Source organism: Antechinus flavipes, chromosome 1, assembly GCF_016432865.1.
Source record: "Antechinus flavipes isolate AdamAnt ecotype Samford, QLD, Australia chromosome 1, AdamAnt_v2, whole genome shotgun sequence".
Classification (NCBI taxonomy): Eukaryota; Metazoa; Chordata; class Mammalia; order Dasyuromorphia; family Dasyuridae; genus Antechinus; species Antechinus flavipes.
The window spans coordinates 229,006,995-229,295,352 of NC_067398.1; the positions used below are offsets into that span (position 1 = coordinate 229,006,995).

Below are 288,358 nucleotides of genomic sequence, written 5' to 3' on the forward strand. Positions count from 1 at the left end.
AATAGATTTAAATCAGTTATCTTATACCATATACCATAATAAGGTATAAATTGATAATGTATAGTACGTATGGGGATATGCAGTGTTTTGCCTGTCTAGGGCATATGTCCACATAAGTGTATCTAGATGTGACTCATAGGGAGTTAAGAATAGACATCCTAGAATCTCCTCCCTCCCACTCTTCTCCAAGTTCTTCTCCAGTTATTTTGCCCTCCTGAGGCAGAGGGGGTACTGGACTAGAATTAATCTATTTACTCCCTTAAAAACTGTTAGTCTCTGAGAAGTAATTTCTAAGTGAAAGCATACATACATATGACTTGACTCACTTTCTCACTAAATAACATTTCTACAATGAATACATGTAGAGAACCTTTAATGAAACCATTTTTGTAAATAGATAGCCAAAAGAAAAAATATACATCTAAGAATATACCAGATGATACAGATGGAATGAGGTTTCCTATTGGCAGTGAGATAATTTAATTCAACCAAGGGAGAGAGCCTTAGATCTCAGTCAGGATGGTAGTGGGGAGAGTTCCCATTGTCTCCAGGGTAATTAATTGGGGATAGGAACATGATAAAGGTACAGATCCTTTACATACCAGCTTCTTCCCACAGTCTTTGTCTCCCTTTAGAGACCTCTTATATGCATTAATAACCATGTAATATAAAAAGAACTAGAGGAAGACTGCCATTTAAAAAAATAGTTTCTCTGTGGATCTATATAGTTGAAAAACAGGGATAAGAATCATTAAATACATACATACCATGTATATAAGATATACTTGTTATAAGACTGGCCTTGATTTCACCTTACTGTAACGTGTGTAGCAATGAAAGGATCTAGGTTGGACCATTATCCTGGTTTTGTATACTCTCACACCATTCTTTTTGGAATTTTCTTTTCAATTTAAGATTAGATTTTTTTTTTTTTCTACCCAGAGGTTCCTGAAAGATTACCATTAAATTAAAAAAAAGAAAAAGAGGAAGAGTGGTGGTGGTAAATGGGTGAGTTTCCTCTATTTTCTATTACATTTCCTAGAATTTGGAGAAGGAAATAGTTTCCATTATAGAGATTTATAACTAATGTGTATTAATAGACTTTCTAACTTAGCTGAGACCTCGGATCAGAAAATCTCTGATAGCTGTGTGTAGTAGCATACTCTCAGAATCCCTGCTACTGGGGAGCCCGAGGCTATTGGATTGCTTGAGTTTAAGAGTGTGAACTGCAGTGGGTCAAGTCAAAGTCTGCTCTAAATTTGGCACCAAAGTAGTGAGCCCCCAAGATTAAGGAGTTGCTAAGCAAACTGGCTTAGGCTAGAAACAGAGCAAAGTTACTATGCTGATCAACAAGGGGATCAGGACTGTGAGTGGGCTTTTGTATTTCCAGTATGGGAGAAATAAAGAAAGAAGGAGGGAGGAAGAGAAGAAGGGAAGGAGGAGGGAGGGAGAGAGAGAGGAAGAAGAGGAAGAGAGAGAGAGAAAGTGAGGGGGGGAGAGAGACAGAGACAGAGAGAGACAGAGAGATACAGAGACAGAGAGAGACAGAGACAGAGAGAGACAGAGAGAGAGAGACAGAGACAGAGAGAGACAGAAAGAGAGAGAGAGAGAAATCTTTGACAGAAAGGAGTGCCAATATTATGCTAATTTGTTGCCTAGATCTCTGTCCAAGTAATAGGATTCTGCTAAGAAACCTTGATGTGCAAGGAATTCACAAGATAACAGATCCATTGATCTGTCTCTACTTCATGTCAAGTTGTGGAGAGGGGAGGTAATGTTTTAAGTTGACAGATACTGCTTTCTAGTTATCCAGCAGTCTAAATGCAGAGTTTGTAGAAAGTTCAGGTTGTATACCACAATGTCCTATGTATACTTTCTATTCTCTGTGATTATGTCATATTCATCTTCTCCCCATCTCTTTTTGGAATATACTTGGTTGAATTCCTTGACTGACTCCTTGACAGAATACCAATTCTACCAATGTCATGCAGCCCATATAAGCTCTGGGAATTCTTATTCTAATTTTTTTCTCCACTTTCACAGACAAATAGTATGTTTTTATGCAAGACTGTATGTCTCCTTGAGAGTTCTTTAAAAAAACCCTGAATAGTTAAAGTACTTTAATGTAATCCAGCCTCTACCATTGTGCTTCTCTTCCAAATACTATCAGTTGAGAATTATTTTAGTCATGCAGGTTTTCAAGAGCAGTATTCACAGAGGTGGTATTGTAAGAAAGATGGATATAAACATCTTTTCAAAAGTTTGTGAATAATATCCCATAAATACATAGAGATTTTAGGGGATAGCATGCTTAAGTTCAAAGATCACATATAGAGGGTTAACTCACAGTTTCTGGTTGCTAGAAATCCTTTTCCTCCATTCATAGAATATCCAAGAAATTCCCTTAGATTCTTAGCTAGGTTTTTTAAGATCTAAATCTAGCTTATCTCTAGTTTTCAGTGCAGACACAACTAATTTGAAGATGAGGCAAAGACATTGCTGGTAAAGAGGGAAATCCAACATCCTCTGCATCCTTTGAAGTTCATTAGATCTTCTTTGGATCAAAGGCAGGGGACTACTTCCCCTGGAACTTTTAAAAAGAGCCAGACCTAAGTGAGCAGAATCATCTCAGGGATTTTGGGGCAAATTAATCCTAGCAGTCCAGAGTTGAATTAGTTGTAGAGATTCCTAGGGTGTACCAACAGTAGACTGTGGTAGCCAGCTTGACCTACCAAAAAGCTCAGGATTAGGGCCATAGGATTAGGATCAACATACAAGTCTATGTTGATAGTTATCCACAAGATTAGGAAATCATGGTAGGAATGCCAGAACTATTTAATGAAAAGGCTTAGTTGTCATTACTTGGGGGAAAAAATGAAGGAGATAATTATTTATATAGAGATGAAACACATTGATGATCGTGTGTATTTCACAACCACATGCAAACTATATTTCATCAATGTCAATGTAGTATTGATGTATAGATTGGCTGCAATGTTCTGCATATGCTAATCATATATTTTTGCTTTGTGATGTTTATTCTAGTATTTATTGCTCTGTATATATAATTGTGGAATGTATATAATGTGTTTTTACTATAATATTTATTTATATGACTCCATTATGCTATGATGCATTTTATATATAGTATGAAACACGTATTATAATTATATATATTATATATACAAGGTTGTCTTTCAGACTATGAATGGCATATATTAGGTACTTGGATCAAACCTGTATAACCAATAACTTAGTGTACTCCACATGATTTGCAAGGACTGAATACATTTCACCAAGGAAGAGAATATAGAGATGTGGGGCACTTCCTCCCCCTTCTCCCTTTTAGACTTTGTCCATTTCAACCAATGAAGTTAACCTGAGTGATTTTAAAGATTTGAAGATTTTAGAGAGTGGAAAAGTGAGAATGGCTTAATCATAGCTTGTAACAGAGTCTTAGGGCTAGTGATAAGAACTGGATCTATGTTGTGTTTTTCTTCTTTAAAATAATAGTTCTCTCTGGAGAAAGCAGATTTCTCAGGGAAGTTTTCTGGAGGCAGCCTTAGTTTCAGTTGAAAGTAATAATCATCCAAATGCAGCCAGGTGCTGAGAGTTCAAATCTTTTATTGTGTCCTTCAATATAGCCCAGTTAGTTTTTCTTAGAGGCCTCTCTCTTTCTCCTGGTTCTAAGAGCTCTTGCAGCTTTGTCCTTTGCTTCTGACTCTGCCTCCAGCCAGCACCAAGGTAAAAGTTGTAATGAATCTTTCTTGCCTCTGAGAGAGGGCTTCTGGCTCTCCCAGAGTGCTCTGTGTCTGTCCCAGCGTGCTCCTCTCCAATGTAATTCAGCTGAACTCCCTTAACTGGGCATTTGCTTTCTTCTTATATATTAGAGAGTAGGATTATGGGTTTTCTCCCATAGTTCTCTCTGGCCCTAAAAGCTTCAAGGGAGGTGTGAATTCAGATATCTCATACTAAACCTTGAAATCTCCCAAACATGTAAACTCCAATGAGTAAAGGTATGAACACAAGCATTGTATCAATTAGTTCTACTTAGTACCTTGTTTCAGGTTCTGGCCCAAAACATCTCCTTGTAAGATCAGATCAAGGGTACTGAACCATGCTAAATTAGATAATTATTGTCTTTATCAACTCTAATGACTTAACAATTTGTAAAGATTCCAACAGACCTATGATTTCATAGACACAGAAACTCCTGGATGAAGAAACTCCCTTCACTAATGCAGGTCAGTATTTTCTCTGCAACTTAGCATTCTAGAGAGTTACCTAGACACAATCTTCATCCTTAATGTTCTACAAAATTCTCTAGTGTAGTCAGAACCAGATTAAAATATAATTATGAAAATTTTAATGAAGTAAATAAAAAATACAATATTGCATAGACAATATTGATTTGTGGCTTTCTAAGTCAAAATAGACCTGCAGGACCATATTTAATTGAGTTTGACCAAAATGAGAGGCTAATTGATTTGCCCTGGATTATACAGTTGATACACGTGTTAGAGCCAGAATTTGTCTGGTTCCAAAATCAGGATGGGAAAGCAAGAGAGTTGGATTAAATGGCCTTTGAGATTCCTTCCATTTGAATATCGATGATCCTATAGCTCCATCTGTATCCTATAATAATCCAACTCCTCAGAGGAATTTCATACTTCTCCAAGAGGTGCAAGAAAATCCTCCAAACAATTTGGCGGAATTAGAGGGCAGCAAGTCATTGGTGGGCTGGAGAATAACCCTCCCTCCTGGTAACTTTTAAAAAACAGGAGCCAAACCTGATTGAGCAGAATCGCTCCTGACATATGAGGGGAAATGAGTTCCAGCAGTCAGGAACTGAGATGCCCCGAGGAGCAGGCCCAGGGAACCCAGTAGGGACCACAGCATGAGGACACCACAATAGGAGAAAGGACCCGGTGAGCTTGCAGCATCACTTTTTTTTTTTTTTTTAATTTTAATAGCTTTTCATTTACAAGTTATATGCATGGGTAATTTTACAGCATTGACAATTGCCAAACTTTTTGTTCCAGTTTTTCCCCTCCTTCCCCATGATGGCAGGATGACCAATACATGTTAAATATATTAGTGTATAAATTAAATACTAAATAAGTATACATGTCCAAACCATTATTTTGCTGTACAAAAAGAATCGGACTCTAAAATAGTGTACAATTAGCCTGTGAAGGAAATCCAAAATGCAGGCGGGCAAAAATAGAGGGATTGGGCATTCTATGTAGTGGTTCTTAGTCATTCCCAGAGCTCTTTCGCTTGCAGCTTCAGTCTTGAGTTGCCTTGTCCCCAAGGGTCCCCAAGTGCCCATCTCCTTGTCTAGTTTATAAAGCGTTCATTCTGGTGATTTGCAGGAGCGGACTTCAGCTTTACGGGAGGGATGTCGTCATTGTGGTTATTGTTGTTAAACTACCCTTCACGCTGGGCTATTTCAGAAAATGCCTTTGTTGTAACTTATTTGTATCAATGGACTGACCGCTGACGGAGGCTCTTCAGCTTTAGTTTTAAGAGTGAGGACCTTTGGCGTACTGAGAACTTGAGGGAAGGAGAAGGGCTCAGTCTATAAATGCATTTTCCCCTGAAGTTTAGGAGAGTTGCCCTGAGCAGGTTGTACCTGATCATGTCCTATCCAGTCACTTTTGCGGGGCAGCAAAGACATGACGTTCTTCTTTACAAGGCAACTTTTCCCCAGCCCAGAGCCTGGTACACAGCAGGGGTTCGGCGAATGTTTGCTGAATGATTAATGCAATGCTCATTACATGCCATGCCTTTTACCTTCCCACCCTGATTGAGTATGCAACGGGGTGGGGAAGTTGCAAACGTTCGTTTCAAGAGCACGGTTTCCCTTCTTTCCTTAGGCTTGCCCCGCTCCGGTCCTTGGCTCCTGACCCAATCCCAACAGCTGTCAAGAAAGAAGGCTGGACTCACTCACCAATCCACCGAGCCTGAGCGTCCCATTCCAGCACCCCCACCTTTTCTTTTCTTTTTCTTTTTTTTTTTTAAAGTTACCTACCTCTTGAGCGCTTTCACTCGGTTTCTTTCCTCTCCACCCCCCCGTCTTGGTTCCCATTGGTCAAAGCGTTCCTTTGTTAGCAAGCAAGGGCCACCATCATTGGTCAGATCGGGCTGTCCATCGGAGAAGGGGCGAGGCTCCATTTACCCCCGGCCCCTACTGACTCCCCCCCCTCTTCTAACTCCCTCCCTCCTCTGCTAACCCTGACCCCTCCCCCACTCCCACCCTCTCTCGCTCGATCCCAGGAACGCGCGAGACGCTAGGCTACCATTTGCAACTGCCCGGGAGTGCAAAGGGGAGCGGCGGCGGGTGCCAGCGGGGAGGACTCTTTCCCCGGGAACCATGCAGTGATTCTCTCTGGATAACCTGGGACTCGCAGATGAGTCGGAGTGAAGAGTCGTAGCTTCAGAGGATGCGTCCATGGGCGAGCTAAAACCAGGAGGCGGCCGCGGAGGTGGCTGTGCAAGCGGAGAAGCCCTGGGAAGCCGCGGCTGGGGATTGTTCCTTAATTGAAGGGGGACCCCCCGGAACCGGCATTTTTTTCACCTGCAGCGTTGCCCTTGCTGGGAAGGTGGGGGGGGGGGTTTGGGAGGGGGGAGGGTGGGAGTTGTATTTCTCCGTCCTGTTCAGTCTCTGCTGGCGGGCCCTCGGACCCCATTCCTCCGGGCAGCTTCCCATCTGGATTTTTCTGCATGGAAAATCCCCGGCCCTGAAATACGGACGGGCCCAGTGCCCGCAGCCGCCTTGCATTCGTGCCTTATCCGGGGGACTGTCCCCACCCCCAAGGCTTGCCTCCACCGGGTCGTGGAGGGAGAGGCGTTACGACCGCGTCCCTGGAATCTCTCCCTGCTTGGAGTGGTATAGGTTAGTCTGGTTGCTTTTCACGGGACAAGAGATATGGGTTTGCACGTTTCTTTCGGTGACTGATCCAGTGCCTAGGTCGACCCCACATTTTATGTCTTTGGCTTTGCCCCCCCATTACCCTCTCCTCGCGTCTTCGGAAATTGGGATGTCCCCAAAGTGAGTGGGGACCGGTTTGAGACGTCCAGCCCTTGGATTGCCAAAGCCCGCAGCCGATCCGAGGATATTATTGCACAACCCGACTGAGAGGAAACCGTGCTGGGCTCTCTCGGGCCCCTCCCCACCTCCGTCTCCCTCTCCTTCCCTCTTGAGTCCCCATCGCCTGCCCGCGGGCTCCTTGGATGATCTTCCTGGGAAAGAGAACCCGCCAGGGCGAGGGTCAGGGCGCCGGGGCATTCTCCGTCCCCTCTTCCTTGAAGTAAAGAGGACAGCTCTAGAGAGTGGCCGGACACCCGAAAAATGTCCGCGAAGGAGAACCCTTGCCGGAAATTTCAGGCCAACATCTTCAACAAAAGCAAGTGTCAGAATTGCTTCAAGCCCCGGGAATCTCATTTACTCAATGATGAAGATTTAAACCAGGTGAGTCTTTAGGCTTTCCTTAATTTTATATCAGAGGTGAGGAGGTCAACCCCCCCCCCCATCCCCTGCCCCCCACCCGCCCAAGTCTGTGATCTCAGCCGCTGCCCTTGCACATGTTCTTTCCCTTATGATGGCTTTTCTTTTCCGTCTCTAATTTGCAAGCGAGGTTTTCATGGATTCGGCTCCCTGGCTGTCAGCCTTTGGCTTTTATTTATTTATTTATTTTTATTTTTCCCATCCTGCCTAGCTTTGGGCCTTCTCCATTATTTTATCCACACACTTATCGTGTTTTCCCCCTCCTCCTCTGTCCCTGTGGCGTGGATCTTTAAAGCTCAACCTAAGCGATGGAGAAGCCCTTGGACTTGATTTGTGAAGAGGCTTAAAAAGGGGTCATGGATTTGCTTTGCTTTAATTTAATTTGTGGAAGGGGAGGGAAAGCAAAGCCCACCATGGCAGAGCTTGGGGAAAAAGGAGGCCAGTGGATGAGGGGGTTGTGTTTTTGCAAAATGGCTTTGGGATTTTCCCTAAGAGGGGAAAAGAGTGAATTAAAAGGGAAAAAAAATGCCAACAAGAGCCAAAAGTCGTTATAAATCTATATCTATATCTATATCGCCAAGCAACCAAGAAAAATGTCTTAATTGTAATTAACTGCATCTTTGCTCTCGGAGGAAGTTTACATTCTCAGATGTCTTAAACTGATTTTTAAAAAATTAAATAAAAAACAGAGTAGATTGTTCTGAGTATTACCGCTGTCTGTATGTAAATAAACCGGCCAGGCCGTGGCATTCACAGCTGTTAGTAAACACAGATTTGGGGGGAGGTTGGGGGAAGGGGAAATACAGAGCAAATGGTGATACTGGAGCACCCCCACCCATCCCAAGTTCTAATGGCCTGGTTACAATCCTATTATGGAAAAGATGTCAGACATTGCTGGGGGAGGTAATGAAATCTCAAGGCTAATATGGAAAAAAATGTAACAGAAAAAATATGCGTTTGTGGGGGAAAGAGGAGGAGCGGGAAGTGTAATTGATAGACAGGGTCTGGACAAAGGGAGAATCCTGAAGTATGCTGAAAAATAACATCCTTTCTTGTTCCCATAGCTTAGTGATGTGATTCATGGATTTTTGGGGATTGGTTTCCGTGTATGTGAGACTCAAAAAAAATGCTTGATTTTTATTACTTTTGAGAAAACAAACCACTTGCCCATTTTGGGTTTGTTAGAGTCAGTGTTTGGGGGTGGGGAGGTGGACTTTTGATATCAGCCCTGATCACAGAGTGGAAAAGGGTGGAAAGAGGAGAGGAATCAGGCCCAGGCTAGAGATTCTGATCCTGTCTGACCCAGTTTGCTTTGTTTCCTTCAAACACATCCTCTGTCTCTTCCTGGGTCTCTCCCCTGCCTCCCCCCCTCCCCCTTTTTCTCCTCCCTCTTCTTCTCCTCCCCCCCCCCCATCTCTCCCCCCAATACCAGCAGGGATTACTTCCTAAGATCTCAGTGAGGAAGGGCTTGCCTTTGATTTAAAATCTGGGCATCTTTGTTAGTGAGGGCCAGAGATTTCTTCTAGCTTGGGAAAATACTCTTTGACCCAGTTCATAGATGTTTTGTTTAGAGAAATCTGTGGCTGGAAGAGACGGTAGGAATGCTCTAGATCACTTCCTTCATTTTACAAATGGAGAAACTAAGGTCCAAAGAGAAGTGACTGTTCAGCCTTACACATTCAGGTGGAATTTAGGTTTCCTGATTCTCCAGTTCAATCAGAGCTCTTCCTATTCAGCCTGACAGAAATGTTGCGGTTTAATAGCTGTGTGAGGTGGTGTGAGGCTTTATTTTTTGTATTAATTGAAGCCTTGAGTCTTCTACTTATCTCCCATAAATTCCTGCCTATAAATTGTAGTGAGTACTGTCTTTGACCTTCTCTCCTATGTTCTCTCTTCTCTTCCTTCCCATTTAACTTCCCATTAAATGTATCCATTTAGCCTCAGGATCTGGTAGCAAACTTTGTTGTTCTTCATTTTCATGCATTCCAGTCATAGTGACCTAGTTATAATTCCTGTTGCAGATGGGGGAACCCAGGAAGCATGGAGGGAGACCTTTTTAAAAATTCTACCATGTACCTAAGATTGGTTTGTTTACATTTCTTCATTTATGGGGCAAACATTTATTAAGCACTTTCTGTATGCATCTGCTGGCTGTCAGAAAGATACTGGTTTTATGTAAAACATTGTGTTTGCCTTTAGTGGAACTGAGAGTCCAATAGGAGAATGAGGGTAGAACAGATAGCTATAATTCACAAAGTTACAAAGCAAGATTTACAATGCAAGATTCTTTGAGGGTAAGATGAAGATAGAGGTGAAGGGGAAGGAGGGATGAGGAAAGGCTTTGCTGAGAACGTTGGGTTGACTTTGATCAGTCATCAGCAGGCAAAGAAGGAAAGGACAGTTTAGGCTCTCAGCCAAGGCAGAACACAGTGCAAGTTGATAGATCAGAGGGAGAGTAAATGTGAAAAAACTAGAAAGTAAGTTGGCCATATCTAACATATATAGGACTGCTTGCCATCTTGGGGAGGGGGTGGAGGGAGGGAGGGGAAAAATCGAAACATAAGCGAGTGCAAGGGATAATGTTGTAAAAAATTACCCTGGCATGGATTCTGTCAATATAAAGTCATTATTAAATAAAATAAAATTAAAAAAAAAAAGAAAGTAAGTTGGCAGTTTATTGAGGGCAGACAGAGGAATCTGAACTTTATTTGACAAGCAATAGGACTTGTCCAAGTAACAATACCCTGAAAATTAGAAAGTTCAAAATAAAAGCCAGTGACTTCATGGGGTAATTAAAAAAATATTAAAAGCAAACCCAAAAAGATAAGCAATAGGAACCACTAAAGATTTTTTTTTTAATTTTTTATTTTTTTATCACTGAAGATTTTTGAGCACAGATGACCAGAATTAGGTGTAAAAAAGATTTTTTTTTTCCTGGTACTGATACAAAGGATAGATTAGAGCTTATAGAGCAGATGATCTATCCATTGAGGGTCTTTTAGGAAGGCCTATTAGGAATACTAAGGACCTGTGCTAGTCTGATAAGAATAGAAAGAATCAGAAAGGGTGAGTACCAAATGATGTTGAAGAGGTGGAATCATTACGATAGGGATAGCTAATTGGATATGAGATGAAGGAGAAAAAAGTTAAATGTAGCCCCAAAGTTTCAAACATGTGAGGGTTGAGTGAATTTTGCTGTAATAGGGAGAAAAGTTGAAGCTATGATCTCTGAATGAATGAATTCTGGGGCACATTGTGGTTTAGATGGTAGATAGACAAATGGAGATGTCAGTTAGAGATGATGATGTGGAGAAAGAAAATAAGTCAGAACTGGAGTTAGAGATAATAATATGGATAAGCCAGAACCAGAGTTAGAGATTTAGGAATCATTTAGCATTTCAAATTCACTATAGTAAATGCATCTACTTGGATGGAGAGGAAGAAAAAAGCACTAAGAACTAACCCTTGGATCCATCTCTATCTGTCTGTTTCTGTTTCTCTGTTTCTCTGTCTCCCTTCTTTTTCTTCCCCCTATTCTTTTTCCCCTCTCTACCTCTCCCACCTTCTCTCTTCCTCCCTCTTCCTCTCTTTTTCTCCCTCTGTCTCTGTCTCTCTTTCTCTCTCTCTGAGAAGATTGGGGAGATTACAAGTAAGTAGAAATGATTATGAAAGTAAGGGAAAAACAAGGAGAGTGTGGGGATGAGCAGAGAAATAAAGGATGATGAGAACTGAAACAAAGTCATTGAGTTTGGTGGCCAGGAGAGAAAAGCTGTTTCGATGAACTGAAGCCACAGATGAGTTGAGAGAATGGAAAGTGAGGAAGTGGAAGCTCTTGGTAGTGACAGCTTTTTCCAGTGAATTTAGTATCTGAGGTGAGAGGGAGAGGCGGAATGGTAGCTGGCAAAAGCTGGAAGAGCCATGGGAAGTTATTTTTATATCTGGAAAGACATGATTGGAGAGACATAAAGGAGCTGGTTGAAAGGGAGAGATTGAAAATGATTGAGAGGGAAGAAATGATCTGGGATACCTCTTTAATAATATTAATAATAACAAGCATTTATATATCACTTTAAGGCTTACAGAGCACTTTAGATGTATTATCTTATGATATCTTCATGACAAGTCTGGGAGAGAAGTGTTATTATATCTCCCCTTTATAGATGAGGAAATTGAGGAAGACAACGATTAAGTTAAGAATAAGTGTCAGAAGTTGGATTTGAGTTTTCCTGACTCTGTCTATATTATACACTGCTTCTAGTTTCTTCTAATAGCTTTTGACTGGTTATTGCCAAAGAAAGGTGAGTTAGTAGTCATAGTTCTTATAATCAATCAATAAACATTTAAGTACCTACTCTGTCCTGGATGCAAGAGTGATAAAAAAAAAAAAAATGAAACCATTCCTGCCCCCAGTTAGCTTATATTATGTCACAAGAGAATATACATATAATAACATAAAAGACAAAACTCTGTAAAAGATAACTACAAGGTAATTTGGGTGGGGATAAATTGGGGGAAGAAAGGGGCTTTAGAAGCTGGGAGTTCAAGAAAGGATTTATGTAGAAAGTGAAAGATGAACTGAGTTTTGGAAGCATCAAGGGACTTCTAAAAGGCAAAGGTGAGGAGGGAGTGAATTCCAGCCATGAGGAACAGCTGATATAAAGATGGAGAGAAATGGAGTATGTCCTGGGGAGAATGCCCTAGTTGTAAAGAACAACAAGAAAGCTAGTTTGACTGGATTGTAAAGTCCAGGAAGTTGATCAGTGTATAATTATCATGGAAAGATAAGTTGAGGCTAGGTTGTGAAGGGTTGTAGATCCTAAACAATGGAATTTATATTTGATCCTAGAAGTAATAAGGACTCTTTGAAATTTATTGAGAAGGGGAATTTGGTTTTAGTTTTAAGAAGGGAGGAAATATTGTATCCGATTTATCAATTAACTTTATAGGTTATCCTATTTTCATCACTGAGGAGGAAGTTTTGGGGAGCTTTAGTGTTATACCCCAAGATTATCAAAGTTAGCATAATATCTATTTCAAGAGTCCCTCCTAAGGGACCAATAGAAGCTGTTAAGGTCTCTTTAAGAGTTACAGTTCTAAGTGCTTCTTCCTGTGGAATGAGGGAAAATGTGTGTGAGTTTAATTTTGATTTGTAAGGAGCTATGAGGAGTTTGTGGAGAAGACAGAAAGAAAGTGAGGAAAAACTTCTTCGGAGAGGTGTTTTAATTAATTAATTAATTTTTATATTGAACAATGTTATAGCTTTAATTAACTAATTTTATTTTTTAAATTAAAACTTTTCAGCATTCACCCTTAGAAAATCTTGTGTTCTAATTTTTCCTCTCCTTTTCCCCCTCCCCATCCCCTAAATGCCAAGTGATCTAATATATGTGTTTTAACTTACTTTAACAAAGAAACATTATGTTGAGAATTTGATGGAGAGATTCTCTCTTTAGAGGTACTATACTATTGATAGAAGCTAAAAGATTGTTTTTTATTCAAGATTGGAAAGAAGTTGGAAAGAAAGAAAAACCTGGAGAGGCTTTTCTTGATAGAACTATTTTAATCTTAATTTTTCAAAAAGGATGAAGAAAATTCTTGAAGAGCTTGGTTTATTGAATGAATTAAATGGTGAGACTGTGTTTTCAGAAGTAAGGAACCCACAGTTACAGTGAAGATGTAAAATAACTGACTATGAACTTTCTAAGTAAAACATTTTGCCTGTATAATTATTTATCTTTGTGTAATTATTGATGACATTGTTAATTAATTGCTTATTTAGTAATTTTAATATTTATTTTAATTTTTTAATAGTATTTTATTTTTCCAAATACATGTAAAGATAGTTTTTAGTATTCATTTTTCTAAAACTTTGTGTTCCAAATTTTTCTCCCTCTCTTTTTCTCTTTCCTCCTCCCCAAGACATCAAGGAATCTGATATAGGTTAAATATGTGCAATCCTTTTAAACATATTAACATATTTTTTATATTGTGCAAAGAAAATCAGACCAAAAGGGGAAAAAAACCACGAGATAGAAAAAACAAACAAAAAAGTGAAAATACTTTGCCTTGATCCACATTCAGTCTCCATAATTATTTGGCATTTTCCATCCAATGTCTTTTGGAATTGCCTTGAATTACTGAATTGTTGAGAAGAGCCAAGTCCATCCCAGTTGATCATCACATAATCTTGCTGTTATTGTATTAATACTTAATTTTAAGAGATTAAGGGATTTAGTACATAGGAAAAATGTTTGAGGGAAGGTTTTTCCAGTTTGTTAAATAATAATGAGAAAGAAGTTATAATTTTGTTAATTAAAAAATATGCAGACACTATTGTATCACCCTAGAATTCAGAATAATAAAGTGAAATATGTGAATGAGTGAAGTACCAGGTTTAGGAGTAACTTATAATTGAAGTTGGTTATGTGACTCTTTATAACCTTGTTACATGTTCAGCTTATTGAGTCCTTATATCTGGTATTTTTATTCTCTCTCCCCCCCTTTTCCATGGGTAAATTGTATATTTATTGATTACTTTTGCCATGTACATTGTAAATGTAAATTTGTTAGCACTAACTTAAAAACATGATTGTTATATTAATGTATGTTATATTATTTTTGAGCTTGAAGTTAGAGTAGTTGCCTAATTTTAGGAGCAAACTTAGAAAAAGTATAGAGGATTGGGGGGGACTGCAAAGTGATTCATTGTAAAGTTAGGTCTGGGGAATCAATTTATTCATTGAAAAATGCCAGACATATTAACAATAGGAAACAATACCTGTTTATAGACTCTTTTACAAAGAGGAGTTAGTCAAGAATGTTGAGTGGAATGGAATGGAAAAGGGGATCAGAAAAAGTTTTTGAGTAAGAAAAGAAGAGCTCACCTGTACAGGAAAGTAGCATTGATATAGGGGAGTTTATGAGTGTACAGTATATCCTTGCAAAGCATTCCCAGGAGGGAGAAACAATGCTGACTAATATTAGAGCATTCTCTCATGTATAGAGAAGTACAATAAAAGAATCCTAATGTGGATTTGAAGACAAATGTTTATAAAAATTTTTGTGGGGAAATGGACAGATTGTTGTTTGTAAGATTGAAGAAGAGAACAAAGGTCAAAACAGCTTGAAGCAAGACCACCATCAAGACAGTACAAATGAAGAAATAGAATTATCTTTTATCATGACTGTGAGCTTGCATGGCCATCTAAATGGTAAATATACTTGAAAAGAAATTCAGCATGTATGACAAGTTAAATTCCAAAGAATCAGCATTGGAAAATGAAGATAGCCAAGGATGGAGGTTGTCTAGTAGTAGAATGATGTAATCATCAGATCCCAACAGTTTTATCCAAGGACACCCACAAGATACAGCAGAAATAGTTTCTGTTATAAATGTGGGCTAGATGATCATAAATATGTCAGATGTAATTGAGAAGAGAGTTTTTCGATCAGTGGAAGTTGATATCTAGAAAACCAATGTTGGATACAAGTCATGGTATTAGGTCCCAGTTATCAAGTATTGAAGAAAGATGAAAAAATTTTGCTGAAAGACTTTGGCAATCAGAGTATACTGATGATCTTTGGAATAAAAATGAAGTAGACTTTTCATAATTAGATAGAAAAATTCTATTGTAAGATGCCTCTTTTGAAGAAGGAATTGAAAAGTGAAGTAGAACAGAAGCTCTGTGCATAAAAGAAATGAGACATCATCTGCTTGATACAAAAGAACTATTAAAAGGTGCTAAAAAAGAAACTGCTACATTGAAGTAGCAACTTGAATGTTGAAGCCCAAACTTATTTCCCCAATCAACACAGAGAAATGCTGAGAAAGTAGTTTCTTAGAAAAAGCCCAATAACTTTAGCTAAAATGAGGGGGACCCTAGTTCAAAACAATGATGGAATAATTTAGAACAATGTAGAATCCCTTAGGTTAAGAAGACAAGATATAAAAAGTTTAAAATATTGGTAATATACCTATGACTGCAACCAATTTGGGTACAGATATAGAAAAATCAATAGGTCAAAACAGAATTAAAGTAATACAACCTATAAGCAGAAGGATTCATTCTTGTACTTATAGATTTATTTGTGATTCATTGTTGAATTATGTGCAATTTTTTTGTACTTTAAATGCCTTATGTCTATTGTTACTTAATTATTTTTATTTTTACTGTTGCTAGTGCTGCATTTATTTAAAAGTTTGTCAAGTCATGATATCTATATATCTATATGTTGTGCTTAATATTGCTGAAGAGTTCATATATTCCAAAATGATTTTTAGGGGATTTAAAAGTTTTTGACCATGGTGAAAAGTGTAATATCTATTTCAAAACCTTTCCTCCAGAGGTCACAAAAAATTGTTATTATCTTTTTAAAAACAGACAATAAGTGTAAAAGTTGTAATTGATATTCTAGGAGTGCTTCTCTCAGTTGAGTAAAGGACACCATGAGTAAGTTTAACTTCAGTCTGTGAAGATCTATAAAGAATTTATGGAGAAGACAAAGAAAGTGAGGAAAAAGTTTTCTTTGGCAAACTCCTTTATTTTATGGAGATAAAACCATTATAAAGAGAATTTTATGAGTCTAATGAGAGAAACAATTGACAGGTTTTTTTGGGCTTTTTTTTAAATACTAAAAATGCTTAAATTTTAATCAGTTTGATAATGAGAGTATATATGGGAACAAGTAAAGTGTAACCCTTTTACATTAGGTAAAATCATATGGCTTTTCATTGAATAAAACTGTCCCCTCTGTCTGGCTCTCCCTCTTCTTTATCTCTTGCCCTCCTTGACTTCTTTCAAGTCTCAGCTAAACTTATACCTTCTATAAGAAGCCTTTTCTAGTCCTTAATTTTAGTGCCTTCCATCTAATGTCTCAAATTTTTCTGTATATATATTATAATTGTTTGCATTTTGTTTCTCTCACTTAAATGTATTCTCTTCCAAAGAGTAGGAACCAGCTTTTATATTTCTTTTTATTCCCATTGATTAGTTCACAGTGGTACATAGTAAGGTACTTAAATTAAATAAGCACTTGTTGGCTTGATGTAGTTGAAGACTTACTAATAATTGGGGTTACCAACACTAATCCTTTTGGCAAAATTGAGGATTGCCAGGGCTTAATATCTTGAATGTCACTGGTATGTAAGAGCCTCCCAGGTGCCCTGCAGCCACACTTTCCTTTATGTATTGTCTCCCCATCTTTGAATGTGAGCTCTTTGAAAGTAGGGACTACTGGGGCAGCTAGATGGTGCAGTGGATAAAGCACGGACCCTGAGTTCAAATTTGGCATCAGACACTTAGCACTTCCTAGCTGTGTGACCCTGGGTAAGTCACTTAACCCCAATTGCCTCAGGAAAAAAAAGAGAAAGTAGGAACTACCTCTCTTTTTTCTAGTTGTATTCCAAACACAGCAAAATACTTGGCACATAGTAGATACTTTTCTACTTTCAAATTTATCTGAATTATTGAACTGTTATTAATGGTATTGGGAAAGTATTCTGATCATTTAAAATACTTTACCTTTTTTCTTTAAGAAGTTGAATTGTGGTTCTCAGAGAAACAATGAAGTGTTCAGAGAACATTTAGGGTTGTTCTTTTCTGAAATGATGGCACTTCTGTGTTGGGAGAGATTAGGCTGGACTTCTTGAGATTTTTTTCAGAAGGCTTTTCTCTTGAAAGTGGGAGACAGTGATTTTGCCAGCAATCCCAATTTCCTCTGCATTTGGTCTTCACTCAGGTTCTATTCACTCAATGACCTAAATCAATGTTCCCCTTCTGCCTCTCCTAGCGTTTTTGCTCTTTTTTTCCTTCAACCCATTCCCCAATTTTGCTTTGAGAATGCCTTATAAAAATTCAGTGGACATTTAAACAGAATTTGTAGACTTTGATATTATTTGGCCATCGTCTTAGAAGACATAGAAGTTGTTCCTGTGGATTTTTAAAAACATTCTTTCCTCCCTGATTAAATTTTGTTTTCTCCAGCAGTTTTTTTTTTCCCCCTTAATTATTTGTATTTCCTCAGTGGGTTCCCAGCCTCCCATATTGGCTTAGGAGACAAAAATATATAGTGACTTCAAGTACCTTGAATTGGCCAGTAGAATTCTTTTTCTCTTCCCTCCCATAAAGAGACCCACAGATGTAAAGGGCACAGATGTGCCCTAGATCATCCAGGCACTAAAGGCACAGAACCCAGATAAAAGGGACAGACAGACAGACAGACAGAGATAGAGACGGAATAGAAGCTCCTAGAAGGCAGAGAATGTTTTATTTTGATTTATTGTATACCTTGTGGCCACCAAATTACCTTACATCTAATTGGAACACAGTTGCTTAATATGTACTGGTTAAAGTGACTTCAAATCCAGTACCCTTTTGAGCACACCATTTAGCCTGACATGGTGTACCAACAAGATTGCTTTAGCAGTGATGTGTAGAATGAATCAGAGGGGATTTGATGAGAAGATATGAGTCTGGAACTCTGCTGTGTTGCAGTTGAAATAGCTCAGTCTTTTGGCCAAAGGATGTAGTTGTGCAGCTTACTGTTGTCGACCTGCTTTTCTTTCCTTCTTTTTTATTTCAACAAATGCATATTTAGAACTTACACTATGTGTACTGGGTCTCCAAAGGCAAAAATGAAACTGTCTTTGTCTTTACTCCTGTATATCATCTCCTACCCTTCCCAGAAAACTATCCCCTATAAAAAAGAATTTTAAAAAGGGGAGGGGGGCAGAGTCAACAAAACTTAACCAACAAAGTCTGCTTTATACAAACAACTTTGTTGCTTCTCTTTGTTCCCTAATGTTTAGTGTCTCAGTCAGTCACTTTTTGGTTGAGCCAGTATTCAACTCCAGGCCCCAGCGTCTCCCTCCCCCTTCCTCCCTCCCCTTTTAAGTTCATTTTTGAATTGCAACTAGGTGGTTTAATGAATAGAGCACTGGGCCTAGAGTCAGAAACACCCGAGTTCTAATTTGGTCTTAAATACTTAACTAGATGTGTGACCCTGGACAAGTGGCAGTGATATGTAGAATAGATCAGAGGGGAGTTGATGAGTCTGATAGAAGACATGACTTTTCCTAACTCTGTTTTCTTTAATCTACTGGAGAAGGAAATGGCAAACCACTTCAGTATCCTTGCCAAGAAAACCTCATGGACAGTATTGACGTTCTGTGGTCCCACAGGGTCATAGAGTTGGATGCAACTGAACAACAACATTGAATTGTAGAATGATTAGTTAGGGCTCTAGCTCCCAAATCTAGACTTCTTAGTCATCCAAGGCCTTTTATAATCTGTCTGTAATGCAGTCTCCCATTACTTCCCCCATCCTGCCTGAGACAAGTTCATTTTGTTCATTTAATTTGCTTTGCTCTCCCATCTTTTAGTTAGCGTTACCAGTCCTAATTCCTGGCACTTTCCCCAGACCCCCACCTGTTGAAATATTATCTATCCTTAAAACCCTATTTTTATTGCTGACTCCCTACATGAAGCCTCTCCTGACCATTCCTTCCCCAACAAGTTGTTTGATCTGTTGTGTCCTTTCTGCCTCTAAATTCAAGGATCCTAGGACTTCTGGGACTATCCAATAGTATAGCTTAGAGAGGACTTGCTGGAGGTGTCATACATTAGAATTACATTCATATATTTGAAAGACTGTCAAGTGGAAGAGGGATGAGAATAGGAGAGCACATAAATAAAAGAGTGTGTGTGTGTGTTGTGTGTGTGTGTGTGTGACTATTAATCTTTTTACCTCCTTGCCATGAGGAATAAAGTATGTTTCATTTTCTGCTTTCTGGAACCTTTCTACTGTTTTTTTTAAATTGAGCTAGTTTGATCTTGGTTCGCTTATATTCTGTATCAGTTCCTACAAATCTTGCCTTGTTTCTCTGAATTCTTGATTTTCATCATTTCATACTCCACAATATCTCATTAAATTCATTGCTGTAGTTTTTTTCTTCTTCAAACTGTTTGCATTCTGCTCTAATTTTGACTCCAGCTTTTTGTTATTGTTGTTGCTACTACAAAGCCTTAAATTGCCATGAATTATTGGTAAATGTTGGGTCTTTGATTTGGTCTTTGACTTTCTGTGGGGAATATGCCCAGGAGTGGGATGGCTAGGTCAAAGGGTATGAAATACTTAGTCATTTTAATTACATGATGTCCAAGTTGAAATCCAGAACAGTTGGACTACTTCAAAGTTCCAAGCCCATGGTATTAAGTTTTCCTGCCTTTTTTATAACTATTCCAATTTTGATTGTTTTTATCTTTTGTCATCTTAGGGTATGAGGTGAAATTTCAGAATTTAATGAGATTTTTAAAAAAATCATTATTTTGAAATTGACAAACATCAACATATATGGACTTTTTTTTTTTTTTTGTACAAAGAACAAGGAAAATGGATTGTATATGACACTGCAAATCTGTATGACATAATATTAATTTCCCTTAAATATATATTAAATTTGATCTGGTGATTCCAACATGTCCCTGCTTTGTTTTTCTGAACTTCCTTCTGATCTTTTTTACATTTTAAAAATTGTCCTCCCTTTCTTCCCCAAAAGCCCTCTTATTATGATAAATAAGCATTAAAGAACAGTGTGAAAACATATATTCATCCTGTATTTTCAATCCATCATTTCTGACAAAGGATGAGATGCGTACTTTTATCATCAGTCCCCTGTGATTGGTCATTGCATTCAGTTTCGAATTTTTAGACTTTTGCATTTATTTTATCTTATAGTCATTGTATAAATAGTTCTTTTAGTTCTGCTCATTTTGCTTTTCATCAATTCATACAAGTCCTTCCAAGCAGACCTATTGTGTTTTGACTTAAAAAAATTCAATGACTTATGTATTTGGAGCACATTTTTGTGTGGTGATTGATACTTATAATTTTTTTTTGAAAGCTATTCATATCTTTGATCTCTTCTACAGTGGAGAATGCTTTATTTTTGAATTTGTCTTAGAATATTTGCTTATATGTATATATATGTATGTTAGTTCCATGAGTACAAGAACCTTGAATTATCCATCCTCATATGGCTTGAAATGTCTAACAGTGATTTTCATAGAGTAGGTTTAGCCCAGTCTATGAAATAAGAAGAATTGGACTTCCAAATATGGAGGACTTGAAATTTTCTGGTGACTTGGGGACTGCTGTTTTCATTAAGGGATGTAGCTCGTGGACCTGCTATCTGGGCTGTGGTCTTGGTGCCTTTACTTGGTATTCTGCACAGGTGGCCTTTGTTGGAAACATTCTTGGAATGCTGGTTCTTACCCAGAATCTTCCTGTTTGACCAGCTTTACTTCCTTCCTCCCACTCAGAGCTCCCTCCCTATCCCTTACTTTTCTTGGCTTTCCTTTTTTTTGAATTTCCTCTGGGTTAGTCTATTTCCTGGTGGCTACTGTTCTTTAGCTGTATTTGAGACTCTGGTTAGGGCTTACTCTTGGCTGTTCCCCTCCTGCAGAGATGATGGGGGCTGGCAGATGATGAGAGATTTTGAAAGTTGGCTTGTGTTGTAGGGCTTGCCTGGAGAATCCTTGGAGGGCAGGAAGGAATTTGAGCAGTAGTCATGCTTTTGTATTTGTGAAATGTCTTAAAATTGCATTTTGACAAAATTTCCCTGGGTTTTAGTTAATTTCTAGACTTTTTCCTCTCACATGATATTTTTTACTGTTCATACCTTGGAAGGTGACTATACCAGAAAAAAGTGCTTTATGTTTTATAGTGGAAATAATGGAAGTCTTGGTATAAGTCTGGGTTCAAATTGCCTCCTTAAAACTTACTTACAGCTCACTTACTTACTATGTCTTGCTTTCCCCGTCTATCAGATGGATACAATAACATTTGCACAGTTTCACTTGTGGGTAATGACCCTACAAGTCATGGTAAAGCTCTTCATAAAACTTAAAAATGCTAAATAGACATAAATAATTGTAACTAGGAGATCTGGAATGTGATCTTCAATATATGAATAATTTTAGCATCACCTCTGTGCAGATTGCTGTTAGATAAACACTGGTGGGAAATGGGGAGTAGATTAAATCACATGTGTTCTTCCATCTTATGAAGCTTATGGTTCAGTGTTGGGCAACTAACTGCAACAAGTGAATGAGAGTTGCAAACCAAATGTGCTTTGAGGCTTGAGAAAGGAAAAAATCATTTCCACCAGTAGAAATCAGATAAAGTTTCATGAAAGAGATAGCATTTGAGCTGGGTTTTGAAGGATGGGATAGAGTTTGATTGCACAGGTATGCTGTGTGTCAGGAAAATTGTTTATACTCTCTCTGCCCATTTCCCCATCGTAAAATGGGACTAGTAAACCATACAATGTTAGAACTAAAAGCTGCCTTTAGAGATTAGCTCAGGGCATCTTAAACTTTCTCCACTTCAAACCCCTTTTCACCAGAGAAATTTTTATGTGACCCCAGGTATATAAGTATATAAAATAGGTATACAAATCAAATATTTACTGATAACAAATCATAATTTTGTAACCCCCATATTAATTTACATGAATCCAGGTAAGCTCATAATCCACAGTTTAAGAAACTTTGGATTAGGTAGACCAACCCTTAATCAAGAAGCATTTCTTAAATATAGATTATGTGTAAGACACTATGTTGGGTAAAGAAAATTCAAATATGAAAGGAAAAAAATCCATAACCCAGAAAAACTTATGGCCTACTATGTGATATAACGTGTTAACAAATAAATGTATAAATTATACATCATTATTTAAAGAAATGCTTTTCCCTGCACTAATGGGGTATTTGTATGTATAAGTACTTCCTGTAGGAGTTGGTATCTGAGTTGCATCTTGAAGGGAGCCAGGGATTCTAAGGAATAGAGGCAAGGAGGAGTTCATTTCATTCATGGGAAACAGCCTGTATTAAATTCCATAAAGATGGAATTTGAAATACCAAGTTCTGGAAATGACAAGCAAGCCAGTTTGGTTGGAATATAGAATGCATGAAGAGGGGTAAAGGGAATCAAGCCAGGAAAAAGTCATCTTAATAATTTTCAAAAATGGCAACCTTAAGTACTTTTGTTTTATTTTAGAGGCAGTAAGGAAACCACAGAAAACTTTTCATTATGGGAGTGTCATAGTCATACTTGTGATTAGGAATATTATTTTGGCAGTTATGTGGAGAATGGATTAGAGGGAGGGAGACTGGAATTGAAGAGTCCAGAGTATCTTAAGACCTTGAGGTCATAGTATCACTTTAAACTCTAAAATGACGTGTGAAAATAAAAGTAGATGAAAAAGAAATCCAGTGGCAATATGAAGCCTGTTGAAGATACTAGAGCTTCCTTCTGGGAGTAAGTGCTATATTAAGTGTGTTTCCTATTTATCTTGCCTGGGAAATCATGTTTCAGTTTAGAATGTCTCGTAATGACTAGGAACTCTGATGATGCTCTGCTGAAATGAATACTTGGGTATTGCTTTCAAATCTTACATCTCCTATTTAGTCATGGGACAGAGGAAGTATTTCTTTTAGAGGCATAGATGGGTGATTTCTCTAGTATTCTGGGAATAATGAATGTGGTATAGTGGAAGGAGTGCTGGAGTGCTGGAATCCAGCCCTGGCTCTTCCAGTAACTTGTTGTGACCTTAGCCAAGCCACTTGACTTCTCGGTTTCAATTTTCTCATCAGTAAAACAAAAGGTTGTGTCTAGATGTTGTTTAAGGCCTCATTCTGTTCTAAAATACTATGTCTCCTATAACTATGTGGCACATACGGTAGTTGGCTTGGTTGGGACCCCACAGTTCTTGGCTCTCAGCACTGTACTTGGTCTGGAATGGCCCCTTGCTTTCTGCTGGGCTTATCGCCTTCATCTGAGAAAGAGAAGAAGTGGGTCAATATGTTGGCATTTTCTCTCTGCAGATCAAAGCCAGGATCTCCAAAACCAGTCTGTTAGTTCTCCAAGTCAGGTCATTCTAGTTCACTTGAAACCACAGCCTGGTTTGTCTGGAGATTTTAACCCTTTCGATTACATCTAGTTTATTGATCTAGCAGGGGCTGCCTGTCTCTGGATCAGAACTCCTAAATGTTTTAGGCAGATGGTGAAAGTCTCTGCTGGCCTATTACAGTGCCCTACTGTTCTCACTTTTTTCTTGGTGTCAGGCCCAAAGTGATGATGATAAAGACAATGATAGGATTAACTCAATTTTATAATAATTGATGCTTAGAACTTTAAAGCTGATTTTATGTTCATTATCTTACTTGACGAGGTTGAGATGAGTACCATCAGCATCATTATCCCCATCTTCAGAGGAGTTCAAAGAAGTTGCTGTTTGCTTCTGGTTAGACAGCTAGTAAAGAAGGGAGTATTGGAACCCAGATTTCTACTGACATCAAATGTAGCTGTCTTTCTCTTATACTGGATTGATTTTTGATCTGTTTTTAATCTGTTTACTATGTACCAGGTACTGTGCTAAGTACTTTACATTTGCTCCTTGCTCTACTAGATAGGTGCTATTTAAATTATCTCTTTTTTTATAAATGAGGAAATGGAGACAAAGGGATGAAGTGACATGCTAGGGTCACACAGGTAAGAAAAAACTAGTTTGGACTCTGATCTTCCTGGATCCATGCCCAGCACTCTATCCACTTCCCCATCTAGTTTCCCTCTAAGGTCTACAAATAATTTTCATTCTGAAACCCTTATGAGATTAATATTATTAGTATACCTGGGAACTTTTTTCCCCAACCCCTTTAATTAAGTTCCACATGAGGATTTTGCAGGAGATAGGGTAATTGTGGGGAGAATACTTTAAAGACTTTGTCTTTATGGATTTGGTTAAAAATAAACAAAAATAAAACCCCAATACTCAATGCTTTCGAAGAGCCAATTTGTAACTTGAATTGAACTTAGAATTCATATAGACTATAAGGAAGGTAACTGGATGCTCTAGATGCTCATGACTTCAGGTTCATTAACCTCTGACCCAAGCCCAACCCACCTTCTGGTAGATTGTCACAGATGTGACATATTGTGATTTTTGGGTTCTGGACTTCAGACATCTTCACAGGATAACCTGATACATATGACTTCTTAGGAACATAAGTTAGGATGTCAGGGAAGGAACAGGCCCAGGGAATGAACAGAATCTAGACTTAGACATCCTCCTTCCCTTTGAATTGATCTATTCTCACACCTGGCTCACAAGCTCCCTGTCATTTCTTCTCCCTGAAGAAATCAAACTAGATGACCTTCTGGTTCTAAATGGATGACTCTAGGAACAGTTGAAATTACAATAGCAGGAGTATTTGAATATAAAATTGAGTGGCAAAAAAAGCTCTCTTCTCTACTTTGTTTCTATTTTTTGGCTTTGTTTGGCTCTATTCTTGGAAATAGATTGGCAGATAGCTTAGAGCTCTTGGTCATGGCAGTGGCTTCCTTATTTCCCTTCCTGTCCTTTATTGCCTCCTTACCCCTCCTATACTATCCCCCAGCTGAACTGTGCTGCTTTTAAAAATTTTGGTAACAGGCACTTGTGGGGTGGCGACAAATCAATGCAATTTCAAAGATGAGGGTGTATTAAGTGCAAGACATAGCCTCTGCCCTTGAGTTTGCAATCCACACTTATTTATATGGACAGGCTGACTGCTTCCAGTTAGAGTTCCATTGTGAAGTGAAAGTCTCCTAAAGGGTTGAAAAGCATTTTTCAAGTTTCATAAATTTCTTCATGGGGAAGTCTAAACTGTCGATGACAAATAATTATTATCTATCAATATACTATATGTGTGTATATTGTATATATGTGTATGTATATGTATACATTAGCTTTTTATTTTCAAAATATATGTATAATTTTCAACACTTACTCTAGCAAAACCTTATATTCCAAATTTTTCTCCCTCCCTTTCCCTATCCCCTCCCTTAGGCAACAAGTAATTCAATATTTCCTATAAGTATTTCTACAATTATCATGCTGCACAAGAAAAATCAGATCAAAAAGAAAACATGAGGAAAAAAAAAGCAACAAAACAACAAACAAACAAGAAGAAAAAAGTAAAATTACTATGTTGTGATCCACATAGTCTCCATAGTCCTCTCTATGGATGCAAATGACCCTCTCTATCACAAATCTATCGGAATTTGCCTGAATCATTTTGTTGTCAAAAAGAGCCATTATGACAAATAATTAAAAGAAGACTAGTTACCTTTTCCAGGTCTTGCCAGTATTTGATATTGCCATAAATAGCTTTTCTTCCTTTCTGTTCCCTAGTCTGTCTGTTACCCTTTGTTTCTCTCTGATAACTCCTTATTTCAGTGGGATATATCGAAGACCTAGCCTGTGGCCTAGGAGTCTGGGGATTCATGTCCCTGTCCTGCCACAAACTTTCTGGAGACCTCAGTCATTTATCTTCTGGCTTCAGGATCCTTTTCTGTACTATGAAGTAGTTACATCCTATTTTTTGGAGTTCTCATCCACAGGGAGGGCTGAGCAGTTTGACAAAATGGCAGCATTGATGCTGTTGTTATTATACACATAAAAAATGAAAATAAGTGGTTGACTCTGGGCCTATTTATTTTACAGCAGCATAAGCCCACTTGGAGGTCAAGCAGGCCTGAGGAGTTCTGGGTGGGATTTGGGACCCTCGGGTTCCTGGGCTATAGCATGGACAGCAGGAAGTCAGTGGACATTCTCTTGTTGAGGGTGTAGCTAATTTGTGAGTTTGCACTAGCTTTGATTTCTAGTCTCTTTTTCCTGTTCCCACCTTTCAGTCTTGCTTTTTTGGGGGGAAAGGTTGGAGAGTGGAGGATCTTTCCTGAAAAGCCATTGCCCTTGGGCAGTCAGAATCTTCCCTTGTCACCAGTTGCTTCTTGCTCCAGAAATGAAGTTCTCATTGTCTGTCCCCATCGGAGGAGTTTTTTGAAAATGTCACTTTCTCTTTCTCCCACCCCCTCCAGTTGTGCCCTGCTGCTGTGTGGGTAGGAGACCTGAGAGCTGGCTATTGTTTTGGACTGGGGGGTGTATGAAGTGAAGAAAGAGGGTGAGTTGGAGAGGGAGGGAAGAATTTAAAGACGGCATCAGCTGCTTTCTTTCTGAGTGCTGTTTGATTTTAATTTTTCCTTTTTGAGCCAACACATCAAACAAATGTCAGCAATGCGGACTTGTTGCCAGAATGAGAGTCCCTCCCACTCCCCTTCCCCCTCCTCCTTTCCTCTGCTTTCTCTTCTTCCTTCCATTGCCTACCAAATAAAGTATGAATTTCTGAATCTGGTGTTCAAAGTCTTCCACAGGCTGGCTCCAGCCTTCCTTTCCAGCCCCATTGTACTTACTAGCATGTTCTTGACATTCCATTCAGACCAATCAATATATTCTCCATTCCTTGTCCCTTTCTGGTCTTTCTTATCTCTCTGTCTTTGTTCTTTTTACTCTCCCCTTCAAAAAATCCCCAACACACCCAAAATAAACAAAACAAAGCAAAAATGCATCTGTCTGTTGAAGTATTGGAGCCCTTCCCTTCCTTTGAGTCCCTGCTTAGCTGCCATTTTTTCCCCATGAAGCCTTCTTTATCACTCAATTAAGTACAAGCACTGCTTTTAAAAGTAAGCTTATCCTCTGCACATTTCTTGGATTTTTCCTTTGAATTCGTCTTTTTTCTCCTGGATTTTTTCTTGTATTGATGTTCTCCCTCATATCCTAATTTGCCCACTATCTTAATCAGCAAGCATCTACCAGACACAGTGCTAAGTCCTTAGGATACAAAGAAAGGTAAAAAGTATCTCTACCTTCAAAGAGCTCACCATTGAATGAGAGAGTGGACATGTAAGCAACTGTGTACAAGCAAGATGAATTGGAGTTAATCTCAGCTTTAAGGGGAATTGGAAAAAGGCTTCTTGTAGAAGGTGGGACTTTTAGCTGAGAATTGAAGGGGCAATTAGGTGGTACTGTGTGCTGGACCTGGAAGATTGAGCTCAAATCTAGCTTCAGTTTGCCTCAGTTTCCTTTTCTGTCAAATGAACTGGAGAAGGAAATGGCAAACTACTCCAGTATCTGCCAAGAAAACCCAAGTGAGGTCATGGAGAGTTATACACAACCGAAATGACTGGAAAACCAGAAGGGAGAAACCACATGGTGTTAGGGAATGGAGTATCTTGTGGGGAGGAATAGCAAGGAGGAATTATTGTTGCTGGATAATAGAGTCTGTGGCTGGAGTAAAGTATACAGAGACTGGAAAGGTGGATCAGGGCCAGATTATGAGGGACTTTTAAAGCCAAACATAACACTTTACGTTTGATCCTAAAGATAATAGGGAACCATTGGAGATTATTGAATAGTGGAGTGACATGATCAGTTTTGCTTTTGAGGAAGATAACTTTGATAGCTGAGGATGGACAAACCAGAATGATAGATTTCTTTTTCTTTTCTTTTTATTTTGCCACCAAAATGGCCACTTTTATTAAGCTCAGCAACTGTTTTAAAATGAAGATTTCAGTGGTATGAGAAGCATATTTAAAGCATAGGAAATTTAACAAATACATTCAAATGCTTATATTATACATTTACATTTTTGTGAAGTGTATGAAGATCTGTTTGTATTATCCTTTGTATTTGGTATTTTTATATAATCAGAACTTACTATGCCTCTTTTTTTTTTTTTTTGCTTTTCTCATTTTTTTTAATTAAAGCTTTTTATCCCCTTAAAAAACTATTTATTTATTTATTTTTGCTGAGGCAATTGGGGTTAAGTGATTTGCCCAGCGTCACACAACTAGGAAGTGTTAAGTGTCTGAGACCAGATTTGAACTCGGGTCCTCCTGATTTCAGGGCTGGTTCTCTATGCACTGTGCCATCTAGATGCCCCTAAAGCTTTTTATTTTCAAAACTTGCATGGATAATTTTTCAACATTGATCCTTGCATAGCCTTGTGTTCCAAATTTTCCCCTTCTTCGCCCCATTCCCTCCTCTAGATGGCAAATAATCCATTGTATGTTATAATATGTTAAATCCAGTATACGTATACATATTTATACAGTTATCTTGCTGCACAAGAAAAATCAAATCAAAAAGAGAAAAAAATTAGAGAAAACAAAATGCAAATAAACAAAAACAGCAAAAAGAGTAAAAATGCTATGTTGTGATCTACATTCAGTTCCCACAGTCCTCTCTCTGGGTGAAGATATATGCCTATTTTCTAAATACCATTTTATATATGAGCATTTGACAATTAGAATCGTTTCCCCTCTGAAATAGAATAAATTATGTTAAATGACAAATTTCTTTTATACATTGTATTTTTGTATTCTCTATGCTTAGTATATTGAATTTGGCGTCAGAACAAATAATTTTCTCTCTGAACTTAAATTGTTATTTAGGAGAATGTAATCTTAAGGTCAGGGATTTTTTTTTTTGGACACATAATATATTGTACGCCTCGTAAAGAACATAATAAGCACTTAATAAATTCTTGCTATTTGATTGCCTTGCTGGACTTATAAAAATGATAATGATAACTATGATAATAATGAGTATTTATATAGTGCTTTGAAGTCTTCAAAGCACTTATGCTAACTCATTTATTAAGTGCTTACTTTGTGGCAGATACTGTGGTAAGTGATGGACATTTAGATACAAGCAAAAGAGGTAGTCTCTAAAGCTGGAGAGGAGTAACATAGGTGGGCAGCATGGTTTGGAAATAACAGGGAAGCTGCCTTCTGGAAGACTCCAGAGTTTATCATTATGGAGAAGGAAGAGGAGGAGAGAAGAAGGAAGATGACTATGGGCAGACAGCAAGATGTGAAATGGCTAGAAAGAGCCTTAATAAGTAATAGTCAATACTTGCCATCTAGGGGAGTGTGTGAGGGAAGGGGGGAAAATTGGAACCCAGGGTTTTGCAAGGGCTAATGTTGAAGACTTGTCCACGCATATATTTTGAAAAATAAAAAGCTTTAATTAAAAAAAAATAGTCTGGCGACTCTGTGAAAAAAAAGTGATCTAGATTATGAAAACAGCCTATGATTGGAAGAAAAATTTCCCTAAATGCTTGTAGCTCACTGGGTTTAGGTCCATAATTTTCCCTCTTCACCAAGTTGTGTTGATGTTTCTTTTTCATATAGACCATTGAGATCCTGGAGGCAGGACAATTAGGTCTTGCTCTACCAGATGTGTCTGTCATTAGCCTAGGTTTTTTTTTTTTTTTTTTTTTGTTTTGTTTTGTTTTGTTTTGTTTTTTGAGAGGCATTTAGGATTAACTTGCCAGAGTCACATAGTGTGTTAAGTGTCTGAGGCTGGATTTGAACTTGGGTCCTCCTCTCTCCGGGGTCATTGCTCTATTTACTGTGCCATCTAGCTGACCCAAGTTTGTTTCTTCAATAATAAAATGAGGATGATTAACTTTCCTTTGTCTATTTACCAGGCTTGTTGTCAGGATTAAGTGAGATATTGTTTGGAAAAATCCTTTGGAAACTGTTAAGTCCTATGATCTATGAAGTTGTATGATAATGATTTTCTTATTAACAACAAATTGGTCTGTAGGACTGTAATTGCACTCTCTTTACACATTGCTCCATCTCTGAATTAGAATAATAATAAAAAATCTAACAATTGATATTGCACTTTAAAAACTTTTCATTTTTGAACATATTTAACCTTTTCAACGATGAGGTGATTCAGGCCAATTCCAATAGCCTTGTGATAGAGAGAGCCATCCGCATCCAGAGGATATGGGGACTGAATGTAGATCACACATAGTATTTTCACCTTTTTTTGTTGTTTTTTGCTTCCTTTTTTTCCTTTCTCATTTTTTTTTCTCCTTTTTGATCTATTTTTTCTTGTGTAGCAAGAATGTGGAAATGTTTAGAAGAATTGCATGTGTTTAACCTATATTAGATTACTTGCTGTCTAGGGGAGGAAGGGAGAGGAAGGGAGGGAGAAAAATTTGAAACTCAGGTTTTGCAAGGGTCATGTTAAATTATTTTTGCATGTGTTTTGAAAATTAAAAAACTATTAACAAAAAAACTCCTAAATGTTGAAATTTATCTTTACATGTATTTGGGAAATATTATTGAGGAAAAAGAAAATTTTCCATTTATGGCCTATTTAATCCTTAAAATAATCCTGTGAAGGAGGTATTATCATCCCAGTTTTACAGATGAGAAGAGTAGGGGTCTTTGATGTCAAGTAAGTGACTTGCTTCTAAATGTAAGGGGAAGATTTTGAATTCTGATTTCATTCAAATGGTATTCATTATAAGTCTGCTATATAGGCCCTGGGAATATAGCAACTAAATGAAGTAGGGTCCACCTTCAGAGAATTTAAATTGTCCTGGGGAAGAAGCCTTAGTGTTTAAGAATAGACAAAATAAATACAAAGTAATTAGAAGAATCAGAAAAGGCTTCATAAGATAATGAATAAGGAGGGAATTATGCCCCAGGTATGGATAATGTTATATGCTTTATTGTTCAGTCATTTCTGTCCTGTCTGATTCTTTGTGACCCTATTTGGGGTTTTCTTGGCAAAGATACTGAAGTGATTCGTTATTTTCTTCTCCAGTTCATTTGACAAGTGAGGAAATTGAGGCACATAAGGTTAAGTGACTTGCTCAAGATCACACAACTAATAAGTGTCTGAGGCCAGATTTGAACTTGGGAAGATGAGTTTTCTTGTCTCTGGGTCCAGTACTTTATCCACATAAGAAGCAATAAGAAGGGAGTTTTGGCTGCACTGTGGAGTGTATGAAGGGCAGTAATATATTGTGTGGCTGGAAAGATAGTGAAAATAAAGTAAATTACAAGGGAATTTCAGTGGGGGCCTCTGGATTTCTTAGAAATTTCTTCAAAATCACAGAATAGAGAGCATTTATGTTGCACATAGTCCTGGTGATCAATGTAAGCATCACCTATGTGAAGACTTTTCCTAACTCTCTAGTTATTAGTGTCCTCCTGCTCCCAGGATTACTTCATTTATTTTGCATATATGTTGCATGTAGTTTTGTACAAGTTGTCTCTATTTAAACAGTATTTAAAATATTGTTTCCTCCTTGCTTTTGTGACTCAGTACCTACATAGTAAATGCTTAATAAATACCTACTTTATTTGATTAGCAATTGGAAATGTGAAGGAAGGAATGGATTTGAGAAACATTTGGCTGGGAAAATAGGATTTCCATAGGAATTTTTTGAAAATAAAATTTTTATTGATATTTTCTCTTTCTTTCATCACCATAGTTATCCCACATATTCCTTCCTTTCCCCCTCCCAGAGTGGATTCCCTGTGACAAATAATCCTTTTTAAAGATGGGGAAAAAAATAAGTCAACTCATTAACATATTGTAAAAATATGAAAACATAATTTAGTATGTAACATTTAAGGACCTCCCACCTTCACAAAGAAGTAGATTGAATATGTCTCTCCATAGTTCTTATTCAGGTCTGTATAATCGATATGTTTTTCTTACATTTACTTTTTTTTTTTTTTTTTTTTTTTGAGGTAGTCAGGATTAAGTGACTTGCCTGGAGTCAGGTCTTCCCAGCTTCAGGCCCTGTACACTATTCACTGTATCACCCAAATGCCCCTGTTACGTTTAATTTTGATTTGGCTCTAGTCCTTTGGTTGTATATGAACAGAGGCAGGATTGAAACTCAGGTTTCTCCTGAATCCCAATCCAATACTCTGTTTTCCCATGATGGATGAATACAACTCTGAAGGGTTGGTTGGAGATAAGATGAAAGAATTAGAAGTTTCGGAGATGACGGAGATTTCAGGGTCATATGGACCTTCCTACTTGAGAGAAGCTAGGAATTTGGGGGTCTCAGTGATAGCTCTGGAGCCTGGGACTTCATGATGGACTGGTATTTTGGTTGGATTTTGGATCTACACATGCCCTTTCTTCCTTTCACCACCAACAGCATTCCTCTGGCCTGGTGTGTAACAGTGCATGTGCAAATTTTCTTGGTTTGGTTTGGTTTGATTTTAAACTCTGCTGTCTTCTCCAGAAAAAATCCAAGCCCCAGGATAATTGGCCCCATCTGCTCTTCAAGTCGGCTCTATTCTGGTGTCAGTTTTTTTTTTTTTTTTGAGTTTAACTTTTCCTCTAGAACTTGGTTTTTACTTTTTGTCTCTGAGTGACTTTCCAATTGCTTTGTTTCTTTTGTCATTCTTCTCCCCATCCTAGTTTTTGTTGACTGGATTTCTTAATCTTATATGCAAAATACGTATGTTTGTTAACCTCAATCAACTAGCATTTTTAAAGTGTTTCCATTGTCTGGCACTGAACTAGGTGTTGGGGATACAAAAAATTAAAAAAAGAAAGTATTCCACTCAGTGAGGAAGACATATATGTGCATATGTATGTGTGAGTATCAGTATACCCCCCCACATATATATGAGTGCAAAAAAAATACAAGTTAAATTAATGAGGAAACTAGCAGATGAGCAAGGATCAAGAAAGGCTTATATAGAAATTGATACTTGAATTTTCCTCTCAAAGGAAGAGAAGGTTCAATGAGGCGGACAGAGCTGAGGAAAAAGTTCATTCCAGACATGAGGGACTCCCCTGGTCAGTGCAAAGCCAGATGTGGTTCAGTCTATAAAGATTAGAGAGAAATGGCCAGTTTGGCTGCATGATGGAGCTTGAGAAATGATGTCCATTTAATAAGGCTGGAAAGATAGGTTGCTGTTTTCACCTTGCTGGCTTCTAAGCCTGTATCTTGGTGGCTGGCAGTCCAAGCTGGACTAATACATTCTTAGCTTGCTTTGTACTTGGAGGACAATGTCTCAGTTGGTTTTGTACTTTTAATGTCTGAGATGATATACTACTATCATTTTTTTCTGTTTCCCAAGTTACAGTGAGTTTTTTTTGGTTTGGTTTTGTTTTTTAGCAGAGCATAGACTTTTCTTGAGCAAGCAGTTGTTTTGTGAGTGCTTTCTGTGTGCTCACCTTATATTAGATAAGAAAAAGCTCCCTCTAATCCAAGTGGGCAAATAATAATCATGGCGATGAAGCACTTAAAAGACAATAAAATGTTGAACTACTTAATAGGGAGATCTTTGTGGGCCAGAGCAATAAGAGAAAGCTAGGTGGTAGGACTAGCCCTGGGTCTTTAAGGGGAAGAGTGAGATGTAAAGATTTCCCGAAGAGTTTGCATTTCAAGGGAAGGAAACGGCATGAGTGAAGTCATAGGGGCTAGAATTGGATTTAGTCTTGTAATATAAATTGAACACCTGAACTTGACACGTGTAGAGAGCAATAAAGAGCCCCGCCCATTAGTGTTGGGAAGTGTGGAAAATATTTAGATGTATAGAATGGAGTTCGATTATGAAGAGTCTAAACGGTTGGGCTGAAGAAGTTGGACTTTGTCTTAAAACTCTTGGCAGGGTTGACTCTTCGCTGGTGGGTAACAAGTGACTAGATTTGAGAGATAACTACTTCCTCTGTTTGACCTTTGAAGCTCCTTACGACCTGGCACTTTTCTACCTTTCCAGTCATATACTTTCCTCCCTCCTATAGTCTTGTGTCTCTGCCTCTTCTTTCTTCACTCTATTGTATCCTCCATTTAGTTATCAAAGTTATCTTGCTTTCTTGTCATCCTCCCATTTAGTTAACTCCAATAGCTCCCTGTTATTTTGAGTCAAATATAAAATCTGTTGACACTTAAATTCCTTTATAAACTGGCTCCAATCTATCTTTCCACTGTTCTTGTATTTTATTCCCTCCACAGATTCTGCCATTCAGTGATAATGCTTTAGGTTCCTTTTCACTGGCCATCTTCCATGGTTGGAACTCCCTTTCTCCTCCTGGCTTTCTTCAAGTCCCAGCTAAAATCCTACTTTCTATAAAAGCCAGTGATAATGCTTTATCTCCTGAGTAGATTCCTTTTCACTGGCCATCTTCCATGGTTAGAACTCCCTTTCTCTTCCTGGCTTTCTTCAAATCCCAGCTAAAATCCTACTTTCTGTAAAAGACTTTCAGATCTCCTCTTACTGCTTTGTTAGTGCCATCCCACTAAGATTATCTCCATTTTACCTTGCCAATATTTTAATTTGTCCCTGGTTATTTGCATGCTGTCTTTGAGGGTTCCTTGAGGGCAGGGCCTAGTTTTTGCTTTTCTTTATGCCTTAATAATCATTCTCACCATCCAAGGCACTTATTATTTTATTTCCTTTTTTTTTTTTTTTGCTGAGGCAATTGGAGTTAAGTGAATTCCCCAGGGTCACACAGCTAGGAAGTGTTAAGTGTCTGAGACCAGATTTGAATTCAGATCCTCCTGACTTCAGGGTTGATGTTCTATCCACTGCACCACCTAGTTGCCCCTGATCTCTTTTTTCATAGAACTGAAAGGTACCTAAGGCATCATCCTGCTCAACCCTCTTATTCTACAGATGAAGAGATTGAAATCTAAAGAAGGGAAAATGGCTTTCTCAGAAATTATAGAAGTATGATAGCTAGGAGTAAAACCCAGGTTACCTTCCCATTAGTCAGTTAACAAATATTTATTAAGTGCCTCTTATGTGCTAGGTAGAGAAAATACAAAGACAAAAGTCCCCTATTCTCAAGGAACTTGCCTTCTGTGGGGGAATAGTCTAATTCTATTTCTACTATGTCATATCTGCCTTCCTCCTCCTCTTAATATCTGCTTCCCTCTAGGTGATTGGCAGTATGAATGGTGGGTTTGTAGTCATTTCTAATTAATGGTTAAAAGCTTCTGGCAAGTGTGTTCAGTGCTGCTGGTTTGGATAGGTAAGATAGAGTATCCTGCATCTTACGAAGACATACTCTTGGGTCTTCAGTAGAACGTTGCCCATGGATTCACCCAAAAGTTGGTGTCATTCCCATAGTCTTCAGTCCCCAAGTTGGGAACCACATAAATGAACTTGAATGTATTCCTTTTGGGAAGTCATGTACTCTTGAGTGTGCAATTTCTTGGAACATTCCTCCCATTGTTCAATGGGAACTGCCTTTAACAGCTTGTAGCATGTTCTTTGGGTTGTTCTCGGGGCAATAAGTTATTATCCTTTGAGGATGAATTTGATTTTAAAAAATACCAAATGGCATTCTGTGCTGGATATGTTGAATAAATGGTGGATCAGATTGGGAAATCTGAGCTTGTTGTCCCCAGATGAAATGTGGGCAAAGTAATGAAACAAGAGGTTCTCTTGTGAGATTTATAATGGGATTTCGAGCCATAGATGCTTTCTTAGAATAGTCATGCAGCCTCCCAAGAGAACTGCTTTGAAGTGGACTTCACTCTTTTGAACAGCTGAGTTGTTTTTGAAATTTCATCATCTTAGCTGAGGTAATATAACACTTTATGTTTTACAGGATGGTTTTTACTTGTTTATTTGAAGAAAAGAGAGAGCTTATTACTATAGGTTGGTTTAGGTGGGGTGGGCAGCTTCTATGAGTAAGTTCACTTAATCTTGAATTAGGAGAGTCGGATCTGGAATCAAGAAGACCTAAATTTAGATCCAACCTCAGATACTTACTAGCTGTGTGATCCTGAGCAAGTCACTTAAATTCTGTTTGCTTCAGTTTCTTAATCTATAAAGTGGAGATAATAATATCATCTACCTCCCAAGATTGTTCTGAAGATCAAGTGAAATAGTCATTGTAAAATGTTTAACAAAGTACCTGGTACATAGCAAGCACTACATAACAATTCTCTCTTATTATTACATGTATATATACAGGTATATGTATATTTTTATTTCTCTGAGTGTCTTACCTTCTTTGTAGTTATGGGAACCAGGAGGTTTTGGTAGAAGGAGGGTGGTTGCTGTTTAATAGTCCAAGAAATAAAGAGGAGAGAGAGTAGATTATTTATTAGTTCATAAAGATGTCCAGCCAGCTGCTGAAGAAGTATTTCTCCTTTTTCTGTGGCTTAGAATATGGGAAATGCCAAACAATAGGTCATGTATGGAGAAGTTACCAACAGGAACAAACTTCTTTGCAAAAAAGCAAATTAAATAACCACAAAAGAAATATCAACTGGAGCACACTCTGCCCATAGAACTTTCTGCCAGAGTACTTTTTTCTTCCAACTTGAATGCTACATAAATGCTGTCATCTTCGTCATCCCCATTATTGTCGGTGTTGTCCAAAATCACCCTCATCCTCATCATCTGAAAAAATTGGCCTATGTTAACAAGAGGAAATCACTCCTAAGGAATTTCCTGCAAGGACATTGACCTAAGTGGATTATCCATTGGTAGGACGGAGGCCATTGTTTGTTTCTAACTGGAATTTGCTTCCTGAGAGTTTTTTAGGGGATAGTATTCATTTCTTAGGATCCTTGAGCAGATCTCGGCTCAATCCCTGCCTTTCAGAGTAGATCTCAGAATCTAGATGAGCTCTAGTGCCAGGCTCACATTTTCTCATTTCATTTTATATTCCCAGTGAGAGCAGATATCCATGAAACACTCAAAAGAAACCTTAGAGAGTTAGTGGTCTTTATAACTGTTTTGATCTCTTGGTTGGCAGTTTCTAAGATCCATTCTTTTGTCATTTTTGCTGTATGACCTGACTAGTATAGAGCTCCATTGTGATAAATAAAGGGGGTGGGAGGTTTACCCATGAAGCGTTGACTGTTACATCTTTTCACTGAGGACTTCTGGGTCTAAGGAGTAAATAATCTTTTTCTTATTTGGATTATATACTCAAATAAATCTGTGAGCTCATCTGTTCTGGAGTTCCCTCCAGTGGTGCAAATTGCAACCTATCTAAGCCCCAACATCTAGTGAAATTCTCTTAACCCCAGTATGCATCTAAAATGTGGATAATAATTGCATTTGCTTCCCAGGATTGTTGGGGAAAAGATTTGTTGTTCAGTTTTTCAGTTGTTTCTTACTCTCTATGACCCCATCATAGTAAAGATACTGGTTTGCTATTTCTTCCTCCAGCTTAATTTTATAGATGAGGAAACTGAGGCTTCCAAAGTTAAGTGATTTGCTCAGGGTCATACAGCTAGTAAGTATCTGAGGTTAGAATGGAACTTGAGAAGATCAGTTTTCCTGACTCCAGACCAGACACTTTCTCCCCTGCATCACCTAGCTGTCCTGTGTTGTGAATCTGCATGCCAGGTTAAGATCTGGTCTAATTACTTAAATTTATAGCTGGAAAAACTAGAGTGTGTGTGTGTGTGTTTGTGTTATTGATCTTTTCAGCAGTCTTCTGAAACCTATGGATGCTTTCTCAGAATATCTGTTGCCTACAGTGATAATGAAGGAAATGCTAACTTTTGGTAGTGAAAATAAAGATTAATTTTTTTTCAATCCAACTTCAGAAATCCTCTGGAAAGCCTATTCAAGAACTATTTGGGAATCTTTGTACTCCCAGTTAAGAACTTCAGACCTGGTCTAATTCCCTAAATTTATTACTGAAAAAACTGAAATTCAGAGAAAGCAGTTTCTTTCCTGGGCTTCATAATCTTCAGAACCTACCAATCTGCAAGACGGACTCAACTCTGAAACTCTCATTTCCTTAGCACTCACTGCCTTTGGGCCCCTGCCTTCTTCTGATGTTGGGGACCCCCCATTCCTGATCTGTTACCATTTAAGGAGGGTTTTTATGGAATTCAGCTCACTGTTTCTCATCCAGTTGCTTTACGATCTTCAGAAACTCATCATTCTAGAATCATACGATGATATCAGCTCTGAAATGCTCACCTCTTCAGATCATTTCCCTCCAAGTAAACAGGACTTTATCACTACCCTTCCAGCCATAACCTTCCTCAGCCTTTTTTCAGCATCTTTTTTATGTGTTGTAGGTCATAAGTTCCTTGAGGTCAGGGACGATCTTATGCTTTTCTTTGTTAAGTGCAGCACTTAGTAAGCACAGTGTCTGGCACATGATAGATGCTTAATAAATATTTATTGATCAACTCCGAGATAATTTGAGCCTGGTCATGTAGCTTTCCTGACTTACATTTCAGTTGTCTTTCCATTGGGCCATATCATCATACAGTATAATTTAATAAGTGATTATTAATTACCTACACTGTAAAGAAGATTGAGCTAGATACTAATAGAGATTCAAAATTTATATAAAATATATTTGCTTTCCAAACTGCTTCTAGTCCATTAGGGGAATAAGACACCTATGGGCAGCTGGAATAAATATTATGTAACTGCATTAGTGGGCTATATATATATAAGGTCTGATGAATAAGGCAGGTACTAAAAGTGAAGAGGGGGATTCAGTTCAACAATGTACCCAAAGTGTACCAGGCTTTTGAATAGACCCCAGTCATACCAAGATAGACTTGATGAAGGAGGTTTTCTGGAGTGAGATAGATCTGAGCTGGGAAGAATTCGGCAGCTGATAGGGTACCTGTAAGAGGAAAGCCTGGGAACTAGTGACAGAGTTGTGCTACTGAGTGGGACTCTGGCTGAATTTTGACATTGTTGACAAATAGGAAAGTCAAGATGAAGAACGGGTTTAAGTGGGAAAGATAGCAAACTTTGTTTTGGATTGATTCATTTAGATGTCAGGTGGAGATGTCTTTCCTGAGGTTGTGAGGAGTGTTCCTCTGGTGCTTAGAAAAGAGTTTACATGGAACTGGGGATGTGGTTTTGTAGTTGGAGCTCATAGGGACTGAAAAGAACCTTAGAGATCATTGTACCCAATCCCTTTGTTTTATAGAAGAGGAAACTGAGGCCTAGGGAAATTAGATGACTTGGCCAGGGTCTTGCAGTTAGTAAGTATTAGAGGTAGAATTTGAATCTTTGTCCTGTCTTCTATCTATTGAAAATCTGGAGGAATTCCTGTATGTACTATTGAAAAAAAGTGTAGAAAACCATGCAATTATTTTTGACTATATTCACTGCATGTTACTTTTGTTGTTTTTCAGTCCTGTCTCATTTTTTGTGACCCCATTTGGGATTTTTTTATTTGTTTGTTTTTTGGTCTCTATACTAAGAGGAATTTGTTGTTTCCCTCTTCATTTTATAGGTGAAGAATTGAGGCAAACAGGCCTAAGTTACTTGCCCAAGGTTACAAAATCTGAGGCTGGATTTGAACCCATGAATATGATTCTTCCTGACTCCAGGCCTGCTATTCTATTCACTGTGCCATCTAGCTCTCCTCCCAAATTTACATTATACAACTGAAGCTAGGCCCTGTCTGCTGTTAGGTATCTTCCCATGCCTCCTTTTTCATCTCACTATCCCATGCAGCATAATAGGTCTTCCAAACCTTTCCTTTTTTTTTTTTTTTTTAATAATAGCTTTTTTTGTTTTCAAAATATATGCAAAGATAGTTTTCAGTATTCACTCTTGCAAAACCTTGTGTTCCAATTTTTTCTCCCTCCCTTCCCCCACCACCTCCCTTAGATAGAAAGTAATATATGTGAAACATGTACAAGTCTTCTATGTATATTTCCCCATTTATCATGCTGCACAAGAAAAATAAGATCATAAGGGTTTGAGAGAGTTGTGTGTGGAGAATTTAAGTCCTTTATTTAATGCCAGATTAGTAATAAAAGGAAATTCTTTTGATTGTCTTTCTTAGACCAAAGACTAGTCTGATTAAAAGGGGGAAAAATGAGTGAAAAAAACAAGCAGGCAAACAACAACAAAGGTGAAAATAGAAGTTGTAATACACACTCAGTCCCCACAGTCCTCCTTCTGGATTCAGATGGCTCTTTCCATCACAAGTTTATTGGAATTGGTCTGAATCACCTCACTGTTGAAAAGAGCCATATCCATCAGAATTGATTATCATATAATCTTGCTGTTGCCGTGTACAATGATCTCTTGGTTCTACTCATTTTACTCAGCATCAGTCTATGTAAATCTCTCCAGGCCTCTCTGAAATCATCCTGCTGATTGTTTCTTATAGAACAATAATATTCCGTAATGTACCATAACTTATTCAGCCATTCTCCAACTGATGGGCATCCACTCAATTTCCAGTTCCTTGCCCCTCCAAAAAGGAACGCCACAAACACGTTAGTACATGTGGGTTCCTTTCTTCCTTTATTTTGATGGAGAACTCACAGGGTAAGCATTCACAAGTTGGTCAGAAAAAAGCTTTACAAAGATGCTCTCAAGGTCTTTCTTAAGTAACTTTAGAATTGATTGTATTGTATGACATGGGAGACCCTAGCATTTCAGCTTGGATTGTAAACTTTCTGAGAGCACAGACTTTTTATTTCTTTTTATATCCTTAGCTGAGTAGGGTATCTGGCAGTAGGTGTGACTAAATGGTCATTGATTGATTGAGTAATATCTTTTTTTTTCCTGGAGGAGTTGTGCAGAGGAGCATTGTTTTATTTGATTTTTTTTTTTATTTGCAACATTAGGGAGGGTTGAGGTAGATAGTTAGGTGGCAGAGTAGATAGAGTAAGGAGACCTGATTTTAAATTTGGCTACAGACATTAGCTGTGTGACACTAAGCAAATCAGTTAACTCTGTTTGCCTCAGTTTCCACATGTGTCAAATGACCTGAAGAAGGAAATGGCAAATCACTCCAGTATCTTTGTCAAGAAAAATTCAAATGGAATGACAGAAAATTGTGTTATAAAAATTCTTCAGGCTTTTGATAATTGCATTCTTTTTAATCTTTCCATTAGCCATCTTACCATATCTGCTCATCAATTTTTTACCATGCTTGAAGAGCTGATTTTCTGTGCCTGGGTTTGGAGAAGCGAGTTAGGTGCTGAGAGACCTGAAGACCAGCCACCTGCACTGTCTCTCTCCTGAGTCTGCAGCATGGTTATCGGTTTTGTAAAACCACAAGGTCTCTTCCATTGTTTGTTCTGGTCTGCCTTTAGCTGTTGGGTAACAAGCTTGTATTGAATATCACTTACATTTACACATAGGCTTTAAGGTAACAAAGAGCCTTGCATCTTTTATTTCATTTGGAAACAACCTTGTGAGAAAGGTAAGGCATGTATTGATGTCTCCCTTTTATGAAGGCGATCTCTGAAGTTCTGAGTGCCTGAGAAAATGTCTAATACTATACCACCTGGAGTGTAGCCAGGTGGAGCAGTGGATAGAACTCTGGACCTAGAGTTCCCAATCAATATGGACCCAGACACTTAATTGTTGGTATGATCCTGGGCAAGTAGCTTTATCCTTTTTGTCTCAGTTTCTCCTCCATAAAAAATGAGTTGGTGAAGGAAATGGCAAACTACTTCAGTATCTTTGCCAAGAAAATCACAAATGGAGTCACAAAAAGTCATATGCAATTGAAAACAACTAAATAACAGCAGCTGAAATGTAGTATTTCCTTCAATTTAGAATTAAAAAAAAAAAAACCCCAACACTAGCGCATTTTGCTGAGAAGGGGTCCCTAGGTTTCATCAGACTGGTAGAGGATTCCATGACACAAACAAGGTTAAGTACTCTTGGTCTACAGCCACTATAGTAGGTTCTTACAATCATAGCTTTTAAAGCTGGAAGAGACCCTAGAAATCTCCTAGTTCAATCTCTTTGCTTTATAAGTGGGGAAATTGGGTTCTGGAACAATTTATTTCTGGCAAAATGATGAATGGCTCTTCCAATAAGGAGGGCTAATCAGTTCATCTCTTTCCTTTTACATTGGTTTTGTGACCATGGGCAGGATACTTAACCTTAGTGAACTTTGGTATTCCCCTCCATAAAATAGGAATGAAAATATTTCTGATGCCTAAGTCATCAAGTTGCTGGAGAGAGCTCAAATATATGTCAAGTGCTTTGCAAACCCTCAAGCCAAATAGTAGAACCTGGATTTGAATCCATAGGTCTTTCCCTCCAAATTCAGTGGCTTTAAAAAAATATTTTTAAAATAGCTTTTTATTTTTCCAAATACATGCAAAGATAGTTTCCAATATTCACCTCTCTTGGGGATGGTGTAGTGGATAGAGTGCTGGCCCTGAGTCAGGAGGACCTGAGTTCAAATCTTATCTCAGACACTTAATGCTTCCTGCCTGTGTTACCCTGGGCCAGTCACTTAACTCCAATTGCCTCAGCAAAACTAACTAAATACAACTAATTTAATTATTCTCCTCTGCAAAACTTGGTGTTCCAAATTTTTCTCTCACCCTCCCTTCTATCCCCTCTCATAGACAGCAAGCAACTCAGTGTTGGTTAAACATGCGCAGTTATTCTAAACATATTTCCATATTTGCCATGATACACAAGAAAAATCTGATCAAAAGGTGAAAGGAAAAAAAAAAACACAAGCAAACAACAACAAAAAAGTGAAAATATTTTGCTTTGATTCATATTTGAGAATTGCCTTGAATCATCCTAATTTTTAAAAAAATTATAGCTTTTTATTTACCAGATATATGCATGGGTAATTTTTCAGCATTGACAATTGCAAATCCTTTTGTTCCAACTTTTTCCCTCCTTCCCTTCATCCTTTCCCCCCCGAAGGCAGGTTGACCAATACATGTTAAATATGTTAAAGTATAAATTAAATACAATGTAAGTATACATATCCAAACAGTTATTTTGCTGTGCAAAAAGAATCGGATTTTGAAATAGTGTACAATTAGCCTGTGAAGGAAATCAAAAATGCAGGTGGACAAAAATAGAGGGATTGGGAATTCTATGTAATGGTTCATAGTCATCTCACAGAGTTCTTTCCCTGGGTGTAGCTGGTTCAGTTCATTACTGCTCTATTGGAACTGATTTGGTTCATCTCATTGCTGAAGATGGCCAGGTCCATCAGAATTGATCATCATCTAGTATTGTTGTTGAAGTATATAATGATCTCCTGGTCCTGCTCATTTCACTTAGCAGAATCATCCTATTGTTAAAGAGTCAAGTCCATCCCAGTTAATCATCCTATAATCTTGTTACTGTCTACATAATGTTCTCTTGATTCTGCTCACTTCATTAGCATAAGTTCATGCATTTTTTTAAATTAAAAAAAATTTCTTTTTACTTGGTTTTTCAAATCATTTATTTATTTGTTGCTCAAGCACCTTTGATTGCTTTTCAGAGCTTATTGTAAGGTGGTTTTCAGAGGCAGGTAGGTGGTGCAGTGGATAGAACTCTGGATCTTGAGTCAGGAAGACCCAAGTTCAAATTTTTGCCTCAGTTTCCTCAACTGTAAAGTGAGAATAATCATGACACCTACTTTTTTTTCATTTTTATTTTCCTTATGTTTTTAATTGAATATTTTCCCCCAATTACTTATAAAAACATTCTCCCTCCCCCCCAAATTTTGCATTCTAAGTTCTCTCTCTACCTTGCATGGTTGAGAAGGCAACCATTTTGATATAAGGTATACCTGATGACACCTACTTTCCAGGGTTATTCAGGTAAGATAATCTTTGTAAAGCAGCATAGTGCCCGGCACATAGTAGGTTCTTAATGAGTGATTGCTTTCTTCTTTTTGTATCCAAGTTTACAAATTTCTAATGGGAATAGACTGGCAACAGAGACTTAGTGTCACAGCCAGGCACTGTACTAAGCATTGAGGATACATTTAAATCGGGGAAGAAGAGTAGATAATGCATAAGAGGAAGCTGGCGGAGTAGGGGGTGGGCGTGTAGGCCACAGAGGCTGGTCTAGGCCAGACCCTGAAGGGGACTTATATAAATGGGAGGACCAGCACAGCAGTAGAATGCTCCTAGGGGAGAAGTCGGCTAAAGTCAAGTCTGGTGAGTCAGAAACAACCAGGAAGGCAGTGATGGCAACCTTGTCAGACCTCCCTGGGCCCTTCATCCTCCCCTGTGGTCCTTTTGTCTGGTGGCCCAGAACGCAGATAACTACTTGTATTCCTTTAGCAATCCAAATCTTTGAATGAAAGGGGACAAGGAAGGGATTATAGAGAGAGGAGAAAATCCCAAGTTGTAAGGCTTGATTTAGGGCTTCCCATGGAGTAAAATCCCAGAAGGAAGTGAGGGGAAATTGGCAGGGGAGAAATTACTTTCCCTGGTTTTTGTGGGACCGTAAGCTCCTTGAAGGCAGGGGCTGTTTCATTTAATTAACAATTTTTGGTCTCCGAATCTTGAGGGCCTCAAACAGTTCTGGTGTGTATAGAAGCTTAAGAAATGCTTATTGAGTGAGTGAATGAATGGCATAGCTGCCAATGCCTTTGAAGAAAGGAAATGAGGTTCTGTGGGAGAAGTTTCATCCTTGGAGGCTATCCAGGACCAGAAGGACAAGAAATTCTTCCTGTCACATGGGTTTCAATTTGGGCCTGGGACAGTGTGACTTTGTTTTGGCTGTCTTGGAAGAGAGCCTGCGGAGTGGAGTCAGTGAGTCCAGGTCATTGGGGTTTCTTTGCTGAACACCTGTACGGAAGAGGGACAAACAGGGTGGATATGATGTAGCTTGGTTTTTCTGATCTGATTTAAGGATTTATTCTCTGACCAATAATGGCCACTTAAATAAAAACCAAAAACAAAACACATTTTCATTACTGTCTTTTATTTTTATATCACCCACATTTCTTATTGAATTCTCTTCCAATTCCCTTTCAAGAGGGCTCTTCCTTACAATAAAGAATTTTTTTCTTAGGAAAAGAGGAAGAGAAAAAACAGTTGGCAAAATCAATCAGTATTTGATTGGGGAAAAAAAAATGTCTTCATATGTTGTATTGCACATCCATGAATTTTTTCACCTTTGCAAAAGAGTAGAGAGTTTTATCTTCGTGGGGAGGGGGTAGGCTTTTTTGGTAATTGTGCAATATTGACTTTAATCATTTTGTGTTTTTTTTTTTCCCCATTACATTGTTGTTACATTGTGAATGTTGTTTTCCTGGCTGTTTGCTTCAATTTGTGTCAGTTTATGTAATTTCTTCCATGCTTTTCCTTATTCATCATAATCATTTCTTCCAATAATATTCTGTGGCAATCTTATACCATTTATTTAGCCATTCTACTGTTTTTTAAGTAATATTTTATTTTTCCAAATATATGTAAAGGTACTTTTCAACATTTACTTATTTAATTAGTTTTTATTGAAGCTTTTTATTTTCAAAACAGATACAAGGATAATTTTTCACCATTAGTTTCCAGTTCTTGAATGATGCTACCAAAGTCCAGTCCCTGTTTTAGATTGAATTTAATTATCAGGGAAATGGTTTAGAGGTAACATTTTAAAAACAAAGTCCATATGTAGGTTTCCATTTCTTCCTGTTGTTCCTATTAAGCCATAATGCATTTGCAGCATCATAGAACCCTGGTACATGATCTTTCTGATGGTCTTTTTATAGCATTATGTCTATAGAACTAATGGGTCCTTGGAATGTTTTGTTCAATGGTGCATTCATTTTCTTTGGAAATTATTTAATAGTCTAGAGTTTATGCCTGTCCTGGACTGTCTGCTTGGAAAACAAGCATGTATTTCATGAATGTGGTTTTGAACAAACAGGTTCAGATTAGGATTTGTTAACTTATTTCTTAAATTCAATCCTTTGGGTTTTCTAAGCCTAGGGCAAATCCTCTGTGCCAACCCCAGTAATACTAGACTCCCACATCTTATTTTAAGAGTCTTTTGCTGTTTTTCTGGTTTTCCGGTTTAGGCCACACATCAATCAGATCTCAGTAAGATGACAGTGCAGTGGCCCATCAGGGGTAACTTATTCCTCCATGTCCCCCCAGAAGTAGAGTAGGATGTGGGAAGGTGGAGTGCTACTTATTGGGAATATTAGTTTTCAAACTTGAGATTTTATTTGGGAAAGATACTAAGAAGCATTCAAGTAGAAGGAACAAAAACCCTACTCCCCATGGGAATACAGGGACTGGTCAGATAGTTCCAGATTTACAAACACTCATACATAGAAATCTCATCTACATCCTCAATTTAGTGTATTCTTGAATTGGGGGAAGGGGAAAGGGAAGGATAAACCCATGTTGGGTTAGAGAATGTGTGAGTAGGTGTAGCGTCTGTGAGAAGAAAAGGAACAGGAAGCATTTGTCTAGGTAGAGTTGACCTACTTTTCAGGTGCCAAAGACAAATATCTTGTCTCATATTGCCTCAACCATTTTTTTACTTTGGCAGAATTTCATTTAATCATTCAGTCCTTCCCCCTTCCTTTCTCCCTCCTTCCTTTCCTCCCTCTCTCTCTCCCTTTTACCCTTCCTTTTTCCTTCCTTCTTTCCTCCCTCCCTCCTTCCCTCGCTCCTACCCTACGTTCCTTCCTAATTTATTATTAATAAATAAATTTAAATATTAGCGATTAGTCTTATCTAACATAACTTTCAAAAGAGATATGGGGAAGAAGAAAAGGATCTAAAGACCAAGATAGAGTATGTGTGTTGGGGGAAGAAAGTCACACCAAAATACATTAATTTTGGGAGAGTGAATCATAAGGAGGGATTAAAAAGAAAATTTAAGAACCATTGATGAGTCTAAGCTGTATGAAAAGAGAAAGAATAGAGGAATTGGGAGCAAAATAATTCAATTACAGATTACTAGTGCTTATCACATTCCTCTTCTTTTATCCTTTCATCTTTTTTTCTCCAGATTTTATTTTCAGTTTACAAGCATTTATTTTCTTTCTCTAATCCTCTCCTCTCTAAAGCCCCTTCCCTATCTCTTCTTCTTGAAAACTTTTGTAACAAACATATCTCTTTTAGACCTTGATACATTTAACAATATAAACGAGGATCTGAATAGAATTTTAGGACAGTTATAATGACTACTAAATGAGGATCTAAAAGAGCATACATATTTCTCATGTGTATAGTAAGTATTATTACAAAAACTGATTGTGCTAGGTCACTAAAAATTCCCTAAGACAGATGCAGAAAAGCAGAAATATTAAGTACATCTTTCATTGAACTCAATCCACTAAAAATTATAATCAGTAAAAGACCTTTGAAGAAAAGACTGAAATTTTGAGGCTAAATAATTTCATACTAAAGGAATAAAGAATTTATTCCTAATTTTAAGGGGAAATTAGTAAATTTAATTAATTTCAACAATATTTTCGTCAACTTTCATCACTGAACAGCTCAGTGAATTGGATATACAACTGAAAAAACCTAAACAAGCAACAAATAAAAAATTTCACCTAAACATAAAAAAAAAGAAAATTTGAAAATCAAAGCAATAAAGAAAATTGAAAAATTATTGAATTTATAAATAAAACTGGGAGTTATTAAAAAAGAACCATCAAAACCATTAGCTAATTGATTAAGAAAAAATCAAATTGCCAATATAAACATAAATAAATCATGAAGATGAAATAAAATCATTAGAAATTTTTTTGCTTGATTACATACTATTATTTTTTTTTTAATAGAAAATTTGACTTTTATTTTATTTTATTTTATTTTTTTTTATAAATTTTATTTTAATTTAATAATAACTTCGCATTGACAGAATCCATGCCAGGATAATTTCTACACGACATTATCCCTTGCAATCACTTATGTTTCGTTTTTTCCCCTCCCTCCCTCCTCCCTCCCCCCCCCCCCCAGGATGGCAAGCAGTCCTATATAGATTACATACTATTATTAAAGGAAATTTATAAGTATTTACAAAATCATAAAATATCCAGATTAAACTCTTATTTTATTGTTAAACATTGTTATTTTAAAGATGAAATTGAACATTCCATGAAGGAACCTTAGAAGAAAAACTTCGTTGGATTTACAAAGTGCATTCTCTCAAGCATTCCAAGAGCAATTAAGTCCAACATTATGTAATTATTTAAAAAAAAAAAGTGGAAAGAATGGAGTTATTAAATTCTGGAGAAATAGATATGGACATGATAGCAGAGGCAGGGAAAGAAACTATGGACTATCTCTAATGACCTTCAGTGTAAGAATATTGAATAAAATATTGAAGTAAAAGAACAATAACAATATTTTAAAAACATTCACTATGAGTAGTTTGGATATATAGTATTGATTCAATATTAGGAAAATTAGAAACAGACCATGTTGATATCAAAGCAATAAAAACCATAAAATTATATCTATAACTGTAGATGGCAAAATATATTTACTTATTTTAAAAACACAGAAAAGCATAAGAACTTTTAATATGATATATAATATCTGAAACTGAGAAGGTAGCATTATCTATAATGGAAAAACATAAGGTCTTTCCAGTTTTATCAGGGATAAAACAAGGATGTCCATTGTCACCCTCTTAACAGGTTAGAAGTGGTAGCTGTAATAAAAAGACAAGGCAAAAGAAATTGTGAAAAGAAGCATAGGATAAAAGGAAACAACATCAGTTTTTACAGATGACATGATTTTTGTAAAATTTAGAGATTTAATAAAAAATTAATTTGAGCAATTAAGAATTTCAGCAAAGTACAGAATATAAGACAAGTCCTCAAAAATTATCAGTCCTTCTGTATGTGACCATTAAATCATTAGGAAAAGACAGGGAAAAAAATTCTATTAAAAGTAACTAAGAATATTTAGGAGTCCACCTTCTGAGATACGTGTAAGAATTGTATAGATAAAAATATCTTTACTGAAATGAAGGAAGATTTAAATGATTAGTCAGAGAATTACTCACAGTTGCATTATTACAATATAATAAAAATATACCAAAATCTCGCATTGCATTTAGTGCATTTGGTCCCATTCAGACCATCAGAGTTTTGTTCTGTACTTTAGAGAACTAGACCCAAGAACAACAAACTGTGGCCTGAGGAAAGCCCCATATGGACAAATAGCTTTCTAGCCACTCTTTCTTTTGTAAAAAGCAAAGAAATGGAAGGTTATCCAACAATGGTGGCAAAGCTGAAAAAATTATGATATCTAAAGTTAATGGAGTATTAATGATTAGAACATTTTGAAAAGCTTTGAAAGACTTAAAACTTTTTGACCAGTTATAACTTCAGAAGACTAATGATGAATTTTGCTTCCCACCTCTTGGTTAGAAAAGTGGATGGATTGCAATTGCAGAATGCAGCATATGCTTTTTTTTTTTTAATTACAGCTTTTTTTTCAAAATATTCATGAATAATTTTTGACATTCACTCCTATAAAACCCGTGTTCTAAATTTTTCCATCCCTTCCTGCCACCTTCTCCCCAGTTGGTAAGTGATCCAATATATGTTAAACATGTGCAATTCCTCTCTCTATAGTTTCACAAATATCATATTGCACAAGAAAAATAAGATTAAAAAGGAAAAAAAAAATAAGAAAGAAAACCAAATGCAAGCAAATTACGAGAAAAAGAGTGAGAATGCTATGTTGTGATCCACATCCAGTTCCTACAGTCCTCTTTCTGGGTGCAGATGGCTCTCTTCATTATAAGATCATTGGAACTGCCTGAATCATCTCATTGTTGATAAGAGCCACATTCATCAGAATTGATCACTGTATAATCTTGTTGTTGCTGCAGGATATATTTTTAGAAATCTTGTTTAGTCGTTTTAATCTCTATGATCCTTGTGGGGTATTCTAGGCAAAGATGCTGGAATGGTTTACGTTTCCTTTTCTAGCTTATTTTATTGATGAGGAAAGTGAGGCAAATGGGGTTAAATGACTTGCCTAGGGTCCCACTAGTGTCTGAGGCTAGATTTGAATTTAAGTCCCCTTGACTCCTAGGCCAGAGCTCTTTCCACTGCAATATCTAGCTGACCAACTTAAATTATTATTATTATTATTATTATTTTTGCATGATTACTTACTGGTTATATTGGAAGACTTTAATGTGGGAAGAGATTGTAGGGGAAAAGGAAGTAATAATCGAAGGGAAGAGACAGGGAGAGAGAGACAGAAAGAGATGAAGAGCAGACCAAAGCTCCAAAGGACTCATAAGAAAGGAAATGTTATTCCAGTATTAAAATTTAATATCTACTTTTTAACCCCCCCTCCTCCTGATGATTTCTTGTATGATCCTCTTTCCTAATTTTTTTATATGAAAATGTTTATTTTTGTCAAGTTTGGGGAAAAGGAGACCATGTGACAAAAGTGAAAGGAGACTCAGAATTGGAAGATATTTGATTGGCAACCACCCTATTAGGCATCAAATAAATACTTGTTGAATGGTAAAGGGATAGATGGTTAAATTGCTGAGCAACTCACTTTTCCTTGTCTCCATGCTATCAGCTTTTCCCACACTCACCCATCCAGCCTTCCTCAGATCATTTATTCATTGCTATTCTCCCTATTTGTAAGTTGTTCAGTCTTTTTTTAGTCACGTTGGGGTTTTCTTGGCAAAGACACTGGAAGGGTTTCCCATTCCCTTCTCTAGTTCATTTGACAGATGAAGAACTAAAGCAAATTGGATTAAGTGGCTTAAGTGCTGGACCCTAAACTCTATGCACTGCACCCCTAGCTGCCCATTCCTACCATTAAAGACTCTTGCATTTAAGTTCTTGTCTACCTGGGTGAAATGCTTCAAGATCTTCCAAGGACCTTTTGGGATTTTTCTCTATGCTTGGAAAATACAGTATGGAAGTTACAGGCAGCTCTGACCAGACTTATGTGGCTGGCCTAGGTGCTGATTCCTCATTTGCTGCCCCTCATTTATTATGGCCAAAGGGAGGATTTGGCATAGCCAGTACCCAGTTCACCTTCTGCCTCTGGATCTGCATCTTGGCTGACCACAGCATTGCAAGGCAGAAGGCCAGGTTCTGTATTAATAGATAGTTTGGTGCTTCTTAGTGTTCTCTCCCTACTTAGTCTCTCCTTCTTTTCCCTATCCACCTATGGCTCTGTCAGATTTCTGTTTGCTTAGTAAATATGCCTTTGTTCTACTTTCTCAGTCTGAAGTGATCTGAGTTCCTGGCCCCTTTAGCAATAAGCTTTCTTAGCCTATCTAGTGAGATCCATAGTTCTAACCCTCTCATTTTTCTGCTTTACCTAAAAAGGTTTTTATTCTCAATCTTTCCCTCCTTCTCCATAACACTCTCTTCTATCCCTATTCCTAGAAACTGGGACAGTATAGCCTCATGCTCAGAATGCCGGATTCAGAATCAGGAAGACTTGGATTCTGGTAATATACTTGACACTTATCACCAATGTGACCCTAGACATTAAGTTTTATTTCTCAGAATTTATTTGTCCTTTTATAAAAAGGAGATAATAATAAAATTTAACCTCAAATTAATCAAATGTGACCATTTCTTTAAACTGCTTTGTCTACTTTTTCCTTTATTAAAGCTTTTTATTTTTCAAAACATATGCGTGGACAATTATTCAATATTAGTCCTTGCAAAACCTTGTGTTCCAATTTTCCCTTTCTTTTCCCACCCTCACCCCTAGATGGCAAGTAGTGCAATATATGTTAAACATGATAGAAATATATGTTAAATCCAATATACACATACATATTTATACAATTATCTTGCTGCACAAGAAAAATGAAATCAAGCCAGAAAAAAAGATGAGAAGCAGAATAAAATACAAGCAAACAACAACAAAAAGAGTAAAAATACTATGTTGTAAACTATAGTATTCACTCAGTTCCCAGTCTTCTGAGTATAAATGGCTCTCTTCATCACTAAACAATTGGAACTGGTCTGAATCATCTCATTGTTGAAGAGAGCCACGTCCATCAGAATTGATCTTTGTATAATGTTGTTGCCATGTATAATGATCTCCTAGTTCTGCTCATTTCACTTAGCATCAGTTCATGTAAATCTCTCCAGGCCTCTCTGAAATCATTCTGCTTTGCCTACTTTAAAACTTTTTAAATTGCTCTCATTATTTTTTTTTGCCTTTCTTTAGATGGGTTTTATTCTTTGCAAAGTTAGCAGCTTGTTTGAAAGCTTAGGGGATCATATCAGATTTTGCTTTCCCTCAAAGACCTCATATGCATCAAGGTCCTATTTTGAAACAATCACTTAATATTTCCCCAAGATTCACCTAGTGCCCTTATTAGTGATATCTAGGCGAGTGGTACACATACTTTATTCTCAGTATCCCTTTATCCTATCAAAAATTATTGAGGATCTGTCTGAAAAGTTTTTCTTAATGTGGGTTATGTTTATATTTATCATATTAGGAATAAAAACTAATTATGAATTTATAAATCCTCTGAAAAGGTTTCAGAAACCCCCAGGATTCTACTTTGAAAATCACTGATCTAGGGCACTTCAGTATAGCTTCCCTTAAATCAAGATTGCATTTGTCAAGATACTCAGTCTTCCTGAATTTCTAAGGAGACAGTAAAATAGAGTAGAAACAGTGGGCAAGTTACTTAAATATTTTTAGGTTTTACTTTCTTCACCCCTAAAAATACAGATTTCTGGTTTTAACTTTATGCTCTAGGTGCTTTTGTTTCTAAATGGTATAAAAATTTTAGGTAGCATAGAATCACATATGGAATGGTGGAAGGAACTTTAACAATTTTTAAAAGTTTTTTTTTTTTAATTTTTAAATGGTATTTTATTTTTCCAAATACATGCAAAGATTGTTTTCAGTGTTCATCTTTGCAAAACCTTGTGTTCCAAATTCTTCCTTCCTAGACAACAAGCAATCCAATATAGAGTAAACATATGCAATTCTACTGAACATATTTCCATATTTGTGTATTCATCATCTAAGAAAAATTAGATCAAAAAATAAAAAAAATGAGAGGAAAAAATAAAACCAACCAAACAAACAAATAACAACAAGAAAAATGGAAAATTGAGGTATGTTTTGATCCATATTTAGTCTCCATAGTTCTCTCTCTGGATGTGAATGTCACTTTCCATCACAAGTCTATTAGATTTGCTTTGAAGCACTCATTGTTAAAAGGAGCCAAGTCCATTTCAGCTGATCATCACATAATCTTGTTGTATACAGTATTCTTTTACTTCTGCTCACTTCACTTCAGTTCCTCATTTTAAAGAAATGTCTGTGGAATTCCTGAATTGCTTAAGTGATATGTCTACGGTCATAATAGGTAGTGAATGTGTCTACAAAGATTTTAACTCATATTCTCTAACCCTCAATTCTATTTCTACTCTGTTATGGTTTCATTACTATCCTCCAAAATTATCTGTCTTTATTATTTTTTGGTTCTTTTACTTATGCACTGAAAACTTTGGATCTGGATTCTTTTTACTTGATGTATGTGAAACAGAAAAGAAAAGGAAAGGATGGGGGGAGGAAAGGTTGTTATATGAAATCTTAGTGAACATTAGGTTTTATATAATTAGAAATATCTTTCCAACTTTGTCTACATGAGCACTGGATAACCTGTGGTAGTTATGGGTGGGAGAGATTTTTGCTGCATTCTTTGAAGGATACTGGTCTCTTTGATGAGCTGTCCAGTCAGAAACTCATGGGGGAAACTATGTTGTTCGTGTGGTGATTGGATCCTGCAAATCTTCTTCATTTGTGTTAGTCCCCTTCATACATTTTCCAACCTCTGTCTTAATTTCCTTCTCACCCCTCCAGTGTTCTTAGCTTCCTTTTGAGTACTCTATAATCCAATGACACTGTTCTTTATGTTTCTTGAACATAACACCTCTCTTGACTCCATGCTTTTAGGAATTGACTGTCCCTCTTGTCTGCTTTCTCATCTCCACCCCCTGGCTTCCTTCAAGAGTGAGCTCAGATTCTACCATCTGTAGAAGTGCTATTCCTGGTCCATTTAGCATAGTGTTTAATACTATAGTAAGTGTTTAATATTTATTGATGAATTTATGAAATTAAATAAATGCTTATTTCCTTGCAGAGATGGTAAAGCTGAATTTCACTCATTCCTTGAACTACCTCCTATTGAACCTCTGAAACTTCCTCTATTCTTGAGATACTATCTTGGAATTATGAATTAAGGTTCTTGGAGTTTGCTAAGTAGAAATGACTTTTCTTTTAGTTACTGCCTGTTTATTGACCCTATCCTTAACACATCTGTTTAGTCTGAAACTGCCTCTGACCTGACCTTTTTTTTTTTTCCTCTAGGCAAAACCTATTTATGGTGGTTGGCTGCTTCTCGCTCCAGAAGGGACTGATTTTGATAATCCTGTACACAGGTCTCGGGTAAGGAAAAAATTGTGGTTCTTTTCCTTTCCATTTTAAAATTTATTTTTGGGAAATGGCTCCTTAACCTTAACTTGGTAGACTAGAAAAATGAGAATGGATTTTTTTTTTTTTAAAGTTTGTGAATAAGGGCAGAGTAAGGATCTATGAAGAAATCTGGCAGATGAAATACCCTATTATAAGATCTTTTAGGACTTCACAGAAAGAGTTAATATTGGACTATTAAGAAAAGGGCCAAGTGAGAAGCCATCTACCTGTCTTCTGGACTAATCTGACTCTAGAGAAAGTAGAGTTAGAGACTAAAGTTATGAAAGTGTTCTTTGTAATTGTAAAAGTTTTTAGCAAATCGCATCCTGATTTTCTTCTAGACCATTTACTTACTTTGAAAAAAAATTAGTTTCCTGAGATTGTAGAAATAGGTCTATCAACATCTGCTTCCCTCATGTGCTCACCAAACTGCTTGTTGATGTCATGACATCAATGGTCTTTTCAGAATGTTATGGGTGCTCTAAGAGTAGTCAAGCATGACAAGGAAAAATAGCAGAGGAGGATTAAGAAAACATGGTTCCCAGCCAGTGGTTTGTTCTTTTGTCAGGAAGCCCTTTTGGAGCTGACACCATCACACAAATCTTTTGTTTTTCATGTGTTTTTGCCTCCTTTTGGCACTGCATATTTACCCTTAAGAATTGTTCCAGTGCTCTATCCTTCCTCCTGGGCTATCCTTCCTGATCCTTTTGGTTCAATTCCTATGACCTTGTCTTCCAATCCTGAATTTTAGGCTATCTGTTCAGTAGTATCTTCTAGCACTTGGGATTCTGACTGTCCTTTTAAATTTTGAAAATTTCTAGAAGTTATACCCTCTCTCTAGAGAACTACAAGGACCATTAGAAATGCGAGCAGGTAACAAAGTTAATATAATCTACTGTTTTAGAACTTGGATTATTTAATTTCCGATTAATTTTTGGTCTATTTTCTCCTGGCTTTTTATTGCATTGATTTTTATTGCATCATGATTTGAAAAATGCATTTACTGTTTCTGCCTTTCTGCATTTGATTTTGAGTTTTTTATGCCCTAATACATGGTCAATTTTTGTATAGGTTCTATGAATCCCCGAGAAAAAAGTAAACTCTTTTCTGTCTCCATTCAATTTTCTCCAAAGATCTATCATATCTACCTAAGAACTTTCATCTATAAAAATGCTACTCCTGAGAGTGACTCCAGAACTTATGGTTCAATGTTTCTGTATTTTGGGAAATGTCCTAGGGCCAAGGAGGAATTTTGGACCTTCTTCTTCTGAAGATGATGCTGAAAAACACAGATTCATCTGTAATTTGGTTCAATGGGCTTTGAAGATCATGAGGTTCCCATATTCAGCTGTTTCCCAACATTTGCGTGAGGGTGGGACCCTATGCTATATAGTTGATGTTTTTTGTGTTTTTTGTGTTTTTTTTTTTTTTTTTTTAACAGTCTACCTGTAACTGGGTTTGGTATGGCCATAGAATATCAGAGCTAAAGAGAACAGGATTGCTAGGTAGGGCAATGGATAGTGTTCTGGCCCTGGAGTCTGAAGGATCTGAATTCAAATCCAACCTCAGATGCTTGATACCCTGATTGCCTTTTAAAAAGGGGGAAAAATCATTCAGGCCAATCCTTTTATTTATTTATTTTTTTACAGCTAAATGCCTGGCTCTTAGCTGTGACCTCTAAAAAGGAGGACTGCTTTATTTTGTGTATGCTCAGTACAATGTAAAGGCATATTAAATGCTTGTTGAATTGACCTTTCTCTCTCTCTTTTTTTTTTTTTTTAAATAATAGCCTTTTATTTTCAAAATATATGCAAAGATAGTTTTCAACATTCATCTTTGCAGAATCTTGTGTTCCAAATTTTTCTCTTTCCTTCTGCATCTTCCCCTCTCCAGTAGACAGCAAGTAATGCAATATAGGTTAAACATGAGCAATTCTTTTGTACATATTTACACATTTATCATGCTACACAAGAAAAATCAGATCCAAAAGGAAAAAAAAATGAGAGAAAAAAAAAACAACAAGCAAATAATAACAATGAAAACGGTGAAAATACTGTGTTGTGATCCACATTCACTCCCTACAGCCCTCCTTCTGGATGCAGATGGTTCTCTCCATCACAAGTGTATTGGAATTTAACCTTTTTCTTTATAATCCCCAGGCACCCCTTGATTTTGTAGTTTGTAACATCTGACCTCATTGTCTGTTCAGGATTGGTGGAAATAGAAAAGATTCTTTCTCTGGGAACAGAACTCCATTAGTAGTTCATCCTTTGATCCTTTGGGCAGAGGAATATCACCGTTTTGGTTTCCTGGGATGAATTCTATCTCCAGTTCTTTTTCCAGAATTATTCTTTCAAAGTTCATTCTTTCTTAAACCTCTTCGAATGCTAGTGAACTTTTTTTTCCCCCTCTATTTGACTTGTATTAGATTTCTTCTTAGTAAAAAATGAGCTCTTGAGGGCAGGGACTGTGTTAATTTTGATTTTGTAATCCCAATGTCCACCACAGCACTTGCACATAGTAGGTAGTTAAATTTAATTGAATTAAATGACTGGTGTGCCCTTATGGAGAGAATAGGAATAGTTAATAGTTATCTCTTAGAATTACAATGTTACCAGCAAAGGAAAGACAGCAGTCTCTTTCAGTTTCACTTTATAGGACAAAATAAGCTTCCATTTAGTTCTCTCTGCTCTTGATTTTAGGTTGAGAATCCAAAATGCTAAAGTTTAATTCCTAATCATTCAGTCTCTATTTTCTTTCTAGAAATGGCAGCGAAGATTTTTCATTCTCTATGAACATGGACTTTTGCGCTATGCTTTGGATGAAATGGTAAGCAACTTCTTTTTTTATTTTTTATTTTATTTATTTTTTACTGCTTATCTCTCTACTTACTAGTAGGACTTTGGGTTTTGTCTTGATCCAATTATAATGGGCTGTTGTCACTGGTTACTCTTGGGTTTGCTGTGGAAAGCTTGTAGCATTGGATGGAGTAATTCCTAGGTTCAATGTAGGTCTTTGTTTGGAGATGTCTTATTCAGAAGTCATGTGGCTGAGAACAAAATCCAAGAGAAAACCTCTTCTATCTACTTCTAGGTTCAACCAGGTAGAGAAGAATTAAGGGTCAAAAATTTGCTTCATGAGATGTAGGAATTGTCCCTTCTTTTGAGTTTGTCTTGTAGCTTGGAGTTGAAATTGCCTGATCACTTTCCAGGGAACCCTGGATTTCAGCATGTTCATTGTTTGTGTAACACATTAGTCTGGATGGGGATTGGTGTCTTCTCTCTCTCAAAATTATTGGTCCTTTTTTCCTTAAGGTTTTTGAGGCCTTACTGAGATGAGAGAAAATCAGTGTATATTGGGATTTTGGGAGGAGGTAGAGGGCTGGGGTCAGATATGATGGTTTTTCCAGTGATAGAATTCTCATTTTTCTTCCATACTGCCTCACTGTCTACCTGTTTTTTTTTTTTTTTTTGGAAAACTGGGCCAGTAGATCCTATTATTATGTGCTACCTTTCCTCTCCCCAAAGATCAGGCCTTTTTTGATAATGATTTGGCAGGGGGAACAACATAGTGTGTAGTGCAGCATAATTGTATGGCCAGAAATAATATAAATAAGGAATTCAGAGAAATTTGAGATGTATATGAAGTGAAATAAATAGAAATGAGTACAATATTCACTGTGATTATGATACATAAATGGAAAAATCCTCTTCCTTTTTTATTGATGTAATTTAAAAAACATTTTTAAATAGTATTTTGTTTTTCCAAATACATGTATAGATAGTTTTCAGTATTGAAGTAATTTTCAAAATCCAGTGCAGGGAGATTCTGAAGGACAGATAGTAAAACGTTATCTCCACCTGAGAGGTAGATGACTATTAGACTATATATTGCATACATTATCTATCAAATGTGGTCACTGTATGAGAAGTGGTTGCTTAATTGTTGGCTTTTATCATAAGGAATGATTTAATCTGGAGAGGGAGAGGAGTCTTATTTTTCCCTTAGAAGTGAATGAGACTTAAAGATCAAAAGTATTAATAAAATATGTTTTTTAAAAAAAAATCAGATTCCTCTAAAATACTTAGGTTGAACAGAATTGTTCCTTTGTGTCTCCTCTCTTTTCTCCCCCACTCTCATCCCCCAAGATTTACTCAATTAGCCTGGTGCTTCTTTTTTTAGTCTGAAGCCAGGCCTTTGGGAAAGGTTTGAGCCTGGTTCGTGTCTCATGTGAAAGGAGAGAAAAAAAGTATTTCCTCTCTATCCATACCTCCCAAGTAACATTTGAAAAAAATTAAGCAAAACCAAAGAATCCATTAACTACACCTGGTGGTGTATATACCATTATATACATATATTTGTATATAGTATATCCATAGGTCTCACCTCTAATGAAAATATGTTTCACCATCAGGGTGAAGATTAGTCTTTTTAACTATAACTCCCTCATTTTTCAATTTAGAACAATAGGTTTCAAATCAAAATAGATTAGGGACTGCTGATGAATTTGCAAAAACCTTCCATCTTCTATTCTCTGTGCTTTAAAAAAAAAATGTTTCACTGACCCTCCTCCTTTTTCTTCCCATTGCCATAGCAACTGTTTCCCAGTTTATCCCAATATAATAGTATTTAGAGTAGTATTACTTGTTCATTCCTCATGGAAACCTTGAATGAGTTGGTTTTTGCCCTTGGCTTAAGATGTTTAGAACATGACATTTACTTTATTGATGCTGTTTAGTGTTTAATATCTCTTTGTTGCCTGCTAATTCCCACTAATGTCATCCTTCCCATTTGCCTGCTGGGTGTTCACAGTGGTAGTCAGGAATCTGGGGGGGGGCCATCAAGAATGCCCATTGACCCCCCAAAAAAGTTTGAGAATTGTTGGTTTGGGGAGGAAGGTAATGAGAAAGGGAGTATGCTCAAGTTATACAGGATTTATGTTGTAGTTAAGGAACCTGGAAAACAGATTCTCGGGTTCATTTTCCCTCTGGTAAAAGGGAATCCGAGCTTGTCAGACCCTTGGCTCTTGGGCTCATTTTTTTCCGAGTGTGGCATTGCTTTTAGTTTGAGGTCCATTCTTCTAAACTGCTTTGAGATTACCTTTTGTCTAACCAGGACTGGCCCTTTGCTTTCAGGGCAGCCATAGTTTCATTATTCCAGAAGGAATCAAGATTTAGAGTCATTTCTTTGTATACATACGTATTATTACCAGTCAAGGTGTTTATTGTCCTCCTTAAAGTTGACATATTCCCTTGGAAACATATTATTTCAATTAGGACGACTTTCCCTGAGTCTGTCCTAAAATAGCTCAGTCTCTCTCTTTGCTCTTTCCGTATCTAAACTTCACTTTTCATAAGGCATGGAGCTGCTTCAATATGTCTTTGTGATGCTGAACACATAGCAGCACAATGCAAGAACCTTGTTTCTGGAGTTGAACCCAAGTCTCCTAAATAATTGAGACTTTTCAGCCAAGAGCATTGACAACTTGTGATCAATTTTTAGTCTCCCTTTCTTTCCTTTCTTCCTTTCTTCCTCCCTCCTTCCTTCCCTCCCTCCCTTCCTTCCTTCCTTCCTTCCTTCCTTCCTTCCTTCCTTCCTTCCTTCCTTCCTTTCTTCCTTCCTTCCTTCCTCTTCTCTCTTTTTCTCTTTCTTTTTAAAATAATATCTCTTATATCTATTCTTTTTTTTCCCCTATTCACGTCATCATCCTAATATAGATCCTTGTCCCTCATCTTGACTATTATGATAGTCTCCTATTTGATCTCCTTATCTCAATTCTTTCCCCACTTCAATCCATCCTCTACATAGCTGCCAGAGTTTGACTATGATGCCCTCTACCCGGGGTTCCATATCTGGAATTAAATACAAATGCCTCTATTTGACATTTAAAGCTCTTCATGACTTAGTGTTTTCCTATGTATGATTCAGCCACAGTGCCCTGATTTCTGTTCCTTAACTGAATAATTTGCTTCTATTCCTCTGCTTCCCTTTAGGAGTCATCCCAAGTGCCATCTTCTCTGTGAACCTTCAACTTCTGGTGCCCTCTATCCCAAAATGTGCTTGTAATCATTGTGTATGTGCTTTCTACAAAAACCCATGATTTCACTTTTGTCTTTATTTCCCTAACACTTGATTGCTTATCACATTGTAGGAGCTGAGTAAATGATTCTTGATGTACGTGAATAAATTTGTCTTAGAATTTGATGTTATGTATTCATACCTAATGAACCGCAATGTGGCTGATTACCCTAAGGAAGATTTTATTAATTATATCCAGTCTTATTGGCAAACAATCATTATGTAAATGGATTATTTGGCTATTTCTGGAGAAGTGTGCTAACCATTCATTGTGCAGTTAATTCTACAAGATTTAGGGATCTGAATGATGTGCGAGAACAAGTAATCATAGTTATTTTCTTTTCAGGATTTCACTCTGATAGTATCAACCTTGGAAACATTTTTTTTCTCCCTAACTTGACTGCTTCTCTGTTCCCATTTGTTTGCAACCTTGGGTTTAAGGAGGAAGCTGTTTCCTGTAAAACAAAATCCCAAATTGGAAACAAAGTTAAGATCTGTTTAGTCCAGCCTTGTTGGAATCTGGGAAATTTGGTGAGATGATAATTCTTTTGGCTAATGAGCTCAAGGACCAGAGACATCCAATTATCCATCTCCTTTTCTGTACACTAGTTTCTTCAACAATGAAGAACAGCCTCTGTAAAATGTTAATATTTTTATTATTTTGGGACTGGTATAAAGTTAAGATAGATTGTTGTTAATAGGCAGTGTATTCTGGTGAATAGAATTCTTGATTCAGTCCCTTCTCAATCTTTTAATACATACCTAAAACACTAGCACTTATATGTATGTGTGTAAGGGTATTCCTCTAAGATTTGCAAAACATTTTTATTATTTTGACACTAACAATTTTGCACTAGTAGACACTATTATTAGCCCCATTTTTCAAGGGAAAAACTGAGGGTTGATAATATTAATCAACATAGTCTAATATTCCAAGTTATACCATTAAAGATTGAGAAGGGACTGAATCTAGAATTCTGTTCACCAGAATACACTGCCTATATGTGAAGCTTCACCAAAAAGAAGTCCTAATTTGGGGATGAAGTAGAACCTTCAGGGGCCCCAGTGCTGAAGCAAGGGAATAGAAAGCCAATTTCTTCATCTGAGACTTTGAAGACCTCATTTCCCACTGGACTTGGCCTCCTGAACTGGGTTTGTAGGACAGCCTGGCCCCTCCTATCCTCGTTTTATAATCACTGTCTCTCATGGGACAGCAAGAGAGAATAGATTTCCTGATGTTCCTAAACTGTGTCAGCCCTGGGACAGCCTGACCCTGTCCCATCTGGAAAAGCTGTAGAGAAATCCTTTGGATCTGGGAGGCCTTGGTCTTGAGGTGGTTGAGGAGATGGAAGAAGGAGATTTGTAACTGTTGAAGCAGATTATGTTATCAGAGAGTTAGGAGCTAGGAAAAGCTGATCTTTCACTTTGAATATTTGTTTTTCCCTTCTCTAGCTAAGCCCTTGACTGCAAGGTCAAAAATGTCTGTAGGATTTTTAGAGAGAGAGAGAGCTGTTTACTAATGGAAGGCCTCTATAGAAACTCTTCTTATAGATGGATATTGTGGGAAAGGGAAATTTCAAAGCTGATGAAGATCGTAGTCTAGGAGGAAAGTGTGGTATTGGATGGAGTTCATAGATTTGAAATACCCAGCAAATCTGTTTCACTGTGAACTTCCTGCTCCATGTGCTTCTTGGAGAAGACAGTCCTAGGACTCCAAACTTTACTCTAAATCTCAGTTACTAAATGTGTGATAGTGACTGGGTTAGTCTCTTCATTTCTCTTCAGATCTTACTTTCCATTTTTAATGAGTGAGTTTGAAGAAGTGGTCTTTCACTTTTGAGATTCTAGGATTCTAAAAGTCTACAGATATTCCTTCCTCATGATTTTGATATATTACAAATCAGCATAAGAAATGTAATACTTTTTTTTGGGAGGGGATGGCACATGAAAGGCAGCTGATGACACAGAAGTTTAGAAACTTAGAAATGTGTAAAATATATGTATATCTTTTAATACCCGTAGTAATTTAGACTTCTGTGATACAGAAGGCTGAAAAATTTTATGTGAATTTTCTAAATCATAGTGGCTCTATGCTCCTAACCCTTGGGATATAGAAGAGATAACTATAATTCAGCCAACACCTATTAAATATTTATTGTTTAGCAAAGTGTGATGCACTTTGCTAAACTCTTGGGGTTATAGACAAAAAACGAAACAAAACACATAACAAAACACCGTCCCTGCCTATAAAGAGCTTATTTACTACTTGGAAAGATGTGTGTGAATAAAATATGAATGTAAGTAAATATTTTTTTAAAAATGTAAATTATGTGCCATAGATAAAAAGAATTTCCAAGAAGTTGGGGATGAGGGGAGTCATTAAAGACTTTATTTAGGAGGTGAAAACTCATCTGTGCAGTGAAGAAAGCTAGAAATCCTTGGAAGAGATAGAGAAGACGTAGTTAGGTTTTTGGCATGTGGAAGGACCACATGTGTAAAGTAAAGCTCCTAAAGGGGAAGTGGAAGAAAATTTCTCAATGTTTTTGGGTTTGGGTTTGTTTTTTTTTTGGGGGGGGTGGTATTTTATTTTGCATTTTTGCAGAAAACAGATAAAAGATAAACTGGATTGCCTCATTGCCCAGTAAATCTACCAACCCATATTGTCCTTTGACCTTCTGAACCTATCACTTGCCTGGTTAATCATCTTTAAATTTACAATGGTTTTCTCACTGTGGTGATCCTGGCCAGTGGTTATAAAACTTTGGTTGGTAATAGCATCAAAGGTTCTTGTCTTGGGATGGGGGTGGGGGATGTCTTTGGAGTTATCTTATCCAGTCCCCTTATCTTACAGATGAGGAAACTGAGACCCAGATGAATTGATTCAATTAATGTCACCCAACTAGGAGAGCTCCAACCCAGGCCCTCTGACTCAAATCTAGTGATATTTCCATCTCTCTAGGGTTTGTCTTTATTGTTCGCTGTTACTTTATTTGTAATGTTCTTAACCTTTTGGGGCATTTCTTTGGCTGTCTGGTGAAGCCTTTAAACTTCTTCTTAGAATAATGTTTTAAGTTGCCTAAAATTAAATACTAAATCTAAATACTAAAATATAATACTTAAATACAAAGAATACTCAGAAAACCACTTAACTCAAAATGTAGTTAAGAAAGCTGATATATTATAATGCACAGAAAACATAGAGGCTGTATGGTACAATAAAAGATCAAGCCTTGCCTCTTAAATACTTAATATTTTATACTTAACAATTTGGTCTTATACATTAATTGTATATTAATTTACATATATCAATTATATCAATTTTTTCATCTGGAAAATGATGATAGTAATAATTGCACTACCGGTGTTTAATAAAGAAAATTCTTTGTAATTCTTAAGATGTTGCATATGTTTGAAGAATTATTAATATCATCATCTCTATTATTTTTAATCAACATTTAGGTTGGTAGAAGCACAAGGGAAGAGCTCAGTTGGGCGAAAAAAATTATGCATATAACCTGACAGACAGCCCCACTGCTCAAAAGATGCCAGAAATATAATGATGTGAGCAGCTGATGCCCAAACAATTTGGGACCCTGGGAAGAGGATGTGGAACTGTTTGGATCAGGCTTGACCAGTCTACTTACCTGTTTACAGCCCTTGTTTTTTCCTTTTACCTCTCCCTTTTCTCTGAACGCTTTTTTGTTTCTGTTAAATATCTGTCTGTCTAGATATATATTCAAGTACAAGGAGAGAGTCAAACATTAAATAATCACTCAAGTAGCATTTGGTTTGACAGACAAATAGGTTTTGATACTTTACTTGCAAATCTTTGAGAATTCAGTGTACCTATTTAAAAAAAAAAATCCTCCCACCTTTCTGTCTTGATTGGCATTGTGATCTTGTAAATCTGGTAGATGACACAGTTGGCTCTGAGGTCAAAGTCAGTGACTGATGGACCCCTTGAATCTGGTTTAGTGGAGAGAAAGGACAGATGGGATTGTGGTGTAAGATAATTTTTCTATCTGAAAGAAAGGAAAAAACTGAGGTAATCCTGCCTTTCTATTATCCTTTGCATTTACCTAATTCATTTCTGAAACCAGTGATCTATTAGAGAATAAATCTCTGCTGTTCTAGGGAATTTTTTTTTTAAACCACCCTAATGCCAAGTATCTAGGTATAGATAATGGAAGAAAAATAATTGTTGAAGCAAGATAATTTTGTGAGGGGAAACTGGATACGCCATAGAGTGGATACCAACTATGGATTGTGGGCAGAGGTGATTTCTCCACAGAGTCTAGTTAGGATAGAATGAAAGAGGTTGGTAGAGAAGGCCCTTAGAGCACTTTTAAGATACTGTTCTGTCCAATTTAGAATAAGAGGTCATTGCCTTCAAAGACCTTGAGTCTTGTCTTGATATTTATTCCATGTGAAAAGTTGCTGTTAGACTTGGCTGGGCTCCTAGTGAAATATTTATATTCACAGTAGACTTGCCAGGACCTGGAGACAGTAAAGGTATATTCTGGATCAGGTGAGCAGGCAGGCAAAGTATTGTGGGTTTGAACTCTGCAAGGGAAACCTAGATAGAACTTTATCTCTGTAGCTCTGACTGGGACTAATGGAATTCTGTTTACTTTCCTCCTTTCCTCCCCATGTTCTTATCCTTTACCTTTTTTCTGGCTGTAAAAGTTAGAAGTTGGCTCAATTTCACATTCTAGCTAGGTATAATGGAAAGAGTTAGGAAGCCTGGGTTCTAGTCTTAACTTTGATATAAATGATCTTTGTCCTGGACCTTGTCTGTAAAACACGAAAATTGACTTAGATGATTTCTAAGTTCCTAAGATTTCTGAAAATCCATAATTCTTTTAGAGAGCTTGCTTTTTTTCCTCTACAAGAATGGATTTTCACAAATGGAAATTCAAACAGAGTCAGAGAATGCTTTCCAGTATATGTACTACTCTTCCCCTTATCCTGTACCCCTATGGACCTTGGAAAAAAGCCCTCAGAGATCACCTCAGAGATATTATTGTCCAGTGCTCGAATTTTATAGATGAAGAAACTGAAGTCCAGAAGAGTGAAGTCATTTGTTTAAAGTCACATTTGTTTAAGGTACACCCTTCCATGCTCTCTCATACTTTGTGAAGCCTTTCAAAGCATTTTTTTTTTTTTTTTCTGGAAATCTGTTTCAAGGCCATTGTTTCAAGTTAGGTTTTTTTCCTCTGTTCAGTTGCTACTGTTTTCACTGTCATAAAGTGATGGATGGATGGTGTATATTCTTGAGGTAGTGTAAGTAACAACAGTGATGGAGGGGGTGGGAGAAAGAATGTGGGTGAGAGTGTTAAAAAGGAACAAATCAAGAATTTGAACTCGGCACTTTTCACACTCCAAGGACCGCTTACTTTCCCCTATGTTAGGCTGCCTCTCATGCCTTTGAGATGAGTGTGGGAGGATGTGGGCCTGAGGTGAATTTTAGGAATAAATTATTTCAAGAATTTATTTTCTCTTTTATATTCTTTTTTTTCTGTCTCTCTTTAAATGCCAAATAAAGGTGATATGGAAGAACTGAAATAATAAGAAAGAGAAGTCTTTCAGGGGGTAGGGGCAGGGGGTACAGAGAAAGATGGCTTGTCAGCTTAGTTGAGGGGGGCTCTGAAGGTCTTTTCCCTTGATCCCTGTGGAGGCAGCCTGTTCTGTTGGCATCTGTTACCCACATGGAAGAAAAATAAGTGAAGCTTGGGATCATTACCCTGAAGAATTGCTGTGGGTTTTTCCCCTCCTTCTCTGTTTTAGCCATAGCTTCAGTCTGGCCCTAACCAGGATTATAATTCAATTTATCTGTTATTTTTTTAATGCTCTATAAAGTAAACTAATCAGGCTTGCAATTCAGCTCTCTTTCCTGATGTTTCCTTTCTCTCAAATTACTTGAGTATGAATTGTGCCTTTGGTCTTCATTGCCTATGTGACATAGGACAATTTATTTTCCTCTCTCAGCCTCAGTTTCCTTATTTGTAAAATGAGTTTATTGGGCTAGAAAGCTGACATTAATTTAGCATATTGAAATTTGTGAAGTACTTTACACATGAATTATCTTATTTGAAGCTCATATAAGCTTCACATTTAACCTCACATATAAACTTGTGAGGTTATTATTACCTCACAAGGTGATATTAAAAGACTATGGTCTGAAACCATAAACAGGGACTGGAAAAAATTTAAGTGATTTGGCATGGTCCCAAAGCTAGGAGGTATGATTTGATTTTCAGATCTTCCTGATTCTTAATCTAATAGTTTGTTTTCAATATGCTACTTTTCTGGTCTCTCTTAACTCAGATTCCCTTCTTGGGAAGCAATCCTTGCTGTCAAGCAAAATTTTTATGCAGGGGAAACAACATGTACTTCAAAATTAAGTGTAAAATGCCTACCAATTAATTTTGTTGGAAATAACGTGAGCTACTACAAGGGGTGGAGAGTGAGAATCAGTACAGGCTTCCTCTGATAATTGAATTTGGGTTGAACTTTGAAGTGATCCAGAAGTGCTATGAGGTGTGGGGGTAAGGAGGGAGTGTATTCTGGCACCCTGTGTGTAAGCATGGGACCTGATGATGGCAGTGTATGAGGAGCAAGAATCAGGCCAGATTGATTGAAACATAATACCAGAAGGTGAGTATTTTATAAAATTAAGTTTTTGTTGATAACCTTTTTTTTTTTTTTAAATATCACCATCATTTTTCCCAATATTCTCCTGTCTCCTATATAATAAATAATAGACAAAAAACAAACAAAAGGAAAAGGAGAATTATCAGCCCAATTGATCAGTCCATCGGAAAAGTCTGAACTTGTGTGCCATATATAGTATTTGGGGCCTCTCTACTCTGCAAAGGGTTTGTGGAAGGACAGTCTTTTACATCTCTTTCTAGCTATGCTTGTCATTTATAATTTTGCATTGTTTACTATTAATTTTTTTTATATGTGTGTGTTTCTTTTCCATTCATATTATTGTAATTATTGTGTATATTGTCTTCTTTTTATTTATTCTAATTACATTTAGAGATAGTTTTCTATTAGCATTTGCTTGGAAAATGGCCCGCCCCACCATTCTGTGCTGGCTCGATCTGTTGGCCTATAGAGAGATTTGGAGGAGGGAAAAAAGGGTGGAGTAAGAAAGCCAGAGTGACTCCTGGCTGGATTCATGTGGCCATTCCTCTCACGTCCACAAAGAATAAAGATCAAGGACTTTTGCTTATCCTGACTCCGGCTGATTCTAAAGTATCCGGGGTGCTAATGCGGTCATCACAGTTTTCAACATTATTTTTTTTTTTAAATTAAAGCTTTTTATTTTCAAAACACATGCATGGATAATTTTTCAACATTAACCTTTGCAAAACTTGTGTTCCACTTTCCCCCTTCCCTTACCCCCTCCCCTAGAGGGCAAATAATCCAATATACATTAAACATGGTAGAAATATATGTTAAATCCAATATAGGCATACATATTTATACAGTTATCTTGTTGTACAAGAAAAATCAAATCAAACAGGAAAAAAATGAGGAAAAAAAAATACAAGCAAACAACAACAAAAAGAGTGAAAATGCTATGTTGTGAACCACACTTGGTGAATAGCCTGAATTAATTTCTTTTTAGTATAATTAATTTAGTCTTCTTGCTGTCCAAGGAACTATCATAAATCTTCTTTATTATCAAAATTCAGAAGTGTAGATTTTACAATACAATGTAGATGATGTTAATTTGTGGTTTTTTAAATCAAAATAAGATCTGCAAATATTTGTTGTCATTTGAGTTTGATTTCCTAGGGAAGAAGATAAATTAGAATGGACAAAGACTGGAAGTAGAGGACTAATTTTGAAGCTATTGCAGTAGTCTGTGAGAAGTGATGAGGTTTTGAATTAGAATGGTGACTGTGTGCATGTGAGATGTGATGAGTAGAAACAAGATTTAGCAACTATGGAAGGTAATGAAGATTGAAATGTAGAATGATCATAAGGAGAGTAATAAGAAGGTTATGACTTGGATTACTGAGAAAATGAAAGTGAGTGTGATAAGAGTTTTAGAAAAGAGACGAATCTGAGGAGAGTGATAATGAGTTCTATTTTGTACATGCTGAATTTGAGATGAGTCTGCTAATTTGAAATGGACACTTGCAAGAGACAGTGCCTCCTGGACTGACCAGCACACAGGAAAAAAGATAAAGGCTGAATATATAGATCTGAGGGTCATTTATAGTGATGATAGCTAAACACAGGGGAAATCATAAGGTTACCAAACGAGATAATGTTAAGAGAAGGGAAGCAGGCTGGGAACAGTGCCTTGGGCAGCACTCACAATTAGGGAGCATGATGGGGATTGTGATCCGGTAAAGGAGACTAAGATGAAGCAATCAGGGAGGTAAGACAAAGAATTAACAAAAGGTATTTGGAAAAACTCAGAGAGGAGAGAGAGTATTCAGGAGGAGAAGGTGGTTAACAATATTTAGTGCTCCAGAGAATTCAGAAGGATGGAGTGTGATGGGGAATCAGGGAGATAAGACAAATAATCAACAGAAGGTATTGGAAAAACTCAGAGAGGAGAAGGTGGTTAATAGTAGCTAGTGCCACAGAGATTTGAGAAGAGGCCATATATAACCTAGCAATTTAAGGTGTCATTGGTAACTTGTAGCAAGCAGCTTCAGTTGAGTCATGAGACTGGAAGCTATGTTCAAGGGTGAGAAGTCAATGAGAGGAAAGGTTGTAGAGGCAGTGTGGACAGTTTTAACAGTATTAAGTATTGTCTGTTATCCACATCATGCACTAATTATCACAAGCTATCTGCCCTGTCTTAAAATGTACAGCTTTTCACCTTTAGTCTCTGGGAAAATCATTCTCCAAGACTTCATTCTTATAGGATTTCTTTTGTGAAACTTTCCTGTTTCCTCAGATTGTTCATACTTGTTTCCTTCTTAAATAGCTTTATATCCCTGTAGTTAACATAATTCAGAAGTGTGGATTCTACAATATAGCATAGATAATGTTAATTTGTGATTTTCTAAGTCAATGAGATCTGCAGCGATCTGTTGCAGTTTAAGTTTGACCTTTCTGATAGAACAGGGGTGTGGGCAAAAGAATGGGCAAAGACTGGAGTTGGGGACTAATTTCTATTCCTTTTTTGGGTGGTTCTTTTCCTTTTTCACCCCATTTTTACATATATTTGGGGAAAATAAACATTTTAAAGTGTTTTTTTTTTTTATGGATTATATGCTTAGTGAATGGATAAAATACAATATTAGTAAGATTTGGAGTCAGAATTTGCCTTCAAATTTGAGCTCAGCCACATATTTATGTTGCTAATCCTGGAGAGTCGATTCTCGGCTTCCTCATTCTGAAAGTACAGGAGTTAGATGAAATGATTTCTCACATCTTTTCAATTTTAAATCAATGTACAAGCTTAGAGGAAAAGATAATAAAATGTGCATTATTGTGTTGAGAAAGGATGAGTAAAAGACAATGAGTGAAATGAAAAGGTTTGGACCTGAGAGTTTTAATCTCTGGGGATCTAGAGCAAGATTGGAAGACTTTGAAGTTTTCCATTCTTTTTCCATCTTAAATTTACCAAGAAGCCTTAAGTTAAGTCCCTTAACCTGCTCACTATTAAAGTTTTCTTTCATATTGACTAGATATAGCTTCATTTTCCTTTTTGTAAGGGTATTGTGACATTTAATTCCTTAATAATTGTAAAGTGCTTTGAAGGTTTAAAGCAACAATGTAAATACTTATTATGTGTGACAGAGCTTTGAAGTCTTTGGATGAAATGTTTGATAAGACATGTTTTTTTTTTTTAATCATTGTTATCAAAAGTTTGAGGTTACTATACTCATAGATATGTGTTTTTGTCTATACAGATTATAAGGAGTTTATCCTGGTATTATAAATGAGATTGAATTTGGTTTAGCTTTTTTGGCTAGTGATTACTGATAGCCTACATACACACACACACACACACACACACACACACACACACATGTGTATGCTTATATGCATGTTAATGGAGACAAATATGACTTATCACAAGATCTCAGCATTGTATAGTGGAAAGAAGACAGGATTTGAAGTTGGGGATCTAGGTTCAAATGCTGATTCTACTGTGTACTATCTGTGTGATTTTGGGCAAGTCATATAATTTATAATTTCCTTTCATCTCAGATTAACATCTGTAAAATGAAGGGTGTTGATTATGTGGCGATTGAAAAGACTAAATGATAATCAGGGTTTAGAGGAGAATAATTACTTTTATAGTACCTACTGTGTCCTAGGAACTATACCAAGTGCTTTACTCATTTGATCCTCACAACAACCCTGTAACAGAGATGCTGTTATTATCCCCATTTTATAATTGAGGAAAGCAAAGTAAAAGTTAGATGACTTGCCCAGAATCATACATCTCTGCTACATTTGTGAAATCAGTTTTAAATTCAGGTATTCCAAATTCCAGGCTTAGTACTCTATCCACTGTGTACTTAGATGTCTAGAGTCGAGTCTTGTTTATTTTGGGTTCAAGTCAAGGATATGCATACAGATATACAAGAAAAGAGATGAAAGGCTCTTTCAGTTGATATTGTTCCTCTACATTTCTCTGGGGAAGCAGTAGTCTGATTATATTTGCTTACAAGTAATGGGAAGGCAAGCCCTGTTATCTTAAAGAATATATGTGTGGGAGCAGCTAGTTGGTGCAGTGGAAGAGCACCAATCCTGAAATCAGAAGAACCTGAGTTCAAATCTGGTCTCAGACACTTAACACTTCCTAGCTGTGTGACCCTGGGCAAGTCACTTAACCCCAATTACCCCAGCCAAAAAAAAAAAAAAGAAAAGAAACATATGTATGTATATTTGTGCACTTGTGTGTATGTGTACACTTTGATTCATTTTAATGGATGAAAGTTTAGATTCTATATCCCTGCTCCCAGTCTCCCATTAATATGAAACAAATTGAGGGAAATGATCAGTTGAAGCTCACAAGTATAGACAGATCCTCTTCTGAGTTTCTCTCCCCCTCCCTTCCCTTAGTACATTAACATATGTAGGGGTGGTTGAGAGAGGAGCTTTAATGAGGCAGTGTGGGTGGGAGATTGGGAGAACAGGCTCATTAAACCATCAGTCTCATATTTCTTTAAAAGCAGCAGAATTATGGCAGCCTTTCTGTGACATTTAAAAGCCCTGAGGCATACTGGGCTAGATAATATTTCCTACATGTGAGATAACTAAGGGTTAGAAACCACTTTCTGGGGTAACCTTGTCTCCTAAGATGGGATAGGAATTTGAATGAAAAGAAAGTTGTAGAGCCTAGGGTGTGATCTTGTGTGACATCCCCACTTCTTCCTACCCATTTTACAGAGGAGAAATGTGAGGAAAGTCATTTGCTCAAGTTCACACAGTTAGCTAATAGAATTGGAATTAGAGACTGATTTTCCTGATCAATAATCAGTCAATTTTATGTGTGTACTGTGTGAAGCTATTATGTCCTAATCCTCAAAAATTGTGAATTTTTTTTCTGTTACATTCTATTCTGGTCTGTTGCCTATTCTGTTCCCTGGGGAACTGACAATACCTTCCAAGAGATGTTGGCTATAGCCTTTGAATGCAGTAAACACATGGGCTAATTGACCTTCCTCTTCTCCTCCTCCAGTGATAGAATGTAGCATGGAAAAATTCTGAACTAGGCTGTTCCCTAGCACTTGCTAACTGCGAGGCCTTGGATAAATTGCTTTGCTGAGTTCTTCATCTGTAAAATGGGAAGATTTTTCTCCTTCATCTGTAATATGAGGATACACACCTTACCTGCTTTATAGGTTTGTTTTGAGGACCAAATGAGACAGTGTAGGCAAAATTCTTTGTAATCTAGCCTCACAACAACCCTGTAACAGAGATGCTGTTATTATCCCCATTTTATAATTGAGGAAAGCAAAAATGCTACATTTAAGGTAGCATTATGAGGAAGGGATTGGGTTCTTATTGTTCATTGATGAGAGGATATGGAAGGGAGAATTGTAGAAAATAAAATGATAACATATCAACAAGTAAACAGCATCTGATAAGTTTGAGTGAGATGGCTATTTATAAACACTGAGACAGGAAACTCATGAGGAAGAACAGTTACTTAGGTAAGTAGGAATCAAGTCTTGTACTGTGATCTTATCTTATTTTTTTAGAAGCCCTGCTATTTCTAGTGCTTTTTTAGCCTTCCACTGGTGAACTTTGACCATTGGGCCCTCCTATCCTGGAATTCCTCTTCCCTCTTCTTTCTTCTCTACCCCCCACCCCAAGCTTTAAATGTTAATCTCTTTTGTCCCAGGGAGTCTGGGGAACTGGGCTGTTCAGTGCCCTTTCATGCCAGTGACTATGTCCAAAGTTCTTACTCAGCCTCCCTTCTTAGTTATATAAATGATGATGAGTCAAAAATTACAAAATAGTAATTAGCTTCCTGCTCTGTGCTCAGTTCATAGGATCCATAATTAGATTACAAGATCATAATTTTCCCCAGTATGTCTATAGCTATCAACTGGGGATTGTTTGGGCTGCATGCATCAATTGGTTAGAGGAAGAGGAGGAGGAAAAACATAATTTCATGTACAGCTGCCCATTTCGTACGCATGTTGTCTAATCATGTTTTTGCAGTGTTGTTTTTCTTCACATTGCGGTTAGTGGTGGTGGAGGTAACAACACTGCTGTTTAGTTGGTAGGTTTTTGTATTCTGCATCCCATGTTTGGTTGCCTAGGTAGCAGCTGAGAAGATGGGATGTGATTGTCATGTCCATAAAAAACTTTCAGAGCTGTGGGTGGACTTTTCTGCTGGGGCTCCAAGTGCGTGATGCTTGGCTAAATGATTGTGATAATGGACTGGGGTGTCTCATTCCTGCAGGAAAGAAATGATGTTGTTAGGCGTGAGAAAAGCTAAACAGCATGAAGACTAGATTAGGAAACCAATTAAGAGGCAGCAGCAAAAAGCCATTTTTCTGAGATTTAGAAAAATAACATAAACCACCCAGATCCCAAAGAACCAATGTAGGAGGGAAAGAGAAGGATAAGGGGAGATGGAGAGTCTGAGAGAGAGAGGCAGTCATCCACTGGGGACTGGTAGAAAGAAGGACCCTAAAATGTTGATTCATGTATCCCAAGTCATCTAATACTATTCCACATCTCGGTGTCTTGTTAAAGTTGATTTTGCTTTGGATTCCCATATTATTAGAGTTATAAGAGACCATCCAGACCAATTCTCTCATTCTATGGATGAGAAAAACTGAGATCCAGAAAAGCGCCTTATTCTAGTCATCCCACTATAAAATATCAGGGTTTGAGCCTAAGTTTCTCATGTTGAGTGATGCTTTTCCATTTTTTGCCATACAAATTCTTAAGAAATTCCAATTTAGTTGAGGGAATAGATTATATTTTTAAAGAGAAATATAAAGCAGAAATGAGCACAGTATAGGGCAAATCCTTAGTTAATATCAAGGAAGAGGAGACAGCTAATTGTCTTACTCAAGAATTTCTTGATTGCGGCTTAGCTAAGGAAATCATTAGATTGAATTCATCAGACATATGCTAAAATGTTTCAGGCCATAGATGCACACTCAAAGTAAAGCCAGACCCTTGTTTTGTCTGTTTGTTTTGGGGGAAAGTTGGGATTAAGTGACTTGCTCAGGATCACACAGCTAATAAGTGTCTGAGGCCAGATTTGAAGTCAGTTCCTCCTGATTCCAGGACCAATTCTCTATTCAATGCATTACTTAGTTGCACCTCTAGGAGCTTGTAATAACTAGGATAAATTATAGGAGAGTAATCCAGAAGTGTGTAAGGTGGATTCAGACAGTTTTGGAGAGAAGGGTCACTGCTAGTGTTGAAGAGTGGATCATTTAGAGACAGTTTTACACAGGCTCTAATTCATTTAGTTCCATCCCCTCATAATTTTGGACTTTGGTATTTGTGACCCAAAAAGCTGTTTTTAAAAACATCCCTTTATAGATTTTTTTTTAATGGTGGCTAAGAATTAGAAATCAAAGGGATGCCTATCAGTTGGAGAATGGCTAAAAAAGCTGTTTTATATAATTGTGATAGAATATTATTGTGCTCTAAGAAATGACAGGCAGGAAGATTTCAGAAAAACCTAGAAAGACTTACATGAACTGATGCATAGTAAAATTAACAGAACCAAGAGAACATATACATTGTAACAGCAATAAAATGATCCAAGACAGTTTTGATGTCGTGATGAAGGATACTGACTCTAGAGAAAGAACTTACTGTTTGAATACAGATTAAATTATGCTATTTTATCACTTTCTTTTTTCCCCTTTTATTTGAGCCTTCTTGTACAAAATGACTGATATGGAAATTTTTTTACATAATTGCACATGTATAATCTATATCTCTTACTGTTTACAGTCTCAGGGAAGGGGATGGGGAGAAAGGGAGGGATAAAATTGGGAACTCAAGACTTTAAATAAAAATGTTTAAAAGTTGGGGGGGGAACCCCATGCCTTTAAATGCAGCATGATGAGAGAGATTAGTGATGGGTTTAAGTCCTACCTTTGAAACATACTAACTCAGAGTCCATGGGAAAGTGGCTTATCAGCTCAGAGATCTAGAAGTCTTTAGTATTAGGAAGATATTGATGGGTTCTCCTGCTTTGATGAGTTGCCCATCTATTTTGATAAAATTCATTTGTGATTCATCTGTTCCTGGCATTTTTCTTCTTTGGAAGTTTGTTTATGGCTTGTTTAATTTCTTTTTATGAGATTAGATTCATTTACTTTGGAGGAAGGATTTCCCATACTGCAAGTTATCAGGTCTGGACTCCCTCTCCCCCTAAAAATACAGTGTGTCTACTTACTTCTTCTATAAAACCTTCCTACTATAGCAGCTGGACTTAGAAAGTAGACATCAATTCAGTTCAGTGTTTTTGAAATGCTCACTGTATGCTGACACTGGATTATGCTCTGTGGTTTCAAAAACAAAAAAAGAACAGTGTCTTTGAGAAGCATGTATTGTTAAGGTATTCTGACCATAGTTTTTTTAAATGGCTGCTTAGTTAAACAGTATCTACATTCTCTAGCTCCCCTTAGGTATCCTGGGGCATTATCCAGTTGGCATTTGAAGAACTTTCTGAAGTACTTGGTCTTGGTGCAGCAGTGTGGATTGATGATGTTTGGACTCATTGAATTACACTGTGTTGGATTGATTGGGTTCCTGTAAGATACTGATTTTGTGTAGGGAGATGGAGATACCCAGCTTTGAGATGGTTTAGGTCCTGGGGCATTGGGTGCCTAAAAAGGGAGGGGAGGGAAGTTAAGTATTTCATATATGCATGTTTTTTGTTTGATGGTGAAGAAACACTTGCCCTTTCTCTGGTCTGCTTTCAGGAGGAGGTGCCCACCTTCTGCATATATCCCAAGCATTCCTGTCATTGCAGCCTTAGAATGCTTCCCTTCCTAGCTTCATTTATAAGAGTTGGAAGAGATCTCACAAATAAGTTTTGTTTTAACAAACACTAGAGTAAATTTAGGCCCAGAGAAATAAAATGACTTGTCCAGTCAGTCAGCAAGCTTTAAGTGGGTCCTATGTGCTAGACAATGTGCTAAGATATACAGAGAAAAACAAAAGACAATTTCTGCTCTCAAGGAATTTACAATCTAAAGAGAGACAACATGAAAATAATTATATGTACCAAATATAATAAAGGATAAATTGGAGATGATCAACAGAGAGCACTAAGACACTAAGATTAAAGGCAGTGTAGGATGGGCTTCTTACAAAAGGTGAGAGCCAGGAGGGTGGAGATAAAGAGAGTGTCAGAAACTAGTCATTTTTCTAGTCCAAGGTAAGAGATGCCAGGTATTTGTGCTAATCTGGAAAGAAAAATAAAGACAGTCTGATGTCTTGAAGTAGCTGGGGAGACCAGGGAATCAAGGAATGGAAAGCAGGGGAGAATAATCTCTGTGATACCTGGGGAGAGAGGAAGAAGGGAAGAGCAGTGTCTTTATGTGAAATCCCTTGTTTCTTGAACCATACTGTAGGAAGGACTTTGGAATGACATAGTAAGACAGAAAGAGAAAAGGTCTTTGGGAATAAACAATCTTAAAAGAAAAGGTTAGAAACTGGGGGTAAAGGTCAGGATAGTAGTGATGATGGGAGGCTTATTTAATGTATGTGAAAATGGTTTCTATAGAAACATTTGCATATAAAATACTGTAAATTGATTTCATTATTTAATGATTTGCTCCAGATTCCATTACTGGATAATTTTCTTGTGATGTGTCTCATTCAGAATCTTACAAAGTACTGATATGGAGCATTAACACCTTTTGAAACTGGTCTGGGGAAAAAATGTAGAGAGTAGAAAAAGTTGTGATCTAAGAATTAAGAAAGCTGGAATCTGACTGATAATTGAAATTCCTTGAGAGCAAAAAATGTTTTTTGTCTTTGTATGTATCCCCAACTAACTTAGCACAGTGTCTGGTGCCCAGGAGTTATGTGCAACAGACATTTAGGCGTGTATATATATATAAATGTGTATGTGTGTGGTGTAAAATGATAGGGAGCTAACCTTAGAATCCCATCTTTGATATACACTGACTGTAATCCTAGACTAGTCTTTTAAGCTCTCTAGGCAACTCTCTAAATTGGAAAGAAGATGCCAATCTGCATTGGATTCCATATCAAGGAGTTCCTTTAACCAATAAAATTACAAGTCCAATATCTATCTTCTGGGTGTGTAAGTGTACAATCATCCAATAAAACCCCTTCTCATCTTCTTAGGGGTACAGAAATGACCTTCTGGATTCTTGGAGTAGATTCTTATGGAGAATAAGATCTGATTTGTTTTTCCTAGATGGAAAGTGGGATGCAGCTTAGACCATAGATCTAGGGACTGATGACCTGTCTAACCAAATGTGATTTATCATCAGAGTATCAATCACTAGATGATTTGGCATTTTTTTGGCCAGAGCAGTTTACTCATTGATTCAAAAAGCATTAATTAAGCATCTCCTATGTGCCAACTAGTGAAGTTCAAAAAAACAAACATCCCTGCCCTTAAGAAGTGCATGGCACAAGTCACAATGAAGAATTATAAAGAATACAATCAACAGAGCGATCATTATGATAACCTGTTGCCTCATGGTATATTTCACAAAATGTTTTCATTTATTATTTTAAATGATTATGTAGAGTAGCAAAGCAAATTATGGTATATGAATACTGTAATATAACACTATGCTCCAAGAAATGATGAATATGATAAATACAGACACTCTTGGGCTTAAATAAACTAATAAAAATGAAGCTTGCAGAACTAAGACATGGTACACATGCAATGATTACAACCTCATAGAAAGAATAGCAAACCAATCAATACTTAATATTGTAATGTCCAACAAAACAGCCAATAACTTTAATAATATAGTGTTTGACAAACCCAAAGACACCAGTTTCTGGGATAAGAATGCATTATTTGACAAAAATTGCTGGGAAAATTGGAAATCAGTATGGCAGAAACTAGGCATTGACCCACACTTAACACCATACACCAAGATAAGGTCAAAATGGGTTCATGACCTAGGCATAAAGAATGAGATGATAAATAAATTGGAAGAGCATAGGCTAGTTTACCTGTCAGACCTGTGGAAGAGGGAGGAATTTATGACCAAAGAAGAACTAGAGATCACTATTGACCACAACATAGAAAATTTTGATTATATCAAACTGAAAAGTTTTTGTACAAACAAAACAAATGCAAACAAGATTAGAAGGGAAACAATAAACTGGGAAAACATTTTTACAATCAAAGGTTCTGATAAAGGTCTCATTTCCAAAATATATAGAGAACTGACCCTAATCTATAAGAAATCAAACCATTCTCCAATTGATAAATGGTCAAAGGATATGAACAGACAGTTCTCAGATGAAGAAATTGAAACTATTTATAGACATATGAAAATATGCTCCAAATCATTATTAATCAGAGAAATGCAAATTAAGACAACTCTGAGATACCACTACACCCCTGTCAGATTGGCTAGAGTGACAGGGAAAGACAATGCGGAATGTTGGAGGGGATGCGGGAAAACTGGGACACTGATACATTGTTGGTGGAATTGTGAACACATCCAGCCATTCTGGAGAGCAATTTGGAACTATGCTCAAAAAGTTATCAAACTGTGCATACCCTTTGATCCAGCAGTGTTTCTACTGGGCTTATACCCCAGAGAGATACTAAAGAAAGGAAAGGGACCTGTATGTGCCAAAATGTTTGTGGCAGCCCTGTTTGTAGTGGCTAGAAGCTGGAAAATGAAAGGATGTCCATCAATTGGAGAATGGTTGAGTAAATTGTGGTATATGAACGTTATGGAATATTACTGTTCTGTAAGGAATGACCAGCAGGATGAATGCAGAGAGGACTTGGCGAGACTTACACGAACTGATGCTAAGTGAAATGAGCAGAACCAGGAGATCATTATGTACCTCAACAATGATACTGTTTGAGGATATATTCTGATGGAAGTGGATCTCTTTGATAAAGAGAGCCTTAATTGATCAAAGATGGACAGAAGCAGCTACACCCAGAGAAAGAACACTGGAAATGAATATAAACTGCTTGCATTTTTGTTTTTCCTCCCGGGTTATTTATACCTTCTGAATTCAATTCTCCCTGTGCAACAAGAAAACTGTTCGGTTCTGCGCACATATGTACTGCAACCCATTCAACATGTAAAGGACTCTTGCCATCTGGGGGAGAGGGTGGAGGGAGGGAGGGGAAAAATCGGAACAGAAATGAATGCAAGGGATAATGCTGTAAAAAATTACCCTGGCATGCGTTCTATCAATAAAAAATTATAAAAAAAAAAAAAAAAAAGAAGTAGATTGGGTTGTGGATATGATCGGCCTCCTCAATAAAAACTGTAGAGATAAAAAAATATATATATATTGTAATGTCCAAGCTGGAACATGGAGGAGAAATAGTTAGGCTACATATTACTTTCTACCCCTTTGTAGGGTTGAAGGGTAGGAAGTGGAGAGAGACTCTGGGTGTGGAATGGGACAAATAATGCCAAATTTTTCTAATATGTTGGTTAGTTTTTCTCCTTTCTGTCATGTTTAATATAAAGGGACAACTTTTTAGGAAGGGAATGAGAGAGGGATACCAGGGAAATGGAGGTAATAATGAAAAGAGACCAATGAAAATTTATTTTTTCAATAATAAAATGCCTACATGTTAATACTTTGGTATTTAAAGTTCTTTGCTGTGTGCTAGCCTAACTTTCCAACCTTATTACATACATCTTTTTGTTGCACCCATACGATACTGTAACCAGATCTGTCTACAGGGCTATCTCCAGTTGTCCTGATCTATATCTTGCCATTGGACCCAGATGGCTCTGGAGGGGAAGGTAAGGCAGGTGAGCTTGCACAGACCTCCCTCATTAAATCCAATTCACTTGTATGTCATGATATCACTTCCCTAATGTCATTGTCCTCTTGGGGAATGAAGAATAAAACAAAATACTGTTCTCCATATATTCCATTCCTTTGATTTCCTTTGTGCATTTTCACTCGCTGTTTCCCATTGCTGGAATGTCCTCCCACTTCTTGAAAATCCCCTAATTTCCTTCAAAACTCACCCTCACTGTCACACTTTCTCAGAAGGCCTTTTTCTAATATTCCCATTTTCTAGTGCCATCCTCTCCATCTAAATAACCTTGTATTTTTTTTTTTTTTTTTTTTTTACATGTACCTGTTCTTTCCCTAGATAGAAAACTACTTGGGAGTAGAGACTAATTTTATGCATGTGTCCCCCTGTGCTTGACTGTAGTATCTGATACATGGAATATTCTCAATAAATGATTATTGATTTAAGACATCAATTAGGCATCTCTGTGGAGAATAGAGTGGTGAGAAGAGGTGATGGAAGGGGCAGATTAATGTACTGGTCCAGATGAGGGGTGATTGGGGTTTGAAAGAGAGTGGTGGACCACATGAGTGAGGAGAAAATGATCAAATTGAGATCTTTGAAGTAGAATCAACAAGAATTTGCAGTTGATTGAATATGAAGGATCAGAGGAAAGGGAAGAATTGAGAATGATTCCAAGGTTAGTACCCTCAACAGAAATAGGGCAGTTCAGGAAAGGGCTGTAAGTACTGAGGGCAGTGTCTGAGGCTTAATCTAAACTTTCCTCTCCCTCAGTACTTAGCTCACTATAAATATTTAATATGTGTGGATTGATTAACCAAAGTGTGTTTCAGTATTCAGTATTAATGGGTAAATTCTCTTTCTTTGTGTCTCCAGGACAGTTTCTGCTCTCTTTCCTTGTTGTTATGTTTTATGATGTTCCTAGGTGTTATTGGCTCTGTTTGTAGGGTTTTCTATGGTGTAGACCTACTGAATTAAATAGACAGTGTATGATGTTTCTATGCATTTTTTTCATAGAAAAGAGCTAACTTCTCAGGTATTTTGAATTCCAAATTCTTCTGATGGGAAACCTTAGGGTTAATGAATATGACCTAACAGAGTGGGAAGGTAGTAGTTTTAGCTTATCTTTTTTCCCTTGAATAAGGGGACTTGGTACATCAGGTCTAGTTGAAAGCCTCCTAGAGCAAGAAAATTATTTGTGATTTGGACACTTTCTGTAACTGGTAGTGAGCCTGCTTTAGAGGGATAGATATTAGCAATTCCTACCCTGTCCTTATCCCCTGCTGCCACATTATTCTGGTCATTATTTTCTTTTCTTTACTTGTACAACAAATACTTGTTCACAGTGCTCCTTTCTGTGGGGCCAAAAGGACATTGGCTGCCATGGGAAAATGTCTAAGATCTTGAACATAGCCAAGAGTGAACTGAGACAGAATCTCCAGACCACAGAATCCTAGATGTCCAAATTGAAAAGCCTCTCAAAAACCTAGTTCAATCTCCTCAGTTTACAAATGAAAAAGGCCTAAAGAAGAGAAATACCTTGCTCTGTTACACAATTAGTTGGTGTCAGAAGCAGGACTAAAACCTAAGTAATTCTTTCTTCCACTTGTGTAGTGTTTTCATTATGCTGCCTTCCCACTCCCTACCCCCACTCCCTCTGCTACATTTTTATTTTTTTAAATGAATTTTACATTCAGCTTTCATTTGTGTTTGGCTTTAAGGAATAGCCATATCCTGACTAATTGGAAACCCACAGATGATTTCTCCCTTGGAAAACCAGAATCACCACCAAGAGTAGATTAAAACAGATTTACTCTCTAGTTCTCTTCCTTAAGTGTCCTCTGGAAGATGTTCCTAAGAATAATATTCACATGACTAAAGAGCAGGTAAAGAAAGGAAACAGAGACACTAAGGATATGGTTCATCCACACCAAAATAATTGAGAGTTGGCCATGTTTAAGCAGCTCTTCATAAATTTGAGGACTTGGCTGGGCAGCATTCAGCATCAATTTGTGACTTCTGAACCAAGAAATAGGGTTCTAGAATGGAACTAGAATGACAACATTTTGAAGAAACTGCAGTTTTGATGAGATAGATACAACTACTGTTATTTCTATTTGTATAGTCTCGAGTTAATAATATCTGCCTTAGGAATCCCCCTCTCGGACTGCTAATTGTTTTGGTCAGTAGATGAGGTCTTTTGACCTAGCCCTGCTCTCTACAAACTCCCTTCCATTTTGAAAGGTCATCTGTATGGAATGCTCTTGGATTCTTTCCCAGCTATTACCAAGACATTTAGCTCAGTAGATATACCCACACAGAAAAACCCACAGAAAAGGGATCTGGTGCCAGATAAAGGGGGGAAGGAGGGAAAGGAGAATGCCTGAGTCCAGCTATTTTCACAGCAATGTTGCTGTGATTCAGTGTGGTCAGTCTTAGTGGTGGGTAAGAACTAGTGCTAACATAATTCTTCCACTTATGAATATAAGGGAATTAAAAAAAAATGTTTAACTTAAGAATCAGGAGATGTGGAATTTGGTATGATTTTGGGAAAGATTTTGAACTTCAGTTTTTTTCTTCTCTAAAAAGAGGTTTGAACAAGAAGATTTTAGGATTCTGACTTTAGATCTTGGTAATATTTGGAGCAGACTTTTTTAGAAGATGGAAGTTGGCTTTAGTCATCTTCCAGGTATAAGGAACCAGAGATGTCCATCAACTGGAGAATGGCTAAGCAAATTGTGCTATTACATGAAGGTAATGGAATATTATTAAGCTATATGAAAAAGATGAATTCATAAATTCATGGTAAGTCAGTGTAGTATGCAGAATCAGAAAACACTATTCACAATGACCTCAAAAATGCAAATAGAGACAAGGATAAAATAATGGAATGCTGTGAAATTAGGATGAAAGGAGAATGTATCTCCTCCCTCTATTTTGCAGAAGTAGTTGATTATGGGATTAGAATATTACATATGACATCAGATGTTGGTTAGTTTTTCTGAACCATTTTTCCCCTCTTTAATCTTCGTTAAAAGGGATGACTTTCTGGAAATTGAAGGGAAGAAATATATTGAAAAATGTAAATTATGTAAAAATAAAAGATCAGGTTTTTTGTTTTTTTTTAAAGTTAGCTATTTATTTCTTTGAAACAACTCTCTAAGTCTATACTTTCTGGATGAGCTGTGATCCTTTTTACTGGAGAGAATTACCACATTAGTAGCACATATAGAAGAAATCACAGATCTTTATATTGTAAATTTTATAGGATAAATAATTTGGACTAGATCTTTGATTTCATCTGTTTTGGGGCGCTCCCAGTGAAGAAATTCTTTTTACCAATACAAATAAGACCCATCTATACAGTTTTTCATTTTAGAAAGTTTTTTAGGGCTATTGAGATGTTAAATAGCTTAGTTACCAAGCTAATATGTTTTGGAGGCAGCATTTGAATTCAGATCTTCCTGATAGTAGTATGCTTCACAGAGTTCTGTCTGGTTGTCCCCTGGGCCACACTGCCTGTTGGATGGCAAATAATATAGCAAGTTAATTAAATTTAAATAACATAGTCAAATGCTTAATTTACTATTATGTTATCTATCAGATTCTCACACTCCAGTAGCTGCTAAATGGTTTTGGTTATTGAGGAGAGTCTAAACTTGTATGTGCCTAGAGAAACTCCTTGTTTGTTAGCCTTGTTGATTGAATCAGAAGATGCTTCCACAATAATAGTTCTAGAGAACTGCAATGAATTTTGTTGAGATTGGACAGGGTCTGAAAGCTATAGAAGGAAAAGGATAGATCCAGAAGATGAAGCTGGAAGGCTTGGGGATCTTATCTGCATTAATAAGACTGAGGGGAATAAATTCCTTCCTCTCCTTTACCTAGAGTCCTACCCCATAGAGTAGCCCTACCCCACTGGTCTTTTGAAGGCGTTCTTTTTCAATTTTTGAAGGTTTAAAGCAATACCTAGTCCACTATTTAAAATCCTAACTTTAATTTTTAGTTCATCAGGGAGTAGGACTAGTTGCAAAATCCTAAGAATTTGGATTATGTAGACTGCCTGGAGGACTAGACATTTAAGTGGAAATATTTTGAAGGAGTTTACTAAGTCTGTTCAAAGACTACTTCCTCAGGTCAGATTTTGGTGGAGATAATAGATTTTCTAGATTGCTTTTCTAAAGTTGTATATGCTATCTACGCCCATAGTCTTAACTCTGCAAAGGAAGGGTAGTGTTATTTCTCATTTCTTCTTCAGAAGAAAGTGTGGTCTCTATAATTATTCAGTGTTCTCTTTTTGTTTGGTTTATTTCCATTTACATTATTGTCATGTATGACAAATTAAAATTATAGTAGTAGCTCACATTTATATAGGACTTAAATGTGCCAGGCATAATGCAAAGCATTTACAAATATCTCATTTGATCTTCACAACAGTCCTGGGAGATAGTTGCTGTGATTATGCTCATTTTACAGTTTAAGGAAACTGAGTTTAGTGACTTGCCCAAGATCACAAAGCTACTAAGTATCTGAAGTCATATTTGAACTAAAATCTTGTATGTTGTTTCTACTTACTTTTATTCTGTATCATTTAATAGAAATTTCTTAGAATTCTTCATGTTCATTTTTACTGCCCAGTGGTATTCTACTACATTCATATGCCACAATTTATTTAGCCATTTCCCAGTTAGTTGGAACTTCCTTTGTAGTTCTTTGTTACTATCAAAAGAATCTTGTCTGAAGCTTTACTTTTCAAAAGCCTTGTCAACTCTTGATTCTTCTGGTTCTCAACTGAATTAAAGCGATGTTTTCAAAGTCTTTTAGATACTAAGTATTTGAAATTGGAATCCTTGTTTTTTTTTTTTTTTAAATTTAAATTTTCAGTCAGTAAACTTTTATTAAGTGTCTACTATGTGTTAGGCACTGTGTTAAATGCTGGAGATTCAGTAAAATCTAACCAAACCAGACTCTTCCTCAAGAATCTCCAGTTTAATGAAGAAAATATATATGTACAAATAAGTTATATGCAGAATAAACAGGAAATAATTGAAAGGGGAGGCATAACAGGAAATAATTGAGAGGGGAGGCACTGGAATCTTATTTTATTTTTTATGTTTTAGGCAGTGGGATTAAGAGGGATTGGGAAAGGCTTCCTGTAGAAGATGAGATTTTAGTTGGAACTTAAAGGGAAAGCAGAAGGTAGAGATGAGAGGTAAGGAAAGTATTCCAAGCATGAGGAACAGCCAGAGAAAATGCCCCAAAATGAGAGATGTAGTGTCTTCATGGAACAATAAGGAGGTCATTGTCAATGGATCCAAAAATATGGAGGGTAAAGTAAGATGTAAGAACACTAGAAAGATGGGAGGGAGCTTTGAAAACTCTACAGAGAATTTTGTATTTAATCTTGGAGTTGATAAGGAGACATCGGAATTTATTAAATATGTGGGGGAATGATCTGGTCCGATCTATATATAAGAAAAATTGCCTTAATGTGTGGTTTGGAGCGGGGACAGATTTGTGGCAGACAGACCCACCGACAGGCTGTTGCAGTAGAGGGACTGCACTAGATTGATAATAGTGTCAGAAGAGAGAAGGAGGCATGTTGGAGGGATGTTGCAAAGATGAAATTGAGAGATCTTACCATCGGATTGGATTTGGGGAGGGTAAGAGATAGTGAGGAGTCAAGGATGATTCCTAGTTTGAGAATCTGAGAGACTGGGAGGGTGGTGGTTCCCTGTACTGTAATAGAGCAAGGTGGAAGAGAGGGAAGGAGAATTTATGGGGCAAGATGATGAGTTCCATTTTGGACATGTTGAGAATAAGATGTCTATTAGATGTAGAGTTGGAGATATCTGAAAGACAGAAATGTGAGAATGGAGTTTCACAGAGAGGTTGGAAAAGGATTAGGTAGATTTTAGTATATAATAAATATTTATTAAGTACCTATTGAATATAAAACATTATGCATAATACTAGGGCATTAATGAAACTAAACAATATATTGATATGGGTATGTATCCTTTCCAAAGTGCAGGTTCCAGTTTACCCAAGCTTGTGCAATCTTTATCCATATTCCTCCCTGGGACATAGAAATAGCATGTGGAATATTAATGTAAAACAAATCAATAAGCATTTATTAAAGCATTTACTATAGATTAGGTAGGTATTCTACATGTTGAGAATACAAAGAAATTCTCATCCAAAGATATGAGTAAATTGCTGTTCAAGGTATAAGGAAGAAAGGACATTTTTGACTGGGGAAAACCAAAGAAGCCTGTGTAAAAGGGAAGACATTTGAATTTGGTCTTTGAAGGGTGGATAATATTGGTCAGCAAGTGGACTTTTGGCTTACAAAAATGGCATGAGAAGTTATGAAGTTAAGGAAAGTATGACACCTGACTAGGAATTTTGGCTAGAGTATACAGGGGTTATGTGAGCTGAAGCTGAAAAAAGTAGGCTTTGAAGGCTAAGCTAAGGAATTTGGATCTTATTCACTAGGAGCCGTGGTTGCAGACTCATCCTTGTAAGGGGAGATTTTTTGCTCTTCGTGACAGTCATAAGATTGTGAGATGTCACATTAAAAGGAACCTTCCAGATTCTCTACTCCTCATATTCTTCTTTCTCAATAGAAAACTGAAGCTTCACACAGGTAGAACCCGAATTCAAATCCAGATTTCCTAACTCCAGTACAAGGATTTCTAATGTTTGCCTTTGCTGTAAGAAGAGCTCAATTTCTATAACTTCTTAGGGTTTTAAAGTACTTATCACACAACTCTTGTAGGCTTGTAATGCAAATGATGAGAGTGGACATTTTTGGAGGAAGTATAATCTAAATGGAACTTGCTCCTCTGTGCAAGCAGCCAGGAGTCAGTAAGTGAAGAGAAATGAAAGTTCATCTTATTTAACCTCCAAAAGACAGATTTCATACTCTCTTCCCTTGCTACTTTTTTATCTTTAAGCCTGAAAAGTCAATTTTTTTACATTTAAGTGACTAGTATATCCTAAAAAAAAAAAAAAAAAAAAAAACCCAGCATATAAAAACCAAACTTATGAAAAGTGAAATTAGGATTTCCTTTTTAGTAAAAAATTCTGTTAGTACTTAAAAAAAGTGATTTATCAAAAATAGATTTAAATACAGCTCTTTCACAATGTCTTTTTTTATTTTATTTTAAATCTCTTCAGATGAATTAAATGAAAAGTAGAAGGAAAAGCTGTGATGGGCCCTGCATCTGGAGAATATTGGAGGGGAGAGTGAAGACAAAAACTGGCCTGTGTGTGTTTTCTTTGGGAGTTTTTAGAGGAACAAGATGGAGATTTAGCAGGAGCAGCAAATGGGCAACCACTTCTGGTTGTCAGCTTTCCATTTGTTGTGGCTAGGATTGTGCCTTTGTCACAGCTATTTTAGAGTCTTTGAAAACTCACAGAACTCACTGAGCAACTCTCTTACTTGCTCTTCTCCTCTTACCCCCCTCCCCCTCCACCCAAGCAATTTCCAACATCCTCTTGGTTACTCTGGGACTGGAAACAGACCCTTCAGTATGTTTTTCTCTCTTTTCTTTTTTCCCCTGGGCCCTGGGAGTATCTGTAGACCTCACCCACTCAGCTGTGTCTTTATACAGAGTTGGGAAAATGTGGAAATAAATAAAGACTCAATTAGGCATCTGTCCAATGTTTGGAGAGGGGTGAGGGGTGGGGGTGGGGGGAGAGAGAGGCCATGTCCAAATCTAGGAATGCCTGAGAAAGCTTCAGGAGCCTTAGGCAACCTCTGAGGTTGTGGGCTTCCCACAGATTCTTAGGCCTACACTGACCAAGAAGGGCCTGGGAGCTCAGTTCTATTCCCACATTAAATGTTCAGAATCAGCCAGCAGAAAGAACACATGACCAGGAATGCGGCTGACTTCCCACTTCCTTCTCCAATGTGAAACTTTTCTCCTTTTTCCTAAAGGAAGAATCTGCCTGAGGAAAGAATAGCTGTTCATTTTTCCTCTGTCTCTGTTTCTCTCTCTCTGTCTCTTTCTCCATTCTGTCTGTGTCTTTCTCCCTATCTGTCTGTCTCTCTTTGTATCTATCTGTCTCCTCTTTTTCTGTCTCTCGTCTCTGTCTCTCTTCTGTCTCTCTCTCTGTGTCTGTCTCTATGTGTCTCTCTCCTCCCCACCATGTGTTCTCTGTGTCTGTCTCTATGTGTCTCTCTCCTCCCCACCATGTGTCTTGCTCTGCTCTTCCCCTCTCTTTTCCTATCTCCCTCCCTCCCTCGTCTGCTTTCCTACTCTTTCTCTTTTTTCCTTTTTCTTCTCTCTCTCCCTCTCTTCCAATTTGCTTTCATGTTTTCTCTGAATCTTGCTCTTTCCTTCTCTCGTTTTTCTCTTTTTCTTTTTTCCCAAAGAAGGGATTGTGATACAGTCAAAGGGTGACTCCAGACAGTAGTGGCAATTCTCCAGGCCTGACAAAGGCTTTTTTTTTCCTCCCTTAATTTTGGAAACTCAGTGTTTGATTCCCTTCTGAGTCTTGAAGAGAATGGATGAGAAGGAGATCTTATTTTTTCTTTTTTTTTAAGTGCTTGGGTGGGGTTGGGGGTGTTCTGGAAAAGACAAATAGTTTAAAGAATTAGGAACTAGGAAAATATAGGCAGTCCTAAGGATTTGATGTTTATTGAGGTAATGAAGAAAAGGTTGGATGTAAAGAAGAGAAAGGGAAAGGAAGGAATATGGGGTGAGACGAAGCTCAGAATGAGGTGGAACTAGTAGTGAATGAACAAGGCAAAAAAAACCTTTTTCAGCCATGGAAGGGGCAAAAGGAAAGTCCATGGAGGGACAGGGCTGCTATTCAATTATTGGGAATAATGATAACAAGGAGCCATGGACAAATCTACTCAATTCTTTTTGTGATCATATAGTGGCCAGGGTACTACCTTTGGAGTCAAAAGACCCTTGTATTCATTGTGCTTCTTCCTGTGTCACTGTTAGTGTGGTCTTAGACAAGTCGTTTAACTTGGTTAGGCTGTTTCCTCATCTGTAATATGGGGGTGAAAATGAACCTGGATGGCCTCTGAGACCCTGTGTATCCTAAGGAGAATGATTTTCAGTTTAGGAAGGACAGAACAAAAATGGTCTATAGTTGAGACCAAAGACAAAGGAGAGAAAAGGAAAAAGATTGTCAGTAAGTTGAAGTGTCCAATATCAGGTGAAAATGGAGACAACAATTGTAGTACCCATCTCACAGGATTGTGATAGGATGCCAATGAGGTGATGTCTAAACTGGAAAGCATTAATAAGGATGGCACAATGGATAGAACTCTAGATTTGAAGTGAGGAAGATGAGTTCAAAGTCAGTTACTTAGATATGGGACTCTGGGAAAATCTCTTAATCCTTGCCTTAGTTTCCTCATCTGTTAAAACTGAGATAATAAAATAGCATCCTTCTTCCAGAGTTGTCATGAGCATGAAATGAGGTAATATTTGTAATGCAAATTTTTTTTCAAAGCTTAAAATAATACATAAATGTTAGCTATTTTTGTTGTTAGTAATTTAAAATGTCAGTTATTATTAATAGCAGTAACTAAATCCTGGAGTACTGAAGTGGTAGATGTGATTGCTGAGCCAGTGTTAGAGAGAGACTGAAAATCTTCAACAGCAAAAGAATGGACTGGATTAACAGATGTTCTAAATTTCCAGAAAAAGAAGATAAAATCTGCAAATTCTAGGCTACTGAACTTTGCTTTGCCTTTTCCCATATCCTAGGATGCATTAAAGGGATAAGTTTGTGAGTGTTTAGAAAGAGGATTAGTAATCACCAAGAGACATGTAGGTCAAGAAGCAACAATTTGAACTGAACATGGAACAACTACTTGGTTTAAGACTGGGAAAAGGAGTAAGACAAGGCTGTATATTTTCATCTTATTTATTTAACTCATATGCAGATTACGTCATGTGAAATACCAGATTGGAAGAATCAAAAGCTAGAATTAAAGTTGCCAGGAGAAATGATTATTAACAATCTCAGATCTGTAGATGATATCATTCTGATGGCAGAAAGTTGAAAAAGCCTTCTGATGAGGGTAATAAAGCTCTGAGAGTGTAAAAGTTGACATGAAACTTAATACCAAAAAAACCCAAGATCATTGCAACTAGTCCCATCATTTTCTGGTAAATTAGAAGGAGAAAAATTGAAAGCAATGTCAGATTTTATATTTTTGGGTTAAAAGATCACTGCAGATGACAACTGCAAGCTTGGAATTAAAAGATGCTTACTCCTTGGAAGAAAAGCTATGGGAAATATGGACAGCATACTTAAAAGCACAGATTACCACCTTGCCAACAAAAGTCTGTGTATGGTCAAGTCTGTTTTTTTTAGTAGTTTATAGTTATGAAAGTTGTATTATAAGGAAAGCTAAATGTCACCAAATCAATGCTTTTGAAACGTGTTGGAGAAGAGTCCTTGCAAGGATATCAGATCAGTCAGTTCTTAAGTTAATTCAGACTATTCATTGAAATGACAAATTCTGTCCATATAATGAGGAAAAAAGGACCCATTGGAAAAGACCCTGATGATGGGAAAGATTGAAGACAAAAGGGGAAGGAGTTGTCAGAAGATGAAATAGACGGTGTCATGGAAGTAAGGACTACCAGCTTGGACAGACTTAGGGAGATAGGGGAGATAGTGGAGGATAAAAGGGCCTGGCCTGCTATGGTCCATGAAGTCTTAGAGAATTGGACAGGGCTGAACAACAACAGTAAAGCTGGAAGGGAGATCATCTAGTCTAACCTTTTTTTTTTTTTCCCATCCTAATTTTTAATAGTATTTTAGAATGAGGAGAACAGTGAGAATTAGGAAGACAACATAGAGCAGTCCCTGGCATCTGCCTACTTAAAGCATTTATCTCTCCAGAGCAGTAAAGTAAAATTCAATTTTAGGGCAAATATGATAATAAGCCCAGTCCAAGCTCACATGGCCTGTTTCTGTTCTCTTCCTTTTCCTGTTCTGTGATTTGCTAAAATGAAATTGCTTCAAACTCACCCATCTCAAGTCATTATTCCCTCCTATTTTTCTTGGTACAGTCACTTCAAAGATCAGGAATGGAATCCGAGTAGATAAGAGGAGGAACAGGTCTTTCCCAGAGTGCTACAATACTGGGTTAGTTGGGTTCAAGCAGGAGAGGTGCCTGCCTTCCCTAAAGAGGCTTTGTTTCCCTGCCTTTAACAAAGGCAGGTCTGGAAACTAGGTCGTTAGGCTGTTTCTGAGATAACCTTTGTAATAGCTCACATTTTTGTAACACTTCAAGGCTTTCAAAGCACTTTGTTCACTTCAAGGCGGCTGGTCATTGCCTTTTTTCAGATAATCAACTGAGATGGAAAGGTTAAATGACTTGCCCATAGTGATATAGCTAGGAGGTATCAGTCAAGATTTCTACCCAGGGCTGTGATTTGTCTCTTATGCAACATGCTGAGTTATTCTGCCCGACCAGTGCAGCGATTCAAGTCTAAAACCCTAGAGATCCTTCCCTATCAATATCAAGGAGAAGATCAGCCTTCCTCTTAAAAGGACATTGTTTTATATTTAATTTAAAAATTTTTTCCCCTCAGTTATGTGTCAAAACATCTTTTAATATCTGTCTTTAAAAAGTTTGAGTTATTAATGCTCTCCTTTGCCTTCCTCCTTCTTTGAAAAGGCAGTTTGCTATTGATTATACATATGCAAGGAATGTAACTTTTTTATTGTTTTACACAAAATAACTCCTTGATTTTTTTCTGCTTTCTTGTCTTCTGCTCTGCTTGTTCTTGTTTGAGCCTCATTATGAAATGAAGTTGGATCCATACCTTGTCAATCCTTCAAATTTATAAAAATTTTGAAGCAGTTCCATAGGCTTGATGGATAAAAAGCGCCAAGTTTGGGTAGTTTATGTTTTTTTTCAAGAGCCTGCCTCCAGATCAGCATATATTGCCTTGAGTTTCCTACTTGACAGGTTTCCCTACCCTAGTGCCCCTTTCCATAAAGATATCTATAATCCATATAGAGATTGGAAAGAATAATCATTAGGCATTATGCTGTTGAGTCATGTCTGACTCCTTGTGACTCCCACTTGCAGTTTTCTTGACAAATATCTGGAGTGGTTTGCCATCCCCTTCTATAGCTTATTTTACAGGTAAGGAAACCAAGACAAACAGGGATAAGTGACTTACCCAGGATCACACAGTGATTAAGTGTTTGAGGCTAGGTTTGAACTCAATGAGTCCCCCTGACTCCAAATCTGGAACTCCATCCACTGCCCCACCCAAAGGCCCCACTTTTAGCATATGATAAAGGCTTAATAAATTTTTTTTATTGAAATCAACTAGTGGCAAGAATTGTTCTTGTTATTATTGGTGGTGATGTTGGTGATTGTGGTGGTAGCAAGACTGGACCAAATTTCTCAGTAACTAAGAAACTCCCTCCCCAACCCATGTATGTGAGTGCATATTGGTTGGAATAGCCTAGTAGGGGATTTCTGGTGTGAATTATAGGTCTGAACAAGCTCTCGAGTCAGCTTAGCTTTTTTAAAAAGGATTTTCATATCCATAATCTCACCTGGCCCTTATAATAATCCTGGGTGGCAGAGAGGGCAGATGTTATTTCCCCATGTGTTAAATGTCTGGCCCAAGGCAACAAAATTAGTTATTAACACTATTAGGATCAGACTAGTGTCTTTTAATCCAATCCTAGTTCAATAATCATTCCTCACTGACTTTTGTCTGCAATCAGAGCTAACTTGTAGTGATCTGGAACAAACCTAAGGACCCTGGGATTGTTGGCTTTCTCCTTTCCTAATTGGATGAGTTTATTAGCTTGGGAATCACGTTGAGAGGAGACAGACACTTTGTGGAATGGAAAGCCAAGGAATTGGCTAGGTTCCTTCCTAAGGTTACTTGTCTTGTGGATGTTTTGATTGCCTGGAAATGGTATGCATGTATGTATGTATGTATGTATGTATGGAAGCAGGGGCTGAGTGGAAGGGGCCACTTGTAACTAAACCGGTTTGGTTATTTGTGACTAAAACTGCCTGTCTAGAAAGAAGTGAATACCACAGCTTTGGGGAGGAGGAGAGACTGTCATTGATTTTGTGATGGTAGAATACTCCCCAAAATATATCCAAGGTGAGGAAGAACCCTCCCAGTGAGGGCTAAGGACCTGGAAGGTGGAAGGGAAATAAAGAGAACTGCTTTGGGACCCACTTTGTTGATAATTTTAAATTTCTCTATCATTTGACTCCTCCTCTGTTTCTAAACATTCCTAGCTCTCTCCCATCCTAAAACAAAAGCAAACAAAAACATTCTTTACTTGATCTTGCCATTCTCTCAAGATTTTATCTTATAGCTCTCTATCAGTCAGTCAGTAACATTGATTAAACACCTACTATGTGTTTAAGTACTATGCTTAGCATCCAGGAAGCAAAAAGAGGCAAAGGACAGTCTCCCCTCTCAGTGAGCTTATATACAATTTGCAAAATGACAAATATATACAAACATTCTAGATACAGAATAAGTAAACAGAGTAACAGAATACAGGCACTAGACTTAAGAGGGGCCAGGGAAGCCTATTTCCTATCGAGGACTTGAAGGAAAGCAGAAAAGCCAGTAGGTGGAGATGGGGGTGGAAAGCATTCCAGGCATGGAGGACTGTCAGAGAAAATGCCTGGAGCCTAGAAAAGGAATGTCTTGCTATGGCTGTTCCATTGGCTTGAAGAGTAGTACGTGGCAGTTTTCTGCAACTGAACTCCTAGAAAAGGTTGCCTTTCCCACTTTTTCAATCCCTTGTAATGTACTTTCTTAAAAAAAAAAAATTAATGAACAAAACCCTATTTTCTCTTTTCCCCAAATTTCTAACCACTCATTGGAAAGAAAGAAAAAGAAAATCCTTGCAATAAATAGGAGCTCCAATTTATATAGCAATTTTAAGGTTTGTAAAATACTTTATATATATATATATATAGTTTCCTTTAATCCCACAACAATCCCCTTTTACCATTATTCTTATTTATTTATTTATTATTTTAAAAGCTTTTTATTTTCAATACATATGCACAGATATTTTTTATTATCCCTATTTTACAGATGAAGAAACTGAAATCAGGTGGGTAAGTGATTTGCCCAGTATCAGTTAGTAAGTGCCTAAGGAAAGGAATTATCACTCCATAGTATTACCTATTGTGCCATCTCTCTGCCTCAAGTCAAGGAAAATTAATTCTCACTTTCACCATGTTCAAAAAATATATGGACATAATAGTCTGTATTACATGAGTCCATGATCTCTTTTCATCATGGATCCTCCAGGATTGTGGTTCGCAGTATTAATACCTGTTAAATTCAGTTTGTTGACCTGTCTGCAACTTTGAACCTTATAGACTATTCTTTCCTCCTGTCTCCTCCCTAGATTTTTGTGACATTTTACTCTCCTGGTTCTCCTCCTCTATGGGCTCCCTCTAGATCACCTTCCATGTTCCCAAAGCTCTTTACGTGGGTGTGCCTTAAGGCTTTGTCCTGGACCCTCTAGACTCTATTCTCCCTTGATGATCTCATCCACTTCCTTGGGCCTAATTATCCTTTCTGCTGGTGACTCCCAAATCTCCATATACGGTACCCTTCTTTCTCCAGAGTTCTGTCTCACGTCATCTTCTGCCTGTTGGATGTCTCTACCAGTGTTTCTTAAACTCAACCTGTCCAAAGCAAAACTCATTACCTTTCCTTCCATTCCCCATGACATTCACCCACTCCTTTTCCCAGCTTTCCCTGTTTTTGTCAAGAATTCCACCATCAAGGCAGCAGGTTTAAAAACCATTAAAAGTCTTCAGATTCATCTTCAACTTTTCATTCTCCCTCACACCCATAATTCAATCTGTGGCCAAGTTCCATTATTCCCCTCCCTTTCTCCCCACTCAGAAGTTGCCAACTTAGTACTTTAATAATAGCCTTCTGACAGGTATCTGCTCCATTAGTCACTCTGCCATTCAGTCCATTGTCTACACGGCATATAACATCATTTTTCTACAGCTCATCTCTAACCATGTTATTCCTCTGCTGAAGAAAGTCTCCTATTTTCTGTGTCAAAGATAAAATACAGACTCTTCTATTTGGATTATGAAGCTCATCACAATCTACTTATCTAGACTGATGTATTGCTTCTCTACATGTTCTCTTCCTCTTTCTCAAGCTGTTTTCTTTGCTGTTCCTCTCTCACTATGTCCCACCTCCCATCACAATGCCTTTGCATAGGGTTTCTCCTTTTCCTGTTATCCTGCCTTTAAAGTTTCCTGACTTTCTTCAAAGCATTACTTCCCATCCCTTGTTCCCTAGGCTTCTTATAATCTTCTTTTTACTAGAGCACTAGAAAAGTTCCCTTCTCTTCTGAAATAATGTGATATATTTTTTTGTATTCACTTAATTGTGTATGTAACACTTTCCTTCCTTCTCCCTTCCTCCTCACAGTACCTTAAGTTTTGGTTTTTGGATCCTTAGTATCTAGCCCTATGATCCCTGGCACATAGAGTTTCAGTAAATTTTTGCTGAATTTAATTGAGTCAGATTTCACCATGATGTTCTGTTCCGAGTGATCGTTTCCATTTCCCTGCATCTTTTGGAAGTTGCACCCCTTTAATATCCTCATTTTTGTAACTTTCCTATCTACATGGTGCCCCAAAAAAGTCTAGGCTAGAATAAAAATAGTTAATAAGAATTGCAAAATTATCTCACTTAACTCTTAATAGCAATAATATGAAGTAGGTAGAAAGTAGTAGAGTACAAGTGGCTTTAATAATATACAGGCATTGCATATATTTCCATCACATATAAGAAGCAAGGGAAGCAGGAGGCATTTTGAGATAAGGAGGATCAGGATTAGATTTTATACCAGGTGGACATTGGAAATTTGAAGATCCTTGTATCCTTGGATGAATTGTGAATGGGAGAAAGTAAAGTAGCTACAATATATGGAATGACAGACCTTTTTGTTTTCATTTTTTTTAAAGCAATTTCTTTTTTCTTCTTCCTGTAAGTCAGAAGGTCAGACTGAATTTCCTGGGCAGATTTCAAGACTGTTTAAGCAGCCCAGCTATAAATGTCTGTGCTTGAATATAGGAAGGGGGTAGGAATCTCTCTGCCTGCTTCTTATAAGAAAGAAAGATACCTTGGCAGAATATTGACTACATTGTCAGACTTAGCTGATGCATTGGTTGTTTTTCCTTAGCTGTGTTTGGCAAAAGAGAGGGATCAAACCAGGGATGGAGCTAGGTTCAGAAATGACTGAGGATTTGGAGTGATAGACAGGTTCCCAATACAGGCAGGAAGAATTAAGATAATTAGCTCTGAGAGCTTCCATACCCTGTTCGTTAGTTTATTAGTCCAAATGATCTCTATCCTTGGAACAGGAAGGAGATGGAAGGTGGAGCGTGGGCTGGGGGGTGTTGATGGTGGGTATGTGGGTGGCTGGTGAGAAGAGTCAGCTTGCTTTTTTTGGCCCTAACCCAGGATTTAACTTTGGCTCCAATTCAAAGACACAGAAGGGGAATGAGACCTGAACTGTCCAACAGGTTTTGAGAATTATATGTGTGGCCCTTATAGGGACACCTGCTAGGTGATAAAGGGAGAAAGATCTGTGTCATGGGTAGCATGGGGGTTAGAGAGATATCAGAGGGTTGTCTAGAATCCTGAGAGGTAGAAGTGTTTTTACCTTGGATTACACAGTCAGGCAGAAATGGGGCACAAACCCAGGTCAACTCTCTCCATTATGACATGCTTTTGTATAACTTGTTGAGTGCCTGTCATAATTTTGTGCTGGGAATGTTATGTGCTCATTGAAGAGCTTTCAGATGGAATGCCTGTGAGTTGAAATGGAAATCTGTCTCACTAGTCTGTCAGCAGGGCCTTATTAAGTACCTGCTATGTGCCGGGCACTGTACTAGGTACTAGGGATTATAGCAACAAATGAAATGAAAATCTTTGCTTTCAAGAAGTGTACTTTGAATTAACAAATACAGGGTAATGTAGGTTGTGGACACGAGGGTTTTTTTTTCCCTCTAGGATTGTGAATAGAACCCTAGAGCTCTTTCCAGTAGCATTGGTGATTATTTTATATTAAATTTTATTTTATTTTTTAATTAACAAAAATTGCTTTTCTCTCCTTCCTCATCCCTTACTCTAATTGGCAGGGTGGGGGATAGAGGACACATCAAAAAAACAAAACAAAAAAAAACAAAACAAAACAAATGTGCACAGTCAAACAAACAAATTCCCACATTGTCCCTGTTCAAAAAAAAGGTATGTCTCATTCAAGAGGTGGATACGTAGCATTGGAAATGCTGATGTGATTATTGTTGCACAAGACTGAAAATGAGAGAGTGCAGAATTCTATATATCAATAGGAGAAGGAGTCCAAGACAGGTGCAGAGTGAATAGATGAAGCTTTGCAAGAGCAAGAAGAACCTTGTTGTTTTATGGGGCTTGCTTATTTTTTAGGAGTAGTTAAGAAATGAGAGTACAACTGAGGGCCAGGATCTTGGACACATCCCTTCAGATTCCTCATGCCTTGGTTCCCCGACCTGTAAAATGAGGGGATTGGACTAGCTAATCTCTGTATTCCCTTATAGCTCTAATCTCTGATCCTGTGTTGCTCTGATTGGATGGGATGTGAAAGGCTGTATAGACAGGATGATTGAGTTACAATTACTAGTCACAAGCAGTAACAACTTATGAAGTCGAACAGAAGGGGAAATGCTTAGCAAATCTCTTTTGCTTCTCTTCTGTCATATGGTAATTTAAGTTACTGGTCATCTCAATACCCTTTGTGAGAGTAGCAAGTGACCTATAGGGCCCTCTCTGAAGGGACATTAAAATTTTTTTAGGTCTTTGTTGATGTCTTCTATTTCTTGCATAATCAGTTATTTCCATCATCCTTCCTAGAGAGCCATTACATAGAGCAAATAGTTTGGAAAAGAAAGAAATTGACACTAATCAATATGCTGAGAAAGTATGAAAACCTGTGCAATATGTAATACTTGTGAACTTCTCAACTCCATGAAGAGGTTGGTTGGCTGTTCTCATTTTTCTTTATTTGAGTCAGAATTGATCTTGATAACTGTGTAATGTTCACTTAGTGAATAGTCCTCTTTTCATTTGCATTGTTGTAATTTTGTTTTTTTAGCTCTGCTTCACACTATATCACTCTTTATCAGTTCATATATCTCTTTCCATGCTTCTCTGTATTTTCCACACATGTCATCTATGATATTCCTTGACATTTCCTTCATGGACATGTGCTTTATTTTCAATTCTTTGCATTCATAAAATGTACTGCTTTAAATATTTTGCTCTACGTGAGGACTTTATTCTTATCAATAGCTTCCTTGGAGTAGAAATCCAATAATGGTATCTGTAGTTCAAAGAGTATGGACAATTTTATTTGCATTATTGCAAATTGTTTTTCAAAATACATATACCATTTCACAGCTCCATCAACAATGTATTAGTGTGCCTATTATCCCACAACCCAGGAGAGTCATTTGAAATATAAAATTAATGAAGTCCCTCTCCTTAAAGTCGCTTAGATAAAGCCTGGTAGGAAAGGCAAGGAAGGCAGCATGGCATTCTTTCAGATAGGTACTGATTAATAGAATCCATTCACATTTACATGAACTGATGCTAAGTGAAGTGAGCAGAATCAAGAGAACATTGTACATAGTAATAATAAGATTATGTGATGATCAACTGTGATGGACTTGACTTTTCTCAACAATGCAATGATTCAAAGCATTCTATCCTAATAGACTTGGGATAGAAAATGCCATCCACATCCAAAGAGAGAACTATGGAGACTGAATTGGTGCATAGTATTTCCATTTTGTTGTTATTTGTTTGTTTATTTTTTTCTTTCTTGTAAGTTGTTTCCTTTTCATCTTATTTTTCTTTTTTTTTTAATTAAAACTTTTTATTTTTAATACATATACATGGGTAATTTTTCAACATTGATCCTTGCATAGCCTTGTGTTCTAAATTTTCCCCTCTTTCCCCCCACTCCCTCCTCTAGATGGCAAGTAATTCAATATATGTTATACATGTTAGACTATATGTTAAATCCAATATATTTAAACATATTTATACAATTATCTTCCTACACAGAAAAGATCATGATCTGATTTTTCTTGTACAGTATGACAGATATGGAAAAATGTTTAAAAGAATTACACATGTTTAATCTGTATCAGACTTTTTACTATCTTGGGGAGGGTGGGAAATAAGGGAAAGAGGGAGAAAAATTTAGAACTCATAAAAGTTTTATAGAAATATATGTTGAGGGGCAGCTAGGTGATACAGTGGTTAGAGCACTAGCCCTGAAGTCAAAACGACCTGAGTTCAAATCTGGCCTCAGACACTTAACACTTCCTAGCTGTGTGACCTTCTGCAAGGCACTTAACCCCAAAATACTAGTGAAAAAAATTTTAAAATTTAAAATATATATATAATTCTTTTAAAAGTGTATTTGGGAAAGAATGAGTTAGTGATTGACTATATGGGTGGTTTTAGACTTTGGTATTTGCAAAGATCTTTACACTCTGTGCCTATATGTAAAATGAAAGAATTACACTTGATGATCTTGCAGGACCATTGTCATTCTAGAGACTTCCAGTCCCTTTGATTCTTACATTTTTGCAGTATAAAAAATGAGACAGATGGGGTTAATAGTACTTGAGATATTAGGTCACTAACTGTTACTGTCCCTCTCTCCTGGACTCTGGATAGCTTGTATCAGGTTTTCTTCTTTAGTCTTTTTAAAAAATGTAATTTCTTTTAAAAATGTATATTGATATCTTTATCACATTGATTTCCAAATCTTTTTTTCCTCTACCTAATGGTACATTTCTTGTAACACAATTAAAAAAGGGAACAAAAGCATTTCACTCAAATTAACCAACATGCACAATGTTCCATACTCATGGTTCCCAACTCTACTGTTTGAGTCAGTTGCTTAGTTTTCATTCTTCTCAAAAATCTTGGACATTTCCACCTTTCTCTGTAAGCAACATTAGTATCATAAGATTTAATATTGGGGTGCCTTAGGGATTATTTTATCTGACTCCCTCATCGTTCATTTAAACTAAAGCCAAAATGTTAGTGATTTTCCCCATGGTCATATGGGTATTTAATAACTAAAGAACTAAGGTTTTCTGATTCTCATCTTTTTTATTTCCTCTTCTATGACAATGTTTCTTTCGTGTAGAAAGATGGAGAGAATTAACTCCTCTTTGCCTTTCAAAGCTCCTTTGTAAAAAACAACTCTGCAAAAACAAAATGATTTCTTCTCACCCTCCGCCACCCAAGCACTGGGAGACGTGTTGTCTGTGTGTGTTTTTGTTTTTGTGTTTTTTTACTTTTGAGCTGATTGCTGTTTTTGTGATACATCTGTTTAGCATGTGCCTTGGTAGCTGGTACAAGATGTGTGCTAGTAAATAGGAGGTGTCACGTATGCAGTGCATGCTTATAGATTTGGGGATGTCTCAGTATATAGGGCACCCACCAGCCTCTGACATTGTGTTTTTTAATTAGGTGATTCCCATTAGCTGTGTATTATTATGTACTTTTTCTCGGCTCATTCTCAATTACTATTTAGTTTAATGATGAATGAATAAAAATAAAGAAATAAATATTTATTATGGGCCATCTGGGCAGTTTACAATCAGAAAGACTCTTCCTGAGTTCAAATCTGGTCTCGGACACTTATTAGTTTTGTGACCCAGGGCAAATCATTTAACCATGTTTAATTCAGTTTGTTCATCTGTAAAAAGAACTGGAGAAGGAAATGGCAAACCACCCCTGTATCTTTGCCAAGAAAACCCCAATGGGGTCACCAAGAATTAGCCGTGACTGAACAACCACCATCACAACATGGGCCAAGTTCCAAGCTAACTAAGTGATCGGGAGAAAAAGCCCAGTAGTTCCTGCTTCCAATGAGATTGGGCTCTAACTGGAAGGACAGCACATGCATGAGTTCAGTTATAGGTAGCAGGAATCCTAAAGGATTAGATGGCAGGTTTAGAGAGTTGGAGGGCACAGTGGCAGGTATGGTAAAGCCAATGGACTTGAGGAGGCAATTGCCATTTGGAGGTGGAATTAATAAGCAAGCTGTGGGAGTTCTGTGGTGGGGGGGGGACAGGCACTGGCCTACTACCATTGGGAATTGGGCCTGAGGATTTCCATGGAATAGGGGATTTTGTGCTACCTTCCATATGATGAGGAATGGGGTTGCAGAAACAGACATAGAAACAATTAATATATCTATGCAGGAGAGAGGAAGAGAAAAGGGGGCCTGAGTGAAAAAGCTGGGAAAGGAGGAGTCACTGTTCTGTGGTTAGAGGGGGAAGGAAGAGAAGAGGGAAAAGATTTTGTACTCTGCTTTTGGGAAGCTTGAGAACAGGGAAAGATCGAAGGGCTTCTTTTCTGGAAGCCGTACCTATTGGGATGCTTTGAGTGGGATCTGGGGAGCCTGGGAGGCCTGGGACAAGGTAGAAAGAGGAAGGAGACTGGCAGGTGGTAAGAAAAGCACTGATCTTACAACTTGGAGACAACTTAAAGGTTGCTTCTTTGCCACTAATTTGCTGTGTTTATTTTGTTTCTTCCTTATAGTGTGATGAGTTTGGGATTAGATAAGTGTTTTTCCCTGATTGTGCTCTGAATAACTCTGGTAAAGATGTGACCAGAAGTCCCATGATTGAAAATTTCGTGCTTGTGATAATTCCTTTTTCCATTTTATTAACTATAAGTATTTTGTGTTATACATAAAATATAGCTTCAAAATACTTAAGATAATAGATTTAGAGCCAGAAGAAACTCAGTTTCTTTGACTTCAAGTCTTTTTTTACTACTGTCACTTTATAGTACCTACAGCTTTTTTTTTTCTTCTTTGCTCATTAATTTAGTATTTTATTTCTCCAGTTATGTGAAAACAGTCTTCAGCATTAGTTCTCAAAACTTTGTACATTTTTATTCTGTGAAAATAAACTTAGTTTTCTCTTTTCTGCTCTAAAATTTGGAGGCTTCTAGGTGGTTCAGTGAACAGGAAGTTGTGAAAATTAAGAAGACTTTAAGTTCAAATTTTACCTCAGACTAATTATATGATTCTGGACATGTCACTTAGCCTGACTTTTTTCCTTGACTATAAAATGGGGATAATAATACCATATAGGTCCTAGAGTTGTTGGGAGCATCAAATGAGATAGTTATAAACTTTTTCTTCCCTTCCTTCCCTTTTCCTCTCTCCTTCTCTTTTCTTTCTCTCCCTGCCTTCTCCCCTTCTTTTTTCCTTCCTTTCGGCCTGCCTGCCTGTCTTTTTTTCTCTTTTCTTTCTTTCTTCTTTTTCCGCCCCTCCTTTCTCCCACTTGCATTTATCCCAAAATCTATTTTACATTCCCAAAATAACCCATATCTCCAAACCAGGTTTTTTCTATTCCATTTATATCTTTCTAGCCCAAAAGTTTTCAGTGGCAGAAATGCTGCATACCATAATCCTTCAAAATCCCCTTCCAGCTCAATTTGTCACATAAAGTGACATAAAGTCAGGTTTGCATCCCATCCCTGTATCAGCAAGTTAGCAATACAGAGGGTTGTGATTCCATAGCTATCCCTTAGGTAGACATCCTAGAGCTTACATGACAATGGTGGGTTGCAAGGGAAGTGATGGATATTGTCTTCATGCATTTGTGCCAAGGGAAAAACCTTGCAGATTGCAAAGTCTGTGGTGATCCAGCTTCTGGTGTTACCTCACAATATGATGGAGGGGCCAGCTTGACTACTGCTGTGTGTTCTTTTGAGCAAGCATCCTAATTGGAGGCCCCATGGGGTTTAAACTTTTTTACCTGATGCTTTGATCTCGCTGTTTTGGCTTTCACTTGGAACAAGTTGGGGTTTATGTTTTCACCATAACCAGAGAGAATCTGTGCATTGCAGGAGACAGACTTCCCCTGTTCTTTCTCTCTTTAGTGAATTCCATTATGCTTTTAATTTTGTGTTTTCTCCTTCAGGGTATGTTCCCTTCCTCCAAAGGAAATCTCTCCCCTTATCTGCTGTAATGAGGGGCGTGGAGGTGGGGAGGGGGGGATGAACATAGAATGATTTAAAATGTCTGTGTCATGCATCTTGCCTTGGCTTATAGTCCAGTTGTTGCTTGTATAAGTTTTCTTGAATTCTGGATGAATATTTATGACTCGCAGGCAGAAGGTCCTGAAGAAAGTTGGATTAGGAATCAGAGGTCTGAATTTTAGTCTTGGTTCAGCTTCCAGTCAGCAGTGTGGTCTTGGATAAGTTATTTTACTCCTTTAAAATGAGGGAGTTGGACTAAATGATCTAAACTTTTCTATTTGGGTCTAATATTCTAATGTTCTTCTTGTCTAAACACATTTCTCTCAGTAAGGTGGATTTCACTATAGACTATCCCCCAAGGATAACCTTTGTAAAGCAATTAATACAGTGCCTGGCAATGTAAAGTGTTGCTTCTTGTTCAAGTGGTTTCCAGATATGTTGGATTCTTCCTGAGCAATTTTGGGATTTTCTGGGCAGAGATCCTAGAGTATCTGTTCTTTCTTTCTCCAACTCATTTTATGGATAAGGAAACAAATGGATTTTATGGATAAGGAGACAAAGAGAATTAAGGGATTAGGGTCTAAGGGCAGATTTGAACCCAGACTTGGTGCCCTGTGCCACCCAGCTGCTTTTAGTGGTACTTAAGAAATTTTAGTTCTTAATAAAAATAAATTTTAAGAAATGTTTATTCTTTTGCCCTTTCCTTTCTTTAGTACAATAAGCTCATTGGTATCTCTGCTTATGCTATTCCTTCCATCTGTGAGTACTCTTCTTCTCTCCACCTGAATGTTACCTACATCCCACTTCTTGCAGGAAGGCTTCCTACCTTCTGACCACTCTATTCACCAGGAACCTGTCTCTGCCTTCTGAACTTCCAGAGTGCTCATTGACACCTCATCATTTTTATCTATAACTATTTTGTGACTTTTCATGTATTAACTTGCATTAATATAGAATTTCCCATGTGCACACACGTGTGCGTGGGCTTCTTCATATTTACTATTATTTCTACTACTATATATTCATTTTAAAGACAGAGTGCATGGTCCCTAAAAGGGGACCTGAATAGTTTACAAGTCTGTGGATTGAGCATTTAGCCACCTGAGGGTTGAATCCTCTCCCAGAGAATATTTGTATTTGTTCATTTTAAGAAAGAGGCCCCTCAATTCCAGTAGACTTGTGATGGAAAGTCGCCATCTACTTCCAGAGAAAAAACTATGAAAATCTCCTTTCGTAGTTGTTGTTTGTTTGCTTTTTCTTTTTTTTCCCCTTTTGATCTGATTTTTTTTGCTTAGAATGACAAATATGGAAATGTGTTTAGAAGAATTGCACATACATTATCTATATTGGATTGCTTGCTGTCTGGAGATATGGGAAGAGAAAAGGTGATTGTTGAAAACTGTCTTTTGCATGTATTTGGAAAAAATAAAATACTATTTAAAAAAAGGAAAGTAAGAAAGAGGCCACAGGACCTGGCTGTTGATGTCATTCCTTCTCCTGGTAGGTTGTTGAACTTTACTTTCTGAGAATGCCCAGGGTTCATTCAGGTATATGATGAAGTTCAGCCCACTCTAACTGGCTTGTCTCTCCACACCAGTCATTTGGCATTTCTCACTGTTCTGTGTGCCCTCAGGAACTCAGTTTTAAGTTTTGGGAGCTCGTCAAATTCTTTGGCAGAATTGGAAATAGATTTGTTACTTTGTGTGATTTTAGAAAGTAGACTCAAAGGGTTCAAATGATGGAAAGGTAGATTTTGGCTCTTTTAAGGGTGGTGAGGAAGACCTGGGTTCAAGTGTTGCCTCTAATTCTATGACCCTAGAAAGGTCACTGCTCCTGTTGTACAGAGAAGTCACTCACCTGCGTTGAGAGATGCAGTCCATTAATCTGCTTTCAGTGATTGAGCTCCTACCACTCAAGTCACAGTTCCAGTCCAGTCTCTTCTCTTAAATGGAAGGGACTTTCTGGCTACATCATTTCAATAATGCATCCTAAAAAGTAAAGATTTGGAGCTGAAGGAACACGAAATACGCTTCCCTTGTTTTACAGATAAGAAAAACTGAGACCTAGAGGAGAAAAGTGATTGCACAGGATCCCATAAACAGACGTTGTGGGTTCAGACTTGGGTTCTCTGACCCCACAAATCATCACTGGAATTAGGGAGAGCAGCCACGGGAAGACCAGCCTGAAGTTGGAAGGAAGTTGTCTTAGATAACCTTCCCATTTCTTTCTAACCCTTAGAAGCCCTAGCATTGTTTATGTACAGGAATCTCCATCTCCCTAGGGAGTCCATACAAGTAATGAAATGAAATGGAGTTTTTAGCAATATAAATTGATCTTGTAATTTAGCAAGACCAGCAGGAGACTCATGATGCTTCGTTTCTTATGTTAAAATATAAAAACAGAACAAATCTTTTGGTTAATATCCCTTTTAAAGTATTTTCATCCCCCTTGCAAAACAGACTGAGTGGTTGGGTCTGCTTTGGGAGATTTTTCCAGCACTGACTTAATATAAACTCTCTTGACCTCAGTGACCTTTGACATATGTCCACAATTAAACTTAGTGCTGGAAGCAACTGGTTAGGGCTCCTCACACCAGGATGTGTATTCATCCGCACAAGAAGACAGATTATAAAGAAAGCAAAGAGATCGTTTCCCTTTCATGGAAAATCTGACCACCCTCCATAAAACCATTCCTCATGCTCAAGTCCTTGCTAGGAGGTGGAGAGGAATGTATATGTATGAGAGAGACAGACCGAGGGGAAGAGAAAGACAGAGAAGGAGGGGGAAGGAAGGAGAAAGAAAAAGAGAAAAGGGATGGGGGAGCGAGAAAAAGAGAAAATTACAGGATCTTGAATTAGTTATAGAATTACAGAATCTTAAAGCTGGAAAGCACTGGAAATAACCCATCATCCTCCTTTTGCAGAGGAAGGTGAAATTTTGCCCCAAATTACTAATTAGTGAGAGAACTAAGATTTAAACCCAGGTCTGTTTTTAATAGTAAACTTAGAAAATTAGCTTGGAGAGCTGTGAAAGGTGAAGGATATCACTGATTTGGAACTGAAGGCCAGAGCCTTTATGCTGTCCAAAAGTGATGCTGGAGCAGGAAAAAGCCACGTGAAACCTGCCCTTGGCTGCACGTGCTTGTTTCTGTCCAAGATGCAGTAAAGTCCGTTACTCCTTGCGTCCCTTGCTCAAAAGCAGTAACAGTAAATTTGGTTGTATGTATGCACTGGGTATTGAAGGAATGTCTTTTCCTTTCTTTCCTTAATGGTGTGGGTTCAATGGGGGTGTTTCCTGGAGTAGCAGAGAAAGGCAATGAGGAACCTGAGGGAATTGTCTATCCTCCTCAAAGGGTTCAATGCTAAGGACCATTAAGACAGAAACTCTGTTTGCTGCCATTACATTTTCTGGCCCATATGGCATTAGGCAAGGACCTTCATCTCTCGGAGATTGTTTTCCCTTCAGTAAAGTGAGATGAGGATGCCCTTGCTGAATTGGGTGCTCTATAAATGTGAATTGTTAATCTTTGGACCTTCCTTCTCTGATGTATGGAGTGGGGCTAAAGATTTGATTTCTGCCCTTTCTCTTCTCCACTGCCTGGCCCTTTGGGAGGATCCCAATTTAAGGTAATAATATGTGATTTCTTAGGCAGAACAGTGCGCCTTTCTCCTATTTGGCTTTTTGGTGCTCCTTCCTGCATCAAAAGGAGACAATGCTGGGATTGTTTTCCTGTGATTCAACGTCTTCCTCACTTCCCTCCTCCTCCACCTTCATCTGCAGTGACTAGGGAAAAAGACTAATAATCAGCCAGCTCACTGGCTCCTGGGAGCTGACCTCTGAATAATGACAAGCTTCCCTAAGCTCCCTTTCTACCTTTCTGACCCATAGGGAACTTGAACACCAGCCCAAGGAATGAACCTTTTCTCTAAAAGTTCTACTTTCTTTTTTCCCTGTAGCTATTGATCTGGGAGTAGAGTTGAAAAGGGAGATGGAAGAATAAAAAAATCTCTTCTCTCTAGTACTTAGGGAAACAAGTACTTAGTGAATCAAGTGCTAGACTTGGAGTCAGCAAGTCCTAGGTTCAGATGCTGCCTTTGCGATATCAGTGCCATTATTTGTAAATTATATGGTAAATCATAATAATGTAAATCATTTGACTTTTCTGAAACTTCATTTTCCTCATTTGTAAAATACAGGGATTGGACTAAATGGTCTCTAAGGTCCTTTCTAATTGCCTGAGGCTATATATGTTCTAGTATATGATCCTGTAATTCTGTTACATTGAAAGCATTCAGTCCCAAGTGGAATGGTAGAAGAAGGGATTCTGCCTCCTTCCCAGCAGCTATTTAGGGAAGCATCTTCAGGTGTGAAATGCCCTGTGGTAGGTATTAATTGTCCTGACTTGTCATGAAAGATTTCTGTTCTGGATAATCTGAATTTTATGTAGAAGCCTAGAAAGAGACTGTGATTGTGAACTGTCAAGTTCAGCGTCATACTATTACATATAAGTATTTTAAGATATTGTCTTCCTGGTGGCAGAGGAAGCTGCCCTCAGTCCAGTGGAATGGATGGCTGATCTGGCACGAGAGAACTTGGTAGGGTAGGATAGCTAAGTGTAGGTTGTATTTTTGAATCAACCTCTATAAACTGCCAGAGCTATTTCAGGCACTTTCTAGGTCATATTGTAACTGGCTCCGGAAGTCCGTGAGCCACAGAATTCTTGGAAGAACAGGTTGATCCTGGTTGTTGCTTTTTGGCTTATTTGTGAAGATTAGGCAGTTATATCTTATAGGAGGAGAGGAGAGACAGACTATGGAGAGAGTATTAAGCTTTATAAAGCAGCCATTTGAGGTTACATACAAATGTTATTAGACCCATTTTACAGATGAGGAAGCTGAGTTTCAGGGAGGTAAAGGGATTTGCTTCAAGAACATGACGCTTGAACCTCGCAAGATCAAGGATCCTTTTTTCCTCTTACTACTAGAATAGAACTGAATTGATCTTCTGGGGATAGGAGTTTGCAAGGTATTTTTCTGAGTTTAACGGTCCCATGGATGGTTTCATTGTGTGGTGATGAGTGGGGAAATGATGCATGAACATAAGTTGTCCTTCATAGAAATTAAGAAGTCCCCTGCTGTGAGAAGACCAATTTCTATCACTATTGTTGCCTCCTCCAACCTCCCACTCCCTTAGATTAGGCTGGTTTTCTCCTAACTAAATGAGACAAAACAAGGATTTGGTTGGCTTGGGGACTAAAACCCAATTCCCTTCCTACCTTGATGCAGTTCTTATCATACTTATGTGACTTCTCGGTTATCCAAGGCCAAAATAGGGCCCACCCACATGAAATTGGAACCCTTTAGAGGGGATAGGTATCCTAAGACCATTCCAGTGTTTCTGTATGAGGGAAGCCCCATCTATTCAAGCTAAATGCCGAATATTTTTATTGAGCATCCTTTCTAGGCTATGGCTATGTAAACCTCCTTTTATTAACCGTGGAACCACCTAAGAGCCTCATTTCATCCCAACATGGCCCCTAAACTAATGTGGTGGTAGCTGCCATCAGGCCCACCCCAGCACCTCCAATCCAAAATTCTCTTTCCTTAATGAGAATTCTATGTGGGGTGAGGGAAAGTTGACTTTCTAGCAGCCAGCTCTGGGAGGGGAGTTAGAGAAACCCGGCAGGGTTCCTCTGCTTGTTGAGCCATCCTGGCTCCCCAAAGTAGTTCCATTATCTGTGGGCTTTTATGGGAAAAAGGACTACTGGAGGGTCTGGGTCTTTTCCTCAATCCTCAATTCTTTGGAATCATATTCTTGTCTTAAGCAAGCTGTGGTCATTTGTCTCTTGCCATTAAGTCTGGATAAGTTACTTCTTAAAATTCTTTGAACTTTTTCTTCTCAGTCCTGCTCTGTTTTTTGTGAAAAAGTAATCCATCTGGTCCCCTCTTGTTCTGACTTCTACACTTAAGTTTCTGTTTTTTGGAAATTCTGAAAGGTTAATGATCAGTTAAAGAGAGAGAAAGGAGGAGAAAGATTCCCTAAGGGTGGTCAAGTCTCTGACTAGTTTCTCCCCTTCCTTTTTTTGGTTGTATTCATGTTCTCTAGTTGTCGTTTCAGGTGGGTTTGGTTGAAGGAGGGTATAATTGCATTAGCCCCAGCCCCCCAATCCCTTCCATAGAGACTGGTGTTGAGGTGAAGCCAAAAGCCCTTTTGCCAGGCCCCCCAGGGAGGGATGCGGTCTTATTTGTGAACACAAATAATTTGGTTCTGCTTTTCAACACCCCACCTGTGTTGGCTCAGTCTTGCCTTGCTAGTTCTGTACTCCAGCCAGACCCTTTCAATTAAACTGAAACCAGAGGATCCAGACCCAAGACCTGAAGGGGAGGGGACCTAGAAGTCTGCTTCCCATGACTGACTGTTACTAAGTGGTCTGCCTCTGAATAACTGGCCAAATGGCCCGATTCCTCTGGACTATCATCCACTCTTTTCTGTCCTCTTTCCGCTGCTGTTTCCGTTAGTAATGGAGTAGTTTTTTGCTGGGTTTCCTTATGGGATCTTATTACCATGGTAACAGGGTGTTCTGACTTGCTGTGTCTGTATACTCTGCCCCCCTTCGCATCTTAAATTCTCCAAAGTTAATATGGACTAGAAAGGTCCCCTCTACCCCCATTCCCCATGCCTCTGTTTTCTTCCTGCTGCTTGAGGGGGTTTAGTTTTTAATTTTATTCATTAATTTTTGGCAGGCATAAGGATTTAGGTGCAGACATGAACATGGAGTACTACAACAGATTTTACAAATTACTTCTACTTCCCCAGCCTTTTCTCTCTGCCCTGTTACATCCTGCTTGCCTCCCCCCTCCCAACAAAAACAAAACCCACTAAATAGCCATAAATATTATATGCCTTTTCCTTGCTAAGTTTTAGTTATGCTGCTTATTGTCCAAATGCCCCTATTATTATAGAACAGCCCACCATCCTCTTAGTCACTTAGGCTCACATGTCACTCTCGATTCTTTATTCTTGCTACTTTTTTTCCCAATCAGATGGCCATTCCTATGAATTCTAACTTTCTAACATCATACTATTTTTCTGGATCCAACACCATCTTAATTCAAGCATCCTAATCACCCTAATTTGGCAGTAGTCTGCTGGCAAGTATCCCTGCCTTGTCTCTTTCCACCAGAGCCCATCTTCTGCTCAGCTGTCAAATTTGACCATGTTATCTCCCTGTTCAAAACTAGGAATACATATAAAATCCCAGTTTGCCTTTTAAAACCCTTCATACTTTCCTGGTCACTTTGCTGTTACTTTCATAAGATAGGCCATCACTGATCCTGGACATTTTGCTGGCTGTCTACCATGGCTAAAATACTCCTGACTTTTGTATCCTGACTTCCTTGATTTCCCACAAGTCTTATCTAAAATCCCACTGTCTAGAAGAAGCTTTTCCCAGTCTTCTTAATGCTAGTCCCTTCCCTCTATAATTATCTCCAATTTATCCTGTCTATATCTTGTTTGTACGTAGTTATTTACTTGTTGTCTCCCCCTAGACTGAGTTTTGTGAGAGCAGAGGCTTTCTGTATGATTTTCGGCCTTTCTCTATATCACTAGTACATAGCCTGGTCCATGGCAAGTGTTTAATAAAAACTGATACAAGTTATATATATGAAATCATGGAAACGAGTGACTAACTTGAGAGAAACCTAAGGACTTAAATGAACTGATGAAGAATGAAATGAACAAAACCAAGCCAGGCATTTTTTAATGACTATAACATTAAAAAAGGAAAACCATTTTCGAAGACTTAAGTCTATTTAATAGATGCTTTTATCAATCATGACTCCAGGAGGCTGATGATGAAGTTTTTAAGTTTAACCTTCCTTCAGAAGGGACTGGATTCAAGGTGCCGAACAAGGCATCCTTTTGAATGTGACAGACTTGTGTTTGTTCTACTTAATTATGCTTATTTGTTATCAGGAGTTTTTCTTTTCCTTTTTCTCTTTGCAAGGAGAAGGACTTAATGATTTAAAAATAAACTTAAAAGTATATGAGAGGAAATAAGCCCTCTGATCTTCTGTATCGAGTGGTGAGGGTTCTTGTTTCTGAGGGAGATGCCTTGTGGATGAGCACGGAGAAATGAGCCCTTCGATAGAGGGTCTCTGCGTCTGACCATATTGAATGAGGGCTTTTGCAGCAGGAACACTTCCCCTCCCCCTCCCTTTTTTTCTCCTCTGGATCCTACCTGGTCTGCCTTTGGTAGAAAAGTAGTTAAACCGGGCTGAGCAGGCGGATCTGTCTTCCCTGGCCAAGCACAGTCTGCTGGGGTGGAAAACAGCTGAGGGCTGGGAGTGCTTTGCCGTGGGAATCTCCATATAAGGCCAGGATCACTGGATGAGATGGCCCATTCCAGTCTTCTCTGCTCGTCTGCCTGCCCGATTACCTCCTCTCCCAAGCAGCACTCCTCCCACCTGCCAAAGGCCTCTTCCCAGGCTGGGCCCTTGGGCTGCAAATTCCAGAACTGGAGTTCAGTCTAGCTGGAGGCCTGGGAGTCCATGGTTCCTTGGAGGGGCCTCCATTAGTACTGGGTCAGTCGCTGAAGGCTGCTTTTGACCTTCACCTTTCTGTGTCTCTGTGTCCTTCCACCCAGTGACCTAGCAGGATCCCTTTTCTCTCTCATTCCCTTATACAAACTTCTAAAAGGGGAATATCTCGTCAAGGTTTCTAATTTTTTTTCATTATATATTTTTCAAAAGAATTTTATTTTTCCAAATATATATAAAGATAGCTTTTAACATTCTTTTTTGTAAAACTTTGTGTTTCAAATTTTTTTCCTTCCCTTGCCCCTGCCCAAGACAACAAGCAATCTGATATAGGTTAAATATGTGCAATTCTATTTTTAAAAAATAATAGGTTTTTATTTTTAAAATACATGCAAAGATAGTTTGAGAACCGTGAGAGAAGTTTCATTTTTAAAAGTTGCTAGAAATAGACAAAGAGAAAAGTGTGTGTGTGTGATAGGGAAAGGTGGGACAGATTACAGCAGGAAATCAAGGGATAAACATTGGACTGCCCCTAGGCTTCCTCAGTATCCCTCAGAGGGCCAAAGGCAGACCCTTCCTCCCATTAAAGACCATTGGGGAGGATATGGAAAAGAGTCACATGGTAAGGGGTGGGGGTGGGGGGGAGAATCAGAATATCCAGATTGAGACCAGACATGTAGAGTTCTGTGGGTCAGCACAGGCAGGGAGGATGATGGGTTACCTTAATCTCCTGTAATCGCATGATGTAGGTGGCTGGCTTTTAAACCCTTTTGGGCAAAGCTTCCAGCCAGGAGAACTGGTATGTTTAAGGCTGAGTTTTTGTTGAGTTTCCTTTCTTCTATCTTGCTAAAACCAAGATTTTGGAAATTCAATTTAAGGCAGCAAGCATTTGTTAAGTTTCTATTGGATGCAAATCCCATATTGACATAGAAAGAGTAAGAAGCAGATTGCAACACATATCAGTTTATAGAATCAGGGATCCCTATGAAAAGATTGAGGATATATGACAGGTCTCATTAAATAATTACTTTTCTAGAGAAAGTTGGCTAAAGGCTACTGCCTCCTCCTACCATGATTTTGGGATGTCCTAGGTCCGTAAAGATTGAGTTTGCTCAAGTTTTCTGGGAATTGAACAATAGCTTCTCCCCACAAAAGTGATTTGGGGAACTTGATGTAGGATAAACTCTTTGTTTTTCTTCTCTGGAAAATTGACTCTCCCTTTCACCATCTTTCCTCTCCTTTTGAGCCCTTATTCTAAGTGACTAACCTCTTCCATTTTTTCCTCCCTTTTCTTTCATTCACAGGGACCTTTTCAGTAAGCATTGATTAAACTCCTGCAGTGTCTCAGACATAGTATTAAGCACTGAAGATGTAAAGAAAGGTAAAAGACAGAAATCGTATGAACAGAATCAGTTGAAGATAATCAACAGAAGGGGATTAAAAAAAACTTCTCCCAGAAGGTACAACTTTAGCTGGGATTTGAAGGAAACAGGAAAGCCAAGAGGCTTAGATGAGGAAAAAAGAGTGTCCAGTCCTGGGGGATGGCTTGTGAAAGTGCCCAGAGTTGTTCTTGCAGCCACAGCAGAAACCTGTTTCACTGGATCAGAGCTTTGGGAGGGGAAAGTGAAATGTCAGAAGACTAGAAAGATGGGAAGGGGCTCCTATTGTATTTGACATCTTACCTCCCATGTCTTTCATGGTCATGTCTGGGAGGCCCCCTCCGTCCTGCCTGCTCCCTTCTTTGCACTTGATGTCTCTGTGCTTCCTAAGAAAGAGCTAACAGAAAGCCCCCTCGCAAGCACTTGTAAAGGGAGAGGGGTGCCCAAGGAAGTCAGAGCTAGATTTTGGTTGGGGGAGGGAAACCAGGACGGAGAGCTAGAAATAGCTTGAATGGCAGAAAGAAAGGCTTTTTGCCTCGGGCTTATTGCTAAACTGTTCCAGCAAAAGCCTGGAGGAGGAGGAGGAGGAGGAGGAGGAGAAAGAGGAGGAGAAGGGGGAGGGAAGACAGGAAAGTGGCTGTGGGATGCTCAGGCTGCCTACATCCTGAAATCTGCTCCCCTTTCATTTCCCTCCTAAGCAGGCTCACACAAGCACACACACATTGCTTGGGAGCTGCCTAGCCTTTAGGAAAATCTCTAGAGAGAGGCTTGTCTTTTACCCCTGCCCTGTAAGGGCCTGCCCAGCAGGTGCTGCCTTTTTTCCTGGATCTAAGATCATGAGCCTGGCTGAGGAAAGTAGTGAGGGTCTCTCTGATTTTAGCCTTTAACAAGAGATGTACATACCCTCAGCTGTATTCACGTGAAGTCCTCTGTTACTTCAATTGGAATTTTATTGGGTCTTTCTGTCTCCAGGGCAATTTCTGCTCTGATCAAAGGATCCAGGTTGAAACTAGCAAACATTTATTAAATATGCATTGTGTGTATGGCACTGTGTTAGGGGATACAATGACCAAAAAGAGCAAAGAAACTGCTCCCATCCCCAAGGATTTTACATTCAAAAATTCTACCTCATACCCAAAGATGGTTAAAGTTGTACTTTTTTCTTTTCACATCACAGCCTAGAAAGGACTTCTGAAATTTATTAATAGAATTTTATTTTTCTAAATACATGCAAAGATAATTCTCAACATTCACCTTTGCAAAATCTTGTGTTCCAAATTTCCTCCATCCCTCCCTTCTTCTTTTCTTCCCTTCCTTCCTCCTTCTTTCTCTCTCTTTCCTTCTCTCCCTCTCTCATTCTGTCCCTTCCTCTCTTTCTCTTCTTCCCTTCTTCCTTCCTTTCCTCACTCTCTCCTTCCCTCCCTTCCTCCTTCCTTTCCTCACTCTTTCTCTCTCTTCTTTCCTTTTCCTTCTCTCCCTCTCTCATTCCGTCCCTTCCTCTCTCTTCTTCCCTTCTTCCTTCCTTTTCTCCCTTCCTCCTTCCTTTCCTCACTCTCTATTCTCCATTTTTTCCTCTCCTTCTCTCCCTTCTTCCCTCCCTCTCTTTCTTCCTTCCTTCTTTCCTCCCTCCCTTCCTTACTCCATTCCTCCCTCTCTGTCTTTCCCTTCTTTGTTTCCTTCCTCTTTTTTTCCCTCCTTTCCTTTCTTCTTTCTCCTTTCCTTCCCTCCTTCTCCTTGCATATGACTCTTTAAATATATCCATCCTCTCTCCAGTTAGATTATAATTTCTGAAGAACAAAAAGGAGCAGGATACCTGAATCATAGAGCAGGCTACTTAGAGGCTCTGGAAGAGCTGTTTCATTGTATGAATTGTCCAAAGTCCCACAGGGAGGTAATACCAAGCTAGAAACAGCACACAGAACTTCCAGACAGCAGTCCAGAGCTTTTCTCTCATGCCATATTGCTTTTAGGACAAGTGAGATTCTTTTCTGCTTTTATTAAACCATCTCCAGTCATCCTGATCTATATCTGGCCATTGGACCCAAATGGTGTTCTGGAGAGGAAAGTGAGGCAAGTGGCCTTGCCCAGCCTTCCTCACTTCAGTCCGACTCATTTGCATGTCATAGCATCATCTCCCTGATGTTGTCGTCCTGTTTGAGAATGAAAGGCAACAAAGGGCTGTAAAACTGTGTATTCCCTTTGACTCAGCAGTGCCATTACTGAGTCTGTATTCCAAGGAAATTATCAAGGAGGGAAAAGGACCCATATAGAGGGAAAAGAATATATATATATATATATATATATATACACACACACACATATATATATATATATATATATATATATATATATTATATATATAAATAAATAAATGTTAGCAGCTGTTTTTTGTGGTAGCAAGAATTGGAAAAGGAGTGGATGCCCATCAGTTGGGGAATGGCTGAACAAGTTGTGATATATGAATATGGAATATTATTGTTCTACTAAAAATAATGAACAAGCTGATTTTATAAAGGTATGGAAAGATTTACAAGAACTGATACTGAGTGAAACAAGCAGAACCAGGAATACATTGTACACAATAACAGCAAGAATGTGCAATGAAAGGCTTAGTTCTTCTCAGTGGGTCAGTGATCCAAAGCAATCCCAACAGACTTTGGACAGAAAACATCATCTGTATCCAGAAAAAGAACTAAGGAAACCAAATGTAAATCAACATATGCTATGCTCACTTCTTTTTTCTGTGTTTTTTTTTCCCCTCTCCCATGGTTTTTCCCTTTTGCTCTGATTTTTCTCTCTTAATATGATTCATAAAGTAATGTGTATTGAAAATAAACAAATTTTAAAATAAAAGATAATTAAGGGCAAAACCAACAACAACCATCTGACTTCTAGGGGATTCTTATAAGTTCACGATAAAAAAAAGGTGTTCTGCTGTAAACTAACAATTAGTGGGAATAGAAATGAGATAAATACAGGGGGAAGAATACATTGATAAGGAAGATTATTAGATCAAATTATATTAAGAACTGGAAGTGACCTTAAGGCTATCTAGTCCAGCCTTCTTTTTCAGAACCAAGGTCTCGGGAATTAAGGGTCTTGCTTCAAGTTCTTGTAAAAGGAGTAAGTAGGGGCTACTAGATGGCACAGTGGATAGAGCATCAGCCCTGAAGTCAGGAGGACCTGAGTTCAAATATGACCTTAGACACTTAACACTTCCCAGCTGTATGAAAGCAAGTCACTTCACCCCTATTGCCTCTGCCAAAAAAAAAAAAAAAAGTAGTAGTAAATAGCAAAGTGTTTGAACCCAGATCTTCTGACTCAACAGTGGACCATGCTGCAGTGGGAATTAAAGTATTTGGGGAACAATCACATAAAAATCATTGTATAATCTATTTTTAAGATAAGATGTACAGAATACCTGTCAGGATTAGTCATTTACATTGGGCCCTTTAGGAAAGAGGTGGTAGGTAGGGAATAAGGAAGAGGAAGGTAATTATCTTAAAACTAGGAAAGTAAAGGACAATTGGGGGGTGTGTGTATACATATAAAGTCTTTTTTTTTGCTTATTAACAGCTGCTTCTGACTTATAGAGTCAGTAAAAGCAAAGGAGAGAATAGATTTGATAAATGGTGTCATCTTGAATATAGGTGAAGGGAGGCGGGAGGTGGGTTGATCTAAAGAAAAGAATTCCAGTTCTGCATTGCCCTAGAAAAAAGCCTAGGAGCCTCTGGGAATACCTGAAATAATGGATATGAATGCCCACAGAGCTTTCCTAAAGAAAAGCAGTACAAGTAGCTAGGGTTTGGGTAGGTTTTTTTTAGACCAAAGAAATGAAAAAAGCAAATGACAGTCCCTTCTCACTGCTTCCCCCTCCCAACATATACTGTGCCCCTCTTTCCTTTGTCTCCCCAATGACTGCTTTTAGCCCAGGAAGGCTGTTCTCATACAACCACACAGTAAAAGCTCACTTTTGCCTTCTTTCTTCTTTTAGACCCTAATCCTGAGGTGGAGAGGAAAAGGAAAGGGGAGTGATGGGAAAGAATCAATCTATTGGCGACATCCTAAATCATCCTATCCTTCTCTTTACTTTGCAAACTGTCTTCTCAAAAATCAATAGATTTTATTTTCTGTGCCTTATGATTTTCTTTTACTTAGAGAAAAAATTAACAAGTATAGTTTTTTCTCTTTTAATTTACTCCACAGAAACAGTAGTTCTCAACTTCAAGTTACCCAGTCAGTATAAAGGGAACACAAAAACCTGAAAAAAAGGCCCCTTCCTAATAGCACCTCCATATGTTAGGTTTTCTCCTAAGGTGGAAGCTGATTCATTTCTCTCCTTGGCTCCCTGAATCCCTTTTCCTCCTCCTTAATTTTCTTCCTCAGAATCCTCTGGGATTTAGCCTTAAGGACAAAAAGGAGAATAATTCCTGTGTTGCAGATTATGAGTCAGGCTTAATGCCAGAAATCTCTCAGTTCAAATGTCACCTCAGATGTTTATAGTACTAACTTTGTGACCATGAGCAACTTGCTTCAGTCTTTTCATTTTTACAGATTAAATGAAGGCATTGGACTATATGATCCCTAAAGTTTCTTTTCACTCTAAATCCATGATCTTATGAGGTGACCTCCATGTAACACTATGGAAAAGGACAACTGGATATATTTTTTGTTCTTCAGTCATGTATGATTTTTTTGTGACTCCATTTGGGGTGTTCTTAACAGAGATATGGCAATGGTTTGCCCATTTTCTTCTGCAGCTCATTTGACAGTTAAGTAAACTGGGGCAAACAGGTTTAAATGATTTGCCCAATGTCACCCAGCCAGTAAGTGTCTGAGGCTCGTTTTGAACATGAAGTTTCCTGACTCCAAGCTCTGTGCTGTCTAGCTTCCCTGGATACATTATAAGAGCTAAATTTCCCTTAAGGTCTCTCTAAGTGGGACAGGAGTGGGTAAAGGACTTCTTTGGAGAAGAAGTATTTTTCAGCCAAAAGCTGCTTTTCTTTCCAGTCTCCAGAACCAACAAATAAGCCAGTGTGCTTTAAATAATTCTTAAATCATTTTCCAATTCAAGAATTTCTTTCTTGAGTGGGAGCCTTGAAAACTAGAAAGCAAATTTAGAAGGCATTTAGTAATCATCTTCTTTTACAGACAGGGAAACTGAGGCCCAAAGTCACAAAGGACATTAGGGATAGCTGACACTGGAGCCTGTGTCTCTGGCTTGGTCCAACAGGCTTACCTGGTGTCTCTGAAGTCAGCTGTGCAGTGGTGGGGCACATATTGAGACTCAAGTTTAATAATTAGCCAGAGTTGCATAAGTCTGACAGAAGAAGTGGTGTTTGTTCGTGAAAAGAGCAACAGCCTGAGAGTCAGAAAATCTGGGTTCACCTTCAGCTGGGCTACAAGCTGTCATCTTAGGCAACTCTTTTAGGGGCCTCCGTTTCTTTTTTTATATAATTATGGGACGGTTCTAGATAACCTAAGGGGTCTTCTTCAGTTCTAAAATTCTACAAATTTGAAGTAGAATCCTTCTTCCCAGGGTTCCCTTTTATAGGCCTCCATGCTTCTCACCTACATAGGAAGTCCTGTATTCCCGAAGCACAACAGACTTTCCTCTAGTTACCTTTCCTTGCTTGACCCCACTGGTGATTTATGATTACTCTGCCCTTATGTAAAGATATAATAGGAGTGCTCAGGCCCTCTTGTAACCAGTGTTTCTACCTTAAGGTTATGTGGCTTAGATTTGTAACTGGAAGGAATCCTTAGAAGTCATTTTTTAGATGGGAAAACTGAAACTCAGAAAGATGGAGTTGCTCTCAGTGTCATAGATAATAAGTGCCAGAGCAAGGTTCCTAGAATCATAGGTCATAAAAGCTGGAAGGGACTTAGAGGTCACATAGTTCCACTTTATTTTATCAATAAGGAAGCTAAGACCAAAGACATTATGGGGTACACACAGATAACAAGTGTCAGAGATAGCTTGTAGACCTAAGGTACAATTCTAAATTCCAGGATGCTATCCTGTCAGTGTGATAATTCTCCCATGCTTCAGATCCAGTGTCTAGTTAGAATTTGGAAACTGCTCCATCATACAAACTACCCTTTAGGGGAAGGGGATTGACATCATGTTCTGTGTGTGAGGAAGAGGAAATGTCATTCTGTACATCTCTTCTCTCCAAGCTGGAAGGAAGTTTGATCTGGCCAGAAGGGTCATAGATCAGACAGTAAAGATTAGCTAAGGAAAAGTCTTTTCTAACATTGAGGTGCCCAGTCCAGCCGGTTATTTTCATTGCTTCTAGTTGGTAATAGGAATTTAGACCATGGGTTACTGGGGCAGATGTTGGAGTGAACTTTCTGACATGTCAGTGACTGAAAAGCTTCTTTTGTAATGTTCTCTTACTACCCCCCTCCACCCTCTCCTTTCTTTAAAATAGCAAATTACCTAAATCGCTTTGTTTATCTTTATGTAAAGGAATTTGACTGGTATACCGCAACCCAGATCCCCCCTCCCCCAAAGATCTTTGTCTCTGTCTTTTTCTCTCACTCCCTTTTCCTTTCTCTGTCTCTCTGGCTCAGTCTCTTCTCTTCTCTTCTCTTCTCTTCTCTTCTCTTCTCTTCTCTTCTTTCTCTTCTCTTCTCTTCTCTTCTCTTTCTCTTTCTCTTTCTCTTTCTCTTTCTCTTTCTCTTCTCTTTCTCTTTCTCTTTCTCTTTCTCTTTCTCTTTCTCTTTCTCTTTCTCTTTCTCTTTTCTCTCTCATTCTCTCTCATTCTCTTTTCTGCTCTTCTCTCTCATTCTCTTTTCTCTCTCCCTCTGTCTCTCCTGCTGTTCCTTCCCACCCACATCCCTATCCATCCCAATGAAACATGCTCTCTTTACTCCTCCTCTCTTCCCTTTCCCACTATATAATCCCACAGGACTTGACCCTGTGTATTCCACACACTCTTACTCATAGTCTCTCTGAGCTAAGATATTTGGAAAACAAGACCTAGAAACTCATTTCCTTGAATCTGCTATTCTTGCCTTGTTTATCTCCCCTATGGGACTAGATCCAGTACAGAGCTCAAGAAGCAGGGTATTACCTAAGTTCCTGAATCCTAAAGACAGTTCCAAGTACATGCAGTTCATTCAGCTCATTGAAATTAGAACTTTTAAAATCCTTCTTTGTTCTTTTCTTCTAGATTTCTGTCCCTTCCCCAGGCTCCCTTTTCCCCTCCCTCCTTCCCTCAGATGCCTTCATTTTTCTCTGGATTCCTCCTGCATGGATTCTAACCATCAATTAGATAGCGTCTTAATTGACATCACGATAAAGTCAGAGTTTAGAAAAGGGGACAAGATAAAAAAAGTCACTACCAGGACCATATACTGAAGAGATCAAAGAGAGACTGTCCTTTGTAGAAAAAGTGTTTTTAGCATTTTTTTGTTACATCAAAGAACTGAAAACTAAAGGAGTTTCCATGATTTGGAGAAAAGATAAACATATTATGGTATATGAATGTAATGGAATATTGTGCTGTAAGAAATGACAAATGGAACAGTTTCAGAGAAACTTAGGAAGACTTGTATGAATTGATACATTGTGAATCAAGCAGAACGAGGAGAACAGGGATGTTATTTTGTTTTCTAACAATTTAAAAAAAAAGTTGCCTGTAACCATTTTTTTTCTCCTGTTCTACTGTATATATGAAAAATGTGATTTGGTAAGTTTAGAAAAAAAATTCAAAGCAGAGAGAGGAGAAATGGAGAGAGGAAGAAAGAGAAAGAGAGAAAGATCTTGATCTTTTTCTTATGATCCAGAATACATTGTCACTTGCTAAGGATAGATCTGAATCAGACATCCATATTTGTATTGTATGTGTTGTGTGGACCTGGCCTCGGTTATCCTGACTCCTTTCACAAGCATTCAGTTCTCCCTGGAAATAATAATGAGAGTTAATAGTGGAGAGAGTCCTCATGAGTCTCTCTACCTTGGAAAAGAAAAAAATATATAATGTAGAGAAAGAATACTGGCTTGGGATCAGGAAGCCTGGAGGTTTCTTTTTCACTGTGCTAACTGCTTGGTAACTCACTTTCGTGGACCTGGACCTCACCTTCCTCCTCTGTAAAATAACTTTGGACTGAATGACCTCTAGCTTGACCATCAATGACATCAACTTTTCCTGCTTGCCTTCCGCCTGGCTTTTTGCCCTCCCAAAACACACCATCTGCCTTTTTATTTCCCTTTATCAATATCCTGATTCAGCCTGAGTTTTGGCTTCAAACCAAAAACAGTAATGTGATCACAGTGCACTGAATACCCCCTTCTCTACCCCACTTCTGTCTCTCTATCCTACCTCTTCCTGCTTCCTCTCCTTGCCCCACTGAAAAAGGGTGGGAATCAATTTCTAATCTCAATTTATCATATAAGCTTTAACTAATTGTCTCCCAGTGTCTCCATTGAATAATGTTACTGTCTTATAGCCTACATAAAAGATAGCGTTAAAGTCAGGTATTAAACTTCAGTTTCAATGAACCAGCTAATTTAAATGAATCTCTGATCCATGTGAATATTTGTTTTATCAATTAAGATTGTAGCCCTGATGCAAGGCTCTCTACAATTTTTCTATCATCCCAGGGAACTAGGAGAGCCTCCCGTTATATCTTTACATTTCTGGGGTATCACTGTAACCCTCAGGCCCTCAATCTGTTTTCTCTTCTTTGCATACCTTTCTTAGATGATTTCTCATGTTTGTAGCTTGTCCCTGGATATGTTTTATGGTTGAATGAATGTTCCATTATCAGATATGATCCCTTTTGCTAAAAGGGAAAGTTATTTGGAGGTAGGAGCTCTTACCCCAAAAAAAGTTTGCAATATGAAAACAAAAGGCATTTATAAAATTTACTCTTTTTGTTATTTTTAAAATTTTTATTAAAGCTTTTTATTTACAAAGCATATGCATGAGTAATTTTTCCACATTGACCCTTGCAAAACTTTCTGTTCCAGATTTTCCCCTGTTTCTTCCCACTCCCTCCCCGAGATGGCAGGTAGTTCAATACATGTTAAATATGTTAAAATCTATGTTAAATCCAATATGTATACATAAAATTTACTTTTTATAAGTATGACATGATCTACTCCCTAGCTTCTTAAACTGTGAGTTGCAACCCTATATGGGGTCTCATAACAATGTGGGGATCATGATATTATGATTTATTTTCATGAAATGTTTGATTTTTATACTTATTTTATGTACTTATCTACCTGGAGTCACATAAAAATTTCTTGGGTAAAAAGGGAAAAAGTGGAAAAAAGTGTGGAAAAAGTTTAAGAAGCCTTCTCCACCCCAGAGTACTTTGTACTTGACTGCCTGCTCTAGCTGATGAGAAGGATAAAATTAATTAAAGAATAATTTATTGACTACCTGCTTTATATAGAACCCCATACTTGCTGGATGCTAGCTGAGGGTGATTCAAAATTCAGATAAGATCTGGTATTTGCTCTTCTGTAGATAAAGAGGTGATATTAGAGATTGCTAGATGGTACAGTCTTAGACCTCTAGATCTGGAGTAAAGAAGACTAGAATTCAAATCTTGGCCCAGACACTTACTAGCTATGTGACTCTTCACAAGTCATTTTACCCTTTTTGCCTCAGTTTCCTCATCTTTAAAATAAGCTTGAGAAGGAAATGACAAACCCTTTCAGTATCTTTACTGAGAAAACCCCGAATGTGGTCACAAAGAATTGGATATGTGGTAAGATATAGAACAAGAAAACTAGAGATGGCAGAGTAATAACATGGAAGGTGGACCCCAGCAGATGGAGATGGATGATTTCTGCTGATCCCAAGGGTTGAAAGACTTCAAACTAAGGCTAGATAGACAAGACCTTTGGAGAGGGATGAAGAGTTTTCGTAACTTTTATGGGCACAGTCACTCCAACAAGCATTTATTAGGTTCTTGCTGTGTATAAAGACAGGCACAGTGATTAACTATAAATACTTTGTATTTTGCACATTTCACCAGGTAAAAATAAAGGTGAAATAAATAAGTAAAAATAGAGGTCCTGTCTGTTTAAAAACAAAAACAAAAACTAAGACTTGGACATAACTGAAGAATGCTGAATAACAACAAACTTCTACCACTTTCTCTAGCTTTTGGAGGGTGCCATATTTGGCTTTTTTCTGGTGTTGTCTGGAGAGTGACAGATCTTTGAATACTGAAACATGAAGGATTGAATGCCCTTCTCAAAGTCACACAGCTGTGTGATGTCCACCCACTCCCACTCTTACTCCATTCTTTTCAAGTTCTTCCTGTTAGAAGTCTTGGTCTGAAAGGTTGCTTCCCAAGGGGACAGCTGGCACTTGTCGGATGACTAGCTCCATTAGGCTTCCGTGAAAAAGTTTGAAGTTTTATTCTTTTTCCATCAGCATTCCTGCAGCAAACCCCTGAGCCTCAGTCTCATGTGCCAATGTATCTGCCATCAGAACATAAGCTTCCTGTGAGTAGGAATTGGATTTATTGTATCTGCAAACCTTGTTACAAACACAGTGCTAGAAAAGCTAGCATTTATGGCAAAGTGGATAGAATGCTGGATTTGGAGTTAGGAAGATGCATCTTGGTGAGCTCAAATCTACCCTCAGTCACTTACAAGTTGTGTGATTCTGCTCAAGTCACTTTACCCTGTTTGCCTTAGTTTTCTTATCAGTAAACTTATCTGGAGAAAGAAACTGCAAAGTACTCTAATATTTTTTCTAAGGATTCAAAAAGAATTGGGCACAACTAAAACAACTGAATGACTGTTTGCTCAGTGTTTTAAATAGTTTCTTTCATTTGATCTTTACAACAACCCTGTGAGGTAGGTTCTTTTTTTATCCCCATTTTACAGATGAGGAAACTGAGGCACAGAGAGTAAGGGACTTACTTAGACTATAGAGCCACTCTGAGGCAAGATTCTAATTTATGTCTCCTTGACTCTAAATCCAATGTTTTATCACTGCTACCTAGCTGCCTCTCTGAATGCTTGTTGATTATTAACCCTAGAATGTGATAAAGCAAGGTAATCTGACCTGAAGGTAAAGCTCCCTTTTTTGCCTCATTTGAGGCAGCCTGTGGTAAGATCCTGTCTTTCTGCCTCCCTGGGCTACTGATCAAGATAAGGGAGTGTAGCTGTATGGTCTTACTTTGCCTTCCTTGGTCTCCACTCTTTGCTTTATCAGCCTAAGAAAAGGTTGGAAACATAAAACAGAGTCTTCTTGGATGGATTTGGGAAACCTGTCCTGGATGCAGCCAAAGGGTTGTGCTCTAGGGCATTTAGGGACAGGTTGGAGAGTGCCTTTAGGTAAGCCTTCCTTCCTTGCATGTCCTTGCATTCCCTGTGCAGGAGGTGAATCAGATCTTGCATCAGGCACCCCGGCTTGGATGGTTCTCCTAGTGAAGGACCTGGAATTGGGGATCAGCCTCTGCAGAATAGAGAGTTTCCTGGAATCTCTGGGATTCCCTAGGATGGCATATTCAGACATGTGAGATGAACTCCTTGCCTACTTGCAAAAGGGGCTCTATTGCTATTCTGTGAAAGGAAAAATTGGATAGGATAAAATTCAGCCTTTAAATCCTTCCGTATTTGGACTTAATAATAATGATTGATAAGGCACCTAGGTGATGCAATGCATAGAGCTCAAAGCCTGGAGTCAGGAAAACCTTTGTCCTCATACTTATTAACTGTGGGGCCCTAGACAGATCAATTAATTCTGTTTTCTTCAATTTCCTCCTGGAGAAGGAAATGGCAAATCTCTACTATATCTTTGCCAAGAAAACCTCAAATGGGGTCACAAAGAGTCAGACACGATTGAACACCCACCACCACATCAAATTATAATAACTCACAATAAAATGCTGTAAAATTTGCACCTGATTCTCCATTGCCATGCTCTTCCTCCAAAAACTTGTCCCTTGAATTTATTTTGTGTAGACTGATTTGGGTATGCAATGTCTTCTCTGGAAGACAATAAGCTACTTGAGGGCAAATATTTGTATTTTTATCCATAGTACCTGGTGTAGTTTTGGATACAGTAGTAGATATTTAGTAAATACTTATTGAGTGTTAGATTGATTCTCATCAGAACTCCACAAAGAAGCTCCATATTGCCAGTGAAGAAAAGTGAGGCTCTAAGAAGTGAAATATTTTAAACCAGGTCTTTTTACCTCTAAGACAAGCACTTTTCTGCCTTTTCAGAGAGAAATGTAGTTCATAGTCCTTCCTTTCATGTACTCTCCTCACTTTTAAACATAACTTTCCTTGACTCCCTGTATCTGAAATGTTTCTCTCCACTCAGCTCCTGCCTTCAACCTGTGTGTTAATAATCTCTCAAATACTCTAACTTAACTTTTTAAGTTTTTTAATTTAAATTCTTAATTCACTCATTTCTCCAGACCTCTTCCTCTGTTTCACCTTAGCCACACTCAGAGTGGTCATACCACAAGTGTTCCATTTCCATGAACTCTGCATTTCCTTTATCTTACTATAATCTTTTGCATTCCAGTTTTCCCTGTGCTTTAGGATATTCCTGTTCTTCATTCTTCCTGTCTCTCAGTTTTTCCCCAGGCCCTAGCCTGGTTATATTCACCTTCCTCGTGTTGTGTGCCCATAGCGAACCCTGCCTTGTCAAATGCCAGCCTGGGATTTCTCCTGTTCAGGTGCTGCACAAAACCGTGCCATTCTATAATGGCCCAGTCGTGGCCTCCCAGCTTGCCCAGTGGGGGTGGGTGAAACTATGAAAAAAAAAAAAATCAAATTCCAGCCCGAGTGTTCCACTTTATACTTAAAAAAGGGACTAAAAGGGGGTTCTTAGTTGGGTCAGAGCAAACAAGCCAGGTTCTTTGGAAATTCTCTGGGAAAGATCACACTAGCAGTGAGCAGGGGAATCATCAGAACTACTTTCATAAGGCAAGGAGAGCACAGGATTGATACAAGAAATGGGGTGTAGGAGGGAGGCCAATATTGGAGTTAGGAGCATTGAGGGGCATGGATTGTGATAGGGAGGGGCAGGGTTTGGGGGTTCCCATTCTTAAATGGTTCTCATTACCATAATGGTCTACTTATCAGGGCTAGCATAGGGTTCCTTAATGAGCGTAATGTTTCTCTGATTTTCTCATCCGTGTCACGGGCTGGCTGCTGCTGACAGACTGAGGGGCCTTTATTAAGGCCTATCTGGCTTCTTCTAATTTAGTACAGTCTCTCGATGTGACCTGAATTAATTTTGGACAAGTGGTTGCTGTGTTCCCCTTTACACTCTTAATTTCTATTTCTTATTTCCTATTACCTTTTACTGGCTCCTTATACCTACTTACTGATACTAACTTGTGGAGTGGCTGGGAAGATGCAGGACCACAATAAGATAAAATTTCATCCCACATGTTCATTAGGTCCATTACCTATTTATGCTGTTTAATCTTAACAAGACTCTCACTAATGCAAAACAACCCTTCTCTCCCTCCCTAATCAATTCATTCCCCCACTCTCTTCATGGCTGTTCTAAACTTCCTCTCTCTTCGGGTCCCGTGGGATCCCCCCACGCTTCCCAACACTAGCCTTTACAGTTGAGGATCTCATATTTCACTGAAAAAAAATTAGGTCATTTACTGAAGCTCCCTCTTTTCATCTCGCATCACTCAGACATATTCCCCACACTATCTTCTCCTTCATTTCAGCTCCTGCTTTTTTTCTTTTCTTTTTTTCTTTTTTCTTTTTGCTTCACATACACTACTGATGCCATCAGCTTCAGATTGCCTCAACAGCCATCCACTGATTTCAGAGAGGCCTGGAGAGACTTACACGAACTGATGCTGAGTGAAAGGAGCAGGACCAGGAGATCATTATATACTTCAACAACAATACTATATGATGATCATTTCTGATGGACGTGGCTCTCTTCAACAATGAGATGATTCAAACCAGTTCCAGTTGTCCAATAATGAAGAGAGCCATCAGAGCAGGACTTTGGGAACTGAGTGTGGAACACAACATAACATTTCTACTTTTTCTGTTATTGTTTGCTTGCGTTTTTGTTTTTCTTCTCGGACTTTTTTTCTTTCTAGATCTGATTTTTCTTGTGCAGCAAGATAACTGTATAAATATGTACACATGTATTGGATTTAACATATACTTTAATATATTTAACATGTATTAGACTACCTGCTATCTAGAGGAGGGGTGGGGGGAAGAAGGGGAAAAGTTGGAACAGAAGGTTTTGCAAGGATCAATGCTGAAAAATTACCCATGCATATATCTTATAAATATAAAGCTATAATTAAAAAAAAAGTTATCCATAATATCCATTATATATATATAATACCAATACACCATCATTTAAAAAACAACCAACTCAATGGTACCATTTCTAATAGCCCACACTATATTCTTTCTCTCTTTTAAGATTGAACTTTTAAAAGACAATATACTTAGTGCTTCTATTTTCTCCAATTTTTCTTTGTAGCCCTAGCACCTACCACAAAGCCTGGTAAATAATAGGAACTTAATATTCATTGAATCAAATTGTCTTCTCTTTCACTCACTCTCCATTTCCATGAAAGAATTCTCATTATGTTCAGGTCACCTGTATGTTTGCATGCCTGCCTGCCTAGGTTCCCTAATTCCAGAATTCATGTATAACAAGCATGGATTTCCTAGCCTCTTCCCTCTTCTTCCTGCCCCCATTTCCAAGTTGTCGCTAAAAAATAGTATTATTTAGGGAGAGCTAAGGACTGAGAAAGTTGGGGTCTGTAAATACACAAAGCTTATGCTTGGAGGAAGCCGGGTGATGGAGGTGGGGCTACTTGGAAAGCTAACAATAACAATAACAATTTAATCCTGGCTCTCTTTCTGGGATTCTATGAATAGAATGGGTGGGACAAAAATATCTTTCAGTCTCTTCAGATTTCCTTCTTTCTCTCTACCTGGTCTGTCTCCGAAGACCCTGTTGAATTGGTTAACATATGGTTCCTTCAGTCCTTTTCAGTTATGTCAGACTCTCCCTTTTATCTTCCAGATAGTCTCAGTTTGAGACCCACAGTTGCAGGGCTAGCAATAGAACCCATATTTCTTTACATTTTGTTGCTTTTCCCACTGCATCCATTCTTGCAAGTAAGCCCGGCTTTCCCCCTTATTTTTCTGCTTTGAACACTTTGGAAGGAAAAGACTGCCTGATTCTGATTTCATTAGTTTTTTGGGTAGGTTGGAAAAGGTTTAGGGAAAATCCTAGTGGTTTTTGGTTTTCTGTTTGGATCTGCCTGTGCAGATTGTTCCTACCTGGACAGCAGACTTTGTTGAAAGGAAGGAAGGAGCCAAGGAGACGTAACAGGGGACCTCCTCCACCCTGGCCGGGGCCTTCCTCCTTTGGCCTGTGAAGCAGGGAGGGGTACTTTCTGAAGGCCCAAATAGTGGGGTGCTCCAGGGAGGGGCAGGCAGGAGGCCAGGGTATGTCATGGATTTTCCAGATTATTGGGACTTCCTGTCCTCTTCCCCTGGCCTTGAACTGGGGCATTGTTTCAACCTGGATGTATAAAGGGGGTTTCCGATTTCTTTCCTTGTCTTGGTGCTCCACAGTGGAAAATCAGAAATGATGGCCACAGGAAGAACTTTCCCTGCAGGCTATATTCCCTACCAGATATTCCAAAGCAGAGTTAGCTCTAGATTTAAGCTCTAAGGGTCTAATGCAAGCCCTTTATCCCATTTCTTCATTTTTACCTTCTCCTCCCCCCTCCCCCCCTTTTCTGTTCCTTTCTCTCTCAGGCTTTAAGGCTTCCTTTAAAATTGAAAGTGCTCTCTAGGTATACTTCCACCACTAAATCTATGATAGTCATATAATTTTAATGTTTTTCCATTAGGAATAGAAAAAATGCTACAGCATGATAGAGAAATAGGGGTTTTCAGGTCAGAAGACTTAGGGTCCAGTTTCTTGATCTTATGCCTTATTGAGTCTCAGTTTGATCATATAAAAAAAATAGGAAGAATATCTGTCCTGCCTATATCACAGACTTGCTGTGAGAATAAAATGAGAACTTATGTAAAGCTCTTAATAAAACAAAATATTCTTTAAATGTCATAGTTACTGTTAATGGTGGTGGTGGTGGTGGTGGTGGTGGTGGTGGTGGTGGTGGTGATGGTACTAGTACTAGTATTATTATTAGTGTTAGTATTTGGGGCTCCCTGGGAAGCTTGGATCCTGATCCATAATCCTGTTTCTGATAGCGGCTTTTACTTATCAGAAATTATTTCTCTCTCTTTTGATCATAGAAATTTCTTTTCTCCTCTTCTTCCTTTATATTATTTTGACCTATGTTTCCCCTTGGAAAGATTCTGCAGGCTAGAGACTGCTTTAGTTAATCTTTATCTCTCTTTTAGCACCTAGAGTGATTTTTGTCTAAGACTTTTTATTTAATTTTAATTTTTTTAGTTTTCCATATTCAATTTCATAGCATAAGATGTTATTATTGTAATATTTGAATTACTCTTAGCCTAAAAAGAGCTCAGTTTTCCTAATATTCAGATGTGGTATACAATCCTCATGATACTGTTCCTTTCTCAGGCTTGGTATTAGGTTGGGGTTGCAGGAAAAGGCTCCTGGGATCAGGAAGACTTGACCTGGATTCTCAGACCCTCTTATATAAGCTGTGAGACCTTAACAAGTCTCACTTAAATTTGCTTTACTTTAGTGTCCTCTTCTGCAAAATGTAGATAAACACTTACCCTAAAGGTTTGTGGTGGTGGTTGTAAGGGATTAAATAATCTCAATCTCTCTCTTTCTCTCTCCTCCCCACCCCTCCCTCCTTCTCTCCCGCTCCTCTCTCTCTCTCTCTCTCTCTCTTTGAAAACTGTACAGAGTTGTATTAACATTAACTTATTCTTGTTCTTATTACATTGTTTAAATTCACTATTAGCACAAGAACTTCACTTCAGCTTGCTTTTTAGAGATTGAGACAGGGCAGCGAGATGGAGTGGGCAGATCACTGTCCCTGGAGTCAGGAGGATCTGAGTGTAAATTAGGTCTCAGACACTTACTAGATGTGTGATCCTGGGCAAGTCACTTAACCCACATTGCTTCCCTTCCAAAACAAACAAACAAATGAACTAACAAAAAGAGAAATTAACAGATTTACTGAGACATTATTGAGAAATAGACAATTAAACTTTTTTTTTTTTAACATCAGTAAGAAAGATTTACAAAAATTGTTGCTGAGTAAAACAAACAGAACCAGGAATACATTGTACACAATAACATCAAGAATGTGCAATTATCAACTATGAAAGACTTGGTTTTTCTTGGTGGTTCGGTGATCCAAAGCAATCCCAATAGACTTTGTGCAGAAAATGCTATCTATGTCCAGAAAAAGAACTAAGGAGACTGAATATAAATCAACACATATTATGTTCACTTCTTTTTTCTGGCTTTTTTTTTCTTCCCTCTCTTTCATGGTTTTTCCCTTTTGTTCTGATTTTTCTCTCCCAACATGATTCTTAAAGCAATGAGTATTAAAAATCAAATAAATTTAAAAAAAGAAATTGCAAATTTTCTGCCATGATGGATTTAAAATGAGCAACTTGACCTCGATAGCTGGGCATTCTTTGAAATTAAATGGGGGTTATAGCCTCTTATTTCTTTTTTGCTGTTCTTTTTACTAGAAATTTGTTTGACATGGAAGATTGCAGTGTCAGGAAACCTACGAGAATTTCCTTTGTATTCAGGACTTCTGGGAATGGAAATGGAAGTTGGAAGGCATGAGTAGATCAGAAGAGGGAGTAGCTAGACAATTATGTTGTCTTGGACCAAAGTGAATCAGCCCAAAACTCGGCACTGCCCGGAAAGGCCTTCACCAAAGTCACTTGATATTCTTACTAAAGGAAGATTATTGCTTAAATATTCTTAAGTTTAATAGGCTAGTGCTTACCTAAATTTGGACCTCAAGGAAGTCATTGAAGAAGATTGATCACTTACTCAGGTTTAGTTTGGTCATTATTGATCCTGGAAGAAATTTGAATTTGGAAAAAAAAAATTAGCCTTTTGTAAGTGACTGAGCAGTCATTACTGATGTAAAGCAGACTGCTTGATGACTGTAATTCCCCAGGTATATATTTGTTGTCCATTCAGAGGGCACTTGTTTTATTCTATAAAAAAGAAAGAGAGACGTGTTCTCCCACAAGTAAAGAACCTTTCATCAGTGCGTTCTTGGGCAGGGATGGTTTCTACCACTAATCCCTAAACCATCCACACCAGAGATCTCTTATTCTGACCTCATTTTTAAAAAAAAACCTGTCCAATTATTGGCTTAGACAGCAATGACTGTTACTAAAAAGGAGGCCTCCAGATAAGTAAGTTAGTGTCAATACCAGGAAACTCACTGTTTCATTAATGTCAACTGAAGGAGGGAGAAGCAACCAGCCAGGCTGACTCTTGGTCTCTGGGCCACCCATCCAGATAAAGAAAGGAAGTCTTTTTTCTCTCTTTGAGGTCCCCCATATAGTAGTGATGCTTGTTTGCCTTGAGTACATCAAACAAACCTGAGAACCACTCTGACCCTCCCAGCCAACCCCATTGAAAACAAAGCGAGTTGTGTGATTTAGATAAAAACACCTGGAAGATGGTCCAGACCCTTCCCTTGCTGGCTTTGACTCTAACCTATATTTTTCCTTCTTTTTCTCCCTTCCCAGGGAAGAAAAGAAACAAAATCTTTGCAGCAACTATGTGTAGTCGAGCAAAATCAATTCCCTTGTTGACCATGTCCAAAAAATGTCTTCTTGGGTCCATTATTTCACTGACTGGAAGTAGGAAGCAGGCTTCATCCTAGGTCTTTTGGAATTGTGCTTGGTCTCTGCATTGATCAGAGTTATTAAGTTGTTTAAAGCTGTTCATTTTATAATACTGTTGTTATATAAATTGTCTTGGTTTTGCTCACTTTACTGTGCATCAGTTCATGAAAATCTTCTAAGGTTTCTCTGAAAATAATTTTTACAACACCACAGTATTCTGTTAAATTATATGACTTAATGAATGCATCCTCCAATTAATGTGCTCTAATTCCCCTTCCACATCCCTAGCCCCAAGTTTCCAGTTTTTTGGTCCCATAAAAAGATCAGCCAAAGCACCTTGCTGTATATGGATTCTTCCTCTCCTCCCCCCATTTTCCCGACCTTTTTATTTGGGGGGGGGATATAATCCATATTGCATTGATATATCATTGGATATGCACAATTTGGTGACTTTGGGGGCAGAGTTTCAATGCTTTTCAGAATGGTTGGATTTGGTCACAGCTTAACCAACACATCATTTTGAAGATGGAGTTTTTAACTTGCCCAAGTTCTCAGTGGGTCAGATTTGAACCTGGATTCACTGACTCCAGAATGTCATATCTCCACTGCACTGAACTGCTTCCCTATTCCATGGCGGTGCAAATATCATTTCTATTTTGTAGATGAAAAAGACTGAGGTTTGGAAAATCTAAAAGATCTGCCCATAGTTAAAGAGCTGGGATATATCAGATTATAATAAAAAATAAGTTTTTCTTAAGTGCCCACTATGTGCCTGGTACTGGAAAAGCTCTGGAGATATCCCCCCAAAAGGGTAAAAACCTGCCCACTCTCAAGAATCATAATCCCAAGGGGAGACAATATTGTAAACAATTAGACAACATACACAAGATAAAATGGAGCTGATCACAAAGAGAAAGCATTGGTGTTACAGAGTTCAGGGAAAGCTTCTTATAGAAGATGAGATTTTTAGCTGAGATACTAAGGAAGCCAGAAGACCATTCCAGGAACAAGGTCAGCCAGTAACAATTCATGGAATTGGTTGATGGAATGTCTCCTAGGAAAAACTTCAAGGAGAACAGAGTAACTTGATTAAAGAGTATGTAGTGGGGAAGAAAGGTGCAAAAAGCTGGAAAGGTAGAAAGGGATTCATATCCAGGAAAGAGAAAAGGAAGGTCCAGAAACCACAGAATTCTAGGAGTTGGGATTATCCCTACAAGGTTTATCCTTCAATTTATAGGAAGATTTCCTATATTCAGCCATTCTAAAGTTATTTAATGAGTTGAAGATACTAAACCAGTATATTTGAGAATTAAAGTCAAGTTCTTAAAAGTTGTTCGTGATTGTTTTGTCACTGAAACCAAGAATAATAAAAAATATTCCAGAGAACGAAATTTCATCTCCTCCAAGAATCTCCCCTTTTGGTGTTTTATAACCTTCACTGTTTGGAAGAATTTTTTGGTGAGGTGGGGGTGGAGGGCAGTATCTAAAAGTTATCATAACAGGTCATTGGAAGCTCTGTGGAAGTTATCTTGGAGCCCCTGGGAGACAATTTCCTGTGCTGTCCCTAAATGTATCTTAATAGAAGCTTAGGTCCATTTTGGTTCTGCGACCTGTGGTCAAGGCTATGGTCTCTCCTTTTTCTGTCTCCCTGGCCCTTACTCTGGCTCTAAAAATAATTCTGCTATTTAAAAACCATCTCCAGAGCATTGTTTTCTTACTTTCTTGAACTAGTTGGCTCTTCTGAGTCTGGGAGCCTTGCCTGCCCAATCCTAATTTTCCAGTGTTCTGCCTAATTGGTCTCTACCCTTCCTGTCTCCCTGGGGCATTATCTTCCAGCTAGGAAACTGAAGGGGAAAGAGCCAGGTTCTGATTCTTTTTCAGGTGAAGCAAGGTGATTTCTATTTCTTGCCACCTGAGAATAGCAGAAATGGGATAAGGAGAGCCACAAGGGACTTGATAGCTAAGCTGCCTAAATTCAGTGCTTTTCTCTCTTAAATATAGACTATGAGGCTGCTAAACTCTTACAGTTCTGGAGTAAGACGTGATTAACATAGGTTTAGTAAATTAGGTAGTTGGAAGTAATTTGATGTCAGCAATTTAAAAAAAATAGAGGCTCTATTTATATCAAAAAATTTATAGCAATGCTTTTTGTAGTAAAAAGGAACTGCAGGCAGAGCTAATGCCCATCAATTGTGGAGTGAGTAAACAATTTATAGAACATGAATGTAATGGATTATTGTTGTACTAAAAATAATGAATATGATAAATACAGGGAACTATGAAGAAACTTAGATGAACTGATGCAAAGTTAAAGTAGTTGGAACCAGAAAAACACCACCACACAATGGCAACAACAATATAAATTAAAAAACAACAACAAATAGAACACTGTGAAATTGTAAAGATTAAGATGGACTCCAAAGAAGAGTTTTGAAAGGGTACCCCCATCTTTCTTTGTGGAGAGGGGTGACCATGCATAGAATGTCAAGACATTTTCAATGTGTTGGTCATTTTTTCTGAACTTTTAGTTCTATTTCAATAAAGAATTACTCTCTGGGCAGCTAGATAGTCAGGATTTCAAATGTGACCTCAGATACTTAGATGCTTACTAGCTGTGTAACCCTGGACAAGTTACTTAGCCACAAATTGCCTTGCCCCTCCACCCCCTTTCCCCAAAAATACTCTTTGAAAAGAGAAGAGAGGAGAAGGTTACATTGAAGCTTGGAAAATGATATTTTAAAATGGTATAAAAATTAAAGTTAACAGTAAAATTTTCTTTATTCAATAATATTTGTTTTTCTAATTACATGTAAAGATAGTTTTCAACATTCATTTTTGTAAGATTGTGAGTTCCAAATTATTTCCTCCTTTCTTCCCTTATCTCCCCCCCTTCCCAAGACAAGAAGCAATTTGATATAGGTTATATACACTCATTTTAAATATTTCCATATTAGTCATGCTGTGAAGAAAACTCAGAACAAAAGGGAAAAACCACAAGAAAGAAAAAGCAAACCAAAAAAAGATGAAAATAGCATGCCTCGAACTACATTCATTTTCCATAAGTTCTCTCTCTGAATGCAGATGACATAAAATTTAATTTTAAAAGAAAAGTAAGATTGTGACTATAGTTCTTATATTTGTTGCCTTATGTAGCCTCGACTTCTTCCTATGAATAATCCTTTCTGCTTTTCTGTCCCTTGTAGCCTACAACCCTTCCTCAGGGCACCATCAACATGAACCAGTGCACAGACGTGGTAGATGGAGAGAGCCGAACTGGCCAGAAGTTCTCCTTGTGTATTCTGACACCTGAAAAGGAGCACTTCATCCGGGCAGAGAACAAAGAGATCATCAGTGGGTAAGCTTTGCCCGAGGTGGGGACAGGGCTCCTGGCAATGCAGCTTTGCCTAGCTGCCCGAGGGAACCTGGCTGGGTCCCCTGCATGGGTACAAACGTTCTGACTCTGTCAAGCATGGAGGATCAGGTACAGTTGGGCATTAACTATTAAAGATTACCAGTGTGGCTCACCTACCTAAGTCCTGAGTTGAAAGTCCACCTTGTATAAATAGGACCCCAAGTTCTTCTCACCTGTTGACTATGAAGAAGCTTATGTGAGTGGGGGGAATACAAAGTATTTCTGGGGTCCCTTAAGGCTGTTAAATGCCTAGGAAATTTAATATTGATGATTATGGTAAAGGTGATGATTTGTCCAGACCTTGTGGGAACTTCCACAGTGGAAACTCCCTATTCCAAGTATATTGACCCTGACTCGGCAACTTCAGGTTGCCTTAGGGGCTGGGAGGTTAAATGGTGGCTGCCCAGTTGGTATGTGCCAAGGGGCAGGGCTTGAGACATGATTTTTTTGACCCTGTATTTATTATGCCAAATTATCCTCCCCACTTGCCTGTTTCTCTCCCTTTTTTTCCTCTCATATCTCTCCACTAAATCGTGCTTCCTCCAATATACAATGAATGTATTTATGATAAGTAACATCTATCTAAAACCATCAGCAAACATTATATGTAATGGGGATAATTTAGAAGCATTCCCAATTAGATCAGTGTGGAACAAGATTGCCCATTATCAGCACTATTATTCAATATTGTAGTAGAAATATTAGCTTTAGCAACAAGAGAAGAAAAAGAAATTGAAAGAGTTAGATTAGGTAATGAAGAAACAAAACTATTGCTTTTTGCAGATGAAATGATGGGACATTTAAAGAATCCTGGAAAATCAACTAAAAAATTACCAGAAGCAATGAATAACTTTAGCAAAATTGCAGGATATAAAATAAATCCACATAAATCATCATCATTTCTATATGTTACCAACAAAGCCTAGCAGTAAGAGACAAGAAAATCCCATTAAAAATAACTATAGCAACCATTCATAACTGTAGTATGTACAACAGAGTTTTTTAAGGTTATTTTTAAGGTTTTTTAAGGTTTAAGGTTACAAAGGACTTTACATCTTTCTTGATTTTTAACTCATAAGGATTCCCTTTTGGGAAGGATGGTGAGAGAGATAATTATCTCCATATTACAGATGAGGAAAAAAACACAGTTTAACGAAATTAACCTGCCTTCTATTCAACATCAAGCAGTTATTGGACTCTTACTTTGTGTAAACTACCGTGCTAGATATAGAGACATAAAGAAGTAGAAGTCATCCCTCCTTTCATGGGATAGATCAGCGATTTAGGAAACAATAAGGGGAGAGATTACTCTACATTGGGGTAGTTCGGACCCTTAGAAAGGAGTTAAAACTAAACCTTGGTTTTGAAGTTGATTTGACCTGATCAGAGAAGACAGGGTATCTACAAGGTATGGTGGTTTTTAATGTGGTACCTAAGCTCTGCTCTCTCACATATTTGTTGAAAGATGTTGAAGAAGTTATTTAAACTCTCTGGACCTCCATTGTGTGTGTTTTTTTTGTTTTGTTTGTTTTTTGTTTGTTTTTTTTTTTGCACAACATCAAGGTTAGACCTTTCAGGTCTAACATTTGGGGGTTTTATCCCAAGCAGGAGGATGTCACCAAAATAAGGAGGCAAGTGTAAGTCTTGGTTTCTTGAGGAGGATGGGGAGTGTTTTACACATATAGCATCCTTTTGGGGAGCTACCCTTGACAATGCCCAAAGAGTGCAAATTGGGAACCAAATTTTTCTCTACAGGTGTTTCCAGAGCTCTGATGATCTTAGAGTTAGCTTCTTGAGCCTCCATTGGCCTAGAGGGGAGTATGGAAAGATTTCCAACTCAGATGAATTCATTATGCATTTACTGAGTGCCTGTGATGAGCCAGGTGCTTCTGCAAGGATATATGTATATATATGTATATGGAGCAGCTATACAGAACTGTCTGTTCATAATAAGTTCTGTAGGCTCTGAGAGTAAATAAGCTAATTGGTAGTTAGTCTGGGGAAACTTCAAGGGCGAGGTGATTGTGGAAGTTAGTGAGAGAAAGCTCTAGTTTTACTGAGAAAATAAGAGACTTTGGTGGAGAAATGATGAGAATGAAGGTCAGAGGACATCTTCTTACCCCATCATCACATATTGGGTTACTTCTGATCTTGACTGTATGATCTAAGGCCTAGTTTCTTTAGTGATTTTATGCATAATACAATCCACCTAACTCATAGCCTTGAAATTTTGGAATAAAAACCTGTCAGAGTTGACTGAGGTAGAAATAGTGGGATGTACTACTTTGTTTTATTTTAAATTCAGTTCTCTTCAGTCCTCTGAGGTGAGAAGTGCTGCTCTCTGGGCCCATGTTCTTGCCCAAACTCTGACCTCTCAAAGTCTAGTATGAAAGCTAAAAAGCTAATTGAAAGTTTTTAACTTATTTTAAAGTCAGATCTGAAAGGGACTTAGAAATCATCTAATTAAACACCCTCATTTTATTTTAGTACATTCCTTATTAATGCATTTTATTTTTATAAGTCACTTCCCAATAATTCCCCTCATAGTATCCTCCTTCATAAAATCAAAACAAAAAAGTTAAGCAAAATGAACCAATATAGTAATCTCAACTAATAGAGGGTATGTATCCTTTTACATCCATTGACCACCTTTTTTCTTTTAAGAGTAGGAAGTGTCTTCTGATATCATTTCTTTTTGCAGCTAGATTGCAGACTGTCTGGAAGATTTAAAATCGAAAATGCTTTGTGACCTGTGACTCATTTACCCTCTGTTTACCTCAGTTTTCTCATGTGCAAAATAGGGACAATAATACCATTTACCTCCTAGGGTTGTTGAAAGGATAAAATAAAATAACAGTCATAAAATGCTTAGCATTACACCTGGTCTATGAGCTAACATATAAATGTTAGCTATTATTAATTTTAGAAAGATGATACAATATAATTGGAGAGCACTGGGAATGAAAAAACCCTAGGTTTCAGCCTCAGATTCTACCCTTGACTTGTTAGGTAATTATAGCCAAGTCACTCCATTCCTCCCAATGTTGTGGAAAGGGTAAAATATAATAATATTTTTAAAGTGCTTAGCACTCTAGCAAGCCCATGGGCTAAAAGCTTCGTAAATGTTAGCTATTATTAATATTAGAAGTTGATGTAGTTAAAGAGCACTAGAATGGGAATAAAAAAGTCTAGATTTCAACATCAGATTCTACCTTTGATTTGTTAATGATCTTAACCAAGGCACTCCACTTCCGAGCCTCTATTATCATATGTAAAATGGGGAATAATACATACAGTACCCCTGTCCCTTACTAGGGATGTGAGGACCAGCTCACATTTGGTACAGTCTGTAGTTCATCTTTTTTAGAAGTGTAAAAAGATGTTATTAATATAGTAAAATATTCATTTTACACTTGGGGAAATTGGAGGTGGGAAAAGTTAAATGATTTGATCTAAATCGCACATCTCGGTCAGTGAGCATTTAATAAGTTCCCACTGTGCGCCAGGCACTGTGCTAAGAAACATTGGGGACCCAAAGAAAGGTAAAAGAGGGGACCTGTCCTCAAGGAGCTACATGTAGGAGAAATTGGAGAAAACCAGCAGAAAGAGGTACTTTCATTGTGTAGGAATCAGAAAGGCTTCCTAGCTTGGAGGAAGCCAGGAGAGATGAGGAGTATCACTATTAGGCCCAAGAAATTAACCCAGGTCCTCACAAACCCAAATCCAGTGAACTTTGTGGTTCCATTACTTTGTAATCACAAATGGGATCCCATCCTCATTTTACAGATGTTGAAATTTAGGTCTAGAGAAGAAGTGACATATCTACATGGCAAAATCTTGAGCCTACAGTGATCTCTTCTGGCAATGACATTTATGTTTTTTTTTTTTTTTTTTTTCTTTCTGCCACTTAATAGTTTTTTTTATTTTTCCTAATTACATGTAAATATAGTTTTCAGCATTCTCTTCTTATTAGATTTTGAGTTCCAGTTTTTCCCCCCCTCCATTTCCCAAGAAGACAGGCAACTTGATATAGATTACACATGTACAATCACATTAAACATATTCCCACATTAGTCATGTTGTGAAAAAAGAATCAGAACAAATGGGAAAAACCATAAGAAAGAAAAAAAAATGCTTCCGTATACTTCAATCTGCATTCAGATTTCATAGTTATTTCTTGGATGTGGATGGCATTTTCCATAATGAGTCTTTTAGAGTTGTCTTAGATCGTTGTATTATAGAGAGGAGCTAAGCCCATCAAAGTTGATCATTGCACATACATTTATGGTTAAGATGCTTTTATGTGCATTAATATATTTGAATCTCATAACATCTGTGTGAGAGAAGATGATAGAAGTTGGTATAATTATTCCCACTTTATAGATTCAGAAATTCAGTTACCTCAATCTTCAGTGAGATTTGGTCTTCAGAGTTCACTTTTCTTTTCCCTGTAATATGTCAGGGATTTGAGTGTTATTTCTTGGAAAGGGGTAGGGGGGAATCTTGGGGGCTGTGGAAAGAAAAAGTGGACAAGATGAAGCACATTTGCATTTTGAGGATTTCTTCAGTGACTTTATTGACTGATAATAGATGAATGATAAATTTTTAATATTTAAATCCTACCTGCATTTGGCCTCATTCCTTCGGCAGATAGCTCAGCTCTTCCTGATTAACAAATAGGATGCTCTAGAGATGGGTCTTTGGAGGGGCTTCCCTCTTCCCCTTTGTCAGCCCTGCTCCCCCCCCCCCCCCTTTTTTTTTTTTTTTGGAGTCATAGTTGGAGTTGTATGGGCTCCGGAATACCTCAACAGCTCTCTTCAGCAGATATAGTAGCATCCAGGGTCCAGGAACTCTGCTAGATGTGGGGTCTAAGGCTCACAAGCCTGCCCTGGGCTTCTGATTCATGAAGTCATTGCCCTCCCTTTTACCAGGCTTCTTTGCTGGTTTTTATTATTTCTCTTCCCTCCTGGGAGCTTGTGGAGAGTTGAGCTCCCTTGCCTTTGGGTTCCTACCAACCTTGACTCAGTAGGATAGTCTGTATTCTGAACATGGTTTATTCTTGAAATTTGTTTCTTTGTTGGGCCTACTTTAATGAAAACAATTGAATTTTATATTCCTCTGGCTGAAAAGGCCCTGAGTTTTAGGAATAACATCAAAGAGAATAAGTATTATGAATCTTTTTTTTTAAAACTATTTTAATCAGGTAGGAATAATTTGTCCTCAAATGATGGAGTGGGGCTAAATGATGTCCAGGATCACAGAATTATAGAATTTAAGGGTTGGATGGAATCTCAACAACCATTCTAGTCCAATCAGTCCAAGAAGGAATCCCTGCTTGAACCCCCAAATGAGTCATTCTGCTCTGCTTGAAGACCTCTGAGGAAGGAGCCCCCACGTCCAGAGGCACATCTGGATCCACATCTGGACAGCTTGAGTCTTCGGGGCTGCTTTCTGACATTCAGCCGAAAGCGGCCTCTTTGCAGTTCCTACTCTTTGCTCCTGATTCTGCCTTGTGGAGCCAGAATGAGTTTAATCCCTCTTACCCCTGAAAGCCTCCAAATACCCAAGTACCACTATTATATCCCTCTTTTCTCTTCCAGACCTACTTAGAAGTTTTCCTCCTGGCTAACCATGCCAGGTTTCTTCAGTGAGTCCTTGTATGTCACAGACTCACAGCCCTCATCATTCTGCCTGTCTCCTGTAGACACCCTCTGATCTATTGTCCTGTGATGGTCAGGACTAAGGTCAGGACTCCAGAGGATCTCTGACAAGAGCAGAGTGTGGTTGAGGCACTCCTTTCTAGCCCTAAAATTCTGTAGCTTCTCTTATCCCATTTAGAAGGAACTCTAACTCTGTGTTTTCAATTTAGGGTCCAGAAACTACTGTTTATATGTGAGCTTCACATGATTGCCTCATTCTACCCTTCTGTGAAATGGTCTGAAATAGGGATCAATAGTTATGTGTTCTAACATGGAAATCAAGTCAGATGGTGAATCTGAAGGTGTTTCTGTCAGTTCACTGAAGCTGGTCCTTCATCCGTGTATTCAGTAACTCATTCTGAAATATTTGAGCACCTGCTTTGTGTTCCTTTTCCTTTCCACTCAGTGCCCAGCCTCTTTACCCTTTTTTGCCCTTATGTTTTCTCTTTTGTGTCCATGTGAAAATAACAGCATTGGGTCCGAACCTAGGGTTGGGCAACCTGGATGGTGTTTCTGCCACTTGTCTCTTCAGACTCCTTAGGTAGAAGAGACCACAGTAGTCTGGGATTTAAATCCTTCCATTGCCTTTGACATTTTCTGCATTTGTAGTTTCATCTTGGAATAGCCCCTTATAACTGAAAAGTGAATTTTGTCCCTAAGACTCTTGAGAGGTGAGTTTGAGGGAATGTGGAGGTTTTTAAGTCAAAGCTGATGGAAATCTCAGCATCAAGTCTAACTACCTCCCATGAAGTCATAGATTTTGAGTTGGAAAGATTCTTAAGAAATTATCTAAATTCTCTGATTTCAAGAAACTCTTTTGAGAGGGGGTTCCTTAGTATTGTGAACAGTTCAAAGCTTAGGACCCGCCTCCTACATCCTACCATTTTCTCTCCCCTTCTTCCCCCTCAAAGAGATTGCCCAAATTTTAGAATTGGACATTATTTCTCATGGGGAAGATCAAAGGATAGTTTCCTTTGTTTGTTTTGCGTTTGCCACCCTTCCTCATCTCTTAACTGGTGGACTGGGGGTGCTCAGATACCACATTGTTATTTTCCTAAATAAGATTGTGCTACAAGTTCTTTCCACTCCCTAGGTCCCTGCTCTAAAAGAACTGATCATTGGAATCCATTTTGAACATGTGTGGCTAACGTTGGGCCACCTGGCCAGCCACCCTCCCTGCCAACTTCCCTCCCCCCCTTGCTCTTACTGGGTTTACTCTTTTATGATTATTAATGCATTTGGATAGTGTTACTTGTCTTTTGTGAGAACAACAGTCAAAGGGCTTTGGCAGATTGTTTTCTCCGGTAATCCAATCATCCCCTGGACACTCAGCTGCAGTGTTGACAATAACAAAAAGAAAATGAGATGGCATTAAGGTCTACTTACCTCAAGTACATGCTTTCTGCCAGGGCTCCATTCCCTAAGAATATTACCCTGTTCACCTAAAATTTTCCTCTTGTTCTCTCTTTGGGGTTCTTACAGAAAGACAGAATCCAGAAGCTTGCCTCATAGAGGGATTTTCACATTTCTGCCCCAGAGAGAGAAACTCCTTTCGGTCAAGGAAATAAGAACAGGGATGTCTGGAAGGTGATTGGAATCAGTGGGATGTAGATATCATTGATTTGGGAATATCTGTAGTGACCCAGGATGGCATGAGTAATTGATGCACACAGAATTTAAAAGCCTCATTTTTTCCAGGAGGTTCAACCTCTTTCATTTCTTGGCTATTAGATTTGACAGTCTCTTGATTGAATGGATTATAGGTTCATAGGTACTCTTGCTCTCTCATCCCTCACCTCCCTTCCCTCCTCCCCCTCCCAGCCAAAAAAAAAAAAAAAGTGAACTAGAAATGAGAGTCAGGAGATCTTTGTTCTGGCATTAGCTTTGATGCTAACAAATTATGTGATCCTGAGTAATATCTTCTCTAGACCTAAGTTTTTTCTGTAAAAATGAAAAGAATGGACTGGATCTTTAAGAATCCTTTCAGCTCTGTCTCTGAGTTATATGTAGATAATCACATTTTAAATCACATTCTCTCCTTCACATCTCTGCCTCTATTGCAAGGATTCTCCTCAATAACCTAGGTCCATGGATAGATTTCAAGAGGTCTGGGAAGTTGAACTGGAGGAACAAAAGGAAAGATCTTTATTTTCAGTAAACTTAATTTTTGCGCCACCATGCATTTCATATTAAATCATGACAATCCACTCTTTGGGAGGGACTTGAAATGAGCTGGGCAAAAGGTGAGCACCAAGAAGTAATAGTACAGGGGACTCTAGAGACTTCCTTAAAGGAGAATTGAGAGAATTATCTCTCATCGAAGATCTTCTAAGATGACTTGTCCAGTTTTCTGGTTCCTGAGTATATGCAGGGATTGATAGGCCCTTTGTGGAATATCAGTTCTTGCATCTTCATGGTCACTGATTTTTCTGGCCAGACCTTTTCGGCCAATATAGCAAGCACTGAATATGGAATCAAGGAATCTAGGAACAAATTTGTCTCTGTGCCTCCCTTCCTGTGCCAGGGGAGCAAGATGCTTAACCTATGTAGGTTTCAGTTTCCCTGTTTGTGAAAGGAGGTGTTTGATTTAGAATGGATTTTATCATTTTGTTCCTGAAATTAAAAAAAAAGTTTTAAGAGAAATATGACTTTCTATCCTTCTGAAGGAAGGAACCCATAGGAAAACTTCGAGGGTGCCTAAAATGTATTCTTTCCCCATAAATGTTTTTCTCTTCCTTTCTGTTGGGGTTCAATTCCAGAAAAGAAACCAGGAAGTTCTAGTCCATGCTGATTCACTGAATAATCACTCTTTGGTAGGTAGATGGATTAGACTTATTCTCTGTGGCCCTAGAAGAAATGGGTAGGAATTATAGGGATGTAGATTTTTGTTCAATATAAAGAAAAACATAATTGGAGGTTCTAATGGAAAGCTCACTGACCAGGAAAGTGCCCCTCTAACTTAATAACTATGTGATCACATTTAGGGCGCTCAAATTATCCCCTTGTCTGTAAAAGGAATAAAATAATAACCAGTAGCACTCACTTCACAAGCCTATTAGGAGGATTAAATGAGACCATAAAACACGCTTTGCAACTCTTAAGGTGCTGTATGTATGTCAGCTGTTATTTCTTCATCGTCTATTAAAACCATCCAAAAGTGGAGTCAGCTGCTCTAAGTCCATCGCTGAGCGTCTTCAGGTGGAGGCTGGAAGACCACTCAACAAGGATGTTGTCGATAAGATTGCTGATTCACCCAATTTTGGACCCAATTACCTCTGAGATGCCTTCTCACTCTTATATTTTTTATATTATATATTATTGTATATTATTTATATAGTATATATTTTGCATATAGATAATATATACATATTGTATTTTTATATAATTACATAACTTCACAAACCATTTGTTAGGCATCTGCTTTTTGCCAAACACTACGGGAGATTCAGAGATAATTAAGATATGGACTTGGATGCTTGGCATTGTACGTGTCTGGGATGGGACAAGTTGTTCCAAAAGCTGCCTCTGCTTGGACTTGCTAGCTGTTCCTTGGGTATCGAGTGACCCTGCCTAAGGGCTCACATTTAAGCCTTAAGAAATGTGCCTTATTTCCAGTGCCGGGTCCTTATTCCTTTCTGACTTTTTAAAGAGCCTTGGCTTTAGGACCTGGGTCTCCAGGGGCCCTGCTCTTCAGCATGGGATGGGAAGCTTCTTCCTGCCTGGGCCAAGGGGCCTTGCCCTTCCCCTCACAAGCCTTTTTCCCTGGCTTTGGGCCAGGGTCAACTCTGCTCTCAAATCTTCTTTTAAATAAACTCTCAACTCCATTACTCAGTAAGTCTACTTCCTGCCAAAGGAACCAACAGCCGGGGCTTCTGTTCTCAGGACAGAATGGGATCCTGGCTCCAGGGAGGGAGACAAGAAAATGCCTTCTATTTCCTTATTCATACTGTTCAGCTCTTTGATCTCAGCTGGTTGGGAGAAGTCCAGGCCAGGCCCTGTTCCAGGATCAGAGGAAGTAGGAGAATGGTTTCCCTTGAGGACAAAGTGGTTAACTAGAAACTATTTACTTATTCATTTATTATCTATAGTTCTTCTTTAGCAGAGCATCTTTTCAGTACTTCATCCATCTACACTAGCTAATCTGAGAAGTCCTTACTTTATAATTTATAAATTTTAATTTAAATTTATCATTACTTTTTTTTTTTTTTTTTTGGCAAGGCAATTGGTGTTAAATGACTTGCCTAGGGTCACACAGCCAGGACATGTTAAGTGCTTAAGGCAGGATTTGAACTCAGGTTCTCCTGACTTCAAGTACAGTGCCCTATACATTGATTTCTCTTTGTACAGAGAGGCAAAGGTGGTAGAGTAAATAGAGAGCCCCTCTTGAAACTAGGAAGACCTAGGTTGGATTCTCATCTCTAATACATGACTGTGGCCTGTAAGCCAGTCATTTAATCTCTTAGTGGTGTAGGCAAATTTTTATTTCTAATAATAGCTTTTTATTTTCAAAATACTTGCAAAGATAATTTTCAGCATTCATCCTTGCAAATCCTTGTGTTCCAAATTTTTCCTCCTTCCCTAGATAGCAAGTAATCCAATATAAGTTAAACATGTGCAATTCTTCTAAACATATTTCCATATTCATCATGCTGCACAAGAAAAATCAGATTAAAAAAGGAGAAAAAATGAGAGAAAAAAGCAACAAACAACCCCCCAAAAAAGGTGAATAATGCTATGTTGTGATTCACATTCAGTCCCTCCTCTGTCTGGATGCAGATGTCTCTCTTCATCACAAGTCTATTGGAATTAGTCTGAATCACCTCATTGTTGAAGAGTCAAGTTCATTAGAGTTGATCATCACATAATCTTGCTGTTGTAGTGTACAATGTTCTGTTGCTTCTATTATCAATTCATGGAAGTCTCTATAAGCCTTTCTGAAATCCTCCTGCTGACTGTTTTTTATACAACAATAATATTCCATTAGATTTATGTACCATTACTTATTCTACCATTCCCCAACTAATGGGAATCCACTCGGTTTTCAGTTCCTTGCCACTACAAAAAAAAAAAAAAAAAAAATCCTTGCTGTTTTATAATATACTTTAGGATTGGTACAGCTGGTCCACTTTCATTTGCATTTTTTTTTTCATTAATTCCCTTACAAATTGTGACCTTTTGTTCTTCCAGATGAATTTTGTTATTTTTTTCTAGCTCTATAAAGTAATTTCTTGGCAGTTTGATTGGTATGGCACTTATTAAGTACATTAATTTCTGTAGGATTGTCACTTTTATTATATTAGCTCAGCCTACCTGTGAGCACTTGATATTCTTCTAGTTGTTTAGTTCTAACTATATTTGTGTGGAAAGTATTTTGTAATTTGTATTCATAATAGTTCCTGGTTTTGCCTTGGCAGGTAGACTCTCAAATAGTATATATTATCTACAGTAATTTTAAAAGGAATTTCTCTTTCTATCTCTTGCTGCTGGACTTTCTTGATAACATATAGAAATGCTTATGGTTTATATGGATTTATTTTGTGTCCTGCAACTTTGCTAAAGTTGTTAATTGTTTCTAGTAGTTTTTTAGTTGATTTTCCAGGATTCTTTAAGTATACCATCATATCCTCTGAAAAGAGGGATAGTTTTATTTTCTCACTACCTACTCTGATTCCTTAAATTTCTTTTTCTTCTCTTATTACTAAAACTAACGTTTATAAGAAATACAATTTGAAATAGTAATGGTGATAGTGAGCAACTTTGTTTCACCTTCCATCTTATTGGAAATGCTTCTAGTTTATTATATATATAAAATGCTTGCTGATGGTTTCAGGTAGATGCTACTTACCATTTTAAGGAAGACTTCATTTATTCCTATGTTCTCTAGTGTTTTTAATAGGAATGAGTGTTGGATATTTTCAAATGCCTTTTCTGCATCTGGTGAAATAATCATATGATTTGTTCCTTTGATTATTGATAGTCAGTTATGCTAATAATTTTCTTAAATATTGAACCAGCCCTGAATTCCTGGTATAAATCCTAATTGTTTGTGGTATATTGTCTTGGTGATAAGTTGCTGTAATTTCTTTGCTAATACTTTATTTAAGATTTTTGCATAAATATCCATTAGGGAAATTGGTCTGTAATTGTCTTTCTCTGATTTGACTTACCTGATTTAGGTATCAATACCATGTCTGTGTCATAAAACTCCTTCTTCTTCTATTTTCCCAATTGTTTGGTAGAATTCACTTGTAAATCCATCTAATCCTTGAGATTTTTTCTTATGAAGTTCATTAATAACTTTTTCAATTTATTTTTTCTGAAATGGGCCTATTTAAATAATTTATTTCCTCCTTTGTTAATCTGGACAATCTATATTTTTGTAAGTATTCATCCATTTCACTTAGAGTATCAGATTTATCGGCATGCAGTTGAGCAAAATAGCTCCTAGTTATTGCTTTAATTTCCTCTTCATTGCTAAATTCACCCTTTTTATATTTGACACTGGGAATTCGATTTTCTTCTTTCTTTTTCTAATCAAATTAACTAAAGTTTTATCTGTTTTGTTGGGTTTTTTCTCATAAAACCAACTCTTAGTTTTGTTCATTAGTTCAATAGTTTTCTTTCAATTTTCATTAATCTTATAGTTTCAGAATTTCAGATTTTTAATTTGTTCTTTTTCTAGATTTTTTTTAGTTGCAATGCCCAATTCATTGATCTTCCCTTTCTCTATTTTATTCAAGTAAGCATCTAGAGAGATAAAATTTTCCCTAAGAACTGCTCTGGCTACATCCCATAAATTTGTCTCATTATTGTCATTCTCTTGAATGACAATGAAATTATTGGTTGTTTCTATGGTTTATTGTTTTACCCACTCATTCTTTAGGATTAGATTATTTAATTTCCAATAATTTTTGGTCTATTTTTCTCTGTTTTCTAATATTTAATCTATTTCTAAATTTTGGTCTATTTTCCCTTTATTACATGTAATTTTTATTGCATCATGATCTGAAAAGGATATATTTACTATTTCTTCCTCTCTGCATTTGATTTTGAGGTTTTTATGCCCTAAAACATGGTCAGTACTACCAAGTAAAAAAAATATTCCTTTCTGTCTCCATTTGATTTTTTCCCAAAAGTCTATCATACTCAACTTTTCTAACATTCTATTTACCTCCTTAATTCTTTTCTTGTTTATTTCATGGTTCATTTTATCTGGTTCTGATAGAGTTAGGTTGAGATGCCCCATTAGGACAGTTTTGCTATTTCTTTTTACAACTCTCTTAATTTCTTCTCTAGGAATTTGGATGCTATACCACTTGGTACTTACATGTTTAGTATTGATATTTCTTCATTATTTGTGGTACCCCTTACCAAAATATAGTTACATTTGTTTCCTTTTTTTTTTTTTGTTCTTTGTATCTGTAATATCTAGCACAGTATCTTGTATTTTAGTAGCTGTTTAATAAATATATGTGTAAATTAAGAATTAAGAAAAGAAATGGCCCAACCTTTACTATAAATGCTTATATACAGATCTCTTTTCCAGGCCACACTTTAATTTTTATGATGCTTTTCTGTGTAAGTGTCTTCTCCCTAATTTGACATTAAATTGCAGAAGGTAGGGATTAGGTTAAATATAAAAACTTGTGATGGGGAAAATTATGAAGACTTGGAAATGATTTACTAGAAGAGTCATAGACTCCTGATTTCCTAGAGATTGTTTAAAATTTATATAAACAAATTTTATTAATAATATAATAAAATCTAGAATAAAATTGTATTTAGAATTAAATTTTAAATTAAAATAAGTAAAATTTGAATTTTAAATTTAGAATTTCAGAAAACAGAACCAGAAAAGTAATATGTAACAACAATTAAAGTAACACTTAGGGCAACCAGGTGGTATAATGGATAGAATGCTGAGCCTGGATTCAGGAAGAACTGAGTTCATTTGTGGCCCCAGATATTAGTTTTGTGGCCCTGAGCAAACTCTGAAGTTTCCTCATCTGTAAAATGAGCTGGAGAAGGAAATAGCAAGTCTTCCAGTATCTTTGCCAAGAAAACCCCATATATGGTCACAAAGAGTTGGCTGTGCCTGAAAAAGAAGAAATAATAACACAAAGATAATAGAAATCAAGTCAAATGCAATGTATAGTATTGGTTCTTGATTGATTTTGGAAAATAATACTTTCAGTGCATCATGGATATAGGATATTGTGTCCTTGCAGCTGGCACATCGGAAAGTGTTCAGGCAAGAAGCCTCATCTTCCTGAGTTCAAATGTGACCTCAGACATTTACTAGCTATATCACCCTGGGCAAGTCCCTTAACCTTGTTTACCTTGGTTCCTCATCTGTAAAATGAACTGGAGGAAAACATGGCAAACTACTCCAGTATATTTGCCAAGAAGACTCAAAAAGGGTCATAAAGAGACACCACTAAAAAAAAAAAAAAAAAAAAAAACAAGAAAAAGTGGGGCAAGGATCACTGGGAAGTGATATAAGACAAAATATTTATTTTTTATTTTTGAATGTTTAGGAAGACCTACACCTTATATTTGTAATATCTAGCACAGTATCTTGTATTTTAGTAGGTGATTAATAAATAGATATGTAAATTAAGAATTTAAGAAAACTGATGAATAAATGGATAAAAAAAAGTGGGTAAAGAATAGACTACATCGCCCCAAAAGTCCTTTCCAATCCATTCATTTTATCTTCTCTGACTGGTAGAGATGGAGCAACCTTGAATCCACCAAGAGCATTTATTGGTGCTCTTAGACACCCTTGAGTCAGATCTGAAGTGTTCTCTACATGTTGGTACTTTTCTGTCTTTCAAGATGATGAAGTTGACCCCTGATACCAAGGATTTCCTCTCTCTTGGGAAAGCAGCTCGAGATGGCCCTAAATGGCTCCAAATGCCGCTGTAGACCTGTGTAGTTGCCAAGTCTAGCTAGGAGGGAATTTTTATGCTTGTATAAGCCCCTGAAATAAGGGTTAGTAATGGAAACACTGACGTGCCCTCAACTCCAGGGCCCAGAGCTGCTGGTCTGGGGCCCTGGTCTGGGCTGCCTTCAGGCTAGCTAGAAGTGCTCCTAGGCCCTGTCCTTATTGCCCTTTCATGGGAGGACCCAGCAGTGGGTAGGAGGACAGAGCCTTTGAGAGCTAGGTGGGGTCTGGGGCCCAAGGCCTGGGCAGTCTCATTCCTGTTCAGGATTCTGAAATCAGTCTGCTTAGGAAGCTCCCCCTGCGCCATATTGGATTAACACAGCTCTTTGCCCCCAGAGGCCTGGAAGGAAAATGGACCTTCTGAGCTGGTCGTTCTTGCTCAGGCTCTCCTGCCAGGCAGGCCTTGGCAGGCCCAGGGTTGAATGACTCTCTGCTGAATAAACTGATTATGCTAGGCTTTGAGGGGAGCTTCCCAGGGTGCGACAGCTGGGCTTTATTGGACAACTTACCCATTTTGGGGGGTCACCAGACTCACTGCCACTTACCCCTCCTCCCCCTAAAACTTTTCCTATAGTGCCGTAGGGATGTCGGGGCGTTTGCTTGTTTTTGAGGCATTTGGGGTTAAGTGATTTGCTCAGGATCACACAGTAATAAGTGTCACGTGTCTGAGACCAGACACTTGAAGAAGACTCAGGTCTTCATCATTCCAGGCCGGTGCTCTGACTGAGCCACCTAGATACCCTGCAGTACCTGGTTTTGACTACATCCAGGAGGTATTTAACTTACAAGGCAGGCTAGGAACCTACCTAAATGCTTACTTTTTCTTAGGAGAATTTTCAGGAGCCTAACCCTAAATTTTCAGGAGACTTTAGACATTCTAAGAGGACAGCACCAATAAATACCCTTATCAAGTTTGCTCCATCTCTGCCAGTTATTAAGATAGAATGAATGGATTGGAAAGGATTTTTAGGGGTGTTGCAGTCTATTCTTTACCCACCCACCAGCTACTTTTTTCTTGAACATTGAGTGAAGCCATGAGAAGCTTACCTGTCATTTCTGTTCCCTGCAGATGGCTGGAGATGCTCATCGTCTACCCTAGGACCAATAAACAGAACCAGAAGAAAAAACGGAAGGTAGAGCCTCCAACTCCTCAGGTGAGTAGCTGGGCAGCGCTTGGATATGGGCATGGATACTGAGATCTTCATCCTTTTTGTGTATGAATTCCTGTTGGCAATCTGAGAAAGCCTATGTAACCCTTAATGAGAGGAGTTATTTAAAAAAAAATTATTAAATTAAAGGTGGGGTAGCTAGGTGGCACAGTGGATAGAGCACCAACCCTGAAATCGGGGGACCTGAGTTAAAAAGTGGTCTCAGATACTTAACACTTCCTAGCTGTGTGACCCTGGGCAAGTCACTTAACCCTAATTGCCTCAGCAAAAAAAAAAAAAAAAAAAAGCTTTTTATTTTCAAAACACATAGATAATTTTCAATCTTTGCTCTTGTAAAGCCTTGTGTTCCAAAATTTTTCCCTCCCTGCCCTTCACCCCTTTCCCTGGACAGCAAGTAATCCAATATATGTTAAATATGTGCAATTCTTCTATACATATTTCCACAATTAAAAGATAAAGGGTTTTCATGGTTGTTGCCACCCAAGCTTGTGGACCTCTTGATGCCTACCCTGGAACCCTGCTTAAGAATCTGACCTAAATGTTTACTTTTTCTTAGGAGAGCTCTGGGGAGCCATAAGAGGCTTTAGATACTCCAGTACTTAGAGGAGCCTGAGAAGTAGTGCTAATTGGGGCTTTTAGTTAATGGAGGACAGCGTAGCAGGAGGGGAGGGAAGCTCCCTGATGCCTTTTAGCTTTTCCTGTTTGTTTCCATCAAACACTGAGAGGCCCATTAGGTGGTCTGACTTTCCCACAAGAGGAGTTGGTGGGATGGGGCTGTCATTCAGGGAACACTAGATGCAGCCTTCTTCCTGCTCTACACCCTTTGCTGTCCATTTTCACTTAGGCCATGGTGCCGTAGGACAGGTGGGGAAGGTGATGATGGCGTGGATTTTCTTGGGGTCGGGAAGCAAACAGAAGAATAATTTTGTAGTGAGGAAATAGTTGAAATGTTCGCTTTATGGCTCTCCAAATGAAAACTTGGTGCAAACGTGTGTCTGGTTCTGCACCTTTGCCTGGGGCTTGTCCCCAGTGCCTCCTCTCCCCCAGCTGCCTCCGAGAATGGGGTGAGGGCCGGGTTCGGGAGGCTGGGGGCCGGCCTGTTTGAGGAGAGGACAGGCTCCTTAAAAGCAGCTCCCGCCAGAATTTGGCCGGCCTCCACTGTGCTTGCTCAAGATGAGACGGGAGATAACTGGATGGGACTGGGGGAGGGCTGGGAGAGCTTCCTAGAGCTCCGGCCCGCAGGGGACTAAGCGCGGTGCCCTCTGGGGACCTGACCCAACTCTGTGCTCTCTGACTATAAATGGTAAAAGCTGGCTGTGACTCACCCGCTCCTCCCCTCCCTCCTCCTGGGGGCTCCCACGTGGCCTGAGCGGGTGGGGGCGGGGTGGGAATCCCACCAGCTCCCAGTGCTGCTCAGTGGCTGCAGTTGTGGAGTTCTGGGGAACAAACCAGGCTTTGCATCTGCTTCCTCATCTGTGAAATGGGGATAATGATACCGTCTGTCTCACAGGGTTGTTGTAGGGTCAAATAAATGATGTCAGGGGCTCTTGCAAAGCTTAAGTGCTACAGAAATGCTATCCCTTATTATTAGGCTTAGTCTTCAAGATGTAGAATCTGGAAGCAGAATGGGGCACCTGGAATGGGTGTTCTCTCCATCTCTCTTTCTTCCCTCATCTCTTTCTCTTCTCTGTCTTTGTCTCCCTCCCATCTCCTCCTCTTCTCTCATCTTTCTCTCTTTCTCTCTCTCTCTCTCTCTCTCTCTCTCTCTCTCTCTCTCTCTGTCTCTGTCTCTGTCTCTGTCTCTGTCTCTGTCTCTCTCATCTCTCTCTCTCTCACACACACATACACACCCAAACCATTCTCTACCCCCCCCCCCCACCTCGCATATTTTCTGTATCTTCCCATTGTCCCAGTAGGTCCCCAGAAGAGAATTTCTACTTTTCTCTCCCTCCGACCATTCTCCCTCCCCTTGCTCAGCCTTTCCTTCAGCAGAAGCATAGAAGCAGGAGATCTGAGCTGCCTCTAGCCCCTTCCTCTCATGCTCTCTGATATGTCTTTTCCTTTCCCTTCTTTTCCCCATTTCATGTCTTGGTTGTCAGTTAGTTGTGTATGTGCACACACACATACTCACACTGTCTGCATGTGCCTGGTACTTTACAGTAATTACATTTTACAATTAATATCTGATTTGATCCTCACAACAACCCTGGGAAGTAGGTAGCTATTCTGATCCCCGTTTTACAGATGGGGAAACTCCCAGACACTTGGGTTCACTACCCAGGAGCCTGCCTCTTTACCTGCTTCAGAGATCAAATTTCCATATTTCACCTGGAGGGCGGAGTGACCACAACTTTATTCTTTCATGTATCTGTCCTACAGGCTTTTTGCCTTCTCTAGACTTGAATTAGCCTCTGTGGCTCTTACCAGAATGTGTGGGCTTCTCTCTCTCTGGATTTGTCTCCAGATACATCCTCCACCTCCCACCCTGTGTTCTGTTTGTGCAACATCTGTAAACAATCTAAGGGGGAAAGGAAGTGAAGCTTTAGAGAATGGAGAAGAGAGATGCTTGCTGCCGAAGGAGGGATTGTGTGAGATTGGAGAAGGACAAATCCCATTCCTCTGGGGACAGCCTGATCCCCCTGTGTCAGATGCCCATAAAAGAGCCCCAACACTGTGCTGTTCAGCTGTCGTTGCTTTAAGGAAGGGGGCGGGGGAGATGATTCTGTGTGCAGGTGTCTTAAAGGTGACTCTGTAATGGAGAACTGGGGAGGGGGATTCAGGGTGTTCCAGAAGAGGAGCCATGCCAGAGAGTAAAGGTATTTGAGATTTTGTTATCCTGTTAGATGGACGGGGTCTTTGGACAGTGACAGGCTGGTTTGGCACCTTTCCTAGTTGACTAAAAATGGGGCTCCACGGAACTGGGGCTGGGGAGCAAAAGTTAAGCCCATACCCACTCCCCCTTCACCCCCCACCGTGTGCCTCCCCACCCCCGCCATCAAAGCTGCCGAGTTTTGAGAGGAAAAAACCCAGGCAGAATAACATAGTTTAGGGTTATATTGCATTACTATAGCAACAGCTTGGAAATGGTACAGGAGCCGAGCTCCTGAGCTCCAAATAAGGTAACTCCATGTAGAAAAGACAGATTCAGCCCAGACCAGGGAATGTCCTCCTTCTCCCTGCTTCTTTCTCTACTCTTGCCCAAGAATGGCCTGATTTGACCTTCAAAGTTTGTTGGAGGGGTGGGGCTGACCCAGGGGAACAGTCTAACCCAGTTTACCAAACCCAGTGGCTCCTAGATACGGTTCCCTTTATTTTTTTTAAGTGATTTCTGGGGGTCACAGCACGTCCCTCCCAATCATGTTGATGGAACCAGTGTCACTAAAATTTTGCAGGTGCTTGGGTTTATGGGCTTCCAATCCTAACTGGGAGACTTATCTCATCTTTTAAAAATTCCCATCCTCCCCCTGCATCCTAGGGACTGGGCCGTGATGAGAGGAGCCGGGCAGGACCACCAGCCGGCTTTCCCTCCCCATCCCCTCTGATTCTGGAGGCACCCATCATACTGAACACACAAGTCCATAGCAGTGTTAAGCCTAGTGGGGAACTGGAACCTGGGGGGGGGGCGGGCAGAGCTCAGCAGCCGTACTCCGTTAGTCAAGCACCAGAGAAGGGCGTAGGGGGCGGCTGGGGCTCCCCAAAATGCCAGCCAGGCTCTGTCTCTCTCCAGATTCTTGGGGATCCTTGCAGAACTCATGACCTCGGCCGGGTGTGTCCAAAATGGACTCAGATCACCAAGTCTTCTGTTGAGCTGCAGGGAGGCTGGGGAAAAGGGGAAGGATTCTGCTCTCAAGGAGTTACTCACAGCAGAATTTAAGTAACAAGCATTAAATATTAATATGTAATGCAACACTTCAGTGCGAGTGTTTGCCAGTGAGTGATAGAGATACTGGATACTGTAGGAATTGGAAGATCAGAGAAGGAAATGGCCGTGGGCTGGGGATAGTCAGAGAAAACTTCTGGCAGTGGCACGGAGAAGGCACAGGGATGGGTTTGGGCAGTGGGGCAGTGCCATGGGGAAAGTGGTTTCCAGAGTGAGCTGTGGTGCTGAGCTGGGAGATGTCTGGGGATTAGAAACCCAGCCTTCAAATGCACTTAGTGGTAGCAAGAAACACTCAAAATCTTGGAAGGTTGCACTTCTTCCATCTGTACATGGCTGAGCTGGGAAGGAAGCTCTTCTGTGGCTAAAGTTTCAGAGCTTTTTTCACTATTTGGGCTTGTTGACTGACTGATTTAAAATGATTACAGACTAAGAATGAAATCCAGCATGTGAATTCTGTGCTACTGAGGGTACCTCACTTTTCTGTTTGGCACATAACCCCCACACACTTATCCGAAGGATTTTTGCAGTTGGCCCAGATCTTCCCATGAGATGGAAAGAACTCTGGAGGCAGATCCTGGCTCTGCTAGTTAATTAGCTAGCTATGTGACCATGGTCAAATGTACCTTTCCTATACATTCTGGAGATTTTTCCATTTTTCCTTCATTCTTTTTTAAAAAATATTATTATTATTATTATTATTATTATAACTTTTTATTTATAAAACCTATGCATGGGTAATTTTTCAACATTGACCCTTGTAAAACCTTCTGTTCCAACTTTTCCTCTTCCTTTCCTTTCTCCCACCTCTCCCCAGATAGCAGGCAGTCCCATACATGTTAAATATGTTAAAATATATGTTACATACAATATATGTATACATATCCATACAGTTATCTTGCTGCACAAGAAAAATCAGATATAGAAAGAAGGTAAAAATTACCTAAAGAAGGAAAACAAAAATGCAAGCAGACAATAACAGGAGGAGTAGAAATGCTATCTTGTGGTGTTTTTCCTTCATTCTTTTGAAAGATAGAAATCCTTCCTTTTACACATTATCCTAACCTGGTAAAGTGGCTGCCATGCTTTTGAAAGGCCACTCTGTGCTGCATGGGAAAATTCACTTTAATTACCCGTGATTTGTAGCTACAAGAACTGGCGTGAGTTACCTAACTATGTCCTTGAGGCAGGAGGCATTTGGTAGAGGACAGATAGAAAAAATACAAGGGTGCTATTAAGTGGGACTTTACTTGTGTGCTCTAATGAATGAATATCATGTTTACCCTGCACAGTTGTGTGTCCATGGATCTACACTGTGCCCCTTTGGGGTGCTATTCTCTAGAACTTTTTTTTTTTTTTTGACTGTACCCAAAGCTCAATAACCTATTCAGGGAAATTTTGAGTGAATTAATTACATCTGTCTTTTGGTTTGACACAGATAATACCAATGTTCATGCCAGCTTTGAATGAAGGACAAAATGCTATTTCCCCATATATATCCCCTATTTCGTATCTGACTGGTACTATAGAAGGGAATGGCCAGTGGTTCAGTGTCCCAAAGAGTGTTATTCCTAGAATTTCTGTTTCTTTTGCCAATTCAGGAAATGTTTAGTCGCAAAACAGAAATCTAGCCCTCATAGCCTTGTGTTTACAGAAGTGGAAAAACTGATTTTTAATTGATAACATTTATTTTTCTGTCCTGTTATTTCCTGATATATCCTTTCTCCTCTCCCCTTTCTAACAACCCTTCCCTTGTTAGAAGAATTAAAGGGGATGAAAAACTCCCACCACATTTCAGCAAAACCAACAAACACATTGACCTGTCTGACCATATATGCAGAATTCCATACTTCCTATCTCTGTAATGCAGGCTTTTTACCTTGTTTGTATCCTGGTACCTGTTTGGCAGACCTATGAGGCCTGTGAACCCCTTTTTGGAGTGACATTCGTTTGGTTTTAAATTCCTAATTGAAGGAAATGCTATAATTTAAAGGTTGGTGAAAATGAAAATGTAATTTTTTTTTTCTATCCAGAACCCCACAAATCTCTCCAGTTAAGAAAAATATTTTTCCTCAGCTCTTTTGAGTGACCAAACTCAGTTGTTATAATTTCACAGCATTCATTTTTGACTGTTCTGCTACTGCTTTTCTTTCCATTATCATTTTTAATGTCATTATGTCTATTGTTTTCCTGGTTCTGCTTACTACATTTGAGCAGAAGTCAGCTGAGTAGGGTATTAACAACTTGTCCTTCCTTCCTTAGGGACTCAGTGCTGTCTTTATACCAGTCATCATTATTTTTTCTTCTCTCTGATGAAATATACTTGGCTTGGGTGGCAAATAGCTATTTCCAAGATTGGGGAAAGCTGGGCTTGTTCAAAAGCTGTTCCAGGACCTGCTCTCCTTGTGGTTTTGTGTACTTGGTGAACTGTGTTCTTGATAAACAGTGTGGTCAGCATGTAGTTTGGGTAAGTGTTAGCATGGACCTCTGCCCCGTCCTTCCATCCTTTGGAACTTGGGGACTCACAATATATGTTCCAGAAAAAAAGATCTTTTCCCTCTTCCAGCCAGGATTCTTTGTATTAATTCTTAACCCCACAAGTCAATGCTGTAAACCACCTATGAAAGGTGAATTTATAGAAATTTGGTCTAGGTAAAGAAGCAGAGTGAAGAATATATATCTTATGATCGAAAAGCATTGGATGGTACTTTTACATGAAAAGAAAAGGCATCTGGGAGATTGGAATTCTGATTCGTGATATATGAATTATATAGATCTCTTTGGGGTAGATTTTTATTATCTGCAGAATCTGAAGAAACATAGCTATATAATTGTTTGAAGCATCTTACAAAACAAAATATATTTTTTAAATGTATTTTTATTTACCTTTTATTTACATCTACTGACCTCTAATTATTCTCTCCTGTTCATATTCACTTAGGTGTATGTAGGAATATGTGTGTGTCTATTAAAAAAATAGAATTAAGTAATTTTTTTTTTCCTGAGGCAATTGGGGTTAAGTGACTTGCCCAGGGTCACAAAGCCAGGAAGTGTTAAGTATGTGAGATTAGATTTGAACTCAGGTCCTCCTGACCCCAGGGCTGGTGCTCTATCCACAGAGCCACCTAGCTGCCCCCGTAATTAGGGTTTTCTTGGCAAGTTACTACTGGTTTGCCGTTTCCTTCTCTAGCTCATTTAACAGATGAGAAAACTGAGGCAAATAGGATTAAATGACATACCTAAGGTCACAAGTTAGTGTCTGAGGCCAGATTTTAACTTGGGAAGATGAACTTTTTCCTTTTTTCTGGTCCTGCACTTTGTCCACTGCACCACCTAGCTGTATTGATCCAAGTTAAAAAAAAAATTCAGTACAACATTTAACTTTAAAAGTATCAGGATATAAAATAAATCTCTAGCAATCATTAGCATTTCTGTATATTACCAACAAAATCTAGCAGGAAAATATAGAAAAAGAAATTCCAATACCCTTTGACCCAGTAGTGTCATTATTGCAGAATCTGAAGAAACATAGCTATATAATTGTTTGAAGCATATTACAAAACAAAATAGAATTAAGTAATTTTTTTTTTTTTTTACTTTGTAAAGGAGGGAGAGGGACCCACATGAGCAAAAATATTTGTGGCAGCCCTGTGTGTAGTGGCAAGAAACTGGAAACTGAGTGGATACCCATCAGTTGGGGAATGGCTGAATAAATTGTGGTATATGAATGTTATGGAATATTATTTTTGTATAGGAAATGATGAACAATCCAGAAAAAAAGAACTAAGGAGAATGAATGTAAAATACCACATGCTTATGTTCACTTGGTTTTTTTCTTTTTTTAACTCTCTCCCATGGTTTCTCCCTTTTGTTCTGATTTTTTTTTCTCCCAAAATGATTCATAAAACAATGAGTATTAAAAATAATTAAACTTACTACAATTTTTAAAAAAAAGAAAGAAAAGAAACAAAAAGAAACAAAAGAAACAAAAAGAAATTCCATTCAACATAACTAGAGTATGTATAAAATATTTGGGAGTCCACTTACCAAGTCATACAAATAGTTTTAAATAATAGAAAATATATTTAATTCCTGGTTGGGCCATAAATGAACAATAATACGTAGTTAATTGACACAGATTTATTGCCATATAAATCAGATTCCAAAGAATTACTTTAAGCAACAAAGCAAAATTGTAGCAAATTCATCTGAAAAAAAGAAAAGTTCAAGCATCTCAAGGGAAATAATATAGTAGGTCTCATGCAGTCCTACAAAGCAATAATTATCAACTACATTTGGTAATAGTTAAAAAATAGAAAAGTTCATCAGTAGATGCATAAGACACAGTGACATAGAGTTAAGTTAACCCACGGAGAGTAGCTCCTGAGTACAAGATCCTCAGTTAACAAAAACTACTGAGGAAATTGGAAAGCAGGATGGTGGAAATGAGTTTTATAACTTGTACTTTATAACAAATTGGATACATATCCAATTGGATATGTAACCTTGATACTAAAGGTAGATAAACTAATAGCAAATAAGTTTAGAGAAAGAGATTAATTTTCATATCTATGAATAAAGGAGGAAAATATGTTGACATTTTTTCCCTCCTTGATGAACTTTGTTACTGTTTTGTCTTAGACTATAAACAATAGAACTTTGGTGGTTAGGTATAAAAGGCCACTAGGTGGTGCAGTGGACACGAGCTATGAGACTCTGGGCAAGTCACTTAACCCTGTTTGCCTCAGTTTCCTTATCTGTAAAATGAGCTGGAAAAGGAAATGGCAAACAACTCTAGCATCTTTACCAAGAAAACCCTACATGGGATTGTAGAGAGTCAAAAAAGACTCTTTAGGTGTGGTTCAGAATCTGTAAATTGAGAATTGTCACTCTTATTATATTGGGTGAACTATCTATAAAAAGGAATATCTATCCCGATTTTAAGTCCTTTAGTTCAGTAATGAGTAACTTGTTTATATTTTCCTATAATTCGTGTGTGTGTGTGTTTTAGTAGAAGGCATCCCAGATATTTTCTATTTCATGCAGTTACTTTGAATAGAATTTTTTTCTATTTCTTCCTCTTATTGGTAACATCAAAAACTGGTAATATTTATAGATTTATTTTATATCTTACAACCTTATTGAAGTTGTTGATTATATGGACTAACTTTGTATTTGAATATCTAGGATCCTAAAACCATAGATCTTCATTCATCTGAGAAAAAAGTGATCATTTTGTTTCTTTTTTTGGCTATACTTATTCCTTTAATTTTTCTTGTCTTATTGCTACAAGTATTATTTGTAGAATTCTATCAAATAATCGTGGTGACAGTTGATATATTTATTCTTGGCCTTACTGATGCACCTGTGATGCGCTCCCATTCACATCTAATGCACAAACAAATATGATTTACATTATTAAGGAACAGTCCATTTATTCTTATAGTTTAATTTTTTTAACAAAGAAGAGATGTATTTTATCAAAGATCTTTTATTCATCTATTAATAAAATCATATGACTTTTGAGTTTAAATTTAAAATTAATTTTATTTATATTTTTTCCAATATTGAGCCATCCTTGTATTCCTGACACAAATCCAGCCAAGACAGATTGTATAAACGTTTATCTGTGTTATTATAGTTTCTTTGCTAATATTTTATTCCAGTATTTTTGCTTTAATATTTGACAAAGCTATACTAATAGCTCCATGTTAAGGTATCAGGACCATGATCACCTCATAGAAGGTATCTGATAGGATCATCCCTTTTCTTATTTTTGCAGTTTAATAGTATTGGTATTTTCTTTGAGGATTTCATAAAATTCACTTTTAGAAACCATCTGATGCTGGAGTTTCTTTCTTTTGGAGTTTTAGTGAGATTTGGTTATTTAAATTCTCTGTTTATTATGCTGTCAATCTGTACTTTACATTTTTCTCCACTTATCAGATTTGTTGGCATATGGTGGGTCAAACATTTATTTATAATGATTTCCTTCATCTTAATAGTTTGTGAAGTCTTCAACAACAACTGGCATTTTTTATCAATAAAAGTTTGCTTTCATTTTTCAATATCTCTTGATTATCAGAATTTTTATCTTGTGTTTTCATAGTTACTTTTCTAGTCGTCTTCCTCAGTTCACTGATCTGTTTCATGTTTAGAGATAAAAATTTTTCTTCTAAGGATTGTTTTGACTACATTCCAAAAGTTTTGGTTTCTTAGCTCATTGTTTTCATTTTCTTCTATGACATTATCTCTTTCTTTTTATGATTTGTTCTTTGATCAGTAAGAACTTGAGGATTATATTATTGTTTCCATTTAAGTTTGAATACTTTATTTTTTTAATATACATTTCTTTATGAATCATGCTGGGAAAAAGAAATCAGAACAAAAAGGAAAAACCATGGAGAGGGGGATATAGATGTGTTGATTTACATTCAATCTCTATAGTTGTTGGTTGTTTTTTGTTTTTTTTTCCTTTTTTTTTTTTCTGCATGCAGATGGCATTTTCTGTCCAAAGTCTATTGGGATTTCTTTGGATCATTGAATCACCGAGAAGAACCAACTCTTTCATAATTGATCATCACACAATTTTGCTGTTACTGTACAATGTATTACTGGTTCAGCTCTTTCAAAATCAGCCCATTTTTTAATTTTTATAGAACAATAATTGAATACCTTTTAAATGATCTTTATCATTATCTTTATTGTGTTTTTGTTAGTAAAGGATGTGCATAAATTTCAGTAAACTTGGATTGGAAAATGCCTTCTACATCCAGAGAGAACTATGGACACCTATTGTGTATCAAAGCATAGTGTTTTCACCTTTTTGTTTATTTGTTTGCTTGTTTTTTTCTTTCTTGTGGTTTTTTTTTCCTTTTTGGTCTGATTTTTCTTGCAGAACATGACAGATATGGAAATATATTTACAAGAATTATAAATTTTTTAACTATATCAGATTGCTTGCCTTCTTTGGGAGGGAGGAGGTGAGTGTATAGGAAGGGAGAAAAAATTGGAACACTAAATCTAGAAAAATGAATGTTGAAAATCAACTTTACATATATTTGGAAAAATTAAATACTATTTTAAAAAAAGAATTGCATAATGTATATTTTTCAGCATTTGTTGATGAGATTTTCATTCTCTGACATAAGGGTGGTTTCTAAAAAATTCTCTTCATGTCTCTTATTTGTTTCCTGTGTACTTTTTGTTAGGGTTTTGTAGGATTAGAGTGGTTTTTGCTGTTTGTCTATATTGTGCATATGCAGGTGTCCCAAAAGTCTTTGGGCCATTTACAGCTTAATACATGGGAATGCCTTTAAGCATAACATTGCTTTCCTGATTATTGCTTTTATTCACATTTATTTTATACTATTATTTTGCCTAATAGCATGATTATTACCTGCTTTTTGAAATTCCCATATGACAAAATAAAATTTTCTATAGCTCCTCTTCACTGATTTTTTTTGCAAGTATATTTCTTGTAAAACATTTGGTTGGATTTTGCCTTTTAAAAAGGCAACTTACTGACTTCCTCTGCTTTATGTATATGATCCTCTCATTCATATTTATTATTTGACTTTTAATTTAATATTTTCCTCCATTACATCTTATTATACTTTTGTTCTTTGCTTTCCCTTCTTTACAAAGACTGTGATAAAAGCTAGTAATTTAGAAGTGATTATTTCCTATTTCCTTATCTCACCTTTCTCTTAGTCCAGACCTTGATTCATAATTTTAAAAACTTTACTTTTTAAATCTTTCTATGATCCATCTTCTGTAGTTGAAAATTTGTTATGCTTTTTGACTATTCTCTTACCAGCTAAACCTTTTTCATAGTCCCTACCTGCTTCCTTGTTGAATTGAATATGTTTCTACTCCAAATTGTGTGTGCAATCAATCTTCCTTTGTTTAGTCTAGGTAGAGTTTATTGAAATACTTATTGAATTGCCTATTTTTGTCATCCCTTCTTCCATTTTGTATCTTCTTCTGCTTCATCCAAATTAGGAGAAATAATTAGTTCTTCCCACTTTCTCATATCTTCTCTATTGTATTTTTCTTTCCCTTTCTTTTCAATTTTTCTTTTTCAATTTTTCTTTCAATCAAAGCAGAACAAAACCATACATCTAATCCTTTCATTTCTCTGTTCATTCCCTCTCTCATTTTTGAAAACAATAAAAATCTGAAAGACCCCATTCTTCTCCATTTAAATATAAATTCTTCATTTAGCCCATTCAGTTGTTCAAATTTTTTGATTTCTAGGTTACTCTTGCTTTGTTTGCATTTTTGAAAATGAAAATAAATTCATCTCAATTCCACTCTTTTCATCCAGAATTTTTTACTTTTATCTCCAATCTTGGATAGAAGCTTATGATGCTCGCTTATATTTGTTGTGAAAATTTTCTTTTCTTTTGGATTAGTCTCTTGTGTTCCTCTTAACCCATAGAATTTCTTCATTGGTTTTAGTTTCCCTGATTGTAGTTTCTGGCTACATGTTTCTGTGGGAACTGTCTCCAAAGGACTCAGGTGCTGGTGACCTGAGTTCTCACTGGCTTCCACTCCCCTCATTGATCTGTCTCCTGGAGTTGTGCTAGTTTTTGTATCCTCTTGGCTTCACCTTACCAGTAAGGAATAAGTTCTACTGCAGAATTTACAGGTTTCTGGACATCTCTGTGCAATCTTTTTTCTTTTAATTGACGTTTTTTTTTTTTTTTTTTCCCAAAACATATGCAAGGATAATTTTTCACCACTGACCCTTGCAAAACCTTCTGTTCCCATTCTCTCCCACCTCTTACTCTCACTCTCTTCCCTAGATGGCAACTAAAAATATATATAAATCCAAAATCCATATTTATATAGCTATCTTGCTGCACAAGAAAAATCATCTCAAAAAGGAAAAAAAAAAGGATAAAGAAAACAAGATTCAAGCAATCAACGACAAAAGAAGTGAAAATATTATGTTGTGATTCTCTGCTTGCTCCTATTTCTCTGCTTTTTATGACACATTGGATATTAGAGTTAGGATCCAAAAAAGATCCCAATGGGTCTGAACATTGGACTGAATTAAGTAATATGAAAGTCAACAGGAATAAAGTTTGGGTACAAAAAAACCTTTACAAGTAGATGTTGGTCAGTCAAACATTTATTAAGCACCTACTGTGTGCCAGGCACTGTGCTAAGTGCTAAGGGTAATAAAAGGGGCAAAAGTTTCCTCCCTCAAGAAACTTACAGTCTAACAGGGAAGTCAAACAAATGTGTACAAACCAGCTATCTAAAGAATAAATTGGAGATAATTCTAAGAAAGAATGGAAATGGCTTCCTATAGAAGATGACATTTTTTGTGATGGTATGATTTTTAAAAATTGGGGATTTTTAAACCAAATGTTCAGTATATATCAGCAGCGGAAAAGAAACTTAAAGCCATTTAATTTTATCTTAGGCTATATTAGACATAACTTCCAGAAAAAGGAAGGTGATAATACCCCTGTATTCTGTCCCTATTAGAACTCATTTAGGGTCTCGTCACCATGGCCTGGCTTTAAAAGTTTTTAGGACATTAATAAGGTGGATAATGTCCATAAGAGGGCAGCCTTGTTATATAGGATCAATGAAAGGCCCTGGGAATACGTAGCTTGATGAAAAGAAGATTATAATAGTTGTCTTAAGTATTTGAAGGGCTTTCATATGGAGGAGAGGACCTTTTCTCTTTGATCTAGACTGGCGAAGAAGCAGATTTAGCCTCCTTTTCAGGAAAAACTTCCTAACAATTAGCTCTGTCCAAAAATGGTCTCTTTCCCGCCTTGAACGGTCTTCAGGCTAAGGCCAGATGTCCATTTATGGGAAACAGGATAAGGGGGATATCTTTTGGTGGGGCGGATGGGGAGTCCAGATTGGAGTAGATTAAAAGTGTCAGACATACCAGCATCCTGAACCACATGAAAATATAATTGGGGAATATTTAGCAAAAATAAAAGTCTGGTTAAAAAATGATACTATGTTTTAAAACTTAAGTCTGTAAGCCTGCAAAGGTGCTAATGTACGGTTTAGTGGCCCCCCTTTCTATCAGAGTTTGGCTCCCCTGTACTTGATAACTAGTGGTCATATCTGATAGCACACACAACACCTGTAGTCATCTGCCTCCCAAAAAGAGGGAAATGTCTGCATTATCTGTTCACTAAATCAAGTCTATGATTGGTCACTGCATTTCATCCAAGTTCAAGTGCCTTTTTGTGGCATTTTTTTTTTTTCATTTACATTTTTAGAGTCATGTATATTATTCTCTTGGCTCTGCTTTTTTACCTAATCTGTCAGTTGGTTCAGAATGTTCTTCTTGTCATTTTCTGAATTCTTAGCAATCCTCATTTCTGGTTGCACAGTAGTATTCTATTACATTCATTTGGTCATTCTCTAATTGATAAGTATCTATTTTGTTTCTAGTGTTTTTTATTAACAGAAAGATTATCAAATATAAATGTGTGTGTATATGTATACACACACACATACATATATATATTGAACATACATACATAAAATATCTATTGCTATGTGCTAGGCACTGTGTTAAGTGCTAGCTATGTGAATATTTTAGTATATATGAAATTTTTCTTTCTGTCTCTGACTTCCTTGTGGTATATGAATATTAATGAGCTTACTGGAATAAAGGGTATGGTCAGCTTAGTATCTCTTCATTTGTAATTCCTCCCCTCTGTCCCCTTAATTTTATTTCATTAGTATTTTATTTTTGCAACCACATGCAAAGATAGTTTTTAACATTAATTCTTATAAGATTCTGAGTTTCAATTTTTTTTTCTTCCTTCATCCTCCATGTCTCCCTTCTCTAGATGGCAAGTAATCTGATATAGGTTATACTTGTAATTCTTAATTGTTATCTACAATTTTTTTTTTTTTACTTATTTCTAGCTCTACCAACAGATTTTAATGCAATTATCTTCCCACAGTTCTTTGAACACTTAACTCCTTTATGTTTCACCAACCAGTTTGATGAGAATGAGGTAAAACCTCATAATTCTAATATTTTATAGTTAATAATTTGTAGCATTATCTTAAGGGACTTATATAAAGAACAGGTAGGACATAAAAGAGTGATATGGTTTAGGGTATAAGTTGAGTCTTCTGAGAATGTGGCAACTCATGTTATATGTCCATATTGTCCTGTGAATTTGAAAAAAATCCTGGGGTAAGGGGGAAAATAGGGTGCATTCTCTCCCCTCCTTTTCCCTCCCTTCTCCCCTCCTCATAATTCTAAGTAATTATTATATGGCATTACTATTTTCTGTAATTTGGTTCCATTCATACTTTGGTTTCCTGGACTAGGAAGATTGTATCCTATTTGGTGTTAAGGCATATAGAAGAAACTTTATTAGGTCACTGCTCCAATTTTGCCCACCTAAATCTCATATCTATCTATTTATTTATATCTAATCTATATACATATGGATATATATAGAGATAGATAAATAAATAGATTTATATATATATATATATATATATATATATATATATATATATATATATATATATATATATCTTAAATACCTTTTTGCTTTCTTAGGTTTGAATCCTATCAATATTTAAGACAGAATGATTCTAAAAGAAAAAAGTCACAGCTTTTATAGTTTTAAAGTAATTTGAGACAAAATACCCCTTGATCCTCTGACAGGATCAATGAATACTTCTGTTTTTTTTCCTTAGGAACCTGGCCCTGCCAAGATGGCTGTCACCAGCAGCAACATTCCGAGTGCTGAAAAAATTCCCACCACCAAGTCTACCCTCTGGCAGGAGGAGATAAGGGGCAAAGATCAGCCAGATGGGAGCACCCTTAGTCCAGTGCCCAGTTCTGCATCAGGTCAAGTCCTCTCAGCCAGCTCATTGAAAGAACCTGGGCTGGAAAACAAAGAAGGTAAGAGACACTTAATCTAAATCACCAAAGATAAGATAGATAATTAGGAAAATCACAGGTTTTTCAGATAAAAGTAGAGCTTTGTCTGAATTAGAAAAAACAGTAATAATTCTTTATCTGGCTCTGCTAGAATAGGCTCAGGCTCTATATCAGCAGCAAATGAGGTTTGGAAATGACATCCCTGTGAATAAGTTCACTTAGTTTTTATTGTCACAAATGAAAATAAACACATACAAATAGAACAAAATTAATGGATTGGCTTCCAGCTACTCTGTTTTGACTGAGCTAGGACTAAAACCTGGAGATATTGATACTGGACCAGTATTCATTCCCAATCTTAGTTTTTTTCCATGATAAGAGAAAATGGAGGATACCTGATAATCACTGCCTTGAATTCTCAGAAATTCTAGGAGAGTCAATAAATAGCAAGCAGGTTTTTGAATGTGACTCTATTACTTGTTTTTGATCCAAGTTAAGATTTAGCAAGGCTTCTCCTAGGAACTATTAGTAAGATGGAGGATCCCACTTCTCTCATAATAGCTCATCTGAATGTATACATGATCCTCCTTCCTTTAATATTTTTCCCTGGGGTGCCTTGCAGCCTAGAAAAATGGAAATCTCTTTTTGATGGTGAAAATAGTTAATTTCTTTGGAACTTTTAGGGAAGAGTTCTGTCTTTAGTCTCAAACCTAAGCTCTAGCTAGATTCTTTTACTCACTCCCCTTTTCTTAGCCCCTTTTTTGAATATCTTTTTCCACTTTAGTTTTTCCTGATGATGTTCTCAACAAACAAAATAATGCCTTTGTTTCAGCCAAAAAGGAAAAAAAAAGATTTCAAATGTTTTAAAGATTCTTGTTCTTACATGTTATAAGTTACTTTCATCACCATTAATTACTCTGATTAAAAAAAAAAAATTATCTGAACCTTACATTCCCCAAATCTCCACTCTTAAAATAGAGACTTTCAAAAGATAAAAGTAACTCAGATGATGTTGGAAGAGGATAATGACCTAGCACAGTTTCCTATCTGGACATCACTTTTGATTGAAACTCGGCCAGTGTAGGGTACAGTAGGCACGTGGCATGAATGCTACTTTTCCTGTGATGATGGGGATATGTAGACTAGATAGAATTGTAATTATGGAATTGTAGAAATAGTCAAACTCATGGGAATTATGTATGTTTCAATGCCAGCATAATAAATCTCCAGTGAAGCACCCAGGCATTTATGCTTGGCCCTGTACTATTTGACATTTTTATATTAACTCTCCAATTCTGTGAATTTGGGGTGTAAGACTTGATTTCCAAGAAAATAAAAATAACTACTGACATGTAGGTTCTTAAAATATATAAAGTGCTTTACATGTTACTCATCTGAGCTTCCCCACCACCTTATAAGATAGACACCTAAAAAGTATTATATCTTTTTTTAGACTAAAAAAAACAACAACAACAGATATTTTTTGAGATTGAATTTACACAGCTAGCAAGTGTCAGAGGTAGTATTTAAACCCAGTTCTAGGTCAAAAGCCTAGGATTCTGTGTTATCAGACCATGAGTGCAGATCTTGGTTCAGAAAACTAAGTGACAATATCCTTAGAGAAAAGGCAAAACTATGTTGCCTAGGCCTCCTAACCTCCAAAAAGAATTGGCTAAATAATTTTCTGGCAGAGAAGACAGGCAGATGGTAATCTGCTATACAGGGCCAGAGAAATTGCCCATTCTGACTACTAGTGGCAAATTCATTTTAAAAAATACTAATTAACAAACATGTGATGAATTCTAGAGTTCAAGAGTTTAGACAAGCTCTCTACTTTCTTTGGCTTTACAATCTAATAAGAGAATAATACCAAAACACACAGTATTGCATTAAGTGTATTGGAGAGACATAAAACATAGTGCCTTGTAGGATCTGAGAAGAAGTTTCTATTGATTGGGAGGCATCTGCCATGGTTTAGTGGAGGAGGCAGCAGTTGAGTTGGCTTTTAAAGGATGGATAAAAAAGGGATGTGAACAAAATGTGAGAAGGTGTAAAACATTTGAAGGACCCAAACAAAACAGTTTTTAAGTGTAGAATGTATGGAGGGTAATAATAGGGGATAAGGCTCAAAAGGCAGGTTGGTTATTGATAGTATGGGAAGGGCTTTGAATGCTAAGCATAAGTTTGAACTTAGTGGGCAATAGGGAGCCATTAATAGTGGACTAATATGAATAGAAAGATTATTTAAGCAGCAGGATGAAGGATCACTTAGAACTGCAGAAGATTGAGGCAGAAAGACCTATATTGGGAGAGTATAACATTATCTGTGGGCACTAGTAAGGACCTGAGGTATTAAGTTGAAGAAGAAAGAGGAAGGGGGCTGACATTAGATGTTTTAGGGATGGAAATAACAGACCTTTGTCACTGATATGATGGGTGATGGAAGATAAATTAGAGGTAAAACCAAAACTGAGAACACGGGTGCCTTGATGAAGGGTGGTGTCCCAGGCTTATGAGTACAAAGAGGGACAGATGTAGGAGAAAAAGTCCGGAGCTTCATTTCAGACATGTAGTTTTTAAGATGCTGTTGAAACATTAGGGTGAGCATGTCTTGAAAGCAGCTTGAATTGCAGTAGTTGAGGTTGTGACAACAATGAGATTGTTGCATAGTGGAAAGGGCCAAGATGGCCAAGAGAACAGAGAGAGAAGAGAAGAGAAGAGAACAGAGGCGAACCCCACCTGGAAGAGGAGGGAGGAGGCTGAGCAGCCAGCAGGGAACATCAAGAGAGCATCCAGGGACGGAGAACTGGGAGAGTGGTGTCTGCAGCCAGTGACGGAAGAGAAAATCAGTCAGAAGTGGTGGGTCACAGGGCTGGAGCCATGGTCACTGGCCTTAGACCATGTGCATGGAGTGGTGAGAAGCTGAGCAGCAAGAGGGGATGGAGAAGTGTAGCTCTCATTTGAGAGAGTTGAAAAGCAAATCAGAAAAGAGAAATGTTAGGTAAAGGAATTTTTAAAAAAAGGAAAGGATTGTAGGGGCCTGAAGCTGGTCTGCTGCTTGTTTTCTAGGCAGCCTTTTAAAGATCCTGGCTCTCTTAGAATTCTTAGAAATAGAGAGTGGCACTAGCCCCAAGTGGCCTCCAAGCTCAGTCCCCACCCTCTGTCTCCCTCCTTCTCTCCGTTTTTCCCCTTTCTCCCCCCCCCATCCCCATTCCTCTTTCCTTCTCTCAGAGGAGAGCACCATGAATGGTGACCGAGTAGACTGTGGACGGAAGGCCAGAGTGGAAAGTGGCTACTTCTCCCTGGAGAAGACTAAGCAAGACCTGAAGGCAGAAGAGCAGCAGCTGGCTCCGCCATCCCCTCCCAGCCCCAGCACCCCCAATAACAGGTATAGTTACCCAGAACTACCTTTCCAGGAGCATGGCCGCCCCTTTTCTTCCCCAGGTCCCCAGCCTGCCGGGCGAATAGTCTACAGCATCTCCCTGAACTCCTTGGATTCAGCAAGTCGGCCGCCCACCCCCACGGACTCCAGCGATGCTGGGGGGAGGGAAGCGGAGAAACCGGGGCGCCTCTTTGCCTTTAAAGCCAGCAGACAGTACACCGCTCTAGCCGACGTGCCTAAGGCCATCAGGATCAGTAATCGAGAGGCCTTCCAGGTGGAGAGGAGGCGGCTGGAGCGCAGGATTCGGGCCCGCAGCCCTGGCAGGGAGGAGGTGGCTCGTCTGTTTGGCAACCAAAGGAGGTAAGGAGGGGACCAAAGGGCCTCTACAGGGGAGCAGACTCCCTTAGCTGCTCAGCTCGAGGCGTGCCGAGATTCTTTCCCTCTTACCTGAGCCTCCTATCTCCCTGTATTAACATTCAGACAGGCAGATTTCTGCTGCCGTCCATTGACCGGCTCCTAGAGCAAGGCTCATGTGGTTCAGCTAGCCCAGAATTCTCTTAACTGCCTTTTGGGTCAAATGGCCGGAGGATTTCCTGATCGGCGTCTCCTGCGGATGCCGTTGTGCCGGTTTCTCAGAAACTGTCCCTAGTGCTTGCCTGGTTTGAGGTGAGTTCTTTAGTCTCAGGAAGCAAAGCAAAGAGACTGCCCAATAGCATTGAAGGGCCCTAAAAAGGTTCTTGTGAACCCCAGTCAGTCAGTGATCCTGCTGTACTGGAAGGAAGTGGGATTTGGGCACCTGGGGCCTCTCCTCTTCCTCATGTCTTCATTAAAGTGAAGTAGATTTCCTTTCTAAAGGTTCATAAAACTCCTTTCCCCCTTGTGCAATCTGCCTGCACAGAAACGTTGCTCCTCTCTGTCCAGGCCAGCTAGGAAACCAGAGCTCGGCTTGGCCTACAAATGGCCAGGTCCTGGTTTGGGACCAGGGGAGCGTTTCATGGCATTCCACAGAGTGCTTGAGCCGCTGCTCTTTCCCACATTCACCAAAGAGTCGTGAGTGATTTCACCAGATGGGCCTTTAAAATGCCTTTTCAGAGGAAACCTTTGCATCAGCTAGAAGCCCAGAAACGGAAAGTTCATAGTCATCTTCCATGACTAAAGGTTTTCCTTAAGTATCAAGCAATTAGGAGCATAGTTCGTTGAGAATTGAGAGGGGTGTTTTGGTTCTCTGGGTCCTACTTTTTCCCATTTAACCATGAATAACCAAGAGCTGCTTGCTTTCAGTCTCATGGAATATTGGGATGGGAATCCTCTAGTCTACCCCCTCATTTTTACAGAGAAGGAAGCAGACCTAGAGAACTAGCTTGCCAAAGGCCACTCATCAACTTAATATCTTTGTAAAAAATATATTTCTGAAGAAACATAAAGTCCTGTATATAGGGAGGATGACTAAATATCTTGAAAAGAGGAAACAATGATGAAACTTGAGTGATAGTGTTTAAATAATGCTTTAGTTTTGCAGAATACTTTACTTATGTTAACCCATTTAATTGGTTATGTAGACTCCATGCAAATTTTAAATTAGAAAACTGTACTTACTTCACTGTAATACTATCTTTGAAGTGCTATGGTACTTCCTCACAAGGGAAACATGTTTGTGCAATGAAACTCTTTAGCTCCTTCAGTTACTTATTGTGTGAGATAGTTCTGCCTTATGCTGAAGATAGTAGTAAATTGGAGTCCAGGATGGAGTTTATATTGGAGACAGAGAGCCTCATGCTGCAGGTACCAAAAAGAGTCACTATTTGTGCTGTATATTATGAACACTCTTCTCGATGTGCTATTATTCCATCTATCACCAAAACACTAGGTGAAGAGATGCAAGGATAGTTGTCCTTGTTCTTATCAAGATAGGAAATAAGATTTAACTTATTTTTGCTCTGTAGTTACACAGGGAGTTGACCATGGGGTTTCTACTCAGTCCCCTGGAAAAGAATTCAAAATGAAACTCTCGTTTACCAGGATTTAATCATTTCCTTTTTTTGGCTTGGACTTCCTTTAGAAAAAAATGCACTTCTAAAAGATGGGATTGGGGAAGGTACTAGAGAAGCTTAGCTTCCTGAGGTGGGATGGCTGTATGTGGCAGTTTTCGAAAGGGGTTAGCAAAATCCTGGTTTAGCACCATACCAGAGAATTAACATTTGGTGCATATCTGCTTGGCTTGACTGCTTTTAGAATAACTTGTTTGAAATTTAGTGATTACATAAATGATTTGGAATTGAATTTTATCTTTGCTTTCATTAAGCACGCTCACAACTCTGCTCTTTGCCTGCAAGGATCCATTTTCTTGTTCCTCCATGTAGTGGATCTGATTTGTTTTGAGTACTACCAGCTTCTGATTGTCTAGATGAATTATAATGTCTGTTTCTCTGATTTATATTCACCAGTTCTAGAAAAGCCCACCATGTTTTAGTCAGCTTTTCCCCTACCCTGATTTCTCAGCCAGCAATTTCTTGGTGATGCTACCGGGACAAACTTGCTAGAGAATCCAGTTACTGACATACAGAACCATTCTTACCTGAGCTTAGTCTTGAGTTTAAGACTTTTCATTCCTTAAGCCTGACTCAACTGGCAGAGCAGCTGCTGAATTCTAACTAAAGGAAAGTAGCAACAAGAAGAAAGGCGAAGGGGTCTAAAACGCACTGTTGATTCCCCCAGCATAGGTCTGTAAAAAGAAGTCTATTGTCCCATTTGTTCTCTGCACATGAATCAGTTTGACTGAGGGAGATAGGAAGAGGTAAATTTTCTTATGTGCTGGGTGAAGAATGCAGTATGCCCACCTCTGTTGCAGCAGCTGATAGAGGGTTATATTAATTATGTCCTGTAAGAGAATCGACAACTTCCAAACAAACAGAAAGTGCAGGAAGTACAAAGTAAATCTGATTTATGTCATCACCAAACTTTGATCTTTGAAATCATCATAATGCCTCATAAAGGCATTGTAGCTAAAGTATTATTAATAATTTTGTTATATAATAATATAATGTTACTGAGATAGTTTTATTTCTTGCCTCCTTTTTGTAGAAATCCACAAGTAGTACTGATAGTGCTCTCCATTCCAATGATTTCCTATAACTGGAATGTCCAAGTACAAAGTATTCTTGTGTTTTTTGTTTTGTTTTGTTTGGGGTTTTTTGTGAGGCAATTGGGGTTTTAAGTAATTTATTTAGGGTCACACAGTTAATAAGTGTTAAGTGTCTGAAACTGGATTAAGGAATGAAACAGGTTTCTCCTGACTTCATGGCCAGTGCTCTATCCCCTGTGCCATTTGGCTGTCCCAGCTAATACAAGTATTCTTGTAAAGGAAAAACCAAATGTAAAATCCTTTGAATTTATCTTGATTTATTAGCATTTCCCTAAAAGAATCCAGGATATTAGAGATGTCTAGCAAGACATTATTAAAAGATGTTAACATTCTGGCATGGCTTGTGCCATATCTCTTCTCTTTCTCATTATTCTTTTTGATTTAAAGGCAATTCGATATACTAAGAAATAATGTGATTTTCCTTCCAGCCTTCAGATAGAGCATCCTAAAAATGTAGGCTTCTCCATAGATAAACTTATTGCTGAGACTGTCCCAGGATTTCAACCACTTCCCTCGTTTTTTCATTTAAGGGATAAATTTTAATTTTCTGGGGCTTGTGGTACTCTATTACCTGTTAGAATCAAGGCTTAAGGCGGTTATGTTCCTTTCTGTGTCTCTTGTTCATAATGAATATAATAAAACTGCCAATCAAGGAGAATTTTGGACTTTGTCTCTATTGGTCTTAGCTTCTCAGTATTCTTTTAGTCCTTTGTCCTCCAAATAGCCCTAAGTGAACCATTTGGGGGGAGGCAGGGTTGGAGTGAGGATCATGACAAGTAATTTTTAATTGGCCAAGGCAGATGAATCTGGAGAGAACTAGCCTTGGGTCCCATTAGGTTTCTCTCCTCTGAAGTGACATTGAAAGGGTGATACATTTGGGGAAGGAATTAGCTATTCCTAGAGAATTCCAGCTCCTGTGACTATTGGGGAGAGCTACAGAAAAGCTTAGAGAACTGCTGATTAACTTCTTTCAGAAGCCCCTTATCCACTTCAGTCTGTGGGATTAACCTCTTAGAACAGAGATTTGTTAATTTTCCTCCTTTTTCAATGATGATCTTTGATTTTTGTGTCTTGAATTCTTTGAATAAGTTTGATTTGTTGTTGCTTTACAAAAAGATCTTTTCTATTCATTCATTTTCCAGCCTTATTTTCTTTCAGGTCTTGTTCCTCTCCACCTTCTCCTGCTGTGTTGCTGTGTGACGTTATCCGCCTTTACTCCACCTGCTTCGCTCCCATCTCATCTCAGTCTCCAGCAGTAGACAACTTGATGGCGCATCCAAGCCCTCTCACATGAAATCAACTTGCTTGTTTTTATTTTAATTTGGTTTTGATCCTTTTTACTGTTTGGCAAAAACAATGTTAATTCATGGGCCTTTTTTCTTGCTAAACCAAGAACAACAGGAGGCTAAGCCAGTGTCATGATCAAATGATGAATAATATTGGGAACTGAATCTTTTCCTTCCTGCTGCAAGGTGGTGGTTACCTTTTGATTATATAAAATCATGTGAAAATGTATGTGCATGTGCCTCTGTGTGGGTGTGGGTGCATGTGCACTGGCACATGTAAGCAAACACACTGGCCCATTTGTTCAAAAAATGTGGGGGAAAAATCATGGGATAATATACAGGGGCTCAGAACTGTCTCTTCATGCTTCAGATAAATCTAAATTAGGTACTTTTAAAAAGGGCGAGGACTTTCTATAATAAAAAATATTCCAGTTTTTTAATGCTAGATATTAAAACTCAGCAATGAGAAAGGTGCAGGAGTTCACAGTCTAAAAAAGTATTTTATGTACAACAGGCTATCATGGTATTCATTTAATTCTCCTTTATTTGACAATGAAATATATAAATGTGTAGAAGGTTCTTTCTCAGAGTCAAGTTTAATAAGTTCTCTTTGTCCTTTTATCCTTTTGTTCTGTTCCCTCTACTTTTTTACACACAAAGTACAATGGGAAGGAGGCTCTGAGCATCCTAGAACTAAGGGTTGGACAAATGTTCAGAGTCTCAGCTTTTGAATGAACCCGCCGAGGATTGTCTTGGCCAGTGCATCCATTTCCTCTCTTCCATTCAGTGGCTTGTGTCCTGTCTATTTTACAGGAGGTCCCAGGTAATTGAAAAATTTGAGGCCTTGGACATTGAGAAGGCTGAACACATGGAGACCAATTTGTCAGCCGGCCCCATGCTGACTAGTGACACTCGCCAGGGCCGAAGTGAGAAGAGAGTTTTCCCCAGGAAGCGGGTAAGCCCCACTGGGTCATCTCTGGCTAGCTGCCACTGGTGCCAGCCTCCCCCCTGCACAGTGGTAAGACTCTATATGGCTCCTAAATGGCTAAAAGGAACCTCTGATAACTACAGGTATTTGGTTACCTGAGCTGCATGCTTAATATATGCTTAATGTACTTACTATATGCTTATATATATTTAATATATGTATTAATATATACATATTTTATGTGTATATATTATATGTGTATATATTTATATTAAAATATAATATATGTATGTATATATTACATATATACATATATATATATACCTAATAATATACTTAATCCAAATGATACCTCAAAAAGTTGCATTAAATATCTTTCTTCTTGACACTGACTAATCACCGATAATGAGGCTGGATGGAATGCCTCTTTCCAGGCTTCTTTGAAAAATAGGGACTTCTTACAGTCTCACTCCTTGTTCCTCTTTTTATGAGGCTATCCAGCTACTAATTTTGCCTCTCCAGGGTGGCAGCTGCTACCTTACCTGTGGCATTCCTGTATTTTCCATGAGATGTACAAAAAAAGGAGATGAGAATACGTTTTCCAGTTCCTTTCTTCCAAAGCCCTCGTTTCTGCTTCTCCCATATCTTCCTTCTTCTTCCTCTGTTACTGTGTTGATGTGAATACGAACCACAAAGGCCTTGATCCGGGATCTGAAATGTTCCACCTCGTTCTACTAAAGGATAGTTGTGTTCTTTCTGGGCATCTGGGAAGCCTTTGAGGTGGACGTTGGTGGGCGTGGGGAGGTCGGAGAGGGGTTTGTGTGTCCCGGACAAAAGTTTGGAGAGAAGCCGAATGCATCTCGGTGAGAAGTCTTGCTTTAAGAGGGATCTGAGCTGGCTTCTGCAGGCGTTTCAGAACCCCGGATGTAAGGTCAGGGGCCGCTGGGGGTCCCCATCCCCTTTCACACTGGAGAAGCCTGTTATCTTCTGACCGTTCCTTCTTTGTGCCACTGATTTCATCTTAAGCAGAGGCTTTGTAAATGATTTCAAGGGTGGTTCTCGCATCTTCGGCCCGACTCTACGGCTTCCTTGTGAGCTTGGGTTTTACTGACTGGAGGCTGCTCTCTGCTACAGGACTCCACCACAGAAGCCATCGCCTCTCCCGTCGGCTCCATCCCAGATGTTTCTGCTTCCCCCCTGTCTCCGCACCGAAGAGCCAAGTCATTGGATAGAAGGTCCACAGAATCCTCCATGACGGTGAGCCCAGTTTGTCCTGGCCTACTACCTTCCACAGGACCGGGCAACTTTGAACTGAGGTTTCAAGAAACACGGTCCCATCTGTTTCCATTCTCACTTATTCCTTGTCTATTCTCATTTTTAGGGCCTGACATCTTCTCTCCGGGCCCTGGCACCTTGTGTGTACATGTGCTTTCACATCTATACTAATTATATACCAAGCCTCTGTTTGGGGTGAATTGAAACAAAAGCCACTTCCACCTTCACCTTCTCTCTATTTTTTAGAAAACTTTTCTTTAGTCTTTGGGAGACTAGAAGCACTACTTTTCCAACCCCTTTCTTTTTTTGTGTGTCCACAAAAAAGGCAGAGAATGGTGATCTCTGGGAAAAGTTAACCTGCAGATGTGGGCCTGCCATGTTTCAAATAAAGTGCTAGAAATAAAGATAAGGACTCTTTTAGGTGCTTGGATCCTATCTTCCTAGATCTGTATGAAACTCCACACCAAGATTTTGTCTGGCCAAATTAATTCAGGGCTCTGGGGATGTGAGGCATCTACAGAGGAGCTCAACTTTTTCCTCTAATGTTCTGATTATTTTTAAAAATCATTTTGAGATAGCATCCTTTTTTTTTTTTTCCTTGGATTTTATTTCTTTAGAAAAAGGCTTTCTCATCTTCCTAGAATGAGTCTCACTTTAGGGCATGAAGCAGATCCATGCTTTTGGCTGGAATTCTCTAAAATATGTTGGTGAAACTTTTGTTTCTTTGTGCTGTCTATCTTGCCTCTCCCCCACTATTTTCTCCTCTGCTTGATAATGTGGGTAATAAAAATACCCAATAAATGTGGGTAGTCTTGATTTAGTCAAGATCTCCCTGATCATTATGGTTTCAGGATGAAACAGAAATGAATGGAGAAGAAAACTAATTTCTCAAAGAGGAACCAATCATTCTAAGACCTCCATTGCTTTCCTTTTTTTTTTTTTTTAACCAATAACTAGATTCTTAAATTCATGGAATGGTACATCTGTCTCACTTTCTACTACTCAGAGGCTATTTTCTTCTCTACTCTCATCTCAGTTCTAGTTGCTTCAGATCTAGTTGCTTCAGGATATTTGTTTTGAATCTTCACTCTTATGATTTGGGACAAACTAAGTGCTTATAGAATGGGAGCTTTGGTTTTGACCTTCATTTTAACTCTTGAGTTTGAAGTGGTAAGAAGGCCTCGGCAAACTCTCATACCATCTCTTGCTTTGTGATTTCTAGAAAACAATTCCTCCCTTGGGCTACTTATTTGACCTGTCCTAACAGTTGTAGTCAAAAGAATCAAAATTCAATTCCTGATAGTAGAGATTGGGGTCTTAATGCTTGTGAAATGGATGGAATCCATAGATAGACTAAGTATGCTGGTCTGGGAGTAGAGGAAGGTTTCTATTTTGGTCAGAAGGAACCTATATGTGGAAGGGAGGCGGGCAGAGAAGAATTTAGGCAAGTCCAAAAGACGGGATCCTCACATCTTCTGTTCTTATCTTTAACTTTAATCAGATGAGAAGTAGTATATGCAAAAGTCCAAATAAAGTGGAGGAAATAAAGACAAGGACTCTTTTAGATGCTTGGATCCTATCTTCCTAGATCTGTGTGAAACTCTGTAGAGATTTTGTTGGTTATACAATGGATATCTCCCCCCCCCCTCAAAAATAAAATTTTAAAAAGTTGGGATAATTACCCCATCACTTAGTTTTGTTTTTTCCCAACTATGGAATCTATTCCTAGTTACAGGGAAAAACGGGTAAATAAGAAACAATCTTCATTGGCCGGTCAGCCACAAGGTTATTGCTATCACTAAATAATGAGTTTTGCTTGGAAAGTCAGCACTGTGGCTATCCCTTCCATTGCAGATGGAAGATTATCTTCTTTCTGATTGAAAGAGTTTCACTTACTCCTTTACCAGGGGCTTTTGTGACTCTTTATCACCCTTGTATAAATTGCATTGAAGAACTGATGTTTTTGTTCTGGCATTTCTCCCTCAGTCCCATTATCCCAGCCCAGTGTGGAGGGGTCCCACTTAGAGGGAAGTGATTCCACAAGACCGGGGATGATGACCAAGGCCATTCCTGTCATCTCCACTGACCACAGGTTCTCCCTCTTTTCTGAGGAGTTTGTCCGACTTATGGAAAGGAAAGCAATCTGTGGTGTTTGGGGTGGTGGTACAGAAGCACGTGCTTACACAGGACAAAACATTCATTTTTTTCAGCATCCTTCCAATAGGAAGATGCTTGTCACCTGGTATAAAGCATTTCTGCTCATTTGCCTTCTTGCAAGGGATGAAATCCCTCAGTGCTGGCCTATAATTCTTTCCCTTTCCTCTTCCTAGCCTGACCTGCTGAACTTCAAGAAAGGCTGGCTGACCAAGCAATACGAGGATGGCCAGGTGAGTTCAGTACCTGCTTGACCAGGAGTTGTCAGAGCATAGATCTATTAAGAAAGCATCAGTATCTTCTTTCCCTATCCCCAGATTTCCTGATTTAATTGAATATTTTTGCTGCTGATCTATGAGACTAGGCACCTCAGAGGGAAGAGGTCTTTGCTAATTATTCCTCTTTTTTTGCACAGCTATTTTTAGGAGGAAATGTATGTGTATGTATGTGAGTATCCTACTTCCTGCAGGATACTTAAACCTCTCTGTCCCACCAGTTCCCAGAAACAAAGGACCTGGCCTCATGGCTGCATTTTAAGGCACTGCATTCCATTTGCTTCTAAGCAGTGGTTTTTTTGTTTTGTTTTTTGGCATTACAGTCAAGATTAAGTGCTTTATCCAGATCTGAAGCCACATTTGAACTCAGATCTGACTCTATGGCTGGTGTTCTATCCACTGTACCACTTAGCTGCCCCTGAGCAGTCTTTTGAAAAATATTTTTAAAAAACAAATTTTTAAAAAATTAACCCTTCTTTCCTATTACCGTTCCCCTTCATTGACTAATTTTAAAATTCCTTAATACATATTTTCTTAGTCCAGCAAAACACTTTCCCACATTACTGAGCAGCTTTTTTAAAAAAGGTCCCGATGGATTTTCGTAGCAGAAGATTTGTATTGTTGGGTTAATTTTGTTGCAGTCAACTTTTTATTGGTCTGTTTTAGCAGGGCTAGAGCCCCTGCTCACAGTGGAGGGGAGAGCACTCCTGAGCAGCTTGAATTCCAAATGGAGAAAGATGAAATGCAACCAATGGAATTCTCAGTTACTCGTTGCTCTTCTTCTCTTCCCCAAGCCCATCTCTGTCCTTGAGGAGTAAAGCTAAGTGGTGCCATGGATTGAACTCTGGGTCTAGAGTCAAAAAAATCTGAGCCTTAAGACACTTCCTAGTTGTATAATCCTGGGACAGTCACTTCTCTGCCTCAGTTTCCTCATTTGTAAAATCGAGGCAGTAGTAGCACTTACTTCCTAGGGTGGTTGTACAAATAAAATGAAATAACATTTACTAACCTTAAAGCTCTATATAAATGCTATTACTGTTATTGCTATGATTATTTTTGTTGCTATTATTTCTGCCATCAATACCAATACCAATGCACTCAAACCATTAAGTCTGTACAGGAACTACTGACCTGAAGATGAGTTCCTAGTACCACTTTTGGCAATCCCCCAGCCTCCGCTTTACATACACATCCTCTCTAGGTGGAGAGCAGAAGGAGAAACTCTAGGGAACCGAGTAGCGATGAATTAGGATTGGTTAACCCTCCACAAAAAAGGAGGCTCTGAAGCTTCCTCCAGCCCCAGAATCTACTTCTTGTTTCCCAAGTGACTCTTGCCAAAGGTTATCTTGCTCTTTTCTCTTTTTCCTCCATATCCAATCCCCTTGGTTTTGCCTGAAGATCTGAGTTTCCCTCATTGCTACCCACAGTGAAGAATTGGGAACTTAGCTGGTTAGTTTGCTGCTATTGGCTGGTGCCCATCTCATTAGCCAGCCAGGTACTTCTCAGTTTGACCACTCAGGACCATCACCTGTCACCTTTCCTCAGGCTTATTGGTAGGAAACCCTAATTCTGAGGCCTCTGAAAGAGAATAGATTGAGGGTAGCAAAGCAAGTGGGCTGTGTTCACCAAGCACCCGACACTGTGGAGTCTGGAGAGAGCCCTGCCACTCGAACCCCGGCTCTTAGCTTTCTGGGTTGGCTTTTCACTGGAGAAGCTACAGCTTCGCAAGTTGTCCTGACATAAATGCATGGCTGCTTGGAGCCTAGCAGAGTCCTGTCTGCCACTAGTCACTGGGAGGGGCCAAAACCTCATTCGCTTTACCTGTGCTCACGGGAGGTGTTCCACAGGTGATACTTTCTCAGTTGCAAATCACATGGGTAGAGAGTTCTGAAAAGTGAGGATGCAATCTTTTTAGGATTTTTTTAATGTATTCTTTCATTTTTTTTTTTTTTTAGTGGAAGAAACACTGGTTTGTCCTGGCGGATCAGAGCCTGAGATATTACAGGGATTCAGTAGCTGAGGAGGTAAGCATCTCCATCCCATCTTTATCTTAGATTTAGCTGAGGGCATTCAGATGGAGTCGATCTGAGGGTGAGGGTCCTAGCTTCCAGTAATTTTGCTTTTTTCTGATCTCAAGTTCCTTCCTTTGTTGATTGAAGGGTGCTAGTGTATGTTGTCTTGTGTTTCTTAGTCTAGATCTTGTTGAGAAAATCTGAGTACAATGAGATCTGATTTTGATGCTCTTGTTAAGTGTTTCTGCACCTCTGATATTCAGCTTTTAGAAGATTCCACCTAAGGGAGATATGCAATGTAACTCAATAGCTTTTTCTCTGTTCTTTGGAAATGTTAGTTAAAAAGCTAGGGATGGATGATCTGTTATGTTTTCTTTAGAATGATATTTTTAAGTGTGCTGAACTTCAAGAAAAGAAGAGTACAATATTTCCTGTTGTTAGTTGATTAGTGATGTATTTTTTAAAAATGCTGAGGATTTTTGTAGATTTATTTTGTATCCTGCAACTTTGCCAAAGTTGTGGATTATTTCTGATAGTTTTTTAGTTGATTCTCTAGGGTTCTCTAAGTATACCATCACATCATCTGCATAGCATGATAATTTGGTTTCCTCATTACCTACTCTAATTCCTTTAATCTCTTTTTCATCTCTTATTGCTGAAGCTGGCATTTCTAATACAATATTGAATAGTAATGATGATAGTGGGAAATCTTGTTTCACTCCTGATATTTGAGAATGGTTCCAGTTTATCCCCATTACATATGATGCTTACTGATGGTTTTAAATAGATGTTCCTGACTCTGTTGTTAGTTGGAATAACAGGGCAAGGAGACAGTAGAGTTGATAGAGGGCCTCATCCTCGTGAAGTCAAATCTGGCCTCAGGTACTAGCGTTGTGACCCTGGGCAGATCACTTAATCCTGTTTTGTAAAATGAACTGATGAAGGACACAGCAAACCACTCCAGTGTCTTTGCCAAAAATAAAATGCAAATGGGGTCATGAAGAATTGGACATGGCTGAATAATGTACAACCTGGATAAACACATGCTAAATCATGTTACCTTTGCCCACTTAATGGGGCCTTCACCCACAATGACCACAAAGTTCAAGGCCAAATGAAAATGGCTCTTGAAATGGACTTTTTCTTGGTTAGGAAAAAAAAAAAAACCCCAAACCCTATGCTATTTTAAATAAACCCCACTGATATAGACAATGATTGTGATTCTTTCTTTTTTTTTTCCAGGCGGCTGATTTGGATGGTGAGATTGACTTGTCTACCTGCTGCAATGTCACTGAATATCCAGTCCAGAGAAACTATGGATTTCAGATCCATGTAAGCAGAAGCAGGGCCAGGAAAGGGTTTTGCTCACAAGTTCTCAGTAATCCTATTCAGAACTGTTCAGAGGAAAGGGATCTCAGAAGTCCTCAAGTCCGATACCCCAACTATATAGCAGACTGAGGTTCACAGCTATTGAGTGAAGTGGGATCAGAAGCCAGGTCCCTCTGACTCTTGAGTCACTGCGTCCACCCCTACACAACCATGTGTAACAGTTGCTAGAGAGGATAGAAGGAATGGAAAAGGATGTGGAAGACTTGGTGTTTAGTGTACCAGTAGTCGGTAACTAATTTCAGAAAATTGACCACATCCCTGTTCTCAGGATAATTCATCTTCCTATGAAATATTATACTTCTTTAAGGGGAGATTATTCTGCCCCCCCCCCCCCAGTTTCCCCAGTTTATTGCTGTAACTCTTCCCGTAGTGAAAATTAATGGAGAAAATCTGACACTACCCAATCAGTGATCTATGTTGTCCTAGGTTAATCGCAGCCTTCACTGCTTTTCTTAATTCCATCATTATCCAATTATGCCTTCCTTTCTTAATCCCTTCCAGTTCTAATCTGAACAAAAAGTAGCTGTTCCTGTATTACCTGCTCTTAAAAGCATAGAAATCCTGTTGAGGATCATTTGGAAGGAATTTGAGGATGTAAGGTGAAATGGTGGAGAGCCACTGATCTATGTACCAACATATTGAGACTTGTGTGGACCGCTAGGGAGCAGAATGGATAAATCACCAGGCCTGGAGTCGGGAAGACTCATCTTCCTGAGTTCAGATACTTACTAGCTGTGCGACCCCAGGCAAATCATTTGATTCTGTCTGCCTCAGTTTCCTCATCTGTAAAATGAGCTGGAGAAGGAAATGGCAGATCACTCCAGTATCCCTGCCAAGAAATGGGTTCATGAAGAGGCAGACATGACTATAAAAATGATTGAACTACAACAAACTAAGACTAGTTTTCATTAATCCATATTGTGGATAAGGATTGGTCTCTTCCCTTGATGAGTTTGTAACCTATAAGAGAGAGAAATTATATTTACAAATATAATTATGACAAAAGAGTGTGTGTGATGTATAAAATATGAGAATTATATAAAAAGGAATAAGTTGACAATGATATAATACTTAAACATTTCCAAGCAGATTTATCTTATTTGATCTCCATAATGTCCCACTGTGAAGTAGATATTATTATCATCTCCATTTATTTATAGATTAGTCAGCTGACATTCAGAGAGGTTAAAAGTCTTTCCCAGAGTCACATAGCCAAGTGTTAGAATTAGTCTTTGAACCATTCCAACACCCCAGTCCAAAAGAACTCATTTCTGGTTTGTGTGATCAGGGAAGGATATAGAGTTTTGTAAGTTGTGAATATAGAAGTGGAATATTTTAAGCAGAGGTGATAAGATGAATAGTAAATCCAGCACATAAGCACAAAATTAATTTTGAGTATAGTAAGTGCAGTTTAGCTCTATGAAAAGAAGTATAATGGAAGATAAAGACCGAAAAGAAAAGTTGGAACTACATTACAATCCTTGAATGCCAAGCTTAATGAAGTTGGATTTTATTTTCATGCTTGATGTGTTTTTAAAAGTTTTTAAGCAGGGAAGTGATGATCAAAGCTGTACTTTAAGAAGATGAAGAGAATAGTAATATGGAGTATGAACTAAAATGAGGAAAAGACTTGAAATAAAGATTAACCTACTTCAGTAGTCCAATAAAATTTGAATTATGCTAATAATAGTGGGAATGGAAAGGAAGGAAATGATCTAAAATTCATATAAGAATTGAGAGAATTTAGCGTTATCTCTTTCCTGTTTTATTCCCCATATGAAAAATGAGTAATATTTCAAGTTGTAATCATAGGAAAAATAGTGGTAGCTTTAATAGAAATGATAAGTTGGGGAGATCATTTCCTTTGAGAAAGAAGATTATGACTTTAATTGTGAACATAATGAATTTGTGATGCTGTCAGAATATTCTGGTAGAAAAATCTAGTCAGAAAAGTGAGACAGGTCTAGCAATCTAGGTCTGGAGCTTAGGGAATTAGGAAATATAGGTCTGGAGCTTGGGGAAGCAGATCCAAGGAAAGAGAGAATGAAAGAATTTGGGAATTTGAGTAGATGTTTTGATATTTGAAGCTGTTGGGGTAGATAACAGATGTCACTCAGGGAAAATATGGAAAAATGAAAAGAAGCTTGAGGAGAGAGGCATAAGGAATCACTCTCATTTAAAAGAGAGAAAGGGGAAAAAAGGCATTTAGAAAGGCAGCAGAAAGTTTTGCAAAGGCCAATGGTGAAAAATTATCTTTGCATATGTTTTGAAAATAAAAAGCTTCAAAAATAAAATCTAAGGAACACATCAAAAAAAAAAAAAAAGGCAGCAGCAGAAAAATCAGGATAGGAATGCAAGAAGATATATTCAAAGTGGTATTCAACAGTGTTAGTATTGTAGAGAGGTTGAGAAAATGCTATGTTTTCACTCTCATCTTATGTAAATAGAAAAACTGACAGAAAAAAAAAAAACGATTTTTAAAATGAATTCCATTAGTAGAAAGTTGATAAGACAGCAAGATAATTTTGGCCATGTCAAGTGTGGATCAGTTTCATATTTTCCTTTAAGAGAAGGGAGAACTGACTGATGTTTTGAATGTTTTCTTTTAATAAATGTTAGTAAGAGGGGCAGCTAGGTGGTGCAGTGGATAGAGCACCAGCCCTGCAGTCAGGAGAACCTGAGTTCAAATATGGCCTCAGACACTTAACACTTCCTAGCTGTGTGACCCTGGCCAAGTCACTTAACTCCAATTGCCTCATTCCAAAAAAAAAAAAAAATTTTAGTAGGAGTCTCAAACTAGTGACTGATGAATTTTAAACATTGGCTTTGTCATATTATATCACACTAGATTTAGTATTTATGTTGATGGTTTCTGTCTACCTTTGTACCCTTCTTAGTCCATTCTTTCAGTCCACCTGGACTGAAAGGTTAAAGTCTTTATCTTTATCACTTTTTAAAGTGTTTCATTTGGATTAGAATAAGAACATAAAGGTGAGGAATCAAAAAAGTTAATTCCAAGAACATCTACTTTTTTAGGCTTCCTAGGTCTAAAGCACAAGTCTGCTGACTACCTCATTCTCTTGCTCTAGAAGCTTTTGTGGCTCCTTCTTGCCTCTGGGGCAAAATCTGATCTCCTGTTTGATATTTAAATCCTTCACAGTTTGACTCTGTCCTGCCTTTCTAGGCTTTTTGCACCTTCGACTCTTTACTCACTCTTCTATTTGTACCCCGTTGGTCTAATTGCTGTGCCCCATACACCACTGTCCATTTTTAGCCCCTATACCTGGAATATGCTTTCCTTCTCCCCACCCCTCATAGAATCTCCATTTCCTTTGTTAAGACTCAGTTTAAGGAGGACTCCAGTTCAAATCTGGCCTCAGACACTTAACACTTCCTAGCTGTGTGACCTTGGGCAAGTCACTTAACCACAATTGCCTCAGTTTAAGTGCTGTCACCTAGTACTGATTTCTCCCAGTTGCTAATATTCCTGTCTTTGGAAATTTCTTTGTTTTCACTTTGAATATGCTTTTTGTTTAGTTTCTTATGTACATAATATTTCACTTCAGTAGAATGTAAACTCCTTGAAGGCAAAAATTCTTAAATTCTTTTTTTTTTTTTAAGCCTAGTACCTACTTTATTTTTTTTTTAATTTTTATTATAGCTTTTTATTTACAAGATATATGCATGGGTAATTTTTCAGCATTGATAATTGCAAAACCTTTTGTTCCAATTTTTCCCCTCCTTCCCGGAGACTCATCTTTGTATTGGATGATCACTTAATGCTTCTGATGAGAACACTCTGTACTAGTTCCCAGTGATATATGAGAGAAAAAAACCCATGTCTGCTCTCAAAGAATATGCATTGTAATGGAGAGAGGAATAAGGGAAGGATGCAACTTATAAATTAAATAACAGTATGATAAGAGCTAGAGCAAATGAAGGGGAAAGAGGAGATCTACTGTGTGCTATGGAAAATTTGAGGAGGGAGAAATCATTTTTACCATGGAAAATATGAGACCTGAGCTCTACTTAGATAAAAAGAATTTCAGCAAGGGCATGAAGAGAATAGAATGGGTTGGCGCCAGGATCAGGGAGTAGATGTTTAGGAATAGCCTTATTAACTGAATTCACTGAGGAAGAAGAATACTGGACCATTTGGGGAAGTAGTTCCATTCAGATTGACTCAAAAGTAGACTACATGAAGAGAAGTAATGTTAATAATGATAGATATAGTTTATAACCAGCTCATAGACAGATGCCATGTTAAAGTTTTTATTTTATCTTATATCTTATCTTTGTCAATAGGGAGCTTGAAAGTTTTTTTTGAGCCAAGGGTTGACATGGTCAGACCAGTGCTTAGGATTTTCCTAATGAAATATTTTTTGATAAATGCTGCTTGTGCTCTGATGGAGCCAGATGATCACCTAATCTCATTCAGACATTACACACACTCTTGTTTAGTTAACAAAAGGCTGGTCACATTTAAAAGTATATATTGGATCATGGCTATGTTGTTTCTAGTCTCTAGATCTCTAAGATAGACTACAGTGAGAGATCTGGGACTATTGATAAAGTCTCCTTTTAGAACCTGAGTACAATGGTCCAAATCCTTTTCAAATGATTCCTTTGGAGAAGGAAAAGCAGAATCTTAAATAACATTTTGATGCATCTTTTTATTCTCATCACTCATTAGATATTTATTATGTTCAATCTAGACAAAAGAAGGAGAATTCACTCTTTCTGCCATGACTTCCGGAATTCGACGGAATTGGATCCAAACCATCATGAAACATGTGCATCCAACCACTGCCCCAGATGTCACTAGGTAAGTATATTAAAAATATCCCCAGGGCTCTTTTAGGGATTCTTCTACTCTCCTCCCCTTAGCTTCCTCTTTCCCTTCTTTCTTCATTTATCCCCCACTAGTGGTGAGGAGGGTGGCAGGGCTACTTCATTATCAAACTCAAACAAACATGACTTTCCTGCCACTTTCATTCATTCTCTGTTATTGGTCATTTCTCACGATGGGCTGCATGATCTCTGCATCCACTTTAATATAAATTAAATATTTATATTTAAAGCTGTTACTTTTTTAAAACTATTTAAGGGGTTCTTAATCTGATTTTTTTAGCACTTCAATTGGTTGAAAGTGGTATTCATACTATCACCTGGATTGCTAGCTGTAAGTCTGTTTACATCTTTCTCCAACATCAGGAAGAAAGGAGGTGATTCTCTTTGGCTATTGCAATCTGGTTGAACCAAAAGCAGAACATTTTCTGGCCTTCTGTAGAACACCTTAGAGTTTCTTTCTCTTAGAATTCTCTTTTCTCCTCATTCCTAAATCTCTTAATTTTCATGCAACCAGGAAAAACGTCTATTTGAATCTCTCGGTGCTGAAGCCCAGGTTGGAAAACTGTGTTCTCTCCTGTTTTAACATTTTGTGGTTTGTATATCTCATGATTCACTGCATGTCTTCCCTTTCCTGCATTTCAGGTCAAAAATCCTACAGTTTTCGTTTTTAAAAAGGTGGGAGGTGAGAAAAGGGGAAGAGAGACAATAGAGAAACTTGATTCACTGGCACACATATTTATATAGCTATCTAGATAGCTAGAAAATATGCATGTTTATGTGTGTGTTTTATATATACACATACACATACATACACTTATACCCATCACTCTGATGTACCAATTGTGATTCCAGATTTATCTTTCACATGGATATTTTATAATGTAAATAAGTCTAAAGAAAAGGGCAATGACAGAGACCATAATTGAATAATCAAAAACTTCAGCATTTAAAATTTATTCTTAAACTTCCTTTTCCAATGGGAAATTTGGAAATAGACTTAGGAAGCTTAAATTTGGAGTATTCAGTGTCCAAATCTACACCTTTGAAGTGGACACATAATTCTCTTTGTTCATAGTATTTTTTACTCTGACCTCATCCCTCACACGCAAAAAAAGTCTCTTCTCATAACCTTTCTAGCTACTTCTCTTATCCAACCAAAAACTTTTTAAATCAGGAAGGAACAGACAGTGAAAACCTTTTTTTAAAAGCAGTTAATCATTTTCTAAAACATCAATCTGTATCATTTCTTTTGTTTCATTGGCCTAAAAAAGATAAAATGAGTGTTACTAGATCTATAATGTTAGATCTGTATCTGTAGATCTCTTGGACTCCTTGAATTAATGACTTTTTGGGGGGAAGGGATTCTCAATGGCACAATCAAGTTCCAGTGATTGGTTTCTGAAGTAGACATGGATCTCTGGGAAACTAGGTGTTAGGGAAAAAAAAGTTTTATAAAGACAACACTTTACTCATTATTGCTCAGCAACAACAGGATCCCTTCTATTCTCATCGGTGTTAAATCAGTCAATCAGTGAACATTTATTAAGTCAAGTTTGAGGAGTTAGTTAGCTTAACTTCTATATCAAGATTGCCAGCATAAAAATTCAGCTGTGATAGCTTTTGGGAGTTAGATCCTACAGGAATTTTGTATATTTTTGAGTGTATAAAGTAATCTGAAAGTACAGCAATATAATATTCCTAGTCTAATATGATGCTGAGAAGTTTAACCTTGATTTGTTAGCTTTTAATAAGCCCTTAAATGTTTTTGAGCAGGCAAATCGTTCTGAAAGAATTGTATTTTAGGAATTGTCTAGGGAATTACAAGGGGCAAAGCCTGAGCGCCAGTGACTTTGTTAATAAGCAGGATACTAGTAAAGCTAATCTAGAGTTGTTTTGGAATTTTTATAGGAAAGGATTTTATCCTTATCTGCTCATTATTTCCATGTAAACCTAGGTAGATAAGAAAATGCAAAGATTTAAGGTATAGGAAGCTAAAAGAGTATGGCTAACTTGGAGCAGCTTCGCCTTTTGAAGGGCTTTTAAAGAAGGTGGACAAGATTTCTTTTGTCTCTCCCTACAGGGTAATATTATTCTATAATAACTAGAGTCTTCTGAGCTAATTTTACTGCTGGCCTAATTCTGAGTAGTACAAAGTTGGTGTGTATGAGCTCTATGTAGAAGCCTCTGTTAGCCATTTATTCTACAAATGTAGTATTTTCATTTTTTCCTTTTAACTTAGAAATTTAAAATAATTTTTTTTCTTTGCTACTTCACTGCCTTGTTAGTATGGTATCCTGGGTGGATATAATAAGAAATTTCGGGGACCCATTGATCATCTCTTCATAGCTTGTATCTTTTAATCTTTGTGACATCTTGATGGTGTCATTGGGTCCTAGAGGATCTCTTAGTGGGTATAAGTCACTTTCTTGGGCCTTCCCAATTAGGATTTTATGACTAAGTAGAATGGAATACTGATAACTATATTTGGGATCAGGCCAAAACACATCCCAAGAAGGCTAGAATCATGGGGATTTCTATAAATTAAGGCTCTCTCTACTTAAGAAGATAAATCTTCTAAGAGTAGGTAAATTTTCTTTGTATCTATCTTCTATCTTACTTACTCTTGTTTACTTATGTTTTGTCTACCCGTAAAAATAATTAACATAACCCGTGATGAAATTGCATCTTAACAATACAAGGGATGTTTCAACTCAGCTGTTAAAAGACTACAAATTAGGAATTGTTCTTATTTATTTGCTGTGTGAGGTATTCTTTGATCAATCCCAGTTGAACTGCAAGATTTGCTTTTTTCATAATTAAAATTCTGTATCCTCTCTGTACTTTTTTTTTTTTTTTTGAAGGGACACATTGTATACTATGTTTCCAAATAGCAAGGGATAATAACAGGTCAACTTGTACTCCTTTTTCCACAGCCAGGATCAGATTTGGGTGATCATGATGGAACTGACAGTTGCTGAAACAGGAGGGTTTTTTTAATTCTTATTTTCCTAAACATCTGGAATGTTAGTGGGAATAAAGAATAGTGAAAGCATCTTAGTTTGAGTGATTTTATTTGCTGCTTAAATATAGCAGCATCTTAACTCTAGCATCTAGAGCATGAGAACAGTTGACACTCTAGACATATACTTTCCTTGTGTTTTGCTTCAAATAGCTCCTTGCCAGAAGAGAAAAACAAAACGAGCTCTTCCTTTGAAACCTGCCCAAAGCCAAGTGAGAAGCAGGATGTGGACCAAGCCGAGTTGGATCCTGAGCAGAAAAGGAGTCGGGCGCGGGAAAGGCGGCGAGAGGGACGCTCTAAAACCTTTGACTGGGCTGAGTTTCGCCCCATCCAGCAAGCCTTGGCTCAGGAGAGGGCCAGTGCTGTGGATTCCTGTAAGACACGAGAACCGGGGAGTTCGGAAATGGACCTAACGGACCTGGAAAAAGAACGCGCGCGGCGGAGAGAAGAACGGCGAAAACGCTTCGAGATGCTCGATTCTGTCGACGGGCCGAGTGCAGAGGATGCACTCCTTCGGATGGAAGTGGACAGGAGCCCGGTGTCGCCAGTGACCACGGAGCTGAAGCCCCAGAATGTCCATGTCGAGATTGAGCAGCGATGGCACCAGGTGGAGACCACCCCCCTTCGCGAGGAGAAACAAGTGCCCATTGCCCCCTTGCACCTGTCTGCGGAGGACAACAGTGAGAGGCTCCCAACGCAGGAGCTAACCTCCTTGTTGGAGAAGGAGGTAATAGTTGGGGGGAAGAGAGAGGGAATGTCTCTTTGTTTAGAGCTGGACCCCGGGATAAATTGTCACTTTTGTCTTCTGGGAACGTCTTGGGCCATTAGCCAACAAGACTGCTGGAGCGCAGGTGATACACAGCCCATAATTTCCCTCATCGTTTATCAGTGGGGGATGATTTGTTTTGGTTTTCTTCGGTTTGGAAAACCATTTTTGTTCCATCTTGTAGCAGCTACAATACAATTGGCTTTCTCCATTGGGTAGGAAAGGAGGCCATTGACTAGTCTAGTAAAAAATGCCTTATTTCAAAGGTTTTCTTTTGATTTTTCCCAAAGAAATGAAATTAGTGAGGAGAGTCTAAACCTGCTCACTATTTCTTGATTTGAAGTTTAAAGAGATGACTAAAGAATCCTTTTTTTTTTTTTTTTTTTTGGTGAATTTAACAAACATCAGCAAGCCTTGAATATTTCAAAATACTAAGAAGATTGTATATAAAACCACATATGGTTGAATATATTTTATAGGTTGTGTATGTTAAATTAAACACAGCAGTCCCAAAAGACTTCACCTATGAGCATTGAGGGGGCTCAGTCATATACTGAGTGATGGATTACATTGACTTTCTCCTCACAAACGGATGACATTTCTTCTGCCTTAGTAAGACACTGTGGCGTAGGGGATAGAGAATTAGGCCTAGGGTCAAGAAGACCGTAACCATGAGCATGCTAATTGTGTGGCCCTGAACAAAGCCCTCAGGCAACTCTAGGAGACTCTAAGTTACAGGAAAAAGTGCCTCTCTCCATTGATAGTGGGTGAGCGTCACTGGATGCTCCCTATGTTGAAGATACCATACTTCTGATTAAACAAAAGGAGAAAAGGTTGTTGTACAAACTACTTCCTTGCAGAAGTGGGCAGCTTGCCTCTTATTTTCAACACAGGTACAATGCTTGTTTTTCTAAATTTCTTTTGGCACATGCCTGTAAATGGGTTCCACTCCCTCGTGTCCAGCATTACTCCATCAGTTGACTGGTTTATGTCAGAGCCCAGGCTGGAAAAAGTGGGAGAAATAAGTTTCTTTGAGCTGTGGGGTACATAACAGCATCTGCTTGTGATTGGTATCAATCCATCTGGCTCATTTGTTCCTTGATCAAAGGAACAGTCAGGTGTATTTACTAAAATTTGTAAATCCCGACAAACACTTGATTTATCTTTGGCACAAATGAATCCAGAAATATATCTTGTTGGCTTTTTCTTGTGCTCATTACCCTGTTTTTGTTTGTCTCTTCTTTTTTTTTTTCCCTGTTCTGGATTTTTTTCTTCTTCCCAACAGCTGGAGCAGAGCCAAAAAGAAGCCTCAGATCTCTTAGAACAAAATCGACTTCTACAGGATCAGCTAAAGGTGGCTTTGGGTCGGGAGCAGAGTGCCAGGGAGGGCTACGTGTTGCAGGTAGGAGAACAGAAGGGGATCTGTTATTTTTCTGTTGTACTTATGTTCATTGGGCTTCAGTGTAAAGGTGCATATCATTTGTGTCCAGGTCTAATAGAAACGTGCAAAACCTGACCTCCAGAATGTGGTCTTTTTAAAATACTTATTTCTTTAGGCCTTCCTCACATATGGGCTGGGGATTTTTAGTTAACATGGTACAAGCTAAAGCTGCCTTTCTATATATTCAAGGAGTTTACCTGAAATTTAAGAATTTATTTAAGAATATTTTTTAAATTGGTGGAGAGGAAAGAATATATTTTGAAAAACAGTTATTCATATCTGGCAGAAATAGGACTTTCTTTCATTTTTGCTCTGAGTACTTAATGAATATTTGCTCTAATAAATAAAACTCATAAGCATTATTAATTATAATTATATACAAATTATATAATCATGCATAAATTATATAAATATATAATGTTTATTTATCTATATATTTTTATATATTATATAAATAAATATAATAATATAAATATATAAATAATTGCCTGCTATGTTCATGGCATTACTGCTACAGATAAAAAGACAAAGCAAAAAACAGTCTCTGTCTTCAAGAAACTTATAATCACTTTTGGAAATGTATGTAAACAACATATTTCCTATCTTCTCAAGATGTTTTTTGAAAACATTATCTTATTTTTCTTCACAATTACCTTTAAAGCTAGGTAGGTAAGGTGCTATCCCTATTTTGTAGATGAGAAAATTGAGCCTGCAAATCAAGATGATTTCCATGTCGTCATGTGGGTAGACTAATGGAAGCCTAGACAATAATAAGCCAGATATTATCTGCCCAGGGAAGAGTACATTAGGACTAGCTCTTCCTTTGTCTTGGACATTATATCTCTTTATAGCATTATGTCATTAACTTTCTTGCCCACTATATCATATTAAGTCATATTAAATTCAAATCTCCAGACTGCTGAAATGCCATTCAAGTATGCCTTCCCTATCTTGTATTTGTGAAGTTGAATTTTTAAACCTAGGTGTAATAATTTACATTTTAAAATTAATTAACTGAATTAATTTACACTTATTCCTATTGGATTTTATCCTGTTGTTCTCAATTCTTAATATGTCATCCATTGTATTCACTGTTTCTCCCAGTTTTGTGGGACAGGATCAGAAAGCAATTTAGAAACTTATCACATGCTCAATTGCTATTCTTGAAAAGTCTATGAGGAAGTGCTCTGTGTTCATAGACTCTCTAGACAAGGAAAGATGACTTTCTGTGATCTGTAAAGATTGGTCTTTGGCAATAAGATCAGTTGGCAGTTGAAATAGTATCAAAACGCAAATAAGAAATATGGCTTGGGATGCTCCTGCAGACAGAGGAGAGATTTGAATGCCTTTTTTTGGAAGTCTTTCTGGCTGCTCCCACTTTTCTGGGTCAGACCAACCAGAGTATGGCCAGTCTTTGAGAGGGAGGATAAGATTTTTGTGATCTCAAGTGGGGTTTTGGAAAGCTTTTCTTAAATTCTCTCCACCACCCCCATGACACTGTCTCATGGTCTCTTCTTCTTCTCCTAGCCCCCCTCAGAATATAAGTCATAACTGTCTATGGACAGGCTCCAGATGTTTCTTTAGCCTCAATTTTCTACGTTGCCAGCTGTAGCTTCTCTGTGGGTTCTGTCACCTCTAGCAATAGCTTGGCCACTGCTTTTTCTGAGACAGATCTTCCTGTCTATGACTTTTAGTCATAGAACTATAGACCTAGTATGGCCATGATTTCTGAATAATGAAAATGAGTTCTAAACCCTAGCCAAAGACCTACTTAAATAGACTATGTCTTCATAGACTTTCTATACAGTCAAGTTTCAGAACAGCCTAAAAATTGGTACAACAGGGATAATCAGATCAGAAAATGAACCAGCCTCAGATGTGGGTCCCCTTTTGGATGCATAGTTTTTTCTCTTGCTTTTCTTTCCTTTCTGTTTCCCTTCTCTCCTCCCCCTACCCCCCTTTTTTTTTTTTTATCCCTTTCCTTTTTCCTTCTCCTTTTGTCTCTTATTTACTTTCTCTTTTCCCTCCTTTTCCTTCCTTTTTCTTCTTCTTTCTCTCTTTCCATTTTTTCCCTTTCTGCCCTGAGTTCATGGACTCATGGTCCTTTTGGATATTCCTCAATCCTTTATGACTCTTTCAGATGATTCAGCTCTTTCATTGTTCCAGCTGCTTTAAATTTTTCATTGTATAACTAATAAAACCTAGAGCCTAGAAATAGCAGTGGTTTTCAATTATCCCATAGAAATGATATTGAAATTTTTTTTTTTTTTTTTTAGTCATGTCTGACTCTTTGTGACTCCATTTAGGGTTTTTTTTGGCAAAGAGACTGGAGTGCTTTGCCTTTTCATTTTCTACTAATTTTTACAGATGAGGAACTAAGGCAGATAGGGTTAAGTGACTTACCCAGGACCACACACTTAGTATTTGCAGCTGGATTTGAACTCAAGAAGATGAGTCTTCCTGATTACAGCCCCTCAACTCTTACTAGACTTTCTTATATAGCCTATTAAAAACCCCAGCAGGTTGGGATTCTAAATTGAACCATTTAAATGTGTGGGTTCACTACTTATTAGCTGATAGTGGTATCTGACTAACAGCAGATTTTGCACATTATTTACTTGATAAATGCTTTTTCTGGCTAACCTGAATGATTGCATCAACCTTTCACTGAAGCCCCCAGGTTCAATCCTTGGGTACTAACTTTTTCTTTGATTTATTGCTATTATTACTCAAGATTTATATGGTGCTTGGAAACTTTTCAGAGAATAACAGGAGTCAGAAATGAACAAGCACACTTTATCATTCAAATATCATAAGGTTGTTCACTGAGCTATCAGGGTGGTTCTCTGCTAACATGCTGGGAGGGCAGGATTGCATGGTTTTGGTTTTAAGCATGGATTCTAACTAAACATAACTGAGTGTCACATCTGTGGGCTTTCCTTACCAGAAAACAGTACCACAGGCAGGCCAAATTTTTAGGCTGGGCTGCTTTTTTCATCTTTGTTTTGCTATTTATTTATTTATTTGTTTGGAAAAAAGAGAAAAAAAATATTAGTTCTGTCTACTTTTGCATGCCTTTCATTTGTTCATTTTTTTTTTTCCCTCTTTGCATGCCTTTCTTTCTTGTTTTGAATTCTACAAAGGTTTGTTTGTTTTGTGGGTCATTTTTTTCCTTTATGATTTCCATCCCCTTCCCTCCATTTGTCTATTTATAGGTTAAGATTAAATCCTTCATGTTATAGGATTTAGTAACATTTCAAAAAGAAATGAGCAGCCTACAGAAATGTCATCCCAAGCAGCCATCTTCCCTTCTTGTATTTGACAGGAAGTGATGTTGTTTATTTGCACGTCACTTCTTTGGTTTTGTTTTTTGTTTTTTGCTTTTTTTTTTTTCCTTTCAGGATTTGCTCTCCAGAACTGTGCACTTTTTGTTTTGCAAAACAAACAAACAAAAAATTGCAGATTTCTCCCCTCTTTTCCTCCTGTCCTCACTTCCGACCTCTCTCTTGTTGTTTTGTCTTCGTTTTCCTTATTGATGTGTTCCATTTTTCAGTTTGGTTTGGTTGATTTCTCTTAGACTCTGTTATATATTAGAGATGTTTGATGTTATTGTCCACGTTTTCTGTTTACCTGGAAGCAGTTGCTTAAAAAATTAAGATGATTTGTTGAATTAAAAAAATTTTTTTAAAAATATGCAAAGAACAAAAGTCATCCAAGATGGGTCAACCCAAGGAACTTTTCTAATGGTCCATCCTGACCAGAGGTGTGACACTCAGAAATGAACACCAAGAGTGTTACTAATTTAATATTTGATCAATTTTTTTAAGACTGAGGTGGCCACCTCACCATCCGGTGCCTGGCAGAGGCTCCATAAAGTCAATCAAGATCTCCAAAGTGAGCTTGAAACCCAATGCCAACGCCAGGAGTTGATCAATCATCAAATTCAGTCCCTGAAACGTAGTTATGGGGAGGCAAAGGACATCATTCGGCACCACGAGGTTGAAATCCAGCGGCTGCAGGCGAGACTGAGCAATGCTGCTGCAGAGCTGTCGATCAAAGAGCAGGCTCTGGCCAAGCTCAAGAACGACTTAAAGATGGAGAAGGAGAAGGTCACAGAGCAGCTGGAAGAGTGGCAGCAGAGCGAAAGCACCCTGAGCTTCCAGCTGAGGGTGAGTGAGCAGCAGCTTCGAAGCGCCGAAGCCTTGCTCCTGGAGAAGACCCAAGAGCTGCGGGACCTGGAGATGCAGCAGGCCTTGCACCGAGACCATCAGAAGGAGGTGCAGAGGCTCCAGGACAGAATTGCTGACCTCAGCCAGCAGCTTGGGGCCAGGGAGCAGGCTCAGGCCCTGATGGAGGAGAAGCTGCAGAAGAATTACGAGCTTCTGCTGGAAAGCTGTGAGAAGGAAAAGCAGGCTTTGCTGCAGAACCTCAAGGAGGTGGAGGACAAGGCCTGCGAGTATGAAGATCAGCTGCAAGACCATGAGCAGCAGATGGAAATTCTCCAGAAAGAGAAATTAAGTGCAAAATTCGAAGGCAGTGAGCTCGTGCATCAGCTGGAGGAGCAGCTGGAGGTAAAGGAGGCCAGCATCCAGAAGCTGGCTGAGCACATTCGGAGTCTTCAGGAAGAACGGGATGAAATTAAGCAACGGTTCTCAGAGCTGATGAATCAAGTTGCAGAGTCTGACCACAAAGTTGCTAAACTGCAAGAAAAACTCAAGTCGTGGGAGGTGGATTATCAAACACTGGAGCAGTCTTATCAGAAAGTACTGGATCAGTTCCAGGGAATGCACACTGTCCTGAAAGAAAAGGAGGAGGAATTGAAACACATCAAGGAAATGCATGAGAAAATTCTGGAGAAGAAAGACCAGGACCTCCATGAGGCTCTGGTGAAAATGGCTGCACTAGGTGGCAGCCTGGAAGAAACGGAAATGAAGCTCTTCCAGGTGAAGGAGGAGCTGTTAAGAAAGGCTGCTGACAGCAGCACTAAGGACGGGGAAGAGCCGGGCGCCCAGCTGGATGTGCAGGAGGACAGCCCTGTGGAGCTGGGGCCAAACCTGCACGCTACAGGAGCACCGCTTGCTTCTTACCATGTGCCCCTGCAGAACGAAGAAGCTGCTCCAAAGGAGTTATGTGGGGAGCTCTTGGAGAGGGGCCTCGAGGATGCCCTAGCCCCACTCAAGTCAGCGGAGCCCCCAGATCAGCAAGGGCATCAGAAAGCCCTCGTGAAGCCCGATGGGGGAGCCCCCGGTGCTAAACGGCAGAGGATTCGCTTTTCCAGCATCCAGTGCCAAAAATACATTCACCCAGAAGGGTCAGAAAAGAACTGGACGAGTAGCACATCTTCAGACACCAGCCAGGACCGGTCACTCTCCGAGGAAAGCATGTCGTCGGAACCGGTTCCTAGCTGTCTCCCTTCTGGAGTTAGTGACCCTGAAACTTATATTTCCATCATACATTCTCTGGAAACCAAGCTTTATATTACTGAAGAAAAGCTCAAAGACGTGACTATGAAACTGGAGAGCCAGCAGGGCCAGAATCAAGAGACTTTAATTGCTCTTCACCACCAGTGGGCCGGGACAGAGTCACAGCTGCATGAACAGTTACAGGCCAGTCTGTCCCAAGTTGGTGCCTTGGTTTCCCAGCTAGAAAAAGAAAGGCAGGAAAAGCTAAAGCTGGTAGAAAATCATGTGGGTGAGCTGGGGGATTTCCAAATCAAAAACACTCAGGCTCTGACCTGTTTAGAGAAATGCAGGGAACAGCTCAGATCTTTGCCAAAGGTGGAAAAAGAACAAGAGCAAGATTTGTGTATGGCTACTCTGGCCAGCCTGGAGACCACTTTATCAAATGCAATCCAGGTTTTGCATCACTTACCATCCTCTTCAAACGGTCTGAGTCAAGCTTCACTTGGAGAAGGCAGTTCATTAAATGAAGGGCAGTCAACTCTACAGATACAACCCCAGATCCTTGAACTGACTGAGCAAGAGCAGTTGAGGTTACTTTCCCAAAGAATAGCTTTCGAGGCTTCATTGATAAATCAGATAGCCGAGTCCTTAAAAAATGCAAGTTCTGATATTTCCCACATTCTCCAGGAGATTTACCTGACAGCAAAGGTAGCGATGGAACCCACACATGTGGTTAACACAGCCACAACCTTAGCAGATAGCTTGTCTAAAAAATTAATCCTGGAAGGTGAGTTTTGGAACCAGGTAGAGGAACTCAGTAAGCACTTGGTACCACATAGGGAGGAGGAAGCAAATAAATCAGAAGCCGACCATTTCAATTTCCCACAAGACCTTGTCACGGCAGTAGCAGATGCTACATTGATCAGGGCAGAACTTGGTTTAACTGCACAGTCCATGAGGGAGTCGTTTTACCAAAAGCTGGAAAGTATTGAAGACAACCTCAACAGGACCAGAATTGCACTTCGACAACACAAGTGTATGCTAGGGGAAATCCTGAAATCCTACAGGACTCCTGATTTTGAAAGAGTGATGCAACAGATTTCAGAAGCCTTTGGTTTTCCTGATAGTGTTACGGGAGATGTGCCCGTAACTGGGGGCTGGAGCTCATCAGAAATGCTGCCGTGTCCAGACTCGGGGGGATCCCCGGAGTCCCCTGCCTTGCCGGGTCAGAGCAATGTGGCCCTTAATGAGCAGATAGCTCAGCAGCTGAAGGACAGGGCGCGGGTCTTAGAGGAAGTAGCTTCTGCTCTTGTCTCACTACCCGCACTGGAGTCCATGAGTGACTGTCAACAGCTTCTCAAAGCTTCACAAAGACTTTCATATTTTAGTTGCTTAAATCACCTTGGCCATTATTCTTCTTTATTAGTTCAAGATGCAATTATTCAGGCTCAGGTTTGTTATTCAGTTTGCAAAATGAGGCTGGAGTATGAGAGAGAGCTCAAGTTTTATAAAGAATCCTGGAAGAACAGTGTGGATGCCTCGTTCCATGAGCCAACACGGGCCATTGCTGCCCTTCGGATGGAGTATGAAGAACTTCTTCACAAGCAGAAGAGTGAGTACTTGGAAGTGATTTCCATTATTGAAAGGGAAAATGATGAGCTGAAAGCAAAAGTTGCTCAGCTAGACTGTCAGCAGCGGTGCTTGGAAGAAGTCGAAAGCAAGCACAGTGAAAGCATCTTTGCTCTTCAGGATCGATACGAAGAGGAGATCCGAAGTGTGGTGGAACAATTAAATAGCACCAAAAATACTTTGCAGGCAGAGAGAACCAGGGTCTTGAGTCAGCTAGATGCATCTGTGAAAGATAAGCAGGATATGGAAAGGTTTCATGTGGAGCAAATGCAGACCCTCGAGGACAAATTTCAGCTGAAAATAAAAGAATTGCAGATAATTCATGAAGAAGAACTTCGGACCTTGCAGGAACATTATACCCAGAACCTGCAGTGTTTGCAAGAAACACTGAACCATTACCAAAGGCAGAACCCAGAAGTACCACCTTCCACAGAACCCCAGTCTATCCATCACATTTGGCCCACAGACCAACTCGATGGTGCTGTGTTAATGACAGAAGGTGAGCCAGATTCTATGACTGGGCTGAGAGAGCGCATCCAAGAGCTGGAGGCCAAGATGAACGTCATGAGAGAAGAACTGGAACATAAAGACCTGGAGGGAAATGCCTCAACTCTGAGGGAAAAATACCAAAAAGACTTTGAGAATCTTAAGGTTTATTTAAAAGCATCATTTAATTTACAGACTATTTACTGGGGAGAACGTTACCTTCTTAATGCAATGTTCTTGTTTGCTTCTGATTTTTTTTGGCTTTTAGGTCAGTTAAGCAATGGCTTGATTCTAAGTCAAATGCCTTGAAACAATGGATAAGTTTTAAATTGTGTCAGCTACATGTGTTCTTCATTCGCCATGATGCAATCTTATTGCATTGCTCACGGCTTCTGGTAATGGTCTTTCTGTTTGATTTTAGCAAAAGGATAAGAGAAAAATAGCTTCTCTTTGAAAAGATTCCCAAGAGGAAAGCTTTCAGTCATTTTTCTCAGGGTGGGTGGGGGAACTGTTATTCCCAGAGAAGAAAGGCAAATGGCAAAAAAATACATTTCAATGGCTTTTTCTTATTATTTTATCAGACATGAACATTGCATAATGTTTTTCCTTCTGCTTGAGATGCCCCTTTCATGACTTTTCTAAGAAAGCAGTTTTGCATTTTAAAATTTGCTTTCCTTTCTTTTCCTCTTCCCTGATTGCTTTCCTATCCCATCCTCTGTCTTAAAAGAGCTCGTTCCACTGGTCCCAGTCTGGTCCTTTATTTTTGAGATCTTTTTAGATTGAAAACTATCAAAGGCTATGAAATAAATATCACCTCTAATAATGGGCAATTCAAGTATCTGTTTTGCCCTTTTATATTTGATAGTTCTAAAAGAAACTTTATGGGATTTTCCTCTGAAATAAGAATTTTTGCAAGACAAACAGTGCACAGTTTGTAATACCCTGTCTAATTCCATTCTTGACTAGACTAGACGTTGAAGTTTATTGGTTTTCTTCATGAGAACATGCGTTTTTTCTTGCCATGCATGGGTTTGTTACCTATTTCCTCTTTCTATCAACTATTGAAAAACAACCTCATTTTCCCTAATTGTCCTGATAACCATGATTTAAATAAATGCACCATCCTTTGTATAAAAAGGTAATGGTATGTAGTAGTTACGTCCTTTGACTTCTACCTGTTGTAGTGATGGATTGTACCAAACCATCCATTCTCTTCCTCTCAATTCCTCTAGCTACTAGAGAAACATAATTTACAAGTAGCTGAAGAGAGTTTGGAATTAAACCTGTAACCATGGAACAATTTATTCTGTTTTTATTGTTAATTGGCCTCTAGTGGGTTCTAACCAGGGAAATTGATTTCCCCCAGATAACTTGTATAATGGCCAGTTTTTAAGGAACAAAACAGTGGTCTTAAATATTTGTCTGATTTTTACTTCCCTTTCTTTAGAGACCACATGTCAATTCTTATTTCCTAGGAATTTAGTCCCCAAATGAGTCTCATCACACCTCCCCATTTAAAGCTTCAAAACTTTTAAAAGACCAATGCCCTTTTATGGTACAATTGCCTCAATGGCATTTTTTAGTGGGATTCTATATCCAGAAATCTTTACTACTGGCAGGCTGAACAGTCTCTCCTGCTAGACTCTGTAGCCAAGATCCAGATTGTATGCTTTTCATCATTTCCACTCTGAAACAGCAGATAGAAATCATCAGCTTTGTATTCTAATTTTCTGTTCATAGTGAACTCTGACTTGAAGAACGACCCTGGTACATGCAGAATGCAAACATACAGCTGTATTAAGATTGAATAATTTAGAAGATTGTATTTTATTGTGAAAACAATAATAATCAGCAGTAGAGGAATTATTTACAAGTGCTCGGAGTGCTCTTGCTGCAGCTATATGACATTCATTCTAAATGAGGAAATAAATCACTGAAGTTTGTGAAAAATACTCACCCACCTTAGATGTAAACTTTTACAGAGGTCAGGAAAAAAGTATTCTTTGTTCATATCCTCTGTGAAATTAGTTATCCCTACATAGCACCTAAGTGAGTCTTCATAATCAAATTTCTAGTTTTTATAATTAGTGTGTACACTGAGCTTAATAAATCATTGCCTTCATATAAAGTTTAATTGCCTCTTATCTGTGAGACATATACATACACACACATAAAAATAATAAATTTGGCATCTTTAGCTTGCTACTTAATTATGCTTTGATGAGTCCCAATATTGGACTGTATCATACTGCTAGTTAGCAAGAGATCAGAAAAGAATGGGCAGGCTTTTTCATGATTGAAATGTATTTATTTAAAGAATCTCTTTGAGGGCTTAACATTGCTAGATTTGATTCTACCCTAAGTTATGGGGTGCTACATCAAATCTCTGTGTCTGGCTTGTCCAAAGAATTTTTATAGAACTCTTTGACTTAGAATGCAAAAGCAAATTCTCTGATTGAGAGCCTAGCCAAGTCTATTGTTACATAGAATAGTTGTATTGAGAGGTGGCTTGTATACCTGGAAAGTATGTACTTAAAGTCTATTTCCTCTCAAGGTTCCAGAAGACCCATTAATAAGGTCCTTAGGATTTTGCTTCTTTCTTCTAAACCTTTCCTGACCCAGATAGATAGTTTCAGTTATGGAAATCTTCTAATAACATGATTAAGTCAACTTTTTAAAAGAGAGAGATGTGCAAAGGAAGTAGCCAAATCTCAAATGAGATTCACAAAAAGTAGAAATGTGCAGTAAGTGAGAGAGAAAATGCTAAGAAAGATCATCAAGTTAACTCAAGAGTTTTACATTTACATTAACTCCATCTTTAGGAAGGACTGCAGCATCAGAATCAAGTTTAATTATCACTTTAAAGAACAAAATAAAAATATCCAAAAATACTATATAGTTTGACCTCAACTCCATAATCTTAACAAGCAACAGCATACAGTCTAAACCAAGTCTTCATAAACTTTTTGCACTTGCAATCCCTTTTTTACCCAAGAAATTTTTATACAACCCTAGGTATAGATATATATAATAAGTATCTTTCAAATCAAACATTTACTGATGACAAGTCATAATTTTGTGACTCCCAAATTGTTACGTGACCCTGTATGGGACTGTAACCCATAATTTGAGAAGCTTTGATCTAAATTAATACTTAAATTTTTGCTTGTCATTTCTTCTATTCTTTTAAAAATTGTGGCCTGTCTTCACAAGAAACTTGGCATTTGAGAGATCCTTCAGGATCTAGGAGGGAAAAATGTGTCATTGCATTGGAAAGTCCATTTTTTTTCCCATGTCATTTTTAGAATTGATCTAATATCATAAGTGGCCTGCTTAGATAGGTTAGGCCAAAATTTCCATCCTGAAATTATGGGATTGTTCTATGATTGCCTGGTCAAGATTTGTGTCCATCCCAATTTGAAAATGCTGAACCCAATGAATTTTCAGCTATTAAAGAAACTATCAGGTTAAGTAACACAACACAGACTAGTGTCTCTTTGCCTTCCTGAGCCTGAGAAAGCACTTGGACTCTATATTGAATATAGATACAGAGTGCCAGCAATAACTTCTGTAAGCAATTAGGTTACGTTACTAATAATCTCTTAAAATTACTTAAAAGTTTGAAAATTGGAATCAATCTTTGGCGTGAGGGCACAAAACATAGCATTTGAGCTTAATCATCTGGCCCAACTTCTTTATTTTATGTAAGAGGTAACTGAATTTCAGTTGAACAATTAGTCAGTTAGTTTAAGGCAAAATTGGGAACCCAGGACGCCCAACTCTAGTCCAATGCATTTTCCATTTAATAATGACAGCAATAGGGTCCAGATTGGATTTGGGTTTTTTTTTTTTTTTTTAGTATTAAACATATTTTACAAATTATGCTTTCCATTCCTTACAACAGAGTCCCTTGAGACTTTACTTTAAAATCTAAACTTTAAGTCTCAACTTTCTCAATTTATCTGCCAACTTCTTTATTCCTTCTCTTCCATCATCAAGAAATAAAGGTTGGTTATTGGCTTTAAAAAGTTTGTCCATTTGAGTTGTTATTGCACTAATTTCCCAACTCTTAACAACTATACGACCTAATTTTAAGAGGAAACACATGAGCTTTTCTCTTGATAGTGATGAAATTTAAAAGTTATATGGAAATAAAATTGGCTTTTTTTTCCCATTGAAAAAGCTTTTCCTAAAAATTTTGACAAGTGAAAAGTAACACAAGTCACTTATTTTAACTGTCTTAAATAGTGACAATTTAAAGAGCCTCTCCAACTATCCTTTGCCCTGTCTAGCTCTTCCCCTTTATTCCTTCCCTCAGCCAATTTATGCATGTGCTCTCAATCACTGCATCCTCAGTAGTACTCTGCCACTGGACATGATTTTGGGGAATGATGTGAGTCTGCTTCAAGAGGCCTGGCTTGAAGAGAATTGCTTGCTTTATAGTTTGGCATCCTGACTTAGATCTGAAAAAAAAAAAAAAAAGAACAGAAGCTTCAAGTCCCTTTTGCTTTTTGTAGGCAACATGTGAACGAGGGTTTGCTGCTATGGAAGAGACACATCAGAAGAAGATAGAAGATCTGCAAAGGCAGCACCAGCGGGAACTGGAGAAACTGCGGGAAGAGAAGGATCGCCTGTTAGCTGAGGAGACGGCTGCTACCATATCAGGTGGTCAAGTTTGCATGCAAAACTTGGATCTTCCTTTTACCTTGACTTAGTCTGGATACAGTATCACTTATTAAGTTATATTACCATTTCAAAGCCTAGATTTTAGATTAATTCCTAGAGAAGTGATTAAAATTTTCCATGAAAAAATGTAGATATTTTATTTTCTTTCTCATTTTTTTTCTGGTTTAATTTGATTTTTTTTGTGCAACAAGATAATTGTATAAATATGTATGCATGTATATTGGATTTAATATATATATTTCTATCATGTTTAACATATATTGGACTACTTGCCATCTCGGAAAGGGGAGAGAATTGGAGCACAAGGTTTTGCAAGGGTTAATGTTGAAGAAATTTAATGCAGATAAGGATTAATGTTGAAAAATTATTCATGCATATGTTTTGAAAATAAAAAGCTTTAAGAAAGAAAGAGAAGGAAAAAAAATAAAAAGAAAAAAAATGCAGGTACTGGAGACTTCCCAGTGTAGCCATGAGGTAGCAGAGAAATGAAGCTTTGACTTCCTTGCAATAACTCTCTTGAGTCCAGTGTAATGTCCCAGCAGGAGGTTTCCCTCAGCTGGGCTGTTCTCCAACAGGTGGCTTTTATCCTTCAGCCTCCAGTGACCCTCACTCAGCCTATTTTCTGGCCCTGAATCCTCTCTTGGCTCCACACCCATTTGGCTTCAACCATTTGGTCTTCCTACAAATTTTACAGTAATTGAATAGGCATAAGAATGTGAAATCCTGAAGAAAAGACTCCTACCAACTTATTACAGGATTCTCTTCTGTGTCCAAAATATAAAATGGGTAGAGCTCTTGCTTCAAAGATATCCCCCTCTTTTAATCTTCACAGATGCTTTGTCCCAGGCAAGAACTACCAAATTTATTTTGTTTTATCCTTCCTTTGAAGCATAGTATTACTCATGCCTGAAATTAATTACTATTTCCAAAGAGACTTAACATTTTTGTCCTAAGAATAAAAATACACCAACCCTAAAACTCACTTATAAAAAATTCCATTGTTTAGAAACCAATGTTTGAATCCAACAATTATCTTATTAGTCCCATTCTTTTCCAACTTTAAAAAAAAAAAAAAAAAAGAGGAGGAAAGAAAGCATCCCCTTAGTTGGGTAAAAGGAGAAAAACCTTTTCTCCATTACTTCTAAGGAACAAGAATTTTCTTTATAAACCTGAAGATCCCTGCCTTCTGCTACTTTAAGCCAGGCTACCCTATAATCAATGTTATGAGAATCTAAGACTGCTTGCTGGTTCATAGAAAATTCAGTCTTTTAAAAAATTTCTTACAATGTATTATTGCTATTTGCCACATGAACTAACAGGAGGAAGTAAGTTACAGGAGATTGACTTGTTCAATCTGAAAAAAATATAATGACACAAAAAGCACCATACTCTGGACCACCTTGAAATAAAAAAAGCCTGCTTCTCAACCCCCTCTAATTACTGAGCTTCTTTTCGATCTTTATAGCAATTGAGGCCATGAAGAATGCTCATCGGGAAGAAATGGAGCGGGAATTGGAGAAGACCCATCGCTCTCAGATCAGCAGTGTCAATTCAGATATTGAGGCCCTTAGAAGACAGTACCTGTATGTTTGGTTTTTTATTTTGTTTTATTCCTTTGGGAATGTGGGTGTATATTCAGGAGAGGGAGAAACAGACAGAAACTCTCTGCTGTTAGCAAGACAGGGTCACCTGGCAGCAAGAGTTTCCACACAACTGTAATAAATGACTGCTAGTTAACTCGCAGCAACACACTACTAGAATGTGTGTGTTTGTGTATGTGTATTTATATGCAGCAATTCCTTTTTCTCAAAGAGAAAAACCTTTAAATTAGGGGCATATGCATTAAATAAGAAAAATCAGCTTTAATCCAGATTTTACCACTCATCATCCAGAATCCTCTGAGAGAAAGACCACTAAATAAAGTATTATTTCTTTTCTGCTTTTTCCTCTATTATTTTGGGGATGTGGTAAAGGTGGAACACAAGGTATCAGCCAATTCCATGTATTTGAGCTATTGTTTTTATTTCTAGATGAAACTCAAAACTGCTTATGTCAAGTTTTTTTTTTCTTATATGATTGAATAATAAGTTTACTGATATTTTATCTATATCATAGTCTTTCACTTTCTGAACATGTATAGTTATTAATTTGCTTATGAATAATTGGCTGATAACAGATTGGTTTATTTCGGTGACTTTCACCCAAATTGGGACTTAGCCTCATTCTTGGTCCTACCAATGCTTTTGACTCTAATCCCACATGGGTTTTTTTTTGGCTTAAGCCACCTAACTGTGCTACAGAAATTAAGAATAATTCAGTAAGCACAAGGCTGTAGAGACTAAAGGGAAGTGGGAAGGAATCACAGCTGTCTCTAATGACTGCTTTTCTTCTGGGCCCAGAGCTTCTTTCCCATAATGGATTCACAGAGTTTTATGCTTCTGGCTGTTGCCTAACTTTTCCCCTCTTTTTGAGATTTATTTATTTATTTATTTGGGTGGAAAGGCATTTACTATTTACTATGTTCAAAAAACTGTGCTAAATATTGGATATACAGTGTCTTAATTTTTTTTTTTTTGTCTTAACTTTTGTTGAATGTTCATCATATTAAGTGAGACGTGTAAAGGTTCTGCCTTCAAAAGTCATTGGTTGTATTTAAAGAGGGAAGAACCTTTCATTTAAAAATATTTGAAAGACCTCACAAAGAGAGTTTTGCAGAGATTACAGAAAATGATAGGGTCGTAGGAAGCACGGCATGGTGCTAGGCTTCTGTAGAAGCAGGAGGGACCTCGGCTTGAGCCCTGCCTCCAACACTTATTAGCTGTGAGACTATGTGATTAACCTTTCTAAATCTGTCTGCTTCCTCATTTGTAAAATGGAGCAGTGCTACCTGTAGTTTTGAGCTAAAAGAGTTCTTGTGAGGATCACATGAGATAAAGCTCACAAAGTACTTTGTAAACTATAAAGCCATGTAGAAATGTCAGCTTTTATCATTGTTTATTTACAGGGAAGAGTTGCAATCAGTCCAGCGGGAACTGGAAGTCCTTTCAGAACAGTACTCTCAAAAATGCTTGGAAAATGCTCATTTGGCTCAGGCTTTGGAGGCGGAGAGGCAGGCCCTTCGCCAGTGCCAGAGAGAAAATCAGGAGCTCAATGCACATAATCAGGTAAAAAAATTCAAAAGCTCTCTAGATCAGAAAAGCCATGGTCCAGTACAATCACAACTAAAAGTTTTTGCATAAAGATATATTCCATTTTCTTCTGCTTCTGCTCCTTATAGTTATCTTTTCCCCATTAGCCCATTAACTTTGGAATCACTACCCCCAGATTTATTTGAACAGTTTCTCCTATAAGAGAGGTTTAGAAAATTAGTTCAGAATCTGAGACCATTGTCTTCTTTTTTACTCTGAAGCCCTATGTGACTGAATTAATGTTTATTGGGCACCCACTATATCCATAGCATGGTTAGGTATTGTGGAAGACAGCTCCTGTCCCCAAGAACTTAAAGATATATGTGAGACGAGTTATTTTTACCTTCGGAATCCAATTCTCCCTGTGCAGCGGGAGAACTGTTCGGTTCTGCAAATATGTATTGTATCTAGGATATACTGCAACATATTTAACATATATAGGACTGTTTGCCATCTTGGGGTGGGGGGGTGGAGGGAGGGAGGGGAAAAAACGAAACATAAGCGAGTGCAAGGGATAATGTTGTAAAAAAATTATCCTGGCATGGATTCTGTCAATACAAAGTTATTATTAAATAAAATAAAATTTAAAAAAAAAAAAAGATATATGGGTGAGATCGTCTGAACCCCTTTCAAGAGGATCCCTGCTTGTGGGTGGAAAGTTGGACTAGATAATGAAAAGTTTCTTCTGTTCCTAAAAGTCTATAATGTTATTGATACATGCACATGAAGTAATTATAATGTTTTGCTTTGCATTGATTGACATGAGGTACCAAGAGAGTAATACAGATCACTGCTCTACTAGGTCAAATCAGAGAGATGTCAATGCTGGAATACTTTTTAGAGGAGAGTGGGACTCAATTTAGCCTTAAAGTGATAGGATTTGGGACCTAGCAGAGAATGTTCTAGGATTCTAAGGATGGCAGGATGAGCAAAGGCTTAGAATCAGGAATAAACATAGTATTTCTAGATTAGCGAATGAAAAAGCACTTATTAAATTGTTACTCTGCACCAGGTATTATGCTAAATACCAGAGATGAAAGTATTTCTTTTCCATTCCATTGTATTTTTATTTATTATGTGAAATTTCTATTATTTTCTTTATTATTATTTTCTTTTTTTTTCTAATTCCCTTCCTTTTACTTTTTTTTAATAGTGTTTTATCTTTCCAAATACTTGCAAAGATAGTTTTCAGCATTCACCTTTGCAAAACTTTGTATTCCAAATTTTTCTCCCTTTCTCCCACTCCTTCCCCAATACAACAAGTAATCTGATTTAGGTTAAACATAGGCAATGACAAAAATATTTTTGAAAACAGAATAGAAAAATCAACATATTCCCTGCTCTCCAGGAGCTCTCTTAACATTCTAATTGGGGGGAGAATACTTTAAAAAAAGTTCAACTGTAGAATGGAATAGAAAGGCCCCCAAATTAGGGATACTATACAGAGGCCATGTCCAGGAGTCTTGAAAAGGCTGTCAGATGGCAGTTCCAGGGTTTGAAGGGCATAGAGACAACGTAGATTATATTATAAAAACTCCTTAGGAGGAGTCAGTGGGAAGCAGATAGTAAAGCCCAGTGATTATCTATTTCACCAGAAGGAATAGAATTGGTAACTCTTATCTCATCCCAAACTGTGTTAGCAGTTAGGCAGTCCGTGACAGGGCAAGGTGGGAGAAGGGAGGGTGCCCAGGGGCAGGTTTGGTCAGGGCATACTCCAGGCTTTTTTGAGCATGGAGCCTGTTCCTCATTTAAATATGTGTATATACATATATACAATAAAACATACACAAAATAGAAATTTTTAAAAGATGAGATAAATGACTTTTTTAAAAAATAATTTTAAAAATTACTTTTAATTCTTTTTTTGTTGTTGTTGTTCTGATTAAAATTATCAGCAGCCACAAGGCAAGAAGATGAGTAGTGGGTAGCTATGCCAGAGAAAAGGGAGTTTTCCTACTGGCATCTTTACTGCTGCTGTGGTGACTGTTAGGATCATAGTTAGGGGGAAGATGGAAGCCTTCACAGTGACCAGGGTAGAGGTGGGAAGCTGGGGTTAGAATGAGGAAGTGATAGGGGATAATAGGTAAATGTGGAAGGTCATACAGTCCATCTTCCCACCCTCCAACTGATGATTTATCACTTTGAGACCATGCCCAATTCATATTTTACATACCACTGTATTAGAGAGTAACAGATAGAGAACATGAATATAATTATTTATATTGGGGAAAAGTTGAATAAGATTAGGAGATTTGATATCATTTTCCCTTACAACCTAATTTAATTTTAATAATTATGTTCCTGAGGAGGAAATACTTGGATTTTCAAACTATACCTGCTGTGGATTTTTATGATTTTTTTTTTCTTCTTTCAGGAGTTAAATAACCGCCTGGCTGCGGAGATCACTCGGTTACGAACGCTACTGACTGGGGAGGGTGGTGGAGAGGCTGCTGGTTCGCCTCTCACACAGGGCAAGGATGCTTATGAATTAGAGGTACTTTTCAAAGTAAAATCAGTAGATTAAGGACAAATTAGTAAATGTGTAAGGCACAGTGTGATATATAAATATATTAGACTTATTTCTGCCCTAAAGGAGTTTACCACAGCTTGCTTGAGAAGACAAGTTTACATATTCAGTGGTTAAATAACAATAAAAGATTTAAGTGATAGCTCAACAAAGGAATAACATAAAATTTTAAAAAATCATTATTAGTTGATAAATCATTTACAGAGACATCAAGTTCTTTTGGTGTTAAGAGTAAGAAGCAATTATTCCAGATGGATGGGTCAGAGATGGTTTTATGGACAAAAAATGGTGATGGAAGTTACTTCTTGAAGGAAAGAAGGCTTTGTCTAGGTAGGAGAGATTGTGATGGATATTCTATTAATAGTTCAGAGAGTCAACTGAACTTGAAGTGGCTGAACTTGTTTTTCCAACTTTTTCCTTCACCTGTATCTTTACCATCAACTACAGATACTGATAACACAAGATTGTTATTGTCAAATTTAAAATCTACTTGAAAGCTACATTGTTCAAAACCCATAAAGTAGATCTGTCTAAACTTAGAACATAACTTTTGATATAAAATACGTACTTTTGCTAAGGTGGTAAGAGACCTTTTGCATTTGAAGAGACTTGTATTTAAATCAGGTTTGGACAATGTGTGATCTTGAACAAAGCACATATTATCTCTGAGCTTTAGTTTCTGCCTCTTAAAAAAGATCAAAATTCTTGCACTAGCTACCTCACAGGACCATTTGAAGAAAACATTTTATAAACTTTAATGCACTATATAAATGAGTTATTTACTAGACACTAAGCAAGTCATTCTTTAAAAAGTGAAAGAGCAAAGAGTCAGCTGGTGATTGAAATGTAAAGGATATTTTTGAAGAAGGGAGATTCAGGAGTTTTGAAAGTGAGTGAACCACTTTGTCACATTAGAAAAGTGTATTTTTATTTACAAACACACACACACACACACACACACACACACACACACACACATATTTGTATAGATTGATTGATTGATTGATTTACTTCCCCCATCCTACCCCATGCCCCATATTGCATTTATAAGCTTGCCAGGTTTGTTTCTGAGTAATCACATTTAATTTCTGTTTTATTATAGGTCTTATTGCGGGTCAAGGAATCAGAAATACAGTATCTGAAACAGGAAATCAGCTCTCTCAAGGATGAGCTGCAGACAGCACTGAGGGTAATATTAGAATAACTATTTGATTAGCAGTAAAGAGTGAATTAAAGAGAGGATTAAGAAGGGAAAACATGAAAGTCATTCCCTCATCAAGAATAGCGTCCCAGTTTTCAAGCAAAACCTTTAAAGTTACCATGAAATAATATAACCCAATAAAGTTAATAGAATCTCACAGTTGTGCTATATATAATGTGCTCAGACCAGGCCAGGGGGTGGTTCAAGAACTAAATAAAGGAAAACCAAAAGTTTCATTGGTTATTCAGCTACATTTTTTGTTGTAAAATATATCAGCTTTTTTTTTTTTTTTTTTTTAAATCCTGGCCCACTTCCCCAGTAAAGTCTTCCTGTGTAACAATAAAAAGTACTGTTGAATAAAATCAGTCATGTCAGCATGTTATTTATAGAAGAGAGAATGAATCTTTTGGCTTAAAGCTTTAATTGAAGGGGTCTTGTAGAGTTTGTTTCTTTAAAGTTATTAATATCTGAGAATTCTGATTTTATTTAAGCTGGTTCTTTCCCAAACCAAGTATGTTAGCAATGCAGCTAGAAGGGTAGATATATCTCAAAGGTAGAATTCTGTGAATAATGAATCTCTCACTGTCCACTTATCCTTTCCCCTTTTGGATTTATATGCCAAATGTCTGCTCCCAGAATAGCACATGGTTCAGTTAGGGTGCTAGGGTCCACTATCTTGAATGTATTGACAATAATCCTGGCGCATCTCTTGTCTTGATCATGTGTTGTTTTCCTTGTTTATTTACAATCTTTTTTCCCCCATTTTTCCAAGGACAAGAAGTATGCTAGTGATAAGTACAAAGATATCTACACAGAGTTGAGTATTGTGAAGGCCAAGGCAGACTGTGATATCAGCAAGTTGAAAGAGCAATTAAAAGCAGCCACAGAAGCACTGGGTGAAAAGTCTCCTGAAAATACCACAGTATCGGGATATGGTTGGTTTCCTTTAGCTTTCCTTTCTTTCTCAGTTTAAAGCTATTAGTGAATGCTACAACAGTTATATTCTGATATAGAGAGTTTGAGAACTAGACTGGGAAGCTGTGAACATGATAAGCAATACATAACATTACAGGAAATGAAATTAAATACATTTAACAGACATGATGTAGGTTGCATTCCTTGAATCAAATAGTTTGTATACAGCCAAGTCATTGACAATTTAGAGAAAAGATAAAAATTTTTACAAAACTAAAAGAAAATGAGAAAACAATGCGTTGTCATAAAAATAGTTCTAAACTATTTAAATGTGTTTTTGCTACTGAAAAATAAATTTTATACAAAAATTTAAACAGATATAGATTAGTTACAGTAATGAGACAAAAGCAGCCCAAAACTGCTTCAGTCCAGAACCATTCTGTTTGCCAAGAGCAACAGAATATAAAATTGTTTGTACTACAGAGGAGTGTAATGTCATTGTACTGTACACATAAGTTTGGGAAGCAAATCATAAGCTTGTTGCAAAGGTACAGTATTAGTGGTAGGGAATGAGAAGGTCTCTAGTTATCTAGACATCTGCTGGAGCCTTCTTTCCACTAAAAACAGAAAAACTGCTAATTTCCTAATTTGACTTATAGATAATATCATCCTTGAAAAGATGAACGAACCAACAAAAAGAAATTCTAATCTGAATATGGTTCTCAATATCATGGAAGAAATTGATTGCTGGGAATAGAATTGATGTGAACTCTGAGAGTTCCTCGACTTTGTAATAGAAGAAAGGAAATCCTGGTATAGTCTAAAATAAACTTTCTAGATTTTGGGGGAAATAAATTTCCAATGAATCAGAAGATAGGTATGATCCTATGAACTTAAAGAGAAGTCAGCCCAGGAGAAATGAAAGATACCTAAGAAATAAACTCCAGATTGTAATGGAGTATTGTTGTGCTGTAAGAAATTACAAGTTAGATGAGTTCAGAAAAATCTGGAAAGATTACAAGAATTGATACATAGGGAAGTGAACATAACAAGGAAAATGTACATAGTAACAGCAGTACTCTCCAATGAAGAATTGTGAATGACATAACCATTTTCAGCAATACAATGATCCAAGACTGTCCTAAAGGACTAACGATAAAGCCTACTATTTACTGAATAGAAATTCAAGCATATTATTTTTCACTTTCATATTTTTCTTTTTAGTCTTCTTATATAAAATGGCTAATATGGAAATGTTTTACATAATTGCATATGTATAACCTATATCTGATTGCATACTATTTCAGGGAAGGGTGGGCAGCAAAGAAAAAGAAGGATCAAAGGAGTTTATGGAGTGGATGGGATAATAATTAATAGAAAGCAGCTCAATTATTATTTTGTTTATCTTCTCTGAAAAGGAGAATGACATTTTAATCAATCAACAAGCATTTGTTTACTACTTAGGAATATGAGAAAAGACAAGAACAATTTTTGTTGATAACAGTTCAGGAATTTAATCTCTAAAACAGACAAAGGTATAATTATCTTTTTCTCAAGGTCAAATGATATGAGTTTAAATAAACCTGCACCTTTTTAAGTTTATGACCATGGTCAAATCACTTAACTTCTCTGAACCTCAGTTTCTCCATCTGCAAAACTGAGGTAAAATAATTAACCTCAGAAACTTATTATGAAAGAAATGCTTTGTAAAATGCCATTATCACAAAATCACATTGCTAGAGTGTTTTATGTTATTTTGTCAAAGTTACATAAATATTCATTGTAATTAATCTAGTGACATTTCTTAAGTCTTCTCATGATCATAAGAAATGATCACAGAAATTAGATTCAGCATAACTGAACTCTCTAAGTCCTCACTGAGTATTTTCCTTGCTCCTACATATAATCATTATGCTGAGAAATGTTTTGCAATCTTTAAGTTATAGGCTATTTAATAAAGACTTGTAAAAAAAAAAAAAGGTTAATGGACCTCTTTGTTTTTTTCAGATATCATGAAATCTAAAAGCAATCCTGACTTTTTGAAGAAAGACAGATCCAGTGTTAGCCGTCAGTTAAGGAATATCAGGTCAAAGGTGAGTTTTGGTTTTTAAAGACCACAGGGATGCAGAAGAATTCAACTACAAGAGTGATAGGAGGCAGTCAAAATGGAAATAGCTGTTAATTTCCAGAATTGAACTTTAATTTTGTAGAATTTATCCTAATTGGAGAATTACTTATTACATATTAAGTACATGCAATATGTATTATGTATTATATATAATATGTATTACATATTAAGTGTATTTATTATAAGAAATATCAGGTTTCTTTCTGATAAATGCAGTTATCTTTAAGAGACCAGAACTGAGAAGTAGAATGTCTGGTTAGTTCCACTTTCTACTTCTAAAGCCAGTGCCATCTAAGCTTTTGTGTTGTCTAGTACTGTTTTGCCTCCTGTCATCACTACTTCCGTCTTGTATGTACTTGTGTCTCCATATCTTAGTATTGATGACTTCTGGAGAAAGGATGGGAGTGTGGGGAAAGGGTATCCATGCTTTTTGTGGAACTGATGGGTGGAGGGTGGGTCATTATAAACACTGTTACATTTAGGATTTATGTGCTTCTTGTTGTTTTATTTTTGCTCTTTCCCCTGACAGTCCGTAATTGAGCAGGTCTCATGGGATAACTGAAACGAACCAGATTCCAGGTTCCCTGTCATGTAGGTAAACAACCCACACCAACCAATCTGACTCCCGTGGGGGAGCAACACACTCTGCATGCACTGCTCATACCTCCATATCAAGCTATAATCTTTTTTCCTTATTTTATTATTACTCTTTTTTAATTGATCATCTCTCCCGCTCCAGAATCTACATGGAAAAACAAATTAAGTTTCTTTGCACCTTCCCCACAAGTTCCTCCCTCACATTTTGCATTTGCAAATCCCTACATGGGACACCCTGTCCAAGGACTCAATATACCTTCACCTTGTTGACTTTGAAGAATAGCAGGCTCTTTGTGCAGCCAGCTTCTCATGGGTGGGCAGGATGTGTTGTGTTTGATGGCACCCGTGGGAACAGCCAAGCATGCATGCTGAATGACCTGTGCATGTCCCCAACTAAACTTGCTGTATTGGGCACAGATACTTTTTCAAAGAAAAAAAAAGTCAGACATTTGCAAGGAGAAAGAGTTCATAAATATTGATTTAATATGGAGAAGCTAACGTATTTCCAGTACCTACCCAGATAACATGAAAAAGTCAAAAGAAAATAATTATTCTCATGCTTTACAAAACCAACCCCTCTTTATTCCACAGATAGTAGAAGTGTCCTACAATCCAGATTTGCTAGTAAATATTTGCTGTTGTGGATGTTTGCAATTTGTATTTTGTCCAGTTTGTGAATGTTAGTGCTGTAAAATAATACAAAAACTTGACAAACATTGATTGTAACTCTCTCTAGTTAGTTAAGTTGTGGCAGAAGTTACTAAAGCCAGTATCAGGAGAAAGCAATTTTAAATGGATTTAATATTTCCACCTTTTTTTTTGGGGGGGGGTGGTATTTTAAAAAATTTTTTTAATCGAAATGGAGCTATTCTGAGACATTTTTAACAATCATTGTTAGTGGAAACAAGGAAGGATTTTGGTCAGCAGAGAGAATAAGGGACTTGAAATACTTAATAAGAAACTTGTGTATAAAAGGGAAATAGTTGTACATTATACTTTATAATTAAGCTATTTTTCACTCAGATTCCCTTACCTAGTTAAAAGGTAACAAGATCTCAAAGAGGTGGTCATTTATGGTCAATGGAACAATGAGTATATTATTGCAAGATGGGATGGATTAAATTGATTATTTAAAAGAATGTTATTCACCTAGAGGCATCTAAATATGATTTATAGCATTTTGACCTTTAAATCTATTTTGTATAAAAATGAAATAATTCTTTCCTTTATGACCTTACATATATTGAGGCAGATATTCACAGATAAGGATATGTAAAATGTGTGTGTGTGTGTGTGTGTGTGTGTATAAAGATTTATATGAAAATGGTACCTACAAAAATAATAATACGATGTGGGGAAAGGGGAGGGAATTAACAACCAGGGTAATGAGGAAAGGAATTTTGAAGGAGGTGAGAAGGTGGTTCTTCACCTGAACCTGAAAAGGACCTAGCAGTTCCAAGAACACTGCCTTTGTAAAGCCTGGAGGTGGGATCCCTCAAGTACACCAGTTTGAGCTTTCTTAGAGTGTGTGAGGATAGCAGTAATTTGCAGTTAGTCTAGAAGACTAAGTTGGTATCAGATTGTGAAAGACTTTAAATGCCAAACAAAGGGGGATGTTTTTTATCTTATGGGAAATACAGATTACTAATGCTTTCAGGAGCAGTGCCGTATAGTCAGACCTGAGCTTTTTGTGGAAAGCTGGGTTGTAGAGAAACTTTTTTTTTTTCTGTGTGGAAGATGAGTTGTAGAAAAACTAGAAACAGGCAAAACTTGGGAGGCTTTTGCAATAGACAGTCCAAGTGGAAGGAGATAATAAGGACATTGTGGTATGAATAGGAAGAAAGGGACAGGATAGGTGGGAGAGATGTTGAGAAGGAGCTGACAAAACTTGGCTGCTTTGTCAAAATATGGCAAAAGATGAAGGAGAATAGGAGTTGAGGCTGTGTAGTTTGTAATCCTGGCTGACTAGAAGCATGGAAGTGCCCTCAGTAGAAAAAGGCACTTTCCTAGTTGGGCTACCTATGAGATATTGTGGTAAATACAATTCAATGGGACACTTTCCTTTTTCAGTCAAAGCAGAAGGGACCTCAGAAGAGTCTAGTCCAACTGGTAAGAGTCAGAGATTGGTCTGATGCCAGCTGCTGATTTCTGCATGGGATGATTGAGGAGTCCCAGGGACTGATGGGACCACTTAGGGACCCAGAGGGAGCAAAGCAGAATCTGGAACAGAATCCAGAGCATATCTCCACACATTAGACATGGCATGTGAAGGATTACCATGTAAAGACTAAGAAGGATCTGATGAGCAGAAAGGGAGCCAGGATAGAATGATGTTTAGAATCTAGAACAGTGATGTTGGTCAACAGTGTCAAGTGTTGAGAAATCAAGAATTTGTACTAAGAAAAACTACTAAGATTTACCAATTAACATAGCATTTGTGACCTTGGAGAAGGGCAACTTCTAACGAATCATCCCCCAGAAACCAGACAAAAGGTTTGGGAAATGAGAGATAAAAAAGTGGATATGAATTTGAAAACTTTTAAATAGGAGTCCTTACTGTAAAAAAGGAGGGGAGATACAGGACAATAATTAGCCTGTAAGGGATAGAGGGATTTTTGGTCATTTCTTTTGTGCTTCCATTTGGGGTTTTCTTGATAAAAGATACTGCAGTGTTTGCTATTTCCTTCACTAGTTCATTTTACAGATGAGGAACTAAGGCAGTCAAATGCCTTGTCCAAGGTCACAAGCTAGCAAGTGTCTGAGGCCAGATTTGAACCCATCTTCTGGACTCTCTGTCCACTGTGCTGCCTGTGCGGGGAAAAGAAGAGTCAAGATTTTTTGAGCCAATTTGTAGATAGCAGGGAGAGATAAGGTGAGAATGGAAAAGGAAAGAATGAAAGTACTGGAGATATTGGTTTTAGGGGCAAACCTCCTTAGAACAGGTGAGGAGAAGGGCCAACCCATCCTCCAAGAGGATTGTAAAAATGAATTGAAATGTAAAATTATAGGAGTTAATTCCAAATAGCCTCCTTTTTTTTCAGAGAAAAGCCATGGTCCTACACTAAGAGAGAGAGGAAGTCTCCTTTCTAGAACGTGGCCCTCTTAAGAGCTTCTTATAACGTGGAGTCTCAGGTCATTCTTTGTTACATAGGTTCAAAAACTGCCTCTTTGCAACTTAAAATGTTATTGCTAGAAGCCATGTAGATCAACTTTCTTTTATAGATGAGGAAACTCATACTCAGAAAAGTAAGTAGTTCTGTAGAGCCCAGGTCACTCTTGTCAATTGTTGTCTTTTTCCCATCCATTAGGGCCAGTTCTCCATCTTCTGGAGCTGTGCAAGCTTCTGCAGGTTTTACAGTTTGTATCCTGAGCATCTTCCCTGTCGGTTATCTGGAGTTCTGTTTCTTACTCTTTTTTTCTTGGCTTAGATCTTTCCACCCTCAGGTACAGATGCTCATTAGTGCCAATCTTCCCTTCTGTCAGCTTTGTTCATTTGGAACAAAGCATCCCCTTTAGTTGCTTTGTTGGACCATGAAGTCTGTTCCACCAAGTCTTTTTTTTTTTTTTATACTGAATTTAAAACACCTCCACAAAGGGAATTTCTATATACAGAAAACACAAAAAAAGGTTATTCCCTAAGATACTGAATGTTTCATTCTATTTGCTTTTAAATACATGTAATATTTATATTATGGCCCTAGAAGGCACAATAGATAGACTCCTGGGCCTGGAGTCAGGAAGATCTGAGTTCATATCCAGCCTCTTAACCTATTTGCTTCATCTTCATCTGTAAAATGGGAATAGCACTTACCTCCAAGGGTGGTTGTAAGGATCAAATAAGATAAAAATGGTAAAGTGCTTAGCGTAGTGCCTGGCAACCACATAAGACTATATAAATGTTAGCTATTTTTACCACTATTCTTGTCTATGCATTTTCAAGAATGCATCAGTGGCCCCTTTATTTTTAGCATCACTATTGTCCCCATGTGACACTCCCCATCCCTCACCCCCAACAAACAAAAACAGGAGACTAAAAAAACTTGTTACAACAACACGAATCTACCCAGGGTCCTTGTCCAAAAATGTTGTCCTGTATCATGTCCAGAGTCTCTTGAGGTAACGTGCTGCGTTAACAGGACTTGTGGAGATGCAATTGTTCTTTGTGTGGACCAGTTTTTCAAAGTTGGTCTGTACCTTTCTGCCCTTGTATACATTGTTCTACAGGTTCTGCTCACTTTACACTGTCATGTCCACCAGGTTTTCATGAGCTTATATTTACTTGTTAAAATGTCAAGTTCAGTTTATTACCCATATTCTATGGCCCCAAGTAGTTTTCCTATTGTCCATTCTTCTCCTATTGTCCTGTGTTATACTTACTGACCTCTGTATTTTCTCATTTTACAGTTTATTTATATGGACATTTTTCTTCTTTCCCCTCTTGTTTGTGGTTCAAATTGTTTTTGGTTAGTTTGGCAAACATTCTTCCTATCAGGAAAAACATTCATGTTCAGATATCATTTTGGTATCTTAAGCTATTTTCCAGAATCCTAATTTCTTTTCTTTGATATCAACATAATGAATTGTTCATTTCTCATATCGCCTTTTTTCTTCCAGAATCCTAACTTCCTTCTAGGGAAATAGATGAAAGCATCAGGACTCCCAGGTCCTTTGGCTTCTGGCTATTTGACTCCGTATCTAGCAATACATTTTTTTAAACTGTCATTTCCAAATTAATCAGCAGGAGGATAGCTGTCTGGATTTGATATCTGTCATATGTCAGAGAGAACTCCAGAAAGACACCACTCCCTTCTAATGAGCTAAGTGAAGATCCCCTAAAACTGTCTCTGGACCTCTCAGCAGGGAGTCAGTCATTAGGATGCTTTTATTCCTGGTATCTGTAACGGGTTTTCTTTACTCATAAGTCTTATTGCCCTTCATAATTCTAGAAGTAGCCAGTTCAAGTTTCAATTCATCCTCACATCTGCCGAATGACTCCATATTTCCAGCATTCTAACAGGCACCAACCTCTTAAGTTCAGATATCTAAAATCACTGCCTTCTGTGTCATTGCCCAGATTTAGTTCTATGAAGTTAACAGAAGTTAGTTAATAGGTATGCTGTATTAACAGACCAATTTAAATGCTAGCTAACAGGTCAGAATGGTGTTTGATATTTGATAAAAACTATTCAAGAAGTGTATATTGTTATTTTCCTTAATAAAAACATTTGTAAAAATTTATGAAAAACAATAAGGAAATCCAATTGGAAATAGAGAAGTTTAGTATTGTCAACAGTTGTTGATACGGTTTCAAGTAAACAACTTTCTGGAACCAGATAGGCCATCCTTATATATATGCTACCTGTATTGCCAAGAATTCTGTACCTCCACAGTAGATTATCACAAGCCATGACCATATGCTTCACCATTGGGATTTACATTCTAAGTATATATTAGATGCAGTTAAGTTAGTAATGTTAAAAATAATAAGCCTATTGTAAATCAAAAATTGTTATTGACTCAGCATGAATAGGAACATTTTTCAGTCATTTTCCCAATAATGACATGTTGGATAATTTTTTTTATTAAAGCTTTTTAATTTTCAAAAGATATGCATGGGTAATTTTTCAACATTAACCCTTGCAAAAACCTTGTGTTCCAATTTCCCCCCATCCTCTTCACTCCCTCTCCTAGGTAGCAAGTAATCCAATATATGTTAAACATGTTAACAAGCTGGCTAATTTTTGTAGTCTCTGCAAAACTTTCTAATAGCAGTTTTTTTTTTTTAAGTGTTGAAGGTCTGAGGTTTGAAGTTTGAGATATGGTCATGGAAAAACAGAATATAATTTATCTACGAACCTACCTGTCATAAATGGGGAATCCTATGACTTTTTTTTTATTAACAAACAAAATATAAAGAGAAAAGGAAAGAATAACCTACACCAAAAAATTGTTTTACCTAAATCTTTTTTTTTTTTTTTTGAATTCTGAAGTGACACAAAACAGCAGCAACAGAATGTTGTATGAGGAAGCTGCACGGTGAATGAGCACAGCTGCTTTTGCATAAGGCAGTTCACAATTTGTCACTGATAATTTACTCACTGTTGCTTCTTCCTGCTTCTCTGCTTCAGTGTCGAAAAAATTGCTGGAACCTGGGGAAAAAAAATTTCCCCCCAACCCTATTTGCTGTGGATTTATGACTGTTTGACAGGCCTGGGTCTCTGCATGGATGATCTATTGTTGACTTGTTTCCCTGCAGCCCTGTTGGCTTCTGGAGCAGAGCACTTGTTTTTATTCAGAAGGCTCTCTTCCACACGATAGGACATAAGTCAGGAGGCTCCTTGGTTGCTCGCATAGTTCACATGAATAGCATGTTTTTGCACAGCAAAAGGATATGAGATTTTAGTGTCTGGAGGGTTCCCATTCTGGCCTAACTCCAGGCTTTTGCTTGGTCCTGCTGAGCACACTGTCTCAGTGATTTAAGTTTTTTAGACTTTCATTGGTTTATAATTTTTGATGCTTCCTATGTTTCAAAGTAGTATGTTAAACACTATAAGGGCTAAAGAGATGAGTAAGCCTCAGTGCCTGTCCTTAAGCAATTTGCAATTTAGTTGGGAGAGAATACATGTAACACATAAAGTAATACATTCATGTTGTGAATTTTATAGTATCACTATATAGTTTACAACATTACTACATTGTCACTTTATTCTCAGGTAAAAGTATTATCACCATTTAAAAAGACAATTTGTGGTCATAAATTATGTTTAGTTATCTACTAAGCAACAGAGCTGGAACTTGTAAGAAGCGATCATAATAAAAGATGAAAAAATTGAAATGAAAAGAGAAAAAGTTTTCTGACCTTAGTTAAAAAGGCAGAGTTTTCCAAATATTGCTATTAGAAAATGACACTATAAATTTTATTGAATCCTGGTGAAATCTGTAGTAATCTGAAAGAGATTAGTTTAATCAAATTGGTTTGGCTGACAAACTGAATGAAAAAACATGTCACAATCTTGTGGCATCCCCATTGCGTTAGTCTGCCTTTTTATCTTTCTTGGACATACATATTGGTCAATGAAGTGATTCTGAATTGAGTGGGATCATCTTTGGAAAAGTCCTGTAGCACTTTTTTTATGCCTTTTTTACAAACTACAATAGTCATTTCCCCACAATTTTTCCCACCTTCTTCTCCTCATTCCACGACAAGTGTAACAAAGAAAAATATTGAAACAAAACCAATGGACGCCAGTTGTATCTGATAAAACAAACTCCATTCCACATCCAGAGCCCCGTCTCTATTTAGACAAAAGAGATAGTTCTGAGACCAATCTCTACAGTTAATGCTTTTATTGAGCCAAGGCAGTACATGGCTCCCTGGATTAATATTATTCCATCATTGCTATATGGCTGCGACAATTACTCCTGTTCCAAATGACAATGAAAAGACCTGTCAGTGGGTGAAAATAGGCCATGTAGCATATTGATTACTGGTTTTGACTAGCATTTGAAAAATTGAATAAAAAGTCTCCTAAAGACATGAGACTGGAAAAGGAGGAATATCCGTTGGGTGGTGACAATGGGAGTCAATATATGAATAGTCTGGCTACTATAATGTACCTTTTTTAAAATATTAAAGAGGGAGGGGAGCTACATTCAGAAAAAGATCTCCAGCATCATGATGGATATTCTGATTTCTGAGATAAGGGGATATACGGGAACGCTGCAGGACAAGACAAGATGTGAAAGGATTTTGGTCTGCACTCTTTTAAGATTTTTAATCTAACCACTCTGATTGCTTGTCTGTAGTGCAGCTTCAAGCCTGTTCATTTGCAGAGTTCAGCTTCTTTATGCACATCTTGTTTCTCTTTTTATCATCCAGTCACTTTGGGGGAAAGAGGGGAGGAAATTCTAGAATTCCCCAATAACACTTCACATTAAGTTTCTCTCTAGCATGTTCCACTAATCTCTCTACAAAGGAAGCCAACCTTTCTCCTTTCTTTGCCTGAGCATCAACACCACCATTTGTTTGCCACATGTACTCTCTATTTGGGACTGTTACCTAAATTACCAGGGACTGTGATTTTGGAGATTTAAGTTTTCTGCATTTTTTTATCTTTTCCATACCCAGAGTCTAAAGGAAGGCCTGACCGTGCAAGAACGTCTGAAACTCTTTGAATCCAGGGACTTGAAGAAAGATTAGTTGTATCCCATTCAACTTGAACACACATCCCACCTGGCTTGCAGCAGCACAACACAAGCGCTGATTTTTGTCTGTACCGTATTTTATTATTATTATTGTTATTGTTATTATTGTCATCATTAACTGTATGGATGGATAAGAGACTGATTTATGGATTGTAGTTCACACCACTTCCTGCTGTGTTGATTCCTTCAACTCCTCCCTCCCAGCATCTTATCAAATCTTTTTCTTCCACTGTATTCTAGAATTAGTCAATGATTTAGGGGGGGAGGAAGGCGAACAATCTACTTTCCTCCCATTCTAGCTGCCTGTATTAGAATTCTTTACTTTACTGTAATTCATTACACTAAGTGTCAGTATTAAGGCTCAGCAGCCTATTGATAAGCTAGCTCTGTCTTACCGAATGTATTGGTATGGAAACAGGGCCTGGTTGGCGTATCTAGCTCTGCTGCTAAGTGGCAGTGGTTTGGTGCTCCGAGGCACTTTGAGCCAAGTACGCCAGGAGTTAGTCTTAACTCTTGTTTCTCTGAGGTAAAGCCTGAGGACATTCTGTTTCTGTCTAGATTTACAGCACTGACCTACTGGAGAGAAATTAGAGGGGGAGTTGGAGAAAAGAGGTGGTTTGTAACCAGGATTCTGCCACCCTTCATCTCAACTCTGGTGAAGATTTTTCGGGGGTGGGGGGAGTGGGGAGTGGAAATGATGGCATTTTGTACTCCTTCTACTAATGCAGCTTAGAACCACACATCCCAGAATATTGTGGCAAAGTACTACAACAGAATTGTTGAATCGTTCCTAATTCTTGTTTGTTTTTTTTTAATTAAATCTTGCACAAAACACCAGCTCCCCCTCTCATTACTTCCTCCGATCGTTCTTATGGTATTTTCAGTGACCACCTATTTTTGAAATATGGATTGGGGCTTTGCATTGTGATTCCTACTATTGAAGAGAAGTGTCTGTTCTAAAATTTTTAACTTTTTTGGAAATTATTCCCCACATAACCAGGTCCATGTAATTTGTTAGAGAGAGGGAGGGGGAAGGAACATGAGGAGGTGGGTGACACTATTGGAATGTCAGTTTTAACAAATTATTCCTAAATTCAACTGAGATCAATAGTGACCTACCCTCCTGTATACTTAAAAAAAAAATCCTATCCTAAAGTAAGACAATGCTAACAGTATTGTGTGATATTTTAATACTTTGTAAATTAGACTGGATTTGTTAAAGTCCATTCAAATCCACAGGACTAATAACCCTACATTGTAAAGTTTAAGATCAAACCATGCTTTACCCCAAATTGAGAAATAGTTCTGCTGCCTTTCAAAAGTCACATAAATAAGAAACGGGTGTTTATGATGGATTCATCTTTTTTCCTTCTTCTTGGAGCTAATTTGGCCCCTCTATTGCTACAAATTCTCTTTCAAAATGTGTTTTAGCTTTACATGGCCCCTAAATGTTGGGTTCCCCTGCATTTAAACAGAGTTGATCTGGCTAACCTTTTATAGAATACTTCTATCTGGCAAATGGCTAGGTGATTTAAAATAAAAATATCATTGAAACTATCCTGCTCAACTTGCTTAAAAGGACTAACACAACACAGCAACCTGGGAAGGCAGGCTAAAATAAAATAAAATAAAATAAAATGGATGGAAAGAGTAGAGAAATAGATAGAGGGAATGACCTTTAATTATAATGAAACTCGACTTATTCTTATCTTACTTGAACACTTTAAACCTCCAATCCCACTCACACTATTCATTTACTTTTTTTCTTCTAACTTCAGTATTAATATTCTCCCAACTTCTGGTTAATAGAGACAACCTATGCCCATGATTATATCACAGAAGGGTGAGTTCTTATGTTACTTATTTTATGTGTAATAGAAACAGAGAATCAAGATAATATTTTTAAAATCTATAAAACAAAAACCATTTAGTGGCAGAGTTGCTACAAATAGCGAATTTTTTTGAGTGCACTATTCTCCACATCCCCTCTTTGAATATTCAAAAGCTAGAATCTCCTTCTTAAACAGGACATTATTTCCTGATATCTCTAAAACAATATTTTACATGTATCTACTGGAACTGGTAGTGGAATCCCTGCTTTTGAAGCAGGCAATTGCTGGAGGTAGTGTTTGTTTGCTTTTAGTATAGTACTGTTCTTATTTGCCTCTTGGGGAATGTGTGGCCCTTCTGAGAGGTAGACTCTCAAATCATCTTAGGACAAAAAAGAAGTACAGCAGAAGACTATAAGATTTGGTCCCAAGAGACAAATTGAATCTGAGTTGAGGCACTGCCAAGAATATTTACAATTTTTCAGTGTTGTGTATATCATTTATTTACTTCTCTAAGAAAATCAAGCTTTTTTGCATGTAAAAATCTGCATTTTGTTCTGCTTTTTTTCTAACATTTAAGAGGTTTGACCTAAGCAAATTAAATGAACATATTTAGATTTTATTTTTTCAGTTGTCCAACCTCCTAATTCTCAGAGAAGACTGCCAAGTTAGAGAACAGGAAATATGTTTATTTGAGCTTTTTTCCTCCATAATTCTCTCAAAAAGTAGCCTAGTGTTGAAACTGGCATGCTGTATGTAGAAAGAAGGATATTTGTGTTAATGGAGATGAGAAGATAGCCTATCTCTTAGGGTCTTTCCCTGCCTTAAGAGTTCACTTCAGTTCAACAAACAGCTATTAAGCACCTGCTTTGTACAAGAACATACTTCATATATCATTTGTTTAATTCAGTAGATGCTAATTTTAGTCATTTTCTTGAGAAATTTTTTTTTTTTTTTTGCCTGAGATGCAAATATGAGAAAAAATTTTAAGGAGACAAGTAAAAACAAAAGATCTTATTTCTTTTGCTACCATATGAGGATAGCCTGTACAGAAACACACATGTAGACTGGTACAGTGTTTATAAGACTGGATTTGTCTACATCCTTTCCCACACAGCTTCATTTTCCTAGATTCTGAAGGGATCATACTTTTAAAAAAATTAAGTAGCTAAAAGCCAGCATCCCTCAATATTTTTCATATATTTATTACTCTAGGCACTTACATCCATTGGAAAGCTAGTTAATGATCCTAATTCTGGAAATCAGAACCCCCAAAATACATTAGTTAACTTATTTTAAGTATTAGTAGAGGAGAAGTTTTTTCTTCTTTTCAAGTTAACTAAAATAAAACAACCCATTTCATTTGGCGGGAGTTGAAAATGACATAGGACATGAGGAATGTGATTCAGCAGACACAGTGCGTATAACTTTGGGAAAATGAATTATGATGAGACGAGAAAGTTTAAGATGAAGGATTGACAGAATGGATAGACATAAGACAGTAAAACTGTTGGTGGTGTTCCAAATGTAGACAATTTTGTATCATATGGGTTGCTGTACTATCAGCAAAAGCAGATATGTTAACAGAAATCAAAAGGAATTTTTTTGGCCTACTAAATGAAAATGAAGAGAGTCAACTGTTTGAATAACAGAAATGGTTGAAGCTCTCATCAAAGAGGAGAGAAGAGCGAGTTACCGCATAAGAAGCCTAGTAAGAACATGAAAAACAAAGCCAAATAAATGCTGGCTTTAAAACTTGGAGATGTTTTCTTTAAGAACTATGTAAAACACTTTGCAAACTAGAAAGTGCCATATAAATGTCAACTAGTATTATTCTAGTCAGCTAGTATTAGCATTTAATGAAATTTATTCACTCCAGAAGTAGATGTAGCAATATAATTTTTAGCACATTGAAGAAATTTAAGAACTAAACACCAATTCTCAACCATATCAAGATTATCTTTATATTAGACTCTAATTTTATTTGAAAAGGGAGTAAAGGGCATTACAGTAGAAGTCAGGCTAGAAGTCCCACTCTGTTACTAACCAGCCAAGACTTTGTGGCAAATCACTTCTATAATAACTTGATGTTTCACTTCAAAGTTATCATTGGCACATATATGATTTGGAACAAACTAAATAACATTTAAAAAGGCATTGATACCACATGTAGAGAAATATGAAGTGTAGTTATAAGATCTCTAGTTCCTATATAAGGTCAATCAAATTCAGAGTTGTAAGGAGGAAAGGAAGATGTTAGCACAAGTTCTTTAATCATATTTAATACAGCCACATAAATGATCAGTTAACTACAGACAAAAGCAAAGATTTATTATGCCTTTATTCTAAAATAATGGACTTGGTTCTCAACTAAGAATTTAAATTGTAGTTAGCTTCACTAAACCTCAGTTATCCTGAAACAAAGACACAGCCCCTGAACTAAAAGCATCAAGGAAAACTATTATTTTTATCCTGTTAAGACAGACAATAGATGACAGAGAAGGAACACCGAGCAGAAAAGTACAGCAGCCGGTGGCCATTTAGGTATGTAGCAAATGGACCTTATACAACAATAAATTCCCAAGAACAGCTATGTTATTATCAATTATGTTCAATATCCTCTGTTTTCAACATCAAGGAAGTAATAGCCATTGTTAATGAAAACCTTTAAACTGAATACTTAGCACTTTATTCAATTAGAAGATTCATTTCCTAGGTAAATGAGGTATTACAATATTGAATAGAAGAATCTTTAGATATAAATGGCTTTACTCTTCAGAATTCAAATAAGTTAGGTTTGCCTGAAAAAAAGATCCATTTCAAATAAAAACACAGAATCTGTTTCCTTCTGATATCCACATAAGTAGCCTACTCGCGAAATGAATTATACGTATTCAAAACTTTTGTTGTACTTGGTAATAGCTTTTCTAGAATCTGTTATAGTAAATGGGTACACAATATATTAGTTATTATGTTTCTAAATTTCATTCAGCCTGGAGTCAATTTCTGTCATCTTTTCATTCCATTAAGAGAAGAAATATACTGACTAAAAAGGAATAGATCATTTTCACGTAGAATAACCCAAACATTTCTTAAAGTCAACCAAAAATAATGCTTACAAGATATCCTGATGAGATATGTATATTATATTGTTTTAAAAGATCTTTAAAATTAATTTTTACTCCATTCTTTTTCTTTATTCCAAAATGAAATCTGCATTTCCAATATTTCTAGTAAAAAGTCATCCTGTTCCCCCAAATTTTATCTTCAATTTCTTCTCTGATTTTTTAAGATTAAATAAAGTATTCTCAGATTCATTATAATAAATTATTGAATAATGAGCTATTCTTATGAGTTTTCCATTAATCAGATGGCATATAAAGAAAAAGCTCTAAATTTACCACTATAATAAAAAAGTTTTCTCTCCCTCTTCCATATTAACAAAGTGGTCTTTTATTCTATATCATCAGTATCCCAAAACTCTTTTTAAAAAAGATTAAGTTCAAATACTTTTCTTTCGAACTCTAAAGTAGGTTTAAAAAAAAAAATTTAAAATCTTAGCTTTCCCACATCTTTCCCCCAAATCTGAGTGTTCTGTAATACCCCTGATGTGCCCAGATATCTACCTATTTCATGGCAGATTTATCAGTAAAGAAGCCATTGTCTGAAATGCCCTTAAGGAATAAACACAATATTATTTTGTGTATATTAGGAGGGAAATTACACATTTATATCCATATAAACACTCTTATTATTTGCAAGCTGCTATACTTTAAATACTTTTGAATAGAACCAGACTATTTAGAAAAAACCCTTTTTTTCAATTCTTTGATAGAAGTCCTATGAATCTGAAAAAAACTTTATGAAAACATTAACATTTTCAGGTTTTGAAGATTTTTTAAAAGGGATTTGCGGGGAGGGCAGTGGGAATTGGGACAAGAACTTGTTTCTTATGATAACAGAATTTGTTTCCTTAGCAAAAATAAAAATGAAAATAAATAGAACCAACCTTTCTGCTGTCTTGAAAGCAGCATGATGAAATATTTTGTTTAAAATACATCCTTTATCAAGTTCTTCTTAGACCACTACATTTCTGTGGTTAATATGGAGTACCTACACATTGTGACATTTTACTCTCATGCACATTCATGATAAATTGCATTTTCTCTTTTTGAAGACAGCTTTTTCTTCAAAATAACTTAAAATCTGTATAGTTTTCAAAGCACACACTGTAAATATTTATTACTCAGCAGTTAGGTAGAAAGGGGTTTTGTGACTTTTTTTTTTTTTTTTAAATAAAATCTAATACAGAAGGTTCCTTTTTAAGATTGGAAAAAAAGGTCTGGGTATGATGTTGAATGAACCCAGCATTAGGATAGTTTTCAATGACTGTTTTAAATATCTTTTAAAATTCTATGCTGAATATACTTGTCAAATATATAATGTATCTGAAAAGTATAATCCTACAAGGATTGATTTTTTTTTATTGAAAGAATTCAGTAATGTTGTACTTGATATATATGGCATTAACCCTCTCTGCATAAAATTTTTAAAATGAAGAAAGTTGCATTTAGCAGAGAGCTGTAATGTGACAAAAACTTTTTTTTTAAACATAACTTGAAAAGTGTTACAGGAAGGTAAAATATAAAGTATAGTTTTAACATCAGGGATGCAATTATCATTTCTCCAACATTCAAGATTATTAGGTAGGGTTGTAAGGAAGAGATTTACCAAATCTTTAGTTATAAAGTTTATAAATAGGTTGTAAGCTGAAATTTATATATGTAGGTATTTTATTTCCAATGTGCTGTTTTATATCATATCAATGTAGAAGTGATTTGATTGCAATATAAAATATTTTGGAGACCTGAAGGCTAAAATATAGGATGATCTGGGAGAATATTAAATAGCCCTATTTTATGCAAATGAGATTCCTCTACTGAAGTGACCTATCCTGTCTCTGGTCTGCACTTTAAAAAAAAAAAATCACCATAGATAAATGAAGCTATAGAAGTAACAAATTTAGCCATCAGATCCTAGTTTATCAAATTTATTGTAACTACACTCTTTATTTTTCCTAGAGCAGGGATTCGTAGTTTTTTTGGTTTTTTTGAGGGGGAGGGTATGATTGACCTTTTTGACAGTCCAGTGAATCCTATGGACCCTTTTCAGAATAATGTTTTAAAATGCATAATATACATAGAATTACAAAGGAAACCAATTATATTTAAATATAATTGTTGAAATGTTTTTAAAAGTTTATGGAGTTAAAAGTTAAGAATTCCTGTGTACTGGAAGAAAGAAGTTGGATAAAATAGATACATTCACTAATAGGTCTTTGTATTCATTATTATAAAATAATGTAAATATCTTGGCTTGAAAGCTTTTAGAATTCACCTCTATCTGACTTGCCTGCTGACTTATTCTTAACAGTAATTCAAGACCAAGAATTAAGTAGTGAGAGGAAATCATATGATTTTCTAAGTAATATTTATAAAATGGTAAGCAGTGCACTGTGACACTTAGGAATGATAATAGCTTGATCTTTTTTTCCCTCTTCTATATACTCTTCTTTTTATACATTTTTCCAACATTCTGCCTCATACTTAACGAAAATAGTAAAAAATTAGGATAGATAACCTTAACTGAGACATTAAATTGATGAGATAGCTCTGAATTATATGAACTTATAAGAGAGGAAAGAAAATTTTATCTGCTGTAACAATATAAATTGGAAATATTCCATAATTTCTTATCCATGCCTAAAATGATCTTAAAAATCATAAGCCACTGCTAATACCCAAGCATGTGTGTGTGTATAAGCATACGCTAACATAGTAGTATACTTTACACAGTGATTAATTATTGCACTAATATTAAATGTTCTGTGCACTAGATTTAAAATTTTGTGAAAAATGAAACTGGTCCAAGAAAGAAACGACAACATTCTGACCATAAAGCATTATCATCTGTAAATCAAGATATGAGGTAAAACTCATGTATATATATGGTTAGCCCTACCCCGTTGGTTTATGTATCAACTCCCTATCAGAGTGATTTCCTTTTTAAAAAAATAGTAAAGGATGCTGATCTGCTTAAATAAGGCTTCTCTCCCTCCTTTCCTTTTCAAGTCAATGCAATCCTTTGTGCTTTTTAAAAGCCACTGTTCCCGATCAACTGTTCACTGTAATTAAAACATTTACTTTGTCACAATATTTATTCCTTAAGCCTTCTGTGACATGCTAGATTCCTGTGGATGTAGCTGATCATTTTTATTTTGTAAATATTACTTAACTTTACATAAACTATATCATAATAAACTATTTTTGCACCACCCTTTGCATGCTGTGTACTGAGGTTCTGTTTATTGCAAAGGTAGAAATATTAAAATTAGCTTAGGTGGGCATTTTATAAGATATAATTGGGCTATTATTGATTTCTTTTTCTTAGATTTTTAAAATTTTACTCATATATATATATAAAGGCTTTTTTAAAAATGAGAAGTATGAATGGAATATGAATTACAATACTGAAGGGGACCATACCAGTTCAAACAAGTTAAGTGACCTGTGTTAAAGTTTCTTATTTCTGTGTGACCTTGTAGTAACACATGATCTTTTTGACATCTGTCATTTGAAAAACTTTTGGGTAGGACTAGATATGGTCTCTGAGGTCCCTTTCACTTTGGTTCTATAATCTAGTAAGGTGGAACTCAAATTCTTTTATTCAAAGTAAGGCTAGCAAAAAGAATATTTATATCATTATAATGTACATAATTATTATTACACGTTATATTGTATATATGTAACAATCATATATGCTATATTTACATATCAAGTGAAAAGGGTAATAAAGACAGAATTGTTCCCAAGGTTTCTTAGAAATGATGAGAATCTGATCCTAAATTTCTTGGTTATACTTAGTTAGATACTTCATGATCAAGGGTATTATATTTTACATTCTTATATTTTTTAAGAGGAATAATGGGCTTTTTAAAAGCTTTTTTAAAATAAAGCTTAATCTTGCAAGTTTATAAAATGATTTAGACACTTTAGTATACTATTGTAATGTTTTTATATATAACATTCCAATTGTATAATGGTACTCCATAATTGAAATTGCTTTTCTGATCAATGAGAATATGAACTTGAATCTATAGGGTTTTAAAAAAAGATTCAAGATTACCTATATGTAACATTATAATGTAACAGAACTGAGTATAGATTCTTTTCTTTTGGTCAGGACCTCTGATTTCATTAAGGTAGGGAATTCCCAATGAAAATACTACTAGGGAACATCTGCTGCCAAATTTTCTGCAGTTTACAAGACTTATTGTTCCCTGGGGCACTGAAAAGAGCTAGTGAAAGATAAGATTCAAACCCATTCTTCCTAACTAGTGATTGGTTCTTTACCCCACTGTGCCATGATGTCTCTCATATAATTGCTACTAAAAAAAATAACAAGGATTTAAGAATCAAAAAGTTGTATTTTAAAAGTCAAAAGAATGAATTTAGAAATAAAATATATCTATCAGAAGTTTAAACTGCTAGACATTTTGTTAGACCCGTTTTTCAAGATCATCTTGAACCCCACCCATAAATCAGATTACAAGCCAGAAATATTTTTTTGAGCTCTTCATTTTCATGAGAAGTGAATGATGAGTACACCAGGTAATAACAGGGATTTTAAAGTAATTTCTAAGGTATGACATAAAGCAGATGGTCTGTGCTGAGTCACTTATGATCATTACTGTTCTTAAAGGTGTTCCTGAACAGTGCAAGATCAAGTATCTTATAAAAATTCATTGTTTCCTATAATTTCTAGTTTTATTTTAGCTCATTGAAAATTGGTAGTCTTTGTATGGCATATATGGTATGTTTAAAAATTACAGGCTTTTTGCCAACTATCTAGATGAATTAGTTTGCCATGTTTAGATTATACATTCTTTAGTTATATCCTTGGAATATAGTTTTATGCTGAGGACTCTGAAACTGAGGACAGCAGACCATGAATTCTCCTTACTCCAAGAACTGTTAAAGGCCTCTGAAGAATAAATAAATTCCTAAGTCATTGCCATTAAATATGCTTCTGGGAGTAGAAGTAGATTTCATAACACTAAAATCAAAATTGATTCTATTATTTTATGACTTCTCAACTAATATAAAAATTTTAATATCTAGGAAATTTAAAAGTCTATTAAGGACATTCTAGATGGAATTAAGACAGCAGACTGAAGCCAGGAATCTCCTCGAGCTCTTCCAGTTTCTCTGGACAACCACATGAAACCAAGCCGCTTAACAATCTGGAGTAATAGAACTTACAGAGACAGAATGAAACAATTTTCCAACTCAAGATAGTTTGGAAGGACTTCAGGAAAGTCAGTCTTACTGGGGTGAAATGAGTGCACAGCCCAGTGCAGATGGTGTCCAGGAAAGCCAGTGGGAGGGTCTTAACTCACAGTAGAACAGCAACCAAGACCCTTAGTTCTGACTCTGTAAAACATTAGCAGAGAAGACCAATGGGACACCCTCCAGCTGGCAAATTGCAGCTCGGGACATTAGGCAACAATAGATGGAACTAGGCTGGGCTATGCCCCAGCAATATAAGGAGTCCCTGTGCTCAAAGCTGCACAAGAAGCTTGGGACAGTGTTCCCTGTACCTCAAGAGCAGAGCTTGACTTCAAAACTCACAAAATAGGAAAAATTAATAAAGAAAATGAACAAGAAACAGAAAACTATTATGGTCGACAGGGAAGACCAAAATACCAACTCAGAAGAGGACAAAATGCCTATATATGAAACCTCAAAGGCGGATATCATTCGGTCTCAAGCCCAAAGAGCCTTCTTGAAAGCGCTTGAAAGAATTCATCAAGGATTTTTAAAAATCAAATAGAAGAAAAATTGGGAAAAGAAACTAGATGTATACAAGAAAGAGTCTAAAACTTGAAAAAGGAAAACAATTGGTGCAAAAAAATTCCACTGAAGAAAACATTTTTAAAAGAAGAATTAATCAAATGGAAAAGAAGATATAAAAGCTTGCTGAAGAAAATCACACATTAAAACCAGAATTGGGCAAATGGAAGCTAATGACTCTGAGGCATCAAGAATCAAACAAATTAAAATGAATGAAAAAATGGAAGAAACTGTAAAACACCTCATTGGAAAAACAACCAACCTAGAAAACAGATGTAAGAGAGACAGTTTAAAAATTATTGGACTACCCAAGACTATGACCAAAAAAAGAGCCTGGAGAGCATTCTTCAAGAGGAAAACTGCCCTCATATCCTAGAACCAGAGGGCAAAACAGTCATTGAAAAAATTCATTGTTCACTTCCATAAAGAGATCTCACAAGGAAAACTCCAAGAAACATCACTAGAAAACTCCAGAACTATAATCTTGAAAAAATACTTCAGGCTGCTAGAAAAAAAAAAAGAAACAACAACAAACCAATACAGGTATTGAGGAGTCACAGTCAGGATTGCCCAGGATTTGGCAATTTCCACAATAAAGGCTTTGAGGGCCTGGAATAGCATATTCTGGAAAACAAAGGACCTTGTACTACAGCCAAGAATTGACCACCCAGTGAGACTGAGCATCATTTTTCAGGGGAGGAAAGGAACTTTCAATGAAGTAGGGCACTTTAAGTCATTTTTATTGCAAAGATCAGAACTAAATGGAAAATATGAATTGAAAACACAGGACTCAAGAGAAGCATAGAGAAGTAAATAGGAAAGAAAAAATACATATTATTTAAAGGTTAAACTGTTTACATCCCCTACATGGGAAGATGATGCTTGTAAATCTTGAGAATTGTATCTTTTATTAGGGCAATTAGAGGAGGCATACATAGACCAAGAGTATAGGTATAAATTGATTCTGCCATGATATTAAAGAAAAAGACATTAAGGGATAGAAAAAGGATTGTGCTGGAAAACAGAAGGGGAAGAGGGGAGTAAATTAGATCACAGAAAGAGCTCAAAAGACCTATTACAATACAGGGAAAGAAGAGAGGAGGATGAGCATTTTCTGAAACTTAATATCACTTGGCTCAAAGAGGGAATAGCACACACATTCACATTCAGTTGGGCATAGAAATATATCTTCCTCTATAGGGAAGTGGGAGGAGAAAGGAGAAAGAAAAGGAAAGAGGGGCTACTAAAAAAGGAAGGACAGGTTGAGGGAGGGGATGATCAGATACAAAACACTTTTATGTATTTTTATAGGCTTCTATCACATTTCCACATAGGGTGGAAAGAGAAATATATTCAGGAGAGAAAAATAAGATAAAGAGAAATACACAGCTGGTAATCATAACTGTGAATGGGATGAACTCTCCCATAAAATGGAAGCAAACAGCAGAGTGGATTAAAAACCAGAATCCTACAATATGTAGAAACACATCTGAAATAAAGAGATTCATACAGAGTAAGGGTAAAAGGCTAGAGCAGAATTTATTTTCAGGTTCAGCTGAAGCAAAAAAAAAAAAAAAAAAGGGGGTAGCAATTCTGATCTTATGTTTTGTTTTTTCTTTTTCACGGTTTTCCCCTTTTATTCTGATTTTTCTCTCTCAATCTGACTCATGGAAATATGTAAAAAATAAATATACATGTATAACCCAAATATAAATTTTTTAAAAGTCTGTTTTAAAGGAAATATTACTCCATAAATGTTTCTTTACATTTCTGGAAAGTACTTTTTAGCCAAATAAGTAAACTTACTGCTATTCAAGTAACACCTCAAAAAATTAATATCTATTTGTGGAGATCCAGCCTAGATGAAACAATAATAAAGACCCCAAATGTTTATAGCAACCCTTTTTGTAGTAACAAGGAATGCTGATTAAGTTATGGAACATGCCATCCACATCCAGAGAGAAGAGGAGACTGAATGAATATAGGTCAGGGCATTGTATTTTCACTTTTGGTAGTTGTTTGCTTTCTTTTTTTTTACCTTTTGATCTGATTTATCTTATAAGAAATGGAAATATTTTTATAAGAATTTCACATTTTTAACCTATCTCAGATTTCTTGCTTTCTTGGGGAGGGCAGAGGAAAGGAGAGGGAGAAAAATTTGGAGCACAAAGTATTGCAAAGGTGAATGTTGAAAACTTTACATGTATTGGGAAAAAAAGATACAATTGAGAAAGATTAACCCCATCTATCCTATATTTTATACTGCAAATATCTAGAGCTGGAATGGCCTTCTAAAAATATCAAGCACAACTTTTTCATTTTACATTTGAGGAAACTGAGGCACAGAGTCTAAAAATCTTCCCAAATACTAAGTCTAACGACACCAATATAGTTAAATCACTGATTCATTCTTCCAAAACACACTTTTAAAAGCAATGTTGCTTTCAATTAAAAAAAATTTTTTTCCAATAATTTTTCCAAATATATGTAACAATAGTTTTCAACATTCCTTTTTTTAAAACTTCGTGTTCAAATCCGGCTCCCGTCAGGATTGCCTTCCCCTCCCCCTCAAAAAAAGTAATAAAGATAAATGTAAAAATGTGTACTTAGATACCCCCCCCAAAAAAAAATCTACTTCCCAAGATGGAGAAGGGATTATTAGATAGTGTTTGTTCTAAAAAAGATATACTATATGACAATATGACAATGAAAGTTCAATACATATCAACAATGTTTATCTGGCAGCCAGAAAAGCAAATGTTACCTTTCTCTGCATTGAGAGATGGCCTTTACTATACATTGCCTTCAGCAGGCCTCATATGGAATACTGTGTTCAGTATTGGGCATCACGTAAGAAAGACATAGAAAAGATAGTATCCCAAAGGGGGCACCCAAGGTTGGTGAAGGTTCTTCAACCATTGTGACTGAGAATATTTGTTAAAAGAAGCAGGCAGATTTAGATGGCAGAAAAGGGGACATAGAGAGCTGTCTTTAATTATTTCAAGGGATGTGGAAGAGATTTCTATACTTGCTGTTTGGTCCCAAAGGTCCACCCAAGAAGCTAGGGCAAAGAGACAAATTTAGGCTTGATGTTAAGAAAAAATTCCTAATAATTACATCTGTCTAAAAGTGAAATGAGCCCCTAACACCATGAAACAAATACTCTCCTTCCTTGGAAGTCTCAAAGGAGACTGGAGAACCATTTGTGGTATGTATTCTTTTGTATGTGGAATGGACTAACTGACCACTGAGGAGGTCTTCTATCTCTATGACTCTGTGAGAAGCAACAAAGAATGAAAGAACCAAAAGGCCATTGTAGAATTATCTATATCTCATGAATATGTCAATTGAGCAGAAAGCACCAAACATTATAAAATATGAATGTGAGTGGATTACTGATCCTTATCAAGATTAAATATATAGGCAGACCACTTGTTAAAGGAGTCAGTGAATGCCAAATTAAAAGGATCAAGATAAAACTTCAACTTGATCCATTAAAGTGTATGACCAAAGAAAGGGAAATGGAAAAAGGTAAAGAAACAACTTTTCACAACTTCTTAGCCCTTTAATCTTGGCAAATCAGTAACCACAGTAAAATGAGTCAAGAGTCCAGATACCTAGCAGCAAACACTTGAATTCTGTATAGACAGGTATAGCAGCCAAGGGCAACACCACTTTAAAACACAATTTCATTTGTAAAATATTATAGGAGCAATGACTCATAAAATGGCAAAAACAAGTCTGTATGAAAGTTGGCATGAAAGATTATCACAAAGAAAATGGAACAGGGTTGTCAAGAATTCCTATAACCTATTTTATCAACAGCAAAAAATATCACATTTGTATTCAAGGAGGAAAAGAAGAAATGAGGGAGCAGGATGGCATTTAAGACCAAGTGGAGGAGCAGGCAGGTAGTGAAGTAGAGACCTGGCCCTGGGATCAGGAGTCCCCGAGTCTCAGACACTTGACACTTGACTCCTGGCAAGTTCCCCCATTCCTCCAAAAAAAAAAAAAAAAGACAGCTAGAGCATGCCAAATGCACAGGAAAAAAATCTCTGCTAAAAGCAACATAAGTCAGAAGAATGGCAAAACATTAAAAAGAATAAATAGTGCCACAACAAAAGATACAAACCACCCACAATTTTTCTCATCTTTATAAATCCTTATGGTCACAATCTTCTGCATACAAAAGCATCCATGATGAAAATAAAAGGGGACTAGGCAGGCTTTTAAAAAAATCTTTTCTATAATCGATACATCATAATTGAATGGAAGTATAGAGTGTAAAAGATCCCATCATGTCCATGGGTTATTTTAAAAAATATCTCACTCAAGCTGTGTGACCCTGGGCAAGTCACTTGACTCCAATTGCCTCAGCAAAATAAAAAAAAACCTAACTCAAACCCATCCAGAAAAGCTCTCTGCCAAGAATTTCTTATCTTACGAGCAGCAATGGTAAGATCCTATAAAATTCTTGATAAATCCAATCAGACATATCTGTTCAATGACCTGATTATTAATATCAAGTGAGTCATAAAGGGAAATGTATCACTTGGCAAAGTATTTAACATTGTCATGGAATTCTTCCAAATGGAAGAATTCCCTATAGATGTAAACCAGCTTTTTGGTTGGGCTTCTGGATGGTTCAATTTGCAGAGAGGCCTTTTCAATGAAATCTACAACCATTAAAGAGAGATCAATCATTCTAATAATTTATATAGAAAAAAATCTGATGAAAAATGTCTACTGTCCAAACCAGTATATGCAATTGGACTGGTTATATTAGTACACATCTGGAACAAAGCATTTCACAGACAATGAATGACTGGGGGCCAGAACTGTATAGGAGAAAGAACAGGCTGAATCACATCTGAAAAACTATTCCAGGCTTTCACCAAAACCCAAACTGCCCCTGGACACTGAAAAACAACATTCTAACACCAATGCTCCCTGGCATTCTATGATTACTGGGACCACAATATTAAAATAATCACAATTTGGGCTAACCCAAAAGGTAGCAGAGTGTTTTTAAAAGTGAAAGAGGATAAGGGAGTTCAAGTGCTGCAGTGATAGTCATGACATGAAACAGGCCTAGAAAAAGGCCACCAGTAAGCTGTATAAATCCTCTATGAAGGTTTTACGTAAGAAGAGAAACGAGGACTGCAGAGGACAAGAAGGTATGCATGAGTTACTATTATTGATGGAGTATACAATTACTACTAAGATCTATTAAATTATCTAAAAATAAAATATACACATGAGTAGAGGAAATAATTAAAATGTTTTGAGACTTTATTGGAAAATTTTAGAAAACTTATTCAAGATATTTGCATGTGCAGTGGGGATTAAAGATAGATTTAAAATAATTATTTGTGAAATTCAGAATGGTATGAACACAAGATAGAATGAAAGGCTCCTTTATGCCTAAAGAATAGAGGATTGAAGATAAAAACCTAAAAGCTTCCAATTTTTGTCTCTCCTCTTGAAATATTCCTCCAAGATTATTTAAAAATTCATGATTATCCAAAGGCAAATAAATTATCGTAAGCCTATATACATTTTTCAATGAAATGGAGAGGCTCTTACTAGTTCTTTAATGCTAGGCCTAAGCTAAGGCTAAGATGAGTCTGCCTGTGTTTAAATCTGGTCTCAGATACTTATTGTATAATCTGAAATAAGTCATTTTATCCTATTTGCCTCAGTTTCCTCATTTGTAAAATGAGCCAAAGAGAATGACAAACCACTTCAGTATATTTGACAAGAAAACCTCAAATAGAGTCACCAAGAGTCAACTGAAAATGACTATTAAATAACAAAAGTGAGAATGTTTACCAAAAAATTAGCTTCTAGCACAACAAATATGGATGTATGTTTAGAAGAATTTCATATATTTAATCTATATTGGATTGCTTGCTATCTTGGTAAGAGGGAAAAAAGAGGGAGAAAAATCTGGAAAACAAAGTCTTGCAAAGGCAAATGTTGAAAGCTATCTTTGCATGTATTTGGAAAAATGAAATAATATTTTAAAATTAGCTTCCTAATTTTTATATAGCCTATTTCAGGTTCCTATTTTTTTTTTTTTAAGATTAGCTAAATCATGTTCTAGTAAACATGGTAAAGAAAGACTGAAATGTTTGCTTATACACAAATATTTTAATAATATATCTTGCAAGGTTGCACTTAATTCTCTCTCCCCTACCATGGAATGATTGCTGTGCTAGCAAAGGGTAAGTAGTACTGTAGTCCAGGGAAAACGCAACCACCATTTGTACCCTTTTTTCTCTTTTCTTCTTGTTCCTTTTTATCATTTTGATTCAAACTTGTCAATACCTTCAAGAGTTTGCTGACTCGATCATGGATGTACACTCTTAGTAGTCTTAGTCATATGGAAAGAAGCATATCCATAAGGGAGATGGAGAATCTCAGTTGAACACAGAAATATAGTTCAATAGATTTTTGTAAACAAGAATTAAAAATGTTTTAAAATCAATGGGTATTTCCTTTGTTTCCAAAAAATAATACTATTAAAGTTTTTCTTACTGCAGAACAGCAATGAACATGTTAGATGAAACCTTGTCACTATACAACTTACTACAGCATGGGATTCAGTTCTTCAAATTGTCCAAAGGACCCCACTGTAAGTTGTTTTACCTATAATCCTAAGGAAAACATTAGAGAAGGACTCTTGTTTTACTTTTTCTTCACTTTCTCTGAGGAAAAAAAGTATAGTTTACAGGATTGAACTCCTCCCAAATACGTTCAAATTCTTCCAAGAAAAGTCTCACATACTCTTCGTCCTCCACAATCAAAACATTCTCTCTATTGTTCTGAATGGCTTGTGTGGTCCAGTTGAGAGAGCCAGTAATAAGCATCTTCTTATCCACTATAGCAAATTTATGATGCATGTAGCCAGCACCTTGATCATGGCGTACCTGGATACCTGCAAAAAAAGATAAATCTTTTTTCAATAAATGCCTACTGAAATAAAATCACTTCACAATTTCCTTACACTCCAAAATGTATACTAACCAACACCCCAATCTCAATGTGGCCACATACTGACTTTTTCCTGACAAGAGAGGAATACTAAGTAACAGCCTAATGTTTGAACCATCTTTGATGGAATCCACTAGAAACAAAACTTTAATGTTAACCACTAATCAGTTGTCTTTTTTCCCCCACTCTATAGTATGCTTCTTCACTTCATGACACCCGCTCAAAGGGGCATGTGCAGCCCTCAAAGCAGTTGTCTTTCAACAATATAACAAGTAAATATGATAAATTATCCCTCTCTTGAACATTTAAAAGTGACTAATACTCGGCTAAAGAACACAAAGAATATAAAGAAAAGAGCTAATAATTTCAATGATTTCTCAATCATCTATTGTTCATCTAATCATCTGTATTTACTTTTCTTTCCCAAATACCTTTGACAAATGTTGGGGAGGCAGGAGAAAAGAAGAAAAAGTTATCTCTATACCTTTAGATCTTCAATTGATTTTATTTTCCCCTGAACTAATCTTATGAATCATATAATAAACTGTACAACAAAAGTTAGAAGTACCCTCACTGACTAAGCTTTTTACAATAAAATTAGACCCGGTCCTGTCAAAAGTTTGTATTGAGCAAAAACCCATGTATATCTTACACTGGTACTAGAAATTAACTAAACAAGGTGCACAAAGCAATGATTGCTGGGAAACTACTGTTCTATGAGCCACAGAGCTCTTGGTGTATTTTGCTTCGTTTTCTCGGGGCAAGGGGATGTGTGGAGCAACAAATATGTTCAAATACTTCTAAGAAAAATCTTTCCTCTTGGTCTCATTTTTCCCTTCCATAGCAGCTCTATAAATTAGGCAGGCTAAGTTCTGAGACACTGATAATGAAATGTGTGAATATATATAAACACACACACATATATACACAAATGTGTATATTATATATATATAGTACCCAGGTAAGATAGAGTATGTACATGCAATGGATGTATAATTTTGAGGCTAATCTATACCTAATCACGTGTATGCACGAGCATGGTACCTGACACCCACGCACAGATACGTATTTATATGATGTCATGTGCCAGTGTAGAGTGTTGCCCCTCACCATGGCTCCGAGGACGCACAGGCCCTAGCACAGGCGCCCCCACGGGTCCTGGCCCGGGTTTCTGAGCGCTGGGCGTTCAGGAGCCCCACGGGGAGGGTGGGGCCTCCAGCCCAGCAGGGGCGGCCCGGCTCCTACCTGCCTTGCGGAGGCGGCCGATCTGGGAGCCGTTGAGGGCCATGTAGTCGCAGTCGGTGACCACGCGGATGCGGACGCCCTGCTGGTGCAGCAGGTGCACGGCGCGGCCCAGCTGGGGATTGGAGAAGGCGAACAGGCAGAGCTCGAGGCTGCTGCGGGCCGACAGCACGTACTGCAGGAGGCGGCTCAGGGAGCTCTCCCCGTGTGGGAGCGGGCACAGGCAGCTGGCGGCCGGGGAGGCCGGGGCGGCCGGGGAGGTCGTGGCTGCGGCCGAGCCCGTCGCCCCCGCAACCGCGCCGGGCGCCCTCCGAACATCGGGCCCTGCGGCCGCGGGCGCCGGCGTCGTCCCCGGAGGGCCTCCCTGCCGCTGGGCCTGCAGCAGGGCCTCGGTGCAGGTCACCTGAGAAGGGAAGAACAACACCTCCCGCCGCGGGGGCCGACGTCGCCGGCGCCGTTGCTGCCTCAGCCAACCGACTAGGAAGCCCAGAGTCTCCAAAGCCAAGCCGACACTCACAGCCGCGAGGCCTAACGTCTGCCAGCGCAACCGCCACATGCTCCAGCCCGACTGCGCTTGCGCCGGCGCTCGGCCGTGGCGTGCAGACCTTTCGGTTGCCGGGCTCGAGGACCCGAGGCCGAAGGCGACGGTGACGGCGAGGGCAGCGCCGCGTCCCGGTGCCTCCTGTCCAGGGCGCCCCAGGGCCCGGAGAGATTCACTCCCGACTTAGGGCGTCGGGGAAACGAGCACAAGCTCCAAGGGGAGCTGCAGCCGCTGGCACAGCGTCCGCCAGTCACTTCCGGAGAATGCGGTCACGCTTCTCCGAGTCCGGAGTTGCTTTTGTGGAAGCTTTGCCTCGCGTGCATCTCCTGAGCACCTTGCAGATTTTTAGCATTTTGGGGCTGAAGGCAGGGGGCGGGGGTTGGTTTTCATTGATGGGACAAAATCAAGTGGATTTTCACCTCGCGGGAAAGTTAATCTCCATTTTCTGGACACCTTTGTTGGATCTCAACATATTTCTGATTTTGGTGATTTGGATTTGCTCTTTTTTTTGGAGACTTGCGAATGGTTGATCTTTTTTGTTAGTCTTAAAAAAAACTCTTGGTTTTATCTTTTCATTAAAAATTTTTAACTTGGACTGCTTTCTGCACTGCTCTTTATTCTCTTATTTTCTTCTGGCCTGATGGCTTTATTTCTTGCTTCCGTGTTTAGAAACAGATTCACGTTTTTCTTTCATGTTGATATGGTATTCAGGACTATGAACTTGATTCTGAGCTCCAGTTATTACATTACTTTTAAAAATATGTTTTCATATTTTCATTATCTTTTAATTACCCTTCAACCCAGTTACTTAGGTCGTAGTTTTTAGGTACCATGTGATTTACACCTTTTATTCCTATTCATTATTTATTCCTAGTGTCATTATTTAATATTAGTTTTGTTGCATTGTGATCTGTAAATGCACATTAGCTTTGCTAGATATACCTTATTCCTGTGAAAATCACCATCCTTCCCAAGTCTCAGGTTTGTGATCAGCATCATCCTGTATTTTTTATTTTTTTCACATCACACATATCTTTAGTTGCTAAATATCTTTCTACTCATACTCTACCACCTTAATTCAAGTTTTCTTCACCTGCCTAGATGACTGCAACAACCTAATTGTTTTCTCTGCCTAAAAGCTTTTTATAGTCTAAGGCCTTCCAGCATGCAAACACTTTTAAGTGATTTTCTTAAGTGAAGATCTGACCCCGTCACTCCAGTGACTTTCTGTTGTTTGTAGTATCTAGTTTAAACGCTTTTTAGTTTGCAGCTTAGACACCACTTTGAAGCTTTTCCTGCCCTACAACATTCGACTTTTTATTGCCTTCCTTCCCAAACTATCTTATACTTAACTTTTTTTTGTATTAACTTTATATTTATGCTGCAAGTTTTTATGGTTTTGTTGTTTTTCCTGTTGGCATGTAAGTTATTAATAGGAACTATTTCTTTAGGTAGTTAATACTTGTTAACTGATTGAATGACTGTGGTTCAGTATGAATCCGCATGAATCCATAAAGTCTTTGTTATCATTCGTACAGTTTTTGAGCCACTGAAGATTTTTGAGAAGGGAAAGTAGCATGATCATTACTCTTCCATAGGAAGAATATTTTGGTACTAGTTGAAAGATAGATTAGGGAGAGATGGAAGCAGGGAGACCAATTAAGATTAAGTCCCTAGAGAGGTTGGCTGTGTGAAATGTGGAAATCAAACTGACACTGAATTAATCAGGAAAGAATCCAAAATACTTCTGAGGTTATAAACTTAAGCAGCTTGAAATAATGGGTGTTCTCAACAGAAATTGAGATATTGGAGGATGGATTGGAAATCAAAGAATAAAAATCATTGTTTTGATCATATTTCTTAAGTCTTTAAAAGCTGTTTTTCTTTACAATGTTGTCATTGAATAAGTTGTTTTGATTCTATTCAATTCATTCTGTATCAATTCATGCTTCCCACATTTCCATATATCTTTAGTAATTTCCCATTGTACAATAACATTCCATTAATTTGTTCAGTTACTTCTCACTTGGCAACTCTTAATTTCCAATTCTTTGCTTTCTGTCTTTTTAATTTTATCCCCTTCAGGATGAGGAAGTTGTTTTGAGACTTCCTTCCAAAATATTCCCTTATTTTTGCCTCTCCTTTGCTCATGATTTCTGGAAATATAGTGTCCGGATTTTCAAAATTGTGCCTTTCAGGGAGTTTGATGATTTAAAAAAAAAAAACTTATGTGAAAATATATTTCATGTAAAACACAAACTTGATAAGATTAGCAAATACAGAATTTAAATTCAGCAAGATGTTCTGCAATGTTAGTACAGACTTTTCCTTTTACACTCTGCAATGAGTATTTCAAAGGAGTGATAAAATCTGTAGTATTAGCTTCAAATCCTGATTGAATTTATGCATTATTTCCATATATACACGACTCAAAAAAAAATCTTTGGATTTATAGATTTTTAGCAAAGTTAGAATAAAAAGGATTGACCTGCTAACTGGTGAGGTAGATATTTCCTCAGATATGGAAGGCAATAAGTATTCCAAGTAGTTTTTTGTGGCCAAGTCATTATGATAGGCTCTTTCCTAGTTCCTTGTAACATGAGAATCTTCAAATAAGCAAACTTCCAGTTCTGAGAAGCTGGATGCCAGAAACATAGAATCTGCAGTCATGCTGGTAACTAGTTCATCTAAAGCATTAGCTTGTCTCTTCAAACTGTAAAATATCTTCTATTTGTCTTTCATTAAGGCCTCTGCTGGCTTGGACACAGAGCAGCAAAGTCAGAGTTTGAGGGTGTCTTTATAATGACTTTGTCTCATTGCTTTTCCACACCAGTTCTCCTTCCTGTGTACGTTGAGTAAATTTAGCTTCTTTCCAAAAGAATATTGTAGTTCCTCGGTGGTGGAAAATGGTAAGTTCTCTTTCAAACTTTCCAATTCATCCTCTGGGGTTTCTGCTTTTTAAAAAATGGCTTCTAGATTTTCTAGGGACTCTGGAAGAGATGGCTTAAAATTCTTAAGGTCAGTTCTAAGTTCACTTTTTATTTTTAATTTTATTTGCTTCATTTGATCCAATCCTTTAAAAAAATTTTTTTGCTAGTTCTTGAGTTCCAGATAATCGTTCTATATCTGAGTTTGAAGATTCTTAAACAGTTTTTCGTTACACTGCTTTCTCTAGTTACTTTTGATAGCAAATCCCATTTTTTTCTTACGGTTTTAATTTTTTGTTCTTGTGGAATCAATATGTTCCGTCCTTTTGAATGTTTACAATCTGTAATTTGGGCAAGGTTTCCCATGTTCTATTCTAAATTATTCTTCCAATTCTTTCTGCAGGATTTTTAACCAGTTGCTTGACTGATCCTAGAAATTCATGTTGGGTGTGCAAAAATGTTTTTTCTTTGGGAGACTACTTGCAGTTATTATGGAGTTACTTCCTTCCTCTGAACTGGATCATAAAATAATTTTTTATAGTTGTTGATATCATCTATTTATTCATCTCTCCAATCTCAGTTCCCAAATTACAGCTATTTTTTAGATCAAAATACTTTTTCTGGTATGATAACTAGCCTTGTTTGGTTTCAACATGGGACATCTATATTTTTGTGCTACTTCTTGGGAAAGAGCGAGCACTGGTAGATTTCTGCCTATCCTTTCTGTATACTTTGAGGTTCAGGGCACCAGATATTCAGCGTTCTCAATGGAGTTTCTTGCCACTTGTGTTCACTTCCAAGATCCATGTGCTGTTTGTGTGGGGAGGGGGAGGGAGAAGAAGGGGGAGGTTGATGCCTTCCATTCTTGCTGCTTCCAGAAACCTTTTTACAGGTGTCTTTAAGATCATTCTGGGAGAGTCCCAGCTCATTCACCCTAGTTTTTGTGTAGTTCCAACAATAAAGAAACTATAGTTTCTCACTATCTCTTGCTCATTGTTTTATGTGATGTTGTTTTAAAGTGTTTGTTAAAGTAGATGTGCAGTTACATGAACTGATGCTGAATGAAATGAGCAGGGCCAGGAGATCATTATATACTTCAACAACAATACTATATGATGATCAATTCTGATGGACCTGGCCATCTTCAGCAATGAGATGAACCAAATCAGTTCCAATGGAGCAGTAATGAACTGAAACAGCTACATCCAGGGAAAGAACTCTGGGAGATGACCAAGAACCATTACATTGAATTCCCAATCCCTATATTTTTGCCTGCATTTTGGATTTCCTTCACAGGCTAATTGTACAATATTTCAGAGTCTGATTCTTTTTGTACAGCAAAATAATGGTTTTGTCATGTATACTTATTTTGTATTTAATTTACACTTTAATATATTTAACATGTATTGGTCATCCTGCCATCTAGGGGAGGGGGTAGGAGAAAGGGGAAAAATTGGAACAAAAGGTTTGGCAATTGTCAATGCTGTAAAACTACCCATGCATATAACTTGTAAATAAAAAGCTATTTTAAAAAAAAAACATGTACACTGATAGTTTTCAGCATTCACCAATGCAAAAAATAAAGTAGATGTGCAGGAATTGTGCTTACATTTGGAGATTCACCTTATGTATATGTAGTCTTCCCTTGTTTTCCTTGAAAAGTCTGCTATGAGAGAAATTATTTCTGTGATAAATTATTTCTTCACTTCCAACAGCAATGTTTTTACTTTATATTTAAATATTGGAAATTTATGTCTACACATATAAAATCCTGGGTATTTCAATGAGTGTTAATTACTATTATAAATTACTATTAGAATTGGCTGCTCTTGCCAGTTGTAGGAAAATTTGATTTTATGAATTACAGGGTTCTAATAGTCCCTCTTACCCTGCCCCCCCCCAAAAAAAAAAAAAAAAAAAGAAATTACCTGTAGTATCAGTAATCCTGAAGCTCTCAATATGTGGTCTGAATCCAGCGAATCTGTTTTTTGGGTCTGAATGTCTTCCAATAGTTTAGATTTTTAAAAGGACTATTTTCCAAGGGGCCTCCATTAAGCACCACTAGTTTCATTCCACCTTAATTGCTTTGAAGTTTTCAACAGTGCTTTTCACTGTGGTCAAGTTTTTTTTTTTTTTTTTTAAATTGTTTGCCCCCTTATCTTTCTTGCTCCTGACATTTTATATGATTCATTTCTATATTTCTTGTTTTATTAGCCATCTGCTTTTCTCCTTTTAAAATTCCCATGGTTTAAATTTTACTGTGAGATTCTTTTATAGCAGTTTTTTCACGGTATTTCTATTGTATTTTTCAGTGGGGTAGATCAAGAACTTGGCCTTCAGTCTTCTCACTGTATATCAGTATACTTATTAAATGCCTTGAATTGAATTAAAATGATCCTTTAACTGGAACTTTATGGCCAGCTACTCCATTTCTTGTCATTTTCACAAACTCCTTGTCATTTCAGAATGATATTAGATACTTCAGCATCTCAATATTCCAGGCACTTCTTTAAAACAAATCTCCATTAGTAGGGGGAATTTCCTCATCTGGGAAAATAACAACATTGGATTGGATAGTTAAGGTCCCCACCCAGCTCTAAACCCACAATCCCAAAACTTTGCTTTCCCAGCACCAATTAACATTAAATAATTTGTCCAAGTAATTTCTTAGTAATCTTGAAAGAGATAATCATCTTAAGTAAAATTTAAGCCTTTTTTTTTTTCAATCAGCAAAAGTCTATTTTTTCTCCCACCTACAACTCTGCCCCTCTCCCCACTAGAAAAAGGTGGAAAAACCCCAAGACCTTCAATATGCATATTCCAGCAAAACAACTTCCTAAATTGGTCATGTGCAAAGAAATATATGGCAGAGATATATTTTTAAATTTAGTAAAAGGTAAATCACTTAATACCTAGAATTCATATTTTCAATTAAGTAACAATATCTTGGGAAAGATTTTCCAGTATCACTAAGAATTTTTGATTATAAAATATCTCACAGATTAGCTTACTTTTTAAAAGATGCCCTTAAGCATTATCCTTTGCCAAAGCTATGTTGCACATACCAGATTAAAAATACTTATGTTCTCCAGCTTACAAAAATACATCTTTATTGTGTTTTAATGCTTTTAACAATGACATAAAAACTTAGTTTTTGTGTTAAATATAATTTAAATAAACACCCACAAAATCCCCCCTTTAGATAAATTGACAAAAAAGTTGTTGCAAAATCACCAAGTATTGTTAGAAATGCAAGTGCAGCCACAAGTTGATGAAATAAAAAAATCTAGCATAATCTTGACATCGTTTTTGGTTGACACTGGTCAAGGCTTTAACAAGTTATGAAGGGCAGAGTGATAATGAATGAAATTATGGTAAAGTTTATAAATATTATGGCTAAATAAAATGAAAGGTCACAATCTAAATACCATTATAAGGAACTGAAATTCATGTTTTCTCAAATTGGGAAGTCAAATGTCTATTTCACATTTAGGCAAAAGTAATACTTTTATATAAAACAATAATCCTCTTCAAAATGAGGTCACAGATTTTCACATGTAATTATAGAGAAGCCTAGCCAGAATACATTTGCAAATGAGTGTCTTTAGCTTGTTATTGTTATAGTAATCATTTCAAAAATAATTGATTACGCCCCTCACTTCAAATAGAATTCAAATGCATGTAAGGATAAAGAACTGCTTTAACTTTAGTCTTTTCCAAAGACCCAGAACAGCTCCCAGCCTCAAGATTAGATGTCTAAAAATAGTGAAGGAATTGAATGTGCTCTAAATGTTTTCTAATGAAGTCAAAAATCACATAACTCTCACTCAATCTCAAATTGAAAGTGTTCAAAAAAAGAAGATATTCTGTAGCAAAATCCAACCCTAATCCCAGATGGTTTCTTTTCTAAAATTTGAGATGAAAAATCTTTAGAGCAAACAAATACAAGTTTTTCTTACAACTTCTCTACATTGCCTGTGTTAGTAGATGAACTGATCCAGCTGTTTTAAGTTTTCCATTATCACTGTGTGGATGGACTGTTCCTTCTTAAATTCCAAAGATATTTATACAGTTTAAGTGCCCTAAAAAACAAGATTAATCACAACTACCACATGGAGGCCAGAAATTAGGGTTGTAAGTCTACATTTCTGGATGACAAATATCTCATTTCTGAGCAACTCAAAGGTTAAGTTTACAATTCTCCAAGTGGAATTTGTGGACAACTGTATTTGTCATTCATATGGTAGAAAGGGAATGAATAACTAGATCCCAGGAGACATATCCTGAGATACACTCCCATTATATCATCAGTTTCGAGATTCTGAAGAAGTAGGGCTTCGAACTGTAGACATAAGATGTGATTTATAAGTCTTGCTTAACCCAGTCATCCAGAACTTCAGAAGTTTTACATTGTCCTCCTCAGCTGCTCCCAAAATGCTCAGAAGTTTTTGGGTGTCCTCTTTGGGCCGACTATCCACTTTGGTGAATTTGAAAAGCACCTTCACTTTGCTGTATAAAACAAAAAACAATAATTATAATGTTCATTCCCTTCCTGAAGCAGCCAAAAGACCAGTCTGCAAGTGTCTCTAGTCACACTAGTTTCTTCTTATATAGCTAAGGAATTCAGTTACAGGGACTCAAATGGTTCCAAAAACAGACATTTTAAAAAGCAAATGGTGTGTAAAAGTTTTAGAATATCTACCTGTCATAGTCAATCCTATATGTCAAGTTTTTTGTAGAAAAACTACAATTAAGTTAACTATTTTCTTAAATGTAAGAAACTGATTGGCTCCTAAACATAAACAGCTACCTATATTAGAATCAGAATTAGGGAAAACTAGAATAATTATTTTAATTAATAAAACAAAATAATTTCCTTTATCTAATAAGAAATAGCCATAAAGGACACAATGAAGCAAAGCAAATGGGAAGAAAAGAAATCTAAAGAAATGGGAACCTTGGTCAGTCACTTTATGACTTATGCGCTTATTAAATTAATCATGACTTCTATAGGAGAAAAGATAAAGTTGAGCTATATATGAAAACAGCTTCTATCTTATCCACTAGCATATACACATAGACACTTTTTTATTCTAAGGCAAAAACACTAAGAAAATATTCATAAAAAGTTGAACCATATTTTTGCTGGACTTCATCTTAATGAGAATACTTACTGCATCCAAAATAACACCCTCAACTCTTTTATTAATGCATTCCTAAAACTTCTAAGCATAATTAGATCTTCTTTTATTTCTTCCCATTAAAGACAGATCTAATTAACACTAAGTCTATCGGCACCTTTGACCTAGTTACTTTCTATCTCCTTCGGGACTTGGTTTCTTTCTATTCTTTCTGCTGGTGACTTCATCAATTCTTATGGGTTCATTTCTATACTATATCAACTTATCAACAAGTTTTTAAGTGCCCATCATGTGCTGGGCATTATACAAGGCCCTGTAAATACAAAGACAAAGAATGAACAATCCTTACTCTTTAAGGAAGAAATATATTAAGAAAATATAAGATAATCAAGGAGGAGCTAGCAGCTAGGAGGAACAAGGAAAGACTTCATGGAGATGATAGTACTTGAGCTATAGCATGAAGGGAGGGATTCTATAAGGTGGAGGTGAGGAAGGCAGAGGGGTCACATAGATACAAAGGTATCAAGTTGGGTTGTAACATTGTGTACAAAGACCAAAGAGGCAGTCTAGCTGCCTTGCAGAATATAAGAGGAATTTACAGGGACAATTCAAAGATTATATATGGGATGGGAAGGCCTAAAGCTAAACAGATTAGTTTATATTTTATCCTAGAGGTAAAAGGGAGTCACTGTAATTAAAGAAAATCCTTTGAATATGGTAAAGAGGCAGGACTCCAATGAGGAGGAAAGTTGGGCCAGAGATCAGCTGTAAGGTCCTTGTAATTGTCTACACAAGAGCTGATGAGAACCTCACACCTAAGGTGATGGCTGTGAGATAAAGGAGTAGATGTGAAAGAAAGGATGAGATTTGGCAGAGGATTAGTTATGTGGTAAGGAAAAGGGTAGGAGATGATAATGTCAAAGTTACAGACCTAGAAAATGAAATAGTTGTACATTTGGAAAGAAATGAATAGAAATTTAGAAGAGAGTTGGAATACTAGGGGGGAGGGAAGGAGAAGATACTGAATTCCATTTGGACTATTCCAACTTTGAGATGTCCCTAGGATATCCAATCAGAAGCAGTCAATGACAGTGATGTGAAACCCAAGTTCAGGGGACAGACTGGGTGGGGCTGCATGTATATAAGGTGAAAATGATTAAAACCAAGGACCTGATAAGAGAGAAGAGAGCACAGGACAAAGCCAGGGAGAAGGAGATCTAGGGGGAAAAAAGCTGTGTCATGAAAACCCAGAGAAGAAAGAACATCCAAAAGAGACTGATCAACAGGATTAGATTAAGTACAGAAACCTAAAGACTGAAAACAGAACTTGGAAACGAATTCACTGGTAACTTTGGAAAGAGCAATTTCAATCGGCTGATTCATTCTGAAGACTAAGAGTAAGCAGAGTAGATAATGTGTGGATGGCTTTTTCTAAGAGAGTGGCTAAGAAAGGGAGGAGAGGAGTATAGTTTGAAGGGATCATGGGGTCTAAGGATAGGAAAATTGGGGCATGTTGAAGGCAGCAGAAAAGGAATCAACAAATAGGAAGAAGCAAATAGGAAGAGTAGCAAAAGGGGGGCAATTTGGCAGAGAAAACCAAAGGAGATGGCATCAAGGACACAGAGAAGTTGATTTTGGCAAGGAGAAGGGAGAGGAAGGGAGGTTTCAAGGAATTTTCAGATGGAGAAAAGAAGAGAGCACATGACAGAGCCTCAATTTCTTAACTTAAGAAGTAGGCTTTCAGCTAAGCATGGAAGTTTGTGAGATGTAGGAAGCTAGAGAGAGAAGATTTTCAATAACTTTTGTGGGTAGTAAGGTAAGGAATCAATTAGGGAAGAATAAAAGGATCCACTTCTTGAGGTGAGGACCCAGTTGAAGTCAGAATGGACCTGTCAGCACACTGTGTGTCACTTCTTTCACTTTTGTTTAGCTTCATGTAAGTTGGAAGAGATGTGGATGACAGGGGACCGACATAGGGTAAGTGCTGACAGGACAAGGCATTTGAAAGTAGATGACATGATCAGAGAAATGCAAATTAAGACAACTCTGAGATACCACTACACACCTGTCAGATTGGCTAAGATGACAGGAAAAAATAATGATGAATGTTGGAGGGGATGTGGGAAAAGTGGGACACTAATGCATTGTTGGTGGAGTTGTGAACGAACCCAACCATTCTGGAAGCAATCTGGAATTATGCCCAAAAAGTTATCAAATTGTGCATACCCTTTGATCCAGCAGTGTTTCTATTGGGCTTATATCCCAAAGAAATACTAAAGAAGGGAAAGGGACCTGTATGTGCCAAAATGTTTGTAGCAGCCCTATTTGTAGTGGCTAGAAACTGGAAACTGAATGGATGCCCATCAATTGGAGAATGGCTGGGTAAATTGTGGTATATGAATGTTATGGAATATTATCATTCTGTAAGAAATGACCAGCAGGATGAATACAGAGAGGACTGGCGAGACTTACATGAACTGATGCTAAGTGAAATGAGCAGAACCAGGAGAGCATTATACACTTTGACAACGATATTGTATGAGGACATATTTTGATGGAAGTGGATTTCTTTGACAAAGAGACCTAACTGAGTTTCAATTGATAAATGACAGACAAAAGCAGCTACACCCAAAGAAAGAACACTGGGAAACGAATGTGAACTATTTGCATTTTTGTTTTTCTTCCCAGGTTATTTATACCTTCTGAATCCAATTCTCCCTATGCAACAAGAGAATTGTTCGGTTCTGCAAACATATATTGTATCTAGGATATACTGCAACATATCCAACATATATAGGACTGCTTGCCATTTGGGGGAGGGGGTGGAGGGAGGGAGGGGAAAAAATCGGAACAGAAGCAAGTGCAAGGGATAATGTTGTAAAAAAAATTACCCTGGCATGGATTCTGTCAATATAAAGTAATTATTAAATAAAAATTAAAAAAAAAAAAAAAGAAAGTAGATGACAGTGCTGGACTTGTTAAGGAACAGGTCAATTCTCTGAGAGCCTCCACAGCTGTGGTAAATCATACATCTGAAGGAGTTGCAGGGCAGCCTTTGCTGACACAGGTGTGCTCAGTAGGAATGAGATAAATTGGAGGCAGAGGGAAGAGGAGGGAGGTCAGATAACGCAATGTCCTCTCAGTCGGAGAGGTCAGAGAACAGCAATTGCTTCTCAGTGTCCTGGTATCATCATCTCACAAGAAAGAGGAGATCCATTCTGGGTTGGTTCTCCAGCAGCCACTGTTAGGTGGCTCCCAGTAGCACAACACAGACTGAACTGATTCTCAAAGGGAATTAAGTTGAGAAAGGAGTAAAGTGAAATCAGTAGAGGGGAGGGACTGCAGCTCAAAATGAGAGCAAAGAGCGTTTAGGAGAAACTGAGGCACATGCAACAGTGCAATGACAGAAGATGTGGGTAAGACCAGAGTTTTTGATGAAGGAAGGAAAACACCTTGTGGGTAATGGTGAGCTTCAGAATATAACTGTATGCAGGATTAAGGAGAAGCAAGTGTATGCCATGAGATTTGAGAAAAATGAGAACTGGAAATTTGAGTAAACAGCAACATAAATGCTGAAATCCTCTAGTAAAAGGCCAGGGATTGAGGAGAAAATGACTCTTAGATCTATAAATCTAGCTCTAGTCTCTTCTGAGTTTCACACTCTTATCAAACACCAGACATTTTGAACTTGATATACTGAAGGCATCTTAAACTCAACAGTCTAAAACATCTCCTTCCTCAGACTTACCCATCTGCTATACTTCCCTATTATTGTTAGGGACATACCCTTCCCAGTAACCTAGGTTTGTCACCTGCTATTATCCATGGCTCCTCAAATTTCTAATTGGTTGCTTGATCTTGCCATCTCTTTTATTTTCACATCTTGCAAACCACTTCTCCACTCACATAACCACCAACCTTGTTCAATCCCTCATCACCTTTAACTTAGACCATTTCACCTCTCTGACTCATCTATTTTCTTCAATCTATTCTTAGGTATCTGCCAAAGTGCAGTTTTGATTAATGTAACTCCCCAATCCCAAACAAACTCCCATGGCTCCCTATTAACTCCAGAATTGTCATTTGGCATTAAAACTCTTCAAAGTCTGGCCCTTCCTCAAGTTTCCAGGCTTCTTATGCATCCCTGTGCTCCACACATAATCCAGCCAAACCAGACTTTCATCTCTCCTACTTGGCAGTGTGTCAAGCCCAGAGAAGGCAGTTCATAAATGCTCACTGACTGGACTGACTTAACTGACTGATAAAAATCAACTGCTTCTTAACCTCCAAATGTCAGCATACTCCAAGGAACTATAACTGGCAATCTTACTTCTCTCTCTCTCCCCATATTGGTAATTTCACTTCAACTACTACCTCGGTGCAGATGATTCTCAAATGTACTACCTCCATGAAATCTTCCCTTGAACATCCAAATAATATCTTAAACATATTAAAAGATGAAGTCATCACTATTTTCCTCCTACTTCTATGACAGAAATATCAAATTAGAGCCAAAAAACTAATTTGAATGGCTACCAAATTAAACTGGGATGAAGAAGTGTTAAAAAAAATCACAAATTAACATTATCTTTGTTGTGTTTTGTTAAAGTCAATGTGTATCCCCTAGATTTAAGTCTGACACCACTAGGTCCATGGCATTCACCCAATTTCCCCAATTTCCTTAGGATTACCTTTGATTCTTTCTTTCTTCCTTCATTTCTACCCCAAAACATCCCTTCCATCACCGGCCTCCTTTCTTTGTTCCTACTTTCATCATCCTATTATAGGTTTCTATTACCAACTTCTTAAAAGTACTGGAGTAGCTCCCTTCTCTTTGGCCAGAACAGTTTTTCTTAACATCAATTTGATCACATCACACCTCTCCTTATCAGCCTTCAATGGCTTCCCAAAGTCCACAAAGTGAAAATCCAAACCTACTTGACATTCAATTCTTGATGGACTCTAACTGTCCCTACTTTGCATCCACCCCTCCCCCCACCCCAACCACACATTGTAATCTCAGAGCTCTCTGCCTCTCTTCAAACCCATGAAGAGACGTCTCCTCTTACATGTTTGTTGAATTCCTACTCATCTTTTAAAAGTCCAACTCAAATGCCACCTCCTTTAGGAAACCTTTCTTGATCTGTCTTTCCACAGAAGTAATGACTCCCTTTCAGACTCCATATAACACTTTCTTTTATAAACTCTTTAATGTACTTATCACAAAATATGTATCTGACTATTTGTGTTGGCATTTTGTTCTTCTGCTTGGCTATAAACTCTGGCACAGCAAAAAAAAAAAAAAAAAAAAGTTTTACCTAAACTTTTCATCTCTCCTCTAGCCTAGTACAGTGCTCTCTACCTAGTAGGCACTTAAATATTTATTGTATCACATTACTTCATCCACTCTTCCTTGAGGCAAACCAGGCACTGATCCACAACATCCACTGAAAGGTTCTGATTGGTGAGAGCAGCTTCAATTTTGTTCAAGATGGTAGGTCCAACTGGCAACAGGGATAGACAAAACAAGCATTAGAACATCAGTAAGAAGGGAAAAATATATAAATAGAGTCTTATCTTTCTTATTTTCCTTATCATGTGAAAAATTAACATTTCTTAGGAGTTCCTACCTCGATCAGTAGCTATGGGACCTCCACTGGTGACCACAAACTCATACTTGCTTAGAGACTGATCTTCATCACATGCAACTGGATAAACACTGGAACAAGTGGCTGGGTGGACCTCCACAATGACAGCAAATTCTGTGGCAACAGAAAAACCATTTTCCTGCTCAAGCCAATTGCTTCTTAGCCTGTCACATACATCAACTATAAACCTGACATCCCACTAAATCGGAAAAGCTTGGCTTGACTTTTCACACCCCCTACTCTCTTGGGATTGTCAACACATGCTCCTTCTGAACCTCATTTGCTTCGTAAGATGTGGCTAACCATGCTTCACCACCTGTCTTCTCAGGGTTCTTTTGGGGGAAATGCCCTGTAAGTCATATTACTTCAAAGCATCTATGCTATCACTGATGAGGATCTTCCCCCACAAAAATGATGCAGATTTGCAATCCATCTGTGTCTCCCTCCCCTTCCTGCTCCCTCCATGTCAGTAACTTCATTCTTGAAAAGACAGATATTCTAATCTGATTCTCACTGAAAGGAAAGAACTGCTTGCTGGGGTAGAAATGTTGGAGACCCTGGGGGGTTTCCTAGGAGGAAATGACTATTATTGCCTCTGCTTTAAGCTAATAAAGCTAAGTGTCTTGCCCAAGGCCAGAAGCATCTGAAGCAGGATTTGAACAAGGTCTTTCTGACAATAACTACAGTGCTTTTACCCATTCTTCCACCTCGATGCAGCTAGGGCTACTGAAAATCATCAGGTGTTGTGATCCTATGCTGTTCTTTGATTCTTACTACATAACTAGTCTAGGATGCCTCTTCTTCTGGTGAAATATCTCTCAATAATATCCCCTATGTCACTTCTACATTTGTCTTTGCTGCAATATGCTGCAGCTTACTTGTGCCAACTATGTACTTCTCCATTATCCTTTGGGGGATGTTACTTTCAATTCTTCAAAACCTGTAGTACTCAATGGCTTAAATCTGTATAATACCATCAGAAAAATATCAATATTAAAAAAAAAAAAAACTTGGGTCTTTGTTTCAAGGGGAATTAAAAACACTGAACAGTGACATGGCTCAGTGGAATAAGAGCATTGGGCATGGAGTCATGGATTTGAATCCTGAGTTCAAATCTAGTTTTACATACTAGCTGTGTGACCCTATGCAATCATTTAACCTCAGCCTCATTTCAATTTCTGTAAGATGAAGATAGCAAGAGTTGTGCGAGGATCAAATGAGATAATATTTGTACAGTGCCTAGCACATTACAGTGACCATATAAATATTTACTGAAAATAAGCAAGAGTGGGAATGACAAAGGAGCACTCTATTGGAGGAAATGGGATGGAATGGGATTGCTTATACAGATGGAGAAGGGAGGTCCTGGCTTACCTCTTGTGACATAGGAATTAAGGAGGTGATAATGACAAAAAGGCATCTAAATTGACATAAGGAAGATGAGTTCACAGTAAATTGTCTTAATTTTTTCTGTACATATGAGGCTAGTTTCTCAGCTAAGAGAGTAGGGGCAAGGGGAGCTATGGAAAATCTGAGGAAAGATGATGAGGTATGGAAAACCCACAGTGGAGACTGGGATAGTGAGTCCATTTACCACCTAGTTGCAGTAACATTAATCTGTAGTGGAAATAGAACAGTTCTATGATTTTTCCACCTTTGTTTAGCAACTTCTATGTGGCTATGAAGGCAACAAATGGTGGGAATAATCCAAGATAGAGGCTTGGCTGGGCCTTATCAGTAAAAAGTGTATAAGAAGTAGGAATTCAAGAGAGGCGCTCAGTGTAGGAGTGAAGCGGTGACAAATTAAGTTCTACATTATTATGTATTCTCAGTCAACTGTGTCGATGTAAATGATATAATATGATCTAGCATATTGTTTGCAATGATCTATCTTTTCAAATCTTTATCAATGTGTACATCACTTACAAAGATTTTACAGAGTTAGGAAACTGTTAATCACTGTAGAAGAGTGAGCTAGTATTCAAATGGTTCTGTAATCTCCTAAATTTGTTTAGGATGCTGCTACACATGCTGCTCACATTCCATTCTTGCTCGCTTATCCAGTGCAAATTTTGTCCATGTCCTTCCATGCTTTCACAGTGGACCACTTAATGTGCTACAGAAGTCTTTCTTGATTTATTACCTAATATCCTAAGAGAAGCAATGGAATACTTGGACTACACACCTGTCATCCCGTGCCCTTACCATGTGACTAATCCATTTACTTGGTTATGAAACATGGTTTGCAACAGTGGCCAAAGTGAAAATGAATATTATACAGAAGGGAATGGAGAGGTGGATGGTGAGCAAGCTAAACATATAACTAATAAGAAACTGAGAAAGGAGCAGGAGTAAAAAAGTCATTGTAAAAAAGATTCTAGAATGCTAGAAAGATCATGAGTTAGTATCATTAGTAAAAACTACAAGGGGAAGAAATAACTCAACAACTTCAGTATTTAATATTTTAGAAAGTACATTTCAAGTTAAACTTGAATCCTTAAAGTTTCAAAAGTAGGGGTGAATAACTCCTTTAGCCAATGGCAGCCCTAAGCAATAAGTATATAAAGAAAAAAAACAAAATAGAAAAAAAATGAAGGTGGGTGAGAAGGAATGGAAACAGAAAAAAAAAATTAAAAGAGGTGTATATGATGACAGGTGCTACAGCATATATCACCCATTTACACTGCCTGCAGAGGTCAACATCTCAAAGCTGTGCTTTTTTTTTTTAACTGAGGCAATTGGGGTTAAGTGACTTGCCCAGGGTCACACAGTTAGTAAGTGTTAAGCATCTGAGGCCAGATCTGAACTCTGATCCTCCTGACTTGAGGGCTGGTGCTTTATCTAGTGCTCAACCTAGCTGCCCCTTCAAGCTGTGTTTTTTAAGAAGAGAAGCTTGGTTCCTAAAGCGTGCATATGTAGTTTTATGACGAAAGATCAGAAGTCAACTTCCAGATCCTTGAAATAAATATGCAAATCCCTTACATGAGGTAAAAAAGGAGAAGATAAAGTATGTCTCCATAGACTCCAAGTGACAGAAACTTACCAGAGGTCTGTATGTAGGATGGTATTTGAACATGAGGACTGAGTCCCAGAAAGTTACATCGATATGCCTCCTCATACTGGTTACTATAGGGGATAATTCGGACACAACCTACAGGCAACATGGTCTAAACAGGAAACAAAAAGTAATTATGAACAAAACAGAAAAACTATGCTATCCCTTCTTATTTCCCCTGTTACCCAAACATTACACATACATTCAGATCTAGTTCAAGCCCCCTTTCTTTTGTGAAGTCCTTCTAGAACACTGCAGCCCAAATTTCCATAGATCTTGCTATCCATACCACTCAGTTATCATTGATTCATGACAATTCAATTCAGCAAAAGTTCTTATATTTATACTCCTGGGTTATCTATCTTTTATGTTAATTTTTCACATAAGTTTACTCTTTCTTTCCCATCTTCTAAATTGTCAACTCTTTGACAGCAGGGACAATGACATTTTAAGCTTGTTTGTACTCCTATAAAACTGTGACATACACACACACAGGGCACTATTTAGTGTGCCTGCTGATTTAAATAATTCTATCAGTTACCTTCTTAAAAGAAGAAATTCCCCGTCCCCTAATTCTTCAATAATCTCCTGAGAAAAAAATCTAAGATGAATAAACCAGTCTTGAGAAAATTGGGAATTCCAAGCAGAATGCCCAAAAAGGTTCCGGAAATTGATGAAATCTATGTTATAGTAACCAGCCTTGAAAATCTAAATTTCTTCCTCTAAAAAAATCATTTTTTAGTTATCTCATGATAACTCAAAACACTGTGGTTTCTTTGGTCTTCAATATGAAATTATAAAATACAAAAGCTATGCCATTCATATTAATTGCAGGGCTTTTTAAGGATATTTTCCTGGAGGCTATGTGAATCTTTTAAGTATTTTGGTTTTGTTCTTTACATAACAGACTTAAATTCCTCTCAAAAATATGCAAGGTTCTAAATAAACTGAGAAAGAAGAAATTCTGAGATGGTTTTACCCGAAGAACATCAAAAGCTGATTGGACAAGATCCATGTCTTGTCCCTTCCAGATGACCTGGTTTCCCATTAGCACATGCCATGCCAACATACGAAAAGAAGATGCACCTAAGACCTGAAAAAAGAGTATAATGCTTACTATATAATTTCAAAATCTCTTCTCCTTATTCATTAACTAAGCCCATTTTGGGGGTCCACGGATTTGGGCTCAAACGGTTTTACTGGAATTTCAAACTTGTCTCTATCTGCTGAAACAGCAGCCTCAGAGAACACTTTCTGCACCTCCTTTTCCATTTCAGGACTATTACAGATCTCCTCCTAAGTCCAGTAAGTGCTCTTTTGTCGAGTTAGCTCTGTTAGTTCCTTCTGATTTGGCACAGCAAATCCAATTGCATAAGAATGATAACTATTTGCATATGGACAGATGTCATCTATTAACAGGAGATTCTTTAAAGCTGCCTCAACTTTTCCAAGAGAAATATAATCTCCTGCTTGAAGTTTTACAAGATCTTTTTTTTTACGATCAATAATCTTTAAATATCCATCAGGATCAAATTCTCCAGTATCTTCTGTATGGAGCCAAAGAGGTTTTTTCTTAAACCCAGTCTCAATTTGTCTCTTAGCATTTCCACCTGTTTCTTCTATAGTAATTCTGTTTTCTGGGGAAACAATGCTGAATGCACAGGACAGAAAACTAACAACTCTCTAACAAGAGACATGCTGTCTCAGGTTTGTAATTAGGGCTCCTCCTGCCCACCTGTCTCATGTGTCGAAGCGACTTGAAGATGGATAGCTTTCGAGGTAGCCAGCTGCCACAATCTGACAACAAGGAGGGAGTGGTCGAGCATTTGGCTAACTCCCTCCCATCTGTGACCTCAGGCACTGAAAGAGTCCTTTCCTCTTCTTCGCCTTCAGAGTTGTCCCAGCCTTCTGATTCTTCCTCTAAGTCTACAAGACATACAAGACAGCATGGGAAAAGTTGTTTCCTTGAACTGTTCAATCTACAGAGGTAATAGTCCTAAAACTTTATTTCATATTGTAAGCTACAGATTAAAATGGTTACAGATCAAAAGTGTTTCCTTTTAAAACTTTTTGGTAGTTGAATTGAGACAACTGCTAGCACACAATTTGAGCTAGTGAAAAAATATTTTTTAAAAATAAAATCCTTTACTTTCAGATCATCTATATTTTTCACTATATTCCTTGTCCAAATTGAAACCAAAAATACATTCTTTATAACAAAGAATTTCTAAAAAAGAGAAAGGAAAAAATAAGTTTGGTAAAATGAACCAACACATCAAAAAAAATTCAGACATTGTTTCCATATCATGGTATCACTGCACTTCTGCAAAGAATTACAAAGGAGTCTTCTCATTTCTTCTTTGGAGCCAACCTTAGTCATTATAATTTTGCAGCATTCAGTTACAGTTGTTTTACTGCTATTTCTTTTTTATTCACACAGTTGTAATTGATATGCATGTTATTTTCCTCTTTCTGCTTACTTAATTCAGGATCAGTTTAACAGTTTAAGTTTTTCTATGCTTCTCTGTATTCATCATATTCATTACTTCTTATAGCACAGTAATACTCGATTATACTCACGTATCGTAGGTTGTTTAGCCTTTTCTTAACTCACTTCTAACTTTGTTTTCAGTTCTTTGTTACCATAAAAAGAGCTTCTGTCATAAATATTCTGGTATCTATGGGGTATTTTTTTCCTGTCACTCATCTTCCTCAATATAATCTCTAGGTCAAAATCTATGAACATTTTCTTCACTTTCTCTGTCTAAACTCAAAATTACTTTCTACAATGGTTGGGTCAATTCACAACTCCACCAACAATACAATAATACACTTGTTCTGCTGCAATCCCTCTAACTATTATTACCACCTGCCAGTTTGTTAAATATATGTTGAAACCTCAGGCTTTAACATAGATTAGGTTACTGACTTCATTTCCTCCCTACATCCATCCCCCAATTCTTTAATGTCTAGTTGGTTCTATTATTCCAAATGTTTGATGATTACTGCTTTATCACAATTAGCTCAGTAGACTTAATTATATTGTACCAAAGGAAGGAGAATGGGCTCAAATTCAGAATATATGGTATTATGTATGTAGGGAACACTATGGCAAAGAAGTCATTCACAGCTCCTTGTACTAAGTCCTTTCTCCCTTCACAGAATCCTAACTCAGAGTGAGTACAGAGTTCTATTTGTAGCATTATGCTGGATAAGTCACTCAGCTGCTAGGCTGAGCTGGCTCCTAGAGATTGGTTTGTGTTGTTCTTTTCTGATAGGAGCATGGTGACACATAGGAAAATGGTACTAAATGAAGGATTACAGTTATCTAAGGCATAATGCTTTTATTTTGTCAGGGTTCTTCTTCTACTTTTTTTTTTTTTTTTGATCCTGCCGATTCAGCTATGATTGTTCTTTATCTGCAGCATATATTCATCTTTTGGGGAGGGGGAGAAAAAGGCAGCTGACAGCACGTGGGGAAGGGAGACAATGTCTAATTCACCAACTTGTTGGTCATTGACATGAGAGACACTCTTTAAGTATATTTAACTTTTATATCAAAAGACAGTCAATGGAGAATGGTTTATAAGTTATAATAGTCAATTATACCATTTATATAAAAGATGTTAAGTCTCTAGAAAATTTGGGATATTGGTCACTGTAAATAGTGGACTGTCAAATCAAGCAAACTAAAAAAACTGTTGTGATAATAAAGCCCATAACTCTTAATTCCTTGCTTTTTTTAAAAAAAGGTCTCTATTATGAATTTGACAAATATGAACATTTCCATATACAAAGAAAAAAGAAAACTGAGAAATTTCAACTTTTAAGTATAACTTTTAAAAAATAACAAACTCAATATGTTGGTTTCAAACAAACTCAAGACTTCTCCCTCTTGTCTCCCTCTGAACTTTTTTTAGTTCTCTTCTATGTATTTCTTATATGTTTCTTTGATGCTGTTTTCTTTTTGACTGAATTTTTACCAGTGATCTTTTTATCCCTTCATAACACTGTATTTCTAACTTCATTTATTCCATTAAGTTTTTTACTAGAGGCTCTTAAACTTTTCTCCCTTTTAGTTAATTTTACTCCACTTGAATTCAGTCACATTTGATTCTTTTATTTCTTAAATAATCTATTCACCAAGAATCAAATAATCACCAATAGAAGACTTGGTCAATTTCCTAACAAATTAAAGTTTCAAATTTCAAATCGTTAGCTCTTTATTTGGTAGGGAATAGGAGACCTACCTACAAAAGAATAGGGAAAGAAGAGAAATAGTCCCTTTCTCTCAATACTATCCACAAATGGACATATAGTAGCAACAGACTTTCAACCCAGGTAGGGAAAAACATTTCCTTATGCATGCTCCAAAGAAGTAAAACTAGAAACTTAAGAAGGGTAAGATTTAAGTATTCACAGAAAGTAAAATTCTCAGTGTCACTGTAAGATGGATCCAGAAGTCAACCTAGAAAGTGCTCTTTCTGAAAGCTAGCAACCACCAAGTCTTACCAGCAAGTTTTTCCATTTGAACCAACGTGTCCTCTGTGGGTGCTCCCTCTAGAAGTTTCTCGGTCAGTCTACTGCCACAAGCTTTCAGAAGCCTATAGAAAATGAAAATGAGTAATTTCCACCAATCAATCCTACTTAAGTTATTGTTAGTATAGTGCTCAATTTAACAAGTATTACAGAACCTAGCCAGTGTCAAATAAACAATGAGTCACCACATTCCCTTAACGTATCATCAAAACCAAATTTCATGATGGATACTGACATAACACAAAGAATAGCAGAGTCTCATTTTTAAATGGAAGCAGTAGGCCTTATCTTCAAAGGATTATTACCAAGCAAAGGAAGTATGCAGACAAGCCCACAAATTTTCATCACTTGTCAATGATGTGAGAGAACGGGCTGCATTGCCATTCCGTTGGTGTAAGAATGGAGTAAAAGCCGTGTTCATCCTTTGGGCACGTTGTGGACAGCCATACTGTTCTGCCTCAAACACCTAAAGACAGAAAAACTCTTTTTACCAAACCAAAAATACCAGCTCTCCAGCCAGCTGGTCCAGTTCAAATCTCTTTTATTACATAAAGCCTACTCTGATTGGTTTTGGCTAAAATATTATCACTCTGTTTGAACACCTATTATACTTACATAGTGAATATTATACAGCTCAGCATTTGTTTGCTCTTTTTTTTTTTTTTTTCTGATGTGTATTATTTTGCATCCTGGATCCCATCCCATTCTTTCTTCTCCAACAGATTGTGGCTAATATCATCCCCACTTTTTCTCTAATCTTCAGTGTCTCCTTATCTACAGGTTCCTTCCCTGTAGCCAAGCAAGATGCACAAATCTCTTACATCCATAAAAACAAAACGGTGACACACATGGATTACAACAATGTAAACAGAAAGAACAAAGTGGTGTCATTTGGCACAATGAATGTGTGTCAGGCTTGGAGTCAGAAAAACTCCTCTTCCTTAATTCAAATTTGGCCTCAGATACGTTCTAGCCCTGTGGCCCTGAACATTCACTTTATCCTGTTTGCCTCAATTCCTCAACTATAAAATAATCTGGAGATGGAAATGTCAAACCACTCTAGTATCTCTGCTAAGAATGAGGCCACAAAGAGTCAGACACGACTGAAAAATGACTCAATAAAAATGGAAAGAGCAACTAAAACTGATAACTGTTCAATTATAATGAGAAAGAAAAAAAGTCTGCTGCAGAAAATAAAAGAAAACTTAGAAGGAAACAGAAAAGCAGAGAAGTTGAAAATGACATGCAGTATTAATTAGTTTAAAAAAAAAAAAAAGAAACACTGTGAAATGGAAATTCATAGTTTTATACTGAATCCTTTTTTAATGTTGTGCCGTGAATGTGGAAATGTTCTCTTTTGTCTTTATAGATTCAAGTTCAAAATGAACAAAATGTTTAAAAAAATTATAATGATCATGTTTGTTCCCAAAGGAGAGAAATGGGAAGACCACTTGTTTGCAGCAGTGGGGAACAAGAGGTGAGAAATAATGCATACGACAACAAACTCTTTCAGTATGTGTGTTAGTTTTGTGGAGCTTTTTTTCCCCTTCCTCTTCATTTATTCTTTACCATAACAGATATGGGATGGGGCTAGAAGAAGACTACAGTGGGAAATGTGAGTGATATAAGCACAAATGGTAACAAGAAACGTAAAAAACAAACAAATCCTACCATTTCCAGTAGCTGTAACATTCCATCTCTTTTCCTCTTCTCAGATTACCTCACTGAAAAAATCCATCTGTGAGTGATGCCTTTCATTCTCTACATCCTTTGCAATCTGGACTAACATCAATATTCAGCTGAAACCTCTCTTCAAAGTTATCAGCTCATCTCTGAATTGCCAGACCCAAAGGCTTTTCTCAATCCTCAACCTTATTGAGCCCACTAGAGCATGGCACTACCAATCACTTCTCCCAGATATGCCATTTTATGGTTTTCATGATAATGTTCTCCTGCTTCTCCTGTCATTCTGACTGTTTTTTCCTATTTAACTTTCAAAATCATCGTCCTTATCATATCCTTTAACTGTAGACTGACCTGAGGGTGTCTTGGTGCTCCACTCTTTCCTCTTATACTCTTACGTGGTGACTTTATCAGCTTCCATGAGTTCAATGTCATTTTCACAGCAATGTGAATGTGTATATGCAGCCCTAGGCTCTTTCCCGAACTTCACTCCTACACATCAACAGAAACTTATTGTGTATTTGGAACTGGCTGTCCCATAGGCACCTCAAATTCCACGTGTCCAAAACAAAACTACCTTTTCCCCAAACCCCACCTCTCTTCCAAATTCCCCTATTTCTATTGAGGTTACCACCACCTCTCAGTCACTAAGGTTCACAACCTTCTTCTCTCTTTCTTCACTCTTCTTCACTCTCATTCATTCTACATTGCACATACCTACTCAGTTGCCAAAACTTGTTTTTTCTCTACACGTCTTTTGCATATATGCCTTTTCTATTCATACAGCTAATTAGCCAAGTCCAATTCACCATTGCTTAGATAACTGTAAAAGGTACTATTTGATGTTCCTGCCTCATGTCTTTTCTACTCCAATCCATGTTTCCACAAAGCTGCTACAGTGATTTTCCTAAAGTTCAAGTCGAACCATGTTTTCTTGTTGTATAGTCATTGTAGTCCTTTCTGACTCTTGTGTGACTTTTTAGTTTTTTTTCAGCAGAGATACTGGAGAGGGTGGCTATTTCCTTCTCCAGCTCACTTTATAGAAGAGGAAACGGAGGCAAACAGGGTTAAGTAAATGCCCAGGATCACAAAGTAAGTGTCTGAAGCTGAGACTTGAAATCAGGAAGTTGATGCTCCCTGATTCCAAGCCCAGCACTCCATCTACTGAACCACCTAACTGTCCCTGACCATGTTGTTTCTACTCAACAAGCTCCCTACTGACACTATGATCAATATGAACTCCTTCACTTGCCTCTAAAAATTCTTTACTTTGCCCTTTTCTAGAATTTCAATCTTGTTACACATTTACTCCCTACCATACATTCTATAATTCATCCAAACTAGCCTTTTTACTCTTCCCAACACATGACATGCCATCTTTTGACTTTGCATTGCTCTTTCCCATGCATGAAATGCATGCCCTCCTCACCTAGGCTGCTAAAATCTTTTAGACTCAGCTCAAAAGCCACTTTCTACCTGAGGCCTTTCTGGATCCTTGGCTGCCAGTGCTTCCCACCAAAGGCATCATGTATTTTTTTTTATAAATTTCTACATGTGCATTCTGTCCCCTTTGACATAATACAAGCTCCTAGAGGAGATAGAAGGTTTCATTTTTGTTTTTATATCCCCAGAGGCCAGTACTATGCCTGACACAGAAAGTGTTGAACAAATGTTTGAATATTGTTCTGTATCCACAAATAAGGCCTAAAACAGTTGTTATATTCAAATATTTGACATATTTAGAAGTCAAAGGAAAAAGAGGTAATGAGAAAGCTACTGAGTTTTCCCCAAAGTAACAGAAACCAAATACAAGCTCCATTAAAGCAAGATAGAGAACTGACATGTTCTTCTATGCATAATAAAAACCTCTGAGAAACCTGAGAAAAAAAGCATTTTTAATGTCTCTCATAAATCATCATTAGCATTGGTGCACAATGAAGCATCTCCATGCCATGCCTCCCTTAGGTTTTGGCCCTGCAGTGCGTAATAGATCCTTTCCCAAACCAAAAAGCATCCATCCCCATCTCTGTAACCCACCTTCAATGCTTTGCCTTGAAGTTCATCAATGATCCCTCGAATCTTCTCCAGCAGAAAGGGCCAAGAATTGATAAGATAAATCCGATCCATCATGATAGCAATAATGCTATACCAGCGCTGGAAACCCCGGGCCAGACTATCTTTGATGAAAAAAGTGTGGCTGAACACAAAGCCATGTTGTTCATCTCCAAAGAAAATAGGACCTTCCCGACCAGGACAGACCTGATGGACACAACAATTATGTTTAAGTCAGTTAGTCCTCTTCTTGGTTTAGAACATATAAAATAATAAAAGATTGCGTTTCACCTTGCAAATTCTATTGGCTGAAGATCCTTCTAGCAATCCTACACATTTTCTTTTTAATAGGGTGGGGAACTTCCAGCCCTCAGGACAGAAAGCCCTAAGGACCTTGAAATTATTTACACAATCAACTGCAGGCAAGCAATGAAGAGTTGAAGGCTAGATAGAACAATTTCCTATTGTATCACAGTACTAAAATTATTACTTAAAATTAAGTTAAATTGTTCATGTAATTTAAGAAATCTTTCTTGGATACTTAAAAACAGCAAGCATTAAAAATCTGAAAATTAAACATCCAGAATGGCGTATTTCCCACAATATTAATTACTATACTCACTTCACACCTCTCATAGGGCTAAGATGGAAAAGGTAATGACAAATGTTGAAGAGGATGTGGGAAAACTTGGGCATGAATGCACTATTGGTAGAATCATGAATTATCCAACCATTCTGGAGAACAATTTGGAATTGTGCCCAAAAGGACTTCAAACTGTACATACTCTTTGATCCAACAGTGTTTCTATTGGATCTGTATCCCAAAGAGATCATAAAGGAGGGAAAGGGACCTACATGTGCAAAAATGTTTGTGGCAGCCCTCTTTGTAGTGGGAAAAAACTAAAAATTGAGGGGATGCCCATCAATTGGAGAATAGCTGAATAAATTATGGTACACAGCAACAAGATTATGTGATGATCAACTGTGATGGACTTGGCTCTTTTCAACAATGAGGTAATTCAAGGCAATTAGAATACACTTGTGATGGAGACAGCCATCTGCATCCAAGAAACTACGGAGGCTGAATGTAGATTAAAGCATAGTATTTTCACCTATTTTTTTAAATTGTTATCTGTTTACTTGGGGAGTTTTTTGGTTTGTGTGTGTTTTTTTCCTTTTCTTTCATCTGATTTTGGAAATTTCTCAAAAGGTTTTTCTTTTCAGGCAAAGTTGTCTTACCTCACAACTCAGGCTTCGAACACAGGCTTGGCGAACAATACTGAAGAGCTGTGGATGATTTGGGTGCTGATGACTAACATATTTTATCGACGTTTCTTTGTCATGGCTGATGTACCCAGGATGTCCTGCTGCAAGTGATCGACAGCCCTATCCCAAACAAGGGAAAGAGAAGGTAGAACTGATCTAAAACAAGAATAAAATCATTCCTTTCCCCACACATACAAATTATAATAACTTGTTCAAATTTTCCATAATAATAACCACTTATTTAGGCATTAAATTAAATCCACGGATGCTTCTTTTATATAATTCTATTTCATGAATGGGGGTAAAAAAGGAGACATTAACGACTCAGGGACTTTCAAAATTAATGATAGAATGAACAATCTCTCCATTCAGACCATCATGCATTGGGTATTAATATGAATAATTTACAAGTATTTGTTGTAATATGAATCTTAGATTAGTGATTCTCAAGCTATTTGGACTCCATAAGCTGCCTAGTATGAAGGAACTGATAGTAGAATGTGAAGAAAAAAACCACAGATCTAGAAATGATCTTTGTACATTATATAGTAGTGACCATAAACCAAGTCCAACATATGTATGGTCAGTGAAGTTTATGGGATGTTTGTTGTTATTAGTTTCCTGTTCCTAAATAAAGTTCTCATAGAATCCAACAACAAAGAGTCTTTTAGTCAAGAGAGGCAAAAAACACAAGGAAAAAATAAACACAAAGTGGAGGACAAATAGAGGAACAGATAAGGACTGGGAGACAAAACAAAATAAAACAGAAAATATTCTGCAAGTTAAAAAACTGTGGGTTAACTTGTTTATTGGAGAAAAGTAGATATGGAAACAATATTTGATGAAAGGGAAATAACAAGGGAGCAAAAAAGAAAACATAAAATTTGTCAAGAAATATTAACCATATCTGATTTTTCTCATACACCAAGACAAATATGTAAATAAGTTTAAGAGGATTTCCCATCTATATCACTTTGCTTGCTGTCTAGGGATGGACAGGCACAAAACAGAAAAAATTTGGAATACAAAATCTAACAGAAATGGATGTTGAAAACTATCTTTTCATGTATTTGGAAAAACCAAATACTATTGAGGAAAAAAAATACTGACCATGGAGATCAATTTTCAAAAAATTTATGAGGGTATTTCTAATAACAAATGGTAAAATACAAAATTGGAAGATTAACATCAACCATAATCACTTTTTGAGATGCATCTACTGTGTCAAAACAAAATACTAATAAAAGTTTAAAATGTATGAGTTCTTCAGAAATACCTAATTTACAAGACTTCTAGAATAATTTTTTGTCTAAATAGTCAGAATGATCTTACTTAGCACATAATTTCTAAGTTGGTAACTGACTAGCTTACTGTTTAGATAACAGAAATGGGATAGGGTATAACTTAGAATGCTACAAACATGCAGAGGGTAGAACTTTTCTAAGAATCCAAAGACAACCCACCTCACACATGTCTGATTTCTTTGGACCTGGGCTGCTGGATTCAGCACTGGCCCCTTCTGCTGGGCTATGAGAGCGAATTCGACTGCTCATTTGGATGCCACCTTCTTCTTCTTCAGCCTGTTCTCCCTGCCCAGGGCTATCTCCATTTCCAGCCCCCTGGGGAAGAGGAGAATGCAGAACTTCTGTACAGAAGAGGGTTCGAGGGCCATGGAGCTCACAAAAATGACAGAGAGCAACAATAGCATTCATGGTGTTACTCAAACTGGCAATTGTCCTGAAAACCAGAAGGGAGGGGAAAAAATGTACCATCAGATTACCAGTATTCATTCAACTAATATTTCCTGAGTACTTAATTAATAAAAATAACTGACATGTGTATAGTGCTCTAAATATTGCAAATTACTCTATACACATTATGTTATTTAATCCTAAAAATAAGCTCTGTCCCCTAAGTATTAATTGTCTTAGGTCAGTCCTCATATGAATTCAGTGCAGGGAGCTATTGGTGAGAAACTTCCGTCAATTTATCTTCTCTGAAATTTTAGAGTCTTGAAAATTTATATTGGGAACTAAGATAATTAGGGACTTGCTTAGATCACACAGATGTGTCTAGAATCCAAGACAAATTTCGAGGAGAGATAAATTGCTCAAGAAATAAAAACTTTTAAATTTTTCTATGGTTTGTAGAAAAGATGGAAGAACAGTCCTATCTGCCTTAAAAATACACAAAACCCAAACCAACAAATTTGGCTTCTGTGTTTCTATTTGCAGAATATCTGTTACACAGATTAGCCATTTCAAGATTGCAGGAAAGAGCTCCTGAAATGGGGTAATTCCAGGAATTTGCCCCTTCTGAAATATCTTGGTAAGTTCTAATGTACCATTACCCTCTGTTAGTCCCTCTCCCCTAAAGAGGAGGCCTGAAGGCTATATATCCTTTACTCAATGTAATGCCCAAATAAATGCCCTTAATTGATTTGGAGAGGGTTCAAACCTGAACTCTTTCAGAGGGTAACACAACCCATGCTTAGGTACCCCAACATTTTAGTGTATCCCCAATATTTTTGGCACCTAACTCAAGCTAAACTCACTTTTCCTTACTGCTGGCACAGTTGGTGTTCTTCAATGGGAAAAGTTTTGGGTCCTTGGGTCACCTTGTTAAGGCTCCCAGACCTCCAGTTCAGTTCTGGGTCCTGGTGTTACACCTTTTGGCCCCATCCTGGTTCTGAGCCCTAGTTCCCTGACCCAACAAGTTCTCTCTAGACAGATAAGAGACTTTGTTTGAGAACCTTGCATCCTCTCTCCTCACAGGACTCCCTGTGCAGACATGGTTGTGGCTTAACAGAAATCCAAGTACCAGTCAGGTTCCTCAACAGGTTCCACCCAGCCTATCCTTAGTAAGTCCATCTTTTATGTTTTACTTGAAAAAATGGTAGTCAAGTCTTTTGCAAACAGAGTCTGGGCATAGTTATAGCCCCACTTATATGTTTAGGCCCCATTTTCTATAAAAGGATAATGACTGAACCCACTTTCCAGGGTTATTCTGGAGGATCACATGATGGAATCAGGCTCTGAGCAATTGTGGCCAAGACCCTGATTAGAAGAGACCCTGATGTCAGCGGGAGAAGCTGGGCATGAAGATGAGGAGTCTGATTTTGTCCACCACCCCACTTTACAGATGAGGAAGCTAACGAGAGAGCAGGACAGGATGGAATCAATATATGAACATAGAAAGAATTCACTGATAAGAAGAGTGATTCTAATTCCTCTTAGACTAAAAGGAAGGAGAGGAGAAAAAGAGAAAGTCCACTCTAGAAAGAAATCTGACAAACTCCTCCTGGAATCTTTCTTCTGCTCAGTAAGAGTTTATATCTTACTGTTTATATCTTAAACACCCACCTCTCTTGTCACCAGAACAGAACTTTTGGCTCCACATAAATCAAAGTGCACAAATTCAGTTCATTTCCACATGATCCTACATTGGCAAATGCACATGCTGCTTAGTGGTAAGATGCTCCATATTCTAGAGATAAGTTAAAAAAAATCTGAATTAATTCCCAAAGAAAGAATCTCAAAGCATAAAGACAAGCAGATTGGTTCCAAAGGACTACAGATTAAAATGGATAGAGGAAGATGCTTGATAATGGATAGGATGAGGCTGATAATTCATCCAACTTGTTTGTACCATTTTTTAATATGGGTTAGGGCCTATAAGCAAACAATTCTCAAATGGTTCCTCTTATTCTATGTTAGTTAAAAGAGAAGCAAAAGAATACTCTTCTTTCTGCCTCCTTTTCCCTGAAATACAAGTGCTACTTGAGCACCTTTTATTATTTTTTAAAATTTTATTTTATTATAGCTTTTTATTTACAAAACATATGCATGGGTAATTTTTCAACATTGACCTTTGCAAAACCTGCTGTTCCAAATTTTCCCCTCCTTTCCCCCACTCTCTCCCCTACATGGCAGGTAGTCCAATATATTTTAAATATGTTAAAATATAAGTTAAATCCAATATATGTATACATATTTATACAGTTATCTTGCTGCACATTAAAAATCGAATCTAGAAAGAATAAAACCTGAGAAGGAAAACAAAATGCAAGCAAGCAATGACAGAAAAAGTGGAAATGCTATGTTGTGGTCCACACTCAGGTCCACTCTCTGTGGATGTAGATGGCTCTCTTCATTACTGAACAATTGGAACTGGTTTGAACCCTCTCACTGGTGAAGAGAGCCACATGCATCAAAATTGATCATCGTATAGTCTTGTTGTTGCCATGTATAATGTGATCTCCTGGTTCTGCTCATTTCACTTAGCATCAATTCATGTAAGTCTCTCCAGACCTCTCAAAAATCATCCTGTTGATTGTTTCTTACAGCACAATAATATTCCACAACATTCATATACCATAATTTATTCAGCCATTCTCTAATCGATGGGTATCCATTCAGTTTCCAGTTTCTGGCCACTACAAAAGGGCTGCCACAAACATTTTTGCACATACAGGTCCCTTTCCCTCCTTTCAGATCTCTTTGGGATATAAGCCCAGTAGTAATACTGCTAGGTCAAAGAGTATGCACAATTAGGTAATTTTTTGAACATAGTTCCAAATGAGCACCATTTATTTACATTGCTTTATGAACAACCTCCTGAAGAATGAGGATCACCATTATTATACAAAAAGAGAATTACTAAGAATAAATCTCAAAAAGCCATGACTAAAATGCAAAACAAAAGCCATAAATTGTTCCAAAGGGGAAGTTGGCCATTTGGGCAACAATGTCAAAACTGCCCAAAACTATTTCCTTGTTCCCAAGTCAAAACTGAAACTAGCCCACCCTAATGTTTAAGACAACAATATTAACCAATAATATTAGCTAACATCTAATAGCTTCTTAGGTTTACAAAGCACTTTACTGATATCATCACATTTGATTCTCATAGGAACTCTGAGAAGTAGGTACTATTATTATCCCCATTTTATAAATGAGGAAAACTGAGGCAGAGATTAAATAACTTGCCCAGGATCATAGTATCTGAAGCTGGATTTGAAATAAGATCTTCTGGACTCTAATCTCAGCTCTCTATCCACTGAACTATCCAGCTGCATAAATAAGGGTCACTCTACCAGGACAGGGATAGTAGTATGAATGAACCCAAAGAAATGCTCTGGTCACTAACACTTGTTTCAGCCATTTTCAATATACATTCACCACCTAAATCTTGCAAGACTTGTTTATTACAATGCAATTGCTCTGTGATCAGAACTATATACTACTGGTAATACGAAGTATGTGCTTTTTTTCTCCTTTCATTTTCTATTTCTACCTGAAGTTAAGTGGAGAAAGAAACAAAAATTTTTCTCTTGGATTTTTCCAAAAAAAAAAAGAGACTACATTTGCAAAGATTACCAAGGTGGCCATGATCAGCCTCATAAATGGTATAAATGAAATGTACTGCAGATATTTCTAAAATGACAAACGGAATCTTAGAGAATATTTAGTTCAACAAACTCACTGTAAAAATGAGTAATTGCAACTCAGAAATCAAGTTTCCCTTGCAAGTGTCCACAGTTCTCCTGTGCTTTTCAGTGAGATGTAGTAGATCTGGGAAGTATTCAGTCCCTGGATATGACAGACCAATCAAAAAAACACAGTTACCTAAAAGCAGTGTGTTTATTTCATGGTCAACTTAACTGGCTGCTGAAGTACAGTCCTTGACAGGCTCTTATTTACAATAACCTATCCACTCTTGAAACATTCCTGGTACCCTTCCTACGTGTGTGTGTGCATATGAGTAAACTTACATGTATATACACATACACTCTTTGAGATACATAATGAACACTATGTGTGAAACATTACTATAACTAGTAAACCAAAGAATCTTGTTACAATAGTTAAGGGTTCACAGCTACACCCAGAGAAAGAACTCTGGGAGATGACTATGAACCACTACATAGAATTCCCAACTGCTCTATTTTTGTCTGCCTGCATTTTTGATTTCCTTCACAGGCTACTTGTACACTATTTCAAAGTCCAATTCTTTTTGTACAGTAAAATAATTGTTTGGACACATATACATATATTGTATTTAACTTACACATTAACATATTTAACATGTATTGGTCAACCTGCCACCTGGGGGAAGAGGTGGGGGGAAGGAGGGGAAAAGTTGGAACAAAAGATTTTGCAATTGTCAATGCTGAAAAATTACCCATACATATATCTTGTAAATAAAAAGCTATTAAAAAAAAAACAACAATAGTAAGGGTTCAGACCCCAAATTGTGAAAAGGAAATGGAAGACTGTGTTTTAATATCTTTTAGAAAAATCAATTCCCAAAGAATCCAGCTCAATTTGAGCATGAATTGCTGTGGTTTATCAAGTAATTAGCAATTTTCAAGTTTGTAACATCATTCTTTTACCTCCAACCTCTCCTTCCCATTAAATATCTCCTCACCTTTCTATTTTCCTCCTTAAAAATTAAAGTCTTTACTTTGCACTATCTTGTCTAAAGAAAACCTGTCATGGGAGCAGCTAGGTGGCGCAGTAGATAGAGCACCAGCCCTGATGTCAAGAGAACCTGAGTTCAAATCTGGTCTCAGACACTTAACTCTTCCTAGCTGTGTGACCCTGGGTAAGTCACTTAACCCCGATTTCCTCAGCAAAAAAAAGAAAAAGAAAAGAAAAAGAAAACCTGTCATGTAAAAACTGCCATATAAATGTGAAGAGCATAAGACTAATAGTTAGGATACCTGAATTTATTCCTGATTCTTCCATTAAACTTCCCTTAGGCCTCCTTCACTTTTTTTTTTTTTTTTTTTTTTTTTTAAAGAAATAGAGTCCATGTCCAAACAAAAGATAAAAAGGATCCAGGAGATAAAATGGACAATTTTGATTATATATAATTAAAAAGATTTTGCACAAACAAAATCAATGCAACTAAAATTAGAGAGGAAACAAGTAAATGAGGAGGAGGGAATCTCTGCAACAACTTTTTCCAATAAAAATCTAATTTTTAAAATATGTAGGGAAGTCTTCTAAATTAAAAGAACAAAAGCCATTCTCTAAATTATAAATGGTCAAATGATGTGAATGAGCATTTTTCAGAAAAAGAAATCTAAGCTTTCAATAGCATATGACAAAAATGTTCTCAATCACTAATAACTAGGGAAACACATTTTAAAATCTCTCATACCCAACAGTTTGTCAAAGTTAACCAAAAAGGAAAACGAAAAATGATAAAGGGAACTATGGTAAAATAGGTATATTATTGCATTGTTGATGAAATTGTAAACTACTCCTGTCATTATGGAAAGGAATATGGAACTATGCCCATCATTAACTATATATGTACTTCAACCCAGGAATATCAATATTAGATATAAACCCTAAAGACTTCCAGTTCTTTGCTGTGGCAAGCAACTGAAAACTATGTGCATGCCTATCAATTAGGGAATGGATGAAGAAGTTATGGTACATGAATGTGATGGAATACTACTGTGCTAAAAGAAATGATGGAGGTCATGGAATGGGAAGCATTTAGTCCAATCTTTCATTTCACTGATGAAGAATTTACCATTAAAACTTCTGACAAGAATAAACAGAAGAAAATGCCAAATCGAATGCAATAAATATTACAGGTTAAGCAGCTTAAGAAAATCTTCAATAAGAGGATCACAAGTAGAACTCCACAAAAAAAGAAGGCATTGGACTTAAAAACTCTAAGAGCACATGAAAAGAATAAAGAACTCAAAAAGATAAATAACAAAATTAGACAATTGAAAGAAAATTAACAGCTTAGAACAGAGGTGGTAAACTTTAGTCAAGTACTGAACTTTCATTCAATCTGAGTTTTCTTTTATATATCCTTCACTTGGGAGTGTGGGAACTCCTTGAGACTAGGAACAATGTCATTTTTTCTATTTGTATCCTCAGCATTTATTGCACTTTTGGGCAATGAGTAAATATTCATTATTTGTTCATCCAAGGAAATGCAACTGCAATTAAAAAAACAAAAAAACCCTAATACCATTGCAGAGTTTATTTTTTAAAAATTAAAGCTTCTTATTTTCAAAACATATATAATTTCCCACATTCACTTTGCAAAACCTTGTGTTAAATTTTTTTTTCCTTTCCTTGTCCACATTCCCTCCTTTAGATGGCAAGTAATCCATTATATGTTAGACATGTGCAATTCTTCTATATATATTTCCACAATTATCATCACGCATAAGAAAAATCTGATCAAAAAGGAAAAAAATGAAAAAGAAAACAAAATGCAAGCAAATAACTACAAAAAAAAAGTGAAAATACTATGTTGTGATCCACACTCAGTTCCCACAGTCCTCTCTCTGGGTACACTCTTCATCACAAGTCCATTGGAACTGGCCTGAATCACGTAGCTGTCATTGCAGAGTTTATAATAGAGAAGAAAATCTGGCAAAGTCTAACATGCACCTTGGTACCTAGATTTGGGGAAAGTAGATTTCAGAGGGTTCAGAGAAAAAATAAGTAGCATCCCATGAACTAAAATGCTTCACGGGGAGTCAAGCCTAGAGGAACATAAAATATATTCAAGAATAAAATCCTGAAGATAAAAGAAAATAATTCTCATAAGAATGAAAAAAAGAGATTTGTCTGAAAAGAGTAATTTGGTTGCACAGGAACTCATCAACTAATTTTGATTTTAAAAAGGTTTGTAAAAAAGACTGAAGCAAGACCAAGTAATAGAAAATGTATATAAAAAATGTAGCATAGTTACATAAAAATAACATCAAGAATTCTAAAGCGCTACACCCAAAGAAAGAACACTGGGAAATGAATGTGAACTATCTGCACTTTTGTTTTTCTTCCCGGGTTATTTATACCTTCTGAATCCAATTCTCTCTATGCAACAAGAGAACTGTTCGGTTCTGCAAACATATATTGTATCTAGGATATACTGCAACATATCCAACATATAAAGGACTGCTTGCCATCTAGGGGAGGGGGTGGAGGGAGGGGGGGAAAAAATTGGAACAGAAACGAGTGCAAGGGATAATGTTGTAAAAAAAAAAAAATTACCCTGGCATGGATTCTGTCAATATAAAGTAATTATTAAATAAAAATTAAAAAAAAAAAAAAAGAATTCTAAAGCTCAGGATAATCTGGTGCTGGTGAGAATGACCAAGGGCAACCAAAAAAAAGCTTTTTAGTTATAAAGTGTGTGCAAAAGTCTTAGTGCAGTTTTTTAAGCATTAATCTTCTTGGAATAGATGAGATGATAAATGACAAAACAGAAAATACAGAGCTACTCAATCCTTAATTTGTTTCTGTTTTCTCTATAAAATAGAATGACACAGACTAAAAATGACAGCACAAAGACTAAGAGGAACTTGAAAATTAAGATATCTAAGAAATTAGTAAGGCAACATCTAGCTACATTTGATGAATTAAAGTCACCTAGTCCAAATGAACTACATACTTGGGTCCTAGAAGAACTGGCTATGTGACTGCACAACTGCGATTAGTGATATTTGGAAGATCATAGAAGATGATAGAGATACCACAAGATTGGAGATGGGCCAAATTTTGTTTCGGTTTAAAAAAAAAAAAAAAAAAGGAAAGAGATAAGAGTCTGAAAACCACAGACCAGTGAGTTTGACTTCAATTGATAGGAAAATTATTGAAAGAACCATTAAAGAATCAATTGGTGAATATCTAAAAAAGGGAAACACAGATTACAAAAAGCCCACATGACTTCTTCAAAAACAAACTAACCTCATTTTTTTTTTTTTTTGACATTTTTGATTACTGAACTAGTAGATGAAGGGAATACCATAGACATAGTTAGATTTTTTGCAAAGATTTTGAAAATATATTTCATACTAATATATGCTAAAGAAGAGGCAGAGTTTTAAATATTAAACATAATATAATTTGATGGATTCAGAAAGTCAGCTAGGTAGACTTAAAGAACAGTTGTTTAAGATTCACTGTCAGTGCCCCAAGAGGTCTCCAGTACAATATTTCAGGAATCTGTGTTTGTTGACTCTGTGTTATTTAATATTTTTGTGCACTATTTCTTTAAAGGTATATGTGCATCCAATTTGCAGATTTGTAGCTAACATAATGGATGACAGAAGTTTGGGTTCAAAAGGATCCCAATAAGCTAGGACCTCAAGCTGGATTTCCCTTTAGGTACAAAAAAAAAAAATCTAGAAATAAAAGAGGGAAGAAACATGGAGATCTGGAGTTTTTGGTAAATTGAAAGCTTAAAATGAAACAGCAGAGTAATGTGGCAGCTCAAAAGGCTAGTGTAATCTTGGAATTCATTAAGAGGTCCATGGCTTCTAAGAAGAGAGAAGTTATTTTATTGTACTCTGTCCTAGTCAGACCTCATCTGGGAGTACTGAGTTCAATTCTGAGCACCATAGTTTTAAGAACACTGATAACGTGGGCAAGAACAGTCACAGGAGGGCAATCAAAATGATGAAAGGCTTTGAGTTCATAACATACAAGCACTGCTTGAGGGAAATGCATATGTTTAGTCTGGAGAAAAGATTCAGGGGTGAGATGATAACTGGGTTCAAGTATCCAGAGGATTGTATGTGGAAGAGAAATCAGACTTTTCTGCTTGGCTCCAGAAGGCAAAGAAGCCAATTAAAGCTAAAGTCAGGAAAAACTTCCTAACAATTAGAGCTGTCCAAAAATTAAAGCACTTGCCTTGACAAGAGGAGGAGTCCCCCCTCTTTGGAGGTCTTCAAGCAGAGGCTGGACGACCACTCGTCATGTATGTTGTCCCAGAGCTTCCTTCATGTGTGGAAGGGAGCAAATGGAAGCAGAGGGCTCTTCTGAGTCTCAAGTTCTGTGATTCTGAAAAAAGAAATTTTAGAATATTACATATTTCAAGGCAACAAGAAAAAAACTGGTAACAAAAATTAACTTATTCAGCGAAAAAAAAAATTATAGCAAAAAATGTGAGCTTTAGAATAGAAAATTTCCAAATAGTCAGAGTGAGAAAACCAGAGATGGGTAAGAACTTTTGCAACTCTGAGGCAATAAAAGGAAACTAGAATGGTGAAACAATTTGAAGAAAATAAATGATCAAGTTCATATCTCCTAATTGGAGGGAGGTGGGGGATAAGGGAGAAAGACTACTGTCTCTTCAAAATCTACTGTCTTCAAGAAGTTAGGAAAGAGTAAAGAAACTACATGAGGTTTTTATCTGTTTAGTTTCATTTAAAAGTTATTTTTAAAAAGATGGGAGAGGAGAAACAGTTTTATCTTCTTTTAGAAGGTTTTTCCAAAATCATTCTTAGTACTATTATCTTCCCTCTGTGATTACCTCCAATGGATCCTATATATATCTGGTTGGTATATAGTCATTTTCACATTGTTTCACCTATTTGAGTGTGGACTTGATAATAAAGACTGCATCCAAAATACTTAGTACAGTGCTTGGCACAACGTGCGCTCTCGATAAATGTTTGTTAGATTATTTCACATAAGTTAGGTGCATCAAAAAAAAGAAATGTAAAATCTAGAGATGAAGGTGGGAGGAATGGATATCTCATGAGCATCACTATTATCTGATCAGGGGAAAGAAAAATTGAACATATACAGAATAAAAATCAATAGGTAAAATGGGTTAGGAGAGGGATTATGAGGGAGGGCAAAACTGGGAAGAGAAAAATTACAAGCAACCTAAGTTTCAACCTGAAGTATTGCCGAACGTAAAGTGAGGACTAGAAAGGAAGAGCATAGACCAGTAATCTGTTCTGGGCAGATTAAAGAGAAGAAAGGCAAGAACAAGAACAGTAGGATAAGACAATTCCAAATATAGGCTTATGGAAACACAGAGTAACTCTTTTAAAGAAAGGGGTGAGTGAGTGGTAAAGAGAAGAAAAATTACAATAGCAGTATAATGAAGCAAAAAACCACAACTAATAATCATAACCATATAATGAATGAGATTAACTCGCTCACAAGAATGAGATGTAATCAAATGGAATAGAAAGTAGAATTCCCTCAATAAACTGTTAAGAAAAAAACTTGAAACATAAAAGTTAAAACAATTGTTTGCAAAAACTGAGAAATATGACATCCTTTCAAACTCCTATTTAACAAATATGGTCCTGATACCCAAAGCAAGGAGAAAGAAAGCAGAGAAAACTATAGCACTATCTCTTAGTGAACAGTAATACAAAACTATTGAATAAAATATTAGCAAAGAAGCTCCGGGGGCAGCTAAGTGGTATAGTAGATAGTGCACCAATCCTGAAATCAGTATGACCTGAATTCAAATCTGGTCTTAGACACTTAACACTTCCTAGCTGTGTGACCCTGGGCAAGTCATTTAACCCCAAATACCTCAAAAAATAATAATAATAATAATTACTAACAATAGGCTATCATATATTAAAAGGCAGTTAACCAATGAAAAAAAAAGCAAGCAACAAACCCTATATGAAAACATGCTCCAAATAACTAATATAAGAAATATCAAGTTGTTCTGACTCACTAACTGAACTGGCAAAGATTGCAAAGGACAATAGCAATTACTGGGGGATCAAGGAAGATAGGTACACTAAAACTGTTGGTTACAACTGTCAACTGGTACAGGCATTTTGGAACACAATAAGCAATTATACTAAAAAAATTATTGAACTGTGCATAACTATGTCACTATTTGTCACAGACACAAAAGAGTTCAAAAGTAGAAAGGTCTAATACATGGAAAAAAAAATTTTTTTTTAAAAGCAGAACTGCATTTGTTGGAGAAAAAAACTCATCTAAAAGTGCTTACCTCTCAAAGAAAGGGAGAAAGGGAATTTGAAATTAAAAATTTTAAAAATGTTAAAAATTTTTACATGTAACTGGGGAAAATAATACTCTTTTAAAAACACATAAAATAAAAAATTCTCCAGTTTCCTATGCAATCTTTTTTTTTTAATGTTGATATGCGGCTGTTAAATGATACGTTTATAATTTCTTTTTAAATTGCCTGAAAAAGAACTAGATTATTCTTCCCTCTTAAGAGGATAGAGCACTAGATAAGATTTCAACTCTCCTCTCCCCCCTACCCTCAGTCCTCATAGTAGTAAAAGAAAAGGAGGTGAGGTGAAAGATCTCTGGCTGCAAAGGCCAAGACTGCAATGGGGTAAAATCATTTAGTTCTCCCTACTCCACCCTCAAACCTAAGTCAGTCCAAGCACGAGTGCTTATCACACTCTCCCCACATCCGTCCATATCACCGCGTCTTATCAGTTCTCTATTCCTTCCTTCTTTCTAGGTCCCCAAACCCTCTCCTCAAGGTTCTGACTCACTCATACTCATTCTCTCTCTCCCTTAACACCCTTTAGTTAAATCCTTACCTATCAATGCCCACCTTCTGTACCCTCACTGTTCAATCCCACACTTCGATGCCTCCTCAGCACCCTGACGCTGATTCTCTTGGGGAAGCTCTTTTTGCTGGGCCAAATGTTAGTAACAAAGCGGAAGCCCCAAAATTAAGCTTCTCAGACTCTAATCCTGCTTCCCTTTATGACCCTTCCACCTTCGTGAGACCTACCCCATCTAACGACCCCTCCCCAGTGGCTCCCTAATCCCATGACCCTTCCCTGCCCGGTCGCCCCTCCATGCAGGGACACTTCCCCTTGTCCGCCTCCTATCCGATGACCCCTAACCTCAGCCGCCTTTATCCAATGACCCCTCGCATCGACTCCATCTCCATCCTATGACCATAGCCTACTCGGTAGCTCCTGCATGCAATGAACCCTCCCTTAGTTCCCTCCATGCAGTGATCCTTGACCTCGGTCGCCCCCATCCGATGACTCTTGTCCCAGGTTATTCTCATCCCACGACCCTCCCTAGTATTCCTCCCCTCTAATAACCTTCCCCAACCACCACAATCACAAGCATACACATTCAAACACGCCCACCCGAACCTGCACGCCAGCACAGCCCCCAGGTCCGGCCTCCAGGCCCTAGTTGCCGGAGGACCGGCTCGGCCCCGCCTAGGCCCCCCCTGCCCGCCCCTCCATCCTCCCTCCGCCCCCCCTGCACACCACAGCTCTTCCTCTCCTACTGCAAAGATTCCCCCCGCCGGCGACCCCAAAGCACTCACCTCCGGCCCCAACAGCAGCTGTGCCGGGGGAGCCCGGGCCAGGAGCGCCTGACACGGGCGAGGCATACCATTCGCTAAACCGTGGGCATAGGGAGAGACGGTTTATCGAGGGAAGAAAAATTGCCCTCTAAAAGAAATCTCACAAAGCAGAGACACCCAGTCCCCTTTTATAACAGTTTCAAAACCTGAAAATCAAGCGGTCTGGCGGAAGCAAATTTCGGCTGTCTCTTCATCTTCCTCGCTTCTGAGTACTCCCCCCCCAGAAAAATATTAAAATGGTTCAGGCCACCCATTCCTGGCGAAAATAGCAAGAAGAAACCGTTTAGAGTCCAAGGGGAGTACAGACTTTAAGAAGGAAAAAAGGGGCGGGGTAGCCAAAAATTAAAAGCCCATTCATAGATCTAGTCCACTTTTGAAAAGAAAGAAAAAAGAAAGAGCACGTTTGTAAGGGCAACGTGCACTCCCGCTTCTTTTGCTTGTGGAATTTGACTTGCACTGAGTACCCAAGATCCCATTTCACCAGGGTGGTGAAATGGTACGATCCGAAAAGGAGGCGGTGTGGGAGTGGGGGGAGGCGGCCGTCATGTGATGCTGCTTATAGTTTCTACTCCGCCTGATTCTATAACTCGTGGCTGGGCGGGGTGAATGGGATTGTGGGTGTGAGCACAGCTGTTCAGCCTTCCAGCTTCCTTCCCCGAGAACCTGAAAGAAAGTGTGTTTGTAGATAAAATCTGCATTTCTCAGCCGGATGATATCAAATCAACTAGCACTTAAATGCCCTACGTTCCAGGCAGTCTTAGTGCCGTGTAAATAAAATATCAGTTATCCTTGCTTCCCGAGTCCCAGCGGTCTAAAAAGAAAGTTCATCACCTGAAGCGGGGTGGAGGAGAGAAAGGGCAACCTTTGGTTGAAAAGCCTCTCTGCAACTCCCCTGGGTTGGTCACCACTTGCACATAGGATTTGAATTGCACCAGCCCTGCTTTCGAAATTCCAGACTCCCTATCTGCCAAATGGGAGCACTGGGAGTAGGATGCCTCATCCTCATTTAATCAGAATTTAAACCATTTACCCAAGCGCTCCCCAAGAAGAGCCTGCGTGGAGTAAAATTTCTTAGAAGAATCTGGATGCTGCCACCCACTGTTCAGAATTTAACTGGCGATGGAACCTGTCTTATCTTTAGTCATATGCTCTTAAAAAACAAATTTTGCCTCTTTACTCAGCCTTGGTATTTTAATGCAGAGGTTATTAACATTTTTATGTACCCCTTTGGCAGGTTGAAGCCTATGGATTCTATAGAATATTTTTTTTTAATAATAGCTTTTCCAAATACATGCAAAGATAGTTTTTAATATTCATCTTTGCAAAACCTTGTGTTCCAAATTTTTCTACCTCTCTCCCCTTCCCTAGATGGCAAGTAATCCAATATAGATTAAACAAGAGCAAATCTTCATCATGCTACTCGAGAAAAATCAGATCAAAAGGGAAAAAAACTCAGACAGAAAAAAACAAACAACAACTAAGGTGAAAATACTATGCGTTGATCCACATTTCATCTCCATTGTCTCTCTGGCTGTAAAGGCGCTCTCCATCACAAGTCTATTGGAATTGCCTTGAATCGACACCTCATTTGTTGAAAAGATCCAGGTTGTCACAGCTGGTCATCACATAATCTTATTGCTGTGTTCTTTCTGCTCTTAGGTTCATGTACTTCTTCCCAGACTTTTCTGAAATCAGCCTGCTTATCATTTCTTATAGAACAATAATATTCCATTATATTCATCTACCATAACTTATCCAGACATTCCCCAGCTGATGGCTATCCAAAATAATGTTTTTAGATGCACAAAATACATTAAATTACAAATGAAAATAATTATACTGAAATAGCTGTGTTTTTAAAAATTCACAGATCTCGGGTTAAAAACCTTCCTACATTAATATTTTCTTAGCTACTAGCTTTCCTATGCTTCCTTGCACATGCAGATCTACTACTTGCAAAACCTCTTCCCTGGCAAACATTCTCCATTTGATTTCTACACATCTTACTTCAGAGCTGATGAATTTTAAAACAATTATGTTGAAAATCAAGTTGATTCCTTATTTGCTTCATAATTTTTTGCTGCTGCTTAAAGATTCTCTTTTTCTTCCTTCCCTTTTTCCTCTGCTTTATAAGTGCCTCTTTTTCATCACAGGTCAACAAGCCTGAATTTCCCCAGCTACTTTCTTCCAAACCTCAAAAATCCTTGGCAGAAGTATAATTTCCCATTAGTCATACAGATGCCATATCTCCATCTGCCATCTCTTCCAAGATCTTAATCCACTGGTCCATGTCTCTTCCTTACTACAGATTCCTTTTTATCTATCTATAAATGTATTTTGGTTTCCCTATCTTAAAAAAGCCAAAAAAAAAAGGCCTTAATTCTTCTCACTTTTTATTCCATCATCTCACTGATAAACTTCTCCCACTTTTCACTAATCTTTCTCCTTAATCCCTGGCAATTTGCCTTCTGGATTGATTGACCATTTGATTGATTTTGTAATCATTAAATCTGATGACCTTTTTTCAATCCTTATCCACTTTGATCTTTCTGAGGACTTGGACATTGTTGACCATCCCATCCTGATGAATCAGGAAAGGAGATAAAAGGTACAGTGGGAGATTTCCTTTCCCTTTTTATTCCTAGGGTCATCATTCAGTACATGATCTATACTAGTATGTATCCCTCATGAACAACTATTCTAATAACTTCCTTGAAGGTCTTTTTTGTCTTCATTCTTTTTACTCCCCAATTCATACTAAGAGTTAACCATCTTATGTATATTTTTGGTAATGTTTTTGTTTTTTTTTTTTTTTTCCTTTGGAGATATTTTTGGTGCCTACTGCTTCCTGACTAAAATTCATACTTTTGTTTGCCTGTCAAGTTTTCCACAAATCAAGGCACCTTACTTCTGGACCTAGACATATTTCTACAAATTTTTATATACTTTACACACCAACGCAAAAATTTTGCACCTCAAACATACTTGCCCTTGGCTTTTGCTCAAATTAGGCTGTCCCATGTTTAGGATGATTCTCCCTCTCTTTACCTACTAAGTTTCTACTCATTAATGTCAAATTAAAGACATTTTCTACTAGCATTTCTTCTTTAAATGATCTTCCTTAGAATTTGTTTTGTTTTATAATAGCTAGTGTTTATATTGTGCTTTATAATTTGTAAACTTTGTAAACATCTCATTTTATCCACACAACAGCACTGGGAAACGGACATTTCTCCTATTTTGCAGATGAAGAACTGAGGCAGATAGAGGTTAAGTGACTTGCATGAAGTTATATACTAGTCTGAAACTAATTTTGTCTCCTCCTGATGAGGTTTGTATCCCCTCAATTCCCAGTGGTGATGTAGTGGCAATAAGAGAGTTGTTAAAATCCCCTTTTAGTCAGTCCGAAGGTTTAAAGTGAAAGAATATGCTTATTCCCGAATTATTAATTGCAAAATTAAAGTTTATTGTTAGATAGAAACCAGTTTCTTAAAAGACTGACTTCTATAGTGTCAAAGACCTATTAGGGAAATGGAGTCTTGCGCTGAGGAGAGAATGCCTTCTGAGGGGACAGGGTCCTAGCAAATTGCTTGGCCCTCTGCAAAGAGTGAACCCAGAAACTATAATTTTTAAGGAGTCTTGAGACTTCAGGACTCAGGTTCCCAGGGTTAAATGCTTATCAGTTTCCAGCCCAGATCTCCTATTGGAATTAACACTCCAAAGGGGTGCTTTTTGACCACAATTTCTAATTAAATCAAAGGCTCTGGCATCCCCGAAGATAACTTATCTGGGGAGAATATGCCTTCTTCAGGAGGGGCTAAGACTCCAAAAGGGATCACAGGAAAAAAAGGAAATACAGTTTCTTACAGCGCACACAACTTCAGTAAAGGGAACAATTTCTCTCCCCTTTCACTCCAGCTCCATATTCCTTAATGTGTGTAATCATCAGGCTTCCCCGGTTCAAATTTGAATCAACAATAAGTACTTTATACTTTCCTCATAACTATAATAGCTAAAAGTTTGGGCAAGGCTAAATCCTTAGTGTGATCACTGAAAACTCCAAAATTCAAGATCCTTGAGATTAAGAATTGTTTTATTCTTTAGATTCATATTCCAACTGCCCATATCATAGTAAAAACATTAATAGATGTTTATTGGTTCTAATGACAAGGTTTCTGTTGGCATACTGAACTTGGAATAAGATAATTTGTGTTGTGCAGGTCTATAAAATGTTCACTTTTGACCCTATCAGATGCCAGATTAGCAAATTGCCAACAGCCAAGCAGAGCATATGACACAAAGAAATCTTACTTTTTGGGTTTGTGAGTTTTTTGACAAGGCAATCAGGATTAAGTGACTTGCCCAGGGATATTACTTTTAAAATGCAAATATTTTAATTTCTAAATTCTTATTCAATGGTTCGTAGATTTTGCAGTGTCAAATGTTGTAGAAGCTCAATGTTCTACACTTAGCCTAAAGTGTACAAATGCCTTTTTTCAACTCCAAAATTAAGCAGAAAGAGGATTTTTCTGTGGAGAAATTTAAGGCAAGATTCTTCTTTTGATTTCATTCGTTTCATTCCATTTTTATTCCATGAGGAGAAACAAAAGGAGCATCTTCAAATTTTCAGATGAATCAGGGCCCAGAGAAATTAAGTGATTTTATTAAGATCACACACCTGGGGCAGAATTGAGACAAAAACTCAGATCTATCCTAGTATTCTAAAATATCCAAGAAACATATTGTTTTATTTGATAACTGGTAAATGGTTTGGAAGTTTGAAGTAAGCCTCTTGAAGGAAGAGATTTTCATTTTTGTCTTTGCATTCCCAATGCTTAATAAATGCTTGAATGGAACTGAAGATGGAAAATTTTTAAATGAAGTCTGGAGTT

At 37.6% G+C, this 288,358-nt stretch overlaps 3 protein-coding genes and 1 long non-coding RNA gene across 11 annotated transcripts; 1 reads left to right on the forward strand and 3 right to left on the reverse strand.

The window, feature by feature from the left end:
- The first annotated feature begins 6,269 nt into the window (after nt 1-6,269).
- Nucleotides 6,270-224,354, forward strand: MPRIP (myosin phosphatase Rho interacting protein). Of its 8 annotated transcripts, none has more exons than XM_051997463.1 (25): nt 6,270-7,474; nt 54,214-54,291; nt 57,082-57,147; nt 134,837-134,988; nt 150,761-150,845; nt 166,447-166,654; nt 169,865-170,375; nt 175,257-175,398; nt 176,506-176,628; nt 178,977-179,033; nt 181,031-181,099; nt 182,330-182,419; nt 187,192-187,301; nt 190,500-191,073; nt 192,398-192,514; nt 196,381-200,235; nt 204,588-204,735; nt 206,222-206,339; nt 207,761-207,920; nt 210,319-210,438; nt 211,574-211,660; nt 212,445-212,607; nt 214,595-214,680; nt 215,245-215,310; nt 223,441-224,354. In XM_051997463.1, the coding sequence occupies exons 1-24, from the start codon at nt 7,355-7,357 to the stop codon at nt 215,275-215,277; spliced, it is 7,272 nt and encodes a 2,423-aa protein (XP_051853423.1). In that variant the 5' UTR covers nt 6,270-7,354; the 3' UTR covers nt 215,278-215,310; nt 223,441-224,354. The 8 variants fall into 8 exon arrangements, with proteins under 8 accessions (XP_051853423.1, XP_051853415.1, XP_051853408.1 ...); XM_051997455.1 differs by having other exon boundaries at nt 215,245-215,306; XM_051997448.1 differs by lacking the exon at nt 215,245-215,310 and having other exon boundaries at nt 6,271-7,474.
- Nucleotides 82,945-111,548, reverse strand: LOC127562087 (uncharacterized). Its single transcript, XR_007953606.1, has 3 exons — nt 111,179-111,548; nt 104,794-104,924; nt 82,945-83,362 (listed from the first exon to the last, which is right to left on the reverse strand). It is a non-coding gene; the product is annotated as an uncharacterized LOC127562087 (long non-coding RNA).
- A 15,166-nt stretch (nt 224,355-239,520) lies between the features above and the next one.
- Nucleotides 239,521-248,938, reverse strand: PLD6 (phospholipase D family member 6). Its single transcript, XM_051997527.1, has 2 exons — nt 242,500-248,938; nt 239,521-241,198 (listed from the first exon to the last, which is right to left on the reverse strand). Exons 1-2 carry the CDS (start codon nt 243,050-243,052, stop codon nt 240,960-240,962), a joined length of 792 nt encoding a protein of 263 aa, XP_051853487.1. The 5' UTR covers nt 243,053-248,938; the 3' UTR covers nt 239,521-240,959.
- A 105-nt stretch (nt 248,939-249,043) lies between these two features.
- FLCN (folliculin) lies at nt 249,044-272,833 on the reverse strand. The gene is made up of 12 exons (XM_051997516.1): nt 272,711-272,833; nt 270,812-271,085; nt 269,322-269,468; nt 268,068-268,289; nt 264,653-264,813; nt 264,321-264,412; nt 261,544-261,734; nt 260,788-260,901; nt 259,797-259,920; nt 256,736-256,867; nt 256,504-256,609; nt 249,044-250,473 (listed from the first exon to the last, which is right to left on the reverse strand). Exons 2-12 carry the CDS (start codon nt 271,058-271,060, stop codon nt 250,272-250,274), a joined length of 1,740 nt encoding a protein of 579 aa, XP_051853476.1. The 5' UTR covers nt 271,061-271,085; nt 272,711-272,833; the 3' UTR covers nt 249,044-250,271.
- Between the last annotated feature and the right edge of the window lie 15,525 nt (nt 272,834-288,358).

What these genes read in the sequence shown, in the direction of transcription:
- MPRIP (XM_051997448.1), top strand. Translation starts at nt 7,355, where the DNA reads ATGTCCGCGAAGGAGAACCCTTGCCGGAAATTTCAGGCCAACATCTTC. An exon ending in ATCCTGTACACAGGTCTCGG is followed by an intron (nt 54,292 to 57,081) that starts GTAAGGAAAAAA and finishes TTTTCTTTCTAG; the next exon opens with AAATGGCAGCGAAGATTTTT. An exon ending in GGGAGGGCTACGTGTTGCAG is followed by an intron (nt 192,515 to 196,380) that starts GTAGGAGAACAG and finishes AATTTTTTTAAG; the next exon opens with ACTGAGGTGGCCACCTCACC.
- PLD6 (XM_051997527.1), bottom strand. Translation starts at nt 243,052, where the DNA reads ATGTGGCGGTTGCGCTGGCAGACGTTAGGCCTCGCGGCTGTGAGTGTC. An exon ending in CGGCCGCCTCCGCAAGGCAG is followed by an intron (nt 241,199 to 242,499) that starts GTAGGAGCCGGG and finishes CTTTTTTTGCAG; the next exon opens with GTATCCAGGTACGCCATGAT.
- FLCN (XM_051997516.1), bottom strand. Translation starts at nt 271,060, where the DNA reads ATGAATGCTATTGTTGCTCTCTGTCATTTTTGTGAGCTCCATGGCCCT. An exon ending in TCAAATGGAAAAACTTGCTG is followed by an intron (nt 261,735 to 264,320) that starts GTAAGACTTGGT and finishes TATGTCTTGTAG; the next exon opens with ACTTAGAGGAAGAATCAGAA. An exon ending in CAGCTTTTGATGTTCTTCGG is followed by an intron (nt 259,921 to 260,787) that starts GTAAAACCATCT and finishes TTTCCTGTTTAG; the next exon opens with ACCATGTTGCCTGTAGGTTG.